Genomic DNA, 285,639 nt, shown 5'->3' on the forward strand with positions numbered 1-285,639 from the left:
ACAAAAGGTAACATTATTTTGGCGTGACAAAACAACCCTGATCAATTTCTATCCTTTTGATTTCGCTCTATCACCATAATGTGAATTCCATATAGTTTTGGATGGATTAGAGAGGCTGTTGTGTTTGTTTGTTTTATCAGCATCCCCTTGCTTGCTCGCCTAGATTATTTTTTATAATAATTGTCATAAATTACTACATTTTATTTAGTTTCTTTTAAACATGTTTTCATATTTACACTCTTTTGTATTTACTGACATTTTCAAAGTGGGGGAGAAAAAAAACAGTTTGTTAATCAATCTCAGATGCATGGATTCAATCGATAGCTCGGCGTTCGATTGGTACAATTCACGCATGCGCACTGGCCTGCTCTTCCTTTCTGTTAGCTTCTCCGCCATGGCGCCTATTGTAAGTAACATCTCCTGCTAATAACTCCTCCACAACTGTAGAGTTAGGCTGTGAAAGCCAGAGAAAACGAGCGGGATGAGATAACAGTTTTGTTCTGACCATCGTGGTGTAGATGGCGGGTTTGTGTTCAGCTCTGAAGTGTTTTTATGAGCACATTATGAGGTAGCGGTGGCCTTTTAGAGGTAGCTAAGCGCTGTAGCTCACCACGTTGTTGACTCAGCTTGCTGTCCGGGTCGCTGCACGAGCGCAGTTTAGTCTAACAAGTTGCACAAATGCTGTAGTTGTAGAAGCGGATGATATCTAACGTTAATGTGATGATGCAGGTAGTTTACCACAGCGGTTGTTGTGTAGCTCCGACACTTGAACGTTATCTTAAAGGTCCCATATTAAATTTTTTTTTTAGATTTTCATGTTTTTTTTAATTATAAAGCAGGTTTAAGTTTTATATAAATACTGTGAAAGTATCAAAACACTCAATCCACAGGGAAATACACACAGCCCGTATTCAGAAACTCTGCATTTGAAACAAGCCGTCAGGATTTCTGTCCATTTGTGATGTCACAAATGGACAATATTTAGACCCTTGACACAGATTTAAACGTAAAGATTCAAAATGTGTCCCAGTTTATTCCTGGTTGCAGTGTATGTGAATGTCATCAGCTGACAGGAAGTACACATGAACCCAAGCTGTTGACCTAGCAACGCAATTCTGTTGCAATTCCTTCGAAATGCCTAAAACGGAGCGTTTCAGACAGAGGGTGAATACAGGTATATTCAGGCCGACAGTATGAGGAAAATAATTTTTTTTTTTTTTAACATTACAGCATGTAAACATGTTCTAATAGAAACACAAAATACAAGTATGAACCTGAAAATGAGCATAATATGGGACCTTTAAGGGGGAGAGGAAGCCGCGCGGGGCTCTTGTAACGTTACTAATGTAACGTTGCGTTAACGTTACTAATGTTAAATCTATTTATGTTGGCCTTGCTTATATTGGTGAATCAACGCGCCTCATAGCTCCACACTTACAGCGAATAAACTGGTTTATAATTGACTTCCTGTAGCGTCACAGTGTGTTCAAGCAAACCAACTCTGGTTGGAAACACTTTGATGCCGATGATTCTGTTTTTTTGACTAAACAGCTGCTGTTTTCTGTGCTTCTGTTGGCTTTAAATGGTGTATGGCACGACGTTCTCCATTAAAGTGTATGGACTAGCATTGTGAGAAGTTAAAGGTCCCATATTGTAAAAAGTGACATTTTCATGGCTTTTATATTATAAAGCAGGTTTAAGTCCTATATAAATACTGTGAAAGTATCAAAATGCTCAATCCACAGAGAAACGCACACAGCCCGTATTCAGAAACTGAGCTTTTGAAACAAGCAGTCAGGATTTCTGTCCATTTGTGATGTCACAAATGTACAATATTTAGACCATTTCAAAGTTTTAAACGTAAACATTCGAAATGGGTCCCAGTTTATTTCCTGTTGCAGTGTATGTGAATGACATCAGCTGACAGGAAGTAAACATGGACCCAAGCTGTTGCCTAGCAATGCAATTCTGTTGCAATTCCGTTGAAATGCACTAAAACGGAGCGTTTCAGACAAAGGGTAAATGAAGGTATATTCAGAAAGACAGTACGAGGAAATAAAGTTTTTTTTAAACATTAAAGTATGTAAACATGTTCTAGTAGAAACCCAAAATACAAATATGAACCTGAAAATGAGCATGATATGGGACCTTTAAGTCATGTTGTTTTAGCTTTCTGTCAAGTAAAACGTTTTGTGCTTCATTAGCAGAAGAAGCAGAACACCGGCAAAGGTGGTAAGAAGAAGAAGCAGGTCCTTAAATTCACACTGGACTGCACTCATCCTGTTGAAGATGGCATCATGGACGCTGCCAACTTTGTAAGTCCACCACTCATCATCTGATCTTCTCAATGTGCTGCTGTTTTAGTATGTTTACCACAAATAAGATACAATCAACAGTACTGCTGACTTTCCCCAGAGAGAAAATTAATGATACGACAATATAAAAAATGACTTATTGAGACTTGACATATGCTTGTATTGAGTAATACATCACAGTGAACGTGTAATACTTGCCGCAAATTGCAGATATTTTGCCTTGAGATCTCAGAATACTGTACAAATGGCTGTCCGTTGTGTACATAAACGTGTTTCCAGGAGCAGTTTCTTCAGGAGCGCATCAAGGTGAACGGGAAAGCTGGCAACCTGGGTGGTGGTGTGGTCTCCATCGAGAGGAGCAAGAGCAAGATTACGGTGTCCTCTGAGGTGCCCTTCTCCAAAAGGTAAGAATCAGTCACACTCAATCACCTGCTTGTATGGTATACTGCGCTGTGGACATTTCTTAAACCCAACAAGTAGGGGTGGGCGGTATACAGGTGTCATCACCGTAACCGGTGACACGTTCGGCCACGACATGGATTTTGCAATACCGTCATTACCGTGATAAACACACACACACACACGACGGAGATACAACAACCGATAAACTACGTCACTCCCACACAGGATGTCTATGGTTACGTACGGGCTACCGCTGTTCCGTTTCGTCATGGAACCTTTTACTTTTCATTTCGGCGTCCATGTTAACAGGTTGGTGCAGCCACACAGACCGGGTGAGCAGCGCGGCTGCAGCCGCTCGTACGTGTGTGGCTTCCACACAGACAGCGTTGCTGCTGCGGAGCTGCTACCGCCAGCCCTCAACACATCGTTTTCATCGTCTATTTTTGCTGAGAACCGCGCGCATCACGCCCATCGAGCTGCGCTGCTCGCGTTCCATGTGTCTTCTGTACAGTACCGGTCCAACAGCGTGACTTGACGCTGTCAGCTTTCGGTTTTCTTCAAAGATGTAAATTCTTTTAAATGTAATGTAATTCCCTGTTTGGCTGTGGTGAAAAGAGGTCAAAAGAAAAACTGTATGTGACAAAACACCATTTTATCCTCAATATTCTTTATTGCTGAGATCCAGGCTGCTTGACAGTCATCTACAGTTCATCCACAACTCAAATCAACAGCATGACTGTTATTATTAACTCTGAATGAATCACATTACATTTACATTATGGGGCAGGCTACTCCTCCCAAAACACATGCAGGCCTATAACTCATTTTCAATTTGGAGCCAATTAACACATCTGTTTTAAAAAAAAATAAGATATGTCCCCTTACATTGCCAATATAAAGAAAAGAGGTAGAATCATGTTTTGAGTGGAGTATCCCTTTTCATTTTGTAACTACTATTGCCAGGCAACCTACTTTACTTTCCAGTACCACTCGTTGACTTCTTGCTTACCCACAGAGTATTTTGTTTCTACGCCTCCTGGCGTTTCGGAGCATATTGCAACAAACAACGCGTTGAGCATAATCACCTCTGTGCATGCTCGTAGCACGCGCGTTATCTACGGAGGTCCTGCTCAACGGTGAACACGCGAGTATAAACAAAGCTTTACTGTACGAGATGCCTCATGCACGTGTCTGTGTGCTCCCCTACGTTCATCTGTCATCTGGGAGCGGACAAAAGGGCTTTTGTAAAGTCCTGTCTCTACCTGTTAGTCATTATTCATAACATGCAGTCGATTTGCAATCTAGTACTAGTAACTAATAGTTATTTCTTTGTGAGCTATTTGTGACACCAAAGAACATAAATATACACATCAGAAGCATTAAAGCTGCATAAACTTCTGTCAGTCACCAGAATTTCATTTCCCCACGTGGGTCCTAATGATGCAGGGTGACAATCGCCAAAACTGTCCAATCACGGATTTACCTGTCAGTCTGTACAACTTCATGTTCACTCCTCTAGTTCGTTTGTAAAAAGTCAGTGTTAACTGGAGCCGGACCAGAACTAAAATGCAACAATGTCCGGACGACCAAATGAACTGAAGTAAAGGTGTGAAAACACCCTTAATGGCCCGTTAACACCAAGCGACTGCACGAATATTGCGTCTTTTTTCCCCTCATGGCTGTTGGCTGTGCTTCACAGCTCTGGATCGGCGGTTACGTGACGTCGGGTTGCGTTTATCAAAAAGTTGATTCTGTTTCAACTTTTCTTCGCAGGCCGCTGGGTTTTTATCAAACGGTCCTGTGGTTCCTCCGCTGCAGGTTAAACACCTGATTTGGTGTGAATGCAGCGCAAGAGGAGGTGAACAGGCACCATCCTGTTCCTAAGGAAGTTTATTTTGAAAAGACTGTGTGCGTGTAACGAGCGGAAATTGACACGTGTTGCTGGACATTAGTAAGAAAACGCACAAAAAAGTGAGTCTTGATGTCGTTGAAAGTAAGACAAGAAGTAGGCTATAGTTTGCTGCTGAACGCACACTCCTACGCAGAGCTGCCTCTTCACCTTCAGCCTGCAAAACAGCTCTGCCCCAAGTGCAAGATGGTTGACAGCGGAACGTCAAACTTCTTTTTAACTGGTATTTGGACACACATTTCGCCTTTAACAAATATTGCGTCTCCTGCGATTTTAAACTTGCAGGAGGCCATATTGCGCTTTCAATAAAGTTGATTAATTGTGCAGCCCTAGACGGCGGCTGGCGTTACCGCAGTTTCACAAGTGTGTCAGAGAACTACGGTGGCCTTAAGGAAACGTAAAAAACACGAAAGTCTCTCTCTAGAGCCGGTGTTTGGTTTGTCCGTTCTGGGCTACTGTAGAAACACGGCGGAGCAACATGACGGACTCTGAAGAGGATCCGCTCCCCCGTGTTGATATGAAGATATCTCGACCGTTCATTGACTCTGTCTTCTTATTGACAGAAGCTTCACTCTGTGCTGTGAGAGAAGATCATGATTGATTGAAAGCGTCTTTAGATAAATTCTGATTTGATGCTATATAAAAATGAACTGAATCGATATATAAAATATGAATGCGGTAGATAAACCAGCACTGGGCTGTAAATAATGATGTGTTGCTACCACCGGGCCAAGCTCATCCAGAGCTGCCAAATACTCACAGGATACACCTCTGCTCCCAGTCGATTTTTACACAGATTAAACAAACAAGATGGAACATGTTAATAGTGAGCTTTAGAGGTGCTGCTGGGCACGTTTAGTTACCTTTGGAGAGAGTGTGCTAACCGGCTACTGACAGTAGCTTCATATTTACCATACAGACATACAAGCAAATCAGCACGTTTCCCCAACTATTCCTTTTAAATAAGTCTACATCAATTAAATCCAGCTGAGAGCATTACGTCATCTGTAGGTTATCTCCTGTTACATTACCAGTTAACTCTTTGCTTTTCCTGTGACCACGTGACCATGTAATATATGTAATAATACACTGTATTGTTGTTATGTCTGGAGGCACATTCAGTTGGTCAGGTGGACTCTGGAATAGTGTTGATTGAGTCAATCGGCAGAAATCCGTCAATCAATAGGGCTGTGTATTGGCAAGAAACTGGCGATACAATACGTATCATGATACAGGGGTAACGATTCAATCTATTGCGATATATTACAACAAGCGGTTGCAGATGGATGGATATTACAATACTTTAAGCAAGGCAATATATTGAGATTTTTTTAAAATCTAAGTTTAGGAAAACTAATAGTATAAAGACTCACCACTTTATGTATAAAATCTAATTAAAAAAAAGTCACTACACATGAATACAGTTGGACTCATTGGACAAGAGTCAGCTTTCCAGTGATACACAATTTATGCGATTCTAAGACTGTTTAGTGACCCCAGTATGCAGAAATATTCAAATACACCATTTCACAATAGGCGAAAATAACACATTTGTACTGCATGCAAAAAATGCATGTTTTTTTGTCTGTAAAGGGGAGACTCGTGGGTACCCATAGAACCCATTTTCATTCACATATCTTGAGGTCAGAGGTCAAGGGACCCCTTTGAAAATGGCCATGACAGTTTTTCCTCGCTAAAATATAGCGTAACTTTGGAGCGTTACTTAATCTCCTTCTCGACAAGCTAGTATGACATAGTTTATTACCAATGGATTCTTCGGGTTTTTTCTAGTCTCATATGATGCCGGTATATTTAATGAAAATCGATACAGCGTTTTGGAGAATCGATACTCGAACATTAATATCGCGACACTCAAATGTATCGATATTTTTCTTACACCTCTTATCAATCAAGAACTCTGCGGTCTGCTTCCAGTTTCTCTAACGTCTCAGATGTTGTGCTTCCGTTTTGTATGACAGTAAACTGAATATCTTTGGGTTTTAGACTGTTGGTCGGACAGAACATTTTGAAGACATCATCTTGGATTCTGGGAAAGTGTGATGGACGTTCTAAATGCTTAGTTAACAGATTGATCAGTAAGGAAAATATTAAGTTAGTTGCAGCCCTTCGGTGGAGTAAACAGAGTGGAGTACCTGTGGACTCAGTTAAACTGCTGCCTTAGTGTTTGATTCCACTGAGCTGTGTTTGACATGAGGGACAGTGAAAAGTGTAAATCATGAACCAAAGATAGGAATATTTAATGAAAGAGCTCAACCCGTTACTTGTACAAAAATGACTAAATTTAGCCGTGACTGAAGTTTCGGTATTAGTTGCATGGCGGTGCAACTATATTTAATGTCTTGGTGTAAATTGTGCTGCCACCAACCCCCAGGAATTAAAGGCAAGTGAGTATTAGAACGGCTTACTGCGGAGGTGAAATGGTGCTACACTAACAGACCAGTCCGTGTCCAAATTTTGATGGCTTAAAGGAGTAATTTGGGATATCCTAGTCTCGCTGTTACCTGTCACACCCGTTTCTGAAAGTGAATCTGACACTCTTGTTTTTGCTCTCCCGTTTTGTAGATACCTGAAGTATCTGACCAAGAAGTACCTGAAGAAGAACAATCTTCGTGACTGGCTGCGCGTCGTGGCCAACACCAAGGAGAGCTACGAGCTCCGCTACTTCCAGATCAACCAGGATGAAGAGGAGGAGGAAGATGAAGATTAAATTGACAGTTAATCAGATTTTGTACATTTAAATAAATGTTGTTTACAGTACAGATGGAGTGTCCCATGTGTTTCCTTTTGAGATTTTCTGTTGATGTGTCACAGGACAGACGGAGCTCCAGGACTCGTCTGTCAAAAACCAACAATTGGCTCACAGGTTAGCGGTCGACCCTGACGACATGCAGACAGAGGGTGCGTGCCAAAGCTCTTAATTTTCGTTTCCTCGCTCCTCGATCCTCGCTTGAACCGGAAGTTGTTCTGGTGCGCCATTTTGAAGACCGTCCCAAAGCTCTTATTTGTGCAACGAGGAGCGAGGAGCGAGGAGGCTTGCCGGAGGAGCTATGAGCGAGGATACACCAGTATATCCTCCACGGAAGTCTTTTACCGACCGACACGCCCCCTTACTGGATATCAGTTACTGATTGGACGCTGCTGCCGATCAGACTGATCTGATAACTTTACCTCTCAACATCGTTGGAGTTTCATACCGGAGTGGAAACAGATCACAGATTAAACGTTTTATAGTTTAGTTGTCTTCCGATTCACCATCTAGTTAAAATCTGTTAATTGAAGCTCTGAACAGCAGCAGAAGGACCTGTAGTATCTCTGCTTCACACACCGCCAGTGAAGCAGCCTGACACTGAGAGGGGTTTATAAAACCTGACAAACGGATTCAAGATAACTTTCTGCATTTTTTTAGAAAGATTTTTCTTTTCATGATCTGTTATTTCCCCCATAAACTTTTATTAATGAAACTATTAAAGTCAGAGAGAGAAGGAGAGTCTGTCTGTCAGCAACAAACACCTTTTACATCATTTATCCTCATTTCCATTCAGTCACATGAGGCTGATGATTCCTGAACGTCTGGTTTGATATGAGTTATATCATTTATATTTTCCCTTTAGCCTAATAAATAATGTCCAGTGTTAAAAAAACACCATAGTCATATTCTGGGTTATGAAATAATTAACTCACAACCAGAATATCAATAACTACAGACGCTAATAATGAATAAATAATATAAAGAGCATTTGTCTTTATTAGTATTAGTACAGTTCAGACACAAACAGCTGTTAAAGCTGACTGACAGCTGATCCAGATGTGATCAGCTGCTGCTGTCATCAGAAACGGACGTCGCTTCACGTGACGCTTCAGAGGAAACGACCGTCTCATGTCGCTTAAATCGTATTTCCTCGTTTCCTCTCTCCTCGCATGGTTTCCTTGCGTCTCTCCATGCTTCCCTGGTGGGAGGGACTAAGACGCAAGGAAAAGACGCAAGTGAGGGAAACGGATGCAATTAAGAGCTTTGGGATGCAGCTAGAGACTCAACTCTGCTGCAGTGTGGTTTACTGAGTCGAGTTTGATTTTACAGACTGCTCAGATCTGAGACATCGAGCACAGATTACATCTATTCAGTGAAGTGTGTAAAATAATGAAACGGTACGAGCACGCAGTTTTGTTTTGGAACTCTGCTGTGATCGTGTTAATCGTTCAAGTCCAGTATGAGAAACGTGAATTGTTCTGTCTCATAGGTGCTGAAAATGACGGTACAAGACTCGAGGTTTTCATATTATGGTACTTGTCCAGGGGACAGAACCGTCTCCACATGGTGGAAATAGTGTGCGATTTACTGCAGTTTGTATTTTAGTGTTAGTGAGGCTACAGCCAGTGGTCAAGATGTTATTTAGCTTTTGCATTTGAAGTTAAGATCATCCTTTATTAGTCCCTCAGCAGGGAAATTTGCCGAATTACAGCAGAAAAGGGGGACAGTGACTACGAGGGGCATCCGTAAAAAACTGGAGATAATAGTAATCACATGTTGATTTCAAACAGCAAGATATAAGCTGACATTTTAAATATGCAATACGTATAAATGTGATCAATTTGAATGCTTTGCTCTTATAGAGTGAACCACCACAATAAAAGTGTTTAATCATAGTTCATTCAATTATTTTTTTAAAAGCAATCATGGTTATGTTTGCTAATTAGGACCATGAAATGTGGCTGAAAAATCTAATTAGTGGACCTTTAAGTTAAGACTATTTTGAAGCATGAACGTCAATGCTCAATTAGAAACTGATGAATGAAACAGCATTTATATGCATTGATCAGTGAGCGAATGGGAGTGTCACAGCGACAGGACGCCGATTTTAGTTGGAGGTGAAACAGCACCATGGAAGACGGAGCATGGTGGCTATATTTTTTGACTGTCATTAAAACAAATATTAAAATGACTGATTGTGGCTTGAGATTTTAAGACTAAGGGAAATAGCACAGCTATAGTAGTATGTGGAGAAGAAAAGACGACAAATCAATTCACATGAATCTTTATTTAACCATTTCAATGAAAAAAACAAAGTAACCCGGAGAAATTTCACCATAAAAAAGAATGCAGTACAGGTAGGAGGAAAACACCTCTGCTGTTTTTAAAACAAGAACATGCCTTCATTTCCAGCACACCTTGATATATTTCGAGACAGTGCATTATCGGTTCTAAAGGTTCTGACCTGCTTGTGAAACCGCTTTCGAGCGCTGGAATAGTTAATATTAGCAAAGACGAGATCTACGACGACGCTGTGGTCTTGGAAGGACTGAGGCGTGCATCCTTGATGCAAACACTTAAGAACATAACAAAAGGAATGTAACCATCGAGTGGAGTGCACTAACTCAACAAATCCTGATTGTAATCTGTGGCAGCTGCACACACACACACATCTGCTCATACTGCCATGTGCGCTAAATCAGAGTGATCGGCTGAGCCTCTGAACCAACACAAACAACACTTCCATATCCTGAACATACACGTAGAAAAAGGCACAGATATGGAGTATTGGTCTTTGAAAACCCCTCAGTAGGAAAAGACTGAGGGTCCTATCGTAGCACCCGTAAATGTGACAAACAACTTTATCATTTTATATACTGCAACAAAGAAAACAACAACAGAACAAGACATGAATGTTTGGCTGTATTACAAAATGGAAAAGGTGTTTTTTTTGGGAAGCACGACTCTACTAGGTGTGAAGTGCTCGGCGCAAACTGTTGCAGGTTCGCTCGAGGTGGGAAGTGAAGATAATCTTGACCGTTCATTGTGAGAGCTGGCTGTCTTCCAGTCCCGTTTTTCTCTGATTTCAGTGTCCAAATTGGTGTAGAGCCAGTTTTTGCTGGTGGGTGAGATGTGTGGATATCCTTCGGACTTGTGAGCGCCTCCCCCGCCCCCTGAACTCAACCGTCCCACTAGTATACCAGCAGTGACTACACAGGCCATGTGTTCCTGATGAGCATCGCTGGTCTCTGCTCTGGGTGAAAGAGGTTGAGGTGTTGCTGTTGGAGGCCCAATCAGATTGTCCGGGGGTTGTACTCGGGGAGCTTTTTCAGTTTCTCCTGTTCCTGCTCAGATTCCTGTCTGGCGATCACCAGAGAGTGACAGTAGCCCATCACCACCTGCAAAGACAACACGTCGGTCAGTAACTCTTTTCCAAAGGACCAGTATATATCTACTGCTTCAACCTTCCACCACCAGACACCAAGGCTGCGGTCGAAAAGTCAAAAAATGACGTCTTAATGTCTCTTCCTAACCACTTCTCCTTGACCTCAATGGAAAAGGTCATGAAGGAGAATTCAGAAGGACTTCGCAAAAGACAACCGCGGTGTTAAGAGAATCCGGCTGCACTTTCACTATAGGCTCCGTAATTATGATGCGACGGCGGCGGATGTTAAATAAAGGATTATCTGACCTTAAACGTGGACAACCGGTGAAAACATCACTTCATTACCAAGGTTGGAATTGAAATAAACAAAGGAATATGATAAATATTGAGTTACTTGTTCGAGTTATGGAGAAGGTGTAGGACCATATACTTCTTCCAACTTCTGTTCGGACATGTAATAATTATTTATGTTGATTATTTGTTAATTGACAGTTTGCTATATGTTTACTGTTCATTTTATTTGTTATTCTTGACTCTATGAAAATATTATGCAAGATAAGCATATCGTTTGTTATTGTGAACGACCGAATGGTGCGTCGCTTTATATGCTGCGGCCGCAAGGAATTGTGGGATGTTATTCTCTCTTTTCCTTTGGTAAAGGATGGTCCAGTGTATCCTATTCTAAAGGCGATAATAAAGGAAGCATTTCAACATCTTTCCTCAGCATTTGGAGAATTCAAACAGCTCTTATTATGACTGATACTTAGATATTTCCGGGTCATTTCACTCCGTTAGGAACCTTCCTAAGCAAAAAGGACTATTCGACCGCAGCTCAGGTCTAATGAAATACAGACTTTTCTGCGGAGTGAAATCAATGCCTGCATGGAAACAAGTGTAGAGCAGTCAGAATAGACAGCATGTGTATTAGATCAAGGACAAAGACGTCCCTTTTAAACCAATATTACTGCTCAAGTCTGAAGTTGTGTACAAACCGAACTCAAAGTGAATTTTAGATATGTGACGGCAAATAAAGTTAAGGCAAAGTGGACGTGACCACTTGCGCATGTGTCCTGGGCACGGTGAACGGAGACACAGTTCAAGTTGAAAACGTTTTACTCTTCTAAGCAGATTTCTTCAACGTCACGTAAACAAGACACCAGATTCCTGCAATCGGTGCAGATATGAGTAACCTGATTTTCACAGATCGGTTTCTCTGCCACGTAATACGCTTGAGCAAGATGAAAGACTGCAGAGTGAGTCACAGCGGAAAGATCATTGAACAGAGCGATACTTGTGAGATCACGCTGGGGCTGCACGATTATGACCACAATGATAATCACGATTATTTTTTGATCAATATTGAGATTGTGATTATTTATCATGATTATTCATTGATTTTAGGGACAAATTATTTTTATTGCACTTTCACATTTATATACAAACAGAGCACGGCTTTCACTTGTTGTTGTGCTACATTCATAAATCAAACGTCAATATCGCTGTCGATCACGTTCTTTTAATTGTGGGAAGCCCAAATTGTGATCGGGATTAATATTCGATTAACTGTGCAGCCCTAGATCACACTGAAATATCTCAACACCCACTAGATGAGTTTGTACTGACATTCATGGTGCTGAGAGGAAGAATCCAAATGTTAACCTCACGGTGGCGCCAGAGGACAAGTCGGGGTATTACCAATGTTTTCTCAACAACCATCAGCTGGATTGCCACCACATTTGACGGATTGACATTCATGTTCCACTCAGGATCAATTGTAATAACTTCGGTGACCTCTGACTTTTCATCTAGCGCCCATCGTCAGGTGGATGTCTTAATGTGTCCAATACTTTGGTTCATGACTAAATACCTGAAGAACTACTTCCCATCAGCCTCAGCTGGACTTTGTGTTTCCTGCTAATTAGCAAATGTTAGCATGCTCACACGCTAAAGTAAGATGGTGAACATGGTAAACATTATACCTGCTCCAAAACAGCATGTAAGCATCGTCACTGCAAACATGTTGGCATGCTGCAACAGCATTTAGCTTAAAGCACCGCTGTGGCCAAGCAAGTACAGAGCCGCTAGCATGGCTGTAGAGTCTTAGCCTGGTTCAGATATAACAACTCAGGTGAGCCTTTTTAGAAAAAGTATCATTTCCAACCCTTAGTGTGCATGAAAGGCCAAAAAGGAGAGAGAACCATTGCACTTTCTAATTTGGATGGCTCATTCTCTAAGTGGTGTATGATGTATTAATAGTTTCCCCCCCCATTAGGAGCTGATCAGAACCTTTGACTGATGTGTCCATTTACCTGCTCAACATAGACGCCATCCAAGGTCTTGACCTCCTGGGCGGTGGTGGAGGATTTCGGTTTGTTGTCTCCATATCCCTGAAGGACAAATGACAAAATGCAATCAGAGCTGAGCTCCTGCCTCTATTGCCACAGCCAGTATTCAATATCTGTAAACAGTGTGCCATTATTTTGTAATGAACAACAGTGTGTTGAGTGAGGCATCAGGTCTTACCAGCTCTCCAAATGTGGGCGAGGGGCCCCAGCTGATCGTACTCTCATCTGCAGCAATAATGATGCTGCTCTTCCTGTTAAATACAAACACACTCAGTCAAACTCCACACAGGGAAAAAAAAACTACTGCACATCAATGTAGAGCAAGGGATTGGGACGGGAAAATTAGTAGTCACTAGCCAGCCCCATCAGCACTTGCCAACGCTTTCCCTTTGTGATGACATACATTGTACTGATGAGGGCACAATCGGCTTGTGTGTAACCGAGTGACTCGGTACACTGTACTCAGTTTGAAGCATACTGAGATCTTCAGATACGCCAAGGGTCAAAGGTTTGACCTTTGATTTCAGATATTTGACCCTTGGTGAAATCTCCCTTTAGGGCAAGGCAATAAAATGTGAGTCAACACTCACCACGCCACAGAGAGAGGAACAAACCAGAAAGTCAGCACTCACCCACAGGACACACTGCGGATCTTCCAGCCACACAGATCCTGCACAGCTTTGGGGTACATGGTTGACTCTCTAGAAGTGTTTGTCACCCCCCAGAAAAACAGCCCACCTGCCAAAAACAACACTGATCAGACACATCTACAAGTACAGCATCATTTATAGAGACTTCAACATTTGCTATTCAGTATTTAAAGTCTTTACCTGAACAGCAATCAAAGTTAAATCAACTGTAAATATGATCATTTTTAAAGTTAAACAATGTAACTGAGACTATTTGAGTGACACCGCGTCCAGAAATCTTCTTCAACCACGACGTGCTCTCTTCTTACCCATCTCACTGATGGCGAAGGAACACTGGTAGCCTGTAGAGATCTGAGCGGCACCGCGTCCAGGAAAGTCAAACAGTTTGACAAGTCGGGGAACCATCTCGTCCTTCTGCTCCGTGTGACCCAGACGCCCGTAACCGCCGAAACCCCAGCTGAACACTCGCTTCTGAGAGTCCAGCACCAGCTGCAAACCCACACACTAGTTTTAATGCTCAGTGTAAAAGGATAATGGCATTTAGTTTGTAAACTCTGTTAGAACCATCACAGGTCATGTATGGAAAGACTACCATGTATATGATGATGTGATTTGGTTCTGATCAAACTAATGAGTGTACTTTCTCACCGTGTGGTTAGACCCGCAGGCCACATCTCGGACCACCACGTTGGGCACGGGCATGATCTGGCCGTCCTTGGACTTCTCGATGAAGATGGCGACGCGGCGAGCGATGAGCTCACAATCAAACTCGATGCGCTGGGCACGAGCTATGAACTTCCCATCACTGTTGTGACCTGCGATGAGAGATGATGGCTCAATATTATACAAATATTTCCAAGACATAATACAGAATAACCCATCCAATACTGCCGATGCAAATGTCGTGTTGAGTTTTAAAAGTTTTATATATAGGTCGATACATTTTTAAGGGGACCTATTATGCTTTTGTTCTTTTTCCCCTCTCTTTTAGTGCGTTATATAGTTTTTTTATGCATTTAAAAAGTCTTCCATAACATGGTGATGTCACCAAATAAAACTTGCCTAGTGGCCAGTTTGGCAGGCCCTCAAACAAAGCTAGTTAGAGCGGAGCTGGAGCGGAGTCTGAAGAGTTTGGTTCGGTTGACCAATCACAAAAGTGGGCCAGCTGACCAATCAGAGCAGACTGGGCTTTTTGGGAGGGCGGGGCAGGAGTTCAAACAGAGCGTTTTAGACAGAGAAAAGAGGTGCTGCAAGCGTTTCTTGAAACTTAAAGCATGTAAACATGTTCTAGTAGAAACCCAAAATACATAAAAGTATGCACCTGAAAAAAAAACATAAAAGGTCCCCTTTAACATAAACACTTCACATAAAAAATAGAGTGAAAATAAACTTGCCAGTGCTCTCTGGTGGACAAAGGGACACTGTTTCTAAATGACGTCACACATATTTTTGACATTTCTCTACTGCTGACATAAGCAGGCGCCGATACCAATATATCTGTGATAAACTCTTAAAACTGGTGTCAACTTCCAACATTGGCCTCCATCAGCTATAAGCAAAAACATTCTCCCGTTTGTCTAACTGATCACTAAGTTACTCAAAAACGCTTTAAACAAAGCTGTCACATGAAAAACAATAGATGTGTTTGCACATTGTGAGCATACCCAGTTGTCCATACTCCGGGCAGCCGAAGGAGTACAGGTTTCCTTTGCAGTCCACAACCATGCTGAATTCAGCACCGCAAGCCACCTTCACCAGGGGCTGGCCATTGTAGGAAATCTAGAGGGAGCGAGAGAGAAGGAAGACTATAAAGAAGGCACACTGACATGCTGCCTATGAAGCATCTCAAAAGGTCACTGAATTACTATAGTCTACTTTTGTAAAAGTTTGATTTTACAATGCTATTTATGCCAGTGACAATACCCAGAAGTTCACCCCCTGATGCACTCTGTATTCATCTGAATATACAGCCTTTGGCATATTTCATTCTTTCCTGTCATATGATTTGTATTTCATAACAATGTGAACTGAAATAAGCAGCAGAAATATAATATATCACATATTACTGAATGTATCTGTATGAGTCCATCTGTTTCGTTGGCTCTACAGAGTATGCAAAGTGTGAAAGTGATAGCTTACCGGTGCTGGGCTGAGAACTGCATCGGTCTGGTTGCCTTGGCCAAGCTGGCCCAGCTTGTTCTCACCAAAAGAGTATGCAGTCCCATCCTCTGAGGAGAAAGAATGACATCAGCAAACAGAGCAGCATGTACCAGCTCTCACATTGTGTCTACTGTTGTTTACAATACACTTTCAAAATACAGATCAATGAAAACTGGATTACATTATTTTTGGAAAACTCCCATTAATGTCCAATACCTTCGAACAAATTTTGTGTTGAACTATTATGAGCCCAGAGTACGCTGGTTTCCATTCCAACCAATGACTACAACAGATGACCAATTAAAAAAGGGAACTAAATCACTGAAATCAGCTGCTGTAGTTTTTGGCTGGAATGACAAGAAAGAAGAGAATGCACATTATGGTTCAGCCTACCTGTGAGTGCCAGAGTGTGATTGCGTCCACAGGCTGCAGCAACAATCACTTGATCCGCCAGGGCCTCGATTATCTTGGGAGCCTCCAGACGCTTGGTGTCTCCGTGACCCAGCTGACCTTTGTCATTACGACCTGCGGAAGTCAGAAACCAAGAGCTCAATGATGGATAACTCCTTCCACTCTAGACCCAAAACACTGTGACACAAACCTGTTTACATATCCACTTCCTTACAGTCAGTAATCACAGCTGTATTTTCTGGGTATCAACTCATAAACCTTTGGGGGTGTGGCTTACACTAGGTTTAGCAGGGAGATCATCATGTTACTTACCCCAGCTCCACAGCTTGCCCTCAGCGGTCATGAGGAGACTGTGTGCAGCACAGGGACCAGACACTACACAGCTAACCTGAACATCATTCAGACAGCCGTAGCGGTGAGGACCCCACAGATTCTGGCCCAGGTTGCGGAAAGCAGCTGGAAACACAAAAAAGACCACACATCAAAACCTGATTATCTGTTAACACCTGTTCCATGTTATTTCCTTCCTCCTATTTTGTTCTTTGACCGCTCATCACTCTTCATTTCAATAGTACTGTGATGAGTGTGTTATTGTTAAATCTGTTGGTTACTTGAACCAAGTTAGATCACTAAGATTAAAAAAAAAGAGAAATCACAAGAAAGATACAGTCTGCATTAGGATGTTAATAATTAACCGTTTGACTGACAATAATAATTTTGACTGATTAATGCTAACAGTTAAACGGTTAAAAGAAATATTAAAAATGTAATTAAAAGCTGAGCAAAACTCAGAGGTGAGCCTGAGCCGGGGTTGTTGCTAGTTTCGGGGCTAACCCCCTTCACTTTAATCAGCAGGTATCAGGCAAGACACGTGAACTTGGCTTGGGTCTTGAGGAGTTGAAGCATTTATTCACCTACGAATAAACTGTACACACACTACACTGCTACGTTCACAGCTATAACGTTACAGATAACTTCATATTCACCGTCGTCACACACACGGTCTGTCTCGCTAACATTACGCCGGGCTGACAAGAGTCAGACGTACAGCTGACAACCTCGCAGCTAAACTAAATGATGTGGTGGAGACTTACTGGGAAAGTGGCTGTAATTGTCCACAACTATCCACGCAATATTAGAGGCTTCTACAGTAACTATCCCGGACGGGTGAACTGGGAACTAAGTTGCCTGTTTTGCACAAACACTGCAGCTGGCAATAAATGATGGATGTGAGTGTTGGATATCTGTTAAAAAAATAAAACCCTCAACATTAGCGTCCTAGTCTCCATACATTTTCATTGGAGGCGGTTCAATTCAAGACAAACTGCTGCTACATTTCCACAAGAAGTGCTAAAAATACCCAAATGAACTACATTATATATATATATATATATGTGTGTAAGAGCACTACAAAGGAATTATTTGAATGTGTTTTTGGTGCTCTGGTAGGCGCAGCATCTCGCCCATCTAGAGATGGTCTTTGTCTCTGCAGCTGCTCATGCTGACACCCCCTACCCCCCCCTTCAGTCTCAACAAAGCAGATTTATCAGTGTGTACCAGAGTGGAGAGGCAGGGATGGAACAAGGCAGAGCACAGCCCGCCCCAGGCATCAGTGGGCCTGCTGCAGGGGGGCAGCGCACAACATGCATGCATATGAATGGACATTACTGTCACAATCAATTAATGGGATCTCACTGGCTTTAACCCGTATGTGGCTCGTGCATCCCAAACAAAGAGACACATGTACACCTAACATGTGGTCGTCATTTCATTCTCTACTGCAGACGCACTGGGAAACCCGATCAATCCTTTATTGATTCGGGAGGGCTGTACACCACGGTGAGGGGTCAGGTAGAGAGCAGGGAACCCGTACATCAAATCAAAACCCTCGCATCTTGTCCTATAACTTCATACAGGCATTACCAAAACTCTCACTGTTGTAGGTAAATATTCACTACACTGTATCACAACGTAGTGAGGACCACATGAAGATTGGGATCCTTGGGTGAATGTAATTTATTAGTAAACCAGTAAAAGTAAAGTTATTAGTTACATCACACTCTCTTGAACAGCTCTATAGCCAACTTTTCACCTGGTATGGTATACACCTGTGTAGACTCATTTTCAGGAAGGACTGAAGTCTAACAAGGTAACCTGGTTATGGACTGGTTGTGATTAACAAGATGTTCAGTGTGAATCATCCCGTTCCAAGTTACATAAAAGCAACCTGTCAATATCTAGGGAAATATACTTGTTCTATTTCTTTCTGAGAGTGAGATGAATATCAATATCATGTTTGTGTAAAGAACAGAGCTGGAGTCAGGACATGGTTAGCTTAGCATAGAGACTGGAATCAAGGGGAAACAACTAGCCTGGATCTGTCCACGGTTAAAAAAATACATCCAACTCCTCTAAAGTTCAATAATTATCTAGTTTGTTGAATCTGTACGCCAACGGATATGTAAAAATTACAACTTTATAAGTTTAGATATCAGCTAGAACTATTTCTTGACTAACAGCGGTTTGCCCGTCCTCCCAGTACCTCTGTGCAGCGTCTAGGACTACAGCGTGGGTTGTCAGTGAGCACAGGTTTTGGTCTCTGTACAGGGACTCTACTACTGTAGACCCGATCCAGCTATTTGATATAAAAAATATTCTACCTTGTTGTTTGGGCACCTCCTTTCTTCCAATCAAATCCCAGTTGGTTGCGCCAAAGATGAGCAGTTGACCTTTAACCTTTGAGCACTCAAGTTTCTGTAGAAAAGACACAATGAGATCAATGACATAAACAAAAATTGTATGTTGTTGCCTAAACTCAGAAAGCAAATCATTTCAACATCTGTAGCTGGATCCCAGCATCTGAGATTTGATTAAACATTCTGGCATTTGGGGAAAAAACACTTCCGTCATGCTGATTACAAAGTTTGAAGACATGTCCTTTTGTATGGTTTATTTTTCTGAACTTTAAACCAAATTATTGATGAACTATAGGATTTTTTTGTCAATATACTGCAAGTAACTATCCTTCTGCAATCATATGTAAAGAATCCATCCTTATAGACACTGTGGATTTAAGTAAGCTTCTGGAAGATACGAAGTGTACACGAAAACTCTTCCTGTAGAGAACATTCCCTTTTATCGGAAAGCAGATAAAACATGTTGAAGAAAACTAAATTCCATGCTAAGGGTCACACTGTTACAGGAGGAGGAAAACAATACTGCAGATTATGGAATGCACATCTATTGCTGAGGTACTACTTCAATAATCCTGGTAGTTTTCTTAAAACTAATTGATTATAGTGTTCAGACGATGCCTCAAACCCACAATTTTCTCTTTGACGTCGTCTGCCACAGTGACAGGCTGGAGACCAGACTTGGCAGCAGGCTTGCCAGGTTTCTTGTTGTTCTCCTGTTCATAGTCGAACTCATCGTCACTACTGAAGTCTCTCTCTTTCCTTTTGCCGCTGGCCCTCTTCTTTTTTATCCCACCATTCCCTGAGACATCTGTCACCTTCTTGCGTGGCATTTTAAATCTGAAGCTGTTAGTGGGGGAAAGAAGCAGCGGTCAGTTTATACAGCGAGTAACGACAATGTATAATTCAGACTAGAACTGAAATCTTACAGGGACCACAAAGAAAAGAAAAAGAAAAATATTAAGAACAAGGCAAATTAAGATATATTATATAATGTAACATAAAACACAATTAGATAATTATTCAAGTAGGACTGCATGTCTGCAAAGTATGAATTACACAATCCTTCATGTTTGAAGAATGGCACAACGCAGTGAGACAATGAGAAATGTCTTTGATATGCAACACTGAAGATGTGCAACGTGAAAAGAAATATAATATAAAATCTGTAACATATTGAATACCAGACACAAGCTATTAATGAACTCACGAGCAAGTTGTGAAACGGTGGCTCTTATTATAATATAATATAATATTATTAATATTAAGTGACTCAATTAATGGCTTTACATTTCAGACTGGATCGAGACCAGATACTAAAAGAAAATAACATGAACACTCACAAATAGTACTTTACCTCTCACTGCGTCATACACACAGACAAGAGGCCTTTGTGATATTTTGTAGGCTTTATAAAAATAAATAAATGAAGCCAACAGATGTAAGGCAGTAACTTTCACACTTTTGCTTTTAGTTAAATTAACTTCACAAACTTTAAGAGAACAATTCAGACTTTACTGTCTGTAACCACACACACACACACACACAGCTACCGACTGCATTACTGTGTGTCTTTAACTTTAACTGAGGAACAAACTTACAGATGAGATCAAAGATGCACCAAATCTAGACTCAAGACCAAAAACTGTTCTCAGACGCTTTTCTTAATTGATCAAATGCTGCACTTTACTGTCTTTTGATTGCTTTTATTATACTTTTATATTCTTTTATTCGTTTTTATCTTGTGCACTTTGTGCTTTTATATGTACAGCACTTTGAATTGCCTTTGAGTATGACATGTGCTATATAAATAAACTCGCCTCGCCTAAACGGTCTTTACGTGAACAGAAGTTAACGATGATAACGTGATCCAAGTCACGTTAACTAGCCCGGTTAACGTGACCTCTATTGAGATGTATCAGCCATTAAAACACCGAACAATCGGCTGGTTTTCTCAGATTACCTTCTTCAGAGTCTGTCTGATCAGCAGCCAGTGGAAACTAAAAGCAACAACAAACTAAGACGTGTTAAAGTTGCCGGTGCTAGCTGCTAGCGGCTAGCTGCTAGCTTCATTAGGCTAAGCAGCAGCTAGCTGCTCTTTGTTCACATAATGGCTGGTTGGTTAGCAGAGCTAGCTGACGTGCTAACGCACAACATGTGAAGTTAGTTAGCCGCTACACAAACCAAGCACGAACATTGTTGTATGTTATATACACATATAGAGGAGATCCTCGGAAAGCCAGACTGAAACAAACTTGTTTTGTGCATAAATATGTTTAGTGCTCGTGTTCCTGAAGCTAACCTCGCTCCTGTAAGCTAACATGATCTCCTCTAAATAAAGACAAGTAACGACACATGAAAGGATAAAGGATGCTACAGACTAAACTTTTTACACATTTTCTCGACTTGACACGTTTTTAAGTTTAGTACACAAGATCTGTGATTTCGTAAAAGAAAAAAGAAGAAAATGTTCTTTAGTAATTTCCCCAAGCTGAGAGTAAATAAATGTACCGGTGATTTCCTGATTCAGCAGCTCTCTTCTCTGCTCGTCTGACTCCGGTTTGATTGATTTGAACAAAAGAAGCTGCAGTCTGCTTTCACACCACGTGGTTTGCATTAAGTATTCATACAGGAAGCCAAGCAAGCACTCCACCATCTCATACTACCGGACAAAAACAGGAGAGTTACAGTTATAACATGAAGCCTTATATACAACTGGTGCGGGAACCAAAAGTTCAACCAAACTGGCATTGACCAAAACGTGGATTACAGAAAGGTGTAGCTATATAGGCACAGGAGAAAAGTCCCGTGGAGACATAACTGACATAGAAGTGACCAAAACTTGGAAGGAAGAATATATGAATGTGATAACAAACACTCTTTTTCAGGTTTTTTGACCATGCACTTACAATCTATCAAAACTTGGAATAAAGAGTTAAAGTAATAAACATTGAACACTCTTTGCACATCTAAGAAAAGTGTTGTTTTATGTTTGTTTTATGATTTTTACATTCCAATTAATTTCTATATGATAAAAGTTTTAAATCAATCATTTATTTATTTTTCTTCATAATTATATTTTAATCACGCTTCAAATTCCCCCAGAAGAGTGACAACGAGACAAGAGCTTGTAAAAAAACTGAGTTACATTTATTTACTGAAATATTTTGTAAATATTGTTTCCTACTTTTTATGCCATTTTGTGTATCTGACAGTTATAGTTACTGTTACTTTTCAGTTGAAGATTTCACCTTAAAAAAACCCACACATGATAAACCTATAACACAATGCATTGTTAAAGATTGGACCAGTGGTTCCTAAAAAATTGGGCTTGTGATCCTTTAAAAGACTAGAATTAGTGACTTTATGGTTTTATTACAGTAATAACATGTAGCTTTATATACAACTGGTGCTGGAACCAAAAGTTCAACCAAACTGGCACTTACAAAACGTGGATTACAAAAAGGTGTAGCTATATAGGCACAGGAGAAAAGTCCCATTGAGAAATAACTGGCATAGAAATGACCAAAACTTGGAAGGAAGAATGAATGTGATAACAAACACTCTTGTTCAGGTTTTTTTGATCATGCACTTACAATCTGTCAAAACTTGGATTAAAGAATAAAAGTAATAAACACTCACTTTGCACATCTAAGAAAAGTGTTGTTCTATGTTTGTTTTATGATTTTTGCATTCCAATTAATTTCTATATGATAAAAGTTTTAAATCAATAATTTTTTTCTTCATAATTAATCATTAAGCTAATTATATTTTAATCACGCTTCAAATTTCCCCCGAAGAGTGACAACAAGACAAGAGCTTGTAAAAAAACCTGAGTTAAAGGAAACTAAGCAGCACTCCACCATCTTATACAACTGGATGGAGAGATATTCAGGGCAGTGACGCCAAAAAACAGGAGAGTTACAGTAATGAATGAATGAATGAATGAATGAATGAATGAATGAATGAATGAACTTTATTTCGAACATAAAAACAGATAAAAAATAATAACAAACAAAGCAAGAGTAATAGTGTCCGAAAAGGAGTAGGTAGAAGTAAAATGTATATTTCCCTACCCCCTTCCTCACTTCTCCTCTAATAACTCATAGACATTCATAGAATAGAATGATAATATAATATAATATATAAACTATCCCAGATTTATTTACATCCCAAATTAAATATATGAACAGCATCCCAAGTTTATTTACAACCCACATAGCCATCCGGAGTTAAAAAGTAGATATAAACCAACCCTTAACACAACCCTTATCACAACTCTTCCTCAACCATATACCTCCCAAAAATGTCTTTTTTGTATAGCTTTTTAAAGTGATTTATATTTGTGCTCTGCTTCAACCCATCACCTAACCCCATCACCTAATAACATGTAGCCTTTTTTACAACTAGTGCTGGAACCAAAAGTTCAACCAAACTGGCATTGACCAAAACGTGGATTACAAAAAGGTGTAGCTATATAGGCACAGGAGAAAAGTCCCCATTGAGAAATAACTGGCATAAAAATCACCAAAACTTGGAAGGAAGAATGAATGTGATAACAAACACTCTTGTTCAGGTTTTTTTGACCATGCACTTACAATCTATCAAAACTTGGAATAAAGAATAAAAGTTATAAACATTGAACACTCTTTGCACATCTAAGAAAAGTGTTGTTTAATGTTTGTTTTATGATTTTTGCATTCCAATTAATTTCTATATGATAAAAGTTTTAAATAAATCATTTATTTATTTTTTCTTCATAATTATATTTTAATCACACTTCAAATTCCCCCTGAAGAGTGACAACGAGACAAGAGCTTGTAAAAAAATACTGAGTTACATTTATTTACTGAAATATTTTGTAAATATTGTTGCCTACTTTTTATTCCATTTTGTGTATCTGACAGTTATAGTAACTGTTACTTTTCAGTTGAAGATTTCACCTTAAAAAAAACAACCACACATGATAAACCTATAAAACACAATGCATTGTTAAAGATCGGACCAGTGGTTCCTAATAATTTGGGCTTGTGATCCTTTACAAAATTAGAATTAGTGAGTTTATGATGGGATGGACTACGAGAGGAAGAGGAGGCCCCCTGTCCTGGCTGTCAGCCAGAGAGTGAGGAAGGGAAGAGGGTGGACTCATAAGTACCTTGGGGTCTAAATCAATAAAAAAACAAACTGGACTGGACTGTCAACACTGAAGCCGTCTTCAGGAAGGGAGAGCAGACTGTTCTTCCTGAGGAGACTCAGATCTCCTGTAGATCGTCTATCAGTCTGTGGTGGCCAGTGCTCTGTTCTTCATGGTGGTGAGCAGTCTCAACAAGCTGTTAAGGAAGGCCAGTTAGGGGATCAGGTTGGAACTGCACAGTGTGGATGCAGCGGGAGAGAGGAGGACAAGGGACAAAATCAAAGCCATCTTGGATAACCCTTCTCACCCTCTCTACAATAAGCTGTGGCAGAATGACACCTCATTGCAGAGAGAAGGATGAAGGACAAAGTCAAAGCCAGGGAGATGTTCCTCATCCGAGTCGAAGGTCTAAGGATAGAAGATGTCATTTACTGTACAGATTGAGAAGCCTCTTGAGACACATTTTTGATTGGTGATATAGGAATATAAATTAAATTTTGTTAAGCTTTGTTGTTCTTGTTCTGCTGTATGTCAATTAGCAAAACAACCTCCCCTTCTGCTCCTGAGTTATGGCATCGAAAGTGTTTTTGCAGAACATTATCATGTCACAGTGAAGTTGAACTTTGGATATAAAATGTTATCATTTTATGTTTCTGATTCAGCTATTGTCATGGCAGGTGTATTGCTGAGGACCAAAGGAAGCACAGTGTCGAGTGTGAAGTTGTTTGTATGAGCGGTTCTCGAGAAAGCTGCAAACAGCAATACCACAGGCTGAGCATTCAGCCTGTTCTGAACTGGCATGTTTTGAACAGGCACTGCACTACTACATAATACATGTTCCAATATTTGTTCACATCACACAATTAGGGCCCTTTAGGGACAATTTTTACAAATCAGTCGCCTATATACTGTAAAAGATAGAGAAAAAGGCACCAAAGGCAATCTAAAAATTGGTTGGTATACACAATATTTCAGTCATTCATATCTACGCAAACAAATATACAATACAGTCTATATTAATGAAAGTATTTTGTATATGGCTGGTCTTTGCTGCTCTCTGCTGGACAACACTGAAATTCAATACACCTCAATTTGTTTTCTGGGTTGAGATTTGATTTTAATGTGGCATGGAAAATTCACGTAACAATGAAAAACAATTAATTCATTTGTTTATTTAAAGATAATAAGCTAAATAAGCTAAATCCTTGTCATTTAATTATGACTCAGTTTATATGTATATATAACAAAGAGCATTGTATTTTTGTTTCTTTGTTTTCTTTGTTTTAATTTAGGCCTTTCAAATCTTCCATAAATCCTCAGGGTGAAGGCAAGATAGGTGAAAACATTTGGTGAAAAAAGCATGGCGTAAGGGAGAAGAGTTGCGTGACGTGACATAGTCAAATTTAGAGATAATAAACTGTCCATAGCATAGGAACATCGTACAGTGAATGCAGTGAAGGAGGGACACTTAAAGAAGTCAATTCACACTTTCTTTGTGTGCAGTTATCAAAGACCTTTAGTTCTCTATGGAAACATTGTTCGTTATATTTTGCAGCATTAATGCATTATTTTTAATTTATTAATGGATGAATTGGAGACAGATTCTTCCATCTCCCTTTGACCAACAAAGTGAAACAACGTTTAACAACATTTCCTGTGACGGATGCTACTTAACTACCCAGTTAAAACAAAAGGGCTTTTTGAAAACATTTCTCTAGTTTATAGTTAGTAGCATTGGTCATTTGTTACTACGAAACTGGACTTCCAGATTCAAGACTTGTAGATTTCTCTCTTATGCACATGCAACTAAACTGCGTTACAGCAGCCCACCTGATGCTAGTGATTTACAGCTCACTGTATAGCTCCGTAAAGCCGAGGGCAGTTGCAGATTCAGCTGATCATTCTCAGGAGGTTCAACACTATAGACACCTTTCACATTATTTTCACAATTTTATTTCATTATTTCATACATTGTTGCTAAAAAAATAAGTAAAAGTCTTGGCTGAAGCAATAAAGTAAAAATAAGTGCAACATCCTACAAAAGTCAAAATTTGATCAAATAAGGAACAAAAGGAAGGAATTAACTTTATTTATACTTCACATTTAAGACACAGTGCTTCACAGTGACAAAAAGTAAACAGAATACATACAAGTAAACATACATTATATGCATAAAATATACAAACATAAATACATGCATACCACAAAAAAAAAAATCACTACAACTCCAAAAAGGTAAGCTATTATATCAGCTTTGACTCAAAACAAATTATATATATAATAGTTTTTCCAACTCAAATGTTTCATAATTCAGAAAGCAAATAAGCATGTGAACTGGACTATTCCTTAAGTAATCACATTATTATTCAACTATCTACTACAAACTAATCTCTGTCATTCCCCTTGGTTGATTGATGTTCCAATGGTAACTGAAGTCCTGAGCTGGTTACATGTGGTAGTTGGAGGTCAGGCAGCAGGTCAGGTTTGCGCCCCCTGTTGCTCCTACGCTGGCTGGGTAGAGGGCTCTCATCTCCTCCCTGCAGCCCCCCAATCATGGAGCCCAGGGTACCGTAGCTGCCGCCATAAGTCTCCACCTGAGCTGCCACGCTCAGGCCAGGCTTGTCTGTCCGAGGCTGTGTAGGGGTTCGGTTCAACACTGAGGAGGGAAGGGAGACTGGGGTGGTGGCGTTCTCACTGAGGCTCTGCACTGTCACTGATGACTGGCACAGAGGTACATATGTAAGGTAAATTCATGACATATACATAAGATATAGATAACATTTCATTATTTTTCCTACAATTTCATATAATAACTCTATCAAAAACACAAAGATTGAAGGTAAACGTTCCATTTTGCTGATGGCAAACCTATTTAGAGGCAGACCAAAATCCTGCCAAGTTTCACTTAGTGGAACCATCCAACCACAGTAAATTCATAATGACAGTCAGCTTAGAGACTTAATTGAACGGCAAAGTAGAATCTCTGGTCAATGACAGATTATTATTTTATCCATGACAATGACATTGAGCGTCATAACGGTTGCAGGTTGTCTAAAAAGCTTAGCTCGACAGCTAAGCTATAGCTAGAAATGTAACCATTTCCATCTCCTTAAATTTGGACATTGCTCACTATATATATATATATATATATATATATATATATAAAATAAATAAATATGTAAAGAAAAACAGAGATTTAACCAGTTAATACAATAACATTCAATTGACAAATTAATTTTAATCAAACTTTTGATTTTAGACTAATCCGGGGAAATATCGGAAGTAGACATTACTGCGGTGACGTCTCCCTACAATACGCACACGTTTTAATGCATACTGTCCTAGGAAGTGTACATTATTCTACTTTTACCTTTACTTTCTATAACGATACTTTTGACAATGATGTCTAGTATATTCGGGAAGAACCTGAGCAGTTCCAGCTGCCTGACATTAGCCTAATATGGTGAAACAAGTAACTTCAGCTAAGTTAACACTGCTTAGCTACCTTGATTATACCTTGAACGATAGACTTGAGCTGAAGTGAGGCAGCCATATTTGTTTGCCTTTAGGCACTTTTTTTAAGTCGGATCAGAGCTTTCAGAAAAGGTTTCCCAGTGATTCCCAGACAACTTGATGTGAACACTATTTACAAGTCAAAATTACAGCAACACCCATATGACATTGAACATACCAAACATGTCCAGAACACAAAAAAATATAGATGAATCTTACAGTTACAGAGTTACATGGACATGTAAATTAATGTAATTATATGGATATCTCAAATAAAATAGAGAAGGGAAAGTGGACAAAAGTATTCACAGAAAATGAACATGCAGTAGAAAAAAAAGTTAAATATGCAATATGAGGAAGAATAAAAGAAACCAAAAAGCTTTTGTACAAGTAGGGAATAAACAAAACAGGCCGACAGTCGACAATTTGAAGCACAGAAAGCAAAGAAAAGCCAGAATTCTAAAATATGGAGGAAACAGCTACAGGACAAACGGTCTGACGTTCCTCTAATGGTAGTCATATATGGAATACTGAACCAGTTCAACTCACATTGCCCACAGACACGTCACTGCCGGCCACCGTCTTCTTCTTCCTGTTGGGATTCCAGTGGCAAACCAGACTGTCATTCTGCACACTGTAGTTCTTGTGGCCAACCAACCAGTATGTGTTCATTTTGCCTTTACCCTGGCAGGAGCAGGAAAGACACGAGAGAGGTACAGTGAATCTCGAGTGTGACTACCAACCCGTGAGAGAGATAACTGTTCATGAGAACTTAAAGGGCATGTTCACCCAAATTACAAAAAAACACCAAAAGCACTGCGGGTGAGCCAGCCAGATAGTTTTTGGTTTTATATGCCGAGGTTTCAGAGATATCCATCTCTGCCGCTGCCCAATACTAAATCTCACCACCTGGCAAAATAAAACTCAAGTAGAGACAACTTGGATTGTGTGAAAAGGTATATTTATGTTGATTTGTGTGAACTGACCCTTTAATATAGTAAACTTTGCAAATATATATTGACTGCCCCAGGATATGAAATAACATGAAAACTGTGACTGAACTTTGTGGTTTTATATTCACACTACGAGGTGAGGTATTAGTCTTTTTATTGAATAGCCTATTTTATCTTATTTTCATCCAACTGTTGAGCAAGGTTTATGTAAATATTTAAAATGACATTTCTTACATATAAATGGCTTCCTCGATGTGGTGATGAAGGTGTGACTGCCTCACTACTACACAGAAAATGTATTTCACTTTGCTTGGCTGGGATCTTTTACCTTAACCTCAATCTCTCCACGAAGCTGCAGCTCGTAGGCGTTGTCTTTGATCAGAGCCAAGTAGGTTTCTGAACTGGCGTGGATTTTCTGAGCTGACACACAAACAATAATACATACTACTGTAAAACAGAACTGAGTTTTAGCCAAAGTCAAGCAAAACATGTATCTTAGCACCATCCCTGTTTTCCAAATTGAAGTTCAATTTAAAAATTTTCAAGGATTTATATGCAGCAGAGGTCCAATATCGTTAAAGGGCCAGTGTGTAACATTTCAGGGGATGCATTAGCAGAAATGGAATATAATATTCATAACTATGTTTTCATTAGTGTATAATCACCTGAAACTACGAATCATTGTGTTTTTGTTAGCTTAGAATGAGCCCTTTATATTTACATAGGGAGCGGGTCCTCTTAACGGAGTCTGCCATGTTGCACTGCCGTGTTTCTACAGTAGCCCAGACCGGACAAACGCTCTTTCGTGTTTTTACGTTGGCTGAAGGACACAGAAGTTCTCCGCTTGTGAAACTGTGGTAACGTGAGCCCCAGGGTGCAAAACTGTGGCACCACCAGCCGCCGTCTGACTTCCGTTGCACCTAAAGTAGTGTTCTTATGGTAAGGATGGCCTCTGAGCGAGGTGGACAGCGTTACCATGGTTTTGCACTGTCCTGCTCACGTTACCGCATAAGGGAGGAGTGAGCGGAAGCGTATTCAGATGGTTGCAATCTGTAACCACACCACTAGATGCCACCAAATCCTACACACTGTCCCTTTTGTTTTTTTAAATTGTAGAATTGCACTCTCTGCCCCAAAATCTAATTTTGGAGGATACTACTACTGGGAGAGGTCTGAGAAGTCTGAAGAGGTAAAACTCCAACAGTACTCGTAGTATACGGTGTATAGTAATGTGTTTCGGCTTGTGGCCTTCATCAGGCTGAATTTTTCGAATCCTACAAATACAGACATAAATATTTTCCACTTAGTTTCCGTAGCAATTCATGCCCATACAGCAGATGAGTGTGTTGGTGTATTGTGTGTAGGTACACATACGCAGGCTGGTTGACTCCATTCTAGAGGCTGTGTTGACAGTATCTCCAAACAGACAGTATCTTGGCATCTTGTAGCCCACTATTCCTGCCACACATGGACCTATAGAACACGGAGAAAAAGAGCTGTGCTCATAGAAATAGAACGAGAGAAGAAGAGGCTACAGCCACACCAGCATGCTTTGTGAGGCTGTACGTTGGCGCAGCAGTACGCTTTGGGTAGCGCTTATTGCACTAGTGAAAAGCAAGCCATTAAGATAGGTCTATCAGGTAGGTGCATCTTATAGGAAGCCTCACTCACCTGTATGGATACCGGCTCGGAGCTGCAGCCTCTGGTTGGGCATGTGAGGGATGGAGACCTGTCTGACGGCTGCTACCAGATCCAGCGCCATCTTGGCGATCTCATCAGCATGTCTATCTCCGTTCCTCTCAGGCAGACCGCTCACCACCATGTATGCATCCCCTATCGTCTCCACCTGGTTTGATAGTTTGGTAAAAATGTTGCTCGAAACAAAACTGAAGACTGTAACCAACCACTGACAATTGAATCATCGTGGGAAGATACATGGAGCAAATCGGGATTTTACTTTGATAGTGTCATGACCAATATAAAAGGATTAAAATGTGATGTTTTTATATCAGCTTTCATGTTTTTATCAATTTAAATTTTTGAAGCAAAGAACAAACACAGCACAGCAAGTGGTACGTTTGTCCAGGTACACATTGTTGTCTGATTGGAACAAAATGTCATTATTCTATTGCACATTAGTCTCAAGCTGATGCCTCCATGGACTTTCTTACAGATGTGGACAAAATTGTTGGTACCCTTCCGTTAAAGAAAGAAAAACCCACAATGGTCACTGAAATAACTTGAAACTGACAAAAGTAATAATAAATACAAATTTACTGAAAATGAACTAATGAAAATCAGATATTGTTTTTGAATTGTGGTTCAACAGAATCATTTTAAAAAACAAATTAATGAAACTTGCCTGGACAAAAATTATGGTACCCCTAGAAAAGATTGAAAATAGTTTGACCATAGGGACATATTAAACTAAGGTGTGTCCTGTAAATAGCATCACAGGTATCTTCAAACTTGTAATCAGTCAGTCTGCCTATTTAAAGGGTGAAAAGTAGTCACTGTGCTGTTTGGTATCATGGTGTGTACCACACTGAACATGGACCACAGAAAGCTAAGGAGAGAGTTGTCTCAGGAGATCAGAAAGAACATTATAGACAAGCATGTTAAAGGTAAAGGCTATAAGACCATCTCCAAGCAGCTTGACGTTCCTGTGACCACAGTTGCACATATTATTCAGAAGTTAAAGGTCCACGGGACTGTAGCCAACCTCCCTGGACCTGGCCGCAAGAGGAAAATTGATGACATATTGAAGAGACGGATAATACGAATGGTAACCAAAGAGCCCAGAACAACTTCCAAAGAGATTAGAGGTGAACTCCAAGGTCAAGGTACATCAGTGTCAGATCGCACCATCCGTCGCTGTTTGAGCCAAAGTGGACTTAATGGAAGACAACCGAGGAGGACACCAAATCATAAAAAAGTGAGACTGGAATTTTCCAAAATGCATATTGACAAGCCACAAAGCTTCTGGGAGAATGTCCTTTGGACAGATGAGACAAAACTGGAGCTTTTTGGCAAGTCACATCAGCTCTATGTTCGCAGACGCAAAAATTAAGCATCCAAAGAAAAGAACACTGTACCTAATGTGAAACATGGAGGAGGCTCGGTTATGTTATGGGGCTGCTTTGTTGCATCTGACACAGGGTGTCTTGAATCTGTGCAGGGTGCAATGAAATCTGAAGACTATCAAGGCATTCTGGAGCGAAATGTGCTGCCCAGTGTCAGAAAGCTTGATCTCAGTCGCAGGTCATGGGTCCTCAAACAGGATAATGACCCAAAACACAGCTAAAAACACCCAAGAATGGCTAAGAACAAAACATTGGACTATTCTGAAGTGGCCTTCTATGAGCCCTGATCTAAATCCTATTGAACATCTGTGGAAGGAGCTGAAACATGCAGTCTGGAGAAGGCACCCTTCAAACCTGAGACAGCTGGAGCAGTTTGCTCACGAGGAGTGGGCCAACATACCTGTCGACAGGTGCAGAAGTCTCATTGAGAGTTACAGAAATCACTTGATTGCAGTGATTGCCTCAAAAGGTTGTACAACAAAATATTAAGTTAAGGGTACCATCATTTTTGTCCAGGCAAGTTTCATTAATTTGTTTTTTTAAATGATTCTGTTGAACCACAATTCAAAAGCAATGTCTGATTTTCATTAGTTCATTTCAGTAAATTTTTATTTATTATTACTTTTGTCAGTTTCAAGTTATTTCAGTGACCATTGTGGGTTTTTCTTTCTTTAACGGAAGGGTACCAACAATTTTGTCCACGTCTGTAAGAGCACATTATATTCAGATTTCTTTGTAAGGCTGAAAACTGTTTGCATGTAGCCTAAAATTGCTTTAGATTTTTAGCCTGGTGTTTCTGTTCTATTGTTACACTGTGTTTCATTGTGTTACACTGTGATGTATCACAATGTAAACATTTGCTGCTAAATAAAAATTAATCAAATTCACCTTAGAGGTAATAATTCCTTGGAGAAATGCTATTGTTTTCTTTTTTTTAAGATTTGTTTTGAAGAAAAAAATCTAAATGAAGATTTAAATGATTCCTACAAAATGTAATTCTTGTTAGGGTGAATATTTAAAGGTGCAGTGTGTAGGATTTGGTGATTTCAACCAACTTAAACTTCTCCGCGAAAATGTGAATGTCCCCATCCAGAGCCAGTTGTTGTAAGAGTAGCGCAGGTCATTTGGAGAATAGCAGAGCCAGAGCATAGACTAGAGTGTGTGTACGTGCGAAGTGAGTGGTGAAGCAAGAGAGAGAGAGTGAATGTGACTGTGAGCGAACAAGTTAGTCAGAAGACAGAGTTAGTTTAGATCTGAGAATATCAGTGAATGTTGTTCAGTGGAAGTTGCCGTTTGTGCAGAAATAAATGCTGCAGCTCCTCAAGACCAACAGATGCTTTCCGTGTTGTTTCCGGGCGGCTGAATAGAGTGACGGGGTTAAAACCATAGCGAGTAACGTTATTGAATCAGGCCCAGGTGGGGCAAACTATTGAGCTGCACCTTATTCCTGTTTGTTTACACAGGAATAAAGCCTGTGTATGCTACCCAACTACTGTATACTCCTAACTTTGGAGGCAAAGGCAGTGTGTGAATTTTCCGAGCGTGCGTTCGTCAACATTTACCGTTACCTTGTAGACGTTGTAGGAGTCAATGCGTGTGTCAAAGCACATGTAGAGGTTGTTGAGCATCTCCACCACTTGAAGAGGAGCACAGGACGCAGAGATAGAGGTGAAGCCCACGATGTCTGAGAAAAAAATGGTCACCTGAAACAAAATGGAGAGAGGTGACTTCATCAGTGTGCAAAGGTATTGGTTGTACTGGACAAACATACAGTTTATTATTACACAGTCCACCTAGCGAAAACGAATGCAGTCTAACACAACAATCCTAAATCCCACCTTCATGAAGGTAATAATGTAAAGGTGTTTCTGTTATTTTGTCCACACCATTTATATCAATGAGGGTGGGCTCACAAACTCCTCTTTGTATAACGAAATACAGTTCAACCGCAAAACAAACTATATCCTCCAAAATGTAAAATAATACAGTTGAATCAACACCTCTCTCTAGTGGAGTAAATAATGCCTTTACTTAAAGGGGAACACCACCTAAATTAAGAATTCAGATGTTATCTCCATGGCCTAGGAAAGTTCAATCAATATTTGTGAACATGAGCTCCTGTCTCTCAAAGCCAGAAACAAGAGAAGTGAGTCTCAAACTTGTGATGTCATCAGGTATAAAGTCTGGACGATGAATGGAAAACTGATTTTATGGACCCGCAGAATTAAAAAAAAAATGTTTATACCCAAATGAGCTTTATTCTATCGTAGTGTTCTCAGTTGTGAAACAGAAAATGTACTCAGGACATTCCCCTGGATGCTCTCAGGGTCACCTATAACAATTTCATCCAATTCATTGTATATGGAGACTTTATACCCTATGACATCACAAGTTTGAGTTTTTAGCACTCTGGGTTTTGGATTTGGGAGAGATTTGTTCATGTTTATTGATATTTTGGGACTGTCTTAGACCATAGGAATAACATGTATGAATTTTGAAAATGGGCGTAGCTCCCCTTTAAGTAAAAGTACCAATGCAACAATGTAAAAATACTCCATTACTGGTATCATTAAAATTATAGTGGATTCATATCACCAGGGCAGATCTTGGGTCATCTCAGCCTTCTACAAAGCCTTAGGGGAGAACAGAGGAAGCTCAACACTATACATAAAAAACAAATGGGAATCAGAGCTAAATATAGAAGAGGAAGCTATTCAAAACAATTGTGCTGTGATGTACACTAGGGAACATTGAGTAGGTTGTACATAGAGCAGATAGATATCTGGCAAAAATTCTGCTTATAGCCAGCAAAAAAGCTACAACAAGAAACTGGTATAAAGCGCAAACTCCAGGGAAAGATCACTGGTTTGAGATTGTCTGTGATATATTTTCAATGGAAAAACTGACGTACCAACTAAAAATTAAAAGCAATATCTTCGACAAGAACTGGGAAAAATGGATCATTTACATGAAACATGAAACGTGATGCATGTGTTGTTGGAGAATATATACATGTTTAACTGCCCCTGGCAACTGTTTTTGTTAAGTGTTGTATTGTTCTCTGAATTTGTTAAGTGTTCTGTATGGATGCTCATGATGTTCAGACCAGAGCTGCAAATGCAAAATAAATATCAAAGCTTCAAAAATAAAATAAAAATACTCCATTACAAGTAAAAGTCCTGAGTTCAAAATCCTAAGTAAAAATGCAGAGGTCTTATCAGCTTCATTAAAGTATCAGCAGTAAAAGTGTAGAAGTAATATCAGCTTCATGTATTTAAAGGTGCTAAATACGGGATTGGGAGCATTTCCATTGCCTTTCAACCAGGGGGCGATTTTAGACTATTTTTAGGGGTACTCAAGCTAAAATGGATTTCTTCAACTTCATCCAGGATAAAAGACAAAAGAGTCAATAGAACAAGAGAAAAAATGGGCAGGACGTATAAGGTAAACAGAATTGATATTTTCATCTTTAATTTTCATTTTCTAAACGAATCAAACTGAATAAATCAGAGTTATCACTAAATGGATTCCCAGCCTCTGTACCACACAAATCCCTCCACAATAATTGGCATCTTTGATAATGATGTTTTTTAGTGATGTGATAGATATGCGCTTGTGTCTATTTAGTAAAGCTCAAAGTCGAGAAACACCTCTGATTTCCCCTCTGGTCAGCCCGTAACAGGTGTTACATTTGCTGCCCCAGATAAGCAGCATCAGGGAGGTCTTTACTGAACAGCATCCGTCAAAAATCAGCAAGCAATGTTTTATTTTTCTGTTTAGTTTCCAAAAGAAGAAGAATCAGTGGGTCTTAGATTTTCTTTCCAGAATACTCCAGAGCTCCAAATCATTAAAAATGAGATGAGCCCATGGTCCATATTCAGTAATAGCCCCCCCGCCCCGCGCAAAGTGCTATTGGTACAGCTGCTTCCAACCTCTTCAATAAGCCAGACGCAATTTTCACCGAAATAACTTGTTTTATCTCCTGATGAATATGGAACAGGGCAATTATAGGTAATTATGGCAACAATAGCAACAAAGGCAGCAGACACACACATTCATTGATCATGTTTGCAGATCTTGCAGAGGTAGCTGCTTCTCGCAGCAGCACCCCACAACCCTGCAACATTATAGGCTCTGAATTTGTTTGGTTAGATGTTAGAAGTGAATGGGGAGTATAGCGTGGAGGGGAAAGGTTATTGTCTTATCTGTCCTCAACTGTGTTGTCTGTTTCTACCATTTGCCTTTAGGGTTCACATACTGTATGTGTTGCAGTTCTTTTTTACTGTGCCTTGTTGCAGGATGGGTTTCCCTCGTGGACATTAAAAGTAAAACAAACATATTATCAGCAGATGTTTCAGTCTTTTTAAACAATATCTTTAACACAACAACAGTTCCATTAACCCTTTTATACCCTGTGGTTTCCATCTCCTTTCCCCAATTTCCCCCCTGGGGATTAATAACGTACTTCTGATCTGATTCTGATTGTTATTCATGTTAAGAAAGATTGCAGAAAGAGGGAGAATATCAAGTCATCCCGAGTCAAAAGGCTAAAGTCCAAGTGAAGTCTTGAGTCATTGGTATAAAGATCAATGTTAAGTTGCAAGTCTTTTTTTGATTCGGAAAAGTCATCAGCTCATGACTCTTTTGTCCAATCATGACTCAAATCTACACCTTTGGAACGGAGGGAGTGCTTATTACGAATAGGGAACAGGTTGTTTTTTTAGTATGGTTTATTAAGCCCTACTTCGCAGTCACACAGTTACATGGTGAAAACAGCACTATGTTTAGAAACTGCATTTAGAGGCTGCATTTGTTTCATGTGCCAGTGAGACGAATGAAATATGATCCAGGAAATCCAGCTTGAGTAACATATCCATGAGTCTGAAGCTGTTTAGACGCCAAATCACTGCACAGTGGTGTATAATAATATGTAGACGTATTTTATTACTCGTAAGTTATCACGTGGCAATCATTTTATCCTCTGCCACAACGATAAACAACATGCATGTATTTGACTGGCCATGTAGTGCATTGCTTGATTGGCCTGACCATCGGGGTTCAGTGTCTTGCCCAGCTTGTGATTAAGTGCCTAGCTGAAAGGCACCTCAGCGATAATAAAAACCTACATTTTAGATTTCGATTTATTTGTCTTTCTTTCACAAGCTTGCTTTTCCAAGCTGTATTGAGTTCCATCTTCAATCCAAGCTTTACCCACCTCAGGCTGCCGATACCTGAACTGAACATCTGTTCCTAATCAACGTGGGGATACTTAGCTCTTTAACTATTATTTTTGCTGATACGTCCTGCCCAAATGCTCTCGTTCATTTTTCACGCTGCTGTAAAAAGAACCAGACTACACCTCTAAAGCTCAGTCATCCCCACAAGATTTCAGTCTGGAAGTCAGCCCCCTGAGGATCAACTGAGCCGGGCAGCAGGAATTCGACTAATCAGCCGACTTGTTTTGCTGTCTTTTGAACAACTGTTAAGAAACTAGAAAATAAAGGACAAGTGTGCCCCAATTAGGGGGATCTATTGACAGAAATGGAATATATTATGTCTAAGTATGTTTTCTTTAGTGTATAATCACCTGATAACAAGAATCTTTGTGTTTTTGTTACCTTAGAATGAGCCGTTTATATCTACATAGGGAGCGGGTCCTCTCTCCACGGAGTACGCCATGTTGCACCGCCATGTTTCTACAGTAGCCCAGAATGGACAAACCAAACTCTGTTAACTTTTCCTGCTTGGGCCGGAGTTGAACTTTACTCGCTCCTGTTGCTGCCACTGCTCTCTCTCTCTCTTGCTTCCCCACTCACTTCCCATGTACACACACACTCTAAGCACTCTACTCTTACATCAAGTGGCTTTAGATAGGGCCATTTGGCACACGGGAGAAGTTGTAATCTGTAACCTCACCTCTAGATACTGCCAGATCCTACACACGGTTGTGAAAAAATACACAATTAAACATGATTCTTCAACTGCATAATCAATTTGTCATCACAGATGTATTTTGAACTGGTTTTGGTAATTTACTGGCCAAGGCAAAGATCAGTCAGTGAGTAGTACATTGGTCCGCTCAGGTGTAAAAAGGGTTTGACCTGTCCACAGTGAATGCCAACTTGAGCCATACTAAACCACAACGAGAGAAGCACAAATCAATATACTCTTAGCGATTGCACCAACCTTTTCATAGCTCTCTGCCTCGACATGTTTATGCTGGCGGAGCTGCTTGGCAACTGACTTGGGCAGCATTTGGTGCAGCAGATCCTCAGCCAACTGCCTCTGGTGCTTCAGGTCCTCTGTCTTTTCCTTCAAGCTCTTGGCGTAGTTCTGTATCCACTCAGTCATCTGCTTGAATGAGAACATCACCACCGGGTAGATAAGGCAGGCTATGGCCAGCAGGCAGACCCTCATGCTGAGGCCCGAAGACACGGATCGAGACGCCAACCTGAGAGCCGGCACCGCACGATCAAACAAGCACTGTTGAGTGTTTGTCAGAGAATGAATTCCAGCATGAGACCCAGAGAGAAGCTCTGTCCCTGCTCCAGAGATCTGCCATAGACTTGTGCCAAAAATATAAGAATGTTTTACATGCTGACTTGAGTTTAACTTGAGGTCTATGTTCTCTAACCAGCAGTCATTCAGTCGTTCTGTCATAACCCTGGCAAAGCCGAGGTAGCTTAGTACATAAGTCCACTTGTACTGGAAGTCAGGGTGAATTGCCATGTGGGGGAAGTCCATCAACTGGTGGTTGAGCTCTATGAATTTGATCAGAAGTCTTGCAGACAGTACATCTCTCCAGTTAGAATTCTGTTTGACTTTGACTAAAGTATCTTCTACTGTACCCCAGATGTCAAGAAGTCTTCCGATGGCCAGGGAGTAAGCAGAAGTACCATTCTCACTTGTGCCATTTGTATCCAATGAAGCATTTAGAAATCCTTGAAGGCTCCACCTCATCTCCTGGCAAAATCCAGCCAACTCAACACTACAAGGGAGCCCATGGCCGTTGCTGTGACCTGCCATTTCATCACAGAGATGACCAAACACAGGAAACACAACGTCTGAAAAACTTGCCTCCAATGTCTCATTGCCCATGTCTTTGGTAAATAAACGTCTCATCCTTTGAAGCTTACTGACGAGTTGCAGGATGGCTATCGTCCTGCATGAAGTGAGCTCGTCGTAAGCGGCCTCTGTAGTGTGCAGCAGGTCAAAGTTGGAGCTGAGGTCGATGGATACGGAGCCCACGAGGGCCAGGAAAGAGAGGACGCAGGCTGTCAAAATCCGACGAACAGTGCGACTACTGCCAGACAGGGAAAATATGGAACACCTAAAAAAAGAGGAATACAACTAATGAATTACTGAAGGAGGCTTAATGCTGTGTTCACACTACGAGCAACAGACACAGCAACAGACCACGAGGAATTTTCAATTTAAGCTGGTGACATGAAGCTACAAACTGATGGCCGGCACTTGTCGCTGTGTGACGGGCGTGACGTGCTACAAATCAAAGCTGATGAGCTGGTCTCAACTTTTTTCAGCACTCCAATGATGCGGCGAAGCGTCAACCAATCATATGTTTACTTTCCTCCTTGTTCTGTTAGTCTAAAAAAATGCCGTTAGTTAGTTGGGTGAATGCTGACATGTAGTGTAAAGCTCTTTGAGTGGTCGGAAGACTAGCAAGGCGCTATATAAATGTAAGTCCATCATCCATTTACCATTAGTATGGTCACCTCCCATTTTGTAAAAGCAGACATGGCCGGTATTCCCTGTGATATCATGATACACAATTATAAAATATATTGTCACTAATTAATTTAAAGGTAGGGTCGACGATGTTGGAAAGCTAGCATAATTTGGGTGTAAAGACCATTTCAACCGATATAACAAATTGTGAATACTGGAGAACATCGTCAACACTGCCTTTAATTAATGATATTTAAACAATCATGATGATGTCTTCATCATAGTTTTCTGTCTTTTCTTATAAGAGCTGTAATGATTAGTCAATGAATCAGTTATCAGCAAAAGTGATAATGGATTAAATATATTATTTATTTATTAAACATATTAATTATTTATCAAGCAAAAATGTGAATTGTTCTTTAGTTTCAGTTTCTCAAATATGAGGACTTGCTGTTCTCTCAGCCAGTCCCAGTTAAATCTTTACCTCATGAAATGTCTGGATGGTTCAGAGCGTCACGACATGAACACACATCACCACAAATCTTCACCATAGACGGAGGGATGGAGGCTGGTTTTCCATCAGGTAGTTAGGCTACTATAATAACGATAGAAATAATAATAATGATAATAAAAAATACATCAATTGGTTTGATGATGACCTGGTCGCATAGTAATGAATCATTCACAACAACATTTGCAGTGCTTAAATGATAAAACACGAGACGATACTTTTGCTAAAAACAAACCCAAGATAAAGTGTGCTATGATGCGCCCTGGTAACCGGACGTGTCCTTCATAAAACAGTAGAGTATCGTGTTGTAACCGAGCAGTCTGATGTGTGTAGAGGTCTGTATGGTTCAACTGTAGCAGCCTGGAGCCGTTTTCAGGTGATTTCATGAAGGTAAACACGGCGGATAGTCGTGCGTAACGACACTGCGCTCTGCGTAACGACACTTCTCGGAGGCTGCGGATTTCTCAGTCCTCCTGTCTACAGATGCTGCAGGGATTTCTAGAAAGGAGGGCTTGGGTTTATTCCAGTGAATTCAAACTTTTCTGTGAGAGTTTTGTGTGTGTCTCACCTGCACAGCTGACAGTCGCTGTCCGCATCCTGCTGCGCCCTCGGAGCGACCCTCCTCTTCTTTATGAACCTTGTTTTGAGTGAAGCCGAGGACAGGGTCCCAGATGTGAAACACTCTTTTGTCATCAAGTCCAGCGATGACATGAGACTCGAGCTGCAGTGAGTTGACTCTCTCAGACGGTGTCCTCACAGGACAAGAGGCATTGCAGAGGGAGGACCGCTCTGAAGACACGTCCCGTTATTGAAGTCAGTGGAAGCACCAAGTCCCCAGCAGCGTCTGCTCAACTTCCGGTTAAGTACTTCAAAATAAAGGCTTTAGGGTGAATCAGCCTAATGTGGGACTTTTTTTGTTTTTGTTTTTTGCATTTCAGACTTCTGGAATATATTGCGATATGAAGCCAATAGATTAAATCCACTCCCATTACCACTCTGAAATAAAACCAGTGCTTACCACACACTGTATTATGGATAATTATTGAAAATTTGAAAAAAAACAACTCATACCATTTTAACAGAGATGCAGCCACCCCCAATTATAGAATATAATTTACCCTTCACATTAAATATCTTAAATAATGCATTAGAAAACTAAAACCATATAAAGAATCATTGTTATTGCACAATTCATGCTGTCCCACATTAGGAAAATCACGTGTCCCACTTTTCAAAACCATATTTCCTAAAGTGGGACAATGGAAAAATTTGATTTAAATAACAAATATATTACACAATTATATATATTTATATCACAGTATATTTACACCATATTATAATCTTTTTTCATGAACAAACACATCATAAACATATCCTGATAAAAACTAGCAGGATTATTTTATTTATAAGAAAGTTATACCCTTAACATTACTTTTGTCTAAACACTATGTCATTGACCTTTGGGTGGTCTTCACACAGGGTGCTTCCAGTTTGATAATTGCTACACCCAAATCTATGAATAAACATTTGAGATGTCATGATTTTGATCACTTGTATTATCCAATAGTTTTATTGACTTTTATTTGTTTGAGGACGGCCTACAACCATTAGAGCTTAGTTGTTCCACATTAGGCAGTGTCCCACATTACGGCAACTCACCCTAATATAAATTATTTTAAGATAAGATATATTATTTTATTTTAAAGGGACAGTTCATCAGCATTGCTGTGAATGGGCCAGGAAATCAGCCAAATATGCCCTTTTTTCAGCAAACATTTTGATATTTCATTGCAGGGTAAACACAGCTGTAATAACATGAATTATTGCCCACTCACTAAATTCAACAGGACCATAATTAATTTGATCAATTACATCCGTCTCACACCAAAAGGGCGTAACACTTTACTGAGGAACGAATGGGGAACTAACTGCTTGTGAACCATTAGTTAATGAGTAACACCCAATCACATTTTATAGAGTACGTAAGGATTAGTCAATGATTAGTTAATTACGTAATTAAAAAACAAATGAGTATCTAAATGCTCCTGAACCATTAGTTAATGACTAACTCCAACTCAAATTTTGTAGAGTAGCTCATGATTATAAAACAAGTGAGGAACGAATCAGGGACGGCTTGATAATTGATGAATCTTTAATAATTCCTAATGGAGGACTATCTAGTAGATAATGATGAGTTACTAGAGAACAGACTGGGAGATCCTATATTAATGAATCATTAAGTAATGATTAGTTCATGAATATATGTGACTTGATCTCTGAATCAGCTGCTGAGAAACACAAAACTAGTAACGACTCATTAATTAGTGACTACTTAAACATCAGTTACTGTTTTTGTGTCTGTTTTCGCTTCCGTGCTTTCTGACAGAAAGGGTTTATTATTCTAAGCCAAACCATGAAGTTTTCCTAAACATGAATGAGTTTGTTCGTTGTCTAAATTTAAGAAGATTTCTGCCAGAAAGCCCTCAAGGTAAACTTCTCCCATGTGCTCTCAGAGCCCTCATTGATAACAGACTCTGCCATGAACACTGCCCCCACCCCGGGGATCACATAGTAGGCCTACACTAAATATATGATGGCAAAAATATACTTAATATACCGCCACTTTAAGGAACGTCTAAGATAGAGGAACAAGCAAACTCTACACGAAGACCATGGAGTGTGTCCACTGATCTCAACCTTCACCAAAAATAAGTCTTAAGTTGGTGGATGGACGAGTAAGTGAACAATCATTACCCTTAAATAAACATTTTATAAAAACAAAGAGTTTTATGGCTTAGCTGTGAACTTCATGACGTACATGTTAACATATTTATCAACCATTTATTAATATTATTTAGTAAACCCTTAATAAATGTTAACAAGACACATTTGTTAACAGTTAGTTAATGCTTTTTATTGTATGAACTAATGTTAATAATGTCTTTTCAAACATTAAATAATGTAAACAATGAATACCTCAGTTAACATAAACACCATTACTAAATGCTTGCTAGACACTTTAGTTACTGTTAATTAAGGCGTATTGATGCTTAAAATAATGTTAAATAATGTACCCTTATTGTAAAGTGTTACCCTGCATCTGTTATTGTACCTAATAATTACTTTCCGCAGCGTTTTGTGTCAGAGTCCTTCTCTGTGTTCCTACAGCACTCGTCCCTCCTCGTGCTTTGGTCTCTGCTGAGACATTCTGCCGTAGTTTCCTGCTGTGCTGAAGCATCCTGAAGTTCAGGGAGAAAATTAAAGCACAAGACTTATTTGTTCTAAATAGGAAGCACTGCATAAATAGATGTGGGCAACAGGGCCCTGTTTTAACATCGAACTCAGGGTTTTCACACCAAACTGCAGTGAATTTTTAACTGTGCTAACTGACAGGGATCCTCCACGATGAACAAATACTTTGCTAAAACTGGATGGAAGTTCAGTTAAACTGTATGTAACTAAATTATTCTAATATCTGTCTCAGAATAGAGGCAAACATCTAAATCTATATGGAAAACATGCAGCAGTGTCTGATGAAACCTTTCTTGCTCACTGTGAGTGTCCTGTAGAAAAACAACATCAGTGTGTTCAGCTCAGTCTAAAAGAACAAACATCTCTGTGGTTGGTCTGCTGCTAGATTAGATATACCATTCAGCTGTAGTCTTTACGGTGTGTTAGAGTGCATCTTTTTGACAAAGGCAGAGGCGGCGTGAGGCAACGTAACAGTCGGCCTTCATCGCTGCTGGTTCTTTGGTGTTTGATTGGTGTGTCTGCGTCTTTAATAATTTTAAGGGTATGATGAAAATAACACATTTGAGTGTGATCTCTGTTGATTAGCTGTGAAAAAGCAGCAAAAACCCCCAAACAAACAAAAGTTTATCCATGTTACAGATTCATTGATTCTTATTAATCAACAAATTAACTGCAGAAGCAGCTGATCTGGTTCAATCATGTCTTTCTGGATTCAGAGTTGTAGCAAAAAACTTGTTTGATCAGTAAAAGAAAATTGAACTGAATTTGAGGATGAGTCAGAGAAATATGGAGCCATCACCAAGAAGTATTTTAAAACTAAAAACTTAAATGTTTTCAAATGTGGAGCAGGTTTTAACCGAGGCTTCGTTGTAAAAGAGGAAACAGAGGATATGTTCCAAATCGCATACTTTTGACTTTTAGTACATACTGCAGCTGTCCTTACAAAGTACGCACTGTTGCATGCAGTATTGGGAGATACTACCTCGCCTTGACCTTTGACCCTCTTGCTCATATATCTGCTGCACAGAGGATTGTGGGTCAGAATAGCCAGAAAAGCATGCTTACTTGCATTCTGCAAAATGTGACCAGATGTAGTAGGACATCCTGGTATTTTTGGCATACTGCATTTGACATACTGTGTATTGGGACATACTAAATCTTTTTCTGTCATACTAAATAGTATGGTAGTGTGGGTACTGGAACGCACAGAGTTAAAATTCACAAGCTCCGCTTCCTGGATTGAATCATAGCCTGACAACTCCTCCCTCCTCCTCCTGCTCTCAAACACAGACTGCTCCACGCTGTCGGTTTATTTCCTTGTTCTCTCCCCTTCAGATCTACAGTTTGAAGACGGGTGTAACCAACATGGTGGTGAAGTGCAAGAGCTGACACGCCCCATTCACTGCATAACACATGTTGTTTAGATCAGAGCTCAAACTAGTTTCAGTTATAGGGAAGTGAAACTCCGACAGTCGTTACTGAGAGGTGAAATGGCGCAGAAAGGAGTTCAGCTGGATCGGGAAACCTTCTCTTGTTCCATCTGTCTGGATCTACTGAAGGATCCGGTGACTATTCCCTGTGGACACAGCTACTGCATGAACTGTATTAAAAGCTTCTGGGATGGAGAGGATGAGAAGAAGATCCACAGCTGCCCTCAGTGTAGGCAGACCTTCACACAGAGGCCTGTCCTGCTGAAAAGCACCATGTTAGCAGTTTTAGTGGAGGAACTGAAGAAGACTGGACTCCAAGCTGCTCCTGCTGATCACTGCTATGCTGGACCTGAAGATGTGGCCTGTGATGTCTGCACTGGGAGGAAACTGAAAGCCTTCAAGTCCTGTCTGGTGTGTCTGGTCTCTTACTGTGAGAAACACCTCCAGCTGCATTACGATGTGGCTCAATTAAAGAAACACAAGCTGGTGGAGCCCTCCAAGAAGCTCCAGGAGAACATCTGCTCTCGTCACGATGAGGTGATGAAGATGTTCTGTCGTACTGATCAGCAGTGTATCTGTTATCTCTGCTCTGTGGATGAACATAAAGGCCACGACACCGTCTCAGCTGCAGCAGAAAGGACTGAGAGGCAGAGAGAGCTGGAGGTGAGTCGACTCAACATCCAGCAGAGGATCCAGGACAGAGAGAAAGATGTGAAGCTGCTCCAACAGGAGGTGGAGGCTGTCAGTCGCTCTGCTGATAAAGCAGTGGAGGACAGTGAGAAGATCTTCACCGAGCTGATCCGTCTCATGGAGAAAAGAAGCTGTGATGTGAAGCAGCAGGTCAGATCCCAGCAGAAAACCCAAGTGAGTCGAGTCAAAGAGCTTCAGGAGAAGCTGGAGCAGGAGATCACTGAGCTGAAGAGGAGAGACGCTGAGATGAAGCTGCTCTCACACACAGAGGATCTCAACCAGTTTCTACTAAACTGCCCCTCACTGTCACCACTCAGTGAATCTACAACCAGCATCAATATCCATCCTCTGAGCTACTTTGAGGACGTGACGGCGGCTGTGTCAGAAGTCAGAGATAAACTACAGGACGTTCTGAGAGAGAAATGGACAAACATCTCACAGACAGTGACTGAAGTGGATGTTTTACTGCCACAACCAGAGCCCAAGACCAGAGCTGGGTTCTTAAAATATTCACAAGAAATCACACTGGATCCAAACACAGCATCCACGTATCTGTTATTATCTGAGGGGAACAGAAAAGCAACATTAAAGCAACAAAATCAGTCTTATTCTAGTCACCCAGACAGATTCACTGGATGTCATCAGGTCCTGAGTAAAGAGAGTCTGACTGGACGTTGTTACTGGGAGGTGGAGTGGAGAGGTGGAGGAGTTTATGTAGCAGTCGCATACAAGAGTATCAGTAGAGCAGGGAGGAATGAATGTTGGTTTGGATTCAATGACAAATCTTGGGCGTTAGATTGTGACAAAAACAGTTATACATTTTTGTACAACAATGTCAAAACCCCCGTCTCAGGTCCTCAGTCCTCCAGAGTAGGAGTGTACCTGGATCACAGTGCAGGTATTCTGTCCTTCTACAGCGTCTCTGAAACCATGACTCTCCTCCACAGATTCCAGACCACATTCACTGAGCCTCTCTATGCTGGACTTAGGCTTTGTTACAATTTTGGAGACTCTGCTGAGTTCTGTAAACTGAAATAGACAGAAGTCATTTAAGGGTTCAATTCTGTGTTTTAAGTCTTAAACTCATGTTGTCTCCATGTTTGTTGCTGAGAGCTGATTGTTGTGTCATTTCTTCACTGCAAAGAGATCAGCTGTCAATCAAACATTATGGTGGTACTTTGACCTCTTCTCATCAGTTGTTCTGTAAATGTTTGAGTGTCTTCAGGTGGCGCTCCTTCCTGTGTCTGTTTCACTGCTCATGATGCTGTTTGTTCACCTGAACTGATATTTCTCTGCATGAATATATAAACTTCTCTGTGCTCTAAAAGATATTTTTTTCTTTCCGCTTTGTATTGACATTTATTTGTATGGCAGACCTATGAGCTTTATAAACCTGTAATTATCATGATCATAATCAATAAGGAGATCCTTCATTATTCTCGTTCACATCGCTGAGATTCTGGTCAAACAAACTGATTGTGTTGATGAAGTGAATCTGAACATGAGATCATTGAACAAGAGTCATTTAACAGACTTTACTGATGGGATGTGTGAACAAACTGAAGGTTTATATAATCAATAAACAAATATGAACAGAGTATTTTCTTCCTGTCTTCATTCCAGGGTATCAAAGAAAGCTGATGGAGAAAATGTGAAACTAATATGAGAGAATAACTGAGGCAGTTTTTCCTCCTGAAACACCACAAAGTCCAGTGTTCATGTTTAGAGTCAGTCAGTCTCTGTCCTTTCAAATAAAACAGTTTGTCACAGAGAAATGAGCAGAGTTTTCTATCAATTGCTGCTTTTTTTCTCTTTATTTTCTTTGTGCACTTAGTCAATAAAGAGGATTTATTACACAGACTTAAAAACTGTTAAAATAGTAAAAATTAATTGGGTCAAGTTTGGGTGTGAGGAGGTTTTGTTGAGTCCTGACACACATGAGACAACAGATATTGTGTAGATGATTCTCTACATTTGGTTCCAAATATTTCAATGTTGTTTAATCAGAATTCAAGACATCAGAGAAAATTTAACCTACAGACTCAAATCTCACATTCCCAATTACTATTTACAACCTGAGAGCTGATGTTATAATAATATTTGTAAAGTGGAAACTCCTCTCTACCATCTTTCCCGTGTGACCTGAATGCAGCATCAGTGTTACAGGGTGTGACTCCTGTGAACAAACTGACATAGTGTGATATTACATAGATTTAAATGTCTCTTTACTGATGTTGTCTGAAGCTGCCAAAGGCTCAGTGAAGATTTGACACGTCTTCCTGCAGTGAACATCACAGCAGGTTAACAAGAGAAATGTGAAACCTGATGCACAACACAAGAGGGCGCCCTCATCCTGCTAACCAGGGATGTAGTGGAGGTTAAAGCACCTCTACTCAGTTTGTCTGCATGTTTTAAACCATGTTTTAAGCCCATCAGAAACTTTCTTATGTCTCATACATCATGGTCAGGGGTGTGGGACTTCTGTTAGTCAAAGTGAATTCTCCTTTTTTAGTAAAAACAAAACCCCAGAAATGAGTGATTTTCCTGGTGGTAGTTTGGCTTGTGTCCCTCACTAACCGAGGCGTTTACTGTATGTCCTCCTTCATTTCACTTTTTAAAACCTCACCTGTGTTTTTAATGTTTTAACACTGTTTGAGCATATTTTCTACTAACTTTATTTTTTTTTCTGCCAGCTATTGAAGTTCAGGTTGACCACAGTGTGTTTGGGTTTTGTGTCAGAAGGTTATTCTCATATTGATGCTTTTTTTTGTGAAGAATTGTGTCGATAGCACTGATCAATAAATATCAGTAGTGGAGGTTAAAACACTTTAAGAGAGCATTGTTGCCCAAAAGCTCTTGTTCATTTTTCAGGCTGTTGTAGAAAGAACCAGACTACACCTCTAAAGCTCAGTCATCCCTGGAAGATTTCAGTCTGGCTATCAGCCCCCTGAGGATCAACTGAGCCGGGCAGCAGGAATTCGACTAATCAGCCGACTCGTTTTGCTGTCTTTTGAACAACTATTAAGAAACTAGAAAATAAAGGACAAGTGTGCAACAATTAGGGGGATCAAATGGCAGAGATGGAATATAATATTTCTAATTTTGTTTTCTTTAGTGTATAATCACCTGATAACAAGAATCCTTGTGTTTTCGTTACCTTAGAATGAGCCGTTTATATCTACATAGGGAGCGGGTCCTCTCTCCATGGAGTCCGCCATGTTGCACCGCCATGTTTCTACAGTAGCCCAGAATGGACAAACTAAACTCTGTTAACTTTTCCTGCTTGGGTTGGAGTCGATAACGTTACTCGCTCCTTTCGCCTCCACTGCTCTCTCTCTCTCTCTTGCTTCCCCACTCACTTCCCATGTACACACACACTCTAGGCACTCTACTCTTACATCAAGTGGCTCTAGATAGGGCCATTTGGCACACGGGAGAAGTTGTAATCTGTAACCTCACCTCTAGATACCGCCAGATCCTACACACGGTTCCTTTAAAGATACACATTTAAACATGATTCTTCAACTACATATTCAATTTGTCATCACAAAATGTATTTTGAACTGGTTTTGGTAAATAGTTTAGGAGAAATTTGATGTTTCCAAAATAGCTGCCTTATTTGCCAAGGCAAAGACCAATCAGCGAGTAGCACATTGGTCCGATCTATTTTATAACCTGTTGCCTACTTGAGCCATACTAAACCACAACGAGAGCACAAATCAATATACTCTTAGTGATTGCACCAACCTTTTCATAGCTCTCTGCCTCGACATGTTTATGCTGGCGGAGCTGCTTGGCGACTGACTTGGGCAGCATTTGGTGCAGCAGATCCTTGCAGACAGTACATCTCTCCAGTTAGAATTCTGTTTGACCTTGACTAAAGTATCTTCTACTGTACCCCAGAAGTCAAGAAGTCTTCCGATGGCCAGGGAGTAAGTAGAAGTACCGTTTTCACTTGTGCCATTTGTATCCAATGAAGCATTTAGAAATCCTTGAAGGCTCCACCTCATCTCCTGGCAAAATCCAGCCAACTCAACACTACAAGGGAGCCCATGGCCGTTGCTGTGACCTGCCATTTCATCACAGAGATGACCAAACACAGGAAACACAACCTCTGAAAAACTTGCCTCCAATGTCTCATTGCCCATGTCTTTGGTGAATAAACGTCTCATCCTTTGAAGCTTACTGACGAGTTGCAGGATGGCTATCGTCCTGCATGAAGTAAGCTCGTCGTAAGCGGCCTCTGTAGTGTGCAGCAGGTCAAAGTTGGAGCTGAGGTCGATGGATACGGAGCCCACGAGGGCCAGGAAAGAGAGGACGCAGGCTGTCAAAATCCGCCGAACAGTGCAACTACTGCCAGACAGGGAAAATATGGAACACCTAGAAAAAGAGGAATACAACTGATGAATTACTGAAGGAGGCTTAATGCTGTGTTCACACTACGAGCGACACAGCAACAGACCACGAGGAATTTTCAATTTAAGCTGGTGACATGAAGCTACAAACTGATGGCCGGCATTTGTCGCTGTGTGACGGGCGTGACGTGCTACAAATCAGGCATATGGACACAGAAAGTATATTTTGTGCTTAAGAGGGAACAATTTAGTGTCAAATGGTTGGACTGTGGCTCAGGAGGTAGAGCGGGTCATCCACTACTTGGAAAATCGGCGATTCGATCCCCAACGCCTTCATTCCGCATGTCGAAGTGTCCTTGGGCAAAATACAGAACCTCAAATTGCTCCTGAAGACTGTGCCATTGGTGTGTGTGTGTGTGTGTGTGTGTGTGTGTGTGTGTGCGTGTGCGTGTGCGTGTGTGTGTGTGTGTGAATGATTAGATTCAAATCTGATGAGCAGGTTGACACCTTGCATGGCAGCCTCTGCCATCAGTGTATGAATGTGTGTCTGAATGGGTGAATGATGACATGTAGTGTAAAGCTCTTTGAGTGGTCGGAAGACTAGCAAGGCGCTATATAAATGTAAGTCCATTTACCATCAGTATGGTCACCTTCCATTTTGTAAAAGCAGACATGGCCGGTATTCCCTGTGATATCATGATACACAATTATAAAAGAAATTGTCACTAATTAATTTAAAGATAGGGTCGACCATGTTGGAAAGCTAGCATAATTTGAAAGTAGCATCGCCTCAGGAGCTCCGTTTAATTTTTCTGTCTTCTCTTATAAGATTCTTATAATGATTAGTCAATTAATCAGTTATCAGCAAAAGTGATAATGGATTAATTATATTAATTTTTTATTAAACATATTAATTATTTATCAAGCAAAAGTGTGAATTGTTCTTTAGTTTCAGCTTCTCAAATATGAGGACTTGCTGTTCTGGTAAACTGTGATGAAATACTCTCTCAGCCAGTCCCAGTTAAATCTTTACCTCATGAAATGTCTGGATGGTTCAGAGCGTCACGACATGAACACACATCACCACAAATCTTCACCATAGACGGAGGGATGGAGGCTGGTTTTCCATCAGGTAGTTAGGCTACTATAATAACAATAGAAATAATAATAATAATAAAAAAATACATCAATTGGTTTGATGATGACCTGGTCGCATAGTAATGAATCATTCACAACAGCGTTTGCAGTGCTTAAATGATAAAACATGAGACGATACTTTTGCTAAAAACAAATCCAAGATAAAGTGTGCTATGATGCGCCCTGGTAACCGGACGTGTCCTTCATAAAACAGTAGAGTATCGTGTTGTAACCGAGCAGTCTGATGTGTGTAGAGGTCTGTATGGTTAAACTGTAGCAGCCTGGAGCCGTTTTCAGGTGATTTCATGAAGGTAAACACGGCGGATAGTCGTGCGTAACGACACTGCGCTCTGCGTAACGACACTTCTCGGAGGCTGCGGATTTCTCAGTCCTCCTGTCTACAGATGCTGCAGGGATTTCTAGAAAGGAGGGCTTGGGTTTATTCCAGTGAATTCAAACTTTTCTGTGAGAGTTTTGTGTGTGTCTCACCTGCACAGCTGACAGTCGCTGTCCGCATCCTGCTGCGCCCTCGGAGCGACCCTCCTCTTCTTTATGAACCTTGTTTTGAGTGAAGCCGAGGACAGGGTCCCAGATGTGAAACACTCTTTTGTCATCAAGTCCAGCGATGACATGAGACTCGAGCTGCAGTGAGTTGACTCTCTCAGACGGTGTCCTCACAGGACAAGAGGCATTGCAGAGGGAGGACCGCTCTGAAGACACGTCCCGTTATTGAAGTCAGTGGAAGCACCAAGTCCCCAGCAGCGTCTGCTCAACTTCCGGTTAAGTACTTCAAAATAAAGGCTTTAGGGTGAATCAGCCTAATGTGGGACTTTTTTTGTTTTTGTTTTTTGCATTTCAGACTTCTGGAATATATTGCGATATGAAGCCAATAGATTAAATCCACTCCCATTACCACTCTGAAATAAAACCAGTGCTTACCACACACTGTATTATGGATAATTATTGAAAATTTGAAAAAAAACAACTCATACCATTTTAACAGAGATGCAGCCACCCCCAATTATAGAATATAATTTACCCTTCACATTAAATATCTTAAATAATGCATTAGAACACTAAAACCATATAAATAACCATTGTTATTGCACAATTCATGCTGTCCCACATTAGGAAAATCACCATGTCCCACTTTTCAAAACCATATTTCCTAAAGTGGGACAATGGAAAAATTTGATTGAAATAACAAATATATTACACAATTATATATATATATATATCAGAGTATATTTACACCATATTATAATCTTTTTTGATGAACAAACACATCATAAACATATCCTGATAAAAACTAGCAGGATTATTTTATTTATAAGAAATTTATACCCTTAACATTACTTTTGTCTAAAACACTATGTCATTGACCTTTGGGTGGTCGTCACACAGGGTGCTTCCAGTTTGATGATTGCTACACCCAAATCTATGAATGGACATTTGAGATGTCATGATTTTGATCACTTGTATTATCCAATAGTTTTATTGACTTTTATTTGTTTGAGGACGGCCTACAACCATTAGAGCTTAGTTGTTCCACATTAGCAGTGTCCCACATTATGGCAACTCACCCTAATATAAACTATTTTAAGATAAGATATATTATTTTATTTTAAAGGGACAGTTCATCAGCATCGCTGTGAATGGGCCAGGAAATCAGCCAAATATGCCCTTTTTTTCAGCAAACATTTGACATTTCATTGCAGGGTAAACACAGCTGTAATAACATGAATTATTGCCCACTCACTAAATTCAACAGGACCATAATTAATTTGATCAATTACATCCGTCTCACACCAAAAGGGCGTAACACTTTACTGAGGAACGAATGGGGAACTAACTGCTTGTGAACCTTTAGTTAATGAGTAACACCCAATCACATTTTATAGAGTACGTAAGGATTAGTCAATGATTAGTTAATTACGTAATTAAAAAACAAATGAGTATCTAAATGCTCCTGAACCATTAGTTAATGAGTAACTCCAACTCAAATTTTGTAGAGTAGCTCATGATTATAAAACAAGTGAGGAACGAATCAGGGACGGCTTGATAATTGATGAATCTTTAATAAGTATTTCTCTAATAATTCCTAATGGAGGACTATCTAGTAGATAATGATGAGTTACTAGAGAACAGACTGGGAGATCCTATATTAATGAATCATTAAGTAATGATTAGTTCATGAATATATGTGACTTGATCTCTAAATCAGCTGCTGAGAAACATAAAACTGGTAACGACTCATTAATTAGTGACTACTTAAACATTAGTTACTGTTTTTGTGTCTGTTTTGGCCTTTCCACTTTCTGGCAGAAAGGGTTTATTATTCTAAGCCAAACCATGAAGTTTTCCTAAACATAACTAAGTGGGTTTGTTGTCTAAACTTAAGAAGATTTCTGCCAGAAAGCCCTCAAGGTAAACTTCTCCCATGTGCTCTCAGAGCCCTCATTGATAACAGACTCTGCCATGAACACTGCCCCCACCCCGGGGATCACATAGTAGGCCTACACTAAATATATGATGGCAAAAATATACTTAATATACCACCACTTGAAGGAACGTCTAAGATAGAGGAACAAGCAAACTGTACACGAAGACCATGGAGTGTGTCCTCTGATCTCAACCTTCACCAAAAATAAGTCTTAAGTTGGTGGATGGACGAGTAAGTGAACAATCATTACCCTTAAATAAACATTTTATAAAAACAAAGAGTTTTATGGCTTAACTGTGAACTTCATGACGTACATGTTAACATATTTATCAACCATTTATTAATATTAGTTAGTAAACCTTTAATAAATGTTAACAAGACACATTTGTTAACAGTTAGTTAATGCTTTTTATTGTATTAACTAATGTTAATAATGTCTTTTCAAACATTAAATAATGTAAACAATGAATACCTCAGTTAACATAAACACCATTAGTAAATGCTTGCTAGACACTTTAGTTACTGTTAATTAACTGTTAATTAAGGCTTATTAATGCTTTAAATAATGATAAATAATGTACTCTTACTGTAAAGTGTTACCCTGCATCTGTTATTGTCCCTAATAATTACTTTCCGCAGCGTTTTGTGTCAGAGTCCTCCTCTGTGTTCCTCCAAGCGCTCGTCCCTCCTCGTGCTTTGGTCTCTGCTGAGACATTCTGCTGTAGCTTCCTGCTGTGCTGAAGCATCCTGAAGTTCAGGGAGAAAATCAAAGCACAAGACTTATTTGTTCTAAATAGGAAGCATTGCATAAACAGATCTGGGCAACATGGCCCCTGTTTTAACATCGAACTCAGGGTTTTCACACCAAACTGCAGTGAATTTTTAACTGTGCTAACTGACAGGGATCCTCCAGGATGCACTAATACTTTGCTAAAACTGGATGGAAGTTCAGTTAAACTGTATGTAACTAAATTATTCTAAGAGTTGAGGTCTCAGAATAGAGGCAAACATCTAAATCTAAAGGGAAAACATGCAGCAGTGTCTGATGAAACCTTTCTTGCTCACTGTGAGTGCCCCATAGAAAAACAACATCAGTGTGTTCAGCTCAGTCTAAAAGAACAAACATCTCTGTGGTTGGTCTGCTGCTAGATTAGATATACCATTCAGCTGTAGTCTTTACGGTGTGTTAGAGTGCATCTTTTTGACAAAGGCAGAGGCGGCGTGAGGCGACGTAACAGTCGGCCTTCATCGCTGCTGGTTCTTTGGTGTTTGATTGGTGTGTCTGCGTCTTTAATAATTTTAAGGGCATGATGAAAATAACACAATTGAGTGTGATCTCTGTTGATTAGCTGTGAAAAAGCAGCAAAAACCCCAAACAAACAAAAGTTTATCCATGTTACAGATTCATTGATTCTTATTAATCAACAAATGAACTGCAGAAGCAGCTGATCCGGTTCAATCATGTCTTTCTGGATTCAGAGTTGCAGCAAAAAACTTGTTTGATCAGTAAAAGAAAACTGAACTGAATTTTAGGATGAGTCAGAGAAATATGGAGCCATCACCAAGAAGTATTTTAAAACTAAAAACTTAAATGTTTTCAAATGTGGAGCAGGTTTTAACCGAGGCTTCGTTGTAAATGAGGAAACAGAGGCTATGTTCCAAATCGCATACTTTTGACTTTTAGTACATACTGCAGCTGTCCTTACAAAGTACGCACTGTTGCATGCAGTATTGGGACATACTACTTCGCCTTGACCTTTGACCCTCTTGCTCATATATCTGCTGAACAGAGGATTGTGGGTCAGAACAGTCAGAAAAGCATGCTTACTTGCGTTCTGCAAAATGCGACCAGATGTAGTAGGACATCCTGGTATTTTTGGCATACTGCATTTGACATACTATGTATTGGGACACACTAAATCTTTTTCTGTCATACTAAATAGTATGGTAGTGTGCGTACTGGAACGCACAGAGTTAAAAATCACAAGCTCTGCTTCCTGCAATGAATCATAGCTTGATAACCCCTCCCTCATCCTCCTGCTCTCAAACACAGAGAGCTCCACGCTGTCGGTTTATTTCCTTGTTCTTTCCCCTTCAGATCTACAGTTTGAAGATGGGTGTAACCAACATGGTGGTGAAGTGCAAGAGCTGACAGGCCCCATTTACTGCACAACACATGTTGATTAGATCAGAGCTCCACCTATTTTCAGTTATAGGGAAGTGAAACTCAGACAGTCGTTGTCACTGAGAGGTGAAATGGCGCAGAAAGGAGTTCAGCTGGATCGGGAAACCTTCTCTTGTTCCATCTGTCTGGATCTACTGAAGGATCCGGTGACTACTCCCTGTGGACACAGCTACTGCATGAACTGTATTAAAAGCTTCTGGGATGGAGAGGATGAGAAGAAGATCCACAGCTGCCCTCAGTGTAGGCAGACCTTCACACAGAGGCCTGTCCTGCTGAAAAACACCATGTTAGCAGTTTTAGTGGAGGAACTGAAGAAGACTGGACTCCAAGCTGCTCCTGCTGATCACTGCTATGCTGGACCTGAGGATGTGGTCTGTGATTTCTGCACTGGGAGGAAACTGAAAGCCTTCAAGTCCTGTCTGGTGTGTCTAATCTCTTACTGTGAGAAACACCTCCAGCCTCATTACGATGTAGCTAAATTAAAGAAACACAAGCTGGTGGAGCCCTCCAAGCAGCTCCAGGAGAACATCTGCTCTCGTCACGATGAGGTGATGAAGATGTTCTGTCGTACTGATCAGCAGTGTATCTGTTATCTCTGCCCTGTGGATGAACATAAAGGCCACGACACCGTCTCAGCTGCAGTAGAAAGGACTGAGAGGCAGAGAGAGCTGGAGGTGAGTCGACTCAACATCCAGCAGAGGATCCAGGACAGAGAGAAAGATGTGAAACTGCTCCAACAGGAGGTGGAGGCTGTCAATCGCTCTGCTGATAAAGCAGTGGAGGACAGTGAGAAGATCTTCACCGAGCTGATCCGTCTCATGGAGAAAAGAAGCTTTGATGTGAAGCAGCAGGTCAGATCCCAGCAGAAAACCCAAGTGAGTCGAGTCAAAGAGCTTCAGGAGAAGCTGGAGCAGGAGATCACTGAGCTGAAGAGGAGAGACGCTGAGATGAAGCTGCTGTCACACACAGAGGATCTCAACCAGTTTCTACTCAACTGCCCCTCACTGTCACCACTCAGTGAATCTACATCCAGCATCAATATCCGTCCTCTGAGCTACTTTGAGGACGTGACGGCGGCTGTGTCAGAAGTCAGAGATAAACTACAGGACGTTCTGAGAGAGAAATGGACAAACATCTCACAGACAGTGACTGAAGTGGATGTTTTACTGTCACAACCAGAGCCCAAGACCAGAGCTGGGTTCTTAAAATATTCACGAGAAATCACACTGGATCCAAACACAGCAAGCACAAATCTGTTATTATCTGAGGGGAACAGAAAAGCAACATTAAAGCCAGAACAACAGTCTTATGCTAGTCACCCAGACAGATTCACTGGATGTTGGCAGGTCCTGAGTAGAGAGAGTCTGACTGGACGTTGTTACTGGGAGGTGGAGTGGAGAGGGGGAGGAGTTTATGTAGCAGTCGCATACAAGAGTATCAGGAGAGCAGGGGGGTCGAATGAATGTTATTTTGGATGCAATGACAAATCTTGGGTGTTAGATTGTAAACAAAACAGTTATAGCTTTTTGTACAACAATGTCAAAACCCCCGTCTCAGGTCCTCAGTACTCCAGAGTAGTAGTGTACCTGGATCACAGTGCAGGTATTCTGTCCTTCTACAGCGTCTCTGAAACCATGACTCTCCTCCACAGAATCCAGACCACATTCACTGAGCCTCTCTATGCTGGATTTAGGCTTCATTACGATTATGCAGGCTCTGCTGAGTTCTGTAAACTGAAATAGACAGAAGTCATTTAAGGGTTCAATTCTGTGTTTTAAGTCTTAAACTCATGTTGTCTCCATGTTTGTTGCTGAGAGCTGATTGTTGTGTCATTTCTTCACTGCACAGAGATCAGCTGTCAATCAAACATCATGGCGGTACTTTGACATCTTCTCATCAGTAGTTCTGTAAATGTTTGAGTGTCTTCAGGTGGCGCTCCTTCCTGTGTCTGTTTCACTGCTCATGATGATGTTTGTTCACCTGAACTGATATTTCTCTGCATGAATATGTAAACTTCTCTGTGCTCTAAAAGATATTTTGTTCTTTCCGCTTTGTATTGACATTTTTTTGTTTGGCAGACCTATGAGCTTTATAAACCTTTAATTATCATGATCATAATCAATAAGGAGATCCTTCATTATTCTCGTTCACATCGCTGAGATTCTGGTCAAACAAACTGATTGTGTTGATGAAGTGAATCTGAACATGAGATCATTGAACAAGAGTCATTTAACAGACTTTACTGATGGGATGTGTGAACAAACTGAAGGTTTATATAATCAATAAACAAATATGAACAAAGTATTTTCTTCCTGTCTTCATTCCAGGGTATCGTACAAAGCTGATGGAGAAAATGTGAAACTAATATGAGAGAATAACTGAGACAGTTTTTCCTCCTGAAACACCACAAAGTCCAGTGTTCATGTTTAGAGTCAGTCAGTCTCTGTCCTTTCAAATAAAACAGTTTGTCACAGAGAAATGAGCAGAGTTTTCTATCAATTGCTGCTTTTTTTCTCTTTATTTTCTTTGTGCACTTAGTCAATAAAGAGGATTTATTACACAGACTTAAAAACTGTTAAAATAGTAAAAATGAATTTGGTCAAGTTTGGTTGTGAGGAGGTTTTGTTGAGTCCCGACACACATGAGACAACATATATTGTGTAGATGATTCTCTGCATTTGGTTACAAATATTTCAATGTTGTTTAATCAGAATCCAATATATCAGAGAAAATTTAACCTACAGCCTCAAATCTCACATTCCTAAATACTATTTACAACCTGAGAGCTGATGTCATAGTAATATTTGTAAAGTGGAAACTCCTCTCTTCCATCTTTCCCGTGTGACCTGAATGCAGCATCAGTGTTACAGGGTGTGACTCCTGTGAACAAACTGACATAGTGTGATATTACATAGATTTAAATGTCTCTTTACTGATGTTGTTTGAAGCTGCCAAAGGCTCAGTGAAGTTTTGACACGTCTTCCTGCAGTGAACATCACAGCAGGTTAACAAGAGAAATGTGAAACCTGATGCACAACACAAGAGGGCGCCCTCATCCTGCTAACCAGGGATGTAGTGGAGGTTAAAGCACCTCTACTCAGTTTGTCTGCATGTTTTAAACCAGCCATTCTCAACCAGTGGGCCGCAGAGCGCCATCTAGTGGGCCGCGGCGGCAGTGGTACTAGATTATTTTTTTATTATTATGTAGCAAAGTGAACAGGTAACACCTAAAGGAGGTAAGATGCCAGCTGCTGTAAAACCAAAGCCTATTGAAGGAGGCTGAGACACGGGCGGACACGGGTCTTGTATCGGGTATAACACATGCGCAGTGTAACTGGAGCTGCGGTCGTGCGATCGGCTCAATTTCGGCGAGAGCAGAGCAGATATTACTGCGCATGTGCGGTACCCCGAAGGCGCGTTGATTAAGTGTGACCCAACCTCCTTCAATAGGCCTTGTGTAAAAACACCAAACATCATCAGGTAGAGACAAACGTGTTTGCCACTGTTAGCTAGCTAACGTTCTCGGATGCAGTGAGACAAAATGGATTGGTTTTTAAAGCGAAAAAGTGATGTGGGAGAAAACCCTGCGCCAGTAAAAGCTCCGAAGCGTGTGGTGAGGAAATATGAGAAGTGCACACATTTCTGGAAGAGCAGCACTCCCCTCTTGCTGAGCATTACACTGATGGTAACTTTTGTGCAAAACTGGCCTACTTATCAGATATATCTGACCAGTTAAATCAGATCAATATATCAATGCAAGGCAGAAACAGCACAGGGTTTTTGGTTTCAGACAAAATTGAGGGCTTCAAGAAAAAACGTATTCTGTGGAACAGAAGAGTCAAAGAGGGACGATTTGACGTGTTTTCACTCCTAAGTGAAACTTTGGAAGCCACTCCTCATGTCAACATATCCAGTGTTATAACCCAGCATTTCACTCAGTTGTCAGTAAAGTTTACAGACTACTTCCCAGAAGATGCACGAGATGGAAACCTTTGGATTTTGGACCCTTTCTCTGTGGATCCTGCTTCAGAAGACATAGCTCTCTCCACTGTGTTGGAAAATGAACTGATGGAACTATCAGCAGACAGCAGCCTGAAGCTTCAGCTCACACAAGTAGACCTTGCTTCATTCTGGATACTGGCTGCCAGTCAATATCCCTCTCTGTCAAAACGGGCAATCAAATTTCTGTTGCCTTTCACCACCACCTATTTATGTGAGTCAGGGTTTTCCATTGTGACTGTCACCAAATCAAAGGCAAGGAACAAACTGAAAGCAACTTTGAATGCTACTCTGCGTGTCAGCCTCTCACCCATCCCACCACGACTTGATCTCATTATTACCCAGAGGCAAGCCCAAGTGTCTCACTGAGGGTAAGCAGAATATGTATTTTGGTCATTACAGCTGACAGTGGCATAACACATATCTACAGCCCAGTTTATTATTTGTTGTATAAACATGTTAGGTTTTTTACTCATTTATTTGGGAAGGTGGTCCTCGGAAATGTTTTGACAATCACAAGTGGGCCTTCAGTTGCAAAAGGTTGAGAACCCCTGGTGTAGATGATTCTCTACATTTGGTTACAAATATTTCAATGTTGTTTAATCACAATTCAATACATCAGATTTAACCTAAAGCCTCAAAGCTCACATTCCCAAATACTATTTACAACCTGAGAGCTGATGTTATAGTAATATTTGTAAATCGGAAACTCCTCTCTACCATCTTTCCCGTGTGACCTGAATGCAGCATCAGTGTTACAGGGTGTGACTCCTGTGAACAAACTGACATAGTGTGATATTACATAGATTTAAATGTGTCTTTACTGATGTTGTTTGAAGCTGCCAAAGGCTCAGTGAAGTTTTGACATGTCTTCCTGCAGTGAACATCACAGCAGGTTAACAAGAGAAATGTGAAACCTGATGCACAACACAAGAGGGCGCCCTCATCCTGCTAACCAGGGATGTAGTGGAGGTTAAAACACCTCTACTCAGTTTGTCTGCATGTTTTAAACCATGTTTTTAAGCCCATCAGAAACTTTCTAATGTCTCATACATCATGGTCAGGGGTGTGGGACTTCTGTTAGTCAAAGTGAATTCTCCTTTTTTAGTAAAAACAAAACAAAAAAGAAATGAGTGATTTTCCTGGTGGTAGTTTGGCTTGTGTCCCTCACTAACCGAGGCGTTTACTGTATGTCCTCCTTCATTTCACTTTTTAAAAACCTCACCTGTGTTTTTAATGTTTTAACACTGTTCTAGTATATTTTCTACTAACTTTACTTTTTTCTGCCAGCTACTGAAGTTCAGGTTGACCACAGTGTGTTTGGGTTGTGTGTCAGAAGGTTATTCTCATATTGATGCTTTTTTTTTGTGAAGAATTGTGTCGATAGCACTGATCAATAAATATCAGTAGTGGAGGTTAAAGCACCTCAACTCAGTTTGTCTACAGTTTCAGTTAAGAACATATTTTTAGTCTGATAAAAACCTTTGTAGTAAAAGTGCATTGTGTCATACATTATGGTAAATGGTGTCAGACCGATATTAGTTCTTTAGTTATAGTTATTTAGTGAGGAACCATACTGTCACTGATTTAATGCACCACCCTGCCAGCACACTCTGTGACCCAAATCAAACACACCTGAGATGTTGCAGACCAACAGGTGCATGCTGGATCTGGCCAACCTGCTAAATGCTAACATGCTCAGGGTGCATCCTCCAGCGGTGACGTCTGTGTTCACTGAGGAACTTTTACCGTCAGTGAGGTGTGTGTGAGGCCTTTCTGCTGTTTGTGACAATAATCCCTGATGTGACTGCAGAGCCTCATTCAGCTCAACATGTCTGATAACTTTGAGGAGCAGCAGAGTTGAACCTGGAGCAGATCATGGAGGACTTCATGGAGCACAAGACTCCCAGAATGACGTCCGGACAGGTGAGTACAACAAACTCACTGATGGATGTAACTCACTGTTCAGAGAGGGACGTCAACAATCACTGTGTTGTATAGAAACGTAGCATTGTGTCTGTGTGTGTGTGTGTGTGTGTGCGTGCTACATGGTGTGTATAAAACGATAGTTACGAATGTAACTACGGTTCTATGAATCCTGGATGACCGCCAGAGGCAGTGCTTCAACACTGAATATCTTCGTCTCGCGCATGCGCAGGTCGAGTATTAATATCAACAAAGTCACGTGTGACCTCGGATGACCCTGGTTAGGTATAAGTTCCGGTGTCATCCACGAGATCAGTCCTACAGAATCTTCTCGCGGGATCACGAGATTCTGAGTGACTAAGAACTCTGGCGGTCATCCAGGATTCATAGAACCGTAGTTACATTCGTAACTATCGTTCTATTTCATCCTTACTGACCGCCAGAGGCAGTGCTTCAACACTGGATGACTTATAACAACAGAGTCACGAGGAATCCTCGAGTACATACCCCATAAAGATGAAGCAGAGGAACTCGGCTGAAGGACCACGCCCAGTGGATGGGGGGTGGCCACATTGACTCTATAATATCTGAAGAATGTGCTCGGTGACGTCCCTGAGGCCGCGGCACATATGTCCTCCAAGGGGACCCCTCTCAGGGTTGCCCATGATGTGGAAACACTCCTGGTAGAGTGGCACCTTACTGTGGATGGAGGAGAACGGTCATTCACCTTGTATGCGTGGGAAATCACTTCCACGATCCAGTGGGACAGGCGCTGCTTTGAGAGCGCACAGCCCTTCTTGGGACCGCCGTAACAGATAAAGAGTTGCTCTGACCGCCGTATGCATGCGGTGGCTTCTACATAGGCTCTAAGGGCCCGCACTGGGCATAACAGCCTTGCCCTCTCCTCCCCATCTCCTTTAGGGGGTTGAAACTGGGCAAGCCGAATAGGCTGATTGTGATGTGATCGTGACAGCACCTTAGGGAGAAACGCTGTATTTGGCCACAAAGTGACACCTGAGCCATCTGAGTTCCACCTCAGACGTGAATTGTTCACTGACAAGGCATGTAGCTCGCCTACACGCTTTGCAGAAGTGATGGCAAGGAGAAATGAAGTTTTGGCCGACAGCCACCTCAGCTCTGCCTGTACTAAGGGTTCAAAGGGAGGCAAGCATAGAGCGTCCAGCACCGGGGGCAGGTCCCATGCGGGAGCCCTCGGAGTGCTCGGGGGACGCAGCCGCAGAGCCCCTTTTAAGAAGAGAGACACAAGCCTGTTGCTCCCAACAGTGTTATTATCGACCCTATCGTGCTGCGATGAAATAGCAGCCACATACACCTTCATTGTAGATGGAGACCGGCCACCTTCCAGGAGGGACTGCAGAAACTTCAGAATTGTAGGCACCGAGCAATGTACTGGGTCCTCTTTCTGAACTGTACACCATTCAGAGAACAACTTCCACCTGTTCTCGTACGGCAGGTGGGTAGATGGTGCTCTGGCATTCAGAATAGTCTTTCTGACGGGCTCTATGCAATCAGTCAGCATTGGGTCGGACCCTCCAGCGGCCAAACCCACAGCTGAAGGCGGCTGGGGTCGGGATGCCAGATCTGACCCCCCAGCTGAGATAAGAGGTCTGTCCTGCTGGGGAGGCGCCAGGGCGTCCCGCAGCAGAGTCTGTGCAGCAGTGAGAACCCTATCCTTGCTGGCCAGAAGGGGGCCACCAGGAGAAGTCTGTGGCCCTGCTGAAACACTCTGAGAAGCGTTGGTAGGATCAGAGGGAACGGTGGGAAGGCATAGAGGAGACTCTCTGGCCACGTGTGAGCCAGAGCATCTTGACCTTGAGGGCTGGTCTTCTCCCCCAAGGAGAACCAGAGGAGGCAGTGGGTTGACAGCTCTGAGGCAAAGAGATCCACCTCTGCTCTGCCGAAGAGACTCCGTATTTTGTGCACCACCTGTGGGTGAAGGCGCCCCTCCCCCGGCGGGGGTTTGTGACGGGAGAGGAAATCTGCGACAGGGTTCCGTTCCCCTGGCAATTACATTGCCCGTAGGCTGTTCAGGCGAGAGGCTGCCCATGTCAGGAGAGCCTGGGATGTCTGCAGCAACCTTGCAGATTTGGTGCCCCCTTGGTGGTTTATATAAAAAAACGGTCGAGGTGTTGTCCGACTGGACGAGCACGTTTCCCTCTCAGGTATGGCAGGAAGTGCTTGAGCGCGAGGTGCACTGCACGTAGCTCCAGCACATTGACCTGCTCTGTGCGGTCCAGAGCAGACCACTGTCCCCGAGCAGTCTTGTTCTGCCACACTGCACCCCACCCAGAGAGGCAGGCATCTGTTGTGACGGTCTCTCTGCGGGATGGAACGGAGCCCATGGGCACGCCCTTTTCCAAGTACGCTCTCTCCCTCCATGGGGATAGAGCGAGAAAGCACTGTTGAGACACCTTTATCTTCTTGTGCCTGTGCCGCTTGGCGTCCAAGTGGAGGCTGTTCAACCATCTCTGCAGAGGGCGCAGTGAAAGCAAGCCCAAGGGAACGACAGCTGAGGCAGCTGCCAGTTTGCCCAGCAGGCGAAGAAACAGAATGTGGGGCAAGGACCTGCCCCTTTGAAAGATGTGAAGGTGGTGGAGGATGTTGTCCACACGCTGAAGTGACGGACAAGCCCTCATAGTGACTGTGTCCAGAGCCATACCAATAAAGGTTATGCTCTGGGAGGGGTTCAGAGAGCTCTTCCCCAAGTTCACCCTGAGACCCAGCTGGGTCCTGTGGGAGAGAAGGAGGGCCGTGTCCCGGGCCGCCTGAAGCGGGGATGGCGCACAGATCAGCCAATCGTCTAGATACGGCAGGATCTTCATGCCGCGTGACTGCAGGGGCGAGAGGGCCGCCGCAACGCACCTGGTGAATACTCGTGGGGGACAGGGAGAGTCCAAATGGAAGCACCCTGAACTGAAATTGACGGTTTTGGAAAACAAAACGAAGAAACCTCCTGTGGTGAGGTACAATGGGAACATGGAAATAAGCCTCCTTCAAGTCGACAGATGTGAACCATTCCCACCTGGTGACAGCACGAAGAGTGTCCGCTGTGCTCAGCATTCATTATGACCCGGCTGGAGGATGGGGGCCGGCGCCAGAATTGAGTTTGTACCCCCGGGTTAGGGTGGACACCACCCAGGGGTCTGAAGTGTGAGCTGCCCAGCAGTTGAGCTGCTGCTGGGAGAAATAACCGACAGCCGGCCCTAGGGTCTCAGTAGCGGGCCCCCCGGCCTCTGAAGGCTTTGGGGGGGCGGCGGTTAGGCTCCACGGCCCAGGTTGCCTGGAGGGCAAGTGGGCGGGGTTGTCAAGGTAGCGGACCTGCCTCTCGGTGGAGCGCTGAGGTCCGTGGTGGCCACTAGGCTGAGCCGGTGGCCGGGAGCGGCCTCGGGGGGCAGACATGGAGCCCCTCGGCCTGGCAGGGGGGGGCATGCCCTTTCGAAGACCAGAGAACTGCCTGGTCTGGTCAGCTTGGACAGTCCGCTCAAGTACCTGTAGGGCAGCTGTCCCGAACAGGTGCCCTGGTTCTACTGGGACAGTACGGAGGGTCCTCCGACATGTCTCAGACAAGGGCGACTGCGTCAGCCAAACCTGGCGACGAGTCTGAACCAGCATGGACATCAGCCGTCCAAGTTCCCTCGACATCAGTGCAAACGCCTGCAATGACGCGTCACTGAGGCTGGTGGAGGAAACGTCGGGAGCAGCCTCCTGCAGAGAGGCTGAGAGGGCAAGCATGAGGTGTGAGAGGGAGTTGCCCATGCGGCCCATGCGAGCCGCTGTATCATAAGCTTTAGAGAGGAGGTCGTCTGTGACCCGACATTGGGGTCGAGGGCACCTTGCCTCTGGTCTCAGAGCCTCGTCAGGGGAGACTATGAGAGAAGCAATGGCAGGCTCAATAGCTGGCATGTGGTCAAGGCCAATTTTTTGCCGCATCCTGCATGGCTGCCAGGGTTCGGCCATCAGACGGGAGACGGGAGAAAGCCCTAGTATCCCTCCAGCATGCCTGTAACTCCCTAAGATACTCTTTGGAGGGAGGGACAGTAAAGGTGGTGGAGGCCGGCGCGCGCCTAAAGAAAGCGCTCGCAGGCGCCGATTCTGGCTGCCGTATACCCATCGGAAGAACTATGGGCCGAGGAACGGGAGCCGCGCCCAGAGGAATGGGAGGGCTCCTCCACGTTGTATTCGTTAAAGAGGGTGGCTGAAGCCGCCATCGAGACAGCATCTTCCTCCGAATATGACTCAGCCATGGGCAGAGTTGGTGTACCTGCGTCCTCCGTACCCGCACTAGAGTGGAGGGCCAGGAGGAGCGACTTCATCTGGGCTAGCTCAGCCGTAAGCAGATCCACCTTAGAAGACAGCTTGCCAGACTTAGCCTGCTTCTTGGATGGCGCACCCGCAGCCTCTGTGGCCTGCCGTTTGGAACGGGTAGTTTGGGCTGGGGCCAGCTGCCCTGAGGGGACAGCGTAACCCATCAGGAGGTTTGAAGAGGAGCCATACAGGTGTAGCAGCCTGGAGAGTTGAGCATCGTGACAGCCACGGAGAAACTCTGTCCCGTCAGTTGCTGCTGAAGTCAGTCTGAGCGAGAGCACTCTGCTGACTGAAGAGAACGTGCAGGAAACAGTCTGTGTAGTGAGAGGAGAGCGAGCACACTGTCTTCACTAGCACAGTAACTGTCGATGTCTGATTCTACCCGATTAGCCTGAGCGAGAGCACCCTGCTAAAGCGAGGACAGTAGTGTTATGGACTCCGATGCCACAGTTTAGCCTGAGCGAGAACGCGCTGCTAACTGGAGAGAACGTGCAGAAAAAACAGCCTGTGTAGTGAGAGGAGAGCGAGCACACTGTCTTCACTAGCACAGTAACTGTCAATGTCTGAGTCTACCCGATTAGCCTGAGCGAGAGCACTCTGCTAATGCGAGGACAGTAAAGTTGTGGTAATCAATGCCAAGGTTAGCCTGAGCGAGAGCACTCTGCTAACTAAGGAGAACGTGCAAGAAACAGTCTGTGTAGTGAGAGGAGAGCGAGCACACTGTTTTCACTAGTACAGTAACTGTCAATGTCTGAGTCTACCCGATTAGCCTGAGCGAGAGCACCCCGCTAATGCGAGGACAGTAACATTGTGGTAATCAATGCCAAGGTTAGCCTGAGCGAGAGCACTCTGCTAGTTAAGAAGGCAGTAAGTTTATAGTAAACAATGCATACAGTAATGTTACCACTATACTCAGCTGTAAGCAATGTTCGTTATAGTGCTACACAGAGCAGAGAGGAGAGCTGGACGCCTCCTCCCTGACAGCACGTTGTCAAACGGTAAACACTGAGCGGACACGCTCTTGTTAGTATCTCACTAGTTTAGCATGAGCTAACGCTCTGCTAACTGTGCACAGACGTTCTTGTTATAGAAAACAATGTAAATCGATCTCACCGGGTGATGTACACATTGGAGGATGTCCTTATCACGCTGGTGATGATCAGGATAGGTGCATCCGCCGTCTCCTCCGTCGGAGGACCGAACGGCGGACAACACAGTTTGATGGGCGGCTCGTCGCAGCCTTTGGAGGGCGAAACTCCGCAACTCCGACCGGTGGTCACAAGGCTACCGGCGACGAGCTCAAATAGGTAATTTAGCTTTTAGCTAATGCTACCACAGTAGTTAAACTGCGCAAGCGAGAAGATGAAATAGGACTGATCTCGTGGATGACACCGGAACTTATACCTAACCAGGGTCATCCGAGGTCACACGTGACTTTGTTGATATTAATACTCGACCTGCGCATGCGCGAGACGAAGATATTCAGTGTTGAAGCACTGCCTCTGGCGGTCAGTAAGGATGAAATAGAACTGTCCTTTACTTTAACATGTGTGTATGCAGCTGCTGTAGAGTTTATATTGTTTATACGACTCCATGTTGTCTGCTGGATGATGTTTTATTCTGCTGTTGATTCTATAAGAAGTGACAGTTTTTTTTTTTATGAGGCTTAATAATGCTTGTTGCACCCGCCGTGGTGTCCATAGACTTATTTATTGTTCATTATTTTAGTTTAATTGTCTGAGTTTTGTATTTTTTCTGATTAATTCTGAAAAGGCTGCTCTGAGGAAGGCTGTTGTTTAGATATAATTGATGCTGCAAAGTGCGTCAATAGAGCTAGAATTTAATTGTTGGTTTGGACATCAGTGCTCTGTGGTGTGATGTTGTTTCACTAGTGTGTACATTGACTTTTAATACAATTTATTTTGTAGCCTAAAGGCGTAACAGTAGTATTGAGAACTTTGATCAACAAATTAACTGCAGAAGCAGCTGATCTGGTTCAATCATGTCTTTCTGGATTCAGAGTTGCAGCAAAAAACTTGTTTGATGATATTTGTTTAAACCCATCTGAAGCTTGAAAAGCTGGTTTGGCTCAGAATGATATTCTGAAATTTATTTTGTATTTTTTCTTTAAGGTTAAAGGAATACATACACATACTTGTAAAGGGACATACAGACAGCAGCAACAACATATATAAACAAAAAAAAAGAAACATAAGAAAAAGAAAAGAGAAAAAAAAATTACTACCTGTTGTAATAGTGCAGGGTCAAGAGATAAGTTCATATTCATATACATACAACCAACCTCATATATAGAGTAGATATATATATATATATATATATTTATATATACATACAGTATATACATATGTCTATATCTACACGCGCCTTCATATACATATCCACTTAGGCACATTTGCTTACACAATCTATTCTATTATACAGACAAAAAAAGGACATATTTACATCTCTTTAGTTGATCTTTATCGACATTATTTATTTATTAATTTTTTTTAACTCCAATCTTCACCTTGACTCAAAGTATCCCACCCACGCTCAAAAATTATATTCTGTTTTTTATTTCTATTAACATCTTTCTCCACAACCCACTGATGTTTCAAAAACATTTTGAAATGTTCAGTGTTTAATTGCTGTCTTTTTATAGCTTTAAATATAAATGCTTTCCCCATCATAATGATGATGTTGTTCAGGTATTTTACTTTTTCATCATCCCGTAAATCACCAAACATAATAGATAAAGGACAACTATAGAGATTTGATTTATAGACTGAGATCCACTTTTCAACTTTAATCCAAAATATGCAACTTCCTTACAATACCAAAATAAATGAATGTCTGACTCCTCTTCCTCCTCACAGAATCGACATAAGTCACATTGTTGGATGCCCCATTATTTTAGCATTCTCTTAGTAGGTAAGAATTTGTAGATTAGTTTTAGTTGTAAAATTCTAATGGAGACATTAAAAGAAGTTGTGTAAATACATGCATATACTACTGGTGCAGCAGAAATGTTTTTAAGATGCATGTATAACTGATATATTTTCTTGTTTATTTTTCTCTTATTCATCCATGTTGTAACCTTGATGTAGGGGCAACATGCCATTTGTTTTGTACATCATGATAGCTTCCTTTTCCAGATGTGAGGTATAGCTGCACAGAGTTGATTATATGTAAAAAGGTCACAAACATTACCGTATACTATTTTAAATTCATCATAAGACTTGATTTCGCCCCCCACTATTCAAGAGGTCATTTATAAATAATATTCCTTTTTCAAACATTGATTCAATAAAGATACGGTGATCATTAATCAAAATATTTCTATTGTACCACAACACTTGGCTCTGGATTTCATAACTTAACTCTGGTTGATGATATTGGTATTGAAACCAACTGACTATGGCCTCTTCCAAAAAGACTGATAAGTATGGAAATGACTTTCTCTTTAATATAGTGAACTGAAAAGCAGTTAACTGGAGGTAAAAATAGAGTTCTTTGTGGAACAGAAGATGAGCAGACCTCAATAATTTTGCTGAAAACCACTGCGGATTTAAGATACATTTTGGTATAAGAGATGCTTTTAGTGCAAAGTTGAGTGCCTTAAGGTGTAACAATATAAGTCCACCGTGTTTGTAATCATTACACATATATAATCTCTTTTAATTTTGTCAGGCTTCCCACCCCATAAAACAATTTAACACATTTTGCTCATATTTTTTAAACAGCTCCTCTCCTGGGGTAGGTAATGACATGAGGATATAGATAAACTGAGGAATCACTAAGGAATTTATCACTGTTATTTTTCCATATAAAGTTAGATTAGTCATTCCCCAAACTTTTAATTTTCTGTCGACTGTATGTAGCTTTCTATCAAAGTTGTCCTTCGTGATAAGTTCCATGTTTTTAGGGATATGAATACCAAAGACATCTATTGGGCCATCTGACCATTTTAGTGGCAGATTACTATAGATGTTAAAATGTGTACCTTTCAGAGATCCAATTCGCAGCACAGTACATTTATCATAGTTAGGTTTTAGTCTGGAAATAACTGAAACGTTATTCAGCTCTTCAACTAATGCTGTAAAGGATGCGACATTTGGTTGAATTTGAAAGTTTACATCGTCCGCATAAATTGAGATTTTTGATTCCAAACTATTTATTCTCAAACCTTCTATGTTGTTATTCATTCGTACTTTTTGGGCTAAGATTTCTATAGCTATAATAAATAGATACGCAGACAGCGGACATCCTTGTTTCAATCCTCTATATTGCTTAATTGTTTCAGAAAAAAACCCATTGTTTATTATTTTACACTTTGGATTACTATACATTACTTTTATCCAACTAATTAAAGAATCTCCAAAGTTAAAATATTCTAAACATTTATAAATAAAATCAAAACGTACTTTATCGAAAGCTTTTTCAAAGTCAGCAAAAAAATGAAAGCAGGGGTTTTTGTTAAGTCATAATATTCAATTATTTCAATTACTTGTTTAATGTCACTGATAGATCGACCCTGTAAGAAGCCACACTGATCTGGATGAATAATATTGGGCAGTACTAGTTTTAATCTATTTGCAAGACACTTGGCTAATATTTTAGCATCGTTACATTGTAGTGTGATTGGTCTCCAATTCTTTAAAGTAGTTGGATCTTTATACCTTCCACCTGAATCTTATTTCAATAATAGTGAGATTAAACCTTCCTGTTGAGTTTCTGTAAGTTGTTTTTTGCTATATGACCAGTTGAAGGTGTTCAGCAAAGGTGTTTTAACAGACTCATAGGTTTCATAAAAGTCTACAGGTATGCCATCGACTCCTGGACTTTTACCTTTTTCAAAGGAGTTAATGGCTTGATGTAACTCCTCCAGCGTAATAAGTCCCTCACAAGATTTTTTTTCTTTCTCTGTTAACTTTACGGTATTATCGTCTTGAGAATTGGGGCTAGTATTTTCATGCAATAAATCCTCTGGTGGGCTCTGAAATGAGTACAATTTTGAAAAGTAATTATGTTGTTCCAGCAAAATTTCCATTGGTTTTTCAATAATTGTATTTCCTACTACAAACTTCAAAACATTTTTCTTTACAGTGTTTTTATACTGCAGATTTAAAAAAATATTTGGTTGATCTCTCCCGATTCTATTTCTCAAATATGATACGTTAGCTTTCTCTGCATATAGTCTTTCTAACTCTCTTTCCTTGTGCTCAAGATTGTCCAGTAGAGTTTGTGATACATTTGTATTATTGTCTACCCCAGGGATGTCCAAACCTTTTTCACTGAGGGCCACATACAGAAAAATATACGAAAGGCTGGGCCACTCACTAGAGGTGAGGTATATCGCCTCACCTCTAGGGTTTTAAAATTAACAAAATTAATCAAATGAGGTAAATTATGCTTGATATTTGAATATGCTTAAAGAAAAAAAACATCCTACATCACAACTTTCCATTAACGTGTTTTCATTTATTTTGTTACAAAAAGGGTTGGCAGCTCATTCTCAAAACAGCAGCCTGAGATTGCTTCTTAGTCAGGATGGTGATCCCCTTTCACAGCTCTGTATACAGGGAGACAATAAGGGGAAAAGGGGATGGGTATATTCATAATAAGTTATTGAGGTTGTTAACAAATCAACTAACGTTTTTGATAAAATGTTATCAACTTTAATTGACTGAATTTATGAAGTAATTGGGCTTTTGAACACATGAATACTGTGTAATATATTTTAACTCACCTATAATGGGAACAGCGCTGCACTTAGTGGGAGCAGTGATGCTGCGCTTTGGACTGAAGGATGGCTGGCAGGTCGGGAGTAAGTTTGGTGGTTGAGATGCGGAGGACATCACAGAGATGGCTGTTGGTCATTTTGGTTCTCAGTCTGCTTTTGTTCAGAGTTAACAGAGAAAATGTTTGCTCATGTATGTTGAGCCGAACAGACTCATCATTCGTTTTGCGTGGCGTCGCATCAGAGGAAACTTGGCCTCTTCCAAGCTCCGGTAGAAGTCGGGTAGGGGGAGAAGATGATGCTGATTCTTCAGAGAATCATCACACTGCATTTCGATGAGCTCTAATTGCAGACTCTCTTCGACTTCTTCTGCATCCATCAGGAAGGGAGTCGAGAACAGCTTCATTTCTTTCTCAATGGCAGGAAAATCTTGGAAGCGCTGACTGAATTCTGTCATGAGAGATGTGATAACAGACACATATTTTCCCTTTTTAGCATAAAGGTTGACCTCTGGAAAAGCAACTTTGACTTCGGACAGCGTGGGGAAGTGCGCAACATTGAAGTTACGTAGCTGTGTCTCAAAGAGACGAAGCTTCACACAGAATGCTTTCATGTGTGCGTAAAGTTGTGGCACAAGCTGGTCTTTGCCTTGCAGGCTCTTGTTCAGTGTGTTGAGATGACCAGTAAGATCAACTAGAAATGCCGGGTCTGCCAACCATAGAGGGTCACTCAGTTCATGAAGAGGTCGGTCCTTCTCTTTCAAAAACTGATCAATTTCTGATCTCAGGGAATAAAACCGCTGCAGCACGGAGCCGCGACTGAGCCAGCGCACTTCAGAATGATAAAGTAGGTCCCCGTATTCAGCATCAACATCAGATAGGAAAGCTTGAAATTCCCTGTGATGGAGCCCTCGTGCTCGAATTATGTTGACAGTTTTCACAACTGTGTTCATCACATCGCCAAGCTGGACTGTCTTGGCACAGAGGGCTTCTTGGTGGATGATACAGTGCATCTTAACAGCCTCACCTCCACTCTCTCGCACCTCGGCGCACACCATAGAGGCCATTCCTTTGCGCTCGCCCGTCATAGCTGGAGCCCCATCGGTTGTAACTCCACACAGCTTGTCCCATTTAAGTCCCATCTTGTCAATTGCATCTGACACAGCTTCAAACATGTCCTTACCCGTTGTTGTGCCCTTGAGACCTTTGAGATCAAGCAGCTCCTCCGTAATGCAAAAGTTATCGTCAACTCCCCGCAAAACAATGAACAGCTGTGCGGTGTCTGTGGTATCTGTGCTGTCATCACATGCAATCGAGTAAAAATGAAAAGCACAAGCTTTATGTGACACTTGATGCTTTAAGTTAGCTGACAAGTCTTCGATTCGCTGCACAACTGTGTTTCTGGACGCGCTCACGCTGTTGAATTCATGCATCTTTTCCGGGCACATTATTCCTGCGACTTTAGTGAGGCTCTGTTTTATGAAGTCCCCATCTGAGAAAGGTTTCCCGTGTCGCGCTATGAGTTGAGCTACTTCGTAGCTAGCTATTGTAGCATTTTCTTGTGTTTTGTTAGCACGGAAAAAATACTGTTGTTGAGCTAGCAGGCTAGCTGCCATTAGCTTTACTTTCTCTTCTCGCTCAACACCAGTGTAGGACGTGTAGGTCTGATGTTTGGTTTCGTAGTGTCTTCGTACATTATACTCTTTCGTCACTGCAACAGTTTCATTGCAAATCAAACAGACACACTTCCCCTTGACCTCTATGAAAAAATATTCATTTTCCCACCGTGTCTGAAATTTTCTGCACTCACTTGCTATCTTGCGTTTCTTTGGTTCTGCCATTTTTGGTCATCAGTGGCAAACCTTTTCTTTGATTAATTGTGTTTTGCAGGGAATCTGCCTTGTTGAAGGCAGTAGCTCCATCTAGTGGTGAAATTAAGAACTACAATACACTCAAGCGCAAGTTTTATGTGTGGGCCACATTCCATTATATTTTTAGAATTCCCTGCAGGCCAATTAAAAATGAACCACGGGCCGCAGTTGGCCCGCGGGCCGTAGTTTGCACACCCCTGATCTACCCGTTCTGCTTAATTTTCTATCTCAGCTATCAATGTTTTTTCTTTCTCCAACGATTTTGAATTTTTCTGGAGCTGCATTGAATGCATTGTCCCCTTAGGGTGTATTTAAAACCATCCCATATAATAAAAGGATCCGCTGTATCATTATTCACTACAATGAAATCTTTTATGAATTTGTTTGTTGTATCTATAAACTCTTTATCCTTCAATAGCTTCTGATTTAATTTCCAGTATCCTGGACCCCTATGAAACGTTTCGGTACAAATGCTCAAGGTTATGAGATGATGATCTGACCTAAATCTCTCTTTAATCTCAACTTTATTAATTTTTGGAGTCAATGAAAATGATGTTAAGAAATAATCTATTCTGCTTGCCTGATTTCCTCACCTCCATGTATATCTTGTTTGCTTTGGATTCTGCAATCTCCATATGTCAATCAAATCTAGTGAGGTCATGATGCCAGAAATAGCATTATATGCTCTAGAATGGTAATTCTTAGTTTGTATGCCTTTTCGATACAGATCTACATCCAACACAGTGTTGTAGTCTCCTGTCATTATCACATTTCTATCATGTAGTCTTTTTTCTTCCAACATATTGAATATATCTTGAAAGAAGAGTGGGTCGTCAGAATTAGGTGCGTACAGATTTACTAATTCAAATTCTAGGCTATCCACTAATATATCTTGTATAATATATCTACCTGCTTGATGTGTTATTGTATCTTTGACCACAATATCTACTTCCTTTTTATACATTATCATTACACCTTTAGAATTTGAGCATCCATGTGAAAAGTATATGTTACCCCCTCCATTCTGTTTTCCATTTAATCTCATGCAGTTGGGTAGAGTGAGTCTCTTGCAAACAAAATAAATCATAGTTTTTATCCGTAAGCCAACTAAAACAGTATCCCCTTTTCTTCCTATCAGCTAAACCGTTACAGTTGAAGCTTGATATTACTAACTTGGACATATTTGATCTTCAGTGGATTCTATACTTTCCTGATTCTTGAAAAAAAGGAAGGAAATAGTAATAGTGACACCAAAACAAAAGGAATGGGCTGAAAAAAAAAACATACGAAAAGCAAAAACAACTAAGGTAATACAATAAAGTAAATTAAAAAAAATAAAATACAGAAAACAGAAGCATATAACGTAGGATCATATTTGGATCCCTCGATTAAACTGACATAAGATTGGGATGCTCAGCTTGAGCTCGCCTTGCTTGATTATAAAAGGGGCACCTTAAGTCTGATTGTCTTAATTGAAGGCGGTTTAAATAATGTAATTTGCTTTGCTACACTAAGCTATTCCCCTCTCCCCTCTTCTCATTGCCCACTCCTGGACACACCTACCAACCCAGCTTCCCGCCTTCACTTATTTCCTGATTCCTCCATCCTCTGCTAATATATTTCCCATTGTCATATTTTTCTCCCTTGTAAATGGCGTCTTAGAGAAAAATTTTACAATAACAAAACATCCAATCCCAATGTATGAGAACAAAACTAAGAACAAAAATCACCAATGCAGAAAAAAAATATTTCCTTTAAATAGGGATCAAAAAAATACAAGACCACTTCGCAATTCTATCAAAGAGAACGGAAGGTGTTTCTAGTAGTATACAATAAATTAAAATTTCACAAGCCAGATGTAAAAGGGGGAAGTAGCACCATGAAGAAGACTGGGACCTAAGAAATGTAGCCTACTGCGCAAAAAAAGTGTCTATATACATACAGTATCTTGTGGAGGACGATGGTGCAGCAGCTTATTTTTCCCATGGGCGATAGATGAGCCAGCCGCTCGGTAAGCATCCAGTATGGCCTTCCTGTCGGTTTAACGAAGTAACCTGAATATAACTGGTCTAGGTTTGTTATCACCTGAGGATTTGGTGTACATCCTATGGGCCTGCTCCATCTCCATCACCCCTCTTGCCGACAGCGCCGGGAGCCATATAGGGAGTTCGTGCTGGAGGAAACCAATGATGTCACTGCCCTCCTCTCCTTCAGCTAGGAAGATTAATCTTAAATTGGATCTGCGTGAATAATCCTCCTGTTCAGCAACCCGTTCCTCTATGTTTTGGATTTTCCCTTTGTTTAGTTGAGACCTCACGCTGTGCACGTAGGTCGGACTGTATGATATCGGTTCTTTTGGAGAGCGCTGTGAGCGAGTTAGACAGGCCGTGAAACTCGCTCTCCATTCTGGAGACGGTAGTCTTTAAACTGCTCATTTCTGTCTGGATTGCAGTGACAGCAACTCTTGTAGCACAAACATCTTGACGGATTTCAGTCAGAGAGTCCTTTAAGTCAGCAATAGCTCCGGAGATATTGATCAGATGAGAGGTAACAGAGACATCCTACAGATGGACAGACACTTTGCATGCCGGCGTCTGTGTGTGGTTGCTCGGGGGTTGCGCAATATCAGCGTGGTCCGAGTCCAATATAGAGAACTTGGCTTTCTTATCATCTTGAATTAACGTGGGAGAAGGCGATGCAGGCTCCAACGAGTCACAGCTTCGTTTGGAAGAGTTATCCATTAATCCCAATGTAAGTTTTGAAATTTCTGTTACATTGGGAACACCATTAAATCAGCACAAAAAGTTTGCAAGGAGAGCTCCAGACTTACGCCGCCGTCTTACTCAGTGACCCGGAAGTCCATTCAAGTGATATTCTGAAATTGAAGTATTTTGTTGCTTTGTTATTTTTCAGCAATTCATAGATTTTGTGACAGTTTAGTTTGATAGTTCTACTAACCTACTGTCAGACAGTTGTTTTAATCAGTAAAAGAAAATTGAACTGAATTTGAGGATGAGTCAGAGAAATATGGAGCCATCACCAAGAAGTATTTTAATACTAAAAACTTAAATGTGTTCAGATGTGGAGCAGGTTTTAACCGAGGCTTCGTTGTAAATGAGGAAACAGAGGCTATTTTTTCAAATCACATACTTTTTACTTTTATACATACTGCAGCCAGCATTACAAAGTACACACTGAAGCATGCAGTATTGGGACATACTACTTCGCCATGACCTTTGACCCTCTTGCTCATATATCTGCTGCACAGAGGATTGTGGGTCAGAACAGCCAGAAAAGCATGCTTACTTGCATTCTGCAAAATGCGACCAGATGTAGTAGGACATCCTGGTATTTTTGCCATACTGCATTTGACATACTATGTATTGGGACATACTAAATCTTTTTCTGTCATACTAAATAGTATGGTAGTGTGGGTACTGGAACGCACAGAGTTAAAATTCACAAGCTCCGCTTCCTGGAATGAATCATAGCTTGATAACCCCTCCCTCCTCCTCCTGCTCTCAAACACAGACAGCTCCACGCTGTCGGTTTATTTCCTTGTTCTCTCCCCTTCAGATCTACAGTTTGAAGATGGGTGTAACCAACATGGTGGTGTAGTGCAAGAGCTGACACGCCCCATTCACTGCATAACACATGTTGATTAGATCAGAGCTCAAACTAGTTTCAGTTATAGGGAAGTGAAACTCAGACAGGCGTCGTCACTGAGAGGTGAAATGGCGCAGAAAGGAGTTCAGCTGGAGCGGGAAACCTTCTCTTGTTCCATCTGTCTGGATCTACTGAAGGATCCGGTGGCTATTCCCTGTGGACACAGCTACTGCATGAACTGTATTAAAAGCTTCTGGGATGGAGAGGATGAGAAGAAGATCCACAGCTGCCCTCAGTGTAGGCAGACCTTCACACAGAGGCCTGTCCTGCTGAAAAACACCATGTTAGCAGTTTTAGTGGAGGAACTGAAGAAGACTGGACTCCAAGCTGCTCCTGCTGATCACTGCTATGCTGGACCTGAAGATGTGGCCTGTGATGTCTGCACTGGGAGGAAACTGAAAGCCTTCAAGTCCTGTCTGATGTGTCTGGTCTCTTACTGTGAGAAACACCTCCAGTCTCATTACGATGTAGCTCAATTAAAGAAACACAAGCTGGTGGAGCCCTCCGAGAAGCTCCAGGAGAACATCTGCTCTCGTCACGATGAGGTGATGAAGATGTTCTGTCGTACTGATCAGCAGTGTATCTGTTATCTCTGCCCTGTGGATGAACATAAAGGCCACGACACCGTCTCAGCTGCAGTAGAAAGGACTGAGAGGCAGAGAGAGCTGGAGGTGAGTCGACTCAACATCCAGCAGAGGATCCAGGACAGAGAGAAAGATGTGAAGCTGCTCCAACAGGAGGTGGAGGCTGTCAATCGCTCTGCTGATAAAGCAGTGGAGGACAGTGAGAAGATCTTCACCGAGCTGATCCGTCTCATGGAGAAAAGAAGCTGTGATGTGAAGCAGCAGGTCAGATCCCAGCAGAAAACCCAAGTGAGTCGAGTCAAAGAGCTTCAGGAGAAGCTGGAGCAGGAGATCACTGAGCTGAAGAGGAGAGACGCTGAGATGAAGCTGCTGTCACACACAGAGGATCTCAACCAGTTTCTACTCAACTGCCCCTCACTGTCACCACTCAGTGAATCTACATCCAGCATCAATATCCATCCTCTGAGCTACTTTGAGGACGTGACGGCGGCTGTGTCAGAAGTCAGAGATAAACTACAGGACGTTCTGAGAGAGAAATGGACAAACATCTCACAGACAGTGACTGAAGTGGATGTTTTACTGCCACAACCAGAGCCCAAGACCAGAGCTGGGTTCTTAAAATATTCACGAGAAATCACACTGGATCCAAACACAGCAAACACACTGCTGTTATTATCTGAGGGGAACAGAAAAGCAACATTAAAGCTACAACATCAGTCTTATTCTAGTCACCCAGACAGATTCACTGGATATTGTTATCAGGTCCTGAGTAGAGAGAGTCTGACTGGACGTTGTTACTGGGAGGTGGAGAGGAGAGGGAGAGGAGTTCATGTAGCAGTCACATTCAAGAGTATCAGTAGAGCAGGGGGGTCGAATGAATGTGGGTTTGGATACAATGACAAATCTTGGGCGTTAGATTGTCAACAAAACAGTTATATCTTTTTGTACAACAATATCAAAACCCCCGTCTCAGGTCCTCAGTCCTTCAGAGTAGGAGTGTACCTGGATCACAGTGCAGGTATTCTGTCCTTCTACAGCGTCTCTGAAACCATGACTCTCCTCCACAGAGTCCAGACCACATTCACTGAGCCTCTCTATGCTGGATTTAGGCTTTATTCCATGTGGGAAGACTCTGCTGAGTTCTGTAAACTGAAATAGACAGAAGTCATTTAAGGGTTCAATTCTGTGTTTTAACTCTTAAACTCATGTTGTCTCCATGTTTGTTGCTGAGAGCTGATTGTTGTGTCATTTCTTCACTGCACAGAGATCAGCTGTCAATCAAACATTACGGCGGTACTTTGACCTCTTCTCATCAGTTGTTCTGTAAATGTTTGAGTGTCTTCAGGTGGCGCTCCTTCCTGTGTCTGTTTCACTGCTCATGATGATGTTTGTTCACCTGAACTGATATTTCTCTGCATGAATATGTAAACTTCTCTGTGCTCTAAAAGATATTTTGTTCTTTTCTGCTTTGTATTGACATTTATTTGTTTGGCAGACCTATGAGCTTTATAAACCTGTAATTATCATGATCATAATCAATAAGGAGATCCTTCATTATTCTCGTTCACTTCGCTGAGATTCTGGTCAAACAAACTGATTGTGTTGATTAAGTGAATCTGAATATGAGATCATTGAACAAGAGTCATTTAACAGACTTTACTGATGGGATGTGTGAACAAACTGAAGGTTTATATAATCAATAAACAAATATGAACAAAGTATTTTCTTCCTGTCTTCATTCCAGGGTATCATACAAAGCTGATGGAGAAAATGTGAAACTAATATGAGAGAATAACTGAGACAGTTTTTCCTCCTGAAACACCACAAAGTCCAGTGTTCATGTTTAGAGTCAGTCAGTCTCTGTCCTTTCAAATAAAACAGTTCGTCACAGAAAAATGAGCAGTTTTCTATCAATTGCTGCTTTTTTCTTCTTTATTTTCTTTGTGCACTTAGTCAATAAAGAGGATTTATTACACAGACTTATAAACTGTTTAAACAGTCAAATTAATTTGGTTACAAATATTTCAGTGTTGTTTAATCAGAATTCAAGACATTAGAGAAAATGTAAGCTACAGCCTCAAAGCTCACATTCCCAAATACTATTTACAACCTGAGAGTTGATGTTATAGTAATATTTTTAAGTGGAAACTCCTCTCTTCCATCTTTCCCGTGTGACCTGAATGCAGCATCAGTGTTACAGGGTGTGACTCCTGTGAACAAACTGACATAGTGTGATATTACATAGATTTAAATGTCTCTTTACTGATGTTGTTTGAAGCTGCCAAAGGCTCAGTGAAGTTTTGACACGTCTTCCTGCAGTGAACATCACAGCAGGTTAACAAGAGAAATGTGAAACCTGATGCACAACACAAGAGGGCGCCCTCATCCTGGTAACCAGGGATGTAGTGGAGGTTAAAGCACCTCTACTCAGTTTGTCTGCATGTTTTAAACCAGCCATTCTCAACCAGTGGGCCGCAGAGCGCCATCTAGTGGGCCGCGGCGGCAGTGGTACTAGATTATTTTTTTATTATTATGTAGCAAAGTGAACAGGTAACACCTAAAGGAGGTAAGATGCCAGCTGCTGTAAAACCAAAGCCTATTGAAGGAGGATGAGACACGGGCGGACACGGGTCTTGTATCGGGTATAACACATGCGCAGTGTAACTGGAGCTGCGGTCGTGCGATCGGCTCAATTTCGGCGAGAGCAGAGCAGATATTACTGCGCATGTGCGGTACCCCGAAGGCGCGTTGATTAAGTGTGACCCAACCTCCTTCAATAGGCCTTGTGTAAAAACACCAAACATCATCAGGTAGAGACAAACGTGTTTGCCACTGTTAGCTAGCTAACGTTCTCGGATGCAGTGAGACAAAATGGATCGGTTTTTAAAGCGAAAAAGTGATGTGGGAGAAAACCCTGCGCCAGTAAAAGCTCCGAAGCGTGTGGTGAGGAAATATGAGAAGTGCACACATTTCTGGAAGAGCAGCACTCCCCTCTTGCTGAGCATTACACTGATGGTAACTTTTGTGCAAAACTGGCCTACTTATCAGATATATCTGACCAGTTAAATCAGATCAATATATCAATGCAAGGCAGAAACAGCACAGGGTTTTTGGTTTCAGACAAAATTGAGGGCTTCAAGAAAAAACGTATTCTGTGGAACAGAAGAGTCAAGGAGGGACGATTTGACGTGTTTTCACTCCTAAGTGAAACTTTGGAAGCCACTCCTCATGTCAACATATCCAGTGTTATAACCCAGCATTTGACTCAGTTGTCAGTAAAGTTTACAGACTACTTCCCAGAAGATGCACGAGATGGAAACCTTTGGATTTTGGACCCTTTCTCTGTGGATCCTGCTTCAGAAGACATAGCTCTCTCCACTGTGTTGGAAAATGAACTGATGGAACTATCAGCAGACAGCAGCCTGAAGCTTCAGCTCACACAAGTAGACCTTGCTTCATTCTGGATACTGGCTGCCAGTCAATATCCCTCTCTGTCAAAACGGGCAATCACATTTCTGTTGCCTTTCACCACCACCTATTTATGTGAGTCAGGGTTTTCCATTGTGACTGTCACAAAGTCAAAGGCAAGGAACAAACTGAAAGCAACTTTGAATGCTACTCTGCGTGTCAGCCTCTCACCCATCCCACCACGACTTGATCTCATTATTACCCAGAGGCAAGCCCAAGTGTCTCACTGAGGGTAAGCAGAATATGTATTTTGGTCATTACAGCTGACAGTGGCATAACACATATCTACAGCCCAGTTTATTATTTGTTGTATAAACATGTTAGGTTTTTTACTCATTTATTTGGGAAGGTGGTCCTCGGAAATGTTTTGACAATCACAAGTGGGCCTTCAGTTGCAAAAGGTTGAGAACCCCTGGTGTAGATGATTCTCTACATTTGGTTACAAATATTTCAATGTTGTTTAATCACAATTCAATACATCAGATTTAACCTAAAGCCTCAAAGCTCACATTCCCAAATACTATTTACAACCTGAGAGCTGATGTTATAATAATATTTGTAAAGTGGAAAATCCTCTCTACCATCTTTCCCGTGTGACCTGAATGCAGCATCAGTGTTACAGGGTGTGACTCCTGTGAACAAACTGACATAGTGTGATATTACATAGATTTAAATGTCTCTTTACTGATGTTGTTTGAAGCTGCCAAAGGCTCAGTGAAGTTTTGACACGTCTTCCTGCAGTGAACATCACAGCAGGTTAACAAGAGAAATGTGAAACCTGATGCACAACACAAGAGGGCGCCCTCATCCTGCTAACCAGGGATGTAGTGGAGGTTAAAGCACCTCTACTCAGTTTGTCTGCATGTTTTAAACCATGTTTTTAAGCCCATCAGAAACTTTCTATTGTCTCATACATCATGGTCAGGGGTGTGGGACTTCTGCTAGTCAAAGTGAATTCTCCTTTTTTAGTAAAAACAAAACCCCAGAAATGAGTGATTTTCCTGGTGGTAGTTTGGCTTGTGTCCCTCACTAACCGAGGCGTTTACTGTATGTCCTCCTTCATTTCACTTTTTAAAAACCTCACCTGTGTTTTTAATGTTTTAACACTGTTCTAGTATATTTTCTACTAACTTTACTTTTTTCTGCCAGCTACTGAAGTTCAGGTTGACCACAGTGTGTTGGGGTTGTGTGTCAGAAGGTTATTCTCATATTGATGCTTTTTTTGTGTGAAGAATTGTGTAGATAGCACTGATCAATAAATATCAGTAGTGGAGGTTAAAGCACCTCTACTCAGTTTGTCTACAGTTTCAGTTAAGAACATATTTTTAGTCTGATAAAAACCTTTATAGTAAAAGTGCATTGTGTCATACATCATGGTAAATGGTGTTAAACCGATATTAGTTCTTTAGTTATAGTTATTTTGTGAAGAACCATACTGTCACTGATTTAATGCACCACCCTGCCAGCACGCTCTGTGACCCAAATCAAACACACCTGAGATGTTGCAGACCAACAGGTGCATGCTGGATCTGGCCAACCTGCTAAATGCTAACATGCTCATGGTGGATCCTCCAGCGGTGACGTCTGTGTTCACTGAGGAACTTTTACCGTCAGTGAGGTGTGTGTGAGGCCTTTCTGCTGTTTGTGACAATAATCCCTGATGTGACTGCAGAGCCTCATTCAGCTCAACATGTCTGAAAACTTTGAGGAGCAGCAGAGTTGAACCTGGAGCAGATCATGGAGGACTTCATGGAGCACAAGACTCCCATAATGACATCCAGACAGGTGAGTACAACAAACTCACTGATGGATGTAACTCACTGTACAGAGAGGGACGTCAACAATCACTGTGTGTGTGTGTGTGTGTGTGTGTGTGTGTGTGTGCTACATGGTGTGTATAAAACTGTCCTTTACTTTAACATGTGTGTATGCAGCTGCTGTAGAGTTTATATAGTTTATACGACTCCATGTTGTCTGCTGGGTGATGTTTTATTCTGCTGTTGATTCTATAAGAAGTGGCAGGTTATTTTATTTATGAGGCTTTATAATGCTCGTTGCACCCGCCGTGGTGTCCATAGACTTATTTATTGTTCGTTATTTTAGTTTAATTGTCTGAGTTTTGTCTTTTTTTCTGATTAATTCTGAAAAGGCTGCTCTGAGGAAGGCTGTTGTTTAGATATAATTGATGCTGCAAAGTGTGTCAATAGATAGAATTTAATTATTTTTTTGGACATCAGTGCTCTGTGGTGTGATGTTGCTTCACTAGTGTGTACATTGACTTTTATTGCAATTTATTTTGTAGCCTAAAGGCGTAACAGTAGTTTTGAGAACTTTGATCAACAAATTAACTGCAGAAGCAGCTGATCTGGTTCAATCATGTCTTTCTGAATTCAGAGTTTCAGCAAAAAACTTGTTTGATCAGTTAAAGAAAACTGAACTGAATTTGAGGATGAGTCAGAGAAATATGGAGCCATCACCAAGAAGTATTTTAAAACTAAAAACGTAAATGTTTTCAAATGTGGAGCAGGTTTTAACCGAGGCTTCGTTGTAAATGAGGAAACAGAGGCTATGTTCCAAATCACATACTTTTGACTTTTAGTACATACTGCAGCTGTCCTTACAAAGTACGCACTGTTGCATGCAGTATTGGGACATACTACTTTGCCTTGACCTTTGACCCTCTTGCTCATATATCTGCTGCACAGAGGATTGTGGGTCAGAACAGACAGAAAAGCATGCTTACTTGCATTCTGCAAAATGCGACCAGATGTAGTAGGACATCCTGGTATTTTTGGCATACTGCATTTGACATACTATGTATTGGGACATACTAAATATTTTTCTGTCATACTAAATAGTATGGTAGTGTGGGTATTGGAACGCACAGTTAAAATTCACAAGCTCCGTGTAGCACACAGCTCCTATCACTATAATTATACTGGACCAGAATCAGAAGATACCAGACTCGAACAGGAGGCATAAAGAGTTAATTACAATATCAAATGACCACACTAGACAAAAAGCTATGAACTGTTACCGTGTATTTAAAAAAATAACAAACAAAATAAAATGAATACCCATGAGTTCAGTATACAGATACATTCCACAAAGATGCTTCAGTTTCATCTCAACAACAAAATATTTCTTTTATCACACTCTGGGTTTGAACCACTGAGTTTTAACCAGCTATTTTTTTCTGACTGGGTGCACCCTAATATCAATAACTCAAAATCTCAATTCTCAATATTTGGATCAAACATTCAATGAGTACCAACATTAAAACAATAACCCGGTTCAATATTATCATTTCTCAACTCGTTTAACCTTACAATAATTCAATATTAACTGTTCCAGTAATAGACATTGTTACCAAGGCATCACAACACACCATATCAACAATATGAATATTCAGTCCATTCACTTTAACCAGTGTGATGGTTAAAACTCAGTCCTTTCACCAGGACAGGGAATGTGTTTCAGGGAGCACGAAGAGGGTAAATGTTTTTAAGTCAAGTAAAAAAAAGGGTTAAGTCAGAGTCTGGGGTTTGAGGTTGTGCACGGGATGCTGGGAGTTGAGTGTAAAGGTTGGTGTAGCCTTGTACAGTTTGTAATGTTTACCCTACCGCCGTGGCAGAAGAGGGGTAAGGTTGACAGTTCTTGGCTCTGGTATCTTCACTCCAGGGATCTAGAGGTCTCGTCTGGGTTAGCTCGCCATCAACTTTGAATCATTCCAAAAAACCTGACCTGCAGTCATTCACATGGCCAGAATTGTTCATGAATCAATTGCATTTCTGATTCATCAGGAATTAATAATTCCTTTAACTTCAACAACACATATTCATATAACGTAGATTTTACAATCAACATATTTTAAACAACCTTCACAGTACATGAATTACAAATGAAAATGAAACTGTGGTAACATGAGACTGCATTTCTATCTTAACATAACATACTTTTTAAATTAAAGAAAATAATGTTACATGAATTATAAATTATACAGTGTAAACCTGAGACAATACTAATGCCTTCTTCTATGTCTGTCTTTTTATTTAAATCAAATTCACTATACCATGAAATAAATACCTGACAAAACATAACTCATGTTGCTTCAGTATAGGGATGGGCGATACATCGAATATAGTCGATATATTACAGCTTGTCCCACGCGCGGTATATAAAATGATTATATCGCGAACATCGACTACAAATTGTCACGTAATGTTTTTAAGCCACCCCGCCGGCATGAGACTCGCTTTGACGTTTCCTTCTCTCTCCTCCGGCTCCCTCTCACAGACACAATTACACACTTCAGTCTCCACCTCCATCCAGACCACCACTCTCCTGGGCGAGTGTGTGACGTATTCGGCCAGCATGTTTTTGTCTTTGGAGGGAAGCAGCGGAGAGGAGGAGCCCGAAAGAACTGAAGCGGCAAAGCGAGTACGGTAGCGAGAACACGACCAAAGCAACCAGAACCAGCCCAGAGGCAAAGGACTCTGGCTTCCTCGCTTTCCAAAGCAATCCCATATGACAAAAAAGTGCAAAATGCAAAGAAAACATGGCCGCTGTAAACTGTAGTTGAAAAGCCCGGATTCAAAAGACTCATTAAGACACTTGATCCAAAATATGAACGTCCAGCTAACAGAACCAAAGCTGTGAGCCTGAATAAGTGGACCAGACTGCAGTTTTGGCCACAGGCTACACCTCGCGATTGGTGAGTCTTTCTACACTAGTGGGAAAATAATATTTTTTATTATCAGCGATGTTATAACAGCTTACTATTAAACATAACAATAAGTTACTTTAAACTTATTATACGCCATTAAAAACGGTGTGTGTGTTATGTATTTATCAAAATATATAAAGCATGTATTGCCAGATAACTATTTGGTTAAAGTGAATACTGTTGGATACTGTTTTGTTCAATTTAACTTGTGATTTCCCCCTTTTTGCATGCAAGATTAGAATAGTTCAAACAGAAACCACTAATGAATATAAACAAGAAGGTTTTAATGCAGACATACAGTGTGCTGCAGGGACTACAAGAATCATCATATTGGTGTGATTGTACGTATCAAAGGGTTAAATCGAGCATTTATGAAGTGCTTAGAGGATATTTGATATATATCGTGTATCGCGATATTGCCTAAAAATATCGCGATATTATTTTTAGGCCATATCGCCCAGCCCTACTTCAGTATTAAACAGTTCAGTAGCTTTACTAGCCAGAGAAAACATTGAGCAATTAAACACTCTTTATGTCACGTTTTATATTCTTCCCAGTGCAGCTTTAATTCAGTTGAGCTCTACAACAGTCAGCTAAATGCACTGTTCATCGCTTAATGCTAAGTCTGTTAACTCTGGGCCTTTCCACTTGAACTTGCCAGCTTAGCACATCGTGACACAGCACTTCTTTATTACAGCGACTCAACGATTCGGGAGTTTCTCTGTGTCGCTCAGCAGCTTTCAGTGAGCAGGGCCTCTCTCACACACACACATCTACGAGCTTATAACAGAGTTCAGACTGTTACCATCATGATTTGACAACGTTATATTGTGTTTACTGTTTTATCTGAGCTATATTGTTACGACAGTGTCTCTCTAACGTTTCAGTAGCGTACACTGTCTAGCCTGCCTAGGGTGCAGGAGACCTGCTCTCTGATTGGCAGTTCCATGTTGTTAACTCTTTGTGACCTGGATTACACAGAGGCGACGGGAGGCGTCAAAACAGTCGGCCTTCATCGCTGCTGGTTCTTTGGTGTTTGTTTGGTGCGTCTGTGTCTTTAAGAATTTTAATGGTATGATGAAAATAACACATTTGAGTGTGATCTCTGTTGATTAGCTGTGAAAATGCTGTAAAAACCCCAAACAAACAAAAGTTTATCCATGTTACTGATTTATGGATTCATATTAATCAACAAATGAACTGCAGAAGCAGCTGATCTGGTTCAATCATGTCTTTCTGGATTCAGAGTTGCAGCAAAAAACTTGTTTGATCAGTAAAAGAAAATTGAGCTGAATTTGAGGATGAGTCAGAGAAATATGGAGCCATCACCAAGAAGTATTTTAAAACTAAAAACTTAAATGTTTTCAAATGTGGAGCAGGTTTTAACCGAGGCTTCGTTGTAAATGAGGAAACAGAGGCTATGTTCCAAATCACACAAGATTGTAGGTCAGAACAGCCAGAAAAGCATGCTTACTTGCATTCTGCAAAATGCGACCAGATGTAGTAAGACATCCTGGTATTTTTGGCATACTGCATTTGACATACTATGTATTGGGACATACTAAATCTTTTTCTGTCATACTAAATAGTATGGTAGTGTGGGTATTGGTACGCACAGAGTTAAAATTCACAAGCTCTGCTTCCTGGAATAAATCATAGCTTGATAACCCCTCCCTCCTCCTCCTGCTCTCAAACACAGACAGCTCCACGATGTCGGTTTATTTCCTTGTTCTCTCCCCTTCAGATCTACAGTTTGAAGACGGGTGTAACCAACATGGTGGTGTAGTGCAAGAGCTGACACGCCCCATTCACTGCATAACACATGTTGTTTAGATCAGAGCTCAAACTAGTTTCAGTTATAGGGAAGTGAAACTCAGACAGTCGTTGTCACTGAGAGGTGAAATGGCGCAGAAAGGAGTTCAGCTGGATCGGGAAACCTTCTCTTGTTCCATCTGTCTGGATCTACTGAAGGATCCGGTGACTACTTCCTGTGGACACAGCTACTGCATGAACTGTATTAAAAGCTTCTGGGATGGAGAGGATGAGAAGAAGATCCACAGCTGCCCTCAGTGTAGGCAGACCTTCACACTGAGGCCTGTCCTGCTGAAAAACACCATGTTAGCAGTTTTAGTGGAGGAACTGAAGAAGACTGGACTCCAAGCTGCTCCTGCTGATCACTGCTATGCTGGACCTGAAGATGTGGCCTGTGATGTCTGCACTGGGAGGAAACTGAAAGCCTTCAAGTCCTGTCTGATGTGTCTAATCTCTTACTGCAAAAAACATCTTCAGCTTCATTATGAATCACCTGCCTTTGACAAGCACAAGCTGGTGGAGCCCTCCAAGAAGCTCCAGGAGAACATCTGCTCTCGTCACGATGAGGTGATGAAGATGTTCTGTCGTACTGATCAGCAGTGTATCTGTTATCTCTGCTCTGTGGATGAACATAAAGGCCACGACACCGTCTCAGCTGCAGTAGAAAGGACTGAGAGGCAGAGAGAGCTGGAGGTGAGTCGACTCAACATCCAGCAGAGGATCCAGGACAGAGAGAAAGATGTGAAGCTGCTCCAACAGGAGGTGGAGGCTGTCAATCGCTCTGCTGATAAAGCAGTGGAGGACAGTGAGAAGATCTTCACCGAGCTGATCCGTCTCATGGAGAAAAGAAGCTGTGATGTGAAGCAGCAAGTCAGATCCCAGCAGAAAACCCAAGTGAGTCGAGTCAAAGAGCTTCAGGTGAAGCTGGAGCAGGAGATCACTGAGCTGAAGAGAAGAGACACTGAGATGAAGCTGCTCTCACACACAGAGGATCACAACCAGTTTCTACTAAACTGCCCATCACTGTCTCCACTCAGTGAATCTACATCCAGCATCAATATCCGTCCTCTGAGCTACTTTGAGGACGTGACGGCGGCTGTGTCAGAAGTCAGAGATAAACTACAGGACGTTCTGAGAGAGAAATGGACAAACATCTCACAGACAGTGACTGAAGTGGATGTTTTACTGTCACAACCAGAGCCCAAGACCAGAGCTGGGTTCTTAAAATATTCACGAGAAATCACACTGGATCCAAACACAGCACACACACTGCTGTTATTATCTGAGGGGAACAGAAAAGCAACAGTAATGAGAGAAAATCAGTCTTATGCTAGTCACCCAGACAGATTCACTGGATGTTGGCAGGTCCTGAGTAAAGAGAGTCTGACTGGACGTTGTTACTGGGAGGTGGAGAGGGGAGGGAGAAGAGTTTATGTAGCAGTCGCATACAAGAGTATCAGTAGAGCAGGGGGGTCGAATGAATGTGGGTTTGGATTCAATGACAAATCTTGGGCGTTAGATTGTGACAAAAACAGTTATAGATTTTTGTACAACAATGTCAAAACCCCCGTCTCAGGTCCTCAGTCCTCCAGAGTAGGAGTGTACCTGGATCACAGTGCAGGTATTCTGTCCTTCTACAGCGTCTCTGAAACCATGACTCTCCTCCACAGAGTCCAGACCACATTCACTGAGCCTCTCTATGCTGGACTTAGGCTTTATTACGATTATGGAGACTCTGCTGAGTTCTGTAAACTGAAATAGACAGAAGTCATTTAAGGGTTCAATTCTGTGTTTTAACTCTTAAACTCATGTTGTCTCCATGTTTGTTGCTGAGAGCTGATTGTTGTGTCATTTCTTCACTGCACAGAGATCAGCTGTCAATCAAACATTATGGCGGTACTTTGACCTCTTCTCATCAGTTGTTCTGTAAATGTTTGAGTGTCTTCAGGTGGCGCTCCTTCCTGTGTCTGTTTCACTGCTCATGATGATGTTTGTTCACCTGAACTGATATTTCTCTGCATGAATATGTAAACTTCTCTGTGCTCTAAAAGATATTTTGTTCTTTCTGCTTTGTATTGACATTTATTTGTTTGGCAGACCTATGAGCTTTATAAACCTGTAATTATCATGATCATAATCAATAAGGAGATCCTTCATTATTCTCGTTCACATCGCTGAGATTCTGGTCAAACAAACTGATTGTGTTGATGAAGTGAATCTGAACATGAGATCATTGAACAAGAGTCATTTAACAGACTTTACTGATGGGATGTGTGAACAAACTGAAGGTTTATATAATCAATAAACAAATATGAACAAAGTATTTTCTTCCTGTCTTCATTCCAGGGTATCATACAAAGCTGATGGGGAAAATGTGAAACTAATATGAGAGAATAACTGAGGCAGTTTTTCCTCCTGAAACACCACAAAGTCCAGTGTTCATGTTTAGAGTCAGTCAGTCTCTGTCCTTTCAAATAAAACAGTTTGTCACAGAGAAATGAGCAGAGTTTTCTATCAATTGCTGCTTTTTTTCTCTTTATTTTCTTTGTGCACTTAGTCAATAAAGAGGATTTATTACACAGACTTAAAAACTGTTAAGGTAGTAAAAATTAATTTGGTCAAGTTTGGATGTGAGGAGGTTTTGTTGAGTCCTGACACACATGAGACAACAGATATTGTGTAGATTCTCTACATTTGGTTACAAATATTTCAATGTTGTTTAATCACAATTCAAGACATCAGATTTAACCTACAGCCTCAAAGCTCACATTCCCAAATACTATTTACAACCTGAGAGCTGATGTTGTAAAAATATTTGTAAAGTGGAAACTCCTCTCTCCCATCTTTCCCGTGTGACCTGAATGCAGCATCAGTGTTACAGGGTGTGACTCCTGTGAACAAACTGACATAATGTGATATTACATAGATTTAAATGTCTCTTTACTGATGTTGTTTGAAGCTGCCAAAGGCTCAGTGAAGTTTTGACACGTCTTCCTGCAGTGAACATCACAGCAGGTTAACAAGAGAAATGTGAAACCTGATGCACAACACAAGAGGGCGCCCTCATCCTGCTAACCAGGGATGTAGTGGAGGTTAAAGCACCTCTACTCAGTTTGTCTGCATGTTTTAAACCAGCCATTCCCACCAGTGGGCCGCAGAGCGCCATCTAGTGGGCCGCAGAGCGCCATCTAGTGGGCCGCGGAGGCAGTGGTACTAGATTATTTTTGTATTATTATTTAGCAAAGTGAACAGGTAAAACCTAAAGGACGTAAGATGCCAGCTGCTGTAAAACCAAAGCCTATTGAAGGAGGCTGAGACACGGGCGGACACGGGTCTTGTATTGGGTATAACACATGCGCAGTGTAACTGGAGCTGCGGTCGTGCGTTGCGATCGGCTCAATTTCGGCGAGAGCAGAGCAGATATTACTGCGCATGTGCGGTACCCCGAAGGCGCGTTGATTAAGTGTGACCCAACCTCCTTCAATAGGCCTTGTGTAAAAACACCAAACATCATCAGGTAGAGACAAACGTGTTTGCCACTGTTAGCTAGCTAACGTTCTCGGATGCAGTGAGACAAAATGGATCGGTTTTTAAAGCGAAAAAGTGATGTGGGAGAAAACCCTGCGCCAGTAAAAGCTCCGAAGCGTGTGGGGAGGAAATATGAGAAGTGCACACATTTCTGGAAGAGCAGCACTCCCCTCTTGCTGAGCATGACACTGAAGGTAACTTTTGTGCAAAACTGGCCTACTTATCAGATATATTTGACCAGTTAAATCAGCTCAATATATCAATGCAAGGCAGAAACAGCACAGTGTTTTTGGTTTCAGACAAAATTGAGGGCTTCAAGAAAAAACGTATTCTGTGGAACAGAAGAGTCAAGGAGGGACGATTTGACGTGTTTTCACTCCTAAGTGAAACTTTGGAAGCCACTCCTCATGTCAACATATCCAGTGTTATAACCCAGCATTTCACTCAGTTGTCAGGAAAGTTTACAGACTACTTCCCAGAAGATGCACGAGATGGAAACCTTTGGATTTTGGACCCTTTCTCTGTGGATCCTGCTTCAGAAGACATAGCTCTCTCCACTGTGTTGGAAAATGAACTGATGGAACTATCAGCAGACAGCAGCCTGAAGCTTCAGCTCACACAAGTAGACCTTGCTTCATTCTGGATACTGGCTGCCAGTCAATATCCCTCTCTGTCAAAACGGGCAATCACATTTCTGTTGCCTTTCACCACCACCTATTTATGTGAGTCAGGGTTTTCCATTGTGACTGTCACAAAGTCAAAGGCAAGGAACAAACTGAAAGCAACTTTGAATGCTACTCTGCGTGTCAGCCTCTCACCCATCCCACCACGACTTGATCTCATTATTTCCCAGAGGCAAGCCCAAGTGTCTCACTGAGGGTAAGCAGAATATGTATTTTGGTCATTACAGCTGACAGTGGCATAACACATATCTACAGCCCAGTTTATTATTTGTTGTATAAACATGTTAGGTTTTTTACTCATTGATTTGGGAAGGTGGTCCTCGGAAATGTTTTGACAATCACAAGTGGGCCTTCAGTTGCAAAAGGTTGAGAACCCCTGGTGTAGATGATTCTCTACATTTGGTTACAAATATTTCAATGTTGTTTAATCACAATTCAATACATCAGATTTAACCTAAAGCCTCAAAGCTCACATTCCCAATTACTATTTACAACCTGAGAGCTGATGTTATAGTAATATTTGTAAAGTGGAAACTCCTCTCTACCATCTTTCCCGTGTGACCTGAATGCAGCATCAGTGTTACAGGGTGTGACTCCTGTGAACAAACTGACATAGTGTGATATTACATAGATTTAAATGTCTCTTTACTGATGTTGTTTGAAGCTGCCAAAGGCTCAGTGAAGTTTTGACACGTCTTCCTGCAGTGAACATCACAGCAGGTTAACAAGAGAAATGTGAAACCTGATGCACAACACAAGAGGGCGCCCTCATCCTGCTAACCAGGGATGTAGTGGAGGTTAAAGCACCTCTACTCAGTTTGTCTGCATGTTTTAAACCATGTTTTTAAGCCCATCAGAAACTCTCTAATGTCTCATACATCATGGTCAGGGGTGTGGGACTTCTGTTAGTCAAAGTGAATTCTCCTTTTTTAGTAAAAAAACCCCAGATATGAGTGATTTTCCTGGTGGTAGTTTGGCTTGTGTCCCTCACTAACCGAGGCGTTTACTGTATGTCCTCCTTCATTTCACTTTTTAAAACCTCACCTGTGTTTTTAATGTTTTAACACTGTTCTAGTATATTTTCTACTAACTTTACTTTTTTCTGCCAGCTACTGAAGTTCAGGTTGACCACAGTGTGTTGGGGTTGTGTGTCAGAAGGTTATTCTCATATTGATGCTTTCTTTGTGAAGAATTGTGTCGATAGCACTGATCAATAAATATCAGTAGTGGAGGTTAAAACACCTCAACTCAGTTTGTCTACAGTTTCAGTTAAGAACATATTTTTAGTCTGATAAAAACCTTTCTAGTAAAAGTGCATTGTGTCATACATCATGGTAAATGGTGTTAAACCGATATTAGTTCTTTAGTTATAGTTATTTAGTGAGGAACCATACTGTCACTGATTTAATGCACCACCCTGTCAGCACGCTCTGTGACCCAAATAAAACACACCCGAGATGTTGCAGACCAACAGGTGCATGCTGGATCTGGCCAACCTGCTAAATGTTAACATGCTCATGGTGGATCCTCCAGCGGTGACATCAGTGTTCACTGAGGAACTTTTACCGTCAGTGAGGTGTGTGTGAGGCCTTTCTGCTGTTTGTGACAATAATCCCTGATGTGACTGCAGAGCCTCATTCAGCTCAACATGTCTGAAAACTTTGAGGAGCAGCAGAGTTGAACCTGGAGCAGATCATGGAGGACTTCATGGAGCACAAGACTCCCAGAATGACGTCCAGACAGGTGAGTACAACAAACTCACTGATGGATGTAACTCACTGTTCAGAGAGGGACGTCAACAAACACTGTGTGTGTGTGTGTGTGTGTGTGTGTGTGTGTGTGCTACATGGTGTGTATAAAACTGTCCTTTACTTTAACATGTGTGTATGCAGCTGCTGTATAGTTTATATAGTTTACACGACTCCATGTTGTCTGCTGAGTGATGTTTTATTCTGCTGTTGATTCTTTCTTTTTTTAAACTTCTTTTTATTTCCTTTCAACAGGTACAGTCGTACAGCACAGTCACATGTTTTGACATAACACAGCAGGGTCACGTGTTTTTAAGAGGCAGTCCGTGAGCCTCAGCATCCCCACAATGTCCTCACATCGCTCCATCAAGTAGGAACGAGCAGCACTCTTCTTCCATAGGCCCAGAGAATACACAGATGTACAGGGAGGAAAAACAACATGCATACCCATACTCACACTAGGCGAGAAGATAAGTATGAACAAGTAAACAGTGATAAAAAAAATCACAAACAAGAAAAATAAATACATATCAACAGAAATGAATAGAAGACTAAAAAATAAAAAATCCCCAGGTTGTTACATATTCATTTAGATCACATCAATTAAGAAAAATTAGGATATTGGGGACAACTTAATTAAGAATACATCTGTCCTTAGTTGTAACCTTGCAGTGATGTTTTCCATGTAGTAAACCTCTTTAACCTTCTCCCTCCATAGTGTTACTGAGGGGGGCTGCGGCCTCAACCAGGAGACTGGAATCATCTTCTTAGCAATTAAAAGTAGGACTCTGAGTAGTAATGTCCGATTGTTGTTTTCTATATCCTCTGGTATTATTCCCAGTATAAAATAAGATGGTTTTAAGGGCAGTTCTATATCCAAACATTATTTTATTTCTTTTTGTATATTTTGCCAATATTCTAATAGTTTTGAACAGTCCCAGAAGATGTGCGTGTGGTCTCCTATTAGGCCACAGCCCCTCCAGCATTGATCGGAGGTACCACCGAATTTTGATGTGCCAAGAGGAATCCTGAAAAACCTCATCCTGACTTTCCAGTCAAATTCCTTCCAAGTGGGGCTTTTCTTTATTCTATGTCCCTCTCTGCACGATCGTTCCCAGTTTTTATCCGAAATTAGTGTTCACCTCCAGTTCCCATTTTTCTTTAATGTCCAAGCTGTTATCCATTAGTTCTTCTTGTAATATCTTGTATATATATGATATGATCTTCTTTTTAATTTTTTTATTTTTTTATTTTTTTATTTTTTTATTTAAGGTTAAAGGAATACATACACATACTTGTAAAGGGACATACAGACAGCAGCAACAACATATATAAACAAAAAAAAAGAAACATAAGAATAAGAAAAGAGAAAAACTCTTACTCTTACTACCTGTTGTAATAGTGCAGGGTCAAGAGATAAGTTCATATTCATATTCATACAACCAACCTCATATATACAGTATATATATATATATATATATACACAGTATATACATATGTCTATATCTACATGCGCATTCATATACATATCCACTTAGACACATTTGCTTACACAATTATCTATTCTATTATACAGAAAAAAAAGGATATATTTACATCTCTTGTTTCAAAAACATTTTGAAACGTTCAGTGTTTAATTGCTGTCTTTTTATAGCTTTAAATATAAATGCTTTCCCCATCACAATGATGATGTTGTTCAGGTATTTTCCTTTTTTCATCATCCTTTAAATCACCAAACATAATAGATAAAGGACAACTATAGAAATTTGATTTATAGACTGAGATCCACTTTTCAACTTTAATCCTAAATAATGCAACTTCCTTACAATACCAAAATAAATGAATGTCTGACTCCTCTTCCTCCTCACAGAATCGACATAAGTCACATTGTTGGATGCCCCATTATTTTAGCATTCTCTTAGTAGGTAAGAAGTTGTAGATTAGTTTTAGTTGTAACATTCTAATGGAGACATCAAAAGAAGTTGTGTAAATACATGCATATACTTTCCTCCATAGGATACATTTGACTAACAAATCCTCCCATTTTGACTGGATAGCTACTGGTGCAGCAGAAATGTTTTTAAGATGCATGTATAACTGATATATTTTCTTGTTTATTTTTCTATTATTCATCCATGTTGTGTCCTTAATGTAGGGGCAACATGCCATTTGTTTTGTACATCATGATAGCTTCCTTTTCCAGATGTGAGGTATAGCTGCACAGAGTTGATTATATGTAAAAAGGTCACAAACATTACTGTATACTATTTTAAATTCATCATAAGACTAGATTTCTCCCCCCACTATTCAAGAGGTCATTTATAAATAATATTCCTTTTTCAAACATTGATTCAATAAAGATAGGTTGATCATTAATCAAAAATATTTCTATTGTACCACAACACTTGGCTCTGGATTTCATAACTTCACTCTGGTTGATGATATTGGTATTGAAACTAACTGATTATGGCCTCTTCCAAAAAGCCTGATAAGTATGGAAATGACTTTGTCTTTAATATAGTGAACTGAAAAGCAGTTAACTTGAGGTAAGGATAGAGTTCTTTGGAACAGAAGATGAGCAGACCTCAATAATTTTGCTGAAAACCACTGCGGATTTAAGATACATTTTTGGTATAAGAGATGCTTTTAGTGCAAAGTTGAGTGCCTTAAGGTTTAACAATATAAGTCCACCGTGTTTGTAATCATTACACATATATAAGCTCTTTTAATTTTGTCAGGCTTCCCACCCCATAAAAAAATGTAACACATTTTGTTCATATTTTTTAAACAGCTCCTCTCCTGGGGAAGGTAATGACATGAGGATATAGATAAACTGAGGAATCACTAAGGAATTTATCACTGTTATTTTTCCATATAAAGTTAGATTAGTCATTCCCCAAACTTTTAATTTTCTGTCGACTGTATGTAGCTTTCTATCAAAGTTGTCCTTCGTGATAAGTTCCATGTTTTTAGAGATATGAATACCAAAGACATCTATTGGGCCATCTGACCATTTTAGTGGCAGATTACTATAGATGTTAAAATGTGTACCTTTCAGAGATCCAATTCGCAGCACAGTACATTTATCATAGTTAGGTTTTAGTCCGGAAATAACTGAAAAGTTATTCAGCTCTTCAACTAATGCAGTAAAGAATGCGACATTTGGTTGAATTTGAAAGTTTACATCGTCCGCATAAATTGAGATTTTTGATTCCAAACTATTTATTCTCAAACCTTCTATTTTGTTATTCATTCTTACTTTTTGGGCTAAGATTTCTATAGCTATAATAAATAGATACGCAGACAGCGGACATCCTTGTTTCAATCCTCTGTACTGCTTAATTGTTTCAGAAAAAAAACATTGTTTATTATTTTACACTTTTGGATTACTATACATTACTTTTATCCAACTAATTAAAGAATCTCCAAAGTTAAAATATTCTAAACATTTATAAATAAAATCAAAACGTACTTTATCGAAAACTTTTTCAAAGTCAGCAAAAAAAATGAAAGCAGAGGTTTTTGTTAAGTCATAATATTCAATTATTTCAATTACTTGTCTAATACTGTCACTGATAGATCGACCCTGTAAGAAGCCACACTGATCTGGATGAATAATATTGGGCAGTACTAGTTTTAATCTATTTGCAAGACACTTGGCTAATATTTTAGCATCGTTACATTGTAGTGTGATTGGTCTCCAATTCTTTAAAGTAGTTGGATCTTTATACCTTCCACCTGAATCTTATTTCAATAATAGTGAGATTAAACCTTCCTGTTGAGTTTCTGTAAGTTGTTTTTTGCTATATGACCAGTTGAAGGTGTTCAGCAAAGGTGTTTTAACAGACTCATAGAAGGTTTGATAAAAGTCTTCAGGGATGCCATCGGCTCCTGGACTTTTACCTTTTTCAAAGGAGTTAATGGCTTGATGTAACTCCTCCAGCGTAATAAGTCCCTCACAAGATTTTTTTTCTTTCTCTGTTAACTCTACAGTATTATCGTCTTGAGATTTGGGGCTAGTATTTTGATGCAATAAATCCTCTGGTGGGCTCTGAAATGAGTACAATTTTGAAAAGTAATTATGTTGTTCCAGCAAAATTTCCATTGGTTTTCCAATAATTGTATTTCCTACTACAAACTTCAAAACATTTTTCTTTAGTGTTTTTATACTGTAGATTTAAAAAAATATTTGGTTGATCTCTCCCGATTCTATTTCTCAAATATGATACGTTGGCTTTCTCTGCATATAGTCTTTCTAACTCTCTTTCCTTGTGCTCAAGATTGTCCAGTAGAGTTTGTTATACATTTGTATTATTGTCTACCCCAGGGATGTCCAAACCTTTTTCACTGAGGGCCACATACAGAAAAATATACGAAAGGCTGGGCCACTCACTAGAGGTGAGGTATATCGCCTCACCTCTAGGGTTTTAAAATTAACAAAATTAATCAAATGAGGTAAATTATGCTTGATATTTGAATATGCTTAAAGAAAAAAAAAACATCCTACATCAGAACTTTCCATTAATGTGTTTTCATTTATTTTGTTACAAAAAGGGTTGGCAGCTCATTCTCAAAACAGCAGCCTGAGATTGTTTCTTAGTCAGGATGGTGATCCCCTTTCACAGCTCTGTATACAGGGAGACAATAAGGGGAAAAGGGGATGGGTATATTAATAATAAGTTATTGGGGTTGTTAACAAATCAACTAACGTTTTTGATAAAATGTTATCAACTTTAATTGACTGAATTTATTAAGTAATTGGGCTTTTGAACACATGAATACTGTGTAATATATTTTAACTCACCTATAATGGGAACAGCGCTGCACTTAGTGGGAGCAGTGATGCTGCGCTTTGGACTGAAGGATGGCTGGCAGGTCGGGAGTAAGTTTGGTGGTTGAGATGTGGAGGACATCACAGAGATGGCTGTCGGTCATTTTGGTTCTCAGTCTGCTTTTGTTCAGAGTTAACAGAGAAAATGTTTGCTCATGTATGTTGAGCCGAACAGACTCATCATTCGTTTTGCGTGGCGTCGCATCAGAGGAAACTTGGCCTCTTCCAAGCTCCGGTAGAAGTCGGGTAGGGGGAGAAGCTGATGCTGATTCTTCAGAGAATCATCACACTGCATTTCGATGAGCTCTAATTGCAGACTCTCTTCCACTTCTTCTGCATCCATCAGGAAGGGAGTCGAGAACAGCTTGATTTCTTTCTCAATGGCAGGAAAATCTTGGAAGCGCTGACTGAATTCTGTCATGAGAGATGTGATAACAGACACATATTTTCCCTTTTTAGCAGAAAGGTTGACCTCTGGAAAAGCAACTTTGACTTCGGACAGCGTGGGGAAGTGCGCAACATTGAAGTTACGTAGCTGTGTCTCAAAGAGACGAAGCTTCACACAGAATGCTTTCATGTGTGCGGAAAGTTGTGGCACAAGCTGGTCTTTGCCTTGCAGGCTCTTGTTCAGTGTGTTGAGATGACCAGTAAGATCAACTAGAAATGCCAGGTCTGCCAACCATAGAGGGTCACTCAGTTCATGAAGAGGTCGGTCCTTCTCTTTCAAAAACTGATCAATTTCTGATCTCAGGGAATAAAACCGCTGCAGCACGGAGCCGCGACTGAGCCAGCGCACTTCAGAATGATAAAGTAGGTCCCCGTATTCAGCATCAACATCAGATAGGAAAGCTTGAAATTCCCTGTGATGGAGCCCTCGTGCTCGAATTATGTCGACAGTTTTCACAACTGTGTTCATCACATCGCCAAGCTGGACTGTCTTGGCACAGAGGGCTTCTTGGTGGATGATACAGTGCATCTTAACAGCCTCACCTCCACTCTCTCGCACCTTGGCGCACACCATAGAGGCCATTCCTTTGCGCTCGCCCGTCATAGCTGGAGCCCCATCGGTTGTAACTCCACACAGCTTGTCCCATTTAAGTCCCATCTTCTCAATTGCATCTGACACAGCTTCAAACATGTCCTTACCCGTTGTTGTGCCCTTGAGACCCTTGAGATCAAGCAGCTCCTCCGTAATGCAAAAGTTATCGTCAACTCCCCGCAAAACAATGAACAGCTGTGCGGTGTCTGTGGTATCTGTGCTCTCATCACATGCAATCGAGTAAAAATGAAAAGCACAAGCTTTATGTGACACTTGATGCTTTAAGTTAGCTGACAAGTCTTCGATTCGCCGCACAACTGTGTTTCTGGACGCGCTCACGCTGTTGAATTCATGCATCTTTTCCGGGCACATTATTCCTGCGACTTTAGTGAGGCTCTGTTTTATGAAGTCCCCATCTGAGAAAGGTTTCCCGTGTCGTGCTATGAGTTGAGCTACTTCGTAGCTAGCTATTGTAACATTTTCTTGTGTTTTGTTAGCACGGAAAAAATACTGTTGTTGAGCTAGCAGGCTAGCTGCCATTAGCTTTACTTTCTCTTCTCGCCCAACACCAGTGTAGGACGTGTAGGTCTGATGTTTGGTTTCGTAGTGTCTTCGTACATTATACTCTTTCGTCACTGCAACAGTTTCATTGCAAATCAAACAGACACACTTCCCCTTGACCTCTATGAAAAAATATTCATTTTCCCAACGTGTCTGAAATTTTCTGCACTCACTTGCTATCTTGCGTTTCTTTGGTTCTGCCATTTTTGGTCATCAGTGGCAAACCTTTTCTTTGATTAATTGTGTTTTGCAGGGAATCTGCCTTGTTGAAGGCAGTAGCTCCATCTAGTGGTGAAATTAAGAACTACAATACACTCAAGCGCAAGTTTTATGTGTGGGCCACATGCCATTATATTTTTAGAATTTGCTGCGGGCCAATTAAAAATGAACCACGGGCCGCAGTTGGCCCGCGGGCCGTAGTTTGCACACCCCTGGTCTACCCGTTCTGCTTAATTTTCTATCTCAGCTATCAATGTTTTTTCTTTCTCCAAACGATTTTGAATTTTTCTGGAGCTGCATTGAATGCCTTGTCCCCTTAGGGTGCATTTAAAACCATCACATATAATCAAATGATCCGCTGTATCATTATTCACTACAAAGAAATCTTTTATGAATTTGTTTGTTGTATCTATAAACTCTTTATCCTTCAATAGCTTCTGATTTAATTTCCAGTATCCTGGACCCCTATGAAACGTTTCGGTACAAATGCTCAAGGTTATAAGATGATGATCTGACCTAAATCTCTCTTTAATCTCAACTTTATTAATTTTTGGAGTCAATGAAAATGATGTTAAGAAATAATCTATTCTGCTTGCCTGATTTCCTCATCTCCATGTATATCTTGTTTGCTTTGGATTCTGCAATCTCCATATGTCAATCAAATCTTGTGAGTTCATGATGCCAGAAACAGCATTATATGCTCTAGAATGGTAATTCTTAGTTTGTATGCCTTTTCGATACAGATCTACATCCAACACAGTGTTGTAGTCTCCTGTCATTATCATATTTCTATCATGTAGTCTTTTTTCTTCCAACATATTGAATATATCTTGAAAGAAGAGTGGGTCGTCAGAATTAGGTGCGTACAGATTTACTAATTCAAATTCTAGGCTATCCACTAATATATCTTGTATAATATATCTACCTGCTTGATGTGTTATTGTATCTTTGACCACAATATCTACTTCCTTTTTATACATTATCATTACACCTTTAGAATTTGAGCATCCATGTGAAAAGCATAAATTACCCCCATTCTGTTTTCCATTTAATCTCATACAGTTGGGTAGAGTGAGTCTCTTGCAAACAAAATATATCATAGTTTTTATCTGTAAGCCAACTAAAAAAGTGTCCCCTTTTCTTCCTATCAGCTAAACCGTTACAGTTGAAGCTTGATATTACTAACTTGGACATATTTGATCTTCAGTGGATTCTATACTTTCCTGATTCTTGAAAAAAAGGAAGGAAATAGTAATAGTGACACCAAAACAAAAGGAATGGGCTGAAAAAAAAAACATACGAAAAGCAAAAACAACTAAGGTAATACAATAAAGTAAATTAAAAAAAATAAAATACAGAAAACAGAAGCATATAACGTAGGATCATATTTGGATCCCTCGAGTAAACTGACATAAGATGGGGATGCTCAGCCTGAGCTCGCCTTGCTTGATTATAAAAGGGGCACCTTAAGTCTGATTTTCTTAATTGAAGGTGGTTTAAATAATGCAATTTGCTTTGCTACACTAAGCTATTCCCTTCTCCCCTCTTCTCATTGCCCACTCCTGGACACACCTACCAACCCAGCTTCCCGCTTTCGCTTATTTCCTGATTCCTTCATCCTCTGCTAATATATTTCCCATTGTCATATTTTTCTCCCTTGTAAATGGCGTCTTAGAGAAAAATTTTACAATAATAAAACATCCAATCCCAATGTATGAGAACAAAACTAAGAACAAAAATCACCAATGCAGAAAAAAAATATTTCCTTTAAATAGGGATCAAAAAAATACAAGACCACTTCGCAATTCTATCAAAGAGAACGGAAGGTGTTTCTAGTAGTATACAATAAATTAAAATTTCACAAGCCAGATGTAAAAGGGGGAAGTAGCACCATGAAGAAGACTGGGACCTAAGAAATGTAGCCTACTGCGCAAAAAAAGTGTCTATATACATACAGTAGCTTGTGGAGGACGATGGTGCAGCAGCTTATTTTTCCCATGGGCGATAGATGAGCCAGCCGCTCGGTAAGCATCCAGTATGGCCTTCCTGTCGGTTTAACGAAGTAACCTGAATATAACTGGTCTAGGTTTGTTATCACCTGAGGATTTGGTGTACATCCTATGGGCCTGCTCCATCTCCATCACCCCTCTTGCCGACAGCGCCGGGAGCCATATAGGGAGTTCGTGCTGGAGGAAACCAATGATGTCACTGCCCTCCTCTCCTTCAACTAGGAAGATTAATCTTAAATTGGATCTGTGTGAATAATCCTCCTGTTCAGCAACCCGTTCTTCTATGTTTTGGATTTTCCCTTTGTTTAGTTGAGAGACCTCACGCTGTGCACGTACAGTTGGTCGGACTGTATGATATCGGTTCTTTTGGAGAGCGCTGTGAGCGAGTTAGACAGGCCGTGAAACTCGCTCTCCATTCTGGAGACGGTAGTCTTTAAACTGCTCATTTCTGTCTGGATTGCAGTGACAGCAACTCTTGTAGCACAAACATCTTGACGGATTTCAGTCAGAGAGTCCTTTAAGTCAGCAATAGCTCCGGAGATATTGATCAGATGAGAGGTAACAGAGACATCCTCCAGAGGGACAGACACTTTGCATGCCGGCGTCTGTGTGTGGTTGCTCGGGGGTTGTGCAATATCAGCGTGGTCCGAGTCCAATATAGAGAACTTGGCTTTCTTATCATCTTGAATTAACGTGGGAGAAGGCGATGCAGGCTCCATCGAGTCACAGCTTCGTTTGGAAGAGTTATCCATTAATCCCAATGTAAGTTTTGAAATTTCTGTTACATTGGGAACACCATTAAATCAGCATAAAAAGTTTGCAAGGAGAGCTCCAGACTTACGCCGCCGTCTTACTCAGTGACCCGGAAGTCCATTCAAGTGATATTCTGAAATTGAAGTATTTTGTTGCTTTGGTATTTTTCAGCAATTCATAGATTTTGTGACAGTTTATTTTGATAGTTCTACTAACCGACTGTCAGACAGCTGTTTTAATCAGTAAAAGAAAATTGAACTGAATTTGAGGATGAGTCAGAGAAATATGGAGCCATCACCAAGAAGTATTTTAATACTAAAAACTTAAATGTTTTCAAATGTGGAGCAGGTTTTAACTGAGGCTACGTTGTAAAATGAAGAAACAGAGGCTATGTTCCAAATCACATACTGTAGGGACCTCACGAGACAAAGAGCCTTGGCCTACATGGGAAACCAGAAGCCTGATCACAGCAGGGGACCCAACGGTCAACTCTGAAATTCTCTCACCTACATGCGAGATTTCATGTTGAATCCAAAACAAGGACTCCCATTGGATGAGGCTAACAGGAAATGTGGGGTCTTTCCGGTGAAACGCCCACTATTCTCACAGGAGATATAGGCACGCTCACCTGAATCTCACCCCTTTCCACTGCGACTCACGTTGCTCCAGGAGGTACCCAACGCTGCGGCGTTCACCTAAGACCGAGCCACATTTTCTGACCTCGCTGGACGAGTTAAGATAGTGTTGTGTCCATCAGACTTTGAGATCATCATACCTGCAGAAGAGAACCAGCCCCCGTCTTCAGAAGGAAGACGACCAGGACCCATCATCAAAGGAAACGAGCGCACCGCCTTTTCCTTCATCTCTGGCTGCTTTCCCCTCCGCTGCCACCCGGAGGTCCAGCCTGCCGTTCATCAGCTGACGAGCACCATAACGGCCCGTTATTGTCCGAGCCAGCGCGACGCCGCCGGACCAATTAACGACGATCCACACCACTATCGCTCCGAAGAAGCGATTCAAGTAAGAGGCTTGTGTCTGGGCAGAGACTAGTGAGATTGTGTATTCCAATAAGTTAATAACTATTGTTGATTTATACTAAACGTACGGACCGCCGAGTCCGTCTGTTTGTTTTGTTTATTTAACTTGCTTTGCTTTGGTTTGCTTGTTTATTTTGCTTTGTTTACTATTGCTGACCGTCTGATTACTGTGTGCTCCTTGTGTTAGCTCCTGCTAAACGTGAAGATCTGTAGCTGTAGTTTATTATTGAAAGACCAGTGCACGGCTGACTAACGTGAGTTTGCCTGCCGAGCATCTGAGTAATAATAACCCAGCTAGTACATCTCTCGTGCGGCAGTTAGGATTCCTGCTGCTGCGGTGTTTACTGTTTTGACTGTGATACTGTTTTAAGGCTCTCCTCGCCTTTCTTTCCTCCACTTCTACCACACACAAACAAACACTTTGCCGACACGCGGGATCCCCGTCCCGTTCGTACGCAGTCGGTAATTTCCGTGGCGCTACCGCCACCAGAGCAACTCCTCCCTCGTGACGTAACCGCGTACGTGGTGACGCCGCCTCGGGGTTTCCCTTGCTCCTCCCACACACGCACACACGTAGATACGCCTCCTCACGTTCCCACCTTACTGATCACGCGGGACTTTAACATCCCGTTTGGGCGTGGTCTGTAACGTTCGAGCAACCCCCTCCCTCGCGTGACGTCACCACGTCCACCGCGGGCGTCCTTTGCTCCTCCCACACCGCACACACACATAGACACGCCTCCTCACATAGGCTCACCCCATTACCTTACAGGACACGTGGGGGTCACACCTCCGTTCGTGCGTGATCTGTAACGTTCGAGCAACCCCTCCCTCACGTGACGTAGCCACTTACGTGGTGACGTCCACTTAGGGCGTCCTTTGCTCCTCCCACACCACACACACACATAGACACTCCTCCTTCACACCTAAACACATACACATTTGCATTCACACACACATCTCTCTCTTACACACACACATCTCTCTCTCCCGCACACACATTTTCTTTTGCTTTTGTGTTTTGTTTAATTCTAGTTTAGTGCTTAGAGCTGCGTTGTAGACCATCCATTTGTTTATTAAAAGTGTTGTTAATTAGTAATTACTGCTGTAATAACTGTTGATTTAGATTGATGTTGTTAGAGTGTTTATTGTTGATTGAGATCACTATATTAAAATAAATGGTCTTATTTTAAATAGCAGTTGTCTGTGTTTATTGTGCATTCATATTGTAATAACGGCTGGTTATGAGAGTTAGTGCTCGGATTCACCCTTCACCGTTCATCTCCTAAGTGTAAAGTAGTGCTTAAATACTGGCATTTTGAGTGAACAATCCCTTTATGAGACTGGATTAACGTTTTGGTTATTGGTCCCTGATTCCAGGGTGGTGCCCCGTTCATTATTAATGTTGATTAATAATTCTTATTAAAAATAATAATTCTATGAATATTATTTATTAAATTAGCTAATAACCAAACCTGTTCCATTTGTAAATCCCTTACAATACTTTTTACTTTTGGTACATACTGAAGCTGTCCTTACAAAGTACGCACTGTTGCATGCAGTATTGAGACATACTACTTCGCCTTGACCTTTGACCCTCTTGCTCATATATCTGCTGCACAGAGGATTGTGGGTCAGAACAGCCAGAAAAGCGTGCTTACTTGCATTCTGCAAAATGCGACCAGATGTAGTAGGACATCCTGGTATTTTTGGCATACTGCATTTGACATACTATGTATTGGAACATACTAAATCTTTTTCTGTCATACTAAATAGTATGGTAGTGTGGGTACTGGAACGCACAGAGTTCAAATTCACAAGCTCCGCTTCCTGGAATGAATCATAGCTTGATAACCCCTCCCTCCTCCTCCTGCTCTCAAACACAGACTGCTCCACGATGTTGGCATATTTCCTTGTTCTCTCCCCTTCAGATCTACAGTTTGAAGATGGGTGTAACCAACATGGTGGTGAAGTGCAAGAGCTGACACGCCCCATTCACTGCATAACACATGTTGATTAGATCAGAGCTCAAACTAGTTTCAGTTATAGGGAAGTGAAACTCAGACAGTCGTCGTCACTGAGAGGTGAAATGGCGCAGAAAGGAGTTCAGCTGGATCGGGAAACCTTCTCTTGTTCCATCTGTCTGGATCTACTGAAGGATCCGGTGGCTACTCCCTGTGGACACAGCTACTGTATGAACTGTATTAAAAGCTTCTGGGATGGAGAGGATGAGAAGAAGATCCACAGCTGCCCTCAGTGTAGGCAGACCTTCACACAGAGGCCTGTCCTGCTGAAAAACACCATGTTAGCAGTTTTAGTGGAGGAACTGAAGAAGACTGGACTCCAAGCTGCTCCTGCTGATCACTGCTATGCTGGACCTGAAGATGTGGCCTGTGATTTCTGCACTGGGAGGAAACTGAAAGCCTTCAAGTCCTGTCTGGTGTGTCTGGTCTCTTACTGTGAGAAACACCTCCAGCCTCATTACGATGTAGCTCAATTAAAGAAACACAAGCTGGTGGAGCCCTCCAAGAAGCTCCAGGAGAACATCTGCTCTCGTCACGACGAGGTGATGAAGATGTTCTGTCGTACTGATCAGCAGTGTATCTGTTATCTCTGCTCTGTGGATGAACATAAAGGCCATGACACCGTCTCAGCTGCAGCAGAAAGGACTGAGAGGCAGAGAGAGCTGGAGGTGAGTCGACTCAACATCCAGCAGAGGATCCAGGACAGAGAGAAAGATGTGAAGCTGCTCCAACAGGAGGTGGAGGCTGTCAATCGCTCTGCTGACAAAGCAGTGGAGGACAGTGAGAAGATCTTCACCGAGCTGATCCGTCTCATGGAGAAAAGAAGCTGTGATGTGAAGCAGCAGGTCAGATCCCAGCAGAAAACCCAAGTGAGTCGAGTCAAAGAGCTTCAGGAGAAGCTGGAGCAGGAGATCACTGAGCTGAAGAGGAGAGACGCTGAGATGAAGCTGCTCTCACATACAGAGGATCACATCCAGTTTCTACTCAACTGCCCCTCACTGTCACCACTCACTGAATCTACAACCAGCATCAATATCCGTCCTCTGAGCTACTTTGAGGACGTGACGGCGGCTGTGTCAGAAGTCAGAGATAAACTACAGGACGTTCTGAGAGAGAAATGGACAAACATCTCACAGACAGTGACTGAAGTGGATGTTTTACTGTCACAACCAGAGCCCAAGACCAGAGCTGGGTTCTTAAAATATTCACGAGAAATCACACTGGATCCAAACACAGCACACACAAAGCTGTTATTATCTGAGGGGAAAAGAAAAGCAACATTAAAGCAACAAAATCAGTCTTATTCTAGTCACCCAGACAGATTCACTGGATGTCGTCAGGTCCTGAGTAGAGAGAGTCTGACTGGACGTTGTTACTGGGAGATGGAGAGGAGAGGGAGAGGAGTTCATGTAGCAGTCGCATACAAGAGTATCAGTAGAGTAGGGGGGTGGTGGACGAATGAAAGTGTGTTTGGATTCAATGACAAATCTTGGGCGTTAGATTGTAAACAAAACAGTTCTAGATTTTTGTACAACAATGTCGAAACCCCCGTCTCAGGTCCTCAGTCCTCCAGAGTAGGAGTGTACCTGGATCACAGTGCAGGTATTCTGTCCTTCTACAGCGTCTCTGAAACCATGACTCTCCTCCAAAGAGTCCAGACCACATTCACTGAGCCTCTCCATGCTGGACTTAGGCTTCATTACGATTTTGGAGACTCTGCTGAGTTCTGTAAACTGAAATAGACAGAAGTCATTTAAGGGTTCAATTCTGTGTTTTAACTCTTAAACTCATGTTGTCTCCATGTTTGTTGCTGAGAGCTGATTGTTGTGTCATTTCTTCACTGCACAGAGATCAGCTGTCAATCAAACATTATGGCGGTACTTTGACATCTTCTCATCAGTTGTTCTGTAAATGTTTGAGTGTCTTCAGGTGGCGCTCCTTCCTGTGTCTGTTTCACTGCTCATGATGATGTTTGTTCACCTGAACTGATATTTCTCTGCATGAATATGTAAACTTCTCTGTGCTCTAAAAGATATTTTGTTCTTTCCGCTTTGTATTGACATTTATTTGTTTGGCAGACCTATGAGCTTTATAAACCTGTAATTATCATGATCATAATCAATAAGGAGATCCTTCATTATTCTCGTTCACATCGCTGAGATTCTGGTCAAACAAACTGATTGTGTTGATGAAGTGAATCTGAACATGAGATCATTGAACAAGAGTCATTTAACAGACTTTACTGATGGGATGTGTGAACAAACTGAAGGTTTATATAATCAATAAACAATATGAACAAAGTATTTTCTTCCTGTCTTCATTCCAGGGTATCATACAAAGCTGATGGAGGAAATGTGAAACTAATATGAGAGAATAACTGAGGCAGTTTTTCCTCCTGAAACAACACAAAGTCCAGTGTTCATGTTTAGAGTCAGTCAGTCTCTGTCCTTTCAAATAAAACAGTTTGTCACAGAGAAATGAGCAGAGTTTTCTATCAACTGCTGCTTTTTTTCTCTTTATTTCTTTGTGCACTTAGTCAATAAAGAGGATTTATTACACAGACTTAAAAACTGTTAAAATAGTAAAACTTAATTAGGTCAAGTTTGGGTGTGAGGAGGTTTTGTTAAGTCCTGACACACATGAGACAACAGATATTGTGTAGATGATTCTCCACATTTGGTTACAAATTTTTCAATGTTGTTTAATCACAATTCAAGACATAAGAAAAAATGTAACCAAAGCTCACATTCCCAAATACTATTTACAACCTGAGAGCTGATGTTATAATAATATTTGTAAAGTGGAAACTCCTCTCTACTATCTTTCCCGTGTGACCTGAATGCAGCATCAGTGTTACAGGGTGTGACTCCTGTGAACAAACTGACATAGTGTGATATTACATAGATTTAAATGTCTCTTTACTGATGTTGTTTGAAGCTGCCAAAGGCTCAGTGAAGTTTTGACATGTCTTCCTGCAGTGAACATCACAGCAGGTTAACAAGAGAAATGTGAAACCTGATGCACAACACAAGAGGGCGCCCTCATCCTGCTAACCAGGGATGTAGTGGAGGTGAAAGCACCTCTACTCAGTTTGTCTGCATGTTTTAAACCATGTTTTTAAGCCCATCAGAAACGTTCTAATGTCTCATACATCATGGTCAGGGGTGTGGGACTTCTGTTAGTCAAAGTGAATTCTCCTTTTTTAGTTAAAAAAACACCAGAAATGAGTGATTTTCCTGGTGGTAGTTTGGCTTGTGTCCCTCACTAACCGAGGCGCTTACTCCATTTCACTTTTAAAAAACCTCACCTGTGTTATTAATGTTTTAACACTGTTCTAGTGTATTTTCTACTAACTTTACTTTTTTTTCTGCCAGCTACTGAAGTTCAGGTTGACCACAGTGTGTTCGGGTTGTGTGTCAGAAGGTTATTCTAATATTGATGCTTTTTTTGTGAAGAGTTGTGTCGATAGCACTGATCAATAAATATCAGTAGTGGAGGTTAAAGCACCTCAACTCAGTTTGTCTACAGTTCAGTTAAGAACATTTTTTTAGTCTGATAAAGACCTTACTAGTAAAAGTGCATTGTGTCATACATCATGGTAAATGGTGTCAACTCGATATTAGTTCTTTAGTTATAGTTATTTAGTGAGGAACCATACTGTCACTGATTTAATGCACCACCCTGCCAGCACGCTCTGTGACCCAAATCAAACACACCGAGATGTTGCAGACCAAGGTTATTTATAAGGTTATTTTATTTATGAGGCAAAATAATGCTTGTTGCACCCGCTGTGGTGTCCATAGACTTATTCATAGTTTGTTATTTTTGTTTAATTGTCTGAGTTTTGTCTTTTTTTCTGATTAATTCTGAAAAGGCTGCTCTGAGGAAGGCTGTTGTTTAGATATAATTGATGCTGCAAAGTGCGTCAATAGAGATTTAATTTAATTGTTGGTTTGGACATCAGTGCTCTGTGGTGTGATGTTGTTTCACTAGTGTGTACATTGACTTTTAATGCAATTTATTTTGTAGCCTAAAGGCGTAACAGTAGTATTGAGAACTTTGATCAACAAATTAACTGCAGAAGCAGCTGATCTGGTTCAATCATGTCTTTCTGGATTCAGAGTTGCAGCAAAAAACTTGTTTGATGATATTTGTTTAAACCCATCTGAAGCTTGAAAAGCTGTTTTTTTTATTTTTTTATTTAAGGTTAAAGGAATACATACACATTCTTGTAAAGGGACATACAGACAGCAGCAACAACATATATAAACAAAAAAAAAAGAAACATAAGAAAAAGAAAAGAGAAAAAAAAATTACTACCCGTTGTAATAGTGCAGGGTCAAGAGATAAGTTCATATTCATATACATACAACCAACCTCATAATATATATATATATATATATACAGTATATACATACAGTATATACATATGTCTATATCTACACACGCATTCATATACATATCCACTTAGACATATTCGCTTACGCAATTATCTATTCTATTATACAGACAAAAAAAGGACATATTTACATCTCTTTAGTTGACCTTCATCGACATTATTTATTTATTAATTTTGTTTAACTCCAATCCTCACCCTGACTCAAAGTATCCCACCCAAGCTCAAAAATGATATTCTGTTTTTTATTTCTATTAACCTCCTTCTCAAGAACCCACTGATGTTTCAAAAATATTTTGAAACGTTCAGTGTTTAATTGCTGTCTTTTTATAGCTTTAAATATAAAAGCTTTCCCCATCATAATGATGATGTTGTTCAGGTCTTTTCCTTTTTCATCATCCCTTAAATCACCAAACATTATAGATAAAGGACAACTATAGAAATTTGATTTATAGACTGAGATCCACTTTTCAACTTTAATCCAAAATATGCAACTTCCTTACAATACCAAAATAAATGAATGTCTGACTCCTCTTCCTCCTCACAGAATCTACATAAGTCACATTGTTGGATGTCCCATTTTTTTAGCATTCTCTTAGTAGGTAAGAATTTGTAGATTAGTTTTAGTTGTAACATTCTAATGGAGACATTAAAAGAGGTTGTGTAAATACATGCATATACTTTCCTCCGTGGGATACATTTGTCTAACAAATCCTCCCATTTTGACTGGATAGCTACTGGTGCAGCAGAAATGTGTTTAAGTTGCATGTATAACTGATATATTTTCTTGTTTATTTTTCTCTTATTCATTCATGTTGTGTCCTTAATGTAGGGGCAACATGCCATTTGTTTTGTACATAATGATAGCTTCCTTTTCCAGATGTGAGGTATAGCTGCACAGAGTTGATTATATGTAAAACGGTCACAAATATTACCGTATACTATATTAAATTCATCATAAGACTAGATTTCGCCCCCCACTATTCAAGAGGTCATTTATAAATAATATTCCTTTTTCAAACATTGATTCAATAAAGATAGGTTGATCATTAATCAAAATAATTCTATTGTACCACAACACTTGGCTCTGGATTTCATAACTTAACTCTGGTTGATGATATTGGTATTGAAACCAACTGACTATGGCTGTCAAGTCAAACTGAAGTTTCGGAAAATTAAGATTTATAAATATTAATAAATAGAAATTAATAAATAGAAATTAAGAAAATAATATAAATAGAAAAATAGAAAAGAAATAAATCAGAAAGTAATTTGTAAATTAATAAGTCCAGTAGCAAAACTGAGTGCTCAGTGAGTAAAGCAGAGGGAGGGAAGTAATTAATCAAATTACGCCCGGAGTTTATAAAAGCAACACTCCTCAGTGTCACAGGGAAAAGGGTCCTGAAAATATAGCAGAGCGCTAAGCTATCAGGACTTTCATTCAAACCAGGACTGCAATCTGCAGTAAAACTATGTGCGAAAAGAACAGCTACAAAGTGTGAGAGGCAGCCGGTAAGGATACTGAATCACTTTGAGAGAGTGTTTTCCTGGCGAGATCACTGTTGCTGGTGTTTTAGTCCGTCTGTTTGTGCCGGTGGTTGACTTTGTTTGTGGTGGATCGTTTGTTTGGTGCTGCCGATTGTTTGTTTTGAGTGTCCGGTGGATGATGCGGTGAGAGGCACGGTGAATTGTGGGGGCTTATGGGAAATGTAGTTTAGGATTGCTACGTGATTTGATATGAACTCAAAAGTAATTATGAAATATAAGATACTTTGTGCTTAATTAAATAATTAAAAATAGTAATTAAATAAAATAATATAATGCACATATGTATGTATATGTATATGTGTGTGTGTGGATATATGTGTATATATATGTGTATATATATATATATATATATGTATGTATGTATGTATATATATACATATATATATTACATATATATATATATATATATATATATGTATGTATGTATGTATATATATACATATATATATTACCTTTATGTTAAGCCTTATTTGTATTTGACATGAGACATTTAATGGGAGTGTGTGTATTAACTTAAATAAGGAGTAATGAATTTTGCATAGTCTCTCTTTGTTCTTATTTATACTTATTTTGTAATAATGTGAATATTTTCTTTTCTGTATTTTTTCTATTTGAAAGGTTTTTCACCTAACGCCTAATGGCTAATGGCTAATCACTAAATGGAATGGATAATAATTCCAAAGTGAAATGAACCTGCAACTCAACCTAAAAAATAAAGGAGAGGAAAAGGAAAAGCTGTTTCATTGAGTGGATTCCAGTTAAAATCTTACAGTGGATGTTTCAGTCTCTTTCAAGTTTGGGACTGCACATAAACCGAACAAGAACTTGACAATGGCCTCTTCCAATAAGTATGGAAATGACTTTCTCTTTAATATAGTGAACTGAAAAGCAGTTAACTGGAGGTAAGGATAGAGTTCTTTGTGGAACAGAAGATGAGCAGACCTCAATAATTTTGCTGAAAACCACTGCGTATTTAAGATACATTTTTGGTATAAGAGATGCTTTTAGTGCAAAGTTGAGTGCCTTAAGGTTTAACAATATAAGTCCACCGTGTTTGTAATCATTACACATATATAAGCTCTTTTAATTTGGTCAGGCTTCCCACCCCATAAAAAAATGTAACACATTTTGTTCATATTTTTTAAACAGCTCCTCTCCTGGGGAAGGTAATGACATGAGGATATAGATAAACTGAGGAATCACTAAGGAATTTCTCACTGTTATTTTTCCATATAAAGTTAGATTAGTCATTCCCCAAACTTTTAATTTTCTGTCGACTGTATGTAGCTTTCTATCAAAGTTGTCCTTCGTGATAAGTTCCATGTCTTTAGAGATATGAATACCAAAGACATCTATTGGGCCATCTGACCATTTTAGTGGCAGATTATTATAGATGTTAAAATGTGTACCTTTCAGAGATCCAATTCGCAGCACAGTACATTTATCATAGTTAGGTTTTAGTCCGGAAATAACTGAAACGTTATTCAGCTCTTCAACTAATTCTGTAAAGGATGCGACATTTGGTTGAATTTGAAAGTTTACATCGTCCGCATAAATTGAGATTTTTGATTCCAAACTATTTATTCTCAAACCTTCTATTTTGTTATTCATTCGTACTTTTTGGGCTAAGATTTCTATAGCTATAATAAATAGATACGCAGACAGCGGACATCCTTGTTTCAATCCTCTGTACTGCTTAATTGTTTCAGAAAAAAAAACATTGTTTATTATTTTACACTTTGGATTACTATACATTACTTTTATCCAACTAATTAAAGAATCTCCAAAGTTAAAATATTCTAAACATTTATAAATAAAATCAAAACGTACTTTATCGAAAACTTTTTCAAAGTCAGCAAAAAAATGAAAGCAGGGTTTTTTGTTAAGTCATAATATTCAATTATTTCAATTACTTGTCTAATACTGTCACTGATAGATCGACCCTGTAAGAAGCCACACTGATCTGGATGAATAATATTGGGCAGTACTAGTTTTAATCTATTTGCAAGACACTTGGCTAATATTTTAGCATCGTTACATTGTAGTGTGATTGGTCTCCAATTCTTTAAAGTAGTTGGATCTTTATACCTTCCACCTGAATCTTGTTTCAATAATAGTGAGATTAAACCTTCCTGTTGAGTTTCTGTAAGTTGTTTTTTGCTATATGACCAGTTGAAGGTGTTCAGCAAAGGTGTTTTAACACTCATAGAAGGTTTGATAAAAGTCTTCAGGGATGCCATCGGCTCCTGGACTTTTACCTTTTTCAAAGGAGTTAATGGCTTGATGTAACTCCTCCAGCGTAATAAGTCCCTCACAAGATTTGTTTTCTTTCTCTGTTAACTCTACAGTATTATCGTCTTGAGAATTGGGGCTAGTATTTTGATGCAATAAATCCTCTGGTGGGCTCTGAAATGAGTACAATTTTGAAAAGTAATTATGTTGTTCCAGCAAAATTTACATTGGTTTTTCAATAATTGTATTTCCTACTACAAGATTCAAAACATTTTTCTTTACAGTGTTTTTATACTGCAGATTTAAAAAAAAGATTTGGTTGATCTCTCCCGATTCTATTTCTCAAATATGATACGTTGGCTTTTTCTGCATATAGTCTTTCTAACTCTCTTTCCTTGTGCTCAAGATTGTCCAGTAGAGTTTGTGATACATTTGTATTATTGTCTACCCGTTCTGCTTAATTTTCTATCTCAGCTATCAATGTTTTTTCTTTCTCCAAACGATTTTGAATTTTCCTGGAGCTGTATTGAATGCATTGTCCCCTTAGGGTGCATTTAAAAGCATCCCATATAATCAAATGATCCGCTGTATCATTATTCACTACAAAGAACACTTTTATGAATTTGTTTGTTGTATCTATAAACTCTTTATCCTTCAATAGCTTCTGATTTAATTTCCAGTATCCTGGACCCCTATGAAACGTTTCGGTACAAATGCTCAAGGTTATAAGATGATGATCTGACCTAAATCTCTCTTTAATCTCAACTTTATTAATTTTTGGAGTTAATGAAAATGATGTTAAGAAATAATCTATTCTGCTTGCCTGATTTCCTCGTCTCCATGTATATCTTGTTTGCTTTGGATTCTGCAATCTCCATATGTCAATCAAATCTAGTGAGGTCATGATGCCAGAAATAGCATTATATGCTCTAGAATGGTAATTCTTAGTTTGTATGCCTTTTCGATCCAGATCTACATCCAACACAGTGTTGTAGTCTCCTGTCATTATCACATTTCTATCATGTAGTCTTTTTTCTTGCAACATATTGAATATATTTTGAAAGAAGAGTGGGTCGTCAGAATTAGGTGCGTACAGATTTACTAATTCAAATTCTAGGCTATCCACTAATATATCTTGTATAATATATCTACCTGCTTGATGTATTATTGTATCTTTGACCACAATATCTACTTCCTTTTTATACATTATCATTACACCTTTAGAATTTGAGCATCCATGTGAAAAGTATAAGTTACCCCCATTCTGTTTTCCATTTAATCTCATGCAGTTGGGTAGAGTGAGTCTCTTGCAAACAAAATAAATCATAGTTTTTATCCGTAAGCCAACTAAAAAAGTGTCCCCTTTTCTTCTTATCAGCTAAACCGTTACAGTTGAAGATACTGATATTACTAACTTGGACATATTGGATCTTCAGTGGATTCTATACTTTCCTGATTCTTGAAAAAAAGGAAGGAAATAATAATAATGACACCAAAACAACGGGAATGGGCTGGAAAAAAAACATACGAAAAGCAAAAACAACTAAGGTAATACAATAAAGTAAATTTAAAAAAACAAAATACAGAAAACGGAAGCATATAACATAGGATCATATTTGGATCCCTCGAGTCAACTGACATAAGATTGGGATGCTCAGCCTGAGCTCACCTTGCTTGATTATAAAAGGGGCACCTTAAGTCTGATTGTCTTAATTGAAGGTGGTTTAAATAATGCAATCTGCTTTGCTACACTAAGCTATTCCCCTCTCCCCTCTTCTCATTGCCCACTCCTGGACACACCTACCAACCCAGCTTCCCGCTTTCGCTTATTTCCTGATTCCTCCATCCTCTGCTAATATATTTCCCAGTGTCATATTTTTCTCCCTTGTAAATAGCGTCTAAGAGAAGAAAATGTACAATAACAAAACATCCAATCCCAATTTATGAGAACAAAACTAAGAACAAAAATCACCAATGCAGAAAAAAAATATTTCCTTTAAATAGGGATAAAAAAAAAATACAAGATTGTCCAGTAGAGTTTGTGATACATTTGTATTATTGTCTACCCCAGGGATGTCCAAACGTTTTTCACTGAGGGCCACATACAGAAAAATATACGAAAGGCTGGGCCACTCACTAGAGGTGAGGTATATCGCCTCACCTCTAGGGTTTTAAAATTAACAAAATTAATCAAATGAGGTAAATTATGCTTGATATTTGAATATGCTTAAAGAAAAAAAACATTCTACATCACAACTTTCCATTAATGTGTTTTCATTTATTTTGTTACAAAAAGGGTTGGCAGCTCATTCTCAAAACAGCAGCCTGAGATTGCTTCTTAGTCAGGATGGTGATCCCCTTTCACAGCTCTGTATACAGGGAGACAATAAGGGGAAAAGGGGATGGGTATATTAATAATAAGTTATTGGGGTTGTTAACAAATCAACTAACGTTTTTGATAAAATGTTATCAACTTTAATTGACTGAATTTATGAAGTAATTGGGCTTTTGAACACATGAATACTGTGTAATATATTTTAACTCACCTATAATGGGAACAGCGCTGCACTTAGTGGGAGCAGTGATGCTGCGCTTTGGACTGAAGGATGGCTGGCAGGTCGGGAGTAAGTTTGGTGGTTGAGATGCGGAGGACATCACAGAGATGGCTGTTGGTCATTTTGGTTCTCAGTCTGCTTTTGTTCAGAGTTAACAGAGAAAATGTTTGCTCATGTATGTTGAGCCGAACAGACTCATCATTCGTTTTGCGTGGCGTCGCATCAGAGGAAACTTGGCCTCTTCCAAGCTCCGGTAGAAGTCGGGTAGGGGGAGAAGCTGATGCTGATTCTTCAGAGAATCATCACACTGCATTTCGATGAGCTCTAATTGCAGACTCTCTTCCACTTCTTCTGCATCCATCAGGAAGGGAGTCGAGAACAGCTTCATTTCTTTCTCAATGGCAGGAAAATCTTGGAAGCGCTGACTGAATTCTGTCATGAGAGATGTGATAACAGACACATATTTTCCCTTTTTAGCAGAAAGGTTGACCTCTGGAAAAGCAACTTTGACTTCGGACAGCGTGGGGAAGTGCGCAACATTGAAGTTACGTAGCTGTGTCTCAAAGAGACGAAGCTTCACACAGAATGCTTTCATGTGTGCGTAAAGTTGTGGCACAAGCTGGTCTTTGCCTTGCAGGCTCTTGTTCAGTGTGTTGAGATGACCAGTAAGATCAACTAGAAATGCCAGGTCTGCCAACCATAGAGGGTCACTCAGTTCATGAAGAGGTCGGTCCTTCTCTTTCAAAAACTGATCAATTTCTGATCTCAGGGAATAAAACCGCTGCAGCACGGAGCCGCGACTGAGCCAGCGCACTTCAGAATGATAAAGTAGGTCCCCGTATTCAGCATCAACATCAGATAGGAAAGCTTGAAATTCCCTGTGATGGAGCCCTCGTGCTCGAATTATGTCGACAGTTTTCACAACTGTGTTCATCACATCGCCAAGCTGGACTGTCTTGGCACAGAGGGCTTCTTGGTGGATGATACAGTGCATCTTAACAGCCTCACCTCCACTCTCTCGCACCTCGGCGCACACCATAGAGGCCATTCCTTTGCGCTCGCCCGTCATAGCTGGAGCCCCATCGGTTGTAACTCCACACAGCTTGTCCCATTTAAGTCCCATCTTGTCAATTGCATCTGACACAGCTTCAAACATGTCCTTACCCGTTGTTGTGCCCTTGAGACCCTTGAGATCAAGCAGCTCCTCCGTAATGCAAAAGTTATCGTCAACTCCCCGCAAAACAATGAACAGCTGTGCGGTGTCTGTGGTATCTGTGCTCTCATCACATGCAATCGAGTAAAAATGAAAAGCACAAGCTTTATGTGATACTTGATGCTTTAAGTTAGCTGACAAGTCTTCGATTCGCCGCACAACTGTGTTTCTGGACGCGCTCACGCTGTTGAATTCATGCATCTTTTCCGGGCACATTATTCCTGCGACTTTAGTGAGGCTCTGTTTTATGAAGTCCCCATCTGAGAAAGGTTTCCCGTGTCGCGCTATGAGTTGAGCTACTTCGTAGCTAGCTATTGTAGCATTTTCTTGTGTTTTGTTAGCACGGAAAAAATACTGTTGTTGAGCTAGCAGGCTAGCTGCCATTAGCTTTACTTTCTCTTCTCGCTCAACACCAGTGTAGGACGTGTAGGTCTGATGTTTGGTTTCGTAGTGTCTTCGTACATTATACTCTTTCGTCACTGCAACAGTTTCATTGCAAATCAAACAGACACACTTCCCCTTGACCTCTATGAAAAAATATTCATTTTCCCACCGTGTCTGAAATTTTCTGCACTCACTTGCTATCTTGCGTTTCTTTGGTTCTGCCATTTTTGGTCATCAGTGGCAAACCTTTTCTTTGATTAATTGTGTTTTGCAGGGAATCTGCCTTGTTGAAGGCAGTAGCTCCATCTAGTGGTGAAATTAAGAACTACAATACACTCAAGCGCAAGTTTTATGTGTGGGCCACATTCCATTATATTTTTAGAATTCCCTGCAGGCCAATTAAAAATGAACCACGGGCCGCAGTTGGCCCGCGGGCCGTAGTTTGCACACCCCTGGTCTACCCGTTCTGCTTAATTTTCTATCTCAGCTATCAATGTTTTTTCTTTCTCCAACGATTTAGAATTTTTCTGGAGCTGTATTGAATGCCTTGTCCCCTTAGGGTGCATTTAAAACCATCCCATACAATCAAATGATCCGCTGTATCATTATTCACTACAATGAAATCTTTTATGAATTTGTTTGTTGTATCTATAAACTCTTTATCCTTCAATAGCTTCTGATTTAATTTCCAGTATCCTGGACCCCTATGAAACGTTTTGGTACAAATGCTCAAGGTTATAAGATGATGATCTGACCTAAATCTCTCTTTAATCTCAACTTTATGAATTTTTGGAGTTAATGAAAATGATGTTAAGAAATAATCTATTCTGCTTGCCTGATTTCCTCGTCTCCATGTATATCTTGTTTGCTTTGGATTCTGCAATCTCCATATGTCAATCAAATCTAGTGAGGTCATGATGCCAGAAATAGCATTATATGCTCTAGAATGGTAATTCTTAGTTTGTATGCCTTTTCGATCCAGATCTACATCCAACACAGTGTTGTAGTCTCCTGTCATTATCACATTTCTATCATGTAGTCTTTTTTCTTCCAACATATTGAATATATCTTGAAAGAAGAGTGGGTCGTCAGAATTAGGTGCGTACAGATTTACTAATTCAAATTCTAGGCTATCCACTAATATATCTTGTATAATATATCTACCTGCTTGATGTATTATTGTATCTTTGACCACAATATCTACTTCCTTTTTATACATTATCATTACACCTTTAGAATTTGAGCATCCATGTGAAAAGTATATGTTACCCCCTCCATTCTGTTTTCCATTTAATCTCATGCAGTTGGGTAGAGTGAGTCTCTTGCAAACAAAATAAATCATAGTTTTTATCCGTAAGCCAACTAAAACAGTGTCCCCTTTTCTTCCTATCAGCTAAACCGTTACAGTTGAAGCTTGATATTACTAACTTGGACATATTTGATCTTCAGTGGATTCTATACTTTCCTGATTCTTGAAAAAAAGGAAGGAAATAGTAATAGTGACACCAAAACAAAAGGAATGGGCTGAAAAAAAAAACATACGAAAAGCAAAAACAACTAAGGTAATACAATAAAGTAAATTAAAAAAAATAAAATACAGAAAACAGAAGCATATAACGTAGGATCATATTTGGATCCCTCGAGTAAACTGACATAAGATTGGGATGCTCAGCTTGAGCTCGCCTTGCTTGATTATAAAGGGGGCACCTTAAGTCTGATTGTCTTAATTGAAGGTGGTTTAAATAATGCAATTTGCTTTGCTACACTAAGCTATTCCCTTCTCCCCTCTTCTCATTGCCCACCCCTGGACACCCCTACCAACCCAGCTTCCCGCCTTCACTTATTTCCTGATTCCTCCATCCTCTGCTAATATATTTCCCATTGTCATATTTTTCTCCCTTGTAAATGGCGTCTTAGAGAAAAATTTTACAATAACAAAACATCCAATCCCAATGTATGAGAACAAAACTAAGAACAAAAATCACCAATGCAGAAAAAAAATATTTCCTTTAAATAGGGATCAAAAAAATACAAGACCACTTCGCAATTCTATCAAAGAGAACGGAAGGTGTTTCTAGTAGTATACAATAAATTAAAATTTCACAAGCCAGATGTAAAAGGGGGAAGTAGCACCATGAAGAAGACTGGGACCTAAGAAATGTAGCCTACTGCGCAAAAAAAGTGTCTATATACATACAGTATCTTGTGGAGGACGATGGTGCAGCAGCTTATTTTTCCCATGGGCGATAGATGAGCCAGCCGCTCGGTAAGCATCCAGTATGGCCTTCCTGTCGGTTTAACGAAGTAACCTGAATATAACTGGTCTAGGTTTGTTATCACCTGAGGATTTGGTGTACATCCTATGGGCCTGCTCCATCTCCATCACCCCTCTTGCCGACAGCGCCGGGAGCCATATAGGGAGTTCGTGCTGGAGGAAACCAATGATGTCACTGCCCTCCTCTCCTTCAGCTAGGAAGATTGATCTTAAATTGGATCTGCGTGAATAATCCTCCTGTTCAGCAACCCGTTCCTCTATGTTTTGGATTTTCCCTTTGTTTAGTTGAGACCTCACGCTGTGCACGTAAGTCGGACTGTATGATATCGGTTCTTTTGGAGAGCGCTGTGAGCGAGTTAGAAAGGGCGTGAACTCGCTCTCCATTCTGGAGACGGTAGTCTTTAAACTGCTCATTTCTGTCTGGATTGCAGTGACAGCAACTCTTGTAGCACAAACATCTTGACGGATTTCAGTCAGAGAGTCCTTTAAGTCAGCAATAGCTCCGGAGATATTGATCAGATGAGAGGTAACAGAGACATCCTACAGATGGACAGACACTTTGCATGCCGGCGTCTGTGTGTGGTTGCTCGGGGGTTGCGCAATATCAGCGTGGTCCGAGTCCAATATAGAGAACTTGGCTTTCTTATCATCTTGAATTAACGTGGGAGAAGGCGATGCAGGCTCCATCGAGTCACAGCTTCGTTTGGAAGAGTTATCCATTAATCCCAATGTAAGTTTTGAAATTTCTGTTACATTGGGAACACCATTAAATCAGCATAAAAAGTTTGCAAGGAGAGCTCCAGACTTACACCGCCGTCTTACTCAGTGACCCGGAAGTCCATTCAAGTGATATTCTGAAATTGAAGTATTTTGTTGCTTTGTTATTTTTCAGCAATTCATAGATTTTGTGACAGTTTAGTTTGATAGTTCTACTAACCGAATGTCAGACAGCTGTTTTAATCAGTAAAAGAAAATTGAACTGAATTTGAGGATGAGTCAGAGAAATATGGAGCCATCACCAAGAAGTATTTTAATACTAAAAACTTAAATGTGTTCAGATGTGGAGCAGGTTTTAACCGAGGCTTTGTTGTAAATGAGGAAACAGAGGCTATTTTTTCAAATCACATACTTTTTACTTTTATACATACTGCAGCCAGCATTACAAAGTACACACTGAAGCATGCAGTATTGGGACATACTACTTCGCCATGACCTTTGACCCTCTTGCTCATATATCTGCTGCACAGAGGATTGTGGGTCAGAACAGCCAGAAAAGCATGCTTACTTGCATTCTGCAAAATGCGACCAGATGTAGTAGGACATCCTGGTATTTTTGCCATACTGCATTTGACATACTATGTATTGGGACATACTAAATCTTTTTCTGTCATACTAAATAGTATGGTAGTGTGGGTACTGGAACGCACAGAGTTAAAATTCACAAGCTCCGCTTCCTGGAATGAATCATAGCTTGATAACCCCTCCCTCCTCCTCCTGCTCTCAAACACAGACAGCTCCACGCTGTCGGTTTATTTCCTTGTTCTCTCCCCTTCAGATCTACAGTTTGAAGATGGGTGTAACCAACATGGTGGTGTAGTGCAAGAGCTGACAGGCCCCATTCACTGCATAACACATGTTGATTAGATCAGAGCTCAAACTAGTTTCAGTTATAGGGAAGTGAAACTCAGACAGGCGTCGTCACTGAGAGGTGAAATGGCGCAGAAAGGAGTTCAGCTGGAGCGGGAAACCTTCTCTTGTTCCATCTGTCTGGATCTACTGAAGGATCCGGTGGCTATTCCCTGTGGACACAGCTACTGTATGAACTGTATTAAAAGCTTCTGGGATGGAGAGGATGAGAAGAAGATCCACAGCTGCCCTCAGTGTAGGCAGACCTTCACACAGAGGCCTGTCCTGCTGAAAAACACCATGTTAGCAGTTTTAGTGGAGGAACTGAAGAAGACTGGACTCCAAGCTGCTCCTGCTGATCACTGCTATGCTGGACCTGAAGATGTGGCCTGTGATGTCTGCACTGGGAGGAAACTGAAAGCCTTCAAGTCCTGTCTGATGTGTCTGGTCTCTTACTGTGAGAAACACCTCCAGCGTCATTACGATGTGGCTCAATTAAAGAAACACAAGCTGGTGGAGCCCTCCGAGAAGCTCCAGGAGAACATCTGCTCTCGTCACGACGAGGTGATGAAGATGTTCTGTCGTACTGATCAGCAGTGTATCTGTTATGTCTGCTGTGTGGATGAACATAAAGGCCACGACACCGTCTCAGCTGCAGCAGAAAGGACTGAGAGGCAGAGAGAGCTGGAGGTGAGTCGACTCAACATCCAGCAGAGGATCCAGGACAGAGAGAAAGATGTGAAGCTGCTCCAACAGGAGGTGGAGGCTGTCAATCGCTCTGCTGATAAAGCAGTGGAGGACAGTGAGAAGATCTTCACCGAGCTGATCCGTCTCATGGAGAAAAGAAGCTGTGATGTGAAGCAGCAGGTCAGATCCCAGCAGAAAACCCAAGTGAGTCGAGTCAAAGAGCTTCAGGAGAAGCTGGAGCAGGAGATCACTGAGCTGAAGAGGAGAGACGCTGAGATGAAGCTGCTCTCACACACAGAGGACCACAACCAGTTTCTACTAAACTGCCCCTCACTGTCACCACTCAGTGAATCTACATTCAGCATCAATATCCATCCTCTGAGCTACTTTGAGGACGTGACGGCGGCTGTGTCAGAAGTCAGAGATAAACTACAGGACGTTCTGAGAGAGAAATGGACAAACATCTCACAGACAGTAACTGAAGTGGATGTTTTACTGTCACAACCAGAGCCCAAGACCAGAGCTGGGTTCTTAAAATATTCACGAGAAATCACACTGGATCCAAACACAGCAAACACACTGCTGTTATTATCTGAGGGGAACAGAAAAGCAACATTAAAGCTACAACATCAGTCTTATTCTAGTCACCCAGACAGATTCACTGGATATTGTTATCAGGTCCTGAGTAGAGAGAGTCTGACTGGACGTTGTTACTGGGAGGTGGAGAGGAGAGGGGGAGGAGTTTACGTAGCAGTCGCATTCAAGAGTATCAGTAGAGCAGGGGGGTCGAATGAATGTTATTTTGGATTCAATGACAAATCTTGGGCGTTAGATTGTAAACAAAACAGTTATAGCTTTTTGTACAACAAAATCAAAACCCCCGTCTCAGGTCCTCAGTCCTCCAGAGTAGGAGTGTACCTGGATCACAGTGCAGGTATTCTGTCCTTCTACAGCGTCTCTGAAACCATGACTCTCCTCCACAGAGTCCAGACCACATTCACTGAGCCTCTCTATGCTGGATTTAGGCTTTATTCCATGTGGGAAGACTCTGCTGAGTTCTGTAAACTGAACTAGACAGAAGTCATTTAAGGGTTCAATTCTGTGTTTTAACTCTTAAACTCATGTTGTCTCCATGTTTGTTGCTGAGAGCTGATTGTTGTGTCATTTCTTCACTGCACAGAGATCAGCTGTCAATCAAACATTACGGCGGTACTTTGACCTCTTCTCATCAGTTGTTCTGTAAATGTTTGAGTGTCTTCAGGTGGCGCTCCTTCCTGTGTCTGTTTCACTGCTCATGATGATGTTTGTTCACCTGAACTGATATTTCTCTGCATGAATATGTAAACTTCTCTGTGCTCTAAAAGATATTTTGTTCTTTTCTGCTTTGTATTGACATTTATTTGTTTGGCAGACCTATGAGCTTTATAAACCTGTAATTATCATGATCATAATCAATAAGGAGATCCTTCATTATTCTCGTTCACTTCGCTGAGATTCTGGTCAAACAAACTGATTGTGTTGATTAAGTGAATCTGAATATGAGATCATTGAACAAGAGTCATTTAACAGACTTTACTGATGGGATGTGTGAACAAACTGAAGGTTTATATAATCAATAAACAAATATGAACAAAGTATTTTCTTCCTGTCTTCATTCCAGGGTATCATACAAAGCTGATGGAGAAAATGTGAAACTAATATGAAAGAATAACTGACAGTTTTTCCTCCTGAAACACCACAAAGTCCAGTGTTCATGTTTAGAGTCAGTCAGTCTCTGTCCTTTCAAATAAAACAGTTCGTCACAGAAAAATGAGCAGTTTTCTATCAATTGCTGCTTTTTTCTTCTTTATTTTCTTTGTGCACTTAGTCAATAAAGAGGATTTATTACACAGACTTATAAACTGTTTAAACAGTCAAATTAATTTGGTTACAAATATTTCAGTGTTGTTTAATCAGAATTCAAGACATTAGAGAAAATGTAACCTACAGCCTCAAAGCTCACATTCCCAAATACTATTTACAACCTGAGAGCTAATGTTATAGTAATATTTTTAAGTGGAAACTCCTCTCTTCCATCTTTCCCGTGTGACCTGAATGCAGCATCAGTGTTACAGGGTGTGACTCCTGTGAACAAACTGACATAGTGTGATATTACATAGATTTAAATGTCTCTTTGCTGATGTTGTTTGAAGCTGCCAAAGGCTCAGTGAAGTTTTGACACGTCTTCCTGCAGTGAACATCACAGCAGGTTAACAAGAGAAATGTGAAACCTGATGCACAACACAAGAGGGCGCCCTCATCCTGCTAACCAGGGATGTAGTGGAGGTTAAAGCACCTCTACTCAGTTTGTCTGCATGTTTTAAACCAGCCATTCTCAACCAGTGGGCCGCAGAGCGCCATCTAGTGGGCCGCGGAGGCAGTGGTACTAGATTATTTTTTTATTATTATGTAGCAAAGTGAACAGGTAAAACCTAAAGGAGGTAAGATGCCAGCTGCTGTAAAACCAAAGCCTATTGAAGGAGGCTGAGACACGGGCGGACACGGGTCTTGTATCGGGTATAACACATGCGCAGTGTAACTGGAGCTGCGGTCGTGCGATCGGCTCAATTTCGGCGAGAGCAGAGCAGATATTACTGCGCATGTGCGGTACCCCGAAGGCGCGTTGATTAAGTGTGACCCAACCTCCTTCAATAGGCCTTGTGTAAAAACACCAAACATCATCAGGTAGAGACAAACGTGTTTGCCACTGTTAGCTAGCTAACGTTCTCGGATGCAGTGAAACAAAATGGATCGGTTTTTAAAGCGAAAAAGTGATGTGGGAGAAAACCCTGCGCCAGTAAAAGCTCCGAAGCGTGTGGTGAGGAAATATGAGAAGTGCACACATTTCTGGAAGAGCAGCACTCCCCTCTTGCTGAGCATTACACTGATGGTAACTTTTGTGCAAAACTGGCCTACTTATCAGATATATCTGACCAGTTAAATCAGCTCAATATATCAATGCAAGGCAGAAACAGCACAGTGTTTTTGGTTTCAGACAAAATTGAGGGCTTCAAGAAAAAACGTATTCTGTGGAACAGAAGAGTCAAGGAGGGACGATTTGACGTGTTTTCACTCCTAAGTGAAACTTTGGAAGCCACTCCTCATGTCAACATATCCAGTGTTATAACCCAGCATTTGACTCAGTTGTCAGTAAAGTTTACAGACTACTTCCCAGAAGATGCACGAGATGGAAACCTTTGGATTTTGGACCCTTTCTCTGTGGATCCTGCTTCAGAAGACATAGCTCTCTCCACTGTGTTGGAAAATGAACTGATGGAACTATCAGCAGACAGCAGCCTGAAGCTTCAGCTCACACAAGTAGACCTTGCTTCATTCTGGATACTGGCTGCCAGTCAATATCCCTCTCTGTCAAAACGGGCAATCACATTTCTGTTGCCTTTCACCACCACCTATTTATGTGAGTCAGGGTTTTCCATTGTGACTGTCACAAAGTCAAAGGCAAGGAACAAACTGAAAGCAACTTTGAATGCTACTCTGCGTGTCAGCCTCTCACCCATCCCACCACCACTTGATCTCATTATTACCCAGAGGCAAGCCCAAGTGTCTCACTGAGGGTAAGCAGAATATGTATTTTGGTCATTACAGCTGACAGTGGCATAACACATATCTACAGCCCAGTTTATTATTTGTTGTATAAACATGTTAGGTTTTTTACTCATTTATTTGGGAAGGTGGTCCTCGGAAATGTTTTGACAATCACAAGTGGGCCTTCAGTTGCAAAAGGTTGAGAACCCCTGGTGTAGATGATTCTCTACATTTGGTTACAAATATTTCAATGTTGTTTAATCACAATTCAATACATCAGATGTAACCTAAAGCCTCAAATCTCACATTCCCAAATACTATTTACAACCTGAGAGCTGATGTTATAATAATATTTGTAAATCGGAAACTCCTCTCTACCATCTTTCCCGTGTGACCTGAATGCAGCATCAGTGTTACAGGGTGTGACTCCTGTGAACAAACTGACATAGTGTGATATTACATAGATTTAAATGTCTCTTTACTGATGTTGTTTGAAGCTGCCAAAGGCTCAGTGAAGATTTGACATGTCTTCCTGCAGTGAACATCACAGCAGGTTAACAAGAGAAATGTGAAACCTGATGCACAACACAAGAGGGCGCCCTCATCCTGCTAACCAGGGATGTAGTGGAGGTTAAAGCACCTCTACTCAGTTTGTCTGCATGTTTCAAACCATGTTTTTAAGCCCATCAGAAACTTTCTAATGTCTCATACATCATGGTCAGGGGTGTGGGACTTCTGTTAGTCAAAGTGAATTCTCCTTTTTTAGTAAAAAAACCCCAGAAATGAGTGATTTTCCTGGTGGTAGTTTGGCTTGTGTCCCTCACTAACCGAGGCGTTTACTGTATGTCCTCCTTCATTTCACTTTTTAAAAACCTCACCTGTGTTTTTAATGTTTTAACACTGTTCTAGTATATTTTCTACTAACTTTATTTTGTTTTCTGCCAGCTACTGAAGTTCAGGTTGACCACAGTGTGTTTGGGTTGTGTGTCAGAAGGTTATTCTCATATTGATGCTTTTTTTTTTATGAAGAATTGTGTCGATAGCACTGATCAATAAATATCAGTAGTGGAGGTTAAAGCACCTCAACTCAGTTTGTCTACAGTTTCAGTTAAGAACATATTTTTATTCTGATAAAAACCTTTGTAGTAAAAGTGCATTGTGTCATACATCATGGTAAATGGTGTTAAACCGATATTAGTTCTTTAGTTATAGTTATTTAGTGATGAACCATACTGTCACTGATTTAATGCACCACCCTGCCAGCACGCTCTGTGACCCAAATCAAACACACCGAGATGTTGCAGACCAAGGTTATTTATAAGGTTATTTTATTTATGTGGATTAGTAATGCTTGATGCACGTGGTGTCCATAGACTTATTTATTGTTCGTTATTTTTAGTTTAATTGTCTGAGTTTTGTCTTTTTTCTAGTTAATTCTGAAAAGGCTGCTCTGAGGAAGGCTGTTGTTTAGATATAATTGATGCTGCAAAGTGCGTCAATAGATAGAGTTTAATTGTTGGTTTGGACATCAGTGCTCTGTGGTGTGATGTTGTTTCACTAGTGTGTACATTGACTTTTAATGCAATTTATTTTGTAGCCTAGAGGCGTAACAGTAGTATTGAGAACTTTGATCAACAAATTAACTGCGGAAGCAGCTGATCTGGTTCAATCATGTCTTTCTGGATTCAGAGTTTCAGCAAAAAACTTATTTGATCAGTAAAAGAAAACTGAACTGAATTTGAGGATGAGTCAGAGAAATATGGAGCCATCACCAAGAAGTATTTCAAAACTAAAAACTTAAATGTTTTCAAATGTGGAGCAGGTTTTAACCGAGGCTTCGTGGTAAATGAGGAAACAGAGGATATGTTCCAAATCGCATATTTTTTACTTTTAGTACATACTGCAGCTGTCCTTACAAAGTACGCACTGTTGCATGCAGTATTGGGACATACTACTTCGCCTTGACCTTTGACCCTCTTTCTCATATATCTGCTGCACAGAGGATTGTGGGTCAGAACAGTCAGAAAAGCGTGCTTACTTGCATTCTGCAAAATGCGACCAGATGTAGTAAGACATCCTGGTATTTTTGGCATACTGCATTTGACATACTATGTATTGGGACATACTAAATATTTTTCTGTCATACTAAATGGTATGGTAGTGTGGGTACTGGAACGCACAGAGTTAAAATTCACAAGCTCCGTGTAGCACACCGCTCCTATCGCTATAATTATACTGGACCAGAATCAGAAGATACCAGACTCGAACAGGAGGCATAAAGAGTTATTTGCAATATCAAATGACCACATTAGACAAAAAGCTATGAACTGGTACAGTGTATTTAAAAAAATAACAATCAAAATAAAATGAATACCCATGAGTTCAGTATACAGATAAATTCCACAAAGATGCTTCAGTTTCATCTCAGCAACAAAATATTTCTTTTATCACACTCTGGGTTTGAACCACTGAGTTTTTACCAACTATTTTTTCTGACTGGGTGCACCCTAATATCAATAACTCAAAATCTCAATTCTCAATATTTGGATCAAACATTCAATGAGTAACAACATTAAAACAATAACCCGGTTCAATATTATCACTTCTCAACTCGTTTCAACCTTAATTCAACCAATAATTCAATATTAACTGTTCCAGTAATAAACATTGTTACCAAGGCATCACAACACACCATATCAACAATATGAATATTCAGTCCATTCACTTTAACCAGTGTGATGATTAAAACTCAGTCCTTTCACCGGCACAGGGAATGTGTTTCAGGGAGCACGAAGAGGGTAAATGTTTTCAATTCAAGTAAATAAAAGGGTTAAGTCAGAGTCTGGGGTTTGAGGTTGTGCACAGGATGCTGGGAGTTGAGTGTAAAGGGTGGTGTAGCCTTGTACAGTTTGTGATGTTTACCTTACCGCCGTGGCAGAAGAGGGGTAAAGTTGACAGTTCTTGGCTCTGGGATCTTCACTCCAGGGATCTAGAGGTCTCGTCTGGGTTAGCTCGCCATCAACTTTGAATCACTCCAAAAAACCTGACCTGCACTTATTGACATGGCCAGAATTGTTCATGAATCAATTGCATTTCTGATTCATCAGGAATTAATAATTCCTTTAACTTCAACAACACATATTCATATAACGTAGATTTTACAATCAACATATTTTAAACAACCTTCACGGTACATGAATTACAAATGAAACTGATGTAACATGAGACTGCATTTCTATCTTAACATAACATACTTTTTAAATTAAAGCAAATAATGTTACGTGAATTATAAATTATACAGTGTAAACCTGAGACAATACTAATGCCTTCTTCTATGTCTGTCTTTTTATTTAAATCAAATTCACTATACCATGAAATAAAATACCTAACAAAACATAACTCATGTTGCTTCAGTATAGGGTTGGGCGATACATCGAATATAGTCGATGTATCGCGGCTTGTCCCACGCGCGGTATATAAAATGATTATATCGCGAACATCGACTACAAATTGTCACGTAATGTTTTTAAGCCACCCCGCCGGCATGAGACTCGCTTTGACGTTTCCTTCTCTCTCCTCCGGCTCCCTCTCACAGACACAATTACACACTTCACAGTCTCCACCTCCATCCAGACCGCTCTCCTGGGCGAGTGTGTGACGTATTCGGCCAGCATGTTTTTGTCTATGGAGGGAAGCAGCGGAGAGGAGGAGCCCGAAAGAACTGAAGCGGCAAAGCGAGTACGGTAGCGAGAACACGACATAAGCAACGAGAACCAGCCCAGAGGCAAAGGACTCTGGCTTCCTCGCTTTCCAAAACAATCCCATATGACAAAAAAGTGCAAAATGCAAAGAAAACATGGCCGCTGTAAACTGTAGTTGAAAAGCCCGGATTCAAAAGACTCATTAAGACACTTGATCCAAAATATGAACGTCCAGCTAACAGAACCAAAGCTGTGAGCCTGAATAAGTGGACCAGACTGCAGTTTTGGCCACAGGCTACACCTCGCGATTGAGTCTTTCTACACTAGTGGGAAAATAACATTTTTTATTATCAGCAATGTTATAACAGCTTACTATTAAACATAACAATATGTTACTTTACACTTATTATACGCCATTAAAAACGGTGTGTGTGTTATGTATTTATCAAAATATATAAAGCATGTATTGCCAGATAACTATTTGGTTAAAGTGAATACTGTTGGATACTGTTTTGTTCAATTTAACTTGTGATTTCCCCCTTTTTGCATTCAAGATTAAAATAGTTCAAACAGAAACCACTAATGAATATAAACAAGAAGGTTTTAATGCAGACATACAGTGTGCTGCAGGGACTACAAGAATCATCATATTGGTGTGATTGTACGTATCAAAGGGTTAAATCAAGCATTTATGAAGTGCTTAGAGGATATTTGATATATATCGTGTATCGCGATATTGCCTAAAAATATTGCGATATTATTTTTAGGCCATATCGCCCAGCCCTACTTCAGTATTAAACAGTTCAGTAGCTTTACTAGCCAGAGAAAACATTGAGCAATTAAACACTCTTTATGTCACGTTTTATATTCTTCCCAGTGCAGCTTTAATTTAGTTGAGCTCTACAACAGTTAGCTAAATGCACTGTTCATCGCTTAATGCTAAGTCTGTTAACTCTGGGCCTTTTCACTTGAACTTGCCAGCTTAGCACATCGTGACACAGCACTTCTTTATTACAGCGACTCATCAATTCAGGAGTTTCTCTGTGTCGCTCAGCAGCTTTCAGTGAGCAGGGCCTCTCTCACACACACACATCTACGAGCTTATAACAGAGTTCAAACTGTTACCATTCTGATTTGACAACGTTATATTGTGTTTACTGTTTTATCTGAGCTATATTGTTACGACAGTGTCTCTCTAACGTTTCAGTAGCGTACACTGTCTAGCCTGCCTAGGGTGCAGGAGACCTGCTCTCTGATTGGCTAAGGCAGTTCCATGTTGTTAACTCTTTGTGACCTGGATTACACAGAGGCGACGGGAGGCGGCAAAACAGTCGGCCTTCATCGCTGCTGGTTCTTTGGTGTTTGTTTGGTGCGTCTGTGTCTTTAAGAATTTTAATGGTATGATGAAAATAACACATTTGAGTGTGATCTCTGTTGATTAGCTGTGAAAATGCTGTAAAAACCCCAAACAAACAAAAGTTTATCCATGTTACTGATTTATGGATTCATATTAATCAACAAATGAACTGCAGAAGCAGCTGATCTGGTTCAATCATGTCTTTCTGGATTCAGAGTTGCAGCAAAAAACTTGTTTGATCAGTAAAAGAAAATTGAGCTGAATTTGAGGATGAGTCAGAGAAATATGGAGCCATCACCAAGAAGTATTTTAAAACTAAAAACTTAAATGTTTTCAAATGTGGAGCAGGTTTTAACCGAGGCTTCGTTGTAAATGAGGAAACAGAGGCTATGTTCCAAATCACACAAGATTGTAGGTCAGAACAGCCAGAAAAGCATGCTTACTTGCATTCTGCAAAATGAGACCAGATGTAGTAGGACATCCTGGTATTTTTTGCAAACTGCATTTGACATACTATGTATTGGGACATACTAAATCTTTTTCTGTCATACGGTAGTGTGGGTATTGGTACGCACAGAGTTAAAATTCACAAGCTCCGCTTCCTGGAATGAATCATAGCTTGATAACCCCTCCCTCCTCCTCCTGCTCTCAAACACAGACTGCTCCACGCTGTCGGTTTATTTCCTTGTTCTCTCCCCTTCAGATCTACAGTTTGAAGATGGGTGTAACCAACATGGTGGTGAAGTGCAAGAGCTGACAGGCCCCATTTACTGCATAACACATGTTGTTTAGATCAGAGCTCAAACTAGTTTCAGTTATAGGGAAGTGAAACTCAGAGAGTCGTCGTCACTGAGAGGTGAAATGGCGCAGAAAGGAGTTCAGCTGGATCAGGAAACCTTCTCTTGTTCCATCTGTCTGGATCTACTGAAGGATCCGGTGACTACTCCCTGTGGACACAGCTACTGCATGAACTGTATTAAAAGCTTCTGGGATGGAGAGGATGAGAAGAAGATCCACAGCTGCCCTCAGTGTAGGCAGACCTTCACACTGAGGCCTGTCCTGCTGAAAAACACCATGTTAGCAGTTTTAGTGGAGGAACTGAAGAAGACTGGACTCCAAGCTGCTCCTGCTGATCACTGCTATGCTGGACCTGAAGATGTGGCCTGTGATGTCTGCACTGGGAGGAAACTGAAAGCCTTAAAGTCCTGTCTGATGTGTCTAATCTCTTACTGTAAAAAACATCTTCAGCTTCATTATGAATCACCTGCCTTTGACAAGCACAAGCTGGTGGAGCCCTCCAAGAAGCTCCAGGAGAACATCTGCTCTCGTCACGACGAGGTGATGAAGATGTTCTGTCGTACTGATCAGCAGTGTATCTGTTATCTCTGCTCTGTGGATGAACATAAAGGCCACGACACCGTCTCAGCTGCAGTAGAAAGGACTGAGAGGCAGAGAGAGCTGGAGGTGAGTCGACTCAACATCCAGCAGAGGATCCAGGACAGAGAGAAAGATGTGAAGCTGCTCCAACAGGAGGTGGAGGCTGTCAATCGCTCTGCTGATAAAGCAGTGGAGGACAGTGAGAAGATCTTCACCGAGCTGATCCGTGTCATGGAGAAAAGAAGCTGTGATGTGAAGCAGCAGGTCAGATCCCAGCAGAAAAGTGAAGTGAGTCGAGTCAAAGAGCTTCAGGAGAAGCTGGAGCAGGAGATCACTGAGCTGAAGAGGAGAGATGCTGAGATGAAGCTGCTCTCACACACAGAGGATCACAACCAGTTTCTACTAAACTGCCCCTCACTGTCACCACTCAGTGAATCTACATCCAGTATCAATATCCGTCCTCTGAGCTACTTTGAGGACGTGACGGCGGCTGTGTCAGAAGTCAGAGATAAACTACAGGACGTTCTGAGTGAGAAATGGACAAACATCTCACAGACAGTGACTGAAGTGGATGTTTTACTGCCACAACCAGAGCCCAAGACCAGAGCTGAATTCTTAAAATATTCACGAGAAATCACACTGGATCCAAACACAGCACACACACTGCTGTTATTATCTGAGGGGAACAGAAAAGCAACATTAACGCCACAAAATCAGTCTTATGCTAGTCACCCAGACAGATTCACTGGACGTCGTCAGGTCCTGAGTAGAGAGAGTCTGACTGAACGTTGTTACTGGGAGGTGATGAAGAGAGGGAGAGGAGTTTATGTAGCAGTCGCATACAAGAGTATCAGCAGAGCAGAGAGTAGGGATGAATGTTTTTTTGGATTCAATGACAAATCTTGGGCGTTAGATTGTAACAGAAACAGTTATAGATTTTTGTACAACAATGTCAAAACCCCCATCTCAGGTCCTCAGTCCTCCAGAGTAGGAGTGTACCTGGATCACAGTGCAGGTATTCTGTCCTTCTACAGCGTCTCTGAAACCATGACTCTCCTCCACAGAGTCCAGACCACATTCACTGAGCCTCTCTATGCTGGATTTAGGCTTCTTTACAGGCATGCAGACTCTGCTGAGTTTCTGTAAACTGAAATAGTCATTTAAGGGTTCAATTCTGTGTTTTAACTCTTAAACTCATGTTGTCTCCATGTTTGTTGCTGAGAGCTGATTTTTGTGTCATTTCTTCACTGCACAGAGATCAGCTGTCAATCAAACATCATGGTGGTACTTTGACATCTTCTCATCAGTTGTTCTGTAAATGTTTGAGTGTCTTCAGGTGGCGCTCCTTCCTGTGTCTGTTTCACTGCTCATGATGATGTTTGTTCACCTGAACTGATATTTCTCTGCATGAATATGTAAACTTCTCTGTGCTCTAAAAGACATTTTGTTTTTTCCGCTTTGTATTGACATTTATGTGTTTGGCAGACCTATGAGCTTTATAAACCTGTAATTATCATGATCATAATCAATAAGGAGATCCTTCATTATTCTCGTTCACATCGCTGAGATTCTGGTCAAACAAACTGATTGTGTTGATGAAGTGAATCTGAACATGAGATCATTGAACAAGAGTCATTTAACAGACTTTACTGATGGGATGTGTGAACAAACTGAAAGTTTATATAATCAGTAAACAAATATGAACAAAGTATTTTCTTCTTGTCTTCATTCCAGGGTATCATACAAAGCTGATGGAGAAAATGTGAAACTAATATGAGAGAATAACTGAGGCAGTTTTTCCTCCTGAAACACCACAAAGTCCAGTGTTCATGTTTAGAGTCAGTCAGTCTTTGTCCTTTCAAATAAAACAGTTTGTCACAGAGAAATGTACGACGGAGTATTAGGGCTACATTGAGGAAAAATAAATAAATCTTAGATTTCAAGATTAAAGTCATAACTTTATGAGAAAAAAATTAATATAACGAGGATAAAGTCATAAATTTACAAGAAAAAATTGTAATATTATGAGAATAAAGTCATAACGTTGTGACTTTATTCTCGTAATATTACGACTTTATATATATACATGTATATATATACATATTATACATGTATGTACATGTATATATATAGATGTATATATACATGTATAAATGTATTTATACATGTATATATATATATATATATATACACACATATATATATATGTATATATATATATATACATACACATACATATATACATACACACACATATATACACATATACATACATATATATATATATATATATATATATATACACACACACAAACATTATACCAGTACTATACAAGTGTACACTTCTTGTAGCATTCATCATCTTACAGCGGAAATGAACCGTATTTAACAGTGTTTATCAGCTTAAATATATTTCATGTATTGGTCCAAATGTTCCTAATCTTAAAACTGAACCATGTCAGTCCGTAGCCTACTTGTGTGTGTAGTTCCCGCACAGTAAAGACAGACAGCAGTACTCTCACATCAACAGCTCCTCCCATTGTCCCGGCACACTGCGAATCAGCTATCAGACACGGAGTTGTGTTCAAAACTCCATTCACTTCTACTACTAGTACTACAAGCCTACTACTACCAATAGTGTGAAGCTAGCCGACGTTGATACCACAACTAATACACTCTGCCTTCACAATACATGTATGCAACTGGGCGAAAAGCACCTACATGCATAAACTAGTGCAAATTTAGAAATAAAAAGACAATACAGACTTTTACTTCTGAAGCTTTCAACCGCATATGAACTGAGCACATAGGCCTATAGGGTTGTGTTTATTTCCATCCATAGGGTTGTGGTTATATTAAAGCTCTGGAGAAAACAGCTTTAAGTGGATATATTTGGTCAAACTAAGGTCAAGAATTAATGGTGAGCATTTCCAACTTAATGCCTACAAACAATACTGACTGTGTGATTATGAAACGCTGCTGCAAACACGTTTTGCAAAAAAAAAAAAAGAAACCAGTTATCTTTTATGTGCTTTAATTCTGAAGGTTGTTACCGGAAGTCCTTCATGTGAGCGTCTCTAGCGTTGTCACACACACACACAGACGCACCGAGGCTTGTTGTGTCTGCTGCTCGGAGGAGAAGGAGAAAAGCTGAAACATTAGAGGTTATGAATCAGCTGCTAACTTTGCGTGTGGTCGTGTAACGGCTGGACCCGGCGGCTCGTTTAAACCGGAGAAACGTAGTCGGTGTATCACGTGTGTGACCGGCTCCTCCTCACAGAGGGAGTGTAAGTAAATGAACGCGTTGTTTGGAGCCGCTAAACAAAGAGCTTTTCTTCCCTCTAACGTTACACCATTGTTACCGAGCGGAGCGCCTGTTTCTCTAACTCATTCAGAGGTGCTGCTTCTCAAGTTTTACTGGGTTTAAAAACGTGAGCTTTCATGCTGTGTAACTTAATTAATTCAACATATTCAACCAGCAAATCTCTGTAACGTTAACCACAACTAACTCATTTCATACCAGGCTACAGCAGTAAGTTTACCAACAATGATATTGGCAATTAACTCTAGTTTGGTGTTCATAACCTCCACTTAAATATCATTTGTGTGCAATTTAACCGGGTAAGGCGAATTATTTGGATTTAACAGGCTTATTAACGCTCAGTTATTCTTTACAGCCAACTTCTATTTTTCACTAGCAGTCCTAACGTTACCAGATCATGTGTATGGCAGGTGTTCAATCAGTCTTTTCTAGTGTAAATACATTGAGAGCAATGGAAAAAGTCGAATTCAAGAATCAAATCCATTGTATATGTGCACACATACTTGGCCAATAAAGCTAAATCTGACTCAGGATCTGTGATTATTATTTTATTATTAGTTATTATTAGTTTGGATAATAATCCCAGCTTGAGTTTCCACATCAACAGTGTGCACACCATGTCCACTGATCCTGAGTCAGATTTAGCTTTATTGGCCAAGTATGTGTGCACATATACCAGGGATTTCTTGAATTCGACTTTTTCCCATTGCTCTCAATGTATTTACACAGAAATAAGACAAAAAATAGCTAAGAACAAGGACAACAAAGCGTCCACCAATCGGAAGGTCGGTAGTTCGATCCCCGGCTGCTCCGGGTCACATGTCAATGTGTCCTTGAGCAAGACACTTAACCCCCCAAAATTGCACCCGAAGGCATAGCCATCAGTGTGTGAATGAGTATTTAGATTAGATCCTGATGGGCAAAGTTTGCACCTTAGCAGCCTCTGCCATTTACCATTACCATTTACCAACAAAGCTGAACAAATAAAGGTAATGATGTACACAGTGTGGACTGCCTTCTGAAATCTGTGTGACACATTGGGATCCACTCTTTACATCGGCACACATTAAAACTCCTCGTAGAACTGAATCTCTGTGTATGTGACTAAGTGCAAGAAGATTGTCAACGAAATAAAGTTAACAAATTACAAAATAGGACATTTAATTTGAAAAAAAAGTGCTGCTTTAGTGGATTATATCTATGCCAAATTCAAAAGTGGTTCTCAAGGAGTCAAAATAACACCTGTCGTATGTCGAGCAGGAATGATACTAACACTGTACTTTTGCCAAAACATTGGGTAACATTAAACTGCTATGTTGGCATTGCATTCTTTGTGTATTTGAGCTATTGGGGGGGCCAGGTCCATGTAGCCAGCGCTTGTTGAGTTTGCCATGCTGCTTGTGTTGACAGGTGAGGGGCAGCCTATGCTCCAGTCATGACCTCTGGGAATGGGAACACTAACAGCGACAGCAGCCAACAAAGTGGAGAGAGCAAACCAGCCCAGGCACTAGTCAAGTCCCACATCCTCACCCATCTGATAGAAGGCTTCGTCATCCAGGAGGGTGCTGAGCCTTTCCCTGTGAGTACTGGAGCTCTCCACGTGTCTTTCTGTAAAGTCCCAAACGCACAGATACAGAATATGAATCGTTATAGGACGGGGACGGTAATCAAAGACCTGGCAGTCGACTGCCCATAGTGGCAGGTAACTCAAAAACAACACTGGCCGTGCTGACTGGTTGACCGGTTGCAGGAAACGCCCTGATCACATTCGCACATTCGTTACACACACATACATACCTGGAAGCTGTCCAGTACGACCACAGTCTGTTCTGTTCGGCCACTGCGCAGCTCCACTAGTGGTTGTCAGTGGTGGTAATGACAAGTGCCGCCCAGTGCTTTTACTGTATGAATAAACACAAGTTGCAGCAGCCTTCAAGGTTTGTGTTCGATCAATCAGCGTTCAGCTCTGCGAGTTCCATCTTGATAGTTCCTATGCCTAAAAGCAGGAACTTTTTTTGGCACTAGGAACAACGGTAGAGGAACTAAATTTAAACCCTGGCTCCTGCAGTCAAAAGGTTCCTGAGGTGGAAACAGGCTATTAACAAAACAGCACCTTAGAACTTCTTGACCACCTATGCAAATCTTTGGGCACCCTCACCCCAGCCCCTTTCTCTCCACGTTTCCTGTCATTCTCAACTTTCATCTACCGAACATAAAAATAAATAACTATGCATCCATCTGTACATTTTCCATACTCAATTCAAGCAAGAAGCCAGAGCACATCTGTACATTGTGTTCTTATAGTGCTCTGTGATTATCTTTTGCAGCGGTTATCAGCTGCCTTAATGAAGTATATTTTGTTCTGTCTGCAGGTGGAACGTCCATCTTTCTCGATTGAGAGCCTGAGGAGACACACTGCGGACTCGAAGATGAACGGCATCTCACCAAAGGGTAAAGTTCTGTAGATTTAAAGTTCTCAGACTAGTAGCACAGCTTCGTTGTTTCTTTCTCAGAGTATGGTACACACTGGGAGCGGATATTTCTCTTCTCCGTGTACAAATGCGATACTATAGAAAACATTACGTTGTCACAGGATTGCACCTTCTCCCAGTATCAATCTATTTCACTTGATCTGGTTGGCTCATCACATTGAATTGCATAATAATAATAATACAATAATTACGGTGAAGTCTGTCACATTGAACTGTGTGAGTGTTTCAGAAATCTGACTTGAAGAAATCTGACTTTAGGCCCAGACACACCAAACCAACATCAAAGAACTAGCCGAAGGCCGCCTGTTGCGTCGCGTCACGCTGCCTTTGTCTTGGCCAAAAAGTAGCACTCGAACACACCGCAAAGACTACAGCCAACGGCCAACTAGCATGTACGGTCTGCACCTGCGTGAGAGGAAATAAATCTCCACACCAGGAGGCGGCGGTAGTCTGTATTCGTCATTCAAAAAGAGAAACCAGAAGACCGAGGACATAATTAATCAAATTTTTTGGAAAACTGTCATAGAATAAAGAACACACCGCCGTATGCATAAAATCGGAGTAAAAAAAGTTTACTTTTTTATGCAGTCAGAACAGTGGGATCTGCATTTGCATTTATCACAGTCCCCTGTAACATCCAACATCATAGCACTACTTTGAGAGGACACACACACTGAGAGGGTGCATCTCTTTGCAAATTAAATAAAGTATTGACTGAGTAAATCTTTGCATGTAAACTATTAATTAAGAATTAATACAGTGTTTTTGAGAATCGATACAGTATCACAAAACATAATCAAAACATCCATATTTTATTTTAAAATATTTTCTTACACCCCTACTATCTCTAAAGGCCAAACTGTATACCTGTTCTGAATGGACACACTCAAAGGTGAGGTGAAAAGTCTGCTGGCACAAAGAGGGGAGAGACTCAATGAATAGTACAAATGGGAATAACGGAGCACAATCAGACATGTCTGTCATTGAAAGCATTCATTACACTCGCCTGTACACGTAAGTGACAGAAGTAGTGAAGAATGGGGAAAAAGAGCTAAGAGAGAAGGCCAAACCCCGCTCACAACCTGCTGTTTGACGATTTGACAAGCACTTTGTTTGCAGCATATTGAAGCTCTAAGGGTGTCCCCTGCGAATTAAACTCATTTTAGCCTTTTGCAAGCGATCTCATTGGTGAGATCATGAGACATAGATGCGTGCTGAGATGTAAATCAGCCAGTAAACTGAGAGCTTCGCTTTCATGCTCAGCTTCCACAGCGTAGTGCTCCAGGTTTCACTATGAAAGGACGACAGACTGGATACTGTGTGCCGTGTCTTGCAGTACTTAATCCTCGTCCCTACACGGGTGTGTTTTCAGTGGATGTTGCTGCTGGCGATGGTACCTCTTCTGTGCCCCTGGTGTTTGACTGTGTGTTGGCTGCTGTGTTCCCTCAGAGCTAAAGGCCCAGCAGGAGCCCATGCTGACCTGTGAGCTGTGTGGCAAGGTGGATTTTGCCTACGTTTTCAAGAGGTCCAAGAGGTTCTGTTCTACTGTGTGCGCCAAACGGTAAGGCAAGGCAGGGAAGACATTACTCTCTCTTAGTTTCCTTCATTTCCACAGTTCACCCTGTGGTGGAAATTGTGTCCCGATCAAGTGTCGATCCTAATCTGAGTCCTTTAATATTGGGTTTTGGAGTCCAAACTGATGCTTATATTTTCATAAATGTTGATTCAATATGTATCTGAAACATTGGAATAACAGCTGTAGACTACTAAACCTGGCATACTTTATGTTTCACGGGCTACTTGATCCAAATAGGGAAGGTCCTGGTTTAAAATGATTAAGTTGATCATGTTGAGTTATTGATATGATATGAATAAAAGACTCCTGTAACTGATGTAACGTGATCAGCTAGAGAGAAGATATCTCACTCGGTTGGAGTTATTGGGACTACAAAATCGGTCCACTAGCGATTGTACAGCGGTGTTACAGAGTGGAGGTTCTTTTTCCCTCAAATTCAACTTCAGTTTATTCAAAGTCATTCAATCCGAATGAAATGATTGGACGGGCTGCCTGTCTACCTACCTGCCTCTGTCTTCCACAGATGTTCCAACTGGTCGTGAAAATAAACAATAAAGCTTAGATTCATTATCAGGCATTAAGACTAAGTTTCAGCTTACCATGTTAACTTTCTTCGTAGCTACAATGTGGGATGCACAAAGAGAATGGGTCTCTTCCCAAACCGCCAAACCACCCTGGAAAACATGAAGAAACAACGAGCACTGAATGGAGACCACAAAAACTGCAGTTTAGAGTCTAAAAAGAAGGTGAGACAACTGTGACCTTTTGACTTTTAATTTCTAATGTTATGTTGTGCAATTCCTTACCATGAAGCATGACTGCCCTCTGTATGGAACATCTTTCTTATAGCTCTTATCTCATCTACATTAGTTTATGTCATCATGTCAGAGATATATATAAATGTATTTAAAGTCTTGGCTCAGTCTTTGACAGAAGTGTTGTATTGAAACCCGTCTGACTGCTCCGTCTGTGCAGAAGCCTGCTGCTGTTGCTCTGTCCACTGATCACTCGGTCTACCCTGCGCCGGGAGAGTCCAGCCAATGTTCGGACTTGTCTGGCTACAAAAGACCCCCGTCCCCCCTGTTGGCCATCCAGCCCCACAGCTTCCTGCCCAGTGACCCCGGCCGGTGGAACATAGAGGACGTCTACGAGTTCATCTCCTCTCTGCCAGGTGGGCGCCGCCTCAACTCTTACTTTATTACACATTCATCGTCTTTAAAGGCCCTGAAAACCCATTTTCAGTTTCTTACTCCAAGCAAAAGCACATTTTTTAAATTATTTTGCAGACATCACAGACATACCTGACAGCAGCCTGAGCTGGACAGTATTGCTAGAATAATGTTGAATGTAGCATCAACTAATATGGCAACTGTATAACAAAAAGCGTTGAGAGGGCATGGACAAAAGGAATGAATGTGACAATAACGATTTTAATATGAAGGAATTAATTCAGTATTTGAATATGTTTTTATCACAGAAGTTGGGGATGAGTAAAGTGTTTTATATATATTGTAGAAATCCTTTGCCAAATCTGTCCATTACTTGATATAAGAATTCCCATCCGATAGAATCAACAGCCTTCTCAACATCTGATTATTAATATGATCGATAATGTTTTTTTTTTTTGTATTAGTTTATTTGACAGTGACAATACATTGTTACACTAAAAAAGAAAAGAAATTAAAAAAAAATACAGAATAGCACATCATACATAAAATCACATAATACAACATCGTACATTACAATCAATTTACATATGTATGTTCCCAATCGATAATCAGTGATCACAGTTTTGGTTTAGTTTCAGCCAGTGTTTCACCTTTTCATTAAACGTTTTCAGGTCAGGTTGTATTTTTATTTCTGTTGGTAGGGCGTTCCAGAAATGTAAGACGACTGACCGAAGGTAGTTTTGCGCTGTGCCACTCTGCAGTTACCATTTGTTGATCCCCTAGTGGCTATTCTGTTGGTATTCATTTTGGTGACATATGGACAAAGTACAGCTGGGGCGAGATTGTTCATTGTTTTTGATCTATTATTTTCAGTGCTTGTTTATATAGCGATGCAACAGGTTTGACAGTCGACTGTGAAGCCTGGCTCCATACAGTAACACAATAAGACAAGCGTGAAAATATCATGGCATGCATAAACAGTTGAGCTGCCTTAAGGGGTATGTATTGTCGTATCATTCTAAAACAGTTCAGAGAACAGTTTAGATTTACCTATGTGTGAGGGCTTTATCTATTTCCTCAATTGAAATTTCATAAATAAGATTGTCATTATGTGCTTTGCCAAAAAGGGGAAGTTCTAATGAAATTAAAAACGGTTCCATATTTTGTTCACTAGCTTTGTCGGGTTGAGTGTATAGTGATTTGTGATATTAAAGGGCCAGTGTGTAGCGTTTTGGGGGGGGGGGATCTATTAGCAGAAATATAATATAATATTCATAACTATGGCTATGGTAGAGCGGGCGCCCCATGTACCAAGGCTGAGTCCTTACTGCAGCGGCCCAGGGTTCGAAATCCAACCTGTGGCCCTTTGCTGCATGTCATCCTCTCTCTCCCCCTTTCAATACTATCTCTATTATTATCAATAAAGGCATAAAAGCTAAAAAAAAATATATATATATATATATAATCTAACTATGGCTGTGTCCTAAATCATTCACTCATTCACTACTCCCTTCTCACCATCCCGGAGATCTATCTAGACGGGGCTATATAGTGAGCTCATCGGCAAAAATACGCCGTTAGTGTCATGATGCGCTGCTCACGTTAAATATATTACTTTAATGCTACAACTCATGGATATGTCTCAATCGTGCTGCTCGTCTGCCATTTTACCTTGAACGCAATTCATGATATATAGTGCCTGGTTAGTGACCATCGTTGTACACTACTTTTCATCTGCAACCACACCACTAGATGCCGCCAAATCCTACACACTGTACTTTTTTTAATTAAAAATTTGTTTCAAATTATTACTGGATTCCTTCTAAATTCAATTCGTTAAAGGGTCTCTAATTTTATAAATTGCGTTTTCTGCTTGTTGCTTGTGGAGCCTCCAGGCTAATGGTTTTAGGGCTTTTGGACCTGCTTCATAAATCATATTCTTTTTCCCTCAATCTCCTCTATGATATTTAATTGATTTCCTGTTTAACGGTTCTCATTTCCGATAGGGCAGATGGATCGATGGATCCTGGATTAGTGGAACTATAAGTATCCGTTCCAGATCGCCAAGTTGATCTTGCAGATTTTCAGATTTTTTTACCATTTAACTTTTTTAAGAGGGCAGTCTGAGCTTTTATTTTTTCCTCTAAGGAAGGCTTTGGCTGCATCCCACGATATAACCGGATTGACTTCTCCATTACCGTTGTGCTTTAGATAAACCTTCAGTCCTCCGCCATTCCTGCTCTAAATGTAGCACTGTTCAACATACCTGTGTTTAAAATCCACAAAGTTTTCTAGTAACACGGCATGCAAAGACTTTAAAAATGTCTTTCAGTAATTATAAATAAAGAATAATGAATAAAAAAAAAAATTCAGTGTACTTACAGTACATACAGATACAGATTATTCTAATACCAACCATGGTGACAAATGAATGTAGTTACCCATCATGGTGATTATCATGAGACATCAACCTAGTGCAGCTGTCTGTGCAGGTCTGTGGAGTAAGCTGACGGTCGGTGGTTTGTGGCTACAGGTTGTCTGGAGATTGCTGAGGAGTTCCGGTCTCAGGAGATCGATGGACAGGCCCTGCTGCTGCTGAAGGAGGACCATCTCATGGGAACCATGAACATCAAGCTGGGCCCTGCACTCAAGATCTTTGCCCAGATCAGCACGCTCAAAGACTCGTAGCCCATCTCGCCCTTCACACAAACACCAATACACTGCCGTCAGAAGGCAGCTCCGCTATGACTGGACAAACGCGATGTGCTCAGGATCTCCCACGTGTTGACGTACGTGTGAGCTGAGTTCAGGTACTGGGCCAGAATTGTTTGATGGACGTTTTGTCGTGGCCTGCTGAACACGAGGACATCAGCTGGGACTGTTTGACTCACCTTTTACACTGATAACTTCACTCTGGCACTACTTCAGGAAAACTTCACCCCATAGTTTAGATGGGAATGCTGTGTTAGGTAGGCTGTGTTGGGAAAAGTTTCTTTCATTGAGAACATATTGTTTTCATGATGTATTACTGTACCTTGTGTTCCTGCAGGGGAGGTTTAACGTTAGCAGTTGTTTTGTTCTAGTATTTCTCTGGAGCGTGACTATGAAGCAGGGTTATTATAGCAAACTTAAACGAAAATAAGCAGTGGAAAATATTGTCGTAAAACTGAAACTAAATATACATCATTTCAGAAAAACTAATAATAATTAACGTAAATTCATTTCAGTCTTAGTTTTTTAGCTATAATATACAAAGATCAGCCATAACATTATGACCACATGCCTAATATTGAGTAGGTCACCCTTCTGCGCCAAAACAGCCCTGACCCGTCGAGGCATGGACTCCACTAGACCTCTGAAGGTCTGCCGTGGTATCTGGCACCAAGCCGTCAGTAGCAGATCCTTTAAGTCCTGGAAGTTGCGAGGTGGGGCCTCCGTGGATCGGACTTGTTTGTCCAGCACATCCCACAGACGCCCGATTGGATTGAGATCTGGAGAATTTGGAGGCCAAGTCAACCCCTCCAACTCGTCGCCATCCACATGATGTAATAGAAAACGTGATTCATCAGAGCGAGCCACCTTCTTCCGTTGCTCCTTGGTCCAGTTCTGATGCTCACGTGCCCATTGTAGGCGCTTTTGGCGGTGGACACGGGTCAGCACGGGGCACCCTGACCGGTCTGCGGCTACGCAGCCCCGTACGCAACAAACTGCGATGCACTGTGTGTTCTGACACCTTTCTATCAGAACCAGCGTTAACTTTTTCAGTAATTTGAGCTACAGTAGCTCTTCTATTGGATCGGACAACACGGGCCAGCCTTCGCTCCCCACGTGCATCAATGAGCCTTGGGTCTGACTCTGTCGCCGGTTCACCGGTTTTCCTTCCTTGGACCACTTTTGGTAGTTCCTGACCACTGCAGACCGGGAACATCCCACAAGAGCTGCAGTTTTGGAGATGCTCTGACCCGGTCGTCTAGCCATCACAATTTGGCCCTTGTCAAAGTCGCTCACATCCTTACGCTTGCCCATTTTTTCTGCTTCCAACACAAAGTTCAAAATGTTCACTTGCTGCCTAATACATCCCACCCACTGCCAAGTGCCATTGTAACGAGATACTCAATGTTATCCACTTCAACTGTTAGTGGTCTTAATGTTATGGCTGATCAGTGTATAAGTACCGAAACAATGAGGCAGCCTGAATTTCCATCAATTCTCGTGAAATTGAACCACAGAAATTGAAGCTTGACATTCCAGGAGATGCCGCTGTGTCGCAATTGCTTCACTAAAGTAACGTGAAGATTAAACATAATGGCCATTCCTACACTGTTCTCCAACCATGTGTTTTGTATGTATACTTCAACATTATACCTGGCCCTAACAAAAACAAGCTAAAACTACTGTAGCCAACACACTCTGAAAACTAAACTAAACTAAAATGAAGTCCAAACTAAAATAAAATAAAAACTAATTGAAAATTCAAACCTATTATAAACTTGCTGGGAGGAATTTCAGATCTGTGTTTGCCGTTTCAGGTCAACATTTTGGAATACATGCCTGTTTCATTAAAAGATCAATGTTATGTGCATCCTGTGCAGAGCTACAGTCACTGTCATACTACCTGCGCTGCTTATCTGCTTCAACTGTGGACATTTCAAGTCACTGAGTGGCTCATAAACTTCATTACAGGGAGAATTTTGAAAATACAAACTCAGTGGATGGTGGCAATCTTTTTAGCAGCTTAAAAGGTGGAAAAATGACATGATGTAAGATATACTTTTATTGTCCCGGTGGGGAAATTCTTCCTGGACTCCTGGTCTAACTGCAGTTTCAAACACTAAATTAAAACAACAAGAACGATTCCACATGAGACAGGGAAACAGTTTCACAGAAACGGATGCTTCAACACATTCACAGTCCACGTAGATAATGGCACATACCATCACACAAACCATGGCAGGTATTGCACCCAGGTAGTGCACTGCACCGTCTACCATCTTGCCCATATTGCACAGACAATAGCCCAATATTACACAGATGCAACATATTGCACTGTCCCTATTTCACACATTGCACTGTCCTAACATAATGCACATAATGCAGAAGAACTCTTCCACGGTATGTTCCATTAAAGTCAATAGAAACCATGTAGAATCAAAGGAACCAGGAGAAGGAAGGAATGTAAAGAAGGGAAGCTATAGAAAGGGGATTACCATTTCCATTTAATTCAGCAGTATTGCTGCAATATCTCTTCCAGCCACCAGTGGCAGCACTGAGTTCACTGCTGCTGAGCAGCTCTCCAGTTGGGAAAAAGAAACCCTGGCTGCGGTCGAATAGTCTTTTTTGCTTAGGAAGGTTCCTAACGGTGTGAAATAACCCGGAAGTACCTCAGTAGCAGCCATGATAAGAGCTGTTCGAATTCTCCATATGCTGAGGAAAGGTGTTTCAATGCTTCCTTTATTATCTCATTTAGCACAGATACACTGGACCATCCTTTACCAAAGGAAAAGAGAGAATAACATCCCACAATTCCTTGCGGCTGCAGCATTTAAAGCGACGCACCATTCGTCCGTTCCTGATAACAAACCATATGCTTATTTTGCATATTTATTTTCATACAGTCATACACTAATTGGGATTCATGTTTAATATGAGTGGACAGTGACAACCGTTTTGTTTCACTTTATTTTTAATTAATTATTTATTTCGAACATGCAACAAAAACCTAATTAAAAAACAAAACAAGAATAACAAATAAAATGAACAGATAATCAATTAACAAATAATATTACATTGTTGGAAGAAATATGGTCCTACACCTTCTCCATAACTCGAACAATTAACTCAGTATTTATCATATATTCTTTTGTTTATTTCAATTTCAACCGTGGTAATGAAGTGATATTTTTCACTGGTTGTCCACGTTAGGTCAGATAATCCTTTATTATATGTTGATAGAGTGTTCCAGCAGCAGAAGGACCTGTGGTATCTCTCTTTCACACACCGCGGGTGAAGCAGCCTGTCACCGAAAGGCCTATTTAGCAACGCACGGCGGGAAGCAGCGCCTTTCCTAGTCCATCTTCAGAACATTGCAGTTTCACCACAGCAGATTCACGTCACTAACATCCGCCGCCGTCGCATCATAATTATGGAGCCTAGCGTAAGTGCAGTCGGATTCTCTTAATACCGTGGTTGTCTTTTCCTAAGTCATTGTGAATTCTCCTTCACATCTTTCCTGACGTTTTCTATCGAGGTCAAGGAAAAGTGGTTAGGAAAAGACGTTAGGATGTCATTTTTGGACTTTTCGACCGCAGCCCCTGGGCCATCTTTCATTGTGCACGGTTGTGTTTCAACTTCAAGGAAAGAGATTTTTCTTGGTGAATTCATCAGCGGAATGAGTTTACTCAGTTTCTTTGTGACTCTATTGATACTATGAGCCGCTCAGTGACTGAAACGATAAGATTTTCAGGAGATGGCGATGCAGGACTTTGATGTGCTGATTGACAGTCCTGGATCAGGGCTGAGATAGGAGTCCAGAATGAGTGTTTAGACTGGGACTGGAGGACTGGAAGCAGTGAGAAACTATTAGACTAACTCCATCGGCAGTTGTGAGAAAAGCTGTCAAAGACATTGACACTGTGGTTTATTAGTTATTGACCAACAACCATTAACAAGATCCAGTACTGTGTGTGAGCAAGACACTTTAGAAGTTAATGGAAGACAGACTTTGTCACTTGTTACAGACCACTTTTATCTCTGCTCACACACAAGCTTATGTCCCCTAAATAAACTGACTTGTAAGAAAACACCTCGCTTAAAGCTAGAGTTGGTACTTTTCTTTAAAAACATTTTTTTGTTATATTTCTTGAAATTGTCATTAAATCCCAACAGCAATCAATAAATCAAATGCTCTGACAAGAACAAGAAAATAAATCTGACTTTGTGACTTTCTCGTTAGATTTTGGAGCTAGTGCTGCTGTCATTGGAAAAGAGTTGGCAACACTGGGCTGCATTTTTCAGTTGGATCATTTTTAAAATCCAGCGAACTCTTGCTAGTTTCATAAAATTACCAACCCTAGCTTTAATTGTAATAATTTAAGAACCATTTCCCTGAAAACAGATATTGGTTTTGGATACATAATAACACAGAGTAGAAACACACTGACTCAATAAACCTCATGTAAAACTGTTGTTTCCAGGTCAAAGCTGATTTATACTTCAGTGTCACAGTGTCTCTGTACATGACAACATGGACACATTTAACATGTAATGTGATCCAGCCTAATTGTATTGGTTCAGCTTTTCAGTCATGTTTGTGGGAATGTTGGGCTACATTTTATCAGAAGGTGATCTGTCAGTTTTGTCCACTCAGTTATGTGCTTAGGCTACAAACAAGCTTTTGTTTTCATGTAGCAAAGCCATTTTAATGCAGAAGTTCTGTTCTGTTAACCCCCACTGGTACAGTTCTGTGTGAGAAAGAGTGAATGAGAATGAATGCAAACATGAATTTTCTCACGTCCGGTTCTACACTGCCATTTAGTGTTGCAGCAGTGATATTACAGTGATCAGGTAGAGAACACACACAGCAAATGACTACCGTATAAGTGCCTATGGTGACATATTGACGCAGAAGTATGATTCAAGTGTGAAAGCTGTGGATAGTTTGTATGTCATTTCATTTGACTTTTACCAAAGTCAAGGCAGAGTCACTGCTGAATTGCTGTCACAAGGGACATATCATGCTCATTTTCAGGTTCACACTTATATTTTGGGTTTCTACTAGATGTTCACACGCTTTAATGTTCAAAAGGCAAATGATTTTTCTCATACTGTCTGTCTGAATATACCTGATCAGGTAGTTCTCAAGCTGTGGGTGGAGATACTTAGATGGGGGGGAGCGGTATATGCTAATGAGCCTGCAGGTGACATAGGAAGGGGAGCCAAATCTGAATGACTTGTTGAATCACATTTTTTCTGATCTAGACAACCCACAAAAAAACTGACTGGGTTGTCTTAATTCACAGTTTGTGGGTTGTTAAGCACCCCAGATACCCAAATGTATGTGCATAAGGACTGAAAAAGTGAGTTTTTTATGCTATGTCCCCTTTAAAGCTGAGGTACCCATTTTTGCGCAACAATAATAAAGTTCTGTTTTCTTTCTACAGATGCCATAAAATGTTTGAAAAGTTGTATTCCAAAGTATATTATTATATTTTTGGGAGGTAAAAAAAAAGGCTACATAATTCATTAACATCATAAAAACCGAGTTAGTTAAAGCTGAAGTAGGCGAGATTGGAGCAAATATGATTAAAAAAAAAGTTATTTTTATAAAACGGTCGCTATCGTGACAGTAGTACATGAAACCGGTAACCTGAAAAAAATCATGTGCCTCTGTGTCCTCCGGTGCTCCGAATTGCATCTGCAAGATTTCACAGACCGGAGGAAAACAACCAATCAGAGCTGATCTGAGTTCCGCTGTCCATCTGCTGTCTATGAAAGAAAAAATATACTGCCTACTAAAGCTTTAACCTTGAGTAGTGGTATTCAAAATATACAAGATCTGTTTGTAGAAAAAAAAGAAGCTTTCTGTAGTTTACTGGTCGACGATAATCGGCTTTCCAATCCTGTTGTGATCAAAGGTGTCATTTGTTTACAACAGTATCTTATTTTTGAATAAAACTGGTTTCTTTAGTGTGGCTTGTATGTTCTAAACCCAGAAATACATGGAACAAATTGTCAGACAACATAATAATACATTTTCTCACAATAATTCACTGATTTATTCTCCCCAATGTAAGACAAAATTCAACATTTTTTAACTTCAATTTTACATGATCACAAACCATTCAAGTACAATCCAATCTGATTATGGCTATAGCCATGAACTCAATAAATTAACTTCTCTCTCCATTAAGGCACACTCAGTAGTTGACATGAAATAAAGAGTAGATAAAAAAAAACCACACAAACTGAAAATAAAAAAGCTAAACAATCCTCCAATATGCTGAATCAGAAAGAACATTTAAATCATACACACTGACTTGACAATAATCCCCATTGACAAAACACATTATTTGTGCCTTTTTAATATTCAACATGGTCTTTGTATCATAGAACTATGTTGCAAAATCAAATTTACTTGATCTGTCAAAGGCCAAGAGGAACAACCGATAAGAAGCAATACATAGAATAGAAGCCATTAATTTGTCATTTACCTTATACACATACACTGATCAGCCATAACATTATGACAGCATGGGCACCCTGACCGGTCTGCGGCTACGCAGCCTCGTACACAACAAACTGCGATGAACTGTGTGTTCTGACACCTTTCAGTCGGAACCAGCATTAACTTTTTCAGCAGTTTGAGCTCCAGTAGCTCTTCTATTGGATCGGACAACACGGGCCAGCCTTTGCTCCCCACGTGCATCAATGAGCCTCGGGTCTGACCCTGTCGCCGGTTCACCGGTTTACCTTCCTTGGACCACTTTTGGTAGGTCCTGACCACTGCAGACTGGGAACATCCCACAAGAGATGCAGTTCTGGAGATGCTCTGACCCAGTCGTCTAGCCATCACTATTTGGCCCTTGTCAAAGTCGCTCACATCCTTACGCTGGCCCATTTTTTCTGCTTCCAACACAAAGTTCAAAGTTCAAAATGTTCACCTGCTGTCTAGTATATCCCCCCCACTGCCAGGTGCCATTGTAACGAGATACTCAATGTTATTCACTTCACCTGTCAGTGGTCATAATGCTATGGCTGATCGGTGTAAATGCATTTAGATGAGTTGACGATGGACAGTGATCAGTTTGGTAAAAACATTTTATGAAGCACAACTGTGTTTGAAAGGTTCACTGGGCGCCCAACCTTAGCCCCTACTCAAAAAGGGTATCTTTAAAAACACGTGGCAAGTAAGCATGTGGTAAATTATGGGTTTAAACTTTCAAGCACGTTGCACTCCTGCCCCCACCCCCATTTAAAGAAATACTGACTTTCACAACTTGGCTATTTTAGTAGCCACCGGTCCTATAGGTTATGTACTCACCAAAGCGTCCTACATCATTAGAAATAGGTCTACAAACACAAGCAGTCAGACTGGTTTTAAACAAACCAAAAGGGGAGGTAACACTAAAAGTAAGAACACTCCTAATGTTGCACAGAACACCTGCATGTTCAAGCTGAAGATTGGTCCAAAAAAGTCGATGAACGTTTACAACGGACTGTTTGGGTTATAATTTTCTCTTTCTCTTTCAAATAAGTTTGACTAACATTGAGGTTTGTTTCCAGCCTGTCTGATCATCTGACTGCTCGTGTTTCATGACCAGTCAGATTTCTTAGTGTGTACAATGTTAACCAATAAAACCAATGGCCAAATGTACAGAGATAAAAACCAAAGTTGTCATAGTTTTCCTTTAAAAACATGGCCGACTGAGTAACTGCTTCATCCCTGTTGTTCTCTCCAGCAGAGAGAAGCATTACAAGGCTGTTTGTACTCGGGAGATTTATTTATTAGTGAAGCAACAGGAGAAAGTTAATGACAGTAAATAATATACGGCTGACAGGTATGAGGAAAAGTTCAAAGAACATGTTACAACAGAAAATCAAAAATCCTGAAGCATCGGGAGCAGCACAGGAAAAGCTCAAAAACACCTGGCGCTGAAGATACAGAGAGATGTTAGATTAAAGGAAAAACCTGATTATATGAGTGTCAACAGAAAATGAATGCAGAGTCTTCATTACAGGACACGAGGGCTCGCTGAGTGGTTCGATGAGGATGACAATGATGTGAATCATATGCTTCACAGACCTCAAATGAACACCTAGTTCAGTGTATGTGGCAGGCACCTCTGATTTAAGAGTATATACTGTGGAGCAAAAGTGGGGTCAACATTGGTACTACCATAATTGTTACCATGGCAACAGAACTCATAGTTTTGTGATAGCCTGGGAGAAGTGTGCTAACGCCAATAAGCATGAAAGTAGTCAGTATTTCAGTTTGTGTGACTTACAATAAAGCCCCATGTGTAGGAATTGAGAATTTCTAAAGGCTTCAGTGTATTGTCAGATCAGCTAACAACGTTCAAAACCCCCTTTCCGATGACAAGATTACAATCAAGGCCACTTCAACCAGCAATCTGTCTGCCGTGCAGAGGTAAGAAAGTCGTAAAGAGGTTTTGAACTTCTCTCTCAACTTCTTTTTCTCTTTTCGTTTGATCAACCGACTGCAACGCTATGAAATCCCTCTATAGGAGAGACTGATTTTGCTATTATCCCCAACTCTTTTTCGATGCGATACTTCAAAATGAGCATAAAAATGTGTGAATGGAAACATGACTTAAGATGGATGGCTTTTCAGTGTGTAGCTATTCAAAACAGCAAGAAACACTTTGGCTTTCTGACTTCAGCCTTCGCACAAACGTGTTTGTTTCAAACCTTACTTACAATCGGTGGACTGAGTAAAGAAAAAATGGAATGCTGCAGAGAGGAAGTATTTTTGTAAGCCAACTCGGAAGTTAGCATCACACTGGTTCCCTCGTCGAAAAGCCAATGGGATTTTTCCTTTGGGTTTTGGAATATTGCAGAAAATAAGCTCCGTGGCGAACAAACAATGATTCTTAACATTTTGTTCAGCAAGATAACCTTCTCAAATGAACACCACTTTTATGATTTTTTTTTTAGCATAAATGCAAAGTCAAAATGTAATATTAGGCTATAAACAACTACACCACAGTCACACGACTTCACATCACCACCACTAAGCTAAAGGTGGACTATAGTGTTCAGCGTGATGACGTTTAGCAGTCTCGTTTAGCCACTTGTTGGCAACCACCTTTATTAAGACACGTAAATGCTTCAACATTCACAAGTGGGACATGTAGAACAAAATAAAAAATCTCTTTACTCTTGTGTTAACCACAGACCTTATTTCAAGCATCTAACCAAAAACCCCATTCAAAAGACCCACTGACTTTGAGACGAGGGAACCGGAAGTGTCTCATTTATCTTCAGAATGAGGTTTTAAACCTCACATAGAGGTTTTAAACCATAGATATAAAACAAAGCTGTTTTATATCTATGTTTTAAACTACTTCTACGAAGCAGTCTAACTGAGCCTTGTTCAGACAGCAATGCAGACGTCAAACCTCAAAGCCACGGATGAAACTAGTGCCTATGAAAGCAGAATTCAGTCCTCAGAAAACTATTTGAACAACAAATATGTTGCTCCATTTCCTCTGTTGGAAATTTCAAAAATGTCCCCATTTCCAGCCCCACTGCAGATGACCCCGTTCATTCACTAGGACAATGTGACCATTCAGCAGATGAAGTGCACATCTGGTTGAAAGGTTTGCTTTTGAAATTTGGGGTTACATTATAGTGTTGCATCAACAGTGTTACCTCACAGAGCATCAACATGGTGGCTCTATGGATGGCGGTGTCAGTCTGTCGGTCAGTCCACCACTTTGGCCCAAACTTAAATAAGGTTTTCTGTACGAGATCCAGATCATTAATATAGCTGCAAACAACTATTTGCTATGTAGTGGAGTAACGTCTACCTGAACAGAGAATGAAGTCTCTCTCTCTCTGTGTGTGCTGTAATCCGAGCTTCTCTGTGCTTTGTTGACATCGCCGGGCCGGCCACGCATGCTTTTAGTAAATATCTCAACAACTATTAGAGGGATCACCATGAAATGCTGTACAGACATTCATGGTCATTTATCGTGCTAATCAGCAAATGTTAGCATACCAACATGCTAAACTAAGATGGTTGGTCAGCATGGAAAACATTAAGCATCAGCATGTTAAAGGGACTCTATGTAAGAATCAGAAATTGCTTGTCAACAGTGACACCTGTGGCCGTAAAGTCAACGACAGTCAGCGTCCTGTTGCGCGCGGTTATGCTCGTAAACAAAGGTCCCACCATGAATTGAAGGCCCGGCCAATGTTGATCCTAGTTTTCTCCCGACGTCGGTCACATTCCTGTTTTGCAAAACGGGCTTCACTAGTTTCTTTGTTCTTCCGTGGAGTTTGTGTTGGGAGTCTGAGTTGTGGTGGGGGCTGGTCGTTTATTTGGCTTTAATGGACTCCATTTCTAACCAAACATTAGCTATGGTTGCACACTGTTAGCCCTGTAAGCTAGGCTGAAAATAAAGGCACTCGCGAGCGTGCATGATGTCACATCCGTTTGATTTTCCCGGTAGAAACAGCCCGGGTTCATCACATTAAAAGCAGTCTACAGGCTGATAGAGGAAACCCAGAAAGTCGCAGAAGATCTAATTTCTTAGGGTAGGTTACAACCTGTTCACACACTGGCAAAAAAAACAAAACGATTTATATGTGTAAAAAGTTACACACAGTCCCTTTAAAGGTCGGGTCGGTAATGCTGAGACAGTCAATTTTAAAAATGATTTAACCGAAAAACCCAGCCCAGTGTTGCCAATTCTTTTCCAATGAAAGTAGCTAGCAGCACTAGCTCCAAAAGTCACTAAATCTAGCGAGAAAGTCGCCAAGCCGGAAACACTGAACGTTCAGGCCTCCCTCCAAAGCCACTCACACACAATTATCATTATGAAGGTAAACAACAAACATGGTTATTGATAGTACGGGTTTGAACGGGTTTATTACAGTCCTGTGACAGCTGCTGATACCAGATTTTTTTCTTTTTTTGTCAGAGCATCTGATTTATTGATTGCGATCAGGTTGTAATGAGAATTCAACAAATTTAAATGTTTTAAGCACTACGAAACCCTACCTTTAACGTCATCGTGACCACATTAGCATGCTTATGTACTGCCTCGCAGAGCTGCTGGAGACTCTCTTCTCGCTCATGTTGTATGCAACGAAACCCACCAACTTTGATCATATTTTTGAATACCATAAATTTATGATTTTGTCGGTTAAAAAAAGTGCCATCACAACTGTTTGGTTAAGTTTTGGGAGAGTTGGTGTTAGATTGAAATATTTAGTTTAAAGATACAGTTTACAGTTGAGATTTATTGGTTATTTATTAATTATTGGGGATATCTATAACAAAATCAGTGGAGAATTAGACTTTAATAGAGAATTCTGCCACATGTTGTCTTTTGTTATATAAACTGTCCATCTTGAGTCTGACAATGTTATAGGAGTGCAATGATAAATCGGTGGAGGGCCAGTCTCACTGGCTTTAACAGAGAAAAATAAATCACTCTGGTTGAGTCATTTCTAGTTTCCAGTGAGATCAGCGTTTAATAGGGAATTCTGCCATATGTTGAAATAGTCTTGCTGTTTAAATGCTTCCTTAAAATGCTGTTCAATCATTACAGAAATTTAATTTGCAATTTTTTTTAATAATTATTTTAATTTTAAATCTTTTTTTATTATTATTTTTTAAGCAAAAATGCAAAGCTTTCACTGTTTTTTTTATTCTTGCATGAACTGAATATCTTCTGTTGGTCGGACGAAACAAGACATTTAAATATGTAAACTTAAATATGTGTGCATTTTTGATGACTTTCTAACATTTTATAGGCAATCATTATAGGCAAAATGATGAGCAGATTAATCAATAGTGACAATAATCGTTAGTTACAGCCCTATTTAGTCTTAAAGTGACATAGACGACCAGTTTTAACCTGCATACATCCTCTCTCAGCAGATCTGTGGGTGGTATCGCTGTCATCCAGGATAAAATATCCATTTCGTTTTTTTGATTGTTGTTTCTCTATCTTGCCTTGTCATGTCTCATAGGTGTCTTCCTGTTGATCACTTATCTTGCACTATCAATAAACATCAAAACAAAAGAAGAAGTAGATGTTATTCAGCACCAGCACACCAATGTTAATATCTTACATGCTGCCAAAAGGTCAAGCAGAACCACTACCACATGTTGAATGTGTGCATAGTATTGTAGCGTTCAAGCAGCATTCCTGGTGTCACAGCAGTCATCCTCACTTTTGTGGGCGACCTGGTGAAGTCAGAGGGGAGGATTAGAACGGCTGGGAAACTGACTGCCACCACCAAACCCATCCACACTGGCTCGCAGGACAAATGGAAAAAATACAGACATGCTGAGGATGAGAGATCTGTGATTGGGGCACCACAGGGTGTGACAGGTCAGTAGTGAAGAGCCAAAGCCAACCCATAGATTTCTTGTTAATTTAATTGAGTGATTTAATATAAAACATCATCAAAACGCCGGGAAAAAAAGGAATAGTAGATAAAGACTTCTGGCAAAGTGAGCACACAGTTCATGCTGATCAGAGACGAACATTTAGCCTGCAGCAGCACAACCTTCTCTAAGTGCCCAGCAGGTCAACATCTCTTTTTGTAAGGACATCTGTAAACAAGTAGCCGTTTTACATGACAACAGACATAATGGACTTTTAGCACCACCTTACTACGTTGTGTTCTAATTTAGGCTTCTGTCATTTGCAGGATAATTTTGCTTTGGGTCGATCAATGACAATCATCTCGGCCTATAAGGAAAAGTAAGATTTATTCCAACTTGGGTTTTATTTTTCGTAGCTCTGGACATGAGCAGTCAGATGAGCAGAAACAAGCAATCAGTTTATCTAGCAGATTATCTAAACCACTTGTTTTGAAGGTCAAACAGATAGTGAGCATACCTGGAATAATGCCAATAAGCCTTCCATTGCACAGGAAAACCGTGTGTGCACAACTTCAACCAGAGCCGGATTAAATGGATAGATTACGATACGCAGGCTGTTTTTCCGTCCCCACTACATGCACATTTTTATAATTGAACAAAATTACTTTTAAATGTCATATTATCAGCAGTGGCGCCAGAGAATTGTGATTGTTATTGTGATTGCTAATGAATTTAGATGCAAAAAAGTATAACAAATACTATGGAAAATGAGATTCAATAATCCCAGGCTAATTTGCTACACATTTGAAATGCACTTATGTTGTTGTTGTTGTTGTTGTTGTTGTTACAGGCTGCAATGTGGAGTTGCTGGCCACTAGCAGTAGCCTGCATATGAGACATTTAGAGAACATCGGTAAATTGTAGCGTCTACTAATTATGTTTATTTTGTCTGACTATGTTTAACATATATTTTTAAATATTTTTATTATGTAGGCAGTTGATGTTCTTAATCACTCTGCCCGGGGCATGTGCCTACAATGCCTGTGCGTAGATCCGGCTCTGACTGCAACAGACAGTTTGGGTAATTACATTTACTGTTTGCCTTTGTTGTTTTTTTTTCTCCAAACAAGTTTGGCCAACCTGAAGGTTTGTTTACAGTCTGTCTGATCTACTGATCGACCTGTTTTTCACCATGCTGCCGTGTTCCCAGATTTCAGTGATTCCCTTGGTGAGTGCAAAGTACTGTCAGTACTGCCGACCAGAGCTACGGAAATTAAATTCAAGCTGCAGTAAAGTTTTTCCTTAAAAAAAAAAAAAATCATTTCACAGGACCATACCAATGTTATGGCTCATTTACTACAAATCACGTTCATGTGACTTTACTGCAAACCAGTAATGTTAGCATGCTTTTCTAGGCATGCTGTAGTATTTTGGTTTAAGATTTCCGAATTGTGTTTTTTTCGACTTTTAACGGATTCAATGGCTTCTACTATTTCAGTTGAAAATCAACTCACTATAAACGTGTTTTAGTTAGGTCATGAATCACAGTGAGCATTAAAGCTACTCTTATTTCTAAGTTAAAAGGTACACTGTGGAGGTTTCTTGTAAACAAACTAACAAAAGTTCTGTCTACATTCAGTGTTTCTCAACAAAATGGTCAGGTGTGACAAATATGTTGAATCCATTTCCTTCCTTTATAACACATTGGATAACGTTGGCTTGCCTTTGTTGGCACATTATTGCCACCAACTGTCATCAGTGGAACAGAAAACAAACCATAAGCAGTGATGTGTTGCTTCACAGCGCCCGTGTGCGTGTGCATAAGATCCAAACACATCAGCGCTACTAGTGGTCAAAAGCTACACGGCGTATCTTTAAACGTTCCAAGTGCAAGCTCGGACTGAAATGTCACCTTACTGAACAACATAAAGCAACTTTTACAAAAATAAAAGCAGACACGATGTCCACTGGAACGGATTTACCTAACTCAAACAAGAATGAATGATGAAATTAATGAAAACTAATGGCTTTCTTGAAGAAAGACAAAATACACATTTGAAAATCTAAAAACCTATTACACTTTGGAAAAGATCCCGTCACTAAAGTAAAGTATACGTGATTTATTATAAGAGCAAAAACACTGGTACGGTCCCTTAAGAATGCTCCGTCAGAACAAGGTGAAGGCGGTATAAATACAGTAAAACAATAATCTAATTTGAGAAAAAAAAAAAAAACTCTTGTGCTTGTTTTTCTTCCATTGCAATCAACAAGCGCTTTACATTCCACTATGACAAGCACAGTTGAACAGGTGGGGTGCTAAAATGACGATTGGTTAATTGTAACTTCAAGGTCTGTGACCTTGAATGAAGGCTACTATTCTACTGGTGCTTTTACTGTAACTGAGATCAGATATTTCATTGCTCCCAGTCTCTTAGAGGAAAGAGCTGCAGTAAAAACGTCATCATGTGGAATCACCTTTTGTGAGAGGGGAGAGGGGAGGTGTGTAAGGCTATTATGCGAACCCACTCCAAACATGTACCACGTGAGATGGGAAAATAAAGTTCACTCAGAGAAGGTGAAAGTCAAAACTGAGAAACCAACCCACAGAGAGAGCGTCGATAGAGAGAGAGAGGAAATCTTTGCCACCACAAGCACAAGTAAAAAAAAGGAGCAGAGCAGATCAGTTTGCAGTTTTTTTTTTGTTTCCAGTTATGTTTTAATATCGCTGTTTATACCTTGCTTCTGAAGAGGGGCTTAGCGCCGGGGCCACAGTACTCGTTGTATATGAGCTTGAAGAGGAAAAGGTGGAAGAGTGTTATGAGCGAGGCCACACTGAACCAGAAGAGGAAGGGCAGGCCTGGGTACCTGTTGGCCATGTGCTCCTCGTGGGCCAGGATGGCCTTGAGGTGCAGGGTGTGGCGGAGATCCTGCAGGTGGCGCAGGTCTGTGGAGATGTACAGGAGCGGCGTGATGGGCTGCGTCACCATCACGGGGAAGGTGTGACCTTTGATCTCTGACGTCAGCTCCACGGGCTCGTTGAGGCAGCCGGCCTCGCAGGCGTACAGCTTCACCGGTTTCTCTTGCTGCTTCACTGACACGTGAAGAAAAGGCTTCCCCTCCACGTCCAGCAGCACTGCCAGGTTAATGAGGTCCTGGTTGTAGTGGATCCCTCTCAGGGCGTAGCTGTTGTGCAGCACGTCGGGATCTGCCTGGAACTGAAGGTGGTTCTCTGTGAACTGAAGGCCGCCGAAGCTGAGCACCATGCCCTGCATGGTACCGTGGGCTCCGGCCGCCACCAGCACCTTGCATCCTCTCTTCTGCAGAGTCAGAGTCCACAGCGTGACCAGCTGCAGGATCTGAGCTGCACTGCTCACCCGCTCGGGCCACAGGTTTTCTGCATGCATGGTGGCGTGGCCGCTGAAGCAGTGGTCGGCGTAGTTGAGGCTGGACTCGAGGCGAACGCGCTCCTCGCCACTCAGCCTTCGATCCAGCAGGGGAGCCGTGGAGGAGGACAGGATGTAGTAGAGCGTGGTGTTCACTGTGCGGCTCGATGGTGTGTGGGAGTCTGTGATTTTCCTCATTTCAACACCTGAATGAACAAAGAAGCAGAAGCACAACTTCACAAAAACCTGACATGTAGTGTATTCCCAAGGATTGACTACTTTGACCGTCAAATATTATTCTTGACTTTGGATACAGCAGTTTTGACCAAAAAAAAACTTAACTCAAGGTCCACTTGCTAGCTTTCCCAGAGCTTTCGACCATGATTACTTTATTTCTGTTTTACCACATCACTTTTCCCACCTTTTTCATCGTTGCACAGCTCCTTCATTTTAACTCAAAAATTGAGAGCTTTTAGTTTGTGTGGTAAATGTTCAAAACAATGTTAGAATTAGTATAGTATGCAACCGGGAGCCAGTTTGTGGAAAGGTTCAGTTAGGAGTAAGACTTCCACTTACACAGGGGATGAGAGACTGAAGGGGGAAAATGGAGAATGCAATAGTGAAGACAGAGAAACATGGAGAAAGTAAGGTGCAATCGATTCGAAATGTATAGAAAAAGATAAAGGAGGGAAAGAGAGTGATTCACGCATAGAAAACCTTTAGCTATGTCTCGATGAATAACTGCTTTTAAAAAGGTACAATCTGTAATCCAAAGGTAAACAAAAAGGCAGCCACACTGAAATGATTGACACATCTTTACATCAATACAGTGACTAACAACAACTACCATATTTAAATTAGTCATGTTTTCTGAAGCTATTTAAGAGTTGTTTACATCAGTCATGTGTGTAAACAGAGCCGTAAGTTAGTTAGTAAAAGCACAAAATGCTTATAACGCTTTAATCTGTAAATCAAACTGATCACTTATATGATGCGTCTTCAAGTTTAAAATTCATTTCAAATCAGTCAGTTTGTTGCTCTTCTATATTCCCCCAAAAAGTATCTAGAATAAAAACCATACAGGCCGTGTGTGTTGTGAGATTGTTGTTCAAATTTAGATTATTTCTTTTTACAGTACGGGTTTTACAAGGCTGCTTGTGTTGAGGCATTTTACATTTGAGATTTTTTTTAAGAAAATGTGAGCTAAGCATTGTTTAGCGAGTCAGTCAAAAGCAGAAAACTACCAAAAGTAAGGTGATGTAAATGTTACCCAAGTACACATCGTGTCTGTTTTTGTCCTATTTAGCTCCTGGCAGAGGATATGCACGCTTCCAGACAGCAATGCATTGAGGCTCCGCACAGACACTGGTGCAAGAATCCAACCAAACACCAACATCTTTACAGGCCAGGCCAGGCCAGGCTATGCAATGATTAAAACCAAGACAGAACACGTGACCAAGCATAATAAACTCATAAACTGCCATAAAACAACTTCAGAGTTTAGATCTACAGCGGTCAGCAGCATTTCACAATACATGCATTGATTCAACACAGTTATGTCATTGCCTTCATTAAATCAATCTGGATCAAAGTACTTTTACAGCCCTGATGTAAGTTCAACCCGTATGAAATTTTAACTTTTATTACGACCTTTGACCTTTCAAAATCCCCCATTGGTATGTTTAAGCCGATTTACTGACTACTTTCTAAGGCATGCTGTACTATTTGACATTTCTGTATGTTCATCTGTGATTTGTAGCAAATGCAGTAAAATCTCTTATATATATATATATGCTCCTTTAAAACCCAGAGCCAGTGACAACTACAACCATTGCTCACCTGAAATGAAGATGTCCATCCAGGCCTGCTGGTGATCTACAACCAGCTCCTCCACATCGGCCCTCAGCAGCTCCCCCAGCTCCTTTTTGGCTCCATCTCTGAGGGTGCGGAAGGTTTCCTCCAGCCTGGAGGGCTCGATGGGCTCTGAGGTCCACACCACTGACAGGATGTTGTCTTTGTACTCTACTTTAGCTGGGACCTGAATCCTGCTGCTCAGCTTCTTGGTGACCACCACCACCAGCACCATCCTGTTGTTCTCCACAGGCACTCTGCCGGAGGAGAGCATTACCTCCCTGTCCTCCAGCTTCTCCACGCTGGTGGAGAACTTGCTCCCAAAGGAGGGGTTGTCATAGGACACGTCCAAGGAGACGGCCTTGTCGGACGGGTTGTTGATGTGGATCCTCTGCAGATAGGCGTTAGGTCTGCTCCTGTGTGCGATGAACTCCTCTCTGATGGTGACACAGTCCCGGGATGACTGCAGGGCGGACGGTGAAGCGCAGCGGACCGACAGCACGGCTCCTTTCCGGAACCACAGCATGGTGGCCTGGACCTCGGCACGCTTCCCCTCCAGATGGACGCCCACTCTCGGGGAGTACTCGGTCTGGTGGACCGGAGCCGAGCCGGGCTGCGAGGACGACGCCACCCACAGCTTGTTGGAGTCAATGTCAATGAGAATATGTCCGTTACCTGACACAAACGGTGTGTCTAGTTGCTCCTGAGGTGTGCTGTAGATCCCCTCTCCTCGCTCCACCAGAGACTTCCACCTGTGGATCTCCGCCAGCAGACACTGCCCCGCGGCTCCACCGGGCATGGCCGAGCCGCTGAACAGCCTCCATCTGCGCTCCGCTCCCAGGTACCAGTAGAAGATGATGAAGAGCAGCAGTCCGATGAGGAGTCTCCTCGCCCAGCTGCTCGACAACAAACCTGGCAGCCCCTTTAGTCTCTGCTGGAGCCACATTGTGGGTTTAAATAACAGCAGCCCAGCAGCGAGTCAGCGTCTTAAAAACACCCAGGGTGCTCAGGTTGAGTGGTTTTTAGTATATCACATCGGTACTTGGTTCACAACATGTTGCTTTCCTGCAGAGTGAGAGCTGACAGACTGGCTCTGCTAGCTTAGCTTAGCTTAGCTAGGGAGCTAGCGCCGAGAACAACAACTATTGGACATGTGTTATTGTTTCTCGCATCGTGGTTACGGTCATATCCTTCAGCTCGGTGGGTACGACAAGCGTCAAAGTTGTCGTATCTCAGGTCATGTCGTGTTCTTGTTTGTCTTCAGGTTGAAAACATCAGCTGACTTTCTACATAACTCCACCGAGCAGGACTGCTGGTCTGTCACAGCTGCCGTACAGCAAAACGACACAGCAGACACCGGAAATGTCGCAAAAATCAGTGACTTGATTAGGTTGTATTCGAAACCGCCTACTACATACTACTGACCAACGCAGTACACAGTACACAGTACACAGTACATACTGCAGACTGCCTTCCTGAGTAGTATGCACCTGTTAAAGTGTTATATTTTGCAGTATGTTGGACCTGACATGTAGTGTATTTCCAAGGATTGACTACTTTGACTGTCAAATATTATTCTTGACTTTGGAAACAGCAGTTTTGACAAAAAAACTTAACTCAAGGTTCACTTGCTAGCTTTTCCAGAGCTTTCGACCATGATTACTTTATTTCTGTTTTACCACATCACTTTTCCCACCTTTTTCATCGTTGCACAGCTCCTTCATTTTAACTCACAAATTGAGAGCTTTTAGTTTGTGTGGTAAATGTTCAAAACAATGTTAGAATTAGTATAGTATGCAACCGGGAGCCAGTTTGTGGAAAGGGTCAGTTAGAAATAAGACTTCCACTTACACAGGGGATGAGAGACTGAAGGGGAAAAATGGAGAATGCAATAGTGAAGACAGAGAAACATGGAGAAAGTAAGGTGCAATCGATTCAAAATGTATAGAAAAAGATAAAGGAGGGAAAGAGAGTGATTCACGCATAGAAAACCTTTAGCTATGTCTCGATGAATAACTGCTTTTAAAAAGGTACAATCTGTAATCCAAAGGTAAACAAAAAGGCAGCCACACATAAATGATTGACACATCTTTACATCAATACAGTGTTATATTTTGCAGTATGTTGGACCAGGCTTTAGCCTTTAAACCAGCTCTTAAAGCACTGGATAAAAAAACAACCTTGTACCACTATTGCAATATTTCCCTTTTTAAACTCCGAAAACGTCGGAGCAAATGTTCGTTTTGCCATCTAATATTGAAAAATTGTAAACATAATCAAAATCTACACAGTTGATTTCTCAGTTAGATTTTCTCAAAAATTTTCAGAAGTGAATTTAGTGATGAAATAGCTACGAGAAATGTAAAAAACAAGCTGTTTTTGGCTGCTGTTGGTACCGTTCCAGTGCTTTGCATTGTGGGATACAGTAGGCGAGGTAGACTGGTCCGATGCATAGGCTACTGGAGATTTTTTCCAAATCAGTACGACATCCGGGTATTTTTGGGATAGGCCTACTGTCGATTTTGCTTTTGTTCGCATACTGCATACTACATTTTGGCCAAATCAGTACGTACCACTAGTATAGTATGCGGTTTCGAATACAGCCGTAGACCAGGGGTTCTCAACCTTAATTGTTACTTGAGGCCCACTTCTGATTGTTAAAAAATTTCCGAGGACCACCTCCCCAAATAGATGACAAGCTGGGCTATAAATATGTGTTATGCCACTGTCATGTGTAATGACCCGCATAATTATTCAGCTTACCCTCACCTCATCACTGCCTGCCATTATGAATCCAAACTATTCAGGTTCATATTTCCTCACCACACACTTTGGAGCTTTTACTGGTGTAGGGCTGTCTCCAACATAATTTTTTCCATTTTGTGTCACTGCATCCGAGACATATATGTCTGTAAAGGGGAGACTCGTGGGTACCCACAGAACCCATTTTCATTCAGATATCTTGAGGTCAGAGGTCAAGGGACCTCTTTGATAATTGCCAAGACAGTTTTTCCTCGCCAAACTTTAGCATAACGTTGGAGCGTTATTTAGCCTCCTTCCTAACAAGCTAGTATGACGTGGTTGGTACCAATGGATTCATGTGGTTTTTGTAGTTTCATATGATTTCAGTATCTAGCTTTAAAACTGAGCCCGCTACAACCTCTGAAAGACAGAATAGTGGTTGTCGGATTTTGAAAGGTTAATCTAACCATTTGGCAGTACCTCTGCGGCCCACTAGGTGACGCTCTGAGGCCCGCCGGTGGGCCCCGGCCCAGTGGTTGAGAATAGCTGATTTAGACTGATGTATGTATGTATTTATTTATTTAAATTAAAATATATATGATGCAGGAAAAATAAAATGTGTAAAATAATCTAAATTTAGATCTAGATTTAAATACTTAAATTATTCTTTTAATTTTTCACTTACAATTATATTGTTGGAAGGGTAAAAGTGACTGAATATGGGCATCCCGTTTGCTCACATTTTCACATTTATATATTTCTCTATGGTAAAATAGGCTTAAATACATTCAAAGACATTGTTTATCAATAATAATTTAGTTCCATTCCATTGTTGGAGACCAGCCATTCTACTCTCTGAAATCTATCCCTAAAAGTTAAAGTTATAGTTATATTGTAGTATTTACTATACTGCGTCTCCACCAAATAACACAATTTATTATCCAAATGTTTATTTTGAACAAATTTAGCCTTTCTTTCTTCACATTTCATAGACATATGAAAGAAATTTGATATTAAACAGTGCTGGGGTTTTTTCAGATTGATAAAAGTTAGTAAATTGTATTCGTAATCTGGACACCTTGACATCCTACTTCCTTTTTAGTGAATCTCTAGGTGGAAAATGTATATTTATAAATGAAATGGCCAAAAGCAATGCTGGATTACCAACTGGGTAAAATGGGAAACCACCCCAGGACCCCAACAAGGTTTACTGCATGTCAGTTGGTTATTTGATTTCATTAATTTTGATTAATTTTATGCAAAAAATGCTTTCCAAACTCTAACTGAGGGTATGATGCTTCAGCAGTCTGAGTTAGACAAATCAAGTATATCTTCCAAAGTTAGTCTGCATCCTCTTTAGTACCAAATTCCCTCTTTATGTTACTGTACCTTCACTGCAGCTCAGCAGGGAAACACTTACCAGGGCAACACAAAGTAGGACGTACTAAACCAGCTGTGTGCCAGTTTATTATGCCTACATCTAGGCAAAACTACCCTCAGGGATATGAATGAGGGTAGACAACATATCCATATTCTCTTTTCTTGTTACAATGTTGCTCCCTGAGGTTTCTACTGTAAAGATATTTAATTTAACAGCAACTGTTTGTGACCTTTTACAATTTATAATGACTTAAAGGTACTATATGTAACTTTCAGAAAATCCTTGTTATTAATGACACCGGTGGCCGTTAAGTGAACTGCAGTCAGCATCCTGTTGCTCGCACTCTGTAGGCTCGAGCAATCACCCTGGGCATTGGCCAAAAGAGTGACGTGACATTACATTACAATCATATAGCACCTATAAATTACTTCATCAGCTAATGTTATGATGTAAAACCATCCCAACCAACAAATTTGGCACAGATGTAGGTTTATATGTTACAAAAAGATATAGTTATCAGGGCACAGCCAATTTGGCCCCTGGGGGCCATGGCAGCCAAATAAGCGCTAAATATTCCAAAATGTTGCAGAAAACTGATTTTATGACTCTTGATGATTTCCAAGATGTGTTCAAGCTGATTATATCAGATGTCAGAAGATCACAGACATATTGTTTTTACCTCTTTATTTTTTAAGGGTACTTTTAAAAAGCTTTTAACCTGAGAAAAACGCAAAAAACAAATAAAAGGAGCATGGTCACTTGGTCAAACTTCACCCCTTGCCTTCATGATAGCATGACAACCAATCCACCTATAGAACCAGCACAACATATTTACGAGGTCCTGCCGTTTGTGACTGAGGGGATACAGTAGATGGACTGGTACTGCGGGGACATTAAAAGCTTTTAAAAAGCACCCTTAAAAAAGAAAGTGGTAATGAAAACATGTCTGTGATCTTCTGACATCTGATCTAATCAGCTTGAACACATCTTGGATATCATCAAGAGTCATAAAATCGGTTTTCTGCAACATTTTGCAATATTTAAAGGCACTGTTTGTAACTTCTTACACGTATAAATCAATCCGGGTCAGTGTCCCATGCGCGCTCCGCTGTTCAGACAAGACTCCAACACAACACAAACTACACGGAAGCACCAAAGTTATATCTAGTGAAGCCCGTCTTGCAAAACAGTGTTGGTCGTGGTCGGAGGACGCGGGGGAGACCGTAGCTTTGGTCCCCAGGACCGGAGTCTCTGCTCCTCTGCTCTGCTGCCTGCTTGGCTTCACTCAGCTCGCTCCACCTCACGTGCATGCGCGCACACTACACACTGCAGAAGACTTTGTAGCTCTGAGAATATCTAGTGAATGTGGACGTTTGTGCAGAAATAAATGCTGCAGCTCCTCCAGACCAACAGAGGTTTTCCCAGTATTGTGTTTTCCGTGTCTCTGCAGCAAGAAACATTATTGTCTCCGACCGGTTGCGTTCCCTCCAACCGCGGTCGGGAGGCTGGAGCAGGAAAAGCCAACACTAGGATCAGCATTGATTCATGGAGAGACCTTCGTCTGGTCAGCTAACATTACTGCCAAGCAGCTGAAATATATAGTGATATTGTGCTTTTAGCTGACGTGTGTCGCCTCACTGTGTTGAGTGATGCTCGTTCGGGTCTATTTAGAGCGAGCACAAGCGCGAGCCCTACGCTGACTTTCGTTGACTTAACGGCCACAGGTGTCGCTGTTAACAAGTAACTTCTGATTCTTACAAACAGTCCCTTTAACGCCTATTTGGTGGCCATTTTCAAAAATGGCTGCCAAGGCCCTCAGGGGCCAAATTGGAAGCGCCCCAATATCTATATATTTTTTATAACATATAAACCTACATCTGTGCCAAATGTGTTGCTTTTATCGCAATATGCACAATATGCTTTAGCCCCGCTAATAGTTAAAACCAAAATACTCTGGTTGGCTGGAATGGCCTGCAGGCTACGTGCAAGTGCTCATGTCCACAGAACAGCTGTGCAAAGACACTAGCCTACTGTATAGTATGGAAAGAGAGAGAGACCTCAGAGGGGGGAGACCGAGAGAGAGATAGAGAGAGAGAGAGAGAGAGAGAGAGAAAGGGGTGGGGGTACAGACAGACAGAGAGAGAGAGAGAAAGAGAGAGTGGGCAGGCTTGGGAAGAGTTAACACAGTCGAGCTGAAAGTTGTCTTTTTCTTTACAGAATCGACTGTAAAAGTGTAGAGTTCAGTTTAACACCGACACTGAGAGGATTTAAACTTTAACTCAGCCAAAATGAGACTTTCTCTGTTGTTTCCAGGGATCTTTGTTGTTTGTGCACTTTTCTCTCTGACAAACTGTGAAGAGCAGCGACTCCCAAAAGAAGGTAAGTCAGGAATGCTTAAATTACATTAGTAGCTAATAACGGGGTTTGATAAAGTCAACATATCCCAGTATCTTCTAGAGTGGAGGAGACTAGCTGCTCCCTGGTTGAAGGGTTGAAGGGAGGAAACCGTGCAGCCTGTAACGTTACTGTCTGCTATGGCGGTCTGAGCAGAAAGTTCTGGTAACGTTACCACATTCCAGCAGACTTCACAGTAAATCAGCCTCATAGGAATGCTTGTGTTAGCTATTTATTGGCTTTAATAATGAGCTGTTGTGTGTTAACTATAATAATAACAGGCTATAGCGAGTTAGAAAAGCTGAGATTTAATTTATAGCCTATAGTTGATACAGTTGCTCGTGTCGCTTGATGCATGCATGTCATTTACAGTGCACAAAAAGACACGTTTTCTGTTATTTTTCCGACTAAAGAGAAAGCATTAGGAGAAAATGGAAGTTGAACATGAATGCCCACTCTTTACATGAGAGAGAGCTGCACGGAGGTGCTGAGGAGGAAGACCGCTGACGTGGACTGGGCTGCTTGCAGCTGTTTACAGACTACCAGCTATGTAGCCCAGAGGTGTGAAGATAGTGTGTAAACTCAAGAGGATGTTGAATGAAGTCTTTTATAGACCAAGAAAAATACACTTTTCTTTCTCTCTCAGTGGATATATATATATTTTTTTTTCTTGGCTCTGCTAAACCATTCCTGGTTACAGTAAATTACTTATTTTAATTATTTATTCAAATAAATAAACAATAAATCAATCAATCAAACTTTATTTATATAGGATCTTTCAAACAATTCAAATGCAATTCAAAGTGCTGTACAGACAACATGTAGAATGTTAAAAATGGATTTAGAGACTGTAATGTACACCAAAACAACCAGGATAAAAGTTCATTGAATGAGAAAGCAATAAAAGATGGGTATTTAAGATAATAAAAGATAAATAAAATACAAGGAATAAAAATAACATTAAAAAAATAATTAAATAAAAATTGTGAAACTGCACAAAATAAGCAGATTGTATTAAAATAATGAAATATTAATAAAATAAAAGATAATAATGATCAGCATTGAAATGTTGATTAAACGAAATAGAGTAAAATAAAAGAATACAGTATTGAGAAATTTTCTTAAGAGGAAACAGGACTAGCCAATAACACTTGATACGAGACAACCAACAAGTAAAACTATATGATCTTTGATGGAGTTAAGACTTCAGGACTAAATGAACGGGTGATATAGTTTCATTTGATTTAATTATACTTCCTTTCTTCAAATGCACTTCTTTCAACAAAGCAACAAGTGTGAGGCTTTGTGGTAAACTCACACTGATGGTAGACTTTCCTTAGACCATAGCAAGATGCTGTCCATAGCTGCTCTACATCTGATCTTGGAGTTCTATCATGGATGGGAAAAATGAAGAAAGAAAAGCACAAAATATATTTACAAACCATATCAGAACTAGTATTTCCTCTAAGATGATAATTGGTGACCTGTGACATCTGAGTTATTATCACATTGACCGAAGAAATATTGCATCATTTGTCCATGCAGTGAATAACTTATTACAACCCATTACAAATATCAAATAATAAAATAAAATCAGTTATTACCAGGTCCAGCATTTTTGGGGCCCTAAACAAAATCTCCATATGTAAGAACAAATATGAAAGCAAAAAAAGTGTAATGTTATTACTACAATAAATACTTAAATTGAGAACAAAACTGAGCAGAGAGCTTAATTGTTTAATTGTAATCGGCTCATTTGGGCCCTGGAGACTAATCAATGGGGCCCTATGGTAACGATGGTATGTTAAATCAATGAAAAGTTTGTGAGATTGCAACAGTGGAGAGATGACAGAAAATGAGAGATGCAGCAAAGGTTTCCCAGCTGGATTCGGGCTGGGGACGTCGCAACCCAATATGTTAAATCAGTGATCTCATCAACTAATTATTTTAACGCATCTGTCATTATCAAGGCTAAATAACCATCCACAGCATGTGTCTTTGCTTTTGGTAATTTGATAAAGCCTAAATGTAATTTTTCGTATTTTTGTAATTTTTTAATCAACAAAGATGAACCCTGCATTACTATTTAATCTTGTATCTGTTTTTTAGTGTATGTCTGTGTTAAAGTCAGGTATGGCTGTACCACTAGGTTGTTTCATGGCAAAAGAAAAAAAGAAGCCTGTACGTATTATCTGTCTGAATTCCTCTGTAATGTTGTGTCCTCCAGATAAACTTCTAGTTGTGACAGTTGCAACCAAAGAGACGGATGGCTTCAAGCGTTTCATGAGGTCGGCCAAACATTTTAACTACACTGTCAAGGTAGGATCCCCCTGTGGCAAGACCAAAGCTCCTTTTTTTGCCGTCTATGACGGGTGTTATTATTTTAGTGGCAGAAAAGAAGAGTATTTTAGGATGAATATCTTTTAAATTAATTTCTTCACAATGCAATAAATGTATCCATTTATGTTTAAAGGTTCTTGGTCTGGGTCAGAAATGGAGTGCAGGCGAATACATGTCAACTCCAGGAGGAGGCCAGAAAGTACGACTCCTTCAAGCGGCTCTGGAGGAGATGAAGAATGAGGACAAAATCATCCTTTTTATTGACAGGTAGATTGTCTTCACCACAGGCAGCGTTTCAGATTTGAATGCACCTGTCAGAAGTGATGGCCAGAGTAACACCCTGGTGCTTAAAGGACTTTTTGCACTTTCCAAATAATACCAGATGGGTTTTAGATGTTACAGTGTAGTGTTTTTGTCTGTGTTACTGTGGTGCGCTTATTCACTCAACATGTCTTCGCATGTGAGTATTTTTTATTTAGTGTTGGGAAGAATACTTACAAAACATATTTAGTGGTTAATATGTCATCCTAAATGTAGTGGTTTGCCGTTTTCTGTCCCTGAGTAGGCACAAATCAATCAAAAGAATAGTTCAATATTTTGGGAAATATTCTTCTTTCTCTCTGAGAGTGAGATGTTCAGATGGATGTCAATGTCATGTCAGTGTGTTAAGTACAGAGCTGGAGTCAGGATGTGGTTAGCATAGCTTAACATAAATACTGGAAGTAGGGGGAAACGGCTACCCTGGCTCTGTCCAAAATTAAAAAATACACCTCTACCACCACTATCAACACCTCTAAAGCTCACCGATTAACATGTTTAATCTGTCTGTTTAATCAGTACACAAACAGATGGAAGTTTTGTCCATCCGCCCAACACTTATTGTATGTGCAGTGTCTGTGGCTATATTGTGAGCACAGGTTTTAGTTTGGGTTTTTTGTACAGGCACCATAGTACCAAACCTCACTGTGATGACAAGATTACGGGAAGCTGCACATAGTCTCTGCACCGACTGCTGCTCACCAAGAAATAGTTCAAGCACATAACCCCCCTGTACAACCACAAATTGTCATTGTTACATTTCTGTCTGCGTACAGATTAAACAAACAGATTTACCACGTTAATCAGTGAGCTTTAAATGTGTTGGTAGGTGTATTTTTGGACTCGACAGAGCCAGGCTAGCTGTTTCCCCCTGCTTCCAGTCTCAATGCTAAACTAGGTTAACCATGTCCTGGCTGAGATTGAGATCCATTTTCTCAATCGTGGTAGAAATGATAAAATTCCTTTGTTGATATATATCCTTTCCTTCAGTTCACCGATTTGTTGTCAATAAATACTCATGTTTTATGCTAAGCAATTACCTTCCAAATGCACCTTAGTACACACATTAGTAAGCGTTCTCATCACAGTTCATAATGCCACGATGTTCGGCGCTGCTTCTGACTGTCTTCAGTTCACTCGTAAGGTTCAAACTGTTAGGTCAGTGCAAACTAGGCTTATATAAGCATTGTTTATATACAAGTATAATAGCTCAGCAGCCACTTATTTGCAACAGTTATCACGTAATGATTGTTGCTGTAGATAGTTCCTAGTTTTTTTTGTCTTTCAGTAAACTTATGACCAGTAAGTAGCATACTGTGACTCTCAGCTGAGCTGACAACACCAGTGAGGAGCTCCACTACTAAAAGCTACTGATTCACTCCAGTCAGTAAGTTCAGGTTGAACATTGTGTGTTAAAGATTAATTGGTACATGGACGGAACACCTCTTCTTCTCATCTCACTACTGGATAGAAGATAAATAACCATATTTCCCAAATTGTTGAACTACGTCTTTAATGCAGCCTTAAAAGTACTGTAATAATAGTAGTATAGGGGAGTAGTAAATAGGTTGAAACATGCAAACCCACTGACATGTGCACATACTGAAATCAAGAGAGGGTGTGATGTTTTTTTTTTTCATTCAAGCACCGGTAAACACAACCACTGGCAACTTAACTCTCCAAATAAAGAATGCTGGCATCTTATAAAGGCAACCCCGTCATTTGTGTTAACTATATGACTGGCTTCACACATGGCTTAGCCACACAGCGCAGTCAAGTTTTCTATTTTCACTCCCCGTTTCACACAGCTACGATGTGGTTTTCGCCTCGGGCCCCAAAGAGTTGCTCAAGAAGTTCCAGCAGACCAGACACAAGGTGGTGTTCTCCTCGGATAGCCTGATCTGGCCCGACAGACACCTGGAGGACAAATACCCCCACGTCATCGAGGGCAACAGGTTCCTAGGCTCAGGAGGTACGTCTACCTGTCCTGTAAGTCGCACAGCTGGGGGCTCTGACATTGTGATGAAATTCACGTTTTCATACAATGTCAGTTTTTTTCCCTGTATTAGACTTACCAGGAGGTGCTTACTCACAGTATCAAGTCAAGTCAATTTTAGTTATATACTGTAACCAAAATTAACAAATCACAAATTTGCCTCAAGTGGCTTTACAATCTGTACAGCATACGACTCCCAGTTGCACATACAACTCTAGAATACCTTCCATACTAGTCTAGTTACAGCTAGTCTAGTAGTGGTCTTGGCCAGGTAGAGAGGTCATCAGGTGGTGCTCAACTTTCATCGAGTGTTTTGACCCCGAACCACAACTCTCTCCAGCGGTGGCCAAATCACTGCCCCTCTCCTCCTGGCTTCCAGCTCGTCTCCTCTGTTTTATGCCAGAGCCAACAGGAGGCTCTTTCCAACTCCTCTCCTAACGTCCGGACTGCAGTCAATTCAAGCGCTATCAGAAACTTATGAAGCATTCATATGTTGTCGTTCAGTCCACAGTTTAGAGCACGTGAAAATGTTCACGTCGGCCTCCCAGTTGTAATTCCAAGTTTCGAGATATTTGGAATTTAATTGCATTGATGAAAGCGCTGGCAGCAAGTACCATATATATTTAGGTAGTTCATAGCTATATTGTAGGTATCTCTCTAGCTCAGGGGTCTCCAACAAATAGCTTGCGAGCTACCAATAGCTCGTTACCCGTTTCTGAGTGGCTCGCCAAAGGTTCAAAGAATATGGACATAAATGTGTTTACACAAAGTCACTTTGTAAACCTGTTTAAATTTCTATCCAATCAAATTCACAGACATCCCGCCCTGTTCTGCCACAAAATGATTATTTGCCAATCAGCTGTCAATTAAACGAGTTACGCTGAAGTGACACCGTAACATTAGGCGATGTTAGCAGACTAGCAAGCACCAGATTTGACAATGACCGCAGAAAAATGCCAGGAAAATAAAAGGCAAAAAATATTCTGTTTTCATGAGGAATAAAAGTATTTTTCACGAAAGTGAGTCACAAATGTGCATTTGTCTCATTTGTTTTGCGAGCGTGTCAGTCGGTAAAAGATGTAACGCCGAGCGTCACTTCACCAAAGTCAACGGCAACTTTTCATGGGACTTTCCGGCTGGTAGCAGTCTACGAACAGAGAACGTAAAGGAGCTGAAAACAACGCTTAAAAGACGTCAGTCTCTATTTACCAAACCGACGAAGAAGGCCAACTCAGCCACAGAGGCTTCGTTTAGTGGCGCACAATCTAACGAAACACAAAAAGCCCTTCGCTTGTGACTTAACATGATGACCCCTACATCATCCTCACACAAGTACACTATGTAATAGGCTACGGCCATGCACATCTTTTAACACTTTTATGTTCACCAGCCGCTGCTGTGATTGTAGACTTTTAGTCTAGGGAAGAGTGGCCATTTCTTTTTATAGCAGAGAAACAGCAGGTCTTTAGTCAGCAGTCGGCTCTGGGCTGAGGCCATAAAAAGCCGAATCTGGCAGTAGTTGTTAGTCATGGCAATTGGAAAAAGTTGACTTCACTTTTCCTTGGTGTATCCAAGTGTAGATACAATATTACAGAGTTTATATACATGAAATGAAAATGTTTGATGAACAAGGCCAGACCATTTTTTTCTCACTTCCTGTGTGTTTCCTCAGGTTTTATTGGCTACCTTCCCAACATCAAAGAAATGGTTGCTGACTGGACAGGAGAAGACAGCGACAGTGACCAACTGTTCTTCACCAAGATTTTCATTGATCCAGTTAAAAGGGTAAGATTTGTTACACGTCAGTGTTTACTTTATGGATCTGTATTTAGAACTACTACTAAGAACAGTAATAATAGCAATTATTTTTTAACATTGTTATATAATTCCTCAGTGATTTTATAATGTAACAATTTCTATTTCTATTTCCCCCTGTTTTATAAGTATATGCACATTTCATCATATTTTAGTAAGAGGCCTCCCTGTTTTCTGTTCTGCTCCTGCTCTCATTTGCCTCCTCACCTCCTCCATGTTTACCTGTTTAGTATAATGTACATTTCCACTAATTCTGACAGAAATACCATTTCCTGGTAGTTCCACGTTGCAGTTTTTTTGAGCGCTGTTAATGAGACTTTCTGCTGAGATGTTTCACATTAAAAGCCTTCCCGTAGCTCAGTGGGTATACTCACTCCTGTTCCTGGTAGGCTTTGATGGTAGTTTAACAGTAAACAACAAAAAAAAATCAAGGTAGAAGTGACTGGAATTAATTAGTGAATGAGAACCGTATCAGTGTTAAAAAGAGTGACATGACTGATACAAGTAGTGCTTATATGGAATTTACCTATAGTCAATGCAAGTCATTTTATCCCCCCTCAATGTTTTTTACCCAGGTTTTATTATTATTTATTTGTGCTGGCCACACCCGCAGCTATTATTTGAGACTCACTATTTCAGTACTGGCTTTAATTTGGTAATTTATGCTATTAGATATGATTGCAACACATATACATTGAAAACAATGTGTTTCCATGTTTCAGAAATCCGCAAATATCACACTGGACAGCAAATGCAGATTGTTCCAGAACCTGCATGGAGCCCTCGGTGAGTGAAGCTACAAGCATGCAACAAGTGTGTTTTCTTTTACTGTAGTCACACAAGGCAATTTCTTTTAAACGTGACAATTACTACCAGCCCATTCTGAAAAGATAAAATCACTCACTGTGTGTTTTTTTCATGACTTCAGTGATGATCAGATTTCCCTGTTTTACTTGAGGGTAACGGCATCTTACAGGAAAGCAGAACTCTTACTAATCACAGTGGTTTTAGCCGTGTGCATCCACATAAAGCATGGTGGTCACAGTATAATCTGATGTACACTACTGATATAAATTACACAGTGTTTTTACAGTGAATTGTTTTTTTTTTCAGTGGAATTTTGCTAAATTCAACTTAGAGATAAGTGATAATAATTCCTCAGCCTGATTTCGGTGGAATTCAGTAGACAGAAGTGTGCTTAAAGGTATAATATGCAGGAATTTTCTAAAAATCGATGTATAGTCTGGTACAAATATTAATCCCTCTCAATCATCACTGTGACCCACTAGAAGTGTAGTGTCTGTATCTGCAGAGAGCCTGCAGCCCTCAGCCCTCTCTTCTCTTCTTATTTTGCTGTGTCCGGGACGTTTCTGGGCGTCAGCCATAACGCTTTATTACCCCAATTCACTACTTTGTTCTCACTAACGCCGCTCCTTCTCTTCATTCACTTTCACTTTTCTCACTCGTTGAGCCGAGGAGGAGGGCATCTTTGAATACTGTGTGTTTACAAACAGCAATCCACAACTGTAACATTAACGTTTCTGACAGTATACAGCATTTATTGTGCAGCATGAACATTTGATATACTCGTTGTTATGATCATTTGCTTAGTGAACACTGTCACCCAGCAGAAATATGCATCATCCTTTTCAGTATACTGAGAGTACAGCAGGGCCGTATCGACAAAACCAAATATTGCTTGTATTGATATTCACTCTTTAAAATGTTTTGGCTGACTGTAATGCAGAAAAACAACAATATTTAAGTTAAGTCTTGTATCATAATATTGATGTTGTCAATGTTCTTGATAATATATTGATTGAGACCACTTCATGGGCGATAGTCTGCCTATTGAACTAGTGGGTACATGGTCCTGTATTTAACAGTAACCGTGTGTTTTGTAGCTGCTTATGTAATGACATGTCCTCCCATTGCTTTGGAAAATATCACGAGCTACAACTCTTTCAGAAAACAGTTTGGTTACCAGTGGTTAACTTCATATCTGGCTCCTTGCTGTTTCTTTCTTTCTGTGATCAACAATCTGGTGAAACCACGGCGTTAATACATTGTTATCTCAAATATTCCGGAGCTGAGGGGTTAACAATTGCAGTAATTCCGGCATGGCTGCATGTTTAGACATGAACTGAACTCACTGCACTGTCTGAACCATTTTTTCCCCCCTCTGAGGCTGAGGAAGGAATTTGTTAGTTCACTGAGAGACGGATATGACAACATCAAGAGTCTAGGGGCATGAATGGACCGTCTGCTCCCATAAATCCTCCCTTTGTTTGCTCTCCTATTAACCGCTGCTTGCCTTGTCGCTCTTTCAAGTGTAAAAGAAGAGCCGGCAACAGCAATACATTTATAAAGAAAGGTCTGTGATTCAAAATGTAGAACATGGATGTGAAAAATGGGAGTTAAATGTGTGTTAAATATTGATAGTGGTAGTACTAATAGGGGCTTATTACAGCCACAGCTACCGGATTGTTTTCTTTTTTCTTTTTGTCAGATCATTTGTTTATTGATTGCTGTCGGGATGTAATGAGAATTTCAACAAAAATAGAACAAAAACTGTATTTGAACAACGCAACCAATCTAACCTTTAGATGAGTTAGTTTTTTTATTAACTCGTCATTGCTTGCCTCCATTTGTGTGTGGTGAGCGGGAGATCAAACCATTTTGATGTATGTACACATCTATTAAGCGAAGGAATACAAGAAAGATAATCGACTAATCTACTGAACTAAATCTTAAAAAATTAATTTCGAGTCAGTATGATTCATGATAATTATTGTTGTTGTAATGTTGTGATGTTTTTTATGAATGAAGACATGCATTTTGGTTACATACTCCCACATTTTGTAATAATATATACACAATATGTAATAATTTATCACATATTGCGATCAGGCTGTTTATTACAAAATAGTTATTACCTAATGTGTTGTTACAGGCCTTTTATTTCTACTGCCCTTCCCCTACCCCGGAGAGTATTCTGGCACACAAAGGCATGACCAATTTAAGCTATTGAAGGGTCCCCAGGGCAGACATTTGAGTTGGGGCCCGACTGACCACCCACCTTCACACAGACACACATGTATTGAGGAATATCCACCAAGTGAGATTTTGACACAGGGACAGGGCCACGAGAATAATAAGCTAATAATCAGGACCCACCTGATTTGATATTGTACTGAAACCTACAATTAATCATGACGCATATTGAAAAATACTCATCGTCTCCCAAATAGTAGGACGCACAGGAATATGACAAAATTGGACTCCCAAGTGAAGGCTGAGCTTGTGTGTTTGTGTGTGTGTGTGTGTGTGTGTGTGTGTGTGTGTGTGTGTGTGTGTGTGTGTGTGTGTGTGTGTGTGTGTGTGTGTGTGTGTGTGTGTGTGTGTGTGTGTGTGTGTGTTTCCAGACGAGGTGATGCTGAAGTTTGAGGATGGACGGGTACGGGCCAGAAATGTGGTGTATGATACCCTGCCTGTCGTCATCCATGGGAACGGACCAACCAAGGTATTGACCCTATCAATCCACTCGGATCAATCACATACTAAACACAGTACTAGCCTGATAAAGCTAACCATCAGAGTAACTGTGGGAAAGATCAGCAGTTGATGCAGGTGTCTTCCATCAGCGAGTCTAAACACATCATCCAGATCTCTCTGTAAAATATGTTTCAATAGCAGGTAAACCCAGCTTTATTACTGTTGTCCTATGAGACTTTTGACTTCATACAACGGAAATCAAATTGCATATTTTTCTTTTGTTTTTGCTCCTTGTCTGTGCATTTATCAGAACCAGTCAGAATGTGGTTCTCTGTCTACATAGACAGAGACGTTCTTTGTATATAACCAATGAAATAATTTCATTTTAATCTTTGAACAAGAACCCACATTAGCTTTCTAGTCTTGCAGTACACCGTAGCTTGCTGAATAAGCGACCAAACAGGCTGGATAGCTAAGTAGTTAGTCAGCTGTTGCACACTGAACAACTTAAAAACTCCTGCAAATGTCAACATTGGTCAGTTTAGATGCTAAATGTTTCAGTCCTTATTCTTCGACACCACTGCTAACAAAACATTGTCTGTTCTAAGCTACAGGTGTTACATTATGTCTTGGTACCCTGTCAGCTCAGCTGTCAATCAAACATGTACACCACCCAGTGGGTTAGAGGCTAAAGGAGCATTTCTGACTAATTTATTATTCCTCTTACCAATAATAATAAAAAACAAATTGCTTATAAAATGCTTATAAATGTTGTTAAGACTTTGAAAATCTGTTATTTTCTTCTAGTAAGTACTGGATATTAGATTGAGTTGTGATAGCCTATAAGAATATATTTGTTTTCCAGCTCCAGATCAACTACCTGGGTAACTACATCCCCAACACATGGACATTTGAGACAGGATGCACAGAGTGTCACAAGGAACTCAACCCGCTGAAAGCTCTTAAGGTCAGTTCACAGGATTTTGTTGATCACATCTCCTGAATGACAAATTGTCTTTGTGAAGAGTTCCCAAAACTACATTTAATCAATATTGAGTATTATTTTAACTGTTCAGGTGTCCGTCAGCGTTTGGTGTCAAATAGAGGTAATAAGCCCTTTCTCCTGGAGCTCATATGATGCTTGTTCTTTTTTCATCCAACAGGAGAGTGAATACCCGCTGGTGGTCATTGGCATCTTCATTCAACAGCCCACCCCTTTTGTGACGGTGTTCTTTGAGCGCCTGCTGAAGCTCCAGTATCCCAAGAACAGGCTCAAACTCTTCATCTACAACCCGGTAACAGGAGTTTAATTTAATTTAATACATCAACTTTATCCTAACATCCCTGTTGAAGACGAGTGTTTTTCTTGGATCTGTTGTAGCAGAATAACTTCATCTGAAACCAAGCCTATAAAGTACAAGGCAGAAGTTAATTTAATGAGAAACTCAAATCAAAATGTAGTGATAAGGAAATAGAAACACTGGTGTAGTGTGAATGCATTAATTAATACCAAAATATGTGCCGATATCGTGCTCAAGGAGCTCGTGAACGCATTAATTGGTACAAATGATGAAGTAGAGTGATTGCACTCAACTTCAGCTATCGGGTGTTACGTTATACGTTTAATATTGAATAACAGAATATAACTTGTTTTAAATCCACCACGTTCCTATTGAGCGTTCCTATTGGCTGTTCATTCAACGGAGGCAGCTGTCAATCACTCGTGAATTCCGATCAAACGGTCAAACTAGGCAGCGCTGATCAAATATGAATCAATATCCTGTTACTGTAATGCCTATTTCTCGCATAAAATGTTTCAGAAACATCTTGTAGTGTACTGTTTAGCTGTATAATGAGAAAGTTTGCTCTGGCTGGTGGGCGGCGCTTGGTATTTTCTCAACCCTATCATCAACATGGCTGCCGGGTGACTCACCACTCACATGTAGATTGATGGCGTTTCTGAGTGGCCTAACTTAACCCGAAAATAACAATATATACAGCATTCCTAGCTAAGACATTTAGTGACTAATGCCAAACGCTTGTAAATAAATAGAGTGAAAACCAAGCAAAAAAGGTGAGCGTTTAAAGGGTTAAAGCTCCCAAGCTGATAAACCTGTCTGATTTTTAATGCCTCCATTATGCCATATTAAAAAAAAAATTCAAGACCTTGCCATCTGCTTATTTCTCCTCTCCCTACAGGAAGCTCATCATGAGCGTCAGGTCATCTCGTTCCTGAAGGATCATGGAAGCCTTTATCAGGATGTCAAGTTCATCAAGCCTGAAGAGAAGACGGACGGAGCTGCCTCCCGCAACCTGGGCTTGTGAGTTCCATGTAACTAGTGGTCGGCTGTATGACGCAGCTTGTGTTCAAAATATTTCTAAAGAAACTGAGTTTCACAAAAAAATCTCATGTGGTCTCCTTAGAGTATGCTTTAATGTTTAACTTATTAACCTGTTCAAGAATCAGAAAAAGCTCCTTTAACACATTGGTGGACAAAAACAAGTTGTGCGTGTTACTTTGATATGTACGTGGTTTACTGTGCACTCCTTGTAGTATTTTTTCTTTCCTAAAGAAACTGTTTGAGAGGCTTCACGAGAAGCTGTCTGCGGTAATTTCCTGAAAGTCCCCCCTGCAGGCAAAAAGCTGTTGTCACTTCATTTAGATGTTTGAGCTTCACTGTGCAGAATGACTGATGTGCAGAGTTTGTTTTCACATCCTTCTGCATTCTTTATGCTCACCTTAAATCTCAGTTTAACACCTGGACGCAGCAACAGGATTCACACCTAGTTTGGAAGCCAATTGTGGTGTGATGTGGAGAGATTCATATTATTGTATTACATATTCTTGGATTCTGGATATTTCGATGAAGGAGAAGGAATAGATGTAATTTTATTTTAAAGAATTTTTTACTTTGTAATTTAAGTTTTTTGTGGAGAAGACATATCAGACACAAATAGTTAGTCAAAGCAACAGAGTATTTTTTTATAGAACATGTTTGTGTAAGGAAATATACACCGATCAGCCATAACATTATGACCACTGAGAGGTGAATTGAATAACATTGATTTTCTCGTTACAATGGCACCTGGCAGTGGGGGGGATATATTAGACAGCAAGTGAACATTTTGTCCTTATAGTTGATGTGTTTGAAGCAGAAAAAATGGGCCAGTGTAAGGATGTGAGCGACTTTGACAAGGGGCCAAATTGTGATGGCTAGACGACTGGAGAGTATGTGCGAGCATTGCGCTTTAATTTCACACTACATACATGTCTTTCCTTCCTTTCAGTGATATGTGCCGGAAGGACAAGGACTGTGACTATTTCTTCGTCTTGGACATTGAAGTGGTCTTAAAGAACGAGAACACACTTAAAATTCTCATTGAACAAAACCTGCAAGTATATTTATCAATATTAAATTATTAACAGTGCTAGCTGATGTCTTGGGACTGCTGTGGGAACAACCACCCATAGTTAATCTCTTCATTTCTATCACACTCATTTATTACGTTTTTACTTACTGTATTCGGCTAGATGAAGGTATATAGTAACGCTCCTTTAATTGTTCATTAGTCCTATCGTGGCACCGATGATAACTCGAGCCGGTCGACTCTGGAGCAACTTCTGGGGAGCCCTCAGTGCAGAGGGCTTCTACGCCAGGTCTGAGGACTACGTGGACATAGTTCAAGGACGCAGAGTGTAAGTTGCTTAAACGTTGTGTAAACTTCAGAGGGGCGTTTAGTGACAAAAGACATGAGATGTTATTGACAGGCTGGACCGAAGAGCCTCTGACATACTGTGGCTGTCCGGGCAACTTTACAGAACACTACAGATGTGCACCGAATCAAATCAAACCAATCCTTAGTTTAACCAACGTACGCACACTGCATCTCATCACAATGATCATGTCACTAATGATCGGGTGCAGTAGAGAGATGTATTTTTAATATATCATGGAAATAACCCTAACATAATTTTTTAAATTCCAGAATTATTACATCTTATTACATCTTTTTACTGGGCATTATTAAAAGATAAATTGTGTTGAAGTCATAATAATTAAGAGGTTGGTTCTCTCTCACTAGTTGAGAATTTACAGTATTTTAACACAATCTGTCTCTGATATTAGATCCTAGTGTTGGTATGTAAATTGTCTAAGACTGTCTTGTTTTTTAGGGGTGTGTGGAATGTCCCGTATGTGTCCAGTGTGTACCTGGTGAAGGGCGGCCTCCTTCGATCAGAGCTGACAGACTACGAGCTGTTTAACTCAAACATCTTAGACCCTGACATGGCTTACTGCCACAACATTCGGAACAAGGTCAGTAAGAGGGATTCCACATTGACCTACATTAGTATTAGTCCATGTATGTACTGTACGATACATAAACAAGGGAAAAAAAATTACTTCAGCATGTAAAGAATATAGCTTCACAGTTTTGACTCCTTCTTTTTTTGCTCCTCCTGCCATTTTTTTATCACAATTAATCTATTTGGTCTAAGATCTAATAAAAAAAAATGATGTTTCTAACAATAAATGTAGAATTGTCCATGAAAATATTTGACCTGTTTTCTTGTTTTCTTTCAGGGAATCTTCATGTATGTCACCAACATGCATACCTTCGGTCACATCCTGTCAACAGAAAACTATCAGACGAGCCATCTTCATAATGATCTGTGGCAGATCTTTGAAAACCCAAAGGTGAGACTCTGAAAATATCACCTGTTACTTTTACTAGCTGTTGTTGTGGTAGTGGTGATAGGGTCTGTATGTGGTGCAGGAGGGGTTCCCCCTTGTGCTGGTTGTTGGTTATTGCAATGGCAGTAATTAGGTCATTGGAAATATGCTGTGGCGGTGTGTATAAAACCTCCTTAGTAAGAAGTAGGGCTGATAAGCATTGTATAAAGACGCTTGAAAGAACTTTCATTAAAGTGAATTTTCTCTACCCACAATGCCTTCCCTCAAGCACTGAATCAGCCAATAGCAGGCGTCTAAAGGTGACACGTCAGAGCTGCATCACATCAGTCACCCCAGCTCCATACACACCTTGCCATAGTTAAGATCAACATTGTGCATTGTGTCCAACATCACATATGCTTCAATATACTGATGCATGCACAAAGAAAGCTTGAATAAAATATTTTCCGTAGATGGTACATGCCGTTATGCTCAGCGCTTTGTTCGTTGCAATATGCAAGGGGGACAACAAAAATATTCTGTGGATAAGCAAGAAGTCAACGAGTGGTGCTGGAAAGGAGAGTAGGTTGCCTGGCAACAGTTGCAAACACTAAACACCGACGTACGTACCGCCAAACACTGCATTTGTGAACTGTAATTATTACTGTCGCTTACCTCCAAGTCTAAAATACTTTCTGTCTCGCGGTGCCTCCCCTCAGGTGGCCACTCTTTCCATGAGACTTTTATTTAGCCTCTTCTTTCCCCAGTGTGTTGACTATTTCTTTCCTAGTATTAAATGACATCTTACTGTCCCTTTTGTCTCTCAATGAACAGTTGTAGAGATGTCTGTACAGTCCAGTCTTCCCTCGAGAGCATCCATGTCGAAACGCAGTAGTCACATAAATTCAGAGGTGCACGACAAACCACCGCGACAATCACGTAAAAGTAATTATCTGGCGAGCGCACGTCGCGCAGGCTTCACTACGGCAAGCATAAACCAGGCTTAAGTATGATCTAAATAGTTTCCTCTTCTGTGTTTATGACTTAAGGGTATCTAACAGGTGGGAAAAAGTTCTATACTTCCTTTTTTTGTTGTAATACTATCATGTTCTAAATAGGACTAAAAGCATTCATGTTTTCTTCCAGGTGAGTTTCAATTTGCATAACTTGCTAACACATAATACAATACGTATCTTGTGTTTAGAGTGCATGGAGAAATTCACCTGGAAGAAAACATGAATGCTTTTAGTCCCGTTTAGAACACAGGGTAGTGGTGCACTTCAGCCTCTTGTGGCCAAAATGAGTATTACAACAACAAACATTTTAGTCAATTCACCTGTCAAAACTTTTTTTCCACCTGTTTTCATAGATGAAAAAAAAGTAACTTAGAAAAATGATCCTGGAAAAACGTTTTCCCCCTTTTCTTAGGTCATAAACACAGGAGAGAAAACAATGTAGATCAGACGTAGAAAATGGATCGCCAACTTTTTTTTCTCACTTGTCTCCGATTTTCTGTATATCAGAGAGGCTACTTGGACTATTATTCATAAAAATCTGCAAAGTTAAAATGAGATTAAGAAGTAATTAGTAGCCAATTAATACCCATCTGAGGATGTCCTTCATAATGTTTCTATGTTAACTACATACTGACATTTTGAAACACAGGGGTCAACATAAAATGAGGAATTTCTTTAAAAAAAACATAAGTTTGCCATTTCAAACTAAATAAAAATAATAATAATAATATAATAATCATGAAATCAATGAAATAATCATTATAATTTATATAAATGTGGTTAATGTGAACATTAGAAAGAATCACACAGTTTGATTGTGCTCATTCTCAATCCATAACCATGTCATGAATTGGGTGATTTCATGTTTTCATGCTCTTTGATGTGTTCTGTGTTAGTTGTTAGCAGACCGGTGGAGCTCTCTGAAATCATTAATCAAGTCTTAGCACTTAGGATTGTTTATGTACGGCTCTTATTCTTAGTTCTACTTCATTACTCTGCACTTCATTGTCTAACAGTTGCAGTCTGTATGTTTCTGTGTGTTTCTTTCAGGACTGGGAGGAGCGCTACATTCATGAGAACTACACTCTCATCATGAAAGATAAGCTGATTGAAACGGTGAGTTGCAACACAAGTTGACATGATTACACTAGTCATATAAAGTAATAAACTAAACATGAGTTGCCTATAATGAAATAATATAAATGTAGACTGATGTTTTTCAATAGAAAAAACATAACACATGTAACTCCATCTGTGTTTCTAATAAATACTGACTATCTAAACTATTACTGGACTGCAGAGTGCAGACAAAGTCACTTGTTGAAACTTCATCTTTAAAAGAGTTGAAATATTGCCGTTGTGTGCCGACCCGTAAAACCGTCATGTGGCGGCTGCACGTTTGTGTCCGGCAAAAACTCGGATATATGAGACTGCTGATTGACGGAGCATCTCTACCTGCTAGTTTAGGAAGCGCTTGATTCATGCAGCGGAGTTTTCTATGAGCGGAGCACGTATTTTAAGCATCCATATCGCAGTCGGTCATGTTCATTTATTTGTGGGAAGCCAATTAATATTTGATTAATTGTGCAGCCCTAATGGGATATGTAATGTCACTCTGTGGTAAAATTGTGTCCTCTGTCCCCCAGCCGTGTCCTGATGTGTACTGGTTCCCAATTTTCTCTGATGTTGCTTGTGACCACATTGTCGAAGAAATGGAACATTTTGGAAAGTGGTCAGGAGGCGGCAATAAGGTACGTTATTATATAGGTGTGTCATCTTTGTATTCTGAATGAATATTTCTCATCGTCAGTAATAATGATCAGAATAACATATGGTGAAAAAAATATAATCACATCTCATCATTGCTTCTTTGTTAGTCATTATTAGTCGTTATTTGTGTAACGAGCTGCCGTTGGGTATATTGGCCAGCATTATCTGTATCCTGTATCATGTACATCCGTTGTAATTTGCCTGCATAGCAGAACGCCGAGTCATGTTGCAGCTCTGAACTCAATGCCAGACGAATATTTCAAGTTTTGTTGATGTTTTTCCTAAACTGATTCATTTCCCGTTTGTCAGGACACCAGAATCCAAGGAGGCTATGAGAACGTCCCCACAGTCGATATCCACATGAATCAAATCAACTTTGAAAAGGAATGGCACAAATTCTTACTGGAGTTTATAGCACCGATAACAGAGAAAATGTATCCTGGTTACTACACCAAGGTAAGACTTCTGAACACCATGAAGTTAAAACCATCATTGCCAAACATTTCAAATATTCCACGTCTCACTTTAACAATTAAATCAACTTAAATTAATTGAACATCATTAAGCAGAGATGTTTCTTCCTAAAATGATGATGTTTGCTATAAACATTGCTGTAGTACTTGTACTACATTTCCCAGAGTGCACCTGTCAGTCCAATAGAGTAGCAAAGTGGGAGGAGTTAATCTGGGAATCCGAGGTTTCAGAAGCAAATGTCTTGTTTATTTTCGGCATAGACTGTGTCAGGTGTCTGGCAGGTCTTGTGTAGTCATTTATATTTAACTGTCAGTACAAAAGAGCAAAAACACTGATATCTTTCTACTGAAACACTTGATAAATAAGGGCTTGATGTCAGTAACATAAACTTACAGTGTTATAAATTCCCCTGGAGACTTCCATTCTGCTATTTTGAGGAATTTAAAGAGGGAATTTTAAACTAAAAAGAGAGCAACTTTGGAAGACTCCCAAGCCTCAAATGAGCTTCACATGAACTTTGTAATATATTTTTTCACAGATCAAGGACTGTGGATTTTGTCCTACTCTCTTATGTTGGAAGGGTATTAGGAAGGAATCTCTTAAAGGATAACTTTTCTAAAATTGTTCCAGTATTGAGGGAGAGCGCTGTTAGCGGCAGCTGCTCACAGCAGCTGCTCACAGGCTGCAATGTAATCCTATTGAGGCAAGCTGGCACCGTCATTTACGTCCACTCAAAGTGCTTGTTTTTGCCATAACAGACTTTGACTGTTATTATAAGTGTCTGACAACATTATGGAAAGAGTCTCGCTCAAGGAGAAATCTCGTTGTGAAATCTGGCGAGGTGACGTGTTGCCGGAAGACAACGGTGGAATAGTGGAATACATCCATGGTGGAAACATGAGTGTTAGCCGGGCAGAGTTTGTTGTGTTGGAGTACAGAAAACGTAGCTTAGTAGTTATCCAAAAGATTGTCAATGTCATGGCTGAATATTTAGATGATTTCCACAATGTGGATGAGGTCTTTGAGATATTTCAGATTTCACAGCGAGACATCTCCTTGAGTGGGACTGGGACACAATAACAAAGAGACCGGGTTTCAAAAACTGTTGTCCCCATTAGTCACTTAGACACAAAAACATGGTTCAGGTTGAAACAAATACTGAAGTTACCCTTTAACAGTTAATTCAAGTGGGACCAGACTAATTATTATAAAATATACTGGCATAACAGGTGAAATAAAGGCCTGATTCTTTCTGCTGTTGAGGCAAATTTTGAGATTTTATTTGAGAATTTACAGTACTAGAAAACAAGCAGACAGATAAATTATATATGGTCTGACAACTTTCTTATTAAATCAGATATTAAAGAAGAGAATGAACTAACAGGGTGGGTCACTTTGGGTAAGGAAATACAGTTGCAAACTTTTCTGAAAGTCGTGATAAAGGAAATATTTAACATTTGAATGACCTAGAAACAGCGAATGACACCTGCTGTTAAAAAAAACAAAACTAACAATAGTTATTAACAAGGTCATAAAAGCTTTAATATTTCTTTTCCTGAAGGATCCAAATACTCATAAATACATAGTTTCATTTTTAAAAAGGGCTCAGTAATTTCCTAAAACAGCTCGGTCACTGGAAGTAGTGCATCTGTTGGGGACTATTTTCAGCGATGGATTAATCCACATTTGTCAAAATAAACTACAGTGTGTGTTCATAGTAATGAACCAACATGTCACACACACACACACACACACACAGACACACACACTACTTGTTAGTAGATGAGTTGGTTTGAGTCTGAACATGGGATTTATCGTCAATAAGAAAAATATAGAACATCATCAGGCTTTAAGAACAGAAATGTTTCCAGCTTTTATGACTTGGTTAACCATTGTGCTATGTTACTTTTTATAGATTGAAGCAAAACAGGGTTATTGATATGAAAACGTAGTGATTCTTGGCATTGTGGTGCTGAAATGACGAGTTTGACTGAATTTTGATAATTGATTATTCATTCAACATTTGTAGGACAAAATCAGCAGTTTAAAGACACCGTTATCATATGATTCATTTACTGAATGATGTATAAGCCGATGATTGAAAATGACCGTAACCATCAGCTGCAGCTCCCTCTAGGGTTCCTGTGCTGCTGCCTAACATGTCTTCTCTCATCAGTGTGCCACTCCCTTGAACTTTGTGGTGAGGTACAAACCCGATGAGCAGCCGCTGCTCACACCTCACCATGACGCCTCCACATTCACTATTAACATAGCTCTCAACAGCAAAGATGTTGACTACCAGGTAAATGGGGGAGGAGCTGGCAGGTAAATAGAAGCTACAGGATGTGATGATGCAGGTGATCTGCACTTCTCTCTCTCTGCTTCTCTGCTGCTCCATCTCCGGAAGTGAATGCTGGACCGGGTACCAACCTGATGCTTTTCTATAATGAGCAGGAGCTGCGAGGGGCGTACACACGTGTGTGTGTGTGTGTGCGCACACTCTTGTCTGTGGCCAGATGAGCAGTTTCTATGTGAATGCTTGCATGACTCCTTTCTGTCTGTCTGTGTTTGCAGGCTCTGTTTGAGTTGGCCTTTATAGTTAGATATAAGCCAGATGAGCAGCCGTTTTTGAGACCACACCATGACGCCTCCACATTCACTATAAACATTGCACTCAATGGCGGCCTTGATTACCAGGTGAGTGTGTTTAGAGGTTGGTAGAAATCTGACATTTCCAACACAGTTACTGTACATCCTAAAAGAACACTCAGTAAGCACCGAATGTTATTTACCCAACAAACCCACGCAACTGTTCATATTAGACAAAACCTGGCAAACTTACCACTTTAAAGGGGACATATCATGAAAAAAAACTCACTTTTTCAGTTCTTGTGTACATACATGTGGCTATCTGGAGTGCCTACCAACCCTCAAACTGTTCTTCTGTGGGCTGTCTAGATCAGAAAACGTGATTCAACAAGCCATTCAGATTTGGCTCCCCTTCCTATGTCACAAAAAGTCTTAAAGAGACAGGCTGCTAAAACGGAGCAACATTATGAATTGAAAATGAGCTGATAAGTCTCCTTTAAATTAAATTAAAGAATTAAACTGATAGTTATGTCACTACAAACATAGGCAGGATATGAAACAGTGGCTTACAAAAAATTAACTAAACAAATACAACTAAGAACAATTTCATTGTATCTGAATAAGGAATGAGACAGTTATGAATCATGAATGTGTTCCAGTAAATATAATATAGAAGACAACAAAGCATAACACCATAATCAGACTAATTGTTCTGATTATACAACAATTCTACACATAAGGGCAAGACAACAGCTCTTAATCGAGTTACCACAAACTAATGAGTAATTACCAAGTAATACATACACAATGCAAAGCGAATGGGAGTCAGTAGTGACCCAAGGCTCATGTTTGTCCTGTTTAAGGCTGAAAATGAACACAGAGTAGCCCAAAGAAGTCAGCGTAGCAGTGTAGGTTTGACGAAGCATGATGCTGGAATCAGAATCATATCATTTAAAAAATGGAATGCCGTCATATTTCTGGCATGTACAGTACGTCCGCGGTGTTTCAAACTTTCCATTTGTGCCATTTCTACGTTTGTGAGTCTGTCTTCTTTGCATGAAGCTGAAGCTAGGAGCCTTGTATTTATTGTTGCATCCATGTTGTTTCCCCCTACATCTTCAATAAACTGGGCTAAACAATCAGCCTCTAGTCCACAGTATTATCATGGATTTCAAATGAGAAGAAACCACTGTTAAATATAGTTTCTAACATTGATGTGTGATGATATAATATGTAGTGTGTAGGAAGTCCTACAAGGCTTTTTGGGGATTGAACCTAACACTTTTGAATATTTATATCTTTGCAGTACAGTCTATGTAATATTTGATCATGGATGATTATTCTAACAACAACACCAGTGGTTTTGCTTGTTATAGGCCGACTATAAGCCATAATTCTACAGTAGCTGAATGGACAAACCAAACACTGGCTCGAGAAAGGGCCATTTGTGTTTTCAAGTTTTATCGCGTCGGCCACCGTCGTTCTTCATACATTTATAGAGGTTGACGCCCAGAAAAGTCGGAAACTCAGCAAAATAAGAAAATCCAGGCAGAGGGCTGCAGGCTCTCTGCAGATATAGATACAGACACACACCACACGCTTCTAGTGGGTCATAGTGATGATTGAGAGGGATTATTTTTGGACCAGTCCATACATAGATTTTTTAGAAAATGTCTGCATATTATACCTTTCAGTCTATACATTGGTTTTCTTATTGTGCCTTTCATGTTTTACAACACTGATTCCCAACCATTTTACACCAGAGATAGTAGGAAAGATTGTGGAATAGCTCAAGTGACTAAAAAAAGAAAAGAAAAAAGGTACTATTTGGTAGCTAAAGGTAATGGGTTAATGGTTGAAACCATCAGCCATCTGCCTCTGCCACTCCAAGTGGTAGTAGTAGTAGTAGTATTAGTAGTACTAATAACAACTGGACTAAACCCACAGAAAAACAGAACAAAAATAGATGCAAATAACACCCAATTCAAATCTGTTCAAATGAACACATCTGGAACATGACGGGTGGTGTCGATTAAGGTTTTTTTTTTTTATAGCTCATCTGGTAGTGATTTACACTATTCGCCCTTTTCCACTGCAGGAGCTGAACAACCTGTAACCTGGTGATTCTTATAAGCTCAACTATAAGAAATACCTGTTTGGCTTCAGCACAAGGTTCTTCTTTGTGTTTCCACTTTATTTTACAAACCAGGACATTTCATAGAAATGCCATTGAAAAGGCAACAGCAGGACTGACTACACTATAATCATAGAACTATGTTGAGCGCACTTACTAGCTTTTTCTCGAGCTTTCAAACACATCTCACAGTCTTCATCTTCACATAGAGATGACTGATCTGCTTTACCAATCACGATCGACAGCGCTGCTGACAACCCCTGAAAGTACCTGGAACTATTAAGTATCCCCTTTTGAGCAGTGTCCAAATTCAGTTCCAGGAACTCGTCAGCAGAACCATTGAAAATTGATTGCATTACATTTTTGTTAAGTTCCTGCAGTGGATAAGGGATGTTTCTTACAAGTTGCTTGTGAAAGTCGCCTAACCAGTTAAATCTGTCAAACACACTCTAAAGATGAGGGATGAAATTTGGCTAAAACAAGCGAAACCACCGCGTGGTCCTTTAGGGGTCAGATGATAATGTGTGTTGTGTTGTGACTGCAGGGTGGTGGATGCAGGTTCCTCCGCTACGACTGCTCCATTCAGGCTCCTCGTAAAGGCTGGACCCTCCTGCATCCGGGCCGCCTCACCCACTACCACGAAGGCCTGCCGACCACCGCCGGTGTACGGTACATCGCAGTGTCCTTTGTGGATCCCTGAACTTCCCAAAGATGGCACACACATCCCCGGCCAAACAGGACGCACACTGGCCGCATCCTTCGGCATCACAGCTGCTCTTTATTTTCTGATTTGGAGCGGTGAACTCTTTTCATTAGTTCATTTGCTTGTTTTAATCTCCACAATGATATTGTTTCTGTCTTACTTAAAGAATTATATACAATCTGTGACTTTGGTCAACCTATTAGCAGTAGAATATCAGTGCTCTATGATGAAACATGGATGCATAAATGAACAACAACATATAATGAACATGTTGTTAAAAGCAGCGCTCTCCCGAATACCATTTTTTGGGGCTTCGAAGCTTCGGTGAGAAGTATTCGAAGCTTAGCGGTAAGCGCAGTGCAGCAGGTCGACATGTTCTTCTATCTGTCTCCATCCCTCCCCCGTTTCAGTGCCACCGCCACTGCACTACTTAACACACACGTGTTAAGTAGTGATATGTCATCATATAGTGACTGAATACAGTGTAGTGCTAATTGATTTGAATGTGGACCACTTCATCACAATATCAGCTGAAATGATAAGGCAGTGATTATTACAGGCACTTTCTTGTGAAGGGGTCCTGTGTGTTTTCTTCAGCAATAGCTATGTGAGGAATAGATGATTGCAACCAACTTTCCAACAGTTTCAGTTAGGAACCTACCGTTATCATCATTACATATAAAGCCACTTTGGTGCAGTTGGATCGATCCGAGCGCTCCCGTTTGGTCTGGATCAGAAATCCAGTTGATCCTGTCGGGCCTTGAGCCGGACTTCTCTCAGGAAATCACCAGAAGTTCAACTTGGATTTCTTAGAAATGTTTGTGAAAAACCTTTATGTTGTTTTAAGTAAGTTACGCTAACTGTTACTTTTTCTGTATCCAAAGAAGTATTTTTTTTTTATTCTTTCTTAAACTGAGACACTCCAAAGCCTGTTAAGCCTACGTCTTATTTATTTTGTGTATATTAAAAGGAAACACTCCCTCATGTTTTTAGCATTTGCAATATAACTGCTTTTTGTGAGATTTCATATTGGAATCCGAGCTCACTTTTTCACGTGCGCTCACTGATGTTGGTCAGCCGAGTTAGTAAAAGTGTATACATACTCACACAGCTGTCATTTCCTGTTACAAGCCATCACTGTGCTTTGAACACAACTTGAATAAAACGGTGAACTGAGAGTGTATGAACTGTGATTAATCTATAGTCTCTGTCTTTATATGAAAGAAACCTCAGGTATGCAAATAATGGCCATAAAATACAATGAGGCTGGGGTTAGCTATAGTTACTTTCAGAATTGTCATCGTCAGGTTAAATGACAAAAATAAATAGAAAATTGTTATGCTGCTGTAAAACAAGTAAAAATAATTTGTAGTTTGATGGCATGAATAATATTGTATTTGCTTTCTGTAGTGTAAGACCAGGCAGCAGTTACTTAATTAACATAACAAGCAAAGTGAGGTTTCATTTTACAACCAGTAGTTTAACTTTCTTGTCCCCTATTACAGGTTCTGAAAGCAACTACTAAAGGAGTCGTTTGGATTTTTTGAAGTGGGGTTGTTTGAGGTACTTCTCCATAGTCAGTGTATTACCTACAGTAGATGACGGCCGGCACGCCCCCAGTTTTGAAAAGCAGACAGGAGTACCAAAACAGAACCAAAGCAATGTACTGCTGTGGACGGGGCCGCAGCAAAACATGACTTTGTCCAATCACAGGTCATTTCAGAGAGAGCGTTCCTATTGGCTGTGCTTGGTATCTCCTCAACAACGTTGCCTAGTTTGATCAGAGTTCGTGAGTGATTGACTGCTGCTCAGCAACGGCAGACTCCAGACCAGCTGATTGGTTGTTTTCCTCCAGTCTGTAAAATCTTGCAGATGCTATTAGGAGCACCAGAGGACCAGGATCTTTTTCAGATTACCTGTCTCATGCACTGTCAGGATACATTGCCCGTTTTATAAAAATAACTTTAAAAAAAAATCATATTTGCTCCAATTCTACCCAATGCAGCTTGAAGTGTACGCTGTATTTAGAATATTTTTCCCCGTTTACCTTTCCACTCTATTGAAAAAAAGACTGTCATTTTACCTTGCAGAACACAGGACTTGCTGGTCTACTGTTGCCTCGAACGGTTAGTTTGTGTTGTGTGACTTGTTAGCCTGGATTCACCAAAGTCACACAATAGCACAAAAAAAACTAATGTATTCTTACAGGCAACCCCTACTCCTCCCAGGTTTACCCTCAACCCGTACCTTGCGCTCTCATTGGCTGTAGCTCGTGGCCAGAGTCCCCGACAGGTCCAGATAGTTATTCAGCTAGATGTCTGAAATGTTATCACACATAGCCCTCGAACGCCGATGTGCTTGTGGCGAGCCAATGCTGATTTTCGCCTGATTTGGGGCTTTTGTCGGGGAGCTCCAAAAAAAGCGTCCAGGGAGCAGAAATTCAGGCCTAAAGTTGTTTAGTGTGACGAGATATAGTTGACAGTTAGGCGCACCAGTGCAACCAGTTAGTCTGGAGCTCTACTTTAAGGCACTTAACATTTTCAGTTAAAAAAAAATTAAAAAAATCCTTCGCATTTGATTGGACCGCTAAAAAGTGGGCGGGCTTAGAATGCAGCATGTTACGGCACTACAGAGAACTGTGGCTCCACACACCTCCCTCCCTAAATGTTGCAGATTGATTGATGTCATAATAGATTTGTATATTTTTTTTCCACATATATTTATTGTTAAATAGGTGCACAATATGACCAGGGATGTGATCTAAAAGTTTCCATTTCATCTAGACTTTAAAGCTGAAGTTCCATGTGTTATACTGTCATTAACTATTGCTGCAAAGTTGTCCAAATTTCAAGTTAAAAAGGTCCATAATTGGTAATATTTTTAACTTTTATTTTTAGACAAGTTATGTATATATATAAAAAAAAAAGAAATAAATGCAAAAAGTATGCAGGGCAGCCTGAACCCAACTGTAAAGCGCTAGTCCGTTAAAAACATAAGATGAACACGATAAAAACGTGTGAGAGAATATACAGCACGTGGTTAGAAACTAAAGCTCAACATGGAACAGACAGAAAAACAGAGCTTCAGTCATTTCAAATACACATCGTTTTACAACCTCAGACAGTAAACTACCAACTAACAATACGAAAGACTTAAAAATTAATTTGAGAAAGATGAAAAAAGAACATATTGTAAAAAATATGCCGATTTCTATAGAGTTGGAATGAGGCAGGCTGATCACAAGCGGAAGCGGTCAGAGAAGTTTGGTGAGTGAGGGATTGTGAGAGGTACTTCACTCTTCTTCACTGCTACAGGTTTGTAGTGTCTGATGGGTTGAGCAGCGTGAACCTGCAGAAATAAAGAAAACCAGTCAGACAGACAGCAGTTTATCAGGCTGTAGCTGCATACACAAATCTGATCATTTTACAGACTTCCTCCTCTTTATAGCGTGACTTTAAAAAAAAGGTATAATATGCATCAATTTCCTAAAAAACAATGTATAGACTGATACTAAAGTAATGCCTCTCAAATCATCACTTATGACCCACTACAAGTGTGTGGCGGTGTCTGTTTTTGCAGAGACCCTGCAGCCCTCTGTCTGGATTTTCTCTTTTCTTCTTATTTTGCTTTAGTCAAGACTCTTCTGGGCGTCTGTAAACAGCCTTTGGGTCCCACACGGGGGTGTAACCCCCAGCCAATAACAGCACACAGGTGTGCCGCCTGTTCAGGTGGTTAAATAATGCCGCTTTGTCACGCCTCTCGTGGGCTTGCCCCGGTAGTCGGCGTTGCCGGTGTTACTCGAGCACACACCAATTACATTACGTGCCCACCGGGAGTCTCAGCAGAGTAGCAGGTGTTAGATTTCACTCATACGTGACGATGGAGAATTGACAGACCGAGAGATGGCAGAGAATTTTGGTGTCGAAGCGAAAAGCAAAAGCTCCTATTTGGCAATATTTCAGATTTAAACCCGATGCTATAAGGGAACCGTAACATTAATGAGGTAATCGCTGTGGACGGAGGACGGAGCGGTCACAGCCGGTGTGCGTGGCGCTTCGGCGCCAGGTAGACCTCCCCCTAGGCCCCGCAGCGAAAGCTCCACCGGAGAGGCCAGACACACAGCCAGCCGACGTTAAAAGATCAAAGTAAGCGCGCTACACTTCTTGACCATCATATTTTCTTGTAAAATGTCCGGTGTAAATCGGTAACGCCGGTGTTGTCAAAAGTTTATTAACCGGTGGGAAAATTTCCTCGCCGTCACATAACTAGCCTCTCAGCTTCTGATACAGAGGCACAAGCATCATACATCCATGGGCACAAGTCTCCCTTTAGATGCCGAACCCGTATTTGACGGGTGAGAACGGGTTTGTAACATCGCTGTGAGTTCCCGTTCCTCTGTCTCTCCTCTGCTGTGTGCAATGGCCGAGACACACACACCAGGCAGAGAGGACAACCTGCCTTTTGGCTGCATTCATTCGAAACTTGGCACCTTCACACAGAGTTGTGTGGAGTTAGTTGTGTGTTTATTAGTGTTTTAGAATGTAACCCCTATGAAACAATCAGAAAATAATGTTTTATTCCTCTGATTCGCAGCTTTGTTCCCACTAACGCTCCCTCTCCGTCTACTCACTCGACCAATCGCTGCTCTCTGGCAAACTTTGAATGCTGTGTGTTAACAAACAGCAACCGACAACAGTTACATATTATACCTTTATAGTCACTAGATTGTTGCTTTCCCCCTGGGGAGGCACTCCTCAGTTTGAAAACCTCCATTGTTAACGATACCCCAAAAAAATGTTTGAGTAGTAAATGTCACAACTTATCTCACATAGCATAAGAGTAGTAGTTATAAGTCAACAGTTAATAATATGTTAATCAATACGCCACTAAAGGATCAACGAGAACAAACTGTTCATTTTAAAAAGGTTGTGCTACAGAACGATTGTCCAAAGTCACGTCAGAGAAAAATGCTGCACAGCTGTAAAGAAGGAGCTGTTGATCCTCAGTGGGGTCAACTATCAATCCCATTATAGAGCAATACTGTATAATAGCCACCACATCAATGGGAATATTCTCCCTCAGTAATGCATGTCATGAATCTTCCAAATAAACCGTTTTTGCAGTGACCTGTTCGTGCCGCATCCTGACGATGTCCTCCTTCTCCTTCTGCTCCTCCTCTCGTCTCTGCCCCTCCTCCATGAGCATCCTGAGAGCCTCCTTGTCACCGGCCTGCCGCTCGAATTCCTGCCGCTCCAGGGCCCGTCGCTCTGTCGACAGCCCAAAGGCCTCCACGACTGTGGGAGAAGTAATCCATTAGTGCCACGACAGGTGGTAAGTGAAGGCAACATGAACACAGCGAGTTGAAGCTTCAGCCTCGGAGTAGAGAGCTGAAGCGCTCTTCAGGAGGTTTTGACAGTATAGGGATGGTAATAAACTCACCCACTGCAGCCCGGGCCTCTTTTTTGGGCAGGAAAGGCTCTTTATGAGTGACTGTGTTGGGCCTGGCTTTGAATACTGTTCCTTCCTCCCGTTTCTGCTCTTCTTTCACCTACAAGGCACAGGGGTCATGTTTGAAATTCAAGGTAAAGTTGTTGAGAATAAAAACGCTCAGTGGCAGATCGTGTCGTACCATCTGCTCCCAGCGACTGCTCTTCACAGCTCCCCGTTCATCTAGCAGCATTCTGAAGGGCTCGAGCTTTGTGACCTCTAGCTTCTTCTTCTCGGGGAGTACCACGGTGTCGAAGTCTGGCAGCGGCTGGGCCTTGAACTGTGGTACCTGGAAAAGTTCGAAGGAAACAGGAGAACGGGATTTAATGGTTTTGTCTTTATTCTGGAGGGCTAAGGACACAGGTTCTGTTCGTGGGACTCCACCTCTTCATTACGCTTCTCCTCCAGCCTCTTCTCTTTCAGTGCCCTCCTGTCTCGATCCCGCTCTTCAAAGGAGAAAGGACAGACTTCCACGTGGTGGTTCTCTTGTAGCTGGGGCTGGAAGGGGAGGCCAAAATGAGGCACTGGGGGGGCCTTGATGGGTGACGGCTGTTTTACCTGAAAAGAAAAAGGTGGGGTTGGGTTACCTTCAGTTGAAGAAAAGTCAATATGTCCGTGAAGTAAGACAAGGGGAAAGAATAAGATTTTAGCAGCTTTGTATTAGAGACAACCAGATGTGCCCTTACTTCCTCGACCCTGGGCTCCATACGAACTCTCTTCTTAAGGGCAAAAGCTGGAGACTCTGGCACCGTCATCTGCAGAACTTTCTTTTCTGGCAATCCCTGTTGACCGGAGGAAATCCCATTCATTAAATGGAAATAAATTACCTGAAAAGTATCACAGGATTTAAACTCACCGTTACTCCTTCTAGGATCTTTTTGGACAGCTGTTGGGCTTTAAAGGCGTGCGGCTTCTCTTCAGCTTCCTGAGGCTTCTTGGTGGCTTGTCTCTCCTGGAGCCTTTTTTCAATCTGCAGCTCGAAGCCTTCGGGTACAGTGGGTTCCTTCACTGCTGGCTTCTTTAGACACTCCACGCTCTCCAAAATCTTCCTGTTCAGCTCCAAGGCGTTGAACTTAAACCTGTGATTAAAAACACATTTAACCACTGACCAATGTAGTGTCACAAGTTTATGTCAAATGTCAGTGCAAACATTTCAGTGTCTTGGAGCTCTGATGGAGAATTTTATGAAAGATATCACTGATTTACAGTCAATTATGTTTCTTATCTGCTACTCTCAATAGGATAAGACACATTCCATGTATGAAATAGGTTTCCCATATGTGAGCCATTTAAGTGACAAGTAGAGCAGCTGTACATATTTAACAAGATATTATTTAATGGAACGTGCTGGCTCTCCAAATGTAAAAAAAAAAAAGGGGAGTTGGATGGCACATCTTGGGGCTACCCTCGAAGGTGAGAGTTGGATGTTGAAGGTCAGTGGAACAACATAAATAAGCAGTGAGACAGCGCTGATAGAATATTGAAATTTGAATTGTCTTACATCTTTCACATTTGAAAGTTGCTTTTGGAAAAGTCATGGCTCATTAGCACAAATAATACTGCTGGTTTGAATGTTTAGAGGGGGATCTATAAATAACGTGCGACGTCTCTATAATGTGCGTATGCATGGGTCAAAGTTTCCCTAAACGTACGCACATTTCCTTGTTTGTTTTTTTAAATCCCAATTTTTGTGTGTATGCAACGGTTCTAAATGAGGATCCTGGTGTTGGATGAGACGGAGTACAGCAACTGTTCTTACTTCTGAAGTTTTTCCACCTCTTCATCCTCCAGTTGAGCACTGCTCTTAACATTGACTGGCCGGCCCCTCTGGCGGGTCATCAGGTGTGGGGTGTGAGGCCGGGTGAGCTTCATCTTATCACCCTTCACTGATGATGGCCCTGAGAAAAAAAACAGTTATAATGGATGTGATTAAATTACAATTAAACCCCACTGCACATTTTTTTTTTTTATTTTTTTAAAACCGCTTCTAAAAACAAATCTGGCCCCCCAAACATCCTGCACACCTCTGTCTCGACTCTTGCGGCTTCGCAGATGGTAGCGGTCAGGTGTTCGTTTCTGGAACTGCTCAATCTGCTGAGCCATGGGCACGTAGGCAGATAGCTCCTCGGCCTCTCTCTTGTGGCCCGTTGACAGGTTGAAGGGTTTGGGCACTGTGGCACCTTTCATAGCTTTTGCCTAAAGAAAAAAAGAAAAGAATTTGAAATACTTCCCTCTCAGCTCACTGTTGATAATGACAACTAAACTGCAGATTAAAGTTTTAAACTGCGAGCTGGAGGACATTTCGGGCCATGCAACAACATCAGGGAGTGTATATTTATTTTTCTCGATCAGGTTTTACTCAAAGAACGCGTGCTGAGATGATTCACCCATCTCCCAATTCGATACTATCGCGATACTTGGGTGCCGATTCGATATGTATTGCGATTTTTAAGTATTGTGATTCTACAAGTATTGTGATTTTTGTTGACTTTGTTAACACTAGACCATGGGAAAAAAGTTAAATCATACACCTCTAGGGACTTTTACTTTGGAAAATATCTAAATTGATAGAGTAAAAATGTTTCATTTTCAGCATGTATGTAGTCAGAGATGTCCTGAAGTGAAATATATCAGTCTTTGCCAGGAATAATTTATTAATTTTTTTTTCAGCATCCCAAAAATCAAAGAATAAAGACATTCCCTTCACAAATTAGTGGTATTTTCTATTTAATTTATAAGGGACATGCAACGTTTTATACTCTTGGTGAATATAATCCAATCAATCGTATATGTATTTTGTATATACAGTTCCCTTTGTGAACACCGTATTTTGAAAACCGGATGTAGTCACTCATGTATACTTCCTCTAACTTCGCCACTTTGCTCTCCCTTCAGCTCCGCTCTCTAAATGACAGTATATGGGTGCTCCACAGTTGTAGCGTCGAACAATTTGACCACGGAGACGAAAGTGACGGCCGGCGCTACGATAACGTTTCCTGTCCATTACAGAGTTAGCATGCAGCTTTAGCCGTGATTTCTAGCTCGGCTTTTCCTGCAATGAATGAAACCCAAAGTGTTTCCATACTTTACTGGATGTGTAGTGTTTACCATGTTGGATTTAAAATGGGAGGGTGCAGGTCGTATCCACGCAGACCCTCCACTGTTTTATACTTTTTCGTTTTGGCTCGCTGTGGTTTAAGGATACGGAAAGGATATGACGACACATTACTCAAACAACAATAAAAGCGGTACCTTCCTTCTTCCTTCGCATAGACTCAAATTAAGCAAAAAAATCGTAAAAAATAAAAAATAAATCGCGATACATAGCGGAATTGATTTTTTTCCCCCACCTCTTGTGCCGATGCCAAGGTTTTTATGACCTCATAGTTTCCATCTAGCGATTTATGCATGTTAAGGAAAGGCTGCATTATGCCAGTTGCTTGTTGTGTGCACAGAGAATCCACTTAACATGTTTAAGGGAATCATTAGTGGTCTGGGTTTGACAGTTTGGTCCCCTCAGGTTGCACTACAACTTTAAAAAGTCGTTGGCATATACTGTATGAAGTACTTACTGGGGAGGAGGGTTTGCGAAGCTGATTGATAAAGTCCACGTCCTTGTGGGCTGCGTTGGACGAAGTGGTCGCCTTGACACGGGTGTTTGTGTTGAAGTTGAACTCTTTGGGCATGGTCGCTGACAGGACCATCTTCTTCGGAGGTGGAACTGAAATGAAAGTGACCCAGACTTTCTTTCAAAAAGTTAAGTCAACCTAAAGCACAACTTTCAGATCTTTTAAATGGTAACAGCACATTTAAACAAACAAAAAGGTTGTCGTCAAGTACATTTACTAATGGTTGCAGCCACACACAAAGTCAGTAATATCTACTCACTGCCAGCCAGAGCAGCTTTGTAGCTGGCCTCGTTCTGTTTGCGATGCAGAGCCACTTCATTCTGGAGGTTCCGGATGCGCTCCAGCTCCTGTTCTTCAGAGCTATTTGGCCTATTTGGACACATTTATCAGCAAGAAATCAACTTTAAGCTGCTTTTCCATCTCAGTCTCAGTTTAAATATCCTATTCAAGTCGTTTAGAACAGCTATAAACACTTTGTCTTTCCGATGTTGACGGATCACATGTTGTATGAACAGCATTATACTTTTCTAGCATAACTGGACCCTTAGTTGGTACACTGGAGGTGCCTGCAGCCCATAGCAGATCTCCCAGTCATTTCAGGCTGTTTTGACTATGTAATCACAAATCAGAAATTCCAGGAGGCGGTTGAGAAACACAGGTTTCACTGGTAGACTCACTCTGTGTTTGCAGTAGTGGAAGCTGCTGTCCGGGTCTGGGGCGCCGTCCTGGTATTCAGAGGCCCCTTGTTGCGGAGGACACTACTGGATTTACGGGCAACAGGAGGAGTTCTAGAACAAACGACCACAGTTGAAAACTTGAAGAAGGAAAGGTAATACAAAGTGGGGACTTTGACAGGGTCTCTTTATGTGCGAGCTGTCTGTAAAACACTTGCGCATTCAATGGCTTTTTAGGTCCTGGGGGGACTTGCTGCTGTAAAGGGCATCTTGAGGATATGATACTTACTTTTTGTGTTTCTTTGATGGTGGAGCTGGACCAGCGGTCATGTCTTTACGTTTTGAAACCCTAAAATGAATAAATGAGAAATATATACACACACCCTCTTAATCTCAAGTTCAGATGAAGTCCCCAAAACACTTGATTCTGCATTACCCATGATACAACTCACAGGGCTCAACGATACGGATTGCCCGGGGTAAGTAAAATGCCATGTCGGGCTAGTAAATCTAGCAACTCACTTGCAAGTGGTAAAGAATTAAACACATTGTTTGTTTTTTCCAGAGCTGATGATGGAAGTAGTGAAGGAGTGAGACATCTCCAGTCAACTTTTGTTGTTTTTAAAATGTGCTTTAAAATAAAAACTAAACTTAAGCCACCTCGCTTCCTTCTCATCACTGAGAGTTGCATATGCACAGTAAGGAACGGACACTCATGAGAAAATGGCGTCGGGTAAAGCAAAGGTTATGAGCTGAAGCGCAATCGAGCATTTTAATTATCCTGCAAACAAGAGTTTAAGCGAAACTTCAACAATGTATTGAGAAGTTTGCCTCAAGTTTGAGAGCAAGGAGGATTAAGCATGACAATTAACTTTAGTCTTTGTTGTTATTTCATAACCACTAATAAATAAAACAATTTGTAAATAGAGGCAAGTAAAAATTGACTTCGGCATGTAGATTTCTGACTCACTTGCCAAGTTAAAAAAAACAAAAACATTAACGTTGGCACCTTTTGTTAGACCCTCCATATAGTCCTAATCTTTCTACACAATTGTCTTTACAGACTGAATAATATTCCCTGTAGCGGGTAAACTCAACTTGATGTATAAATTGAAATTTGTAATCTTAATTACGAAAGCAGTACCAAACAAAAATATTCATTTATGTACGAACAATAATATAACAATGACTGTATGGGCGTGACACAAGGGCACACACACAAAAAAAGACTGCTTACATCCAGCTGCTTGACTTGTAGACTACGCAGCATTTTCCTAAAAAATGCATTAAGTAATCCCTCTGAATCATCACGTATGTTGAGTTTACATACAGTAAGTGACAATTCCTGCAGAAGCATAAACAAATGTTGCCACATCTGTAGGATTGTGTGTCTCATTTAGTTCCACACTGAGGTACAAGAGAACCCATCACAAGGACTTTACCTGCGTGGTTGGGCAGGGGAGGATTGATTAGCGGCATTCCTCTTTGGACGTGCACCAGTCCGAGTAGGAGATCCAGCACCCCAGGATGTCACCATGTTTGGAGGTTGATATGTGGAGGGACCTGAAATATTGAGGAGTCCAAATGGGTTCACGCCATAAGGACTATTCACTGAATAACAGAAGACTACAGATTAATCTAGGGGACCACACCAGAGTTCAGCTTTAAATAGTCATTGAATATACAGAAAGGATCCAATTCAATCTTTTTTTTACATTTAACACAATAAAGCTCACTGGGATACAGGAGAGAACTACATGTCTGTCTGAAAGCTACCCATGTGTCTTTCACTTACATGTTTGAAGGGTTCATTTGCAAAAGCAGATCTGTTTATTACACGGCTTTGTTGAATACTTGATTCTGATTGGTCAATCACGGCATTCCGCGGTCTGTTATTTCTTTATAGCAGACCATTGCTATGTATAACAGACCGTTTCTATGGGCGCAGTTTTGATGTCAGACTCTGGCGGACCGTTTTTGTGTCAAATTATTGATTTCTTAAGTAAGTAGCCGTGTAATAAGTGGGATAATGTACAGCTAGCGGGTCATTGTTGTGAAACAAACCCTGACCGCGCTCCGCAGCATCGACCAATCGGGGTTTATTTCACAACAACGACCGGCTTGCTGTACATTACCCCTTACTTCTTGTCTAAATCAATTAAAAACATTTTTTGTTTGTGTGCAATCCAGGGAATATATATATCCAACAGGTGCTTGTTTATTAATTTTAAGAATGTCTTTTATTGTTTATGCAAATTAATTCTTAATTTATACTCGCAACACTGACTTAATGACTGCCGTGACTCTGAGTCACCAATGGAAGTCATTGTAACTGCTTTGAATCCACATTGACTACAGTTGCTGTCCACAGAACGAGCAAGCTACTTGTCAGACCCACCTTTCAACACTACACTATTTCTTTTAAGTATCTTAACAAAAATAATTAGGAGTGCATCTTCAGTAATTGGCTATAATGCGACGAAAACCAACCTGAATACTCGTCTGTCTTGACTTGAGGGGCTACGATGGCTCTCGGCAGGTCAGGCGCATGGCTTTTCCTAAAGCCTTTGTCAGGCCTCAAAGGAGTTTCAAGGTGGCCATCTGCTGCACTGGTCTGTTGATCTGCACATAAGAGACGGTCAAAAATCAAGAAGATGGGCACTTCACAGATTCTTTGATGGTTAATTTAACCTAAATATTGGTTACTCTACTCTATACTGTAGTATAGGCAGTTGTCATCAGTTTCAATTTGTCGCATTTAGTCCTGTATTAACACTACTTATGTTTTATGGTTACAACTCAAAAATACTTATGACAATTCACACCATGCTTAAAGTCAACAAAACAAAAACAGTAATACCCCCATCCTGACCAACATGGTGAAGCAGGTCAAACTGAATGGGTCAACACATTCCTCCTGACCAGTTGGGTGTGGGTTGGAAGCTGCGGTGAACTGATGTCGTTACCAAGAACTAAAATTATTCATGATACCAACATTAAAACATTATCTAACTAGAGGGGAAACTGCTCTCATCCTGTGTTGAATTAGGTTATTGTCTTGAATACAGTTATTTGTGGTTAACCCCCTGAGACCTACGGGATCGCCTGACTGTACGGTTAGTAGGTTCAGTTTTAAGGAGGCTAAATAACACTGGCATGGCCATTTTCAAAGGGGTCCTCTGACCTCAAGATATGTGAATGAAAATGGGTTCTATGGGTACCCACGAGCCCCCCTTTTTACAGACATGTCCACTTTTTGATAATGACATGCGGTTTTGGGCAAACACAGGTGCAGCTTTTTTCATGCAGTTTAAATGTGTTATTTTCTCCTAATCTAAAATGGTGTGTTTGAATATTTCTGTATACTGGGGTCCCTAAACAGTCTTGAATTACATCAATTGGGTATCACTGTAAAGCTGACTCTTGTGGATCTCATGAGCCTATTTGTTTTCATGTGTGATGATGTTAGTCGCCATAGTAGCCATTTCATTGTAGTGATACCATTTTTTTTTTGTTGACCTTACTGTATAAAATGACCTGTGGTGACCTCTAGGATAATCACAGCCTCATGAAACTTTACAGCCACAAACTAGAGACCTAGAGCATTCAGAGGATGGATGGCTCTCCTATGTAGATTGACAATTAGGGGGTTTCTGAGCAGTTTACACAACAGAAGTGCTCGCCATCCAATCCAATTTGCAGAAATTTCAAAATGTCAAAAGTTTTTGATACCAAAAGACAGCATGTATTTTTCTATTGTGTTCCTCAAGGTTTTGATGTCTCAATGTGGTATTTGAGGGATTATTGATTTTTTTTTATCAATTCTGGAGTGGTAAGAAATGGTTAAATTTAGCACCAAATTTGTGTAACAAATGGTATCAAGCCAAACATTGCTGCAACAACTTATGAGACATAATAGAGCATGGGTATGGTCATCATAATGTTCTAAACCCTTATACACTTTATTTTTAATAAAGTATTTAATATTTATTTCCGATTTATAACTAGAACAACTTCACACACAAACACTACTGTTGACCTGCTATCTCCTCCTAGAAAGACAAAAAAGGGTCTATTGTGAGTCTCAGAGGGTTAATACTACAATGCCATTTGAATAAAATATCAAGCTCTACAGGGATAGTTTGCTGGGATGGTGTGTCACCTTTTCTACTTTTGAACCCTTTACATAATGTCACAAATGCACATGGGGGGCCACTTCCACATTTTCAGGAGGAAAGTTGGGAGGAAAATACAAAGCCCTCTTCTAACAGCGACTCCAGCTGTGTGTATCAGGATCATTTCTGTGGGTCGCAGCAAGTCACTCACTCCCTGTTTTTTTCTCTTTCAAACACAACCACTTTGCTTTAAAAAAAACAAAAAACATGAGGCTAGATAAACACTTTAACTTATCGAAGATGGCGGCACTGCAAAAGGCGTAGTTTATTGATTTCAAAATACTCCTGCTAGTTTACATAGCACTAAATGGTTTAGGGCCAAAATACATTTCTGATCTTCTGCTATGTTATGAACCATCCAGACCTCTCAGGTCATCTGGATCAGGTCTGCTTAGTGTCCCCAGAGTCACAACTAAACATGCAGAAGCAGAGTTCAGTTTTTATGCACCAAATATTTGGAACAAGCTCCCAGAAACCTGCAGGACCAACTCCAACTCTGAGTTCTTTTAAAAAGCTTAAAACTTTTCTAATCTAATTTTCTAATCTTTAGTGTTTTTATAACTGTTTTAATTATGTCTTAATGTTCTTTTGCACTTTGTCTCAATGTTCTTGAATGTTTATGTAAAGCACTTTGAATTGCCCTGTTGCTGAAATGTGCTCTACAAATAAAGCTGCCTTGCTGCAGTATTGTGGAAATGCAAGGAGTTGCTGTTATTTTGTCCACCTGCACTAATGCATGTCCAGTGTAACACCAGTGGTGAGTGCATAAAGGGGCTAATGAAGACTTTATTCTAAACCATGTTGCTGTTATGCTAAATTAAAGTTAAACAGACCCACCCACACATTACAGAAAACCCTGTTTGTGTTAAATTGTTCTCGTCTAGGTTAGACGGCGAAACAAAACACACAGCAGGTGTTTACAACCGTTTCAACAATCCAACATCAACCACATATAGCTGTCAGATTACATCATAATATTAAAAGGGAGAGACTTACCAAACCACTTATCTTCACTCTCAGCATCCTGCAGGTCAACGAAGTCCACCACGGTGGACGGAGCATCAAACTCATACCGATCACCAGAGTCTCTGTCCGCCATAATTCAAGATGTGGGATTCAACAACGCACCTAAACAGGAAACCAGTCATGTCAAACACTGCAAATCGTATATATAAAAGGGCCCTTGTAGTGAAGTATGTGCTCAGTTAACGTTAAACTACCGAGTGGCGTTGTGGAAGTCGTGTTTTCTTCATGACGTGAAGGTAAACTAACGTTAACGTGGCTGAGAGGGAAACTAGCGAGATAACGTTCAACTAGCTAGCCTTCATAAGCACGTTAAGTACTACCCGCTGATTCTAACTAACAATACTACAGTCCTGTGTCTATCTGAGTTAGTAAACGTGAACTATGAACACAGGGAAACAGTTAGGGATGTAGCGTTATTATTAAATATGTAAAAATGTGCCAAAAAATAGCCTTACCGAGACCGTCTGTTCCCAGAGCAACAACACTAGTACAGACTGCGACCAGCCGTTAGCGCTTGAATCTCCTTCCTTTTGAACCAGCCAATGACAGACACCCTGATCATCAGCTCGACGCTCATTGGCTGAAGTCAACTTCCGTTAACTCGATCACGTCATCACCACGAATAATAAGTTGTTAATAAGTTAAATAAATAAATAAATAAAAGAAAAAGTCAACTTTCTTTGACCTGACCACGTCGTTACCATAAATAATAAGAATAAGAACAAAAATAAATAAATAAATAAATAAATAAAAGAAAAAGTCAACTTTCTTTGACCTGACCACGTCATCACCATAAATAATAAGAATAAGAACAAAAATAAATAAATAAATAAAATGAGGAAATCTGTGCACACAAACCAAAACGAAGACATGTTTCATTAATCATAGATGCCCATGCGCATGGATCTAATTCTATGGAGGATCAGAAGTGTCACGTAAATAGTAATAGAGCATTTAATAAATGAATAATTATTAATTATAATTTCCTTTTAAAATGTTCTAAGGATAACGAGCTCTTGATAACATGTATTTTGTTATCAAGAGCTCGTTACCCTTAGAACATTTTAAAAGGAAATTATCATCACATTTAATTAATGATGTCTAATTATCTTTTGATATGTTAAGATATATTTTCTTTTCTCCTGTACTGTTCTATGTATGTATTTCATTGTTTGTATTGGATTGTTTTCCACTGGTTGGTTGTTTTTCTGCACATTTTGTGTACTTCTTGTTGTTGTTTAACTTTTGTTGTATTTTTTAAATTATTTTAGTTTAGATCTTTCTTCCTTTTTTGTTATTGTTTTTTTTTCTCCTGGGGTTGGGGGGAGGTCCTTTGTATAAGCCTGTGGCTTCTTGACCTCTCCTGACACATTTCTTGTTTTTTTTTTCATTGACTGGATTTTGTGCAGTTTTATATATGTGCAAATAAACACATAAAATAAAATACAAATTGTAATTGTTGTTATAATTTGTATCATCAATGGACATGCCATTACTGGTCGTGTCCAGAAGGTAACCCTGCAAATTGCAAAAACTTGCAAATCCTGACCTTAACCATTCGAGGTCAATGCCTAACCTTAACCAAATAATAGCATGTCCACTTTTCTTAAAATGTTCACACAACAAACAGGAAAATAAGGAAGAAGATGTAATGCAACTTTGGGGCAACCTTGTTTTTATACATCTAGCAGCAGCGTTTGTCTGCAAACTGAGGACGAAACATCACTTGGAGGCAAAACAGTGCTCATAACTTTATCTAAAAACAAAACTGGGCGATTTTATACATGCATTAGCTGATTGGCTGAGTTACCAGTCACTCATGATTCCACCGCGTCCTATTGGTTGAAAGTATGTGGTGTGGGCGGGGCGTTATCTTCGTGGCACTGTCGGGGGGCGGGACTTATACGTCCGACAGGAAAACTAGAGAAAGGCGAGGATATCTAATAAAACGGTAAAACTACCTTTAAGTGACTACTCAGAATAGGTCTCTGCTTAGCTGCTTTGCATGTTAGAGTCGGTGTTAGACTCAAGCAGTGTCTTACTGTCTCATAATGTCCGTGTCCAGCTGGACAAGAGGACAGCTGTCCCGAGGAACTAAGCAAAGTTAGCAAGCTAACAGTTAGCTTCCTGCTTCCTTAGATGGGATGGAAACTGCTGCTAGCTAGAAGTTAGCTGTTGCTCCTCTGATTCAGGGACAAACAGGCCACATAAGAACATTAATGGAGATAAAGGGAACATTAGGATTACAAGTTATTTATAAGGTGAAGCAATTCATCAGAGGTTGAGTTGACAGATACAGTAGTCCTTTACATTAAGAGGTAAATAGCAGGGAGGAAGTGAAGTTGTAATGTAAACTTGCCAAGTTAAGCTTAAAGGCTCTGTCAGGATTATTATTATAAAGATGAGCTTTTCCAACAGTGTGTTATACGTTTTGATTCTCTAAAGCGAGTGTGACTGGCTCTAGGCTACATGATGTCATCTCAATGCGAATTAATAGGAGATCCATCCACTAAAAAACTATATTACATTACATTTACCTGATTAAAAATAGCACCAGCCTTGTTTCATTACTGTAGTTCAATTGAGAGATCTCTTTTTTTAATCCTCCTTTAACATTAAATCACTGTCATTTTTAACCAAGATATGTTGATTTAAGTCATTTTTGATAGAATCGATAATAAGAATAAGAATGAATCTGTTAGTTATTGTCATGTGTTTTGTTCAATGAATTATTATTGGTAACAACAGAATAATGCCTCACAACCTGATTTTGCTCTCAAGCTTAGATAGAAGTTTGATAGAAGGATTGTTAGTATTTTTATGGTTGTGTGTTGTTTCTAGTGTAACTAGTGATGTACTGCAGATAGGCTTTTTGTTGCCACACTGAGGCATGACTCTAGGGAAGGTATCTGTACAAGTCTGTTAGGTGTATGTTGTTTTCTTTCAGAATAATAAAAAAAAACAATGTTGTCAGTCCACCACTGACAAATATTGGATGGATTACCATGCAATATGCCAGATATAACATTTTCTAAGAGGATGAATGCTGTTGACTTTGGGGATCACTTTTCATCTAGTGTCACAAGTAGGTCACATTTATCACTTGACTTGCATCATGCGCCGCTGATGTTAGAGTACCACTTTGAATTTAGGGATGCACCGATCCAACTTTTTCAGTCCCGATAGCGATACCTGGGCTTTGGGTATCAGCCGATACCAATCCGATACCAGTGTCTAATTAATAAACTGTATGCCTCACTGTGTGGAAGTGACTGGGATCATTCTTTTATGTGTAAGGCAAGATCAGGCTTGACTTAACTATTGCGTTCCTAACTTTGTAAAACAAAATGTGACAAATAGATATAAAAGTATTTAATTATTCTTTATTATTAATATAATATATCATACACCAGCAACGTGGTAAAAAAATCTTCAAAATTAACAGGAATTACAATTCAAGTGCAGCTGTACTTAATAAGATTTTAGGAGCATGTGATTAAAGAGCTGATGGTCATGGTTTGAAGGAGGCATTTCTGGGAGACGTTTAAGTTTGTTATGTTCAACGTGAACGTGAACAGTTGTTTGTGCATAGAATGCATACTTCATTCATTGCAAACCAGTGCAAAAATGTTTTCACACTGAATGCACCCCAGCACTTTCTGTTGAGCCTTTCCAGATTTCATGGGTCAATAGTTTTCCCATGACAAAACTGTTCATACCACTGTCCATAATACGTTTCTACATTGGGGCTCTCCACAAACAAAATAGCTTGACTCTGGTTAAAAGTAAGTCATTTACTGTGTCATTTAAATTTCTGACCGGCCTGAACTTGCCTGTAAACTTCGCTGATCTTTTATAAATGTCTTTTATTCTGTTATTCTTTCAGATGGCTGCTATCAGAAAGAAACTAGTGATAGTTGGTGATGGCGCCTGTGGCAAGACCTGTCTCCTCATAGTGTTCAGCAAAGATCAGTTCCCTGAGGTTTATGTTCCCACAGTGTTTGAAAACTATGTGGCAGATATTGAAGTCGATGGTAAACAGGTAAGCTGTTTATTATACTGACAAGTGTTGAATGTTTTTTTCATATTTATAGTAGTCCAATGTCCATTAACACTGCATGGAGTGTGTGGTCTGAGGCTGATACTGATATCGATATTGGGGAGTTTAAAACGTCCGATAATTATATATATATATACTGTATATATACACACATTTTGACCGCAGTGGAAATGTTGTTTTTGAAAGGCTAAACGCCAACAAATATGGATTGAAGCAGAATATATTGTTAGATAAAAACACAAATTTTGACATTTGGACTCAACGCTCTCGAATAATTGGAAATGTTTTGATCACACGAGTCGGAAACAACACAGCCACCACTGGAATCTAATTCTACAAATAGTGTAATACTACCACCACGGACAGCTTTCTCCATGATAAACCTCTAAGCAAATGTATTTCCTTATATGGAGAAATTGGGCGTAGCAGTATGCCGATTTCAAATAGCGGGCACGAGTCTGTTAATTTAGAATGATTCTGATTCACTAACATACGCACGGTGGTAAGAACAAAATTGGCCGGTGCACACGTGTCATGAATCTGATTGTAATTTTGCGTGTGCACTTATTTTGTGCGCAAAGTAAGGACATTTCTTCACACACATTAGTGAATGAGGCCCATTAACATTGTCATTCTAAACAGGTCAATGCAAATCTGTAGTCAGATGCTCACCAAAGCTCTTTCTTTCGTCCTTGGTATTAATGTAGTCCTATTATCCTGTCCTGTTATAGGTGGAGCTGGCTCTTTGGGACACAGCGGGTCAGGAGGACTACGACCGACTGAGACCTCTATCCTATCCAGACACAGACGTCATCCTCATGTGTTTCTCCATCGACAGCCCTGACAGTTTGGGTGAGATTTCGTCTTTGCCACTGTTGTTTTTTCACAAACATTCTGCTTGCATCTGCTCCATGTTCAACACGTACACCTTGTGCCTGATGCAGAGAATATTCCAGAGAAGTGGACTCCTGAGGTCAAGCACTTCTGTCCCAACGTGCCCATTATTCTCGTGGGAAACAAGAAAGACCTGCGAAATGATGAGCACACACGTCGAGAGTTGGCCAAGATGAAACAGGTCAGTGAGGCCGGGGGTGGGGGGGGGGGGGGGGTGAGGGGGGCGTTTAACAGCAACAAAACTATATCGAAACATCCGTTTACAAACTCCCACACAACTCATGCAGTATAATCCAAGTCTCATTTATCCAATCGTATGCTCAGTCCTTCCCAAACACATGCATCTTCCTTAAAACCTTACTATTTAAAACACTTACTCATCTGTAAGTGTTTAAAATAGTTTCCATAATGTTGTCAGACACTCATAATAACAATCTGAGCCTGTCAGTGGCAAAAACTAGCACTTTTAGTGGACGTATATTGATGGAGCAGATTTGCCTGATAGATTATATTACAAAAAGACGTTTCAATCATACCCATCCATCCTGTGCGTGTGTCTAGACCGGAGGGTGTTCGTTAGTGTTTTTTACTCCACAGATACGCTCTCATTTTAATCTGTGCCGCAGCTGTCTGCACGGCTCCGTCTCAGCTGTGTCTCATGAAACCGCCACCTGAACTGAAGCGTTTATTTATGCTTCCAAGTCCATTTTTTGACAATACACGCATAAACGGGAGGTTGATGCCCAATTAAAAAAAAAGCACTGAATAATATATTTATCCACATTTTGCAACCGACAGAGCAGCGTGTGCTGTAGTGATGCGCAGGTCAGGGTTTATTTAATACTCGCACTCACCGGCCCAGTTATGAGAGAGCCAATAGCCTGACCCACAAAAATATGCGTTAATCAACCACCCGACCCGCAAACCGCCAACTTTATGCATTATAGAAGCACAATTGTCAGAACTGAGAGACGAGGCACTCTCCAAGGGGCTAATCCTGCTGTTGGGAGCAGTTAGAAGCACACTATCACCATTCTCCACATCTCAACAGTGAACTTTAACAAAATAGTAGCCTCATGTGTCGGTCTATACTGTCTGTTTTAGCCTGGTGTTTGGCTGCAGCGTGTAGAGAAAGAATGGAGACCACAGTTCCAAGATTTAACCTATTTCGACGCGCTTTGAGCGCCGACCAGCTGAGCTAAAAACCACGCTCACTGGATGCTTGCTGCACATACACTTATTTGGCCCCCCCACTTCTCAAGTGAATACGGCGCTGCTGGTTCTTGGAACATTAAATGTATGTACCAGCTACTCAAAAGAGGCAAAGTTGTTGTTAGAATAGAGATCATACAGTGATGCCACGTTTTGGCCATTGATGGACTGAACATACAATGTCTTCTAAGTGTTTTAAAAATATTTTTCTGTATTACTTTTTAAATGATGTCCTGTTTTCTATGAGTTAATGATTTTCCTTTTATGATTTTGGCTTATCCAAACAGGAACCAGTGAAGTCAGACGAGGCCAGGGATATGGCTAACCGGATCAATGCCTTTGGTTACTTGGAGTGCTCAGCCAAGACGAAGGATGGTGTGAGGGAGGTGTTTGAGATGGCCACCAGGGCGGCGCTGCAGGCCAAGAGGCGAGGCAAGAAGAGCGGTTGCCTTCTGCTGTAGAGTGTCAGGTCACACAGGATCGGGAGGGAGGGGGAAACAAACCAGGCAAAGAAAAGCATCCCTCCTCTGTGTCTGCTTTGTCACCAAGGTAGGCACATTTGAATGGGGCGTTTAAAGGAATGAGCGAGAAAAGTCAACCCAGGCTAAAGGGAAAAAAGGAAGGTCAAATACAATGGAAAAAGGGAGCATATACATTTAAGTACAAGGTTATAGCGTGAAGCTTTCAAATAAAAGTACTGTAATCTTGTGTTTAAGATTCATTAGACATGAAATTATTAAGAGAATATGAAGAAAAGGGGATATCTCTCTCACTCATACTTTTAAACCTGTGGGAGGGTATGAAGGGTTCCCAGTTCTCTGAATGGAGTACGATGGTCTCATCATGGTTTGAGATTGAGACCAGCTCCAGAAGAGATCCGGTGTCAATTCACTCCAGATGTATGCCTGCCTAACTACCTGTTGGGAGACTTCCATGGCCTGCAGTGTGACTAAGCTTGCCTTTCTTTCTCCTTTATTCCCCCGGGGAAACAACCTAACTTTATATGGCCTTGCGTTTCTGTTTTATCAACCTGTAGTATTTGATAAAACTTCCATTCATTTAAAAAGCTGATGGCAATGAGACCAACTTATTTGAGTGTTTTATACAAGCTTGTTAATGAATGCAACACTTAACATATTAAGATTTAGTTGAGCTTATCTTGGCTTTCAAGTCAGAAAACTGTATGTGATTGAATTGATGTGGACTGTCAAACACACTGTATACAGTTGGGTATTAAAGCGTTAACTAAATTGTACTATCCTCGAGGCAGTACTGCAAAATTTCTGAACAGTAGTGGGGCCTTAACTTGAGAGAAGAAGACCTTTTATGTAAAACAGGGTTATATTAAAGACGAGCCTTTATTTATAATTCCCCCTGTTTTATAAGTACATGTCATCATATTTTAGTAAGAAAGCCTCCTTGTTTTCTGATCTGCTCCGGTTTTAATTAGCCGTTAATGCAAACTCAACACCTCCATGATAAATTCAGGATAATGTCCATTTCTACAGCACTATTTCCATCACTACACAGTGATGTCTGAGTTTCTCTTTTTAACACAAATACTGTTTTCACTTACTAATTATTTTCAGTCACTTCAATTTTCCCATTTTTATTTTTATTTGTATCCTCGTTAAGCTACCATCAACAAAAAGCAACACTTTCTGTACATATTTTACATTAAAAACCCTCCACCAGGTCATAGGATGTCCTCTAGCTACCAGTAGGCTTTTAATTTGAAACATTTGCAGGAAGGGCAGAGATTCCCATGACAGTAACTTAACAGTAACAAATAATCATGGAAGCCACTGGAAATAATTAGTGAATGAAAACAGTATTTCTGTTAGAGAAGTATGACATGACTGTTGTTGTACTGATGGGATGGAAGTGTTGTGGAAATGTACACTATACTGACTTTTAGCATGTGAGACATAATAATACGGTAAGTCCATGCTCAGTGTTTTTAACCCAGCCATTATTTGTCGTTCAGTTGTTCCCACATTATTACTCTCATTATTTAAATACCAGCTTTTATTTGGAACGGTGTACCTGTATGCCAGGGTGGAAGTGTGTTTTGTTTCCACTCTGCCAGTTCACTCATGATGCCTACAACTATTCATGTACCGCTTTTTATTCTGTCATATATTATTTTAACTATGTGATATTCTACTGGCTTATGTTGTATTATTTGCACACATCTTAAAACAAAAGGTCAGTGTGGCGTACACACTTTGAAAAAAAAAAAGTTGAATTATGAAACGCTAAATGCAAGCGACTCCTTAGGGATTGGTTATTTGTAAGAGGAATATTGTTTTGTATACAAACGTATCCTCATATTTTTTATTATGTATTCTAAAGGAAATAAATTGTAACTGAGAATGACCAAATTCTGCCACTGGTGTCACAGTTCACATGCTTTGTCTCTTAACACTGTTTCAGTTATTATCATAAATCATGCTTTTGTCCACCACTCACAGGGTCAATCTTTACCAAGTCATGCTGTGAAGCCAAATTGTTGTTCAAACTTACTGGACTTTATTTTTAAATTCTAGTAAAGATCACAAATCTGTCAGGTTGGATTTTGGGGGAAAAAGATTTAATAAGTTGATTCTCATAAAAATGTGCATATTTAATGAGCTATTACTGAATAACCAAGATGATTGATATTTTAATTGTCTTTAATTCTTTGTCTCTCTCATAACTGTTATAAGTTTTAAAAACAATCCCAAAGGAAAATCAACCAACAGAGGGACTTCCGGTTTGGCAAGCTAGGAGGCTGTGGTGTTAGAAAACAGGCTCCTAGCACTTTTGACTTAGCAATTTATGTTTGTTGAAATAATAGAAATAGGAGTAGAATGGACATTAAACTGTTTGCCGTGGTCATCTGAGTAGTACAAAAGAAAATGTTGATTCCTTTTAGTTGTTATGGTGACGACACGTCGGTTGGGCCGTAAAGTGTATTTCTCCCTCGCTAAGCCGGCAGTGGAGGTAGTCACAGAGCCAAATGAACGTCTTTTAAAGCTTCAGTAGGCAGAACGTTTTTGGCATCATTGGGCAACAACGCCATTATAACCTTTCAGCATATTGTAATTCAAGTGTTCTGAGAGAAAACTAGACTTCTGCACCTCCTCATGGCTCTGTTTTCAGGCTTTAAAAAATCTAGCCCGTGACGGGAGACTTTGACCAATCACAGGTCATTTCAGAGAGAGAGCGTTCCTATTGGCTGTTCATTCAACAGGCAGCTGTCAACCACTCGCAAACGTCAATCAAATAATCAAACTAGGGAGCGCTGATCAAATATGAATCAATATTCTGTTACTGTAATGCCTATTTCTCTCCTCAAATGTTTTCAGAAACATCTTGTAGTATAGTGTTTAGCTGTAAAATGAGGAAGTTTGCTCCGGCTGGTGGGCAGTGCTTGGTATTTCCTAAACTGATCTCAACATGGCTGCCGGATCAAAGTGTCACCGTGCGACCCTCTTACTGTGAGGTGGCAATTTTAACCACTGCACCACCGTGTCACTCCAGAGGATTTTTCAAAATAAAAATATTGAAAAGGGATAGATATGAAGGGAGGAGAGCAAAAGATGTCCTTATTTGTTGACGATGTATTAGTATTCTTGTCCAACCGGTAACATTCACTTTTACAGTTATTCTCACTTCTGAAACAACATGGTTCTCTCTCTGGTTATTAACGGAGTGCTCTAAAAATTAACAAAATTGTTTTCCAATAATTTCCTCCCTCTTAAATCAAACGATTAGGGAAGAAATTAGGATATGCGACTTCATCGCTCTAAGTTTTGGATATTGATTTGAATCGGTTAAAATGAATATTTGTCGAGATTGTTATCTTTTCCAGGCCCTTCCATTAGATCTACCTGACCAACAATTTCAGGAGTGCAACAAACTGTTCATGCTGTCGGTGCTCTACAGAGGTGAACACACACACACATACAGATTTCATTTAAAGAAGAACTTTGAGTGAAAACATGTTTGATTTCTGACTTCTTTAACATCAGATTGTTGCTGCAGAGATGGAGAAAGAACAGTTTCACATTCACTTTCTGTCAGTCGACTAAATGATTAATGGACTAATGGTTTCAGCTGTACTTGTATTAACAAATCGTCAGATTTTATAAACTCTTCATATGTTTTTTGTGTAAAAATTAGGGCTGTCAGTCAATTAAAATATTTAATCGAGATTAAACGCACATTTTTTATCTGTTCAAAATGTACCTTAAAGGGAGATTTGTCAAGTATTTAATACGCATCAATACAACATGAGAGTGGACAAATATGCTGCGTTATGCTAATGTATGTATATATTTATTATTGTAAATCAATTAACAGCACAAAACAATGACAAATATTGTCCAGAAACCTTCAAAAGTACTGCATTTAGCATAAAAAATCTGACCTGATTTTAATGCTACGGACGCTCTAGAAGACTGGTGAGAGGACGCCAAAAATGTCCTCATTTTTTTGAGTGTCCTGATATTGAAGTTGTGCTATCATAAAATTGTTCTCATTTGTCATGAAAACAAGTACACAAACACACACACACACACGCAGATAGCTCAGCTGACTTCCTGTAAATGGAGAAGAGGAGCAACACTTAGCAGCTGATGCAGGTACACAAACAGATCGGGAACCCTGACTCTTAAAGTGTTCGATGACTCCATTTAAAGTCAACGGAGCAGAAGGATGAATACTGAAGGCTGAAGCAGGGTGAGTTTTAATCCAACATTTTATTATTTCACTGTCAAAGTGTCTGAGTCTGTTTCCTCCCTGTGGACTGTAGAGGAAAGACATGTTAGAATGAACTCAACAGTTTGATTCCTCTGAACACGAAGTCATGACTGACTGAATAATACTCGTTAAACCTGCTGTAAGCCAAGAAAACAAGCAGAGATTTAAAGAGAACTGACCAGGTGGAGTTCTGGATGGTTTTATTATACGGTATACTGTGTGCGTGTGTTACTTCCTGTTCTCTCAGTCTTGCCTGTGACTCTTGTGCAAACTTGTTTCCTTTAAAATTTAAAGGAAACAAGTTTGATCATTTAAAGTTTAAATGATCTTATCTCACAGTCAGCATTCCTGTTTTTACCTCTCAGACTGACTTCAGATAAGAAGATGAGTGATTGTGTGGAGGAAAAGGAGGACAGAGCAGAGTCCGCCACAAGAGGAGGAGGATAGAATGATTGTTACCATGATATCTTTACAGAGTTATTAAATATTTCCTTATAGTATTATAAACCACTGTGCAGTGTTTTGGTGCCTGATAAACCTACAAACTCATGGATCCATAGTTCAAACCGGCCCCGTACGTAGTGTTGATGCAGGGCTGTTTTTGGTCTGAATGCCCAGACAGGAGTGCAATGAATTGGGTAACTGAGAAGATAGGAAACTGCAACACCAGGGTAGAGCTGGGAACTTAGTAGTTTATATTGAATGGTTGCTTAACTTTTCGAAAAAGTAAATTGTGATGAAACATTGCAACTGTACTTAATAAGATTTTAGGAGCATGTGATTAAAGAGCTGATGGTTATGGTTTGAAGGAGGGATTTCTGGGAGACGTTTAAGTTTGTTATGTTCAACGTGAACAGTTGTTTGTGCATAGAATGCATGCTTCATTCATTGCAAACCAGTGCAAAAATGTTTTCACACTGAATGCACCCCAGCACTTTCTGTTGAGCCTTTTCAGATTTCATGGGTCAATAGTTTTCCCATGACAAAACTGTTCATACCACTGTCAATAATACGTTTCTACATTGGGGCTCTCCACAAACAAAATAGCTTGACTCTGGTTAAAAGTAAGTCATTTACTATGTCATTTAAATCTCTGACCGGCCTGAACTTGCTTGTAAACTTCCCTGATCTTTTATAAATGTCTTTTATTCTGTTATTCTTTCAGATGGCTGCAATCAGAAAGAAACTAGTGATAGTTGGTGATGACGCCTGTGACAAGACCTGTCTCATCTTAGTGTTCAGCAAAGATCAGTTCCCTGAGGTTTATGTGCCCACAGTGTTTGAAAACTATACGGTAGATATCGAAGTCGATGGTAAACAGGTAAGCTGTTTATTATACTGACAAGTGTTGAATGTTTTTTTCATATTTACAGTAGTCCAATGTCCATTAACATTGCATGGAGTACGCACTCCATGCAATGTGATGAATGATGTCTGAGGCTGATACTGATATCGATATTGGGGAGTTTAAAACGTCCGATAATTATATATATATATATATACACTGTATATACACACACAATTTGACCGCAGTGAAAATGTTGTTTTTGAAAGGCTAAACGCCAACAAATATGGATTGAAGCAGAATATATTGTTAGATAAAAACACAAATTTTGACATTTGGACTTAACGCTCTTGAATAATTGGAAATGTTTTGATCACACGAGTCGGAAACAACGCAGCCACCACTGGAATATAATTCTACAAATAGTGTAATACTACCACCACGGGCACTCTTGTCTCAATTTCATCAATAGTTAGTAGTAGTTGTTTTATTTTTAAAAAATGTTAACTTTAGGGGCCATGCTTCTGTCTTTTACAACAACTTCACAGCTTTCTCCATGTAAACCTCTAAGCAAATGTATTTCCATATATAGGGAAATTGGGCGTAGCAGTATGCCGATTTCACATAGCTGGCACGAGCCTGTCAATTTAGAATGATTCTGATTTACTAACATACGCACTGGTGGTAAGAACAAAATTGGCCGGTGCACACGTGTCATGAATCCGATGGTCATTTTGCGTGTGCACTTATTTTGTGCGCAAAGTAAGGACATTTCTTCACACACATTAGTGAATGAGGCCCATTAACATTGTCATTCTAAACAGGTCAATGCAAAATCTGTAGTCAGATGCTCACCAAAGCTCTTTCTTTCGTCCTTGGTATTAATGTAGTCCTATTATCCCGTCCTGTTATAGGTGGAGCTGGCTCTTTGGGACACAGCGGGTCAGGGGGACTACGACCGACTGAGACCTCTATCCTATCCAGACACAGACGTCATCCTCATGTGTTTCTCCATCGACAGCCCTGACAGTTTGGGTGAGATTTCCTCTTTGCCACTGTTGTTTTTTCACAAACATTCTGCTTGCATCTGCTCCATGTTCAACACGTACACCTTGTGCCTGATGCAGAGAATATTCTAGAGAAGTGGACTCCTGAGGTCAAGCACTTCTGTCCCAACGTGCCCATTATTCTCGTGGGAAACAAGAAAGACCTGCGAAATGATGAGCACACACGTCGAGAGTTGGCCAAGATGAAACAGGTCAGTGAGGCCCTACAGTACTTCACGGAGCTCATTCAGATGCTTTGAAGCTGCTGTGTTTCAAGCTTGCAGAGTTATGTACACACAGAATTTTATACTAATCTTACCAAAGGAGGATGAACTACTAGCAGAACTGATGTGTCAGGGTAAATCAGAAATCACATCATTGTTTTTAAGCTTTCATTTACATTTACTATATTCATCAGCATTTTGTAGAGCTGGAGCCGATTATTATTTTTTTTACTATCAATTAATTTCAAAATGGACTAATTGTTTTTTAAATATTTTTTAAAAAAGAGGAAAAATCGAATCCACTAGAATGTATCAATTAGTAAATGTCAGAAATTATTACAAATGCACATCACTGGTACCCAGAGCCCTAACTGATATCTTTATATCTATCTATATAGATAGATAGATTGATAGATAGATAGATAGATAGATAGATAGATAGATAGAAAGAGAGCGTTTATGATGGTAACGTTTGGCCATGGCGTGCTGCTGCGACAAGACTTTGGGGGGCGCGTGTTTAACAGCAACAAAACTGTATCAAAACATCCGTTTACAAACTCCCACACAACTCATGCAGTATAATCCAAGTCTCATTTATCCAGTCGTATGCTCAGTCCTTCCCAAACACATGCATCTTCCTTAAAACCTTACTATTTAAAACACTTACTCATCTGTAAGTGTTTAAAATAGTTTCCATAATGTTGTCAGACACTCATAATAACAATCTGAGCCTGTCAGTGGCAAAAACAAGCACTTTTAGTGGACGTATATTGATGGAGCAGATTTGCCTGATAGATTACATTACAAAAAGACGTTTCAATCATACCCATCCATCCTGTGCGTGTGTCTAGTCCGGAGGATGTTCGTAAGTGTTTTTTACTCCACAGATACGCTCTCATTTTAATCTGTGCCGCAGCTGTCTGCACGGCTCCGTCTCAGCTGTGTCTCATGAAACCGCCACCTGAACTGAAGCGTTTATTTATGCTTCAAGTCCATTTTTTTGACAATACACGCATAAACGGGAGGTTGATGCCCAATTAAAAAAAGCACTGAATAATATATTTATCCACATTTTGCAACCGACAGAGCAGCGTGTGCTGTAGTGATGCGCAGGTCAGGGTTTATTTAATACTCGCACTCACCGGACCACTTATGAGAGAGCCGTACCCACAAAAATATGCGTTAATCAACCACCTGACCTGCGAACCGCCAACTTTATGCATTATAGAAGCACAATTGTCAGAACTGAGAGACGAGGCACTCTCCAAGGGGCTAATCCTGCTGTTGGGAGCAGCTAGAAGCACACTATCACCATTCTCCACATCTCAACAGTGAACTTTAACAAAATAGTAGCCTCATGTGTCGGTCTATACTGTCTGTTTTAGCCTGGTGTTTGGCTGCACTGTGTAGAGAAAGAATGGAGACCACAGTTCCAAGATTTAACCTATTTCGACGCGCTTTGAGCGCCGACCAGCTGAGCTAAAAACCACGCTCACTGGATGCTTGCTGCACATACACTTATTTGGCCCCCCCGCTTCTCAAATGAATACGGCGCTGCTGGTTCTTGGAACATTAAATGTATGTACCAGCTACTCAAAAGAGGCAAAGTTGTTGTTAGAATAGAGATCATACAGTGATGCCACGTTTTGGCCATTGATGGACTGAGAATACAATGTCTTCTAAGTGTTTTAAAAATATTTTTCTGTATTACTTTTTAAATGATGTCCTGTTTTCTATGAGTTAATGATTTTCCTTTTATGATTTTGGCTTATCCAAACAGGAACCAGTGAAGTCAGACGAGGCCAGGGATATGGCTAACCGGATCAATGCCTTTGGTTACTTGGAGTGCTCAACCAGGACGCAGGATGGTGTGAGGGAGGTGTTTGAGATGGCCACCAGGGCGGCGCTGCAGGCCAAGAGGCGAGACAAGAAGAGCGGTTGCCTTCTGCTGTAGAGTGTCAGGTCACACAGGATCGGGAGGGAGGGGGAAACAAACCAGGCAAAGAAAAGCATCCCTCCTCTGTGTCTGCTTTGTCACCAAGGTGGGTACATTTGAATGGGGCGTTTAAAGGGATGAGCGAGAAAAGTCAACCCAGGCTAAAGGGAAAAAAGGAAGGTCAAATACAATGGAAAAAGGGAGCATATACATTTAAGTACAAGGTTATAGCGTTAAGCTTTCAAATAAAAGTACTGTAATCTTGTGTTTAAGATTCATTAGACATGAAATTATTAAGAGAATATGAAGAAAAGGGGACATCTCTCTCACTCATACTTTTAAACCTGTGGGAGGGTATGAAGGGTTCCCAGTTCTCTGAATGGAGTACGATGGTCTCATCATGGTTTGAGATTGAGACCAACTCCAGAAGAGATCCGGTGTCAATTCGCTCCAGATGTATGCCTGCCTAACTACCTGTTGGGAGACTTCCATGGCCTGCAGTGTGACTAAGCTTGCCTTTCTTTCTCCTTTATTCCCCCGGGGAAACAACCTAACTTTATATGGCCTTGCGTTTCTGTTTTATCAACCCGTAGTATTTGATAAAACTTCCATTCATTTAAAAAGCTGATGGCAATGAGACCAACTTATTTGAGTGTTTTATACAAGCTTGTTAATGAATGCAACACTTAACATATTAAGATTTAGTTGAGCTTATCTTGGCTTTCAAGTCAGAAAACTGTATGTGATTGAATTGATGTGGACTGTCAAACACACTGTATACAGTTGGGTATTAAAGCGTTAACTAAATTGTACTATCCTCGAGGCAGTACTGCAAAATTTCTGAACAGTAGTGGGGCCTTAACTTGAGAGAAGAAGACCTTTTATGTAAAACAGGGTTATATTAAAGACGAGCCTTTATTTATAATTCCCCCTGTTTTATAAGTACATGTCATCATATTTTAGTAAGAAAGCCTCCTTGTTTTCTGATCTGCTCCGGTTTTAATTAGCCGTGAATGCAAACTCAACACCTCCATGATAAATTCAGGATAATGTCCATTTCTACAGCACTATTTCCATCACTACACAGTGATGTCTGAGTTTCTCTTTTTAACACAAATACTGTTTTCACTTACTAATTATTTTCAGTCACTTCAATTTTCCCATTTTTATTTTTATTTGTATCCTCGTTAAGCTACCATCAACAAAAAGCAACACTTTCTGTACATATTTTACATTAAAAACCCTCCACCAGGTCATAGGATGTCCTCTAGCTACCAGTAGACTTTTAATTTGAAACAGGAAGTGCAGAGATTCCGTGACAGTAACTTAACAGTAACAAATAATCATGGAAGCCACTGGAAATAATTAGTGAATGAAAACAGTATTTCTGTTAGAGAAGTATGACATGACTGTTGTTGTACTGATGGGATGGAAGTGTTGTGGAAATGTACACTATACTGACTTTTAGCATGTGAGACATAATAATACGGTAAGTCCATGCTCAGTTATTTTAACCCAGCCATTATTTGTCGTTCAGTTGTTCCCACATTATTACTCTCATTATTTAAATACCAGCTTTTATTTGGAACGGTGTACCTGTATGCCAGGGTGGAAGTGTGTTTTGTTTCCACTCTGCCAGTTCACTCATGATGCCTACAACTATTCATGTACCGCTTTTTATTCTGTCATATATTATTTTAACTATGTGGTATTCTACTGGCTTATGTTGTATTATTTGCACACATCTTAAAACAAAAGGTCAGTGTGGCGTACACACTTTGAAAAAAAAAAAGTTGAATTATGAAACGCTAAATGCAAGCGACTCCTTAGGGATTGGTTATTTGTAAGAGGAATATTGTTTTGTATACAAACGTATCCTCATATTTTTTATTATGTATTCTAAAGGAAATAAATTGTAACTGAGAATGACCAAATTCTGCCACTGGTGTCACAGCTCACATGCTTTGTCTCTTAACACTGTTTCAGTTATTATCATAAATCATGCTTTTGTCCACCACTCACAGGGTCAATCTTTACCAAGTCATGCTGTGAAGCCAAATTGTTGTTCAAACTTACTGGACTTTATTTTTAAATTCTAGTAAAGATCACAAATCTGTCAGGTTGGATTTTGGGGGAAAGAGATTTAATAAGTTGATTCTCATAAAAATGTACATATCTAATGAGCTATTACTGAATAACCAAGATGATTGATATTTTAATTGTCTTTAATTCTTTGTCTCTCTCATAACTGTTATAAGTTTTAAAAACAATCCCAAAGGAAAATCAACCAACAGAGGGACTTCCGGTTCGGCAAGCTAGGAGGCTGTGGTGTTAGAAAACAGGCTCCTAGCACTTTTGACTTAGCAATTTATGTTTGTTGAAATAATAGAAATAGGAGTAGAATGGACATTTGAGTAGTGCAAAAGAAAATGGTGATTCCTTTTAGTTGTTATGGTGACAACACGTCGGTGGGGCTGTAAAGTGTATTTCTCCCTCGCTAAGCCGGCAGTGGAGGTAGTCACAGAGCCAAATGAACGTCTTTTAAAGCTTCAGTAGGCAGAACGTTTTTGGCATCATTGGGCAACAATTCCATAATAACCTTTCAGCATATTGTAATTCAAGTGTTCTGAGAGAAAACTAGACTTCTGCACCTCGTCATGGCTCTGTTTTCAGGCTTTAAAAAATCTAGCCCGTGACGGGAGACTTTGACCAATCACAGGTCATTTCAGAGAGAGAGTGTTCCTATTGGCTGTTCATTCAACAGGCAGCTGTCAATCACTCGCAAACGCCAATCAAATAATCAAACTAGGGAGCGCTGATCAAATATGAATCAATATTCTGTTACTGTAATGCCTATTTCTATCCTCAAATGTTTTCAGAAACATCTTGTAGTGTACTGTTTAGCTGTAAAATGAGGAAGTTTGCTCCGGCTGGTGGGCAGTGCTTGGTATTTCCTAAACTGATCTCAACATGGCTGCCGGATCAAAGTGTCACCGTGCGACCCTCTTACTGTGAGGTGGCAATTTTAACCACTGCACCACCGTGTCACTCCAGAGGATTTTTCAAAATAAAAATATTAGAAAGGGATAGATATGAAAGGAGGAGAGCAAAAGATGTCCTTATTTGTTGACGATGTATTAGTATTCTTGTCCAACCGGTAACATTCACTTTTACAGTTATTCTCACTTCTGAAACAACATGGTTCTCTCTCTGGTTATTAACGGAATGCTCTAAAAATTAACAAAATTGTTTTCCAATAATTTCCTCCCTCTTAAATCAAACGATTAGGGAAGAAATTAGGATATGCGACTTCATCGCTCTAAGTTTTGGATATTGATTTGAATCGGTTAAAATGAATATTTGTCGAGATTGTTATCTCTTCCAGGCCCTTCCATTAGATCTACCTGACCAACAATTTCAAGAGTGCAACAAACTGTTCATGCTGTCGGTGCTCTACAGAGGTGAACACACACACACATACAGATTTCATTTAAAGAAGAACTTTGAGTGAAAACATGTTTGATTTCTGACTTCTTTAACATCAGATTGTTGCTGCAGAGATGGAGAAAGAACAGTTTCACATTCACTTTCTGTCAGTCGACTAAATGATTAATGGACTAATGGTTTCAGCTGTACTTGTATTAACAAATCGTCAGATTTTATAAACTCTTCATATGTTTTGTGTGTAAAAATTAGGGCTGTCAGTCAATTAAAATATTTAATCGAGATTAAACGCACATTTTTTATCTGTTCAAAATGTACCTTAAAGGGAGATTTGTCAAGTATTTAATACGCATCAATACAACATGAGAGTGGACAAATATGCTGCGTTATGCTAATGTATGTATATATTTATTATTGTAAATCAATTAACAGCACAAAACAATGACAAATATTGTCCAGAAACCTTCAAAAGTACTGCATTTAGCATAAAAAATCTGACCTGATTTTAATGCTACGGACGCTCTAGAAGACTCTGGTGAGAGGACGCCAAAAATGTCCTCATTTTTTCGAGTGTCCTGATATTGAAGCTGTGCTATCATAAAATTGTTCTCATTTGTCATGAAAACAAGTACACAAACACACACACACACACACGCAGATAGCTCAGCTGACTTCCTGTAAATGGAGAAGAGGAGCAACACTTAGCAGCTGATGCAGGTACACAAACAGATCGGGAACCCTGACTCTTAAAGTGTTCGATGACTCCATTTAAAGTCAACGGAGCAGAAGGATGAATACTGAAGGCTGAAGCAGGGTGAGTTTTAATCCAACATTTTATTATTTCACTGTCAAAGTGTCTGAGTCTGTTTCCTCCCTGTGGACTGTAGAGGAAAGACATGTTAGAATGAACTCAACAGTTTGATTCATCTGTGAACACGAAGTCATGACTGGCTGAATAATACTCGTTAAACCTGCTGTAAGACAAGAAAACAAGCAGAGATTTAAAGAGAACTGACCAGGTGGAGTTCTGGATGGTTTTATTATACGGTATACTGTGTGCGTGTGTTACTTCCTGTTCTCTCAGTCTTGCCTGTGACTCTTGTGCAAACTTGTTTCCTTTAAAATTTAAAGGAAACAAGTTTGATCATTTAAAGTTTAAATGTTCTTATCTCACAGTCAGCATTCCTGTTTTTACCTCTCAGACTGACTTCAGATAAGAAGATGAGTGATTGTGTGGAGGAAAAGGAGGACAGAGCAGAGTCCGCCACAAGAGGAGGAGGATAGAATGATTGTTGCCATGATATCTTTACAGAGTTATTAAATATTTCCTTATAGTATTATAAACCACTGTGCAGTGTTTTGGTGCCTGATAAACCTACAAACTCATGGATCCATAGTTCAAACCGGCCCCGTACGTAGTGTTGATGCAGGGCTGTTTTTGGTCTGAATGCCCAGACAGGAGTGCAATGAATTGGGTAACTAAGATAGGAAACTGCAACACCAGGGTAGAGCTGGGAACTTAGTAGTTTATATTGAATGGTTGCTTAACTTTTCGAAAAAGTAAATTGTGATGAAACATTGCAACTGTACTTAATAAGATTTTAGGAGCATGTGATTAAAGAGCTGATGGTTATGGTTTGAAGGAGGGATTTCTGGGAGACGTTTAAGTTTGTTATGTTCAACGTGAACAGTTGTTTGTGCATAGAATGCATGCTTCATTCATTGCAAACCAGTGCAAAAATGTTTTCACACTGAATGCACCCCAGCACTTTCTGTTGAGCCTTTTCAGATTTCATGGGTCAATAGTTTTCCCATGACAAAACTGTTCATACCACTGTCAATAATACGTTTCTACATTGGGGCTCTCCACAAACAAAATAGCTTGACTCTGGTTAAAAGTAAGTCATTTACTATGTCATTTAAATCTCTGACCGGCCTGAACTTGCTTGTAAACTTCCCTGATCTTTTATAAATGTCTTTTATTCTGTTATTCTTTCAGATGGCTGCAATCAGAAAGAAACTAGTGATAGTTGGTGATGACGCCTGTGACAAGACCTGTCTCCTCACAGTGTTCAGCAAAGATCAGTTCCCTGAGGTTTATGTGCCCACAGTGTTTGAAAACTATACGGTAGATATCGAAGTCGATGGTAAACAGGTAAGCTGTTTATTATACTGACAAGTGTTGAATGTTTTTTTCATATTTACAGTAGTCCAATGTCCATTAACATTGCATGGAGTACGCACTCCATGCAATGTGATGAATGATGTCTGAGGCTGATACTGATATCGATATTGGGGAGTTTAAAACGTCCGATAATTATATATATATATATATACACTGTATATACACACACAATTTGACCGCAGTGAAAATGTTGTTTTTGAAAGGCTAAACGCCAACAAATATGGATTGAAGCAGAATATATTGTTAGATAAAAACACAAATTTTGACATTTGGACTTAACGCTCTTGAATAATTGGAAATGTTTTGATCACACGAGTCGGAAACAACGCAGCCACCACTGGAATATAATTCTACAAATAGTGTAATACTACCACCACGGGCACTCTTGTCTCAATTTCATCAATAGTTAGTAGTAGTTGTTTTATTTTTAAAAAATGTTAACTTTAGGGGCCATGCTTCTGTCTTTTACAACAACTTCACAGCTTTCTCCATGTAAACCTCTAAGCAAATGTATTTCCATATATAGGGAAATGGGGCGTAGCAGTATGCCGATTTCACATAGCTGGCACGAGCCTGTCAATTTAGAATGATTCTGATTTACTAACATACGCACTGGTGGTAAGAACAAAATTGGCCGGTGCACACGTGTCATGAATCCGATGGTCATTTTGCGTGTGCACTTATTTTGTGCGCAAAGTAAGGACATTTCTTCACACACATTAGTGAATGAGGCCCATTAACATTGTCATTCTAAACAGGTCAATGCAAAATCTGTAGTCAGATGCTCACCAAAGCTCTTTCTTTCGTCCTTGGTATTAATGTAGTCCTATTATCCCGTCCTGTTATAGGTGGAGCTGGCTCTTTGGGACACAGCGGGTCAGGGGGACTACGACCGACTGAGACCTCTATCCTATCCAGACACAGACGTCATCCTCATGTGTTTCTCCATCAACAGCCCTGACAGTTTGGGTGAGATTTCGTCTTTGCCACTGTTGTTTTTTCACAAACATTCTGCTTGCATCTGCTCCATGTTCAACACGTACACCTTGTGCCTGATGCAGAGAATATTCCAGAGAAGTGGACTCCTGAGGTCAAGCACTTCTGTCCCAACGTGCCCATTATTCTCGTGGGAAACAAGAAAGACCTGCGAAATGATGAGCACACACGTCGAGAGTTGGCCAAGATGAAACAGGTCAGTGAGGCCCTACAGTACTTCACGGAGCTCATTCAGATGCTTTGAAGCTGCTGTGTTTCAAGCTTGCAGAGTTATGTACACACAGAATTTTATACTAATCTTACCAAAGGAGGATGAACTACTAGCAGAACTGATGTGTCAGGGTAAATCAGAAATCACATCATTGTTTTTAAGCTTTCATTTACATTTACTATATTCATCAGCATTTTGTAGAGCTGGAGCCGATTATTATTTTTTTTACTATCAATTAATTTCAAAATGGACTAATTGTTTTTTAAATATTTTTTAAAAAAGAGGAAAAATCGAATCCACTAGAATGTATCAATTAGTAAATGTCAGAAATTATTACAAATGCACATCACTGGTACCCAGAGCCCTAACTGATATCTTTATATCTATCTATATAGATAGATAGATTGATAGATAGATAGATAGATAGATAGATAGATAGATAGAAAGAGAGCGTTTATGATGGTAACGTTTGGCCATGGCGTGCTGCTGCGACAAGACTTTGGGGGGCGCGTGTTTAACAGCAACAAAACTGTATCAAAACATCCGTTTACAAACTCCCACACAACTCATGCAGTATAATCCAAGTCTCATTTATCCAGTCGTATGCTCAGTCCTTCCCGAACACATGCATCTTCCTTAAAACCTTACTATTTAAAACATTTACTCATCTGTAAGTGTTTAAAATAGTTTCCATAATGTTGTCAGACACTCATAATAACAATCTGAGCCTGTCAGTGGCAAAAACAAGCACTATTAGTGGACGTATATTGATGGAGCAGATTTGCCTGATAGATTACATTACAAAAAGACGTTTCAATCATACCCATCCATCCTGTGCGTGTGTCTAGACCGGAGGGTGTTCGTAAGTGTTTTTTACTCCACAGATACGCTCTCATTTTAATCTGTGCCGCAGCTGTCTGCACGGCTCCGTCTCAGCTGTGTCTCATGAAACCGCCACCTGAACTGAAGCGTTTATTTATGCTTCAAGTCCATTTTTTTGACAATACACGCATAAACGGGAGGTTGATGCCCAATTAAAAAAAGCACTGAATAATATATTTATCCACATTTTGCAACCGACAGAGCAGCGTGTGCTGTAGTGATGCGCAGGTCAGGGTTTATTTAATACTCGCACTCACCGGCCCACTTATGAGAGAGCCGTACCCACAAAAATATGCGTTAATCAACCACCTGACCTGCGAACCGCCAACTTTATGCATTATAGAAGCACAATTGTCAGAACTGAGAGACGAGGCACTCTCCAAGGGGCTAATCCTGCTGTTGGGAGCAGCTAGAAGCACACTATCACCATTCTCCACATCTCAACAGTGAACTTTAACAAAATAGTAGCCTCATGTGTCGGTCTATACTGTCTGTTTTAGCCTGGTGTTTGGCTGCACTGTGTAGAGAAAGAATGGAGACCACAGTTCCAAGATTTAACCTATTTCGACGCGCTTTGAGCGCCGACCAGCTGAGCTAAAACCACGCTCACTGGATGCTTGCTGCACATACACTTATTTGGCCCCCCCGCTTCTCAAATGAATACGGCGCTGCTGGTTCTTGGAACATTAAATGTATGTACCAACTACTCAAAAGAGGCAAAGTTGTTGTTAAAATAGAGATCATACAGTGATGCCACGTTTTGGCCATTGATGGACTGAGAATACAATGTCTTCTAAGTGTTTTAAAAATATTTTTCTGTATTACTTTTTAAATGATGTCCTGTTTTCTATGAGTTAATGATTTTCCTTTTATGATTTTGGCTTATCCAAACAGGAACCAGTGAAGTCAGACGAGGCCAGGGATATGGCTAACCGGATCAATGCCTTTGGTTACTTGGAGTGCTCAACCAGGACGAAGGATGGTGTGAGGGAGGTGTTTGAGATGGCCACCAGGGCGGCGCTGCAGGCCAAGAGGCGAGACCAGAGCTGTTGCCTTCTGCTGTAGAGTGTCAGGTCACACAGGATCGGGAGGGAGGGGGAAACAAACCAGGCAAAGAAAAGCATCCCTCCTCTGTGTCTGCTTTGTCACCAAGGTGGGCACATTTGAATGGGGCGTTTAAAGGGATGAGCGAGAAAAGTCAACCCAGGCTAAAGGGAAAAAAGGAGGGTCAAATACAATGGAAAAAGGGAGCATATACATTTAAGTACAAGGTTATAGCGTTAAGCTTTCAAATAAAAGTACTGTAATCTTGTGTTTAAGATTCATTAGACATGAAATTATTAAGAGAATATGAAGAAAAGGGGACATCTCTCTCACTCATACTTTTAAACCTGTGGGAGGGTATGAAGGGTTCCCAGTTCTCTGAATGGAGTACGATGGTCTCATCATGGTTTGAGATTGAGACCAACTCCAGAAGAGATCCGGTGTCAATTCGCTCCAGATGTATGCCTGCCTAACTACCTGTTGGGAGACTTCCATGGCCTGCAGTGTGACTAAGCTTGCCTTTCTTTCTCCTTTATTCCCCCGGGGAAACAACCTAACTTTATATGGCCTTGCGTTTCTGTTTTATCAACCCGTAGTATTTGATAAAACTTCCATTCATTTAAAAAGCTGATGGCAATGAGACCAACTTATTTGAGTGTTTTATACAAGCTTGTTAATGAATGCAACACTTAACATATTAAGATTTAGTTGAGCTTATCTTGGCTTTCAAGTCAGAAAACTGTATGTGATTGAATTGATGTGGACTGTCAAACACACTGTATACAGTTGGGTATTAAAGCGTTAACTAAATTGTACTATCCTCGAGGCAGTACTGCAAAATTTCTGAACAGTAGTGGGGCCTTAACTTGAGAGAAGAAGACCTTTTATGTAAAACAGGGTTATATTAAAGACGAGCCTTTATTTATAATTCCCCCTGTTTTATAAGTACATGTCATCATATTTTAGTAAGAAAGCCTCCTTGTTTTCTGATCTGCTCCGGTTTTAATTAGCCGTTAATGCAAACTCAACACCTCCATGATAAATTCAGGATAATGTCCATTTCTACAGCACTATTTCCATCACTACACAGTGATGTCTGAGTTTCTCTTTTTAACACAAATACTGTTTTCACTTACTAATTATTTTCAGTCACTTCAATTTTCCCATTTTTATTTTTATTTGTATCCTCGTTAAGCTACCATCAACAAAAAGCAACACTTTCTGTACATATTTTACATTAAAAACCCTCCACCAGGTCATAGGATGTCCTCTAGCTACCAGTAGACTTTTAATTTGAAACAGGAAGTGCAGAGATTCCGTGACAGTAACTTAACAGTAACAAATAAACATGGAAGCCACTGGAAATAATTAGTGAATGAAAACAGTATTTCTGTTAGAGAAGTATGACATGACTGTTGTTGTACTGATGGGATGGAAGTGTTGTGGAAATGTACACTATACTGACTTTTAGCATGTGAGACATAATAATACGGTAAGTCCATGCTCAGTTATTTTAACCCAGCCATTATTTGTCGTTCAGTTGTTCCCACATTATTACTCTCATTATTTAAATGCCAGCTTTTATTTGGAACGGTGTACCTGTATGCCAGGGTGGAAGTGTGTTTTGTTTCCACTCTGCCAGTTCACTCATGATGCCTACAACTATTCATGTACCGCTTTTTATTCTGTCATATATTATTTTAACTGTGGTATTCTACTGGCTTATGTTGTATTATTTGCACACATCTTAAAACAAAAGGTCAGTGTGGTATACACACTTTGAAAAAAAAAAGTTGAATTATGAAATGCTAAATGCAAGCGACTCCTTAGGGATTGGTTATTTGTAAGAGGAATATTGTTTTGTATACAAACGTATCCTCATATTTTTTATTATGTATTCTAAAGGAAATAAATTGTAACTGAGAATGACCAAATTCTGCCACTGGTGTCACAGCTCACATGCTTTGTCTCTTAACACTGTTTCAGTTATTATCATAAATCATGCTTTTGTCCACCACTCACAGGGTCAATCTTTACCAAGTCATGCTGTGAAGCCAAATTGTTGTTCAAACTTACTGGACTTTATTTTTAAATTCTAGTAAAGATCACAAATCTGTCAGGTTGGATTTTGGGGGAAAGAGATTTAATAAGTTGATTCTCATAAAAATGTGCATATTTAATGAGCTATTACTGAATAACCAAGATGATTGATATTTTAATTGTCTTTAATTCTTTGTCTCTCTCATAACTGTTATAAGTTTTAAAAACAATCCCAAAGGAAAATCAACCAACAGAGGGACTTCCGGTTCGGCAAGCTAGGAGGCTGTGGTGTTAGAAAACAGGCTCCTAGCACTTTTGACTTAGCAATTTATGTTTGTTGAAATAATAGAAATAGTAGTCGAATGGACACTGAACTGTTTGCCGTGGTCATTTGAGTGGTACAAAAGAAAACGGTGATTCCTTTTAGTTGTTATGGTGACGACACGTCGGTTGGGCCGTAAAGTGTATTTCTCCCTCGCTAAGCCGGCAGTGGAGGTAGTCACAGAGCCAAATGAACGTCTTTTAAAGCTTCAGTAGGCAGAACGTTTTTGGCATCATTGGGCAACAACGCCATTATAACCTTTCAGCATATTGTAATTCAAGTGTTCTGAGAGAAAACTAGACTTCTGCACCTCGTCATGGCTCTGTTTTCAGGCTTTAAAAAATCTAGCCCGTGACGGGAGACTTTGACCAATCACAGGTCATTTCAGAGAGAGAGCGTTCCTATTGGCTGTTCATTCAACAGGCAGCTGTCAACCACTCGCAAACGCCAATCAAATAATCAAACTAGGGTGCGCTGATCAAATATGAATCAATATTCTGTTACTGTAATGCCTATTTCTCTCCTCAAATGTTTTCAGAAACATCTTGTAGTGTACTGTTTAGCTGTAAAATGAGGAAGTTTGCTCCGGCTGGTGGGCAGTGCTTGGTATTTCCTAAACTGATCTCAACATGGCTGGCGGATCACAGTGTCACCGTGCGACCCTCTTACTGTGAGGTGGCAACCACTGCACCACCGTGTCACTCCAGAGGATTTTTCAAAATAAAAATATTAAAAAGGGATAGATATGAAGGGAGGAGAGCAAAAGATGTCCTTATTTGTTGACGATGTATTAGTATTCTTGTCCAACCGGTAACATTCACTTTTACAGTTATTCTCACTTCTGAAACAACATGGTTCTCTCTCTGGTTATTAACGGAATGCTCTAAAAATTTACAAAATTGTTTTCCAATAATTTCCTCCCTCTTAAATCAAACGATTAGGGAAGAAATTAGGATATGCGACCTCATCCCTCTTAGTTTTTGATATTGATTTGAATCTGTTAAAATGAATATTTGTCGAGATTGTTATCTCTTCCAGGCCCTTCCATTAGATCTACCTGACCAACAATTTCAGGAGTGTGACAAACTGTTCATCCTGTCGGTGCTCTACAGAGGTGAACACACACACACATACGGATTTAATTTAAAGAAGAACTTTGAGTGAAAACATGTTTGATTTCTGACTTCTTTAACATCAGATTGTTGCTGCAGAGATGGAGAAAGAACAGTTTCACATTCACTTTTTGTCAGTCGACTAAATGATTAATGGACTAATGGTTTCAGCTGTACTTGTATTAACAAATCGTCAGATTTTATAAACTCTTCATATGTTTTGTGTGTAAAAATTAGGGCTGTCAGTCAATTAAAATATTTAATCGAGATTAAACGCACATTTTTTATCTGTTCAAAATGTACCTTAAAGGGAGATTTGTCAAGTATTTAATACGCATCAATACAACATGAGAGTGGACAAATATGCTGCGTTATGCTAATGTATGTATATATTTATTATTGTAAATCAATTAACAGCACAAAACAATGACAAATATTGTCCAGAAACCTTCAAAAGTACTGCATTTAGCATAAAAAATCTGACCTGATTTTAATGCTACGGACGCTCTAGAAGACTGGTGAGAGGACGCCAAAAATGTCCTCATTTTTTCGAGTGTCCTGATATTGAAGCTGTGCTATCATAAAATTGTCCTCAATGGTCATGAAAACAAGTACACAAACACACACACACACACGCAGATAGCTCAGCTGACTTCCTGTAAATGGAGAGGAGGAGCAACACTTAGCAGCTGATGCACGTACACAAACAGATCGGACTGTGGACTGTTGACTGATGGTGTTGACTCTTAAAGTGTTCGATGACTCCATTTAAAGTCAACGGAGCAGAAGGATGAATACTGAAGGCTGAAGCAGGGTGAGTTTTAATCCAACATTTTATTATTTCACTGTCAAAGTGTCTGAGTCTGTTTCCTCCCTGTGGACTGTAGAGGAAAGACATGTTAGAATGAACTCAACAGTTTGATTCATCTGTGAACACAAAGTCATGACTGGCTGAATAACACTCGTTAAACCTGCTGTAAGCCAAGAAAACAAGCAGAGATTTAAAGAGAACTGACCAGGTGGAGTTCTGGATGGTTTTATTATACGGTATACTGTGTGCGTGTGTTACTTCCTGTTCTCTCAGTCTTGCCTGTGACTCTTGTGCAAACTTGTTTCCTTTAAAATTGAAAGGAAACAAGTTTGATCATTTAAAGTTTAAATGATCTTATCTCACAGTCAGCATTCCTGTTTTTACCTCTCAGACTGACTTCAGATAAGAAGATGAGTGATTGTGTGGAGGAAAAGGAGGACAGAGCAGAGTCTGGCTGTTTGTCTATGAAGAGTGACCGGTCCAAAGATGAATTTCTAGACTTCAGTAATGAACCTGGACCCTCAGAGTCAAAGTAAGAGACTGTTTTTACTGTAAGCTGTCCTGGTGGAAAATTATGCATTGAGGATGAAGACAAATCGTTCTGCTAAAAGATGTATGTTTCTTTCAGATGCTGAGAAGAATCTTAGTCATATAAATCTGAAAAAAAAATTACAGGAAAAGCACATTAGTTTTTAATCAAGTTAATTTAAACATAAAAGTTAGATAACATTTGACCAAAACTCATTTTAATTCAACCTGTTCAAGCCAAAAGAGATTCTCATAAAAACACCTTGTTAAAATGCTGATTTGTGTGAGCAACACACACGCCCTCATACATAAACTCAAAGGTCAAAGACCTGTTCAAGCCAAAAGAGATTCTCATAAGTCAAAGATTTCCTGTAAATGGAGAGGGGAGGAGCCACACTGACTAGGTGATCCAGGTACATGAGAATAGGGAGGGAACTCTGAAAGTGAAAGTGTTCAGTCAGTCAGCTGAGACAGTTGACAGAGCAAAAGGGGGAAAGGAATGAAGGAGTGTTAATCCAACATTTTATTACTTTACTGCCAAAGTGTCTGAGTCAGTTTTCTCCCTGTGGACTGTAGAGGAGAGAAATGTGCCGCTGCCACCTTGTGGTTTCCAGGCGAGCCCTCGCAATATGCGTGTCCATGAGCAAGTTGCAGTTTGAGATAACATTTGACCAAAACTCATTTTAATTCAACCTGTTCAAGCCGAAAGAGATCCTCATAAACACACCTTGTTAAAAAGCTGATTTGTGTGAGCAACACACACACGCCCTCATAGATAAACTCTAAGGTCAAAGATTTCCTGTAAATGAACTAGAATGGCACTCGGAGAGCGCAGACCTCCGCCAAGCTGCCCGAGAGCGAACCATCATCCACGTGTAATTTTGTTTATGTTGAGATCAGCTGCACATAGCGGAGCAGCGTAAAACACTTCATTCAAACTGGACAGAAACAAATTGAAACTCGCCTAAACCGTCGTTGTTACTCTTTCCAATAATCACCATGCATTTTGCAATAGAAGCAACAAATTTGGCACGGATGTAACTGTATATGTTATGAAAAGATATAGGGGCACTGCAAATTTGGCCCCTGGGGGTCGTAAATAGGCGCTAAATATTCCAAAATGTTGCAGAATATAATATATATATAATATAATATTAGCAGTAAAATCGACAGAGATATCGCTGGACAAAGGTCTGGGTCACCAGTAACTTTTAATCACAGTTAAAGTAATACTGAACTTTGGTAGAACTTTGGGTTGTATTGCTAACTAGCCGTGATTTATGACCAACTAAACGAGAAAATTATCATCGATTGTTCCCGTGAGCAGATTACGGTTTGGTATGCTTTATTCTCTCTATCTATTTACTCCCTTGCTAGCGAAACAGGTTGCTAAGGTTGCATTCACTCATGACCCATTCTGTTGGGTTAAAATAAACTCAGGTCTATTTGCCTGGTTAGTATGGTTTGTTTGGGGTGGTGTGAAAGCTCATTCAAACTCTGGTCCACCTTAAAAGTTGGGTCTCGGTCCGCTTCCAAGTGAACTCTGGTGCATTTTGTTTCTGGTGTGAAAGCAAGCGCACCAACCACCAGCAGATATGTGATTTTAGCACGATTTCAAAAGCTAAACTACTGATAAATCCATCTGCTGATGGTGAAATCTGTTCAGGAAGTGATGTATAGAAGCACGCCAGCTGTTAAAACTGCTGTGCTTGTATTCGACTCTGTGTACTTTGTCAGATCATGAACTCCATTAAAAAGTGTGACAGCGATCTCACAGTAATACGCCTCATGCACGTATCCGTGCGCTCCCTGACATTTGCACTATGCATTCGCACCAATCCTATGAAAGCGTGCAAAGGGGCTTTTATACTGTCCTGTCTCTACTATTATTCAACATAACATGTGGCCGATTTGCAGTCTAATAAGACTAATAATGTTTATTATTAGTATTTATTAATCAAAGAACACAAATATGCACATCAGAAGCATTAAAGTGCTGCATAAACTTCTGTCAGTCACAGAATTTGATTTCCCCACGTGGGTCCTGATGATGAACTGATGACAATCAGTTACCTTTTATGTCTCTATAACTTCATGTTTACTTCTCTGGTTAGTTTGTAAAAAGTCAGTGTGAACAGGATTCGGACCAGAACTACAACAATGTATAATTTTTTCACTTGGTCCGGACCAAATGAACCCAACTACAGGTGTGAAAACATCCTTAATCACACTTTTAGCACATAAACAAACGTGAACAAAGGGGACTCTGCTTACATGTAAATAACGAGTTCTGAGGGCCCTGTGATTTGAATTTGATAATAAAAATGGAATCAACTGTAGAATGTGGAGTATCGTGGAATTTGCCAAAATGTGGCTACAATTGATAAAAATCAGGGTTTTCCCTGTCATTATAAGCGTTTTTTTCACAGCGTCTGAGCCAACTGAACCGAAAAAAAACTATGCTGCTATGTTTAGGTGTCCTTTACCGGCTCACTGCTTCTGTCCTCTGCTCTCTGTGTTGGTGTTTCATCGAGAGCGAGGCTCAGCTCCTCCTCCACACACACGGACACACACTGGTAGCGCGAGACCTACGAAAAACATGAAGACTCTGACTCTGAAGACTCACCTAGAAAAGATGTAATCTAATCTAAGAAAACAGCTACAAGCTTTTAAACCTCCTCATTGTCGACAGTAGCTATATCAGTAGCTATATCATTTGTGCCATCTTCCTCTTAGTATCTGTGACAGCTGTCAGTCACCTAGAAAAGCTGTAATGTAATCAAATAGGATGGCTACAAACTTTTAAACCTCCTAATTATTGACAGTAACAGTAGTTTGTGTATTTAGAGCTAATTAAATGGCTTTAACATCAGATAATTTATCAAAGATTATGTGATGTGAATAAAATCATCTTGGTGTTTGCAGAGTTCACGACAGACCGAGAGCAGAGTCTCCAGTACCCAGCTGTCTGTCTATGAAGAGTGACCAGTCCAAAGACGAATTTCTAGACTTCAGTAATGAACCTGGACCTTCAGAGTCAAAGTAAGAGACTGTTTTTACTGTAAGCTGACCTGGTGGACGATGATGCATTGAGGATGAAGACAAAACGTTCTGCTAAAAGATTTATATTCCTCAAAATGCAGCTATATGTTGTACTAATTGAGCGAGAAGAAGTGTCAATTCTGGCTACCATCTATGTTTGGATTATGAAAAAGAGTTGCAACTCAGGAAAATGGCTTAAATTATTTTTTATTATGCAACAGACAATAGTTTTTTCTTTCAGATGCTGAGAAGAATCTTAGTCATATAAGTCTGAAAAAAACAGAAATGTTACAGAAAAAGCACATTAGTTTTTAATCCAATTGATTTAAACATAGAAATTAGATAACATTTGACCAAAACTCATTTTAATTCAACCTGTTCAAGCCAAAAGAGATTCTCATAAACACACCTTGTTAAAAATCTGATTTGTGTGAGCAACACACACTCGCCCTCATACATAAACTCAAAAGTCAAAGATTTCCTGTAAATTAACTAGAATGGCACTCAGAGAGCACAGACCTCCGCCAAGCTGCCCGAGAACGATTGCCCCCCTCTCCGTGCAGCTTGCGCCATCATCCACGTGTAATTTTGTTCATGTTGAGATCAGCTGCACATAGCGGAGCAGCGTAAAACACCTCATTCAAACTGGACAGAAACAAAGAGAAACTCACCTAAACCGTTGTTGTTACTCTTTCCAATAATCACCAAGTGTGCTTTGGTCAAACTCAACTGTAATTTCACAGAGTTTAACGTGAAAAAACGCCGAATCTACAGGTGTCCCTCCCCTCCCTCCACCCCCCGCTCTCTCTCTGTCCCTCTCTCAGCAGGCAGAAGGAAAGAGGCAGGGTGACGCGTCATCAGTTACACTGCGCATGTCTTAAAGCCTGTGGTGTTAATGCACAGGCTGAGCGGAGTTATTACAATTTTTTTTTTCAAAATGGCTGCCAAATAGGCGCTAAATATTCCAAAATGTTGCAGAATATAATATATATATATATAATATAATATTAGCAGTAAAATTGACAGAGATATCGCTGGACAAAGGTCTGGGTCACCAGTAACTTTTAATCACAGTTAAAACAATACTGAACTTTGGTAGAACTTTGGGTTGTATTGCTAACTAGCCGTGATTTATGCCCAACTAAAGGAGAAAATCATCATCGATTGCTCCTGTGAGCAGATTACGGTTTGCTATGCTTTTTTCTCTCACTCTATTTACTCCCTTGCTAGTGAAACAGGTCGCTAAGGTTTTATTCACTCATAACCCATTCTGTTCGGTTAAAATGAACTACCTAGATGTGTATGCCCCGTTAGTATGGGTTGTTTGGGCTGGTGTGAGAGCTCATTCAAACTCTGGTGAAGACCAAACAACCAAACTCTGGTCCACCTTAAAAGAAAACACCCTTAATCACACTTTTAGCACATAAACAAACGTGAACAAAGGGGACTCTGCTTACATGTAAATAACGAGTTCTGAGGGCCCTGTGATTTGAATTTGATAATAAAAATGGAATCAACTGTAGAATGTGGAGTATCGTGGAATTTGCCAAAATGTGGCTACAATTGATAAAAATCAGGGTTTTCCCTGTCATTATAAGCGTTTTTTTCACAGCGTCTGAGCCAACTGAACCGAAAAAAACTTTGCTGCTATGTTTTGGTGTCCTTTACCGGCTCACTGCTTCTGTCCTCTGCTCTCTGTGTTGGTGTTTCATCGAGAGCGAGGCTCAGCTCCTCCTCCACACACACGGACACACACTGGTGGCTACTCAGCGAGAACCTTAGAAAAACATGAAGACTCTGACTCTGAAGACTCACCTAGAAAAGATGTAATCTAATCTAAGAAAACGGCTACAAGCTTTTAAACCTCCTTATTGTCGACAGTAGCTATATCAGTACTTATATCATTTGGGCCATCTTCCTCTTAGTATCTGTGACAGCTGTCAGTCACCTAGAAAAGCTGTAATGTAATCAAATAGGACGGCTACAAACTTTTAAACCTCCTAATTATTGACAGTAACAATAGTTTGTGTATTTAGAGCTAATTAAATGGCTTTAACATCAGATAATTTATCAAGGATTCATGTGATGTGAATAAAATCATCTTGGTGTTTGCAGAGTTCACGACAGACCGAGAGCAGAGTCTCCAGTACCCAGCTGTCTGTCTATGAAGAGTGACCGGTCCAAAGACGAATTTCTAGACTTCAGTAATGAACCTGGACCCTCAGAGTCAAAGTAAGAGACTGTTTTTACTGTAAGCTGACCTGGTGGACGATGATGCATTGAGAATGAAGACAAAACGTTCTGCTAAAAGATTTATATTCCTCAAAATGAAGCTTCATGTTGTACTAATTGAGCGAGAAGAAGTGTCAATTCTGGCTACCATCTACTGTATGTTTGGATTATGAAAAAGAGTTGCAACTCAGGAAAATGGCTTAAAATATTTTTTATAATGCAACAGACAATAGTTTTTTCTTTCAGATGCTGAGAAGAATCTTAGTCATATAAATCTGAAAAAACCCAGAAATATTACAGAAAAAAGCACATTAGTTTTTAATCCAATTGATTTAAACATAAAAAATTAGATAAAATTTGACTTTTAAAAAGTCAGTGTGCACAGGATTCGGACCAGAACTACAACAATGTATAATTTTTTCACTTGGTCTGGACCAAATGAATCCAACTACAGGTGTGAAAACACCCTTAATCACACTTTTAGCACATAAACAAACGTGAACAAAGGGGACTCTGCTAACATGTAAATAACGAGTTCTGAGGGCCCTGTGATTTGAACTTGATAATAAAAATGGAATCAACTGTAGAATGTGGAGTATCGTGGAATTTGCCAAAATGTGGCTACAATTGTTAAAAAACAGGGTTTTCCCTGTCATTATAAGCGTTTTTTCACAGCGTCTGAGCCAACTGAACCGAAAAAAAACTATGCTGCTATGTTTTGGTGTCCTTTACGGGCTTGTTGCTTCTGTCCTCTGCTCTCTGTGTTGGTGTTAAATCGAGAGCGAGGCTCAGCTCCTCCTCCACACACACGGACACACTGGTCTCGCGAGACCTACGAAAAACATGAAGACTCTGACTCTGAAGACTCACCTAGAAAAGATGTTATCTAATCTAAGAAAACGGCTACAAGCTTTTAAACCTCCTCATTGTCGACAGTAGCTATATCAGTACTTATATCATTTGTGCCATTTGCTCTTAGTATCTGTGACAGCTGTCAGTCACCTAGAAAAGCTGTAATGTAATCAAATAGGATGGCTACAAACTTTTAAACCTCCTAATTATTGACAAAGTAAGAGACTGTTTTTACTGTAAGCTGACCTGGTGGACGATGATGCATTGAGGATGAAGACAAAACGTTCTGCTAAAAGATTTATATTCCTCAAAATGCAGCTATATGTTGTACTAATTGAGCGAGAAGAAGTGTCAATTCTGGCTACCATCTATGTTTGGATTATGAAAAAGAGTTGCAACTCAGGAAAATGGCTTAAATTCTTTTTTATTACGCAACAGACAATAGTTTTTTTCTTTCAGATGCTGAGAAGAATCTTAGTCATATAAGTCTGAATAAACAGAAATTTTACAGAAAAAGCACATTAGTTTTTAATCCAATTGATTTAAACATAGAAATTAGATAACATTTGACCAAAACTCATTTTAATTCAACCTGTTCAAGCCAAAAGAGATTCTCATAAACACACCTTGTTAAAAATCTGATTTGTGTGAGCAACACACACTCGCCCTCATACATAAACTCAAAAGTCAAAGATTTCCTGTAAATTGGAGAGCGCAGACCTCACTGACCAGGTGATCCAGGTACATGAGAACAGGGAGGGAACCCTTAAAGTGAATGTGTTTAGTCAGTCAGCTGAGACAGTTGACAGAGCAGAAGGAGGAAAGGAATGAAGGATTGTTAATCCAACATTTTATTACTTTACTGCCAAAGTGTCTGAGTCAGTTTTCTCCCTGTGGACTGGAGAGGAGAGAAATGTGCCGCTGCCACCTTGTGGTTTCCAGGCTAGCCCTCGCAATATGCGTATCCATGAGCAAGTTGCAGTTTTTTTTCCATCATGTTATATAGCCTCCAGAATAATATTAATGTTTTAAAAGTGGCCAAAGAGAGCGAATTATGTCCTTTACTGATTCACTGTCACTTTGGGTAGTTTAGTTTGAGTTAGTTAGGTTTGAACTGAGGTTACAAGTGGTCTAAATATTGAGGTAGACCAGCAGTCTAAGACACACAGCATGTGGCCGTTGTTCCCTTTTAATAAACAAACTTCAGCCAGATCACCAAATGTTTAATTAGACAGTAAGATAGGAAAAGCAGCTAATCCTTGTTTATTAAAGCAGAAGAGTTCAAATGAAGGAACATTTTCATTACAGCCTGAATGCTGAATTCAAACAGAAAAGTAACAACACTTTAATTCTTCCCTGTGACTATCTGAGCTTCTGTATCGGCCAAGTCTGGATTTTTTTCACCAACAATCAACAAATGATTTTAATTATAATGTAATGTCTCCACAGAGAGAAGAAGAAGAGTCATGCTTCTGTGGAGGAGCCAATGTCCAGATCCAGAACAAGACCTGCACTGCAGACAGCCAGTCAGACCAGCACTGTACAAAGTAAGACCATAGATCGGTCTGCTGATGTCTTCATGTCTGAAAACAGGACTTGTTCTTTTAATACACTGACTATTGTTGTGACAACTGTTTAAGATCTTCTCCACCATACATATCTGCTCTGTAACTCTTGTACTTTGTTCTCCCTTGAGAGAAAATCTGAACCCAAAATAAATAATTTTATATTTTTATGTTTTGTTTTTATGATATCAGTCCGTCTTTGCATTAACCAATCAGAATGATGTTCGTTTTCCATCTGCATAGATGAAGATGGTGAACTATTAATCTCTGTAAATGGGTCTCTAAATTATAGAGTACGGTCTAAACCTGCTCTATATCAAAAGCTTCTTAAGATAACTTCTGTTGTGATTTGACGCTGTATAAAAATAAATTGAATTGACTTTATAACCTTTACTTCTTTATCTGTTGTTATAGTGATTATTTTCATATTGGCATTGGAAATAATAAGTTTCTTTGTTTTGTCCTAAACTTGTTTTCTCTCTTTCAGCAGATAGGGTTCCACAGGAGGTTGTAGATGAACATAAGATCAGTCTGAGGAGGAGATGTGAACGTGTGACTGAAGGAACTGATGAAACAGGAAGTGAAACCCTCCTCAACAGGATCTACACTGAGCTCTACATCACAGAGGGACAGAGTGAAGAGGTTAATACCCAACATGAGGTGAGGCAGCTTGAGACAGCTTCCAAGAAGAAGACCCTCCATGACACTCTAATCAAGTGCCACAACATCTTTAAAGCCTTACCTGACCAACGGGGACACATCAGAGTCGTTCTGACGAACGGCGTCGCTGGCGTTGGAAAAACCTTCTCAGTGCAGAAGTTCACTCTGGACTGGGCAGAGGGCTTGGAAAACCAAGATGTCAGTCTGGTGATTCTGCTTTCGTTCAGGGAGCTGAACTTGATCAGAGATGAGCAGTACAGTCTTCTCATGCTGCTCCATGTTTTCCATCCAACATTAAAGAAGATCACAGCAGAGAAGCTCGCTGTCTGTAAAGTTCTGTTCATCTTTGACGGCCTGGATGAAAGCAGACTTTCACTGGATTTCCACAACAATGAGGTTGTCTCTGATGTCACCCAGAAGTCATCAGTTAACGTGCTGTTGACAAACCTCATCGAGGGGAATCTGCTTCCCTCAGCTCTCGTCTGGATAACTTCCCGACCTGCAGCAGCCAATCAGATCCCTCCTGCATGTGTTGACAGGGTAACAGAAGTACGAGGCTTCGCTGACGCCCAGAAGGAGGAGTACTTCAGGAGGAGAGTCAGTGATGAAGAGCTGTCCAGCAGAATCATCTCCCACATCAAGACATCCAGGAGCCTCCACATCATGTGTCTAATCCCAGTCTTCTGCTGGATCACTGCTACAGTTCTGGACCACATGTTGACTACAGACCAGAGAGGAGAGCTGCCCAAGACCCTGACTGACCTGTACTCACACTTCCTGTTGATTCAGACAAAGAGGAAGAAGCAGAAGTACGGTGAGGGACATGAGACGAGTCCCCAGGAGCTGACGGAGGCTGACAGGAAAGTTCTTCTGAAGCTGGGGAGGCTGGCGTTTGAACATCTGGAGAAAGGAAACCTTTTGTTCTACCAAGAAGACCTGGAGCGGTGTGGTCTTGATGTCACAGAGGCCTTAGTGTACTCAGGACTTTGTACAGAGATCTTTAAAAGAGAGTGTGTGATCTTCCAGAAAACAGTTTACTGCTTTGTTCACCTGAGCATTCAGGAGTTTCTGGCTGCAGTCTACATGTTCCACTGTTACACAAACAGCAACACAGAGGTACTGAAGGACTTCCTGGGAGAAAAATATGTTCATTCAACCTTGGATGTCTTCCTGAAGAGAGCCATGAAGAAATCCCTTAAAAGTAAAAATGGCCACTTGGACCTGTTTGTTCGCTTCCTTCATGGCCTCTCTCTGGACTCCAACCAGAAGCTCTTAGGAGGTCTGCTGGGTCAGACAGACAACAGCCCAGAAATTATCCGAAGAATCATTAACAACCTGAAGGCGATGAACATGTATGATACCAAAACCTCTCCTGACAGAAGCATCAACATCTTCCACTGTCTGACGGAGATGAACGACCACTCGGTACATCAGGAGATCCAAGAGTTCCTGAAGTCAGAGAACAGATCAGAGAAGAAACTCTCAGAGATCCACTGCTCAGCTCTGGCCTACATGCTGCAGATGTCAGAGGAGGTTCTGGATGAGTTGGACCTGAAGAAGTACAACACAACAAAGGAGGGACGACAGAGACTGATTCCAGCTGTGAGGAACTGCAGAAAAGCTCTGTAAGTCCAGATGTGATTAACTTTATAGATAAGTATAGATTAGTAGTTTAGTTTTTCAAATATACACACTATACAATTATTCCTAAAATATAATATTCTTATAAGTGTTCCACGTGTTTCTTACATAAATATGTCAGTTGTATTTTGTCACAGATGTTCTTGAGCTGTTTCAAATGTTGAGTTATAAAATGTTTCAGTAGTTTGTGTTTCTAGCTGTCAAGTTAATGAACACTTACTTTAACTATTTCTAACAATTGATACATTTTACAGTTAACGTGTTACAGAGACACACGGTAAAATAATACTTTAACACAAGCTCTTTGGTGGATTATGTGTTTGGCGAATTTCAGGAGATGTTGGACAGATTCAGAAAAGATGGAAATACACAGCTTCCAGCAATAACAGCGGTCTGATGAATATGTAATAGCAGAATGGTAGAATTCAGACTTTTTCAGAGATCTTATACACACCAAAGATCAATGTTATGTTTTGAATGCAAGATACACTGAAAACATATTTCTGATGATATTATGTTGAAAATAATGCAACCCTATTGGTTCATTCATTGTGTCTGTGAGCTGAATATGTTTGATGCTCAGAAAAGAGTGTTAATGAAAAAACGCCATGCAGTCATCAAAATATCTAGTTATATGAATGTTTAATTATGTACAGGTCTAATATTATTACGCGATTTGTTTAATTTCTCTACCGTATGGCAGCAGTCACTGAATTTTCCCATTAATGGGCGTGAGCCTGACATCAGCAGGTAGCTAGTAAAGAGAGGTCATCTTTCTCAACTGTATTATTATTACTTATTCACTGAGTTTAAAAAAAGTTGTTCTAATCAAGAAGGCCTCATGCTAACTTTGTGGAGACAGACCTGGGATCAGATCACACTGACAGACTGGACATAAGGGAAGCATCATGTAACTACATTTTCTCTCACTTTATCTGCAAGATTAAAGAAAAAACAACATTAAAAGTCTGCAGGTTAGAGAGAGAGTGATGAGAATTATTGTTTCATGTCAAACAGTGAGATAAGATTAGCTGAATGCTGATGTGAAAAGCAAATATTAATCAAAGAAGTATATATCAAACTGTTTAGTCATCAAATGTATGAAGTAAATATAAACTGGCCTCTTTCATAATAACATATTTTGTAATTTTTGTGTCATGACAGACTTTCTGACTGTGGACTCTCAGGTACTCACTGTGAAGTTGTGGCCTCAGCTCTGAAGTCCAACCCCTCCCATCTGAGAGAGCTGGACCTGAGTTACAACATCAACCTGCCGGATTCAGGAGTGAAGTACCTGTTTGGTGGACTGAAGAGTCCAAACTGTAGACTGGAGACTCTGAGGTCAGTTCACTGACTGTAGCTTATATAGTTTGTACACACTCTCTATGCACTGGCTCTGCTCCAGATGGCTCTAGAGAGGGACTTTAACGTTTTCGCAACGGCCACCGTAGCTCTCTATCATGCTTGGCACACAGGAGAGGCTTCAGTTGGTTGCGATCTCCTTACGTCACTGCTAGATACCACCAGATCCTACACACTAATCGGAGGCTTCAGTAGTCTGAGTCATATGTATTAGGGCTAGGTGACTTGGAGAAAATCAAATATCTATATTTTTGACCAAATACTTCGATATCGATTTTGCAACGATATTGTAGGGTTGACCATTGGTGCTTTCACAAAATATTTACACAATGAGATTTTTGATAAATAATCATCAGTAATGTGGATCTCATGACTAAGTGTAAATTACAAATAATAGAACAGCTAGAACAGTCTGGTAAGTTCAGAAAATTACATCACTTTAAAACCAGGAAAAGACAACACTTATGCCATATCACGATATTACGATATCCAAAATCTAAGATGATATCTTGTCTCATATTACGATATCGATATAATATTGATATATTGCCCAGCCTTAGTATGTATCCAGTAAGTATGTTGTGTTTGACAGTTTCCTTGTGGAGCTACAGGAGGATTAGTAACACAAAGAGGGAATTTGGTAATAAACAGTCTGTAACTTTGGTAAACACTAGGGGTGGGGAAAAAAATCAATTCACCTATGTATCGCAATTTTATTTTTACGATTTTGAAATTTATTTTTTAATGCCAGAATCAATATATTCCATTTAAGTCTATGTGGAGGTAGAAGGAAGTTACCACTTGTATTGTTGTAGTCTGAGTAACGTGATGTCATATCCATTCCACCCAAAAGAAACCGCAGTGAGCCGAAACGAGAAAGTAGAAAACGTAGGTGGTAAACACTACAAATCCAGTAAAGTATAGAAACACTTTGGGTTTCACACATTGACAGGAAAAGCAGAGCTAGACATCACGGCTAAAGCTGCATGCTAACTCTGTCATGGACAGGAAAAGTTATTGTATTGCGGTAACGTGCGGTCAAGCCGGCCGTCACTCTCATCTCCGTGGTCAAATGGGCCGACGCTACAACTGTAGAGCACCCATATACTGACATTTATGTTAAATGCATTCAAACGGCCCCGATGGAGCTGACCATGGATGTATAAAGAGAACGGAGCTGATGGGAGAGCTAGAGACCACCTTGGAGAAGTTAGAGGAAGTACCCATGTGTGTCTACATCCAGTTTTCAAAATAAGGTCTTAATAAAGGGAACTGTATATACAAAATACATATGTGGAAGTAAGATTGATTGGATTATATTCACCAGAAGTATAAAACATTACATGTCCTTTCTAAATTAAAAAGAAAATACCACTAATTTGTGAGGAAAAAGTCTTTATTCTTTGATTATAGGGGTTGCTGGAAAACATTTAATAAATAATGCCTGACACTGACTGATATATTTGACTTCAGGACATGAAAATCAAACATTTTTACTGTATTAATTTAGATATTTTCCAAAGTAAAAGTCCCTAGAAGTGTATGATTCAACTTTTTCCCATGGTCTAGTGTTAAAAACGTTGACAAAAATCGCAAAAAATCGCAAATTCGAATCACAACACTTTAAAATAATAATACATATCGAATTGTGATAGTATCGAATCAGGAGATTGTTGAATCGTCCCAGCTCTAGTAAACACCCACTTGATTTGTCGGACTCACATGGCTGAATCTTCATTTTAGTTTCAGTTGAACTTATGAAGTCATTTCTTACAGTGTAGTTGTGTTATGAAGGGACCACTTCACAGGAGGAATGATTACTGTCACCAATAACTCTTTTAATGTACATATGACATGTGGCTGTTGTTTTAAGAGACATTTGAACAAATGTGGACCTTTACTGTAAATGACATAAACCTACTAAGCTACAGTAAGAAGAAGGCCATGTAATAAATGAAATAATGAAGTCTAACAAGTCTGAATTGATATTGATCCTCTAATTCCGGACTTGAATGAGATCAGCAGCATGTTATTGATGTATGTTAACATGAATAGGTGTATGAATGTTGTGGTGACATTTGGATGATGTCTGTAGAAGGCTGACATTATGATGATCCACAATAACACAATGACAAAGTCACTCTACTCATTTTAGGGAAAAGCTCATTGATTAGGACATAGTAATGTTGAGCGACTCATTTAAAACCTGAACACATCTGATTGGATTATAAAGTAATTGATTTTTATCTTCATCATTTATTCTTTATTCAGATTGTTTGGCTGCAGTTTGTCAGAGATCAGGTGTGCTTCTCTGGTCTCAGCTCTAAAGTCCAACCCCTCCCATCTGAGAGTGCTGCAGCTGAGTCACAACAAGCTGCAGGATTCAGGAGTGAAGCTCATGTGTGGCTTTCTGGAGAGTCCACACTGTAGACTGGAGACTCTGAGGTCAGACACCATTTTTTACTTCTGTACTGAGATTAATATGGTGGGAAAGTTGTGGTGACACTAATCTGCAGACATAAGGCTGATATTATACTGATCCACACTGAGGGCCCTATCTTACACCCAGTGCAAAGCGACGCACAGCTCTGACGCAATTGTCATTTTCATGCCCAGCGCCCACGTTTTGTTAGTAGCAAATGTCCTTTGGCTTATTTTTTTGTTGCCTGATATTCTTCCCACTCCCCCAAAATCCATCCTGACATATTTGGCATCTTTGGAAACTTTGAGATCTTGAGTTGAATCTTGAATCAATTTCTGTGGGTTTTTATTTGTGTTTGGCTGCTCAACATGAGTTTGTATAGATGGATCCACTGGTGGAGCTGTCAGGGTTTAAGAAGTGAAGTCACTACGTCTTTATTGAAGTAGCAGCACATTGTCATTAATATTAATGAGAGCTCTGTTTCACTTTTTGTATTTTACAGTTTTTAACCTGCATCCTGTTGGCTTCAGGTGTTTGGAGTTTACATTTTCTAAACTTCTACGTTCTAAACCTTCAGCTGTGAACAGATTATTTAACATTGAATGATTTCAAGCAGGAACGTTGTCTTCTAAACTTAAATCATTTATTCTTTATTCAGATTGAGTTGGTGCAGTTTGTCAGAGATCAGCTGTGCTCCTCTGGCCTCAGCTCTGAGGTCCAACCCCTCCCATCTTAGAGAGCTGGAACTAAGTAACAACAAGCTGCAGGATTCAGGAGTGACGCCGATGTGTGGTTTTCTGGAGAGTCCACACTGTAGACTGGAGACTCTGAGGTCAGACACCATTTTTTACCTCTGTAATGAGATTAATATGATGTGAAAGTTGTGGTGACACTAAACTGCAGCCATAAGGCTGATATTATACTGATCCACACTGAGTATCTTAATGCTAAAGTACATTTTCTTCTTCAGTGGTTTAGTCCATTGACTGTAGCTGAGCAATGTTGAGCTACACATTTAAAACCTCAATATATCACAAATTTGACTTCCATCATGTTTCCTTTTTCAAAGAAATGATAATAAAAAATCTGTAAGGGATAATGCACAGCGAGCCGGTCATTTTTGTGAAAGAATCCCAGACAGGGTGATGCTGCACCCCGACGCGGAGCAGTCTCTCATTGCCCTGTCTGGGATTCTTTGACAACAATGACCCGCTAGCTATACATTATCCCGCTGATTACACGGCTACTTACTGAAGAAATCAATATTTTGACACATAAACGGTCCGCCAGAGTCCGACATAAACTCCGACAGAACTGCGCCCATAGCAACGGTCTGCTATACATAGTAACGTTCTGTTATATATAAAGAATAAATAAATCATCTCTATTTCAGCTATCAGACAATAACAAATATATTCACTATTTGCTTTTTCTATACATTTTATGAAGCTATAATGTCGCTTATACTGACTGAATAGTTTAAACTGAAAATGCTTTGGTTTTATGACCCAACTATTCCTAAAATAAATATGTTGTAGATGTCTTACCTTATATATCTTTAGTTCACATTTCCCCAAAATTCATCCTGACATATTTTCATCTTTGGGAACTTTGAGATCTTGAGTCAAATCTTGAATCAATTTCTGTAGGTTTTTATTTGTGTTTGGCTGCTCAACATGAGTTTGCATAGCGGGATCCACTGATGGAGCTGTCAGGGTTTAAGAGGCGAAGTCACTATGTCTTTATTGAAGTAGCAGCACATTGTCATTAATATTATTGAGAGTTCTGTCTCACTTTTTGTATTTTACAGTTTTTAACCTGCATCCTGTTGGCTTCAGGTGTTTGGAGTTTACATTTTCTAAGCTTCTACGTTCTAAACTTTCTACAGCTCTGAACAGATTATCCCACTGTGGGACTAATATAGGAATATCTTATATCTTATCTTATTATTAAACATTGAATGATTTCAAGCGGGAACGTTGTCTTCTAAACTTACATCATTTATTCTTTATTCAGATTGAGTGGCTGCAGTTTGTCAGAGATCAGCTGTGCTTCTCTGGCCTCAGCTCTGAAGTCCAACCCCTCCCATCTGGGAGAGCTGCAGCTGAGTGAAAACAAGCTGCAGGATTCAGGAGTGAAGTTGCTGTGTGGTTTTCTGGAGAGTCCACACTGTAGACTGGAGACTATGAGGTCAGTAGAGGGTCCGAGTCGGTCCATGCTGGTTTCAGCAGTATTGTTGTGATGTGTTTCCTCCGTTAAGCTGTGAGAGGAGAACGGTGACACAGAGAGAGAGAGAGAGAACAGTCAGCCAATCAGATCAGCCAGAAGCTTGTTGTGATCATGTGTTAGAGTTGATGTGAAGAAATGTCCACTGTTAGTTGTTAAAGTAAATTAATGTTTATCAAATGGTCACATCTGGATACAGAAGATCCTCTGAACTAATATTGGTTTTAAATTGATCAAGTTTAGGTAATGAAGTAGAAATATTTCTCTGGTTTCTGTTAATTTCAACGTATTCCACAAATAATGTCTGATCATTGATATTGATCATTCAGCACACACACATAGATGAACACAGAGATCAGCAGCATGTTATTGATGTGTGTTGACATGAAAAGGTGTATGATTGTTGTGGTGACAATTGGATGATGTCTGTAGAAGGCTAACATTATGATGATCCACAATAACACAATGACAAAGTCACTCTACTCATTTTGGGGAAAAGCTTATTAGTAATGTTGAGCTGCACATTTAAAACCTGAACACATCTGATGGATTATAAAGTGATTTTTATCTTCATCATTTATTCTTTATTCAGATTGAGTGGCTGCTGGTTGTCAGAGATCAGCTGTGCTGCTCTGGCCTCAGCTCTGAAGTTCAACCCCTCCCATCTGAGAGAGCTGCAGCTGAGTGAAAACAACCTGAAGGGTTCAGGAGTGAAGGTGCTGTGTGATCTTGTGAAGAGTCCAAACTGTAGACTGGAGACTATGAGGTCAGTAGAGGGTCCGAGTCGGTCCATGCTGGTTTCAGCAGTATTGTTGTGATGTGTTTCCTCCGTTAAGCTGTGAGAGGAGAACGGTGACACAGAGAGAGAGAGAGAGAACAGTCAGCCAATCAGATCAGCCAGAAGCTTGTTGTGATCATGTGTTAGAGTTGATGTGAAGAAGATGTTGTTGTTGTTGTTGTGTTCATGTCTCCAGGAAATAAAGCTGAATTACAGCTGACAGCATCACAACATGTACAGAGACAGTGGTCCTCATCCATCAAACTATCGTACCATCAAATCTGATCAGAAAGTCTTAGTTCTCTCATTGATCAGTTCATCTCTGTCACAGCTCTGAGATCAGTCTGACTGAAGGCTCAAATCACTGGCTCTTTCATAGAACCATCGTTACATTAAGTAACCATGATGTGGTCCCGCCAAAGAGCTATTAAAGGAGGGTAACGGGATGAGCGTGTGGAGTTTTAGTGTCTTTATTAACTCGTTCCAGTCACTAGGAGCAGCAATCTGGAATGAGTGACGACCAGAGGAGGTGCAGATTTTAGGAACGACCACACTAATGAATTTGCTAGGAGATAAATTGCGGTTACAGTTGGAGATGAGTGAGCGGAGATATGGAGGTTGGTTCTGCCAGTGATAGTTTTATAAATGAACTGTGTAATGCATCAGTGACTGACAGCTGATGGAGGGAGTCTCTGTAAACACTGATTCTTGACTTCTGTTCTCTTCTTCTCTCATCAGCTGGAAGAAGGGAGCTCTGTCACAGTGAGTGATCAGAAAAGCGGATGTGTTGAAAGGATCAGCCGTGTCCTGATTATCCACAGAGGTTCACCACCTGGACCTGCATCTTATTTTGTCTTTTTTTAATTTATTCATATATTCTGAACCCAAAGTGCCTCTGCAGAATAGTTCAGTTTATCACAACATAACTGTAGATTAACACATTTAAATAGATCTTTCTGCTTTGCTTTGTGTTGCAGCTCCACTCTGAGTTTTGCTGTTTATTTCCACTTATTTCTAAATAACAGTGGAAGTTAATAAAGTTACCCTATTAAAACCAAGCCCTCAGGAAGAGCGCCAGGCTTTGATGCCCATTTTCGTAGTGACCAAAACGGCGGTACTACAACTTCCGTGTCCGTCACGTGATGCCATTGGGCCTAAAAAGACTTTTCCCCATAGACTTATATTGATAAAGAGACGTCTGTAACTCAGCGGATAATTTTTTTTTAGGTGAATTAACTTCCCAGTATGAACACTCTAATAGTCTTTATTTAAATCGTTAGGTCCTAAAAGTTGTAAAATGCACTAATAGCTGAATCCAGAGTTATTTCCCTTCCTCCGTTCATGTGAATGAGACCCACACCGAGGCTGGAGCGAGGGCTGGGAGGCGGAGTTAAAGGAAACGCTACTACTCCTGCTCTATGGGCCCAATGGGTGAGGAAGATCGCCGGATGATCCGGGTACTTTATCACTCGACAGTCGAGCCGTTTTGGCTTCATGCTCCACTGAGCAGCTCTCATAGGAATGAACGGGAGCCTCCGACGCTTTATCCAGTTCTCTTTATACATTCCATGATTAAAACCAATACCAGCCATTTCTCATATTATAAAAGATAAATATTTGCTTGTAACAAACAGAAAGAATTAGATCAAATCTGAATTCAGTCGAGGCTTCGCTTTATTTTCTCACCTGACTACAAACAGATTATGTCTGGATTTTGGTGGAAAGTCAGCACTTTCATATTTTATATAATGTTTGATGTAAAATATACAAACAGAACTGATTAACATGTATATTCTAGATTTTATATTCACTAATAGAGAATAGCAGAGACTCTACTCTACTTCCTCAGGAAGCTGAAGCAGGCTCACCTTCCTCAAAACCTGTTGATTAATTTCTATCGGGCGACCATTGAGAGCCTCCTGACCTACTGCTGCACTGTGTGGTTTGCCAGCTGCACAGTAGAGGACAGGAGGGACCTACAGCGGGTGGTGAGGATGGCAGAAAAAGTGATTGGGACCACATTACCCCCACCTCAGTGACCTATACGCTAGCCGGCTCCGCAAGAAAGCCAGCTGTATTTCTAAAGACCCCACCCAGCCTGGACATGGACTGTTTACTACTCTTCCCTCCGGAAGGAGATACAGGACAATTAAAACACACACAAACAGACTACGGAATAGCTTTTACCCACAGGCAGTCAAGTGTGTCAAAAGCTTAGGACACTAGCTGCTGAACCATAATCATGGCACCTGCACTTTATGATCCATTTATTTGTCTATATTTTGATTTGAATGTTTTTATGTTTGCTTTTAATGTTTGCTTTTACTGCCAAGATCTGCTAAATTGTTTTTCAATGTTTTCAATGACAATAAAGTCTCTATTCTATTCTATTCTAATCATGCCAATACAGGAAAATTCCAGTTTTTTGTGTGAGTCTGCTAGTTTTCACGTTACATGACTCAACACAGACACATAAAGTCACCCGTGGAGCTTTTTCCCCTCAGAAACCTGTGTTGGAGCAGTCCATATCACCACCGTTCACGTCCTGTTGTTCCTGCTGGAGCTGCTTCCTGCCAGCAGTTGACACCATTTCCTCTGTTTTACCACTAAGGTGATTTATCTGAATGGATGCAGTGAACACTGAACTGATGATGTGAATGCTTTCTTTCCGACTGACTTTGTTTTGTCAAGGTTAAGTGTCATCATAATGTAGTTAAACTTAATTTAAAATGATGGAAACTGGATTTGAAAATAAACTCAAGTTTCACAAACGCTCACTTGGACTCAAGTATGAACTGATTTAGAGTTTGGTGGTCAAAGGTCACTGTGACTTCACAAAACACATTTTTGGCAATAACTCAAGAATTCATATGCTAATTATGACAATTTCACAAGATGTTTATTCCGATAAAATGATGAAGTGATGACATTTTGGACAGACAAGGATGTAAACTGCAACTTGACTGGTTGGGGGAGGCATGTAACCGTGAGGCGGTAATTCTTGTTTTTTTCTTTTCAAAGTGAAAACAAGTTTATTTGTTTCATCAATGTTTATGTATTTCGAGTTAAGTCATTTTAAAATAAGTTAGCTAACTTTGCGATACTAACAAAGAAATGTAGCTAACGTTAGTGTTAACAGTCACTTTAATTTTTTAAAACTTAAACATGTTTCTGTGGTTTTCTGTCCACATTTTAAGATGAACAAATATCTGTTACTGGACTGGACAGTGAACTCATCATTGTAGTAAAGATGAGACTGCAGGTATTTTGTCATATTAGTATTCAACAACTGTCTTTGACAGAACCTCTTTAACATCTCACACAATAAATAAAAGTTCAAAGTGTTCCTCAGCAGTTAGAAAACTGCATGTTCACATGTTATAATAAGTGCAGGAGTATATTCTAGTATACTTTACAGTCCCAGTAGCTCCAGTTTGTGCCTCTCATGTCTTACCTTTAAACTCAAGTCACTGAGCTAAGCAGACAATTTTCTGACTATCTTTGAAAAATCCATAAAGTCCTTCATCAGCAGCACTTAGAGCTGTTTTGAAGACTCCACAACTCTTCTGAACATCTGTTGCAAAATAAAAAGATTTTAATCAGTTTACCAAGTTGTGATTGTATTTCCAAATCCAGGTTGCTGGAAATGGCACGTCCTTGCTCTTTTTTGTAAAACACAAGCAACACGTTCACACATTTTGTATGATATTGGAATTGTATATTGGAAGAAACATCAATATAAACAAATGTAACTCATACAATAATATAATACATTTTAAATTTGTGCTTCACATTGTAGTAATTGAGCAATAAGATGTGTCATTTCTTGCTACCATCTGTGTTTGGATTATGAAAAAGAGTTGTACAGTTGCAACTCAGGAAAATGGCTGAGATTATTTTTTATTGTGCAACAGACAGAATAATTTTTCATCCAGATATTCAGAAGAACTTTATTTGTATAAGTCTGTAAAAGAAAACAAAAAAGAGAAAAAGTTTTATACTAAATAGATTTATTAACACCATCATCATTCAGCCTGGAATTAGATATCAGAGACTATAGTTGGCAAAAAGCAATGGAAGGATTGCACTCCCTTGTCTCAAAGATTATTATATCACAGCTCAATTGAGACCCTTGTTGGTATAACCCAGAGTACTTTGCCAGATGGAAGGAGATTGAGGAGGCTACAACAGGGGAGTTTCCAATTAAAGCTGTCAACGTTTTGAGATGGTGTGCATATGACCCAGGTTTTGTACCAAAAAGATGAGATGTAAGGTTTAGGGGGTGGGGTTTCTCAATGCATAACAGTATACTGTACCTTTCTTCATCAGGGGTCTATGAGGAGTTTTCAGAATCTGAAGATACAGCATGGTTTGAACGATTTATACAGACTTCCTCAAGTCCGGCATTATACTGAGCAATTAATGAGGGAAACAAGGCATAAGTGAGCATGGCTCAAATACCCCCGCTCACTGCTCGACCCCTACAAAAGTAGGGCCAAAGGTTTTGCCCTTTTGGAACTAATGGAATTAGTCTATTGAGCACAATCTAGCTTGTTATTAGCTCACCTTCCTCAGGATAAAGTCAGTAGAAGACAAATACGGCCTGTCTTGTTGATGCTCTCCAGGTTTTAACCACTTCATTACTTGCTTGTATTTCAATACCTGGACTCTGTGTCCACGCTGCCCCGGTTGATAGTGTCTGATATTTCATTAATTGTATATGATTTGGGAACTTTCCATCCAAGTTTGTTTATTCCAAGTATGTGATGAATCCAACACGGTGCCAAGATGATTCAAGATCTCCCCAAGCATACATAAATACATACATACATACATGCATAGAAATACTCATAGAGTGCTGGATTGTAGTATAAGCTAGACTCTGATGAGAAAGTCTTTTCAGTTTTTGGACACCCTCGACTTCTAACCCCCAAAAGGCACAACTAGACCACACTGGCAACCATCATACCAAATTTGAAGTTCCTAAGTTAAACAGTTTTCGAGTTCTGCTCCGGAAACTAAAGTGTGACACGCGGATGGAAGGACGGACACGCAGAGCGCTATATACCCCTGACTATGTTGTCGCAGGGGTATAATTATATAAAATTCAACTAAAAGTCTTCATAGAGGAATATGTTTTGAATACAAACATAAGTAAACCAAGGTATACCAGAGGAGGAATGGGATCATTTATGTGAGCTGCAATGGAAAACTTAATGTTCAGTTTTATGGAGAGATTTTTTTGTTGGAATGACCTCAGTCCCAAACCCAACACTCAGTTTACCATTGTCATCTGATCTACTCCCGTCAGCTCATTGACCGTTTCAGCCTCCAGTTTCACAGCTCAGTCAAGTCTTGGTGGATGTTCTCTCAAAACACAAACTGAGGACACAGCACTTGGCTTCTGCGAGACTAACATTTGTCATTTGCAGAGATAAATAAAAACAACAATGTGAATGTGTCTTGGCCTCTGACAGTAGGCTCAGTCCTCAGCTTCACTCTACATTGTCTGATGGAGTCCTGCCACAAACTCCTGATAGCATGGCTCTGAAATGAAAAGATCAAAACAAGACTTCCTTTAAAAAAAGAGAGGTTAAGTTGTTTTATAATTTTATAATTGATTTCAACAGTGGACATTTTGTAGGTAGCCACAAACCTGTGTCTGGATCAATAAACGAGTGTCTAATGAGGAAGTCCAAGACCACCATGGCACAGTTAGGTTTGAAGTCATCAGTGGCCACCAGTTCCTTCACCTGAAACCAAGACGGAGCGATCACAAAATACCCCCGGCATATTTTTGTGGTATCTAAATCTCGGTGCTTTCAATATCACGTCTCAGAATATTTTTTTATTTCACAGGATTACTATTCAGAATGTGTCTGCAATACTAACCTTATCTATGGGCAGGAGGTAGAACTCTTGTACCTCTCCATCCCCTACTCTGGGCTTGAACTCCGGAGGAAGTTCCAAATCAAAGACAAACTGACTTTCTGGATACACCCCGTCTTCATCCTCGTAGGTGTAGCTAGAAAATACATTGAAGTAGTTAGTTATGGAATATAAAGAGGCTTGTCTTTTACTTGTCTTTTGTAATATTCGAGCCTTTGTTTCATAATGACAAGTTTCCGGCAGAACAGAAGGACCCTGCCCATGATGGAGGTCCTTCGGAGGACTTGAAGGGCAGACACCAGTCTAGTCTCTTGTGTAGTTTTCATGTAAACAAACAGTAAAGTTATGTTTGCATTTAGCGTTTCTCACCAAAATGCATTGTGTGTATCCTTGAGGTCTGTTGAATGAACTTCCTTTCTTATAAAACATTTCCAAAGTCGAGTTTTTGGGACATTTTGAAACCTGCATTGTTTACACCTGTTTTCCCTGCTAGCAGTTATCTTCTTCATTGCCTTTGTTGAATACCCGATTCTGATTGGTTAATCATGGCGTTCTGCTATTTCTTTATAGCAGACCGTTGCTATGTATAGCAGACCGTTGCTATGGGCGCAGTTCGGATGTTGGACTCTGGATGACCGTTTTTGTGTCAAATTATTGATTTCTTCAGTAAGTAGCAGTGTAATAAGCGGGATAATGTACAGCTAGCGGGTCATTGTTGTGAAAGAATCCCCTTCAGGGACGATGAGAGATTATTATTTCACAACAATGACAGGCATTTATCATTCATCATTATCCCCTTACATAGTTAATAAGACCACTAGCAGGCATGCGTATCACATCCCTTGCCTGTGCATGCATGTGTGCCCTCGTGCATGAAAATAAAAAGAGTGAGGACCCGTTTGGCTCCATAATGCTACTTGTAGTCAAGACTCCACAGGGTACATTCGAGTGCGACAAACGCCGGCAAAACAGCGAAGCGGCACGTCATGTGATGCGTTTGAATTGACGTCACTAGAACACACCCAAAGCACTGTACGGACAGAAGAAGAAGTACAGAAGTACAGAATGTGATAAAAAAAAAAAGCTCGACACCTGTGATGAAGGTGGGTGTTTTGACACAAACCATATACCGCTAGTGTGTGTGTTGTCACACGCTGGACCAACCTTTTGGTATGGAGTGCCGTTAAAAGAACAGACCTCATATAACAAGGAATAAACTCTTATTTGCTTGACAAAAGTTCCAATTTGCACTGAGGTACATTTAGTTTTGAGTGTATTTTGAGAGTGTTACAACACCTTTAGTACATTATCAAGGATAAGTCTGGTGTTATATTTTTTGTGTTTGTGTGCAGACCCAAAGCAACAACATGTTGTTGGGGACTATTTTCAGCAGCGGATGAATGCATGTGTGTGTTCATGGTAATAGAGAAACATGTCACCCAGTGCAACAGTGTGGCTCACTGGCTCTATGGCACAGAGGAAGAAGATATATCAGACTTTGATACACAATGCTTGTTAGTAAGATACATGTTTAGGTCAGTTAATCAGATTTGTTGACAATAAATCACCAGATTTATCCTTTAACTCCTACAGACTATTTTGTTTTTATAGGAGTGGTGATATCAAGCTCACCTTACTGTGGATACAGGATGAGCCTTCTCAGCAATGGCTGCTGGGATACATGCTTCCTCCTGACATTCTTTGACCAGAGTGTGTTTGATGCCGACACCAGCAGCCAGACCACCTGCTGCCTTCAAAGACACAACACATCAGCCCTCTTGAATTGGAAGAACTTTGAATTTGAAACGTCTGAAACTATTCCTTTAATTCACATCTCTTATCACCGTTGGCTGTATCTCCTACGGCAGTATATCCAGACAGCGTCAGATACAGTTTGTACTCACCACATTGTCCAGTAGTCCGGGGTATGTCTGCTTAGTAGGGGAGCGTCGTGCCAGCCACATGCTCATCTCACCGCTGTCACTGACAGTGTAGCCATTGATATGGACTCCGTTCCGCTTCACCCCAAAAAGACCTGTGGTGTAGCATCACAGTAAGCACCGATATTGATAAAACATTATATGGAGCTGCCACTGTGTGTGCCAAAACGTACTTGTAGCTGCTCTTTCCATCGACATCAAAGGGGGGTCGGAGAATTTTGACATCACATTGTACTTCTGAAAAATAGGAATGCTTCAGAGTTACTGTAATACGTACGGTGTTATTGAGAACATCTAGGGTCGTTTTAGGTATTAGGATGTGATTTTTGCTATTCTGATTTTTACAGTCCAAGGTCCAGTCCAGTGTGTGAGATGAAACTGCCATCACTGTCATTAAGTCAACAGTTAAGGAAAAGCATTTGCATTCATTCTCTTGGGAGCAACAACAAATCTCATGGAAATTCGGCCATTAATTACCAAAATCATATGTACAGATTTAACAATCTGATGTGAGGGTGGTGTTAAAAAAAGCTCATGGAGAGTTGGAAATGGACTGGGTTCATCCTCTGAGGGGCATGAATGTGCTCAGATCAATTTATGGCAATCTCCCCATCAGATTTTGAGTACTTCCTGTATCACTTCTACATGTTTTTCTCTATGAGAGAGTGTTAGTACGTGGTTTGATTAAAAAAAAACACATTGTTGACCCATCAGGGCTCCAGACTGACTTTTTTTTACATTGGTTGCACTGGTGCGCCTTTTCATTTAGGTGCAACAACACATAATTTGGGAGCACCCAAAATATTTCTTTCTTATTTGATAACTTTAGTTACGGGGTGTTATGAACGCACTACTTCTTAAAAACTCAAAAGGGAACTTCCATGTCATTTATGTTCCCAAGACATCCTGATCAACTCGTGGTTGATTTGGCTGATGCGCTCACCTCAGTGGAGCCGTAAACAGCAACAGGCAGAACATACTGTCTAAATCCAAATGAGATGAGCAAAGCATCATTAACCCTTGACCTGGGGCTTCAAAATAAAAAGTAAAGATCTTCACATGTTTGCTGACTTGGGCTTCCTTATGATGTCATTTCATTTTCATTTTTTTAGCCATGTGATGATAAACTAATGGGAAAAGTGTCCAGATTTGAGATATGAGCATGAAATGCGAGGTTGGACTGCCAACTGGCCAAACTGCTCTGGGGGCCCAAGCCCCGGATCACTGAATCACTGAATGTTTTTAGTAATTTGATTAATTGCACATTTTTAGGGAATTTTCACCACATTAAAGCAGCAGTGGGTAGAATTGGAGCAAATCCGATTAAAAAAAGTTATTTTATAAAAGGGTCACTATATCGTGACAATAGTACATGTGACAGGTAATCTGAAAAAACATCATGTGCCTCTGTGTCCTTCGGTGTCCTAACGGCATCTGCAAGATTTCACAGACCAGAGGAGAACAAGCAGTAGGAGCTGATCTGCTGTGTGTGTATGCTCGTCCTGACAGTCTCACCTCATCTCTCCATCCTTTAAGGCAGACTAGAGAGCCCTCTTGTCTCATAGATTGCAGAACAGCGTCCACAGCCTCAGACCTCGTCCGGTGTGAGTCCAGGCTGGGACGCAGGGACACTGCGCCACCGTGCGGAGGACTGAACACATCTGGATACCGGGTCAACAGCGGAGCTATACGAGGAGGAATCCAACCTACCTGTGCTCCGTTGATCTCAAACCTGAGGCACGTAGCACGACAGGAGCCTGTGTGGGAACAAGTTGGAAGTGGTTACCTGTCACACCGTCGACTGCATGTTGTATTGTAACTCGTGTGTTTACCTACCTGGTAAATAAAAGTTATTCATTCGGCGGAGGAGCTGGAGTATTTTCTCTGACCAGGCAGAGTGAGCCATTTTCCCCTTTACGTCAACAAACCAGCTCTCAGGCCCCACTAGAGTAAATGTATGGTCCAACTAAGTGGACTAGAGTGGACTATGGACGCCATGTCTTCCTCACAGCTAGTGATGTGTCGGTCGCGAACGAGCCGGTTCACAGAGCCGGCTCTTTTAAGTGAACGATAAGAGCCGGCTCCCGTCCGAGAGCCGTTTTTTTTTCTTTCTTTAATTAATTCAAGGCAGAATGATAGGACGATCCTCTCCGTAGTGATGTTACGTGTTGTGCCGAGGCTTCGGAGCGTGTGTTGAGTACTCCAGGAAGTTTTCCGCGATGCGCGTATCGAGGCTTGTATCGTTTTAGACCAATGACGTCGTTGATGACGTCCGAAGCCTCGCTGCCCGGCCATACCGCATGACTGGTTCACGAAGTGGTTCAGATCTTCACTGGTTAAACCAACGCCACTTTCCAGAAGTGACACAGAACACTAATATTACCCCTCCTGCCATTATTATATTATATTACACTACAATACAATACAATTATTGACCAAAGGATTGGTGTACACACATAAGATGCATTACTCATAAAACAATTACAGTTTATTATACATGTATGTTATATACTCATAATATACTTACTAGAAAATAGAAATTATATTATATATTATATAGATATAAATTGATTACATGGTAATGTATATTTTTTTCATTGTTTATAGTCATTCCCAACAGCCTTTACTGGCGCTAAATACAGTATATCACAGATCACATGGTTAAGATCATATCTGCATGTTTTACAGTCTTTGGCCACCAGGTGGTTTCGTGCACATGAAGCCTCGAGAAATGAACCCTTTTCCGAACCAATGTGCTGGAAAGCTTCAATGCTTCATGAAGCTTCAGCTCGCAATCACTACCTCTCCGCGCCACGGGCATTCCATGCACTGACTTTGACTGAATGTTGTATTGTCTGTGCGACTATTCAGGTGATGACAGACAAGGATCATACCATCAAGCACGGAGGGGCGGGGGTGCGCGGCACGCTGACGGTCTACACACAAAGAGCAGGAGGGAGAGGAGGAGAGAAAGAGAGAGAGGAGTGTGGTGCGCGAATAGCAGACAAGATGAGTGACAGTGGGAAACGAAGCAGCATGTAAAGTTATGGTATTCTGGAAATTATAAGGTTTAGTATAATTATATTGAATAATTTAAGTGATATATGTGCAGACATACTAATCATAGGTCAAAATAGCACTAACTTTGGCTGAATTATAAAAAGGCAGAAGTGGTACAATGAAGAACCGTTTGGGAGCCGGATCTTCTTGGTGAGCTGAGCCAAATGATGTGGCTCACTAAAAAGAGCCGGAATTCCCATCACTAGAACCGAGAGCAGCCTGTAGGAGTTAACTACCTCCAGCAGGGGGCAGTGACGCAACACTACTGCTGCTAGCTACCGTTACACGGCATAGAAGAAGAAGAGGAACGTCAACGCTCTGCTTGAATTAAACACAAAGAAGAAGAAGGACTGACAGAGATGCTAGGCTAGTCTCCTCGGGATTACATGTTATTGCACCAGTAGTCCTGCAAGTCTGTTAAGAAGTGGGCGGCTGTAATGTGTTTGTAAATATGAGGGACACACCTGGCAGCTCAATGGAGGTATTAACTGCTCTCTCCTGTTAGCTAGCTTTGCAGCAATAGGTCCAGATAGAGCTAACGTTAGCAGCTAGCAGCTAACAGTCTCACTGCTTCACTTCTTCACCACAAGACCACAACAACCACTGCTCTCTATATCAAGACCTAAAGGTAAGATCTATTCAATATCTATAATGCCTCATGTTCTGTTCAGTCCTAGCTAAAGAAGAGGGAACACTAAATAACATTAAAAACAAGTTTAATTTGCTTTTTTTCATATAACGTTATGTGTGTGTATGTAACGCCCTGATGCACCTATATAGAGTAGTTTAAAACCATGTAGTAGTAGTAGTATTATTAGAAGTATTATTATTATTATTATTATTATTATTATTATTATTATTATTATTATTATTATTATTATTAGTAGTAGTAGTAGTAGTAGTGGTATTATTATTATTATTATTATTATTATTATTATTAGTAGTAGTATTAGTATTAGTATTAGTAGTATTATTGTTACTAGTATTATTATTATTATTATTATTATTATCATTAATAGTATTAGTATTAGTATTAGTATTATTATTATTATTATTAGTAGTAGTATTAGTAGTAATATTAGTAATAGTATTTTATTCAGTCATCACACATAATGCAATAAGTATAAACAATACAAACAGTATTAACAAAGTCAACAGTCTCTTAAATGTTAAGTAGTGACTGAACAGGCAGAAGCAAAATGCTTATATTATATATGCCTATAACCTATATTCCTATCTAATTAAGCTACCCTCTAGAAATAGAAAAATCATTCACACTTGTAACCCTCAAAGATTATTGAATTAATTTTATTTCATTATTTAATTTAATTTAATTATTTAATTTAATTATTATTTCAATTAAACATTCTTAAATTCATATTAGCATTGTTCCATAATTCGACCCCAACAATAGATAAAATAAATCTCCTTTTTATATCTGTTTTAGCTTTTTGTACAGTAAACTTACAAAAACCTCTCAGATCATATTTGCTCTACCGTAGTGAAAAAAACCTTTTGTATACCGTCTGGGTGTGACTTTGATTTGGCTCTGAACATTATTTGCATTATTTTATAATACACCAAATCATTAAATATATGGATTTAGGGATACAGGTCTGTAGTTGTCCATGTGATGCTTATCTCCATTTTAAAATATTGGAATTACCTTAGCTAATTTCATATTATTAGGAAACACACCTCTTTGAAAAGACTGATCACATATATGGGTCAAAGGTCTTACAATAGAATCAATGACTTCTTTAACAGTTGCCATGTCAATGGAATTTATCTCAGTTGATCTTTTGCTTTTGAATTTTCTTACAATTTTGTCATAACCAAAAGTTATTATTACCACTCCTTACAGTACATTGCTCCCATTCAGTATTTCAAATTTGTTGCACATTCTTGCCCATTGCTCTCCCGAGTGTATTTAATTTGCCTCTTAATTTGACAAGCCAGTTTTGGATATAGTGTTACTAGAGAAACCCTTTTCTTGTAATTACTCAACCTTTTCCATTATTCTATAATAATGGCATTACTAACAATGGCTTTTCCTCTCTGCTGTCATACTCTTTGTTGTAAAGCTCCATCGGTCCTCCATGGCTTCATCAGAGGTCAGCATGCAGGAAATAAGTGAGGTTGTGATCGTCACCATACCAGAGACAGTGTGCGAGGACCTCCCCTCTGTGGTGGAAGAGGATAAAGCAGTGCTGGTGACCGCAGAGCTCACCTCTCAGCCAGGGTAACGTATCTGTCACCGGCAAAGACGCACAGAACAGAATGTGAGTGTTTGAGGAGTTTGTCCTGTTGTTCAGTTTGCTGAATTGAAACTGAAATACCATGTTTTTTCTTCATATGTGTTCCCAGGGGGAACATCCTCACAGTAACACCAGTGGAAACAGAAGCTGATACCAGCAGAACAGATTCACTGTCAAGGGAAGAGGCAGTCATTGGTAATGTAACCTGCAGGACTTTATTACACTTTGTGACATGTGGCAGAAGTATGTCATCTCAGTAGCAGTTGATCAACAGTTCAGTAGATTGTATCACATCAGGCTTGACTTAAACATTGCTTTTCTAACTTTGTAAAACAAAATGTAACAAATAAATACATAGAGATACATAGATCTACATTTTTATTATTTTAATTAATATTATTTATTATTAAAATAATGAATCCTACACCAGCAACTTGGTAAAAAAATCTTAAAAATTAACAGGAATTACAATTCAAGTGTAAAGCTTTTTTAATGCAGCCGCAAATTGGTCAAAACTTAAACAGGAATCCAGATTCCAGTATGTAATGTGTATATTGTATATAGACATAGAATTGAATTAAATAGATCGGCTCCATAGTCACAACTATTTGAGTCAGTATCGGCCCGATATCCGATCCGGTATCAGTATCGGTGCATTCCTAGTTGTAAATACTTTTAAATCTTCAGTTCGTATGATCAGATGAAAGAATTGACTCGATGACTGTATGAGGGTGTTTTTGTCTCTCTCTCTGCAGTGAAATTAACTGAGGAGGTGGATGTGGAAGCTGATGTCTTCTACCCGATCACCTGTGGAGACGCAAAAGCCACGCTGGTCTGGAAGAAGTTTGTCTGCCCTGGGATCAATGTGAAATGTGTACAGGTACGCACTGTCATCTCGAAACAACGGAGTCTGTAAAATCTAATTTCGGAGCACATTTAAGGAAATGTAGATGAAGTGGATCATTAACAGCTCATGACAGTTTTTCTTGCCTCTCTGATCAGTTCAATGAGCAGCTCATCAGCCCGAAGGAGTTTGTGTGTTTAGCAGGGAAATCCACTCTGAAGGACTGGAAGAGAGCCATTCGCCTCAACGGCACCATGCTCAGGTTTGGACTCATCAAATACACTAACAGGGAATTTTACTTGGTTTGATATTATTGGATACAAACCCCACAGCCTCCTTTTCATGCAACATTTACTCAACAAAACCTCAATTTATTGAATTACATGTTTCATGGAGAAACTCGGAGAAAATCAGGTTACAATGCTGGTGTCCAGGACTTCTCAATTGACTTTTGGACCCTTTTGGAATATTATGGTGATTAGTAACATTTAAACACGTTCTCCAGACTAGATCATTTTGCAGTAATATTGCAGGAATTTGACAAAATCTAAGCTTTCACACATAATGCAGAGATGGGTTGAATTTGTGTTCATTATTGTGATTTTGAAAATATGGGTGTTGCATTGATAAATCCTCTCTGTGTGGGACCAGTCAGAATGAGTACATTTATTACTGGCTGCATCGAAGAGCTCCAGTATTGCTGAGAATAGTCAAATTGCTTCAGCCAAAATGATTTTCTGGAAGGAAACCATACTGCATCCATTTTAATATATTGTATTAGTGCCAAGACTACAAGTCCATAACCCCACTTGTGGCTCTTTGCTGTAATCTAAACAAAATCATTGTCAAACATGTTCAGTGTTCAGACAACTCTGCTATTCTCTACTATTTCTGATTGATCCGCACCACTAGTAAAACAATACATGTGAAGTTAATTCAACATTGACCAAAAAACCAAGCTACAGTATGGTAAACATGCTAAAATGCTTTTAGTATTTTTACATGCTTCGAGTTAACATGTTAACATAGAACATGGTCATAATGGCAATGATAAAATGCAGAAAATATGTCCGCATTGGACCAAGTTAGATGGTGTTGAAGGAGACTCATCAGGGAGGCTGATGGTTTTGGATTTCAGGGCAGAGACAAACAAAAATTGTTCGAAGATGTATAGATATCTAACGATCTATATTTCCATAAACAAATTTGATTCCATTCCTTTCATTTTTCCTTCCTTTCTGTGGTTGATGTGCCTCCAGATGGCACTGTTCCATCAGACATTGTTGTCGGTAAACACAGAGTAGTGTATCCTGATGTTGTGTATCATGTCTATTAAAGGTACAGGATTTGGCAGCATCTAGTGGTGTGGTTGCACATTGTGACCAACTGAGTACCTGCTAATAGATCCCACACAATGTTACACACTTTCTTTAAAAGCATTTTATCATATTTTATTTCATTTCACAGGAAGATCATGGACTCGGGTGAACTGGACTTCTACCAACATACAAAGGTCTGCTCCAACACGTGCCGCAGCACTAAGATAGACCTGGTGGGAACCAAAGTGTCCATCAGCAGTGATCAGTCTACTGAACTGGTTCCTGCCACCCCCTCATCAGCTGATTGTAAGTTCCACAGCCTCAGCCGTCGTACTATAGTTCAGGGCTCATTCTGATCCCAGTGCTGGATCAGAATGAAGATCTTCATCCTTCAATCAAAGCATGACTATGTATCATGCTTTGCCTCAAAGACATTTTTCTCCTGTAATAATGATGACACACCACGTGATCACAGCTGATTTCGAAACTGACCTGAAATCTGTAGCAATACAACGAGACCCCTACCAGACCTAACTAGACTGAATATAATTTGGACCCGACCTGACTCGGGCCTTGGGGACTAGGGAACAAGGGGACCCATGAAGACCTCTAGCTTATAGACACAAGGCCCTGCTTCTCAAAAACAACATTTTCAAAGGGGTCCCTTGACCTCTGACCTCCAGATATGTGAATGAAAATGGGTTCTATGGGTACCCACGAGTCTCCCCTTTACAGACGTGCCCACTTTATGATAATCACATGCAGTTTGGGGCAAGTCATAGTCAAGTCAGCACACTGACACACTGACAGCTGTTGTTGCCTGTTGGGCTGCAGTTTGCCATGTTATGATTTGAGCATATTTTTTATGCTAAATGCAGTACCTGTGAGGGTTTCTGGACAATATTTGTCATTGTTTTGTAATGTTAAATGATTTCCAATAATAAATATATACATACATTTGCATAAAGCAGCATATTTGCCCACTCCCATGTTGATAAGAGTAATAAATACTTGACAAATCTCCCTTTAAGGTACATTTTGAACAGATTGTGATTAATTTGCAATTAATCACAATTAACTATGGACAGTCCTAATAAAAACAGAACTTCACCGAGGATTAACTAATCAATCTTCAAACTGTGATCAAAGAACCAAATTAGCCTGACAACATCTGGATGAGTCAAGCAACATTTGAGGAGCACGACCAGGGACTTCAAAAGTGGCTACACAAGGGAGTGTGATGAGGAAAGGAAATGTCGTTAGGGTGCAAAAGCTTTTGGACCATATTCAAAATCTGCATTGTTACCCAGAATGAATACAGCAATGTATTTAGTCTAGGTCTAGCGATGTGGTTTAGTGATTGTTGTTTACTGGTTGTGTTGTAGTGAATGGAGCAGCATCCTCGTTTCCAGAGGTGACAGAGGAAACTTCCGAGTGGGTCACAGCCATCGGAGGTGATCAGCAACCTGCATGCACATTCACCAACATGTAGAATGAACTGTTTGGGTGGTCTGTTGTATTCTTTATGATATATATATATATATATATATACATATATATATATATATGTGTGTGTATGTGTATCCAGAGGACTCTGTGGCATTCTGGCGTTCGGTGAAGGAAGCTGGACTGCTGGAGGAGGTGGTGGAGGACTTCCAGAAGGAGCTGCAGGAGGTGCTGAAGGGGTTGCAGGAGAGAGTGTGTGACCCACCACTTCAGGTCAAAGGTTAGAACCACACACACACACACGGGCAGGGGTTGGTCAGGTACCTACTACAACAACAACAACAAAAAGAAAAACGGAAAGGTCCAAAACATCAAACTCAAGTCAGCCCTGTATTTGATTTTGTCTGGAAAAAGACAAAGAACTGCAAACGCCGTTCGTTTTCACACAAAAAACACATTTTGAATATTAGTCAGCTTAGTGTGGACATCACTTTTAAAAAAGATTTTAAATCGATGCAGCAGAGGAGATATCGTCTTTTTTATTCCACATATTCTTGTCAATACCTGGCACCTACTATACCCACAATGCAACTCGACCACTGACAGTTCAGAGATTGCGGTATGTTATGCTAGTAGAGAAAATGGGGAATATCAACTTCTGCCCTCCAAGAGGCGATTTAGAGTCCCTATATTTAATCGCATCAGGCTGAAGAACGCTTTTGTCCATCAGTCCATCTTGTTGCTAAATAATAATGAATGTGCTGCTAAGGAGATGTAAATCCAGAGGGAAGATGGTCATTTTTTAATGGGTTATGTATGGTTAATTGTGATGTGTTTTGGTTTTTGGTTCTGTTTGTTTATAGTAACAGTATGTCTATTGTATGTGTACTTTTTCTCAAATTGAGCTGCCTATGGATGCAAAATGAATTTCAGTGCAAACTGACAATAAAGTTGTATCGTATCGTATTGTAGTAGTAGCTGATATAGCCTGGAGCCACTAGCCTGTAGCAGAGATGAGGAGCAGCATCAGAGGTCTGGTCTAAACTCACTTTTTTCTAGTCTCCAGCCCCAACTGATGCTGACTCAAGTGACATCACTTGAGGACCTTTATCAGACTTCCCACAGCTCCTTCTGGAGACACTGAAGGCTTTCTACTACTTGTATTGCAGTAGTACTCCCCAACACTTTGAAACACGTTGATGTGTAAAATCGTTGGAATTCCTCTTTAATGTTTAACATGGCTGTGTCCTATTGAACGTGATTTTTCTTTTCTTTTTCAGATGCTGTTTTGCTCAACAATATAGTGCAGAACTTTGGAATGTTGGACCTGGTGAAGAAGGTTCTGGCCAGTCATAAGAGCCAGATGGACCGTTACAGAGAGCAGTACACGCGCAGCCTCGCCGGTCAGTACGAGAATCCTCAACAGTCTTCACTCAGGATAGAATCATGTTTTCTGAGGCTTTAAACATCTGTGTAACTCTAGAGAAAAGACTACCCTACATTCTGTATTAAGGGCTTAAAGCTTCAGTAGGCGGAATATTTTTGGCATCATTGGGCAAAGATTCCATAATGACCTTTCAACATATCTGCACCTCATGGCTCTGTTTTCAGGCTTAAAAAAAATCCCGTGACGGGAGACTTTGGCCAATCACAGGTCAGTTTAGAGAGAGAGAGCGTTCCTATTGGCTGTGCTCCAGCTGGTGGGTGGTGCTTGGTATTTCCTCAGCAGATCTTAACATGGCTGCTGGGTCACAAACTTTCTCATTTTACAGCTAAACCGTGCACTATAAGATGATTCCTAAAACATCTGAGGAGAGAAATAGGCATTACAGTAACAGAATATTGATTCTTCTTTGATCGGCGCTGCCTAGTTTGACCTTTTGGTCGGAGTTTGCGAGCGATTGACAGCCAGCTCTCATAGATGGTAGCTGGACGGCAGACTCCAGATCAGCTCTGATTGGTTGTTTTCCTGCGGTCTGTGAAATCTTGCAGATGCCCGGAGGACACCGGAAAACACAAAGGCACATGATCTTTTTTCAGATTACCTATCTCATGCACTACTGTCCGGATATAGTGACCGTTTTATAACTTTTTTTAAATCATATTTGCTCCATTTCTACCCACTGCAGCTTTAATAAAAATCTTGGCATGCGTTTGTCCATATTGATGATGTGTTGTCTCTGACTGCAGCTCTGGAGCAGCAGTGTGACGAGCACAGGAAGCGAGCCAAGGAGCTGAAGAGCAAATCCCAGCACCTCAACAACGTCCTGATGACCCTCACCCCAGTCCCTGCACCCCCCGCGCCCAAGCGTCCCCGGCTGACCCGCGCCGTCTCCGGCCCGGCCTCGGTCAACGCCGCTCCCACCCAGATCACTCTGCCTCTCAACCAGCTGACTGGCCTGCCGCTGGGCAAGGTGCTGACCATGGCAGGAGCCCAGGCCGGCAACAACCTGAGCGGATACACCTTCCTGACCTCCTCGCTGTCTGGGTCGGAGCTGGCAGCCGACGCCTCTAACCTGACTGTGCTGTCCACGGCGGCAGGTCAGGAGGGCGCAGCCGGCGGCTCCACCTTCGTTAAGGTGCTCGGCCCTCAGTTCCAGCTGGTGACGCTGCCGGCCGCGCTGCAGAGCTTGGCCAACGCACAAGGTGCCATCCAACAACAGGTTGGCAGCATCAGTGTGGTGGATGCCATGGCAACCGCCGCAGACGATTCACAAGAGGAAAGCCAGGCCGACGGCGATGATGAAAGTCAGCCAGAGCAGGTTAAAGAGGACGACGGGGAGCAGCCGGCCGAGCAGCAGTGAGACAGAGGACAGCTGTTCTCTCCCCCGTCTCCCAGCCCGTAAATTGCCTTCTTTCCATTATTTTTGGACGCAGGATTGAATGTGTGACGGCTGAGGGCTCGTCCACATTGTGACTTTTACAGATCGCTTCATGCATTGCCTTCATTTGTCATTTAACACAACACACGTGAGCCTTCCCCGTAGATGTCCTTCAATTTTCAAGATACCCTAAATTTATATTAGAGTGGCCTCTGGTGTGTGTGGAGTGTGTATGTCAGTAGTGATTTTACTGTAAATATGTATTTGTAGCTAATATATTTGATACAGCTGTTTGTGTAGGGATTTATTCCAAATAGGCTGGAAAAAAAAGTATTCACAGTATTGGTCGGTTTGGTAATAAATGCTCAGTTTTCAAGAACAAATCGTGTATCATTACGTATTGTAAATATTAATGTGTTCATTAGCGACTCACTTAGGAGAAAATGTCTTCATCAAATGGAGTCGGCTCAGCTGTGACAATTACTACTAGATTCTAAATTAGAAGTGATAAAGTAAAGGACCAATGTTTTGCCACTTATACATACATTAATACGGTATTTTCTATTGAGAAAAAATTATATTCACCGTCAAGCATATATTGAAATGAACATTTCCCGTTTAGAAAGTATGAAAAACGTAGAAAGAAAGTCCGCACATCTGGCAGATGTGTCAATAAATTGCACTTAAGGAGAGCTACAGTGTGCAGACCTTCTTCTACTGGTCCAGCACCGGCCTGCTTCTGCCGTGTAGAAAGTATATCAGATAGATTCTATATAAGTTATCAAGTTTGCATACTGAATGTATGTATCCTGTTCTCGGCTTCCGGTGTGTGGCATGTCAGTTGGTGTTTCATTTGATTAAAACCAAAAAATGAATAACTAAAGGTATTAAAGACGAGGTAATCATGCAGGAGACACGTTGAGGCCTTTTATCATTTCAGTTTATAGTCTGCTTTTGTACTAAAGCACCTTCCAATTAGCGGGTATAGGTTAGTGAAATGAGCACACAGTGAGAGCCCTGAGGGTTTGGTTAGTCAGTCTGACAGTTGGACTGGAACACTTACTGGTTTTGACCAATAGGAGCAAACGAGACACGTCTGGTCTGTCATTTGGCCACAAGGTGGTGCAACAATCTCACTGTTCAATGATCTCAGACATCAGACTTGATCTGCTCGCCTTTTTTCTCTCCAGTTAACTCACTCCGATGCTTCAGATTTGAGCTTCTGTTATATCTTGATCTCCTGAAAACCACACCTTAGATTCTGTGCGCAATAATTTGATTGTTTTTGGATCACGGGAAAATAAGGAATATGTTAACTAATTGTCTCTTAATCTCAGTGAAACGATTTAGATGGATGGACACCAACTAAAGAGACATTTTTACTTTGAAGGGTATATACTTGTGAAAAATTGTCCCACAGAAATGGAATCAAGCCCTACCAAATTCCTTTAAATCTGTATTTGCTTATAGACCATCTGCTGTAATTTACCAGCAGATAGCTCAAACTATATAGGCTGTTTTTTTTTTACCACATTCCTGTTGCTGTGGCAGTGAAGGTCATTCAATCAAGTTTTTTTAATTTACCTTCAAACACATCATAAAAAAATATTTGTCAAATATTTGTCTCAAATAGTTATCACAAGTATTTGTTTATTAAAATGAAGGATAAATTTGGCACAAAAGTAACGCACCATCATTATTTTACTAAAATTTCACCTATTACAAGCCTCCTCTTTTTTTTTTATTCATTTATTAATTAATTTATTTGACAGGGACAATACATGTAGGCATTGTTACACTTAATTAAAGTGTATTATAGGACTTCTAGTCGTTGCTAATTTGCAGACCCTGGCCCTGGTTTCATAGGATACATTTAAAATATGAGTCAAATTTAAGATGTATTTAAGTTTAAGAATTATTTAAAGTGTCACTCAGTGTATAGGCTATATGCCGAATTTAAGATTAATATCTTGTTATTTTTATTAAAGATATTATTTATAAGACGTCATTAAATACCCGAAGAAAATATAAAAATTGCCAAAATTGTGAATGGAGTTTGGCACTGATCAGTCCTTTTAAAAAAAACTCTATATATGCAAAACAAGAAAGTGGTTTTATTCATGGTTTTATTAAACAAGCATCATTTTTATTGAATGACAGACGATGATGCCAATAACACACAGAGATGAGAGTCGTTACACAGAAAGGTAACCGAGTATAGCTATAGAAGCAGTTATAGGCAGGCATATGATAATAAACTTTCTGGGATAAATGGTTGTTATTTCGAGTGAACCTGCACAAGTTCTTTAGTAGGTTTTCTTTTTCCCCCTCCTGCAGAGTTCATCTTATAGGCTCAAGTCATCGTAGGAGTAATACGGCTCCTCGACTGAGCGCACGGAGATCTTGAAGTGTCGACGCAGAAATCCTCCGTACCTCTTGTCCCACTTCAGGTTGTTCAGCTTCGGTCGGATCCTCCTCATGAAGCCTCCGTAGCGCTTCTGCAGCTCCTCGGGCTCTCCTTCCTGCTCCGCGGAACTACTCCTCTTCGATTTGGGGCCGAATTTGCGTAAAAAGCCTCCGTACCGTTTGGCATAACTGTGGAGCATCTGGTCCTCCGCAGCATCAGCATCATCAGCATCATCTGCGTCTGTCTCTCTCTCCTCCAGCCTCTTCAACAAGTCCTCGTACTTCTTGGGCAGCGCTCCTTGGGCCTTCAGGATGTAGTTGTTGTCGCGCCACGGAGAGGTGAAGAGCTTCTTCTTGTTCTTGTCGATCCTCTTGATGAAGCCGCCGTAGCGTTTGACCAGGTCTGCCTGCTGGCTCTCCCCCTCTTCCTCAGCAGCAGCAGCTTCATCCTGGCTGAAGTCCGCCAGACCCGGAGCCTGATGCTCGCAGCTCTCCAGCTGACCGTCACACTCCGCACTGCACGACTGCTGGACACAGATAACAATGTGAAACCAGTGAGTGAGGGGCATGGTACTATAGAAGTCAGCTTTACACACTTTTTTTTGCTGAATAAGAGGTTTTGGTAAATTAGACCACTAGCCTTTCTGAACCCCAATATTCCTCCTTACATTTCCCCCTTAAAGGTCCCATATCGTGCTCATTTTCAGCTTCATACTTGTATTTTTTTGTTTCTACTAGAACATGTTCACACACTGTAATGTTCAAAAAACACTTTATTTTTCTTATACTGTCAGCCTGAATATGTCTGTATATACCCTCTGTCTGAAACGCTCCGTTTTAGCGCATTTCGACGGAATTGCGATGGAATTGCAACAGGATTGCATTGCTAGGCAACAGCTTGGGTCGCTGTGTACTTCCTGTCAGTTGATGTCATTCACATACACTGCAACCAGGAAATAAACTGGGACACATTTAGAATGTTTACGTTTAAAACTGCGTAAAGAGTCTAAATATTGTATATTTGTGACATCACAAATGGGCAGAAATCCTGACGGCTTGTTTCAAATGCAGAGTTTCTGAATACGGGCTGTGTGTATTTCCCTGTGGATTGAGCGTTTCGATACCTTCACAGTATTTATATAGGATTTAAACCTACTTTATAATAAAAAAATCTCACTTTTTTATTATATGGGACCTTTAAGTAACTTTAAAGCCCTCTAAGTGCTAACATCACTTCCATCTTGTCCAAAGCGTTATTGGTAGTTATCAGTGAACGATTCAAACCTAAAATGTCGTGGATTTACGCAACCTAGATGTAGACTAGCGCCTCATTTATACATACATTTACGCACAGTTCATCCTGACACATTTGGCATCCTTAACTTTAGGATTTAGGAAATTAAAATATCCTAAAATAAAGTAAATGAGTTGGAGATAAAAAAAAAATAACGCTTTTGGAAGTTTGGAATTTCCATGATTTTTGGATTATTATGATCACCAAGTAAATCAGAAATCACCCTTTAGTGCTAACATCACTTCCATCGTGTCCAAAGCGTTATTGGTACTTATCAGTGAACCATTCAAACCTAAGATGTCATGGATTTACGCAACCTATGTAGACTATCGCGCCTCATGTAGGCTATACATTTACGCACTGTTCATCCTGACACATTTGGCATCATTAACTTTAGGATTTAGGAAATTAAAATATCCCAAAATAAAGAAAATTAAGTTCTATTGGAGATAAAATTAATGCTTTTGGATGTTTGGAATTTCCATGATTTTGGGATTATTATGATCACCAAGTAAATCAGAAATCACCCCAATTCCAATTCAGGCTTTCTGCTGCCTATAATTTTAACATGAAACTGAAAAAAAAAAAAAAAGTATAGAAGCCCAATAGTTATTCTCCAGGCAGCAGCAGTGGTTCTTCTCTCTTGGAATGAGCTCCGTGTTAAGATGTTAAGATGTCTTTCTCTAGTCTCACCAGGCTTCTGAAGGCGGCGTCGTGGCTGAGGATCTGCTGCACGCATCTCTGACACTGTAGAGAGCAATCAGCGCGGATGGAGGGCGGCAAGCTCAGCATCAGCACCAGGACCAGGACATACCACTCCATTCTTCACCAGATCCCTGACACACACACAAACACAAAGAACACAGAGTCTGGATAAGACTATAACTCAGAGTTGGACCAGCTTGGTTGACTCTAGAAATTCAAGTAAATAACTAATCAGCTGTACTAATGAAAATGACTTCTTCCTTGAAAACAAATCTTAATTCAGTCAATTTAGATAATAACTAAAACACCCTGTGCTATTGGTCATGGAGACCTGTGCGCAATGCGTAATGGTGCGCCAAAGTCTTTCTTCCACCACTTTTCTTATTTAACACCAAACAGAAAAAAAATAAAAACGTGGTCTTAACTTACACTTAGAAAGACAATCAAGTATTAAAAGTGTTGAGTCGGTACCTCAGGAGTTGGACAGATACTTCCAGCCGTGTTAAGACTCGCAGAGGCGCATCTACCATCAAACGTCCAACGCCCTCCAACACTTTGTGTTTTTCTCCTGCGCTGCTCGTCGCCTTTTCTTTTTATCGCCGGAGACTTGGCTGTGTCACCGCAGCGCATCAGAGCAGCTTCTATTAAGGGACCAATGGGAGGGAAATGTAGAAATGTACTGCGTAAATAATCCCACCGCCTCCAAGCTTCAGGAGTTTTTAACAACGCCCACACAGAGAAGGTATAGGAGCAGCAGCAGCACAGTTCTTCCCATCAGCGCATTATCATCATCATCATCATCATTCCCATCTCTCAGGGGCCTTGATCCAACCCTGGGCTGCAAATCACACTGACACCAATGAACAAAGTGTTTTCTCTTTTTTTTTTTACAGTAAGACTGAAAAGAAAGAATAGCCTATAACCTATAAGAGAGGATGAGAAATCACTTTGAATCACACTGATCCAGATATGAACATGATGCATTATACTTCTACCTATATAGGCTTGGGTCATTTTAACTATATAGCTCACTGGTTTGGACATTGCTGTGATATCTGTAGGGCTGGCCAAAGTATTTTTGCGGCCCTCATAGCTGACACCTTTTTTTTGGCCACTTGAGTGTATTGGAACAAGCTGTGAACACAACACTGACGTTATATCACCTCATAAAGTTGGCTAACGAGTTAAATGGACTGGACTTGCTTTTACACCGATCAACCATAACATTAGGTCAGCATGGGTACCCTGACCGGTCTGCGGCTACGCAGCCCCATACGCAACAAACTGCGATGCACTGTGTGTTCTGACATCTTTCTATCGGAACCAGCATTAACTTTTTCAGCAGTTTGAGCTACAGTAACTCTTCTATTGGATCGGACAACACGGGCCAGCCTTCGCTCTGCACGTGCATCAATGAGCCTCGGGTCTGACTCTGTCGCCGGTTCACCAGTTTTCCTTCCTTGGACCACTTTTGGTAGGTCCTGACCACTGCAGACCGGGAACATCCCACAAGAGCTGCAGTTTTGGAGATGCTCTGACCCAGTCGTCTAGCCGTCACTATTTGGCCCTTGTCAAAGTCACTCACATCCTTACACTGGCCCATTTTTTCTGTTTCCAACATTAAGTTCAAAGTTCAAAATGTTCACTTGCTGTCTAATATATCCCACCCACTGCCAGGTGCCATTGTAACGACATACTCAATGATATTCACTTCACCTGTCAGTGGTTATAACCAGCTAGCCTCTGTGTCGGTCTGCTGTTGTACGCTGGGTTTATCAGAGCTTTTTCACTGAAAACAGCTGCCTGCTGCGGCTGGTTGATGACAGCACTGAGACTGAACCAAAACAGTTAAGTTATGGGCTGTAAAACCAAAACAATGAGTTCAAATGCTCCACTGACCCTAAGGGGTAGCTGCAGTGTTGGTGATAATTCCTTGGGTTTTGTCAACAGTGTTGGGGAAGCTACTTTGAAAGTTGTTTTTATTGGAACAGCTTTACTACTCCCCGACACTGCTTGTTAGTGTGAGCAACTGTTTTCACATTACACGTAATCATTTGGTCCATTGTTAATATAAAAATGATTAATGTAGCTTTAAAGCTGGGGGAGGCAGTTTATTTTAGTGTTATTTGGCAAAAATTACATAATAACCTTTCAGTAAAATTGTGATTCAGGTGGTACCCCAGGGTAAGCAGTTTTTTGGAAAAAAAAACCCAGAAAAAACGCCAGAATTTGGAAATACTGCCCTCATCCTGCAGCTCTCCTCTCTGTACTAAGCCTCCCACCAGAAGAGCAGGGGCACATGCAGGCGAGGCCGTCATATAGCGGCAATTCTATGAGATACCATCCTGTTTTCTTTGCAAACTTGCGGGCCTGTAAAGCCCTTTGAGATGACGTACTGTGATTCGACGCTCTAGCGAGCTATAATATCAGAGAAAATGTTGCTAATAGTTCAGCCCTCTGCTAAACATAGGCATCATGGTTGCGCTGCAGCGGTGAGTTCACGCAGAATGCTAAACTATTAGACAGATGGAGAGTAAATGATGCTTTCCCTGAGCTACCGCCGTATAGCTACCATAGCCGTGAGGCTAGGTCACAGCACTGCTAGCAGCCGTAAACAGAAGGCAAAACTATTGGTGACATTTTCTCTCCATCTCTGAAACACTTTACCAATATTGTCAGACTCTCTTTTTGATAAGTCCGTCTTCCTTTTTTGGGGCTGCCTTGCAGTGTAGGCAGTTGTTGCCAATGCTGGAATAGCAATTTATGCACACACATCTGCATTTCTAGAATAGCAAATAGGAACGCGCTCTCTCTCTGAAGAGACCTGTGATTGGCCAAAGTCTCCCGTCATAGGCTAGATTTTCTAAAGCCTGAAAACAGAGCCATGAGGAGGTGCAGAAACCTAGTTCTCTCTCAGAACACTTGAATTATAATATGCTGAAAGGTTATTATGGATTTTTTCCCCCAGTGATGCCAAAAACTTGTTGCCTACTGAAGCTTTAAGGTTAGGTCAGGGTTATTCAATAACAATAGCCATGTATTTAAGGTCAGGGAACAATCGTGTTCCTGGTTAAAACACAACGTTGACTGTTGGTTGGAAACAGCAGTCTCTGGTGTTAAAGTCTGATCTTTCACACTTCTTATTTCACTCCTGACAGACAAAAGCCACCAATCCTACGGCTGCTAGAGAGAGAGGACAACGGGGTGGAGAGATAGATCCACAAAAGATCAGACTTTAACACCTGCTGTCAGTGTTTGACAGTCTTCTCTTTTCAATGGAGACAGCCAGGAAGTTCTGTTTTGATGACGCCATTGAGACCCAATTGTGTTTGATGTGATGAATCACTTCCTGGCCCATGGATATACTGTATGATGATACAGTTTGGGGATTCAAAGCCTGAATACCGTATTGATAAGCATCTTTTTTCACTAAGCAGAACAGACCCTGAACACACTGAATGCAGTGCTCTATATAGTACAAGATCAAATCTGACACTACAAGTTACGCTCATGGATTTGTAGTGGACTTATAGCGTGTAGAACACAATTGTTACTATGGTTACCATGATGGTATTTCTTTTTTCAGCTGCATTTGTCCAGCATTATTGTTTTTTGAGGAAATCCTGGTTCTACTTTCTTTCTTTGCTTTTTTAAAAAAAAAAAACTGACAGAAAGACCAGAGCTGGAAAATCAAGCTGTTCTTTTCTATTATTTTTACCAGCATGTCATCCTGACACAGAAGAAGTTTTAGCTGAACAGACTGGACTTTATGTTGGGATAGATTCTTTGCAAAGTTATGGTTTGCCTATACGAGGAAGAATGATCATAAATACACCCATGGTTAAAGAACTATGTCAAATTTCAAATATCTCATCGTTCCCCCGACTGGTGGCCATGGCTGGATTCATATGTGCAAGGTTCCTGGTGCAAAAATGAGCAGTGGGCCCCTGTTGACCCCATGTTTGTGGTAGTTACACGCAAAGGAAGCTGTAGAAGAAGAAGTAGAAAGCAGGGAGAGCTGAACATGATGGTTATTACTTAAAACTTTTACAGTGCCTGTACGTCGACACTGTACAATGTGTTTTCTATTTGCTTTTATGGCTTTATTATCACATCAACAGCAGCGAACCGTGGACATTTGAGCTGCCCTTTGAGGCAACTCTCAAAGAATCTGAGCAGCAATGAGGATTCTGCTGGAGAACTAATCCCCCCTTTAACGGAGGGCTGCAGGAATGAGTCCTAAAACCTGGAAATGAGTTTTCATTTTTGCAGCTCGGATTCCCTCGTCTCGAAGTCAATGGGTCTTTTTAATGGGTTTTTGGTTAGATGCCTGAAATGGTCTGTGGTCAACAGAAGCTTAGAGGTCCAGTGTGTAACATTGTGTGGGATCTACTAGCAGAAATGTAATATAATATTCATAACTATGTTTTCATTAGTGTATAATCACCTGAAACTAAGAATTGTTGCGTTTTCGTTAGCTTAGAATGAGTCCTTCATATCTACATAGGGAGCGGGTCCTCTTCACGGAGTCCGCCATGTTGCTCCGCCTTGTTTCTACAGTAGCCCAGAACGGACAAACCAAACACTGACTCTAGAGAGAGACTTTCACGTTTTACATTGCCTGAAGGTCACCGTAGTTCTCCGGCATGCTTGTGAAACTTCGGTAATGTGAGCCGCAAATTGCAAAACCGTGGTACTGCCAGTTGCCGTCTGATTTCCGTTGCTTCTAAAGTAGTGTTATTATGGTATGGATGGCCTCTGAGCGAGGCTCTCGGTGGCTCAGGTTACCGCAGTGTTGGAAAGGGAGGAGTGAGCAGAGGGGTACTCAGTTGGTTGCAATCTGCAACCACTGCGCTAGATGCCGCCAAATCCTACACACTGTACCTTTAAGAGATATTAACGTTTTGTTCTACGACATATAATATGTCAATAAATACCCCACTCGTACATTTTGAAGCTTTTACATGTCTTAAAAGAGGTGGTTGCTAACAAGTGGCTAAATGAGACTACTAAACGCTGAGCACTAGTCAGCCTTTAGCTTAGTGGTGGTGATGTGAAGTCATGCAACAGTTTGTTTATAGCCTAATGTTAACTTTTTACTTCTGGCGATTGCATTTACACCAGTGGACTATCTCCGGGTCTGACAAATTAAACCAATGCAGAAGTCTCTTAAACTTGCATTCTTTCTAACAGCCAGCAGGGGGCGACTCCTCTGGTTGCAAAAAGAAGTCTGATTGTATAGAAGTCTATGAGAAAATGAGCCTACTTCTCACTTGATTTATTACCTCAGTAAACATTGTAAACATGAGATTATGGTCTCAATCCTAGTTTCAAGTCTTCTTCAATACAGCATGATGTTCATTTAGTAAATTATGGTCCCATTTAGAGTCAAATAGACCATAAAGCAGGGGATGCTTTAGGGCGTGGCTACCTTGTGATTGACAGGTCGCTATCACAGCGTTGTCCGGTCTAGGAGTTGTCCGTGTTTTCGTCTTACAATTTTAAACCTTTCACAGTGTGTTTTCATTTTATGAAAGTTTATTGTAATATTTTGGTTGCCTAAAACTGTTTTATTTAGCGTTCAGTTTTACTTATCTCCACCCTCTTTTATCACTTCTGGTTGCAAAAAACGATGGCCATAAACCAAGATGGCGACGGTCAAAATGCCAGACTCGGGGCTTCAAAACGGCAATCCACAAACCAATGTGTGACGTCGCGGTGACTACATCCAATTTTAATATACAGTCTACGATTCACGCTTCAAAATTCATAAAACTGGTGTTTATTTGTGAAGATTATCTTTCTGAACAAAACGTGTATAAACATTTGTTTGGCTTTTTGTCGAAAGAACTAGTGCGATGCTATCCTCCGGGTTGGCCAACAAAAATACGTCATCCCTGCAGCACTCTATAAACACACACAAAAGATTAAATATTGAAATCAACATAACCAATAATACAACACGTAAGCAGGAGGTTGTGGTGGTGGAGGCAGCTGCAGCAGGAAATGATGTTGGCATGAAGGTATCAGCAGAGCAATAGTCAAAAATGTCAGGTTATAATGGGTTATAATGTAAACCTCAATGAATATAATTGGATGTTAAGTAACCAACTGGTAGCTGCACGGCTGACAAAGATGATGAATGAATGAAACAGAAGTGTAAGTGTGACCTCAGTGCTCTTTCTCAACTAATCCCATGCTCCATGAATAAAATACACCAAAAACCAGCACAGTATGCAGGACTAAAATATAGACGGTCTGCACCTTAGTTTAGTTTACTCTTACTTATCTATATATCAGGGACAATACCCATCTATGAAGAGAAAAATTAAATAAAACGAAATGGATTGGAGTGACATCTCTCTAAACACTAATACTCATACAGTGATTAAAATATCATTAATTGACTTAGAATTGGTTTCACTGAAATCTGAATAATTTAATATATTCATTGTATGGTACCAGTTGTGTTGAAATTAGACTTAGATAAAAGAAAAGAGGGGTATCTCAGAGCTTGTTGCCGCTGACTATGTGTTCAGGACATATTGTATGCACAGTGACAAAATGTGCTCCGTGTTTCCTTTATTCATATTTAAATATGATGAAGAAGCTCTGTTGTATGTTATTCATCTCATCTGTGTCCCTCTCTAAGGGTTTGACTGGTAAGTGTTTGAGCATCACGTTATTTCCTTCTTAATGAGCTTTTGTCACTTTTACCAAAAGGTTCCTAAGCAACCTGGAGTGGGATTGCTCTTTGTGGCCCTCCTCTCTTCTTTCGTCATTGTCTTGATCTGATGCTGCAGCCGAAACACTGTGACATTGGTGGCTGCGCATCGATTTATTGGCTCTTCTCGTCTCTTATATTTACACATTGCTGTCTTTTATCATCCATTGATCCAGTCAGTATCATTCACCTGTAATGTGATGGTTGAGACACAGTTTAATGATATTTCTTATTGTAGAATTGTCTATGAGAATGTCCTTAAGGCCACATGGCCACTGTATCGGTGTTTAGACAGACAGACAAGTGAATTGCTTCGAGGGAGCCACGGCCGGATTAACCTTTTAAGGGCCCTGGTCAAAGGCTTCCCACCCCCACCCAACATGCAGTGTACAGTGCACACATCAAACTACATAAATGGTAAAGGGACTTGCATTTATATAGCACTTTTCTGGTGCTTTTCACCCATTCACACACACATTCATACTCTGATGGCAGAGGCTGCCATGCAAGGAGCCAACCTGCCCATCAGGAGCTAATCTAAATACTCATTCACACACCGATGGCACAACCTTCGGGAGCTTACAAGTTGGGGTAAAGTGTCTTGCTCAAGGACACTTTGACATGTGATCGGAGGAGCCGGGGATCAAACCGCTGACCTTCCGATTGTTGGACGACCTGCTCTACCTCTGAGCCACAGCCGCCCCGAATAAGGTAGCTTCATTATACCCAGAGGCCCAAACTGTGTAGTGGTGCGTATATGCAGGTATACATCGAATACTCACCGTTGGGCAGGGGGATTTACCATATACCCTTTGAAAAATAGCCAGAGATTTGTCCAGCATTTTGAGCCAGGCTGCAGCCAATCACGTTACAATCTTTCATGCAATCAGTGGTGTTTACTGTGTAAAGGAATACTTTTTCGAACTTGAGCTTTTGAAGAAATTGATTGACACGCTTTTTTGCTCAGAAAAAAAACACTACAAAGAGATGCAAAACAACTTTAAAGAGATGCAAAACAATCACAAAGTGTCACAAATTAACAAAAATAGATGCAAAACAACTCCTAGGAGAGAGAGGCATCCCATTGTCTCATAATCTGTCCATCCAAAGAGCCATAACTTCCTGAAGTCTTGTCACCATGACGATGCCAGGCTACCAGCTGGTTCTAACTAAAATACCATGAAATATAAAACAGAGCAATACAGGCCTGTTTCAGATAAAGACATAGTTCCCTCTGCAACTGAGGTAAATAAAGAAATATAAAGAGAAATGAAGATAAAAGCTTTTTTAATTAAAAGGGCTTTTGTCACCACACTACGACCTACATTAGTCATTTCACACTTGCATGTTGGACTGTGGCATATCTAGCTTAACCCAGGTAGCTTATTGTGCGTCCCAGTTACTGAGAGAAAGTGACTGTCACTGTGACGTTCCCAATATGCAATGACCTTCAAACTATTGATGTATGTATTAGTCAAACTGGATTGTATGTCATCTTCACCGGTACTGTTAGCAACGCGCCCACACCAGCACAGCCCCTTGTGTTTTCTTAAAGGCAGTGCTATTTTGGGTCTGAACACATGACCTTGATTCACAAGTGTGAATCACATTCAAAACAAAAGCCATCATGTCTTTAGCTTTAGTTCTCTTTTCTTGTTCTCACCCAAGAGGGGAGGAAGTGGAGAAGGTTGACTCATACAGGTACCTTGGGGTCCACTCCAAAGGAACAAAAAACTGGCCTGGACTCACAACACTGACGCTGTCTTCAGGAAGGGACAGAACAGACTATAGTCTTCCTGAGGAGACTCAGGTGTGTGTAACAGGCTGCTGCAGACTTTCTACCGGTCTGAAACAAGCGGCAACCTCCGGTGCTGAGCAGTGAAGCCAACGCGGATGTGCCAAAAACTGCAGTTCGTCGAATGGCCACGTGAGGCTGGCTCCAAAAGGGAGTCAATCCCCATAGACCCCCATGATAAAACGCCCAACTTTACAGCACCAATAAACATGTTTACAGCATGGTACAAAAAACACTTTTGGTCCTTTTAACTAATTTCCCCTTTCATGACAGCTGTACGGGAGGGGATTTTTTATATAACTCACCCGTTTCAATTATATTAAGGCTTAAAGTTATGCATAATTAAGAGCGTGGCCAGGTGAGTTCTGTCACAGCCGCTAGCTGTCTGCTAGGTGTCACCTCAGCTAATTAGAGTCACTGAATTTAACTTCTTGGCCGTGTTTGTGATGTTGCTGCCTTTTGGAGATATTTTCATGCACATATCAAACAAATAACATGGCTTAATTCTGTGCGGTTTATTGTACGACGGGCATCCTGCTGGCCAATGTTGGAGGACCTCTGTACCCGCATCAGTGTCCAACGGGATATGGGGTCCGTGAAACTTGGCTGAATACTTGAATAGCGGACAACGGCATATTACCATGCCTCTTTTTATATATACAGATCTGACAGAACAGAGGAGGATGATTTATGCTGAATAACGTTAACGTTCATGCACAAATTGAAGGAGCTGACGACATTGCATTTCACTTTGTAGCGTTGTAACGTTACTTTGT

General features: G+C 40.4%; 21 protein-coding genes across 41 annotated transcripts; 15 read left to right on the forward strand and 6 right to left on the reverse strand.

Annotated features, from left to right (window-relative positions):
• Window positions 1–271: 271 nt before the first annotated feature.
• On the forward strand, window positions 272–7,406 carry LOC141772265 (large ribosomal subunit protein eL22). Of its 2 annotated transcripts, none has more exons than XM_074643067.1 (4): window positions 272–406; window positions 2,205–2,315; window positions 2,595–2,719; window positions 7,210–7,406. In XM_074643067.1, the coding sequence occupies exons 1-4, from the start codon at window positions 308–310 to the stop codon at window positions 7,352–7,354; spliced, it is 480 nt and encodes a 159-aa protein (XP_074499168.1). In that variant the 5' UTR covers window positions 272–307; the 3' UTR covers window positions 7,355–7,406. The 2 variants fall into 2 exon arrangements, with proteins under 2 accessions (XP_074499168.1, XP_074499170.1); XM_074643069.1 differs by having other exon boundaries at window positions 366–406; window positions 2,208–2,315.
• Window positions 7,407–9,664: 2,258 nt separating this feature from the next.
• On the reverse strand, window positions 9,665–21,692 carry rcc2 (regulator of chromosome condensation 2). The gene is made up of 13 exons (XM_074643070.1): window positions 21,552–21,692; window positions 19,673–19,886; window positions 19,008–19,101; window positions 16,660–16,803; window positions 16,330–16,461; window positions 15,916–16,004; window positions 15,441–15,555; window positions 14,425–14,591; window positions 14,085–14,265; window positions 13,759–13,864; window positions 13,305–13,377; window positions 13,091–13,168; window positions 9,665–10,794 (listed from the first exon to the last, which is right to left on the reverse strand). The coding sequence occupies exons 2-13, from the start codon at window positions 19,871–19,873 to the stop codon at window positions 10,690–10,692; spliced, it is 1,485 nt and encodes a 494-aa protein (XP_074499171.1). The 5' UTR covers window positions 19,874–19,886; window positions 21,552–21,692; the 3' UTR covers window positions 9,665–10,689.
• A 4,167-nt stretch (window positions 21,693–25,859) lies between these two features.
• Window positions 25,860–40,749, reverse strand: LOC141772267 (uncharacterized). 3 transcript variants are annotated; one of them, XM_074643072.1, is made up of 9 exons: window positions 40,489–40,614; window positions 39,894–40,004; window positions 37,910–39,053; window positions 33,292–33,426; window positions 30,312–30,486; window positions 30,015–30,113; window positions 28,969–29,060; window positions 28,237–28,371; window positions 25,860–26,894 (listed from the first exon to the last, which is right to left on the reverse strand). In XM_074643072.1, the coding sequence occupies exons 2-9, from the start codon at window positions 39,896–39,898 to the stop codon at window positions 26,559–26,561; spliced, it is 2,121 nt and encodes a 706-aa protein (XP_074499173.1). In that variant the 5' UTR covers window positions 39,899–40,004; window positions 40,489–40,614; the 3' UTR covers window positions 25,860–26,558. The 3 variants fall into 3 exon arrangements, with proteins under 3 accessions (XP_074499173.1, XP_074499172.1, XP_074499174.1); XM_074643071.1 differs by lacking the exon at window positions 39,894–40,004 and having other exon boundaries at window positions 40,489–40,749; XM_074643073.1 differs by lacking the exon at window positions 39,894–40,004 and having other exon boundaries at window positions 26,688–26,830; window positions 40,489–40,749.
• A 3,708-nt stretch (window positions 40,750–44,457) lies between these two features.
• Window positions 44,458–46,906, forward strand: LOC141772268 (tripartite motif-containing protein 16-like). Its single transcript, XM_074643074.1, has one exon. The coding sequence runs from the start codon at window positions 44,663–44,665 to the stop codon at window positions 46,328–46,330; it is 1,668 nt and encodes a 555-aa protein (XP_074499175.1). The 5' UTR covers window positions 44,458–44,662; the 3' UTR covers window positions 46,331–46,906.
• An 8,405-nt stretch (window positions 46,907–55,311) lies between these two features.
• Window positions 55,312–57,716, forward strand: LOC141772269 (tripartite motif-containing protein 16-like). The gene has a single exon (XM_074643075.1). It carries the CDS (start codon window positions 55,484–55,486, stop codon window positions 57,152–57,154), a length of 1,671 nt encoding a protein of 556 aa, XP_074499176.1. The 5' UTR covers window positions 55,312–55,483; the 3' UTR covers window positions 57,155–57,716.
• An 18,778-nt stretch (window positions 57,717–76,494) lies between these two features.
• LOC141772275 (tripartite motif-containing protein 16-like) lies at window positions 76,495–79,242 on the forward strand. Its single transcript, XM_074643084.1, has one exon. The coding sequence runs from the start codon at window positions 77,008–77,010 to the stop codon at window positions 78,679–78,681; it is 1,674 nt and encodes a 557-aa protein (XP_074499185.1). The 5' UTR covers window positions 76,495–77,007; the 3' UTR covers window positions 78,682–79,242.
• An 8,166-nt stretch (window positions 79,243–87,408) lies between these two features.
• Window positions 87,409–89,850, forward strand: LOC141772276 (tripartite motif-containing protein 16-like). The gene has a single exon (XM_074643085.1). The coding sequence runs from the start codon at window positions 87,620–87,622 to the stop codon at window positions 89,288–89,290; it is 1,671 nt and encodes a 556-aa protein (XP_074499186.1). The 5' UTR covers window positions 87,409–87,619; the 3' UTR covers window positions 89,291–89,850.
• Window positions 89,851–93,464: 3,614 nt separating this feature from the next.
• Window positions 93,465–146,038, forward strand: LOC141772283 (polyhomeotic-like protein 2). 3 transcript variants are annotated; one of them, XM_074643107.1, is made up of 7 exons: window positions 93,465–93,483; window positions 137,630–137,798; window positions 138,592–138,670; window positions 140,161–140,272; window positions 140,907–141,033; window positions 141,263–141,458; window positions 143,990–144,284. In XM_074643107.1, the coding sequence occupies exons 2-7, from the start codon at window positions 137,655–137,657 to the stop codon at window positions 144,142–144,144; spliced, it is 813 nt and encodes a 270-aa protein (XP_074499208.1). In that variant the 5' UTR covers window positions 93,465–93,483; window positions 137,630–137,654; the 3' UTR covers window positions 144,145–144,284. The 3 variants fall into 3 exon arrangements, with proteins under 3 accessions (XP_074499208.1, XP_074499206.1, XP_074499207.1); XM_074643105.1 differs by lacking the exon at window positions 93,465–93,483 and adding an exon at window positions 135,985–136,184 and having other exon boundaries at window positions 143,990–146,038; XM_074643106.1 differs by lacking the exon at window positions 93,465–93,483 and adding an exon at window positions 136,178–136,294.
• On the forward strand, window positions 105,880–108,262 carry LOC141772280 (tripartite motif-containing protein 16-like). Its single transcript, XM_074643102.1, has one exon. The coding sequence runs from the start codon at window positions 106,027–106,029 to the stop codon at window positions 107,701–107,703; it is 1,677 nt and encodes a 558-aa protein (XP_074499203.1). The 5' UTR covers window positions 105,880–106,026; the 3' UTR covers window positions 107,704–108,262.
• On the forward strand, window positions 122,125–124,090 carry LOC141772281 (tripartite motif-containing protein 16-like). Its single transcript, XM_074643103.1, has one exon. It carries the CDS (start codon window positions 122,278–122,280, stop codon window positions 123,949–123,951), a length of 1,674 nt encoding a protein of 557 aa, XP_074499204.1. The 5' UTR covers window positions 122,125–122,277; the 3' UTR covers window positions 123,952–124,090.
• LOC141772270 (tripartite motif-containing protein 16-like) lies at window positions 131,042–134,608 on the forward strand. Its single transcript, XM_074643077.1, has one exon. The coding sequence runs from the start codon at window positions 132,382–132,384 to the stop codon at window positions 134,041–134,043; it is 1,662 nt and encodes a 553-aa protein (XP_074499178.1). The 5' UTR covers window positions 131,042–132,381; the 3' UTR covers window positions 134,044–134,608.
• A 4,164-nt stretch (window positions 146,039–150,202) lies between the features above and the next one.
• Window positions 150,203–163,144, reverse strand: kiaa2013 (KIAA2013 ortholog). 3 transcript variants are annotated; one of them, XM_074643079.1, is made up of 5 exons: window positions 161,761–163,144; window positions 159,274–160,127; window positions 156,311–156,394; window positions 153,475–156,206; window positions 150,203–153,414 (listed from the first exon to the last, which is right to left on the reverse strand). In XM_074643079.1, exons 1-3 carry the CDS (start codon window positions 162,716–162,718, stop codon window positions 156,344–156,346), a joined length of 1,863 nt encoding a protein of 620 aa, XP_074499180.1. In that variant the 5' UTR covers window positions 162,719–163,144; the 3' UTR covers window positions 150,203–153,414; window positions 153,475–156,206; window positions 156,311–156,343. The 3 variants fall into 3 exon arrangements, with proteins under 3 accessions (XP_074499180.1, XP_074499181.1, XP_074499179.1); XM_074643080.1 differs by lacking the exon at window positions 156,311–156,394; XM_074643078.1 differs by having other exon boundaries at window positions 153,475–156,394.
• A 4,871-nt stretch (window positions 163,145–168,015) lies between these two features.
• Window positions 168,016–192,790, forward strand: plod1a (procollagen-lysine, 2-oxoglutarate 5-dioxygenase 1a). Of its 2 annotated transcripts, none has more exons than XM_074643098.1 (19): window positions 168,016–168,274; window positions 170,517–170,608; window positions 170,763–170,896; window positions 172,756–172,919; window positions 174,616–174,728; window positions 175,481–175,544; window positions 178,184–178,281; window positions 179,119–179,220; window positions 179,417–179,548; window positions 180,453–180,574; window positions 181,542–181,646; window positions 181,825–181,950; window positions 182,428–182,569; window positions 182,837–182,950; window positions 184,993–185,058; window positions 185,589–185,693; window positions 186,022–186,168; window positions 188,363–188,488; window positions 191,454–192,790. In XM_074643098.1, exons 1-19 carry the CDS (start codon window positions 168,184–168,186, stop codon window positions 191,607–191,609), a joined length of 2,199 nt encoding a protein of 732 aa, XP_074499199.1. In that variant the 5' UTR covers window positions 168,016–168,183; the 3' UTR covers window positions 191,610–192,790. The 2 variants fall into 2 exon arrangements, with proteins under 2 accessions (XP_074499199.1, XP_074499201.1); XM_074643100.1 differs by lacking the exon at window positions 188,363–188,488 and adding an exon at window positions 188,761–188,883.
• Window positions 192,791–194,312: 1,522 nt separating this feature from the next.
• On the reverse strand, window positions 194,313–207,194 carry tpx2 (TPX2 microtubule nucleation factor). The gene is made up of 17 exons (XM_074643101.1): window positions 207,059–207,194; window positions 206,574–206,705; window positions 203,893–204,024; window positions 202,845–202,965; window positions 201,692–201,751; window positions 201,406–201,516; window positions 200,988–201,097; window positions 200,672–200,820; window positions 199,124–199,295; window positions 198,859–198,997; window positions 197,956–198,178; window positions 197,786–197,881; window positions 197,484–197,657; window positions 197,242–197,388; window positions 197,052–197,160; window positions 196,740–196,906; window positions 194,313–194,960 (listed from the first exon to the last, which is right to left on the reverse strand). Exons 2-17 carry the CDS (start codon window positions 206,674–206,676, stop codon window positions 194,850–194,852), a joined length of 2,124 nt encoding a protein of 707 aa, XP_074499202.1. The 5' UTR covers window positions 206,677–206,705; window positions 207,059–207,194; the 3' UTR covers window positions 194,313–194,849.
• A 1,270-nt stretch (window positions 207,195–208,464) lies between these two features.
• On the forward strand, window positions 208,465–215,153 carry LOC141772285 (rho-related GTP-binding protein RhoA-C). The gene is made up of 5 exons (XM_074643108.1): window positions 208,465–208,554; window positions 210,490–210,645; window positions 211,395–211,515; window positions 211,608–211,738; window positions 213,057–215,153. The coding sequence occupies exons 2-5, from the start codon at window positions 210,490–210,492 to the stop codon at window positions 213,228–213,230; spliced, it is 582 nt and encodes a 193-aa protein (XP_074499209.1). The 5' UTR covers window positions 208,465–208,554; the 3' UTR covers window positions 213,231–215,153.
• Window positions 215,154–217,332: 2,179 nt separating this feature from the next.
• Window positions 217,333–223,945, forward strand: LOC141772286 (rho-related GTP-binding protein RhoA-C-like). Its single transcript, XM_074643109.1, has 5 exons — window positions 217,333–217,494; window positions 218,681–218,836; window positions 219,715–219,835; window positions 219,928–220,058; window positions 221,851–223,945. The coding sequence occupies exons 2-5, from the start codon at window positions 218,681–218,683 to the stop codon at window positions 222,022–222,024; spliced, it is 582 nt and encodes a 193-aa protein (XP_074499210.1). The 5' UTR covers window positions 217,333–217,494; the 3' UTR covers window positions 222,025–223,945.
• A 2,173-nt stretch (window positions 223,946–226,118) lies between these two features.
• On the forward strand, window positions 226,119–232,702 carry LOC141772287 (rho-related GTP-binding protein RhoA-C-like). Its single transcript, XM_074643110.1, has 5 exons — window positions 226,119–226,264; window positions 227,450–227,605; window positions 228,484–228,604; window positions 228,697–228,827; window positions 230,619–232,702. The coding sequence occupies exons 2-5, from the start codon at window positions 227,450–227,452 to the stop codon at window positions 230,787–230,789; spliced, it is 579 nt and encodes a 192-aa protein (XP_074499211.1). The 5' UTR covers window positions 226,119–226,264; the 3' UTR covers window positions 230,790–232,702.
• Window positions 232,703–234,907: 2,205 nt separating this feature from the next.
• Window positions 234,908–255,138, forward strand: LOC141772277 (protein NLRC3-like). 10 transcript variants are annotated; one of them, XM_074643086.1, is made up of 12 exons: window positions 234,908–235,056; window positions 235,445–235,585; window positions 238,507–238,623; window positions 240,739–240,855; window positions 243,157–243,254; window positions 243,760–245,557; window positions 246,738–246,914; window positions 249,207–249,380; window positions 250,016–250,189; window positions 251,374–251,547; window positions 252,176–252,349; window positions 253,100–255,138. In XM_074643086.1, the coding sequence occupies exons 2-12, from the start codon at window positions 235,464–235,466 to the stop codon at window positions 253,125–253,127; spliced, it is 3,153 nt and encodes a 1,050-aa protein (XP_074499187.1). In that variant the 5' UTR covers window positions 234,908–235,056; window positions 235,445–235,463; the 3' UTR covers window positions 253,128–255,138. The 10 variants fall into 10 exon arrangements, with proteins under 10 accessions (XP_074499187.1, XP_074499188.1, XP_074499192.1 ...); XM_074643087.1 differs by having other exon boundaries at window positions 243,763–245,557; XM_074643091.1 differs by lacking the exon at window positions 251,374–251,547.
• Window positions 255,139–257,719: 2,581 nt separating this feature from the next.
• Window positions 257,720–262,218, reverse strand: tpk2 (thiamin pyrophosphokinase 2). Its single transcript, XM_074643104.1, has 8 exons — window positions 262,027–262,218; window positions 261,706–261,947; window positions 260,364–260,427; window positions 260,155–260,285; window positions 259,883–260,001; window positions 258,254–258,386; window positions 258,018–258,114; window positions 257,720–257,908 (listed from the first exon to the last, which is right to left on the reverse strand). Exons 1-8 carry the CDS (start codon window positions 262,094–262,096, stop codon window positions 257,862–257,864), a joined length of 903 nt encoding a protein of 300 aa, XP_074499205.1. The 5' UTR covers window positions 262,097–262,218; the 3' UTR covers window positions 257,720–257,861.
• Window positions 262,219–263,575: 1,357 nt separating this feature from the next.
• On the forward strand, window positions 263,576–272,322 carry gmeb2 (glucocorticoid modulatory element binding protein 2). 2 transcript variants are annotated; one of them, XM_074643081.1, is made up of 10 exons: window positions 263,576–263,878; window positions 265,335–265,492; window positions 265,618–265,703; window positions 266,264–266,388; window positions 266,511–266,614; window positions 267,820–267,977; window positions 269,057–269,125; window positions 269,260–269,397; window positions 270,398–270,520; window positions 271,308–272,322. In XM_074643081.1, the coding sequence occupies exons 2-10, from the start codon at window positions 265,350–265,352 to the stop codon at window positions 271,919–271,921; spliced, it is 1,560 nt and encodes a 519-aa protein (XP_074499182.1). In that variant the 5' UTR covers window positions 263,576–263,878; window positions 265,335–265,349; the 3' UTR covers window positions 271,922–272,322. The 2 variants fall into 2 exon arrangements, with proteins under 2 accessions (XP_074499182.1, XP_074499183.1); XM_074643082.1 differs by lacking the exon at window positions 263,576–263,878 and having other exon boundaries at window positions 265,393–265,532.
• Window positions 272,323–274,040: 1,718 nt separating this feature from the next.
• On the reverse strand, window positions 274,041–277,063 carry pdyn (prodynorphin). Of its 3 annotated transcripts, none has more exons than XM_074642727.1 (3): window positions 276,774–277,063; window positions 276,333–276,475; window positions 274,041–274,872 (listed from the first exon to the last, which is right to left on the reverse strand). In XM_074642727.1, the coding sequence occupies exons 2-3, from the start codon at window positions 276,459–276,461 to the stop codon at window positions 274,285–274,287; spliced, it is 717 nt and encodes a 238-aa protein (XP_074498828.1). In that variant the 5' UTR covers window positions 276,462–276,475; window positions 276,774–277,063; the 3' UTR covers window positions 274,041–274,284. The 3 variants fall into 3 exon arrangements, with proteins under 3 accessions (XP_074498828.1, XP_074498829.1, XP_074498827.1); XM_074642728.1 differs by having other exon boundaries at window positions 274,042–274,869; window positions 276,816–277,061; XM_074642726.1 differs by having other exon boundaries at window positions 274,044–274,872; window positions 276,816–277,057.
• Window positions 277,064–285,639: the final 8,576 nt, after the last annotated feature.

This window comes from Sebastes fasciatus, chromosome 8 (assembly GCF_043250625.1).
Source record: "Sebastes fasciatus isolate fSebFas1 chromosome 8, fSebFas1.pri, whole genome shotgun sequence".
In the NCBI taxonomy this organism is placed as follows: Eukaryota; Metazoa; Chordata; class Actinopteri; order Perciformes; family Sebastidae; genus Sebastes; species Sebastes fasciatus.

What these genes read in the sequence shown, in the direction of transcription:
- LOC141772285 (XM_074643108.1), top strand. Translation starts at nt 210,490, where the DNA reads ATGGCTGCTATCAGAAAGAAACTAGTGATAGTTGGTGATGGCGCCTGT. An exon ending in TTGAAGTCGATGGTAAACAG is followed by an intron (nt 210,646 to 211,394) that starts GTAAGCTGTTTA and finishes GTCCTGTTATAG; the next exon opens with GTGGAGCTGGCTCTTTGGGA. An exon ending in AGTTGGCCAAGATGAAACAG is followed by an intron (nt 211,739 to 213,056) that starts GTCAGTGAGGCC and finishes TTATCCAAACAG; the next exon opens with GAACCAGTGAAGTCAGACGA.
- LOC141772277 (XM_074643086.1), top strand. Translation starts at nt 235,464, where the DNA reads ATGAGTGATTGTGTGGAGGAAAAGGAGGACAGAGCAGAGTCTGGCTGT. An exon ending in TCAGACCAGCACTGTACAAA is followed by an intron (nt 243,255 to 243,759) that starts GTAAGACCATAG and finishes TCTCTCTTTCAG; the next exon opens with CAGATAGGGTTCCACAGGAG. An exon ending in AGGAACTGCAGAAAAGCTCT is followed by an intron (nt 245,558 to 246,737) that starts GTAAGTCCAGAT and finishes GTGTCATGACAG; the next exon opens with ACTTTCTGACTGTGGACTCT.
- LOC141772275 (XM_074643084.1), top strand. Translation starts at nt 77,008, where the DNA reads ATGGCGCAGAAAGGAGTTCAGCTGGAGCGGGAAACCTTCTCTTGTTCC.
- LOC141772281 (XM_074643103.1), top strand. Translation starts at nt 122,278, where the DNA reads ATGGCGCAGAAAGGAGTTCAGCTGGAGCGGGAAACCTTCTCTTGTTCC.
- LOC141772276 (XM_074643085.1), top strand. Translation starts at nt 87,620, where the DNA reads ATGGCGCAGAAAGGAGTTCAGCTGGATCGGGAAACCTTCTCTTGTTCC.
- LOC141772287 (XM_074643110.1), top strand. Translation starts at nt 227,450, where the DNA reads ATGGCTGCAATCAGAAAGAAACTAGTGATAGTTGGTGATGACGCCTGT. An exon ending in TCGAAGTCGATGGTAAACAG is followed by an intron (nt 227,606 to 228,483) that starts GTAAGCTGTTTA and finishes GTCCTGTTATAG; the next exon opens with GTGGAGCTGGCTCTTTGGGA. An exon ending in CAACAGCCCTGACAGTTTGG is followed by an intron (nt 228,605 to 228,696) that starts GTGAGATTTCGT and finishes TGCCTGATGCAG; the next exon opens with AGAATATTCCAGAGAAGTGG.
- LOC141772268 (XM_074643074.1), top strand. Translation starts at nt 44,663, where the DNA reads ATGGCGCAGAAAGGAGTTCAGCTGGATCGGGAAACCTTCTCTTGTTCC.
- plod1a (XM_074643098.1), top strand. Translation starts at nt 168,184, where the DNA reads ATGAGACTTTCTCTGTTGTTTCCAGGGATCTTTGTTGTTTGTGCACTT. An exon ending in GCCACAACATTCGGAACAAG is followed by an intron (nt 182,570 to 182,836) that starts GTCAGTAAGAGG and finishes GTTTTCTTTCAG; the next exon opens with GGAATCTTCATGTATGTCAC. An exon ending in AGATCTTTGAAAACCCAAAG is followed by an intron (nt 182,951 to 184,992) that starts GTGAGACTCTGA and finishes TGTTTCTTTCAG; the next exon opens with GACTGGGAGGAGCGCTACAT.
- LOC141772267 (XM_074643071.1), bottom strand. Translation starts at nt 40,631, where the DNA reads ATGTCATCGCTGGACTTGATGACAAAAGAGTGTTTCACATCTGGGACC. An exon ending in AATGGAGTCAACCAGCCTGC is followed by an intron (nt 29,061 to 30,014) that starts GTATGTGTACCT and finishes TTTGTGTGTCAG; the next exon opens with CTCAGAAAATCCACGCCAGT. An exon ending in GTGGAGAGATTGAGGTTAAG is followed by an intron (nt 28,372 to 28,968) that starts GTAAAAGATCCC and finishes TGCTCCTGCCAG; the next exon opens with GGTAAAGGCAAAATGAACAC.
- LOC141772280 (XM_074643102.1), top strand. Translation starts at nt 106,027, where the DNA reads ATGGCGCAGAAAGGAGTTCAGCTGGATCGGGAAACCTTCTCTTGTTCC.
- tpx2 (XM_074643101.1), bottom strand. Translation starts at nt 206,676, where the DNA reads ATGGCGGACAGAGACTCTGGTGATCGGTATGAGTTTGATGCTCCGTCC. An exon ending in GAGGTGGAAAAACTTCAGAA is followed by an intron (nt 198,179 to 198,858) that starts GTAAGAACAGTT and finishes TTTTAATCACAG; the next exon opens with GTTTAAGTTCAACGCCTTGG. An exon ending in GCAGTCGCTGGGAGCAGATG is followed by an intron (nt 197,161 to 197,241) that starts GTACGACACGAT and finishes TGTGCCTTGTAG; the next exon opens with GTGAAAGAAGAGCAGAAACG.
- kiaa2013 (XM_074643079.1), bottom strand. Translation starts at nt 162,718, where the DNA reads ATGTGGCTCCAGCAGAGACTAAAGGGGCTGCCAGGTTTGTTGTCGAGC. An exon ending in GATGGACATCTTCATTTCAG is followed by an intron (nt 160,128 to 161,760) that starts GTGAGCAATGGT and finishes TTGTTCATTCAG; the next exon opens with GTGTTGAAATGAGGAAAATC. An exon ending in AGCCCCTCTTCAGAAGCAAG is followed by an intron (nt 156,395 to 159,273) that starts GTATAAACAGCG and finishes TGACTTCACCAG; the next exon opens with GTCGCCCACAAAAGTGAGGA.
- LOC141772270 (XM_074643077.1), top strand. Translation starts at nt 132,382, where the DNA reads ATGGCGCAGAAAGGAGTTCAGCTGGATCAGGAAACCTTCTCTTGTTCC.
- LOC141772265 (XM_074643067.1), top strand. Translation starts at nt 308, where the DNA reads ATGGATTCAATCGATAGCTCGGCGTTCGATTGGTACAATTCACGCATG. An exon ending in TCTCCGCCATGGCGCCTATT is followed by an intron (nt 407 to 2,204) that starts GTAAGTAACATC and finishes GTGCTTCATTAG; the next exon opens with CAGAAGAAGCAGAACACCGG. An exon ending in TCATGGACGCTGCCAACTTT is followed by an intron (nt 2,316 to 2,594) that starts GTAAGTCCACCA and finishes ACGTGTTTCCAG; the next exon opens with GAGCAGTTTCTTCAGGAGCG.
- gmeb2 (XM_074643081.1), top strand. Translation starts at nt 265,350, where the DNA reads ATGGCTTCATCAGAGGTCAGCATGCAGGAAATAAGTGAGGTTGTGATC. An exon ending in CCCACCACTTCAGGTCAAAG is followed by an intron (nt 269,398 to 270,397) that starts GTTAGAACCACA and finishes TTTCTTTTTCAG; the next exon opens with ATGCTGTTTTGCTCAACAAT. An exon ending in GTACACGCGCAGCCTCGCCG is followed by an intron (nt 270,521 to 271,307) that starts GTCAGTACGAGA and finishes CTCTGACTGCAG; the next exon opens with CTCTGGAGCAGCAGTGTGAC.
- LOC141772269 (XM_074643075.1), top strand. Translation starts at nt 55,484, where the DNA reads ATGGCGCAGAAAGGAGTTCAGCTGGATCGGGAAACCTTCTCTTGTTCC.
- LOC141772286 (XM_074643109.1), top strand. Translation starts at nt 218,681, where the DNA reads ATGGCTGCAATCAGAAAGAAACTAGTGATAGTTGGTGATGACGCCTGT. An exon ending in CGACAGCCCTGACAGTTTGG is followed by an intron (nt 219,836 to 219,927) that starts GTGAGATTTCCT and finishes TGCCTGATGCAG; the next exon opens with AGAATATTCTAGAGAAGTGG. An exon ending in AGTTGGCCAAGATGAAACAG is followed by an intron (nt 220,059 to 221,850) that starts GTCAGTGAGGCC and finishes TTATCCAAACAG; the next exon opens with GAACCAGTGAAGTCAGACGA.
- tpk2 (XM_074643104.1), bottom strand. Translation starts at nt 262,096, where the DNA reads ATGGCTCACTCTGCCTGGTCAGAGAAAATACTCCAGCTCCTCCGCCGA. An exon ending in TTAAAGGATGGAGAGATGAG is followed by an intron (nt 260,428 to 261,705) that starts GTGAGACTGTCA and finishes CCTATTTTTCAG; the next exon opens with AAGTACAATGTGATGTCAAA. An exon ending in CATCCTGTATCCACAGTAAG is followed by an intron (nt 258,387 to 259,882) that starts GTGAGCTTGATA and finishes TGTATTTTCTAG; the next exon opens with CTACACCTACGAGGATGAAG.
- rcc2 (XM_074643070.1), bottom strand. Translation starts at nt 19,873, where the DNA reads ATGCCACGCAAGAAGGTGACAGATGTCTCAGGGAATGGTGGGATAAAA. An exon ending in GGGCAAGCTGTGGAGCTGGG is followed by an intron (nt 16,462 to 16,659) that starts GTAAGTAACATG and finishes TGACTTCCGCAG; the next exon opens with GTCGTAATGACAAAGGTCAG. An exon ending in CGCCCACATTTGGAGAGCTG is followed by an intron (nt 13,169 to 13,304) that starts GTAAGACCTGAT and finishes TTTGTCCTTCAG; the next exon opens with GGATATGGAGACAACAAACC.
- LOC141772283 (XM_074643107.1), top strand. Translation starts at nt 137,655, where the DNA reads ATGACCTCTGGGAATGGGAACACTAACAGCGACAGCAGCCAACAAAGT. An exon ending in AGGGTGCTGAGCCTTTCCCT is followed by an intron (nt 137,799 to 138,591) that starts GTGAGTACTGGA and finishes TTCTGTCTGCAG; the next exon opens with GTGGAACGTCCATCTTTCTC. An exon ending in GTTCATCTCCTCTCTGCCAG is followed by an intron (nt 141,459 to 143,989) that starts GTGGGCGCCGCC and finishes TTGTGGCTACAG; the next exon opens with GTTGTCTGGAGATTGCTGAG.
- pdyn (XM_074642727.1), bottom strand. Translation starts at nt 276,461, where the DNA reads ATGGAGTGGTATGTCCTGGTCCTGGTGCTGATGCTGAGCTTGCCGCCC. An exon ending in ACGCCGCCTTCAGAAGCCTG is followed by an intron (nt 274,873 to 276,332) that starts GTGAGACTAGAG and finishes ATCTGTGTCCAG; the next exon opens with CAGTCGTGCAGTGCGGAGTG.